The sequence below is a fragment of the Pelodiscus sinensis genome, chromosome 1 (genome assembly GCF_052426305.1).
Source record: "Pelodiscus sinensis isolate ZL-2025 chromosome 1, ASM5242630v1, whole genome shotgun sequence".
Classification (NCBI taxonomy): Eukaryota; Metazoa; Chordata; order Testudines; family Trionychidae; genus Pelodiscus; species Pelodiscus sinensis.
This window is the reverse complement of record NC_143052.1, coordinates 300,193,345-300,437,137: the sequence shown is the minus strand read 5'-3', so window position 1 is coordinate 300,437,137 and position 243,793 is coordinate 300,193,345. Positions and strand designations below refer to the sequence as shown.

The window sequence follows — 243,793 nt, the reverse complement described above, 5'->3', positions numbered from 1 at the left end:
TGGGCCAGACCCACTTCCTCAGATCAAATAGTGGAAGAAAGTAGTCACAACCATATATACCAAAGGATACAATTAAAAAAAATGAACAAATATGAAAAGGACAAATCACATTGCAGGGGGATGCAGGGGGGGGGGGGGAAGGAAGGAAGGTAAGTGTCTGTGAATTGATGATATTAGAGGTAGGGAGAGTGGGATGTTTGTGAGTTAATGGTATTAGAGGTGCTAATTGGGGAAACTATCTTGGTAATGGGTGAGATAGTTCAAATGTTTGTTGAGTCCTTTTTGGAAAGTGTCGAATTTTAACATGAATGACAGTTCAGAGGATTCCCTTTCAAGTGCAGATGTAAAAGGTCTTTGTAGCAGAATGCAGGTGGTTAAGTCATTGAGAGAGTGTCCTTTCTGGTTAAAATGGCAAGAAACTGTTTTCTCTTTGTGATCTTGTCTGATATCTGTTTAAAGACCCCCCCCCCCGCATCCCCCTCCTGTTCTGCAATGTGATTTGTCCTTTTCATATTTGTTCATTTTTTTTAATTGTATCCTTTGGTATATATGGTTGTGACTACTTTCTTCCACTATTTGATCTGAGGAAGTGGGTCTGGCCCACGAAAGCTCATCATCTAATAAACCATCTTGTTAGTCTTTAAAGTGCTACATTGTCCTGCATTTTGCTTCAGCTACCCCAGACTAACACGGCTACATCTCTATCACAGATCTGAAGTGTGAGTCATTGATGATTTGATGCAAGTGAGAAACTGGCTGAGACACATTGTAACTTGCTAAAAGAAATTTTTAGTCACTGGAAAGAGTGTTGTTTGGTTTAATTGTAACCATACCTGTCTGAGTTTTTTCTTACTTAGTGTTACATAAATCTCTGTTTGTTGATAAGCTTATGCTTAGTTTTACTATAAACCACCTTGGTGCTGTTATGGTGATATATAGCATGAATCTTCAGCTAATGAAGAGGCTGGTGTGCATACTGTCTCTCTGGAGGCAGCACGCATAATTACTGCAAGTGTCCAGTGAGAGGGACATCTGTGGGGAACTTGGCTATTATCTGTAAGGCAAAGCAAACGCAGCCTGGTGAGGTGGACAATCCGGTCTGCCAGGGTACTGACACATAGCATCTGACGAAGTGAGTCTTTGCCCACGAAAGTTCATGCTCCAACACTTTGGTTAGCCTATAAGGTGCCACAGGACTCCTTGCTGCTTTTGCAGATTCAGACTAACATGGCTACCCCTTTGATACTTGACACATAGCATAGGCTCCAGTGAAGCTCACTTACTAAGACAGAGGGGAGTAACACAATAGTTTACAGCTCTGGGTGTCTTGAGTAGGGCATCACAATTGGTTAGCGCTTTATCAGACCATTCTTATAAAAGCTGTGCAGTCAGAGCCTGAGCCAGCTTCCACTGACATCAATGAGAGCTTTGCCACTGGTTCAGTGAAGGCAGATGAAGCTCCCAGTGAATAAAGCAACAATTTAAACAGCATTTTCAGCCGATAACTATTAGATTTACTGAAAGTTCTTTGCCACGTGATCATTTGCATTACAAGCACAGGGATTTCTGTTGATTTGATACTTTACTAACTAGAAAATAATACTGGTTAATGCTTTTACCTTTCAGAATTTTCTAATGTTTTATAGATGAAGAAAAACAAATTTTACATTTTGCAAACGCATTGTATCTTTTCAAGTTTAACATGTAGTTCCCCATTATGTATGTTATATATTGGTACCTCTGTCAGAAATCATATTAAATGCCAGCAGACATCATGTGCAGATTAATCTTTAACAGTTACTGGCAGGCGGAGAAAGGCACACCCCAGACAAAGCACTTAATGTGCAAAATTTTGCATTTCAGCTAAGCTGCTAACTGCTTTTAATTTGAATATGTGACTTGTTTTTAATTAGGAGTCAATTAGAAAAATATATTCAGTTTGTTCCTACACCTACATGTAGCTCATGCACACACTCACAAAACTCAGGAGTCTACTCTAGCTAAAAAGAAATGTCTTGTTGAGCTACCACAGAAATTGCATTCTTTGACACACGTCTACAGGATGCTGGCAAAAGCAATTACTCAGAACTATATAGCACTCATGAAACTGTATAGTCTCTCAACTTCCATGGGCACTGAATATTTACTTTCCATTGTAAAATACAGTGGTGGGTGCCATCCGTGGCAGGCGTAAGGACAAATGACTAACCAACAGATCTTTTCAGTATAGTCAGTCATACCTAATGCTTGAACTGCAAGAGTGCTCCAGTGGCAGGTTACAGTGTCCTGTGGTTAAGTTTCCATTCTCATCTGAAAGCAGAAGAAAAAAGCTGTAATCTGATTAAAAAAAAAAAGTAAAGAAATTCAGGAAGAACAAACATTAACAAAATAATTTACGTTAATTGGGGGCAGTTTACTTAACGTATTAGAATAAAAAAGTCTTACCTAACTAACAAAATAAATAAAGGAGACTAAATGATGCAGTCATCTAGATCAGGCAGAGGACTTCAGATCTAGTAGTACAAAGGCATGAGACATTTCCTCTTTAACATTTGAGTGATGTTCTGATACATCACTTGCATATACACCAAGAAAATCCAAGTCCATGGTCTTGGAGGCGCTTTGGGGGTAGGGAGACATTCACTGCTATGAGAGGATTTCCAGTATTTGACAACAATATCCAGTTTATCCATTGAGTGGTTCAGTTAAAACAGTATCAGCTCCATATCATAGAATCATAGAATCATAGAATAATAGGACTGGAAGGGACCTCGAGAGGTCATCGAGTCCAGCCCCCCGCCCTCAAGGCAGGACCAAGCTCCACCTACACCATCCCTGGCAGATGTCTATCTAACCTGTTCTTAAATATCTCCAGAGAGGGAGATTCCACCACCTCCCTTGGCAATTTATTCCAATATTTGACCACCCTGACAGTTAGGAATTTTTTCCTAATGTCCAATCTAAACCTCCCCTGCTGCACTTTAAGCCCATTACTCCTTGTCCTGTCCTCAGAAACCAAGAGGAACAAATTTTCGCCTTGAAACACATTCTAACGCAGCAGTGGTGGATAACCTGCGGCCTGATGGCCACATGCTGCTCATCAGGCTTCTCTGTGTGACCCATGAGACATTTTGTTTATCATTGGCCACTTGCAGGATTGTCAAATTCTGTTGGTTTCTGTCTGTCGCTTTTTTCCCCTACCTGTATTGCTAAATAGTGATAGAGATGCAGCCATGTTAGTCTGGTGTAGCTGAAACAAAAGACAGAACTGTGTAGCACTTTGAAGACTAACAAGACGGTTTATTAGGTGATGAGCTTTCGTGGGCTAGACCTGAGGAAGTGGGTCTGGCCCAGAAAAGCTCATCACCTAATAAACCATCTTGTTAGTCTTTAAAGTGCTACATAGTTCTGTCTTTTTGTTTCTGTATTGCTAAGGCCACACACACAAAAATCAAGGGCACATGAAGGGAGGTGAGCACTGATTGCACACACTGATTGAAAGGGTTGTGCGCTCCCTCTGCATTCAATCAAAGTGATACTGTGGTTCAGTCAACATATACTTTGCAAATTCTAGGTACTCAAGCACAGCTAGCAAAACTCCCCTGTCCTGAGAGACTGTTTGGTTACAACAATTTGTGGCCCACGGAGATGGAGGAGGGCCACTCATGCAGCCCCACTCACTAGCCTGGGTTGCCCATTGCTGTTCTAATTTCTAAGGAGACATCTGATTAAATATTAGTCTTCTACTTTTCACTTAGTGGCTAAGGAAACACAAGATTTACACACCTTCAAAATTCTCAAACTATAACAATAAACAGCAAGTTAATATTCCTCTTAGTTGAATCTGGAAAATATTTTTCAGGCTAACAAATTAAATACCTACTTTGATGAGCATCACAACGACCACGTAGAAGATGACACACAAAAATAATATAGATGGTCTTATCTGTTTATTTTTATGATGCCTCGAAGTACTTAAGTCAACTTTTAGTAGTTCTTAAGTCAATTTTTCAAGACATATATCTCATATTTGAGAAGAGGTGCTATTGGAAAGAAACAGAATATGTTTTTAAAGTGAATGAATAAAAGCCACTTTTCAATTCAATCAGGTTTCAGTGGCTTGGTATCGATATTGATACCTAAAGTTACCAGTTCTCCAGTTATCTGGGTGACCCACAAAAAGAAGGGTAGATGAGAACAAAGTTTACCTTTTGGGAAAAAATAATCCAGCTTTTAGATCTTCTTTATAGAAATATTCAACAAAAGACAAAACAAAACAATAAAAAAATCCATGTACACATCTGGCATTCCCTCCCCAAATTTTCAGGTCACCTTTTAAAAAAAAATTAGTCAGTGATAAATTAGTTTGCAACAGAGAAATTGTTTTATATATAACCATATTAATTTAATGGCAGGTTTATTTTTAAAAAATCAAACTATATTAACAAGTTTGGCTACTTCATTTGAGACAGATAATGTTGGAGACAATTTTCAGAACAATTTAAATAAATTGTTTAAAATGTTTTTCAAATGCAATTCAAAATTCACAACAAGAAATGTCTCAAACAATATGGCAAGCAAAATAGCTAGCTCTTATTGACAAATTCATTTCTTTCCCCAGCTCATGTTTTTAAATATCAGTTTATTTTTGATCATTTTCTCTCAGTGAATATGGTTACTCCTGACCTTTAAATGTCAACGTCCACTTGACTGAGGCCTACTGTGAACTTTAATCATACACCACAATAATATATGCATAGCTCAAGTACATGAGAAGCCATTCATGTTTAGCAATGCATTGCCAAGCTTACAAATACAATTTATTATTCCTAATGACTTCCACCAAAGAAAATCACTCAGGAAAACTGTGATGGTCCTTGCATGCGGGAAGTATTGCCTAGTGGATGGAGATTAGGTACTTTGACCTGCAGGGGAGGGAGGGATTTGTATGGGTGCTCATGACCTCCTACTATACTGGTCTCTGGCCCAAAATCCTGGGAGGGTGACAAAAGGGTCTGATATTCAGGAGTGCCTCAAAGCTATCTATCTTGGGCCTCTTCCTACCCCATTCTGTTGTCCACAGTTCACAGTGGCTACGTTTACACAGGCAGCTTCTTGCGGAAGAACAGCCATTCTTCCGCAAAAACTTGCCAGCTGTCTACACTGCTTGAGTGTTCTTCCAGAAGTAAATTTACAGTACAACATTGTAAAACAGGGTTTCTTCTGGAAGAGTTATTCCTCTCCACATGAGGAATAAGCCCTCTTGCGCAAGAGCTCTTCCAGAAGAGGCCAGTGTAGACAGGCAACATGAATTTCTTGTACAAGAAGCCCCTATGGTTAAAATGGCCATCAGAGCTTTCTTGCGGAAGAGAGCGTCTACACTGGCATGGATGCTCTTGCACAAAAGCACATCTCTTGCGCAAAAGCACATGCCAGTGTAGATGCTGTCATGTGGAAGAGTTTTTGCACAAGAATTCTTCTGCAAAAGAGTTCTTGCGCAAGAAGCTGCCAGGGTAGACATAGCCAAGTTTGTACAGGAAAGCGTAAAGAGGGTCACATCAGTGTATGACATATCTTAATGGACAGGTATGGTGTGGTAAATCACTCCCTCTTGGAGCAACACTCCCTCTTGTGTCTTAATTCTCTTATCAGACTAGTTCTGAGTCTCTCCCTCCCTTCCCAGGGTAGTCCATAAACCAGTTCAAACTGGTTTAGTATGTAGAGAGGGTATATCAGAAGCTGGCTCTCCTAGTCCTTGGGTAAGGACCTTCAGACAGCTGAGGATAAGAGAGATCCTGTGTCCGTCAATGCTGTCCTCAGGAGGAGTAAAGTGAAGGTCCTTTCTCTTTCCTGGCCTGCCTCAAAGGCCACGTCTACACTACGTGGGAGATCAACTATGGCAGCGTGTCTCTTCCACAATATTCTGGGGTTTGAATTAGTGGGTATAGTGAAGACGCGATGTTACCATCGACAATGGTAGTCCTGCTTCTACAAGGAGTAAGGGAAGTTGACGGGAGCCTCCCGCTGTCCGTCAAAATGTGATTTAAGATACTTCAGCTATGTAACTAATGTAGCTGGAGATGCATATCTTAATTTGAATTTATCTGTAACTAGACCTGGTCTAAGTGAGTTGTTCTACTCCCTTTTAATTCTTCTTCCAACCTGTGCATCTCAGGTGGGCAGGGCTGGCTGAGCCCTTAGCAGCTCCTTAATCCCTTGTTGCCCAGTGTGAGGTTTGTATACCCCATCAAAAGAACCTATTTCTCACCTTCAACTGCTCATAGCTTTTAAAAAAGTTAGAGAGGGTTTATGCAAGGCATGTGTGGGTGTTGATAAATATAAAAGTAAAGTCTGCTCAACACTGCTCCAGCTTAGGCTCATTCTGCAAGCTGTTGTGTGTGGGTGGAATCTTGCACCCACACAGAGAAGCTTATAAGATTGCGATCTGAATGAGTAAATTTTAATCCATAAATTGTAACTTTAAAGTAAAAAGGATGCTGACAAATTAAGCATTTATAATGTCAAGTTTCCTTGCCAGTTGTAATCACCATTTTCTATTTGCTTTGTCTCCATTTCAGTGTCCAAGTGCTTGTTAGCTGTTATGTTTGGTTTTATTCTTCACTCAATTTGGTTGCCTGGTATCTGTTCACCACCAGCCTCCATCAATCTGCAGAGGATCCGCTATAGGCACCCAGCACCTCAGCCATTGCTATTAGAAGAGGCCTTCCAGACAATTAAATTTAAGAGCAGTCTGCCACAGCAGCGATAAACTCACTTGTGTAAACAGGATGTGAAGGAATGGTTCCACTGCAGCTAACTGGAATGGGAGAGAAACCCTGGGTGTGTCTATGCAAATACAGTTTGCTCCTGCTATGTTTGGGTGTGTTAGATATTCAGCAGATGGAGTGGTATTTTGCTCATTGTAATCCACTTAATTTATGACTTAATATCAGCTATGTTTGTATTAAATGCAGGGATAGTTGAAATATGGTTACCTACATTGGTAATTATGTGGGAATACAGAAAAGTAGAACTGTGCTAAATTGCTCCAAATGAAAGGGCTCACAGTTAGCAGAAAGACCTTTGCTAAGTAGGGGCTCAACTTTTAGAAGCTCTGAAGGGAAGAGATGAGGGAAGGTTAATCTGGTCTAAAGACTGTATGGCTTCCCATGCCTGGACTAGTTTGGCCTCTCTCCCCTCCCCCCACACAGTTCAAAGAACAGAACTAAATAGGCAGCTAGGTGCCTCTCTTCTTACATTAATTGTGTTGGAGCTGTGTTTCTTCTACCCTGCTTGCTAAGAGTTGAAATTGTTGGAAGTTGAAATAATTTGAGACTGAAGGACAGAACTCACGGCCAAGGAGTGGATGGCAGCAGCAGAAGCATAATGAGCAGCTAGCAGCATGGTGGCACAGAGGTGAGATGAATGGGTGGCGCCAGAATGTAGTGAGCAGGAGGATGGTGCGTGACCAACAGAGTACATGTCTCTTTACCTTCCCCCCTCCCCCCGACTCACGATGGAAGGTGAACTCTGCACATGCATCTCTGAACTCTGGGTTTTCCCTGACTAAGGGCAGTGACTGTGAGTGGGATGCAGACAAGGGCTGGGTATGTGAAGGGGACATTTACATTGCTGGACTTAAGAACCTGAGAGGAAAAGGACATTGCCCAACCTACTTGGGGTGGATCTTTTACTCATGGTTTTTGTTTATGAATTCTGGTGTTTTTCCAAATGAATGCCAAGTTACTTCACTTCCTGTTAATAAAAGATTGTTTTTTACACTAAGACTGTGCTTGCAAGTGGGGAAGCATTGCCTCTCAGAGGCACCCGGAGTGGAATGTGAATTTACCAGGTTTTACTGGATGGGTGCTCGAGCCAGTTCTGTGTTGGATGGATGGAGAGGAACCCCTAGATATTGAACCCGGCCCTGGCTGCTGCTGGCTCTACCTGGCAGAAGGGTTACACCTGTAATCAACTGAAATGAAGGTTCAACACAATTGTGAAGTGCACTTCACAGTCGTGAGGCATATAACCAAGTGGTGGGTGGTGATTAACTCAGCTTAGTCAGGAGCAACTTAAAACTGTCAATCTCTGTTATCCACTGCCACTGCTGAGGTAATCACTACAAATGACCTCCTGAATGACAGCCAAGGTGGACCACATAAATTGGATGATGACATACTTATTTTATCACATTGTATGTCCTGAACCAGCCTCCAACCACTGCCTGCCCAGACTTGGATGATTTGGCAACCACTGGGCAGGCAGTGGACCCAGACACTTGTATTGGACCCAGACACTTGTACTAATGCATCAATGCTAGATGATGCAAAGTGCACCATTTGCAAACTGAAAAACAGATGCATAACTGGTGCTGATGCAAAACCCTCCCCCTCCCAGAGGAGCTAAAATACTCTTTTGAACCTGTGGCAGAATCACTTCTGGCTACCTTTTGCCTGGTGTGGAGAACTAGAACCTTAACCACCTGAAATAATGGTAATGTGATCTCATTTTATAAGGGCACAGCACTACGAATGTAATATCCCGGGCTGAGTACCTCATTGTCCATGCTAGAGAAGATGTTCATGCAGCTGGTATGTTTAGAACCCTAGTTACTCCTTGGAAGCATCACCCCCAACAGTCAGGCTTTATGAGGAACAGATTCATGTCACATGCCATTTTGCCCGCTGCTTGTGGTTGCAGATACTCTTGAAGCCCCTCTGTGTAGATTCTGCTGGTCTTAAGGCTGCATTTGATTGTTTGACTGTGTTGCATTACGGAAGGCCTTAAATGGCCTAGGTGTTCCAGTTGCTCTGCTGGACGTGATTAGTGAGCTGCATGATGGAACCACTGCACACATGTCTGAGAATGGGATTTGGGCACCTTTTAAATCAGTATCTGCTGTCAGGCAGAGCAGTGTCTTGGCCCCTGCACTCTTCTGTTGGGCAGTGGATTATATAATGAAGCATTTCATCAGGTCCCAAGGCATTAATATCAGTAATCTTTTGCTCTCAGATCTTGAGTATGCTGATGACTTTGGTTCTAATACAGAGCCATGATAAGTCTCTAACTTTTGCTATATGGATGCTGTATTTACCTGTTCCTCCAACTCTCATTTGGAGGTTCTTCATTGGTTTGGCACTGCAGCATATGCCGTGGGTTGTTTACAATGAATATGAATCAGCATCATCTCAGCAGGACAACTAAGTTCAGGATCTATTCAAGCTGTATCCTCTCTGTACTGCTATATGCTTGCAAAACATGGACAATATGCCACTCAGACTTAAGTAAAGTTGGAGGCGTTCCACAGAAAATGCCAATGTCATATATTGGGCATAAAGTGGAATGGCTTTATTTGTTGCGCAAACATTTACAGACATGTTGCCAGAATGCTGCAAGATGTTCCAGTGAACACCGTTCTTTGGGTGGCTTAAAATATCAGAGAATCCACCACTCAGGGCTGGAGATGACCCAGAGGCAGACCCCCTATTACATGGGTGCATCCAGAGTTATTTAATGTTAGACTTTCAGCCCACAAAAACCTTGCGGAAGCACAGGAACAGACCAAATGACAAACAATCACTACAGAAGAATAAGATGACAACTCAATTTAAGCAGCGTAAAAAAAAAAAAAGCTAACTATTTGAAGGCTTCAATATCTGAGATATAGATGAGAGGGTGGGTGAGATTCTGTGGCCTGCATTGTGCAGGGGGGCAGACTAGATGATCATAATGGTCCCTTCTGACCTTAAAGTCTATGAGTCTATGAGGTTTGCTTTCTGCACATCATGCAGCCAGGAGGCTGGTGAAGGAGTTGAAAGTACTACAAAGTAGTCTGAAGGGCACGTCTAGACTACCTGCGGCTTCTGAAAGAAAAGATGCTCAAATTTGCATATTTTCCGTTTTTTTCCTGGAAGAGGCTTTTCCGATATTTGGCCCCTCTATACGGGGCCAAATATCAGAAAAAAAATCTCTTTTGAAAGCCCCCTTATAAAAAAATATGAAGACTTTGCATATCTTGAAGCCATGTCTATTGAAAAAAAATCTCTCTCACACACACACACACACGCTTTTAAGAATTAAAACTGTTCTACTCTGGGCACAACTGTGTGATTCTTGAAAGACAAAATACAACCAAATCCAAAGTTATGCATTTAGGAACAAGGAATGCAGGGAAACAGTGTCTCTACAAAGGATTTACTAACCACAGTGGACAAACTCACCATGATTTTTTTCCTGTGTGACATTGTGGCAATAACTAATGCAGTCCTGGAATATACAACCGAGGAGTAGGGAGGTGAGTTTACCTGTGTACACAGCATTAGCAAAAAACAAAAACAGAGATGATGCAGAAGAGAGCCACAAAACTGAGGGAAGATCTGGCTTAGCTAATTAAGAAGATTGAAAGCTGACTTGATTACAGTATCTAAGTATTTTCATGGGGAGATAATACCAGATACTCAAAGGCTCTTTAATCTTGCTGAGAGACATAACAAGAACCAGCTTCCAGACATTAATCATGTAAATTAAAAATAAGGCACAAGTTTAATGGTGAGAGCAATTACCCATAGGAACAAAGTATCAAAGAAAGTGGTGGATTCTCAGTTTCTTGGAATCTTCATTTCAAGACTGGATGCCTTTCTGTAAGATAGGGATGTAGGCGACTAGTTGACTAGACGATAAATATATGCTTATTGGGTAGTAGTAGAGTAGTGACTCTACTAGTCGCTCCTCCCTGCCCTTGCTGCCTCTATCAAAGAGGCAGCAAGGCCAGGGGAGCAGGAGCCAGTGCTGGGGGGGAGCACTATCTCCACGGGTGGAGGGGGGAAGCAGGGGAAGTAGAGGTGCAGTGAGGAAACGGTGCAAGTGGGAACTGCTTTAGTCTTCGCTTGTGCCAGTTCAACTGCTGTGCCTCTTCTTTTGAAATGTAGCAAGAGTCCCGCGGGGCTCTTGCTACATTTCAACGGGAAAGGCAGAACCTGAGGCAAGCAGGGACTGCTTGAGTCCCCACTGCTCTGCCTTTTACATGTAGTTAGAGCTGCAGGTGGCTCTAAAGGTGAATGGATTCAAGTGCCATTTCCCACAAGCCCATACATACAGATCCAACCACCATCTTCACTCCCTTCAGCCTCCAATATAAAGGACAATGTAGAATTTATGGCCTGAATCCTGGAATTTGTACGATAATTTTTTTTTTGAAAGACTCAGATCCATGTTTCCTGATTAGATATGGAACTTTTTTTAAAAATTGAATTTCTGTGGGATATCATCAAAAAATTAGTATCAAGATCTGATTTCCATATACCAATGTAGTTTTGGTCTTTTTATAATACTATACAGTACAGCCCTTGTACCTTTTATATATATACATACACACACACACACACACACACATAAATAAATAAAATGTGGAAGTATACTGCATAGAAATTGAGACTAATATAGTTCCCTTTTTTGGATTAATGTTCTAAGGGCTTTTTGTTTTTAATATAGTGCTGCGTGTCACCCTGCCAATTTCTCCTTTGCAAATATTGAGAAACAGGGACAGACATTTTGATTAACATCCTTTGAGAACCAAAATTAGTTTCCTCTGAATAGTTTTGTTATACTTGTAGCCCTTCTGCCGGGTAGGCCTGGCAGGAACCAGGGCTGGGTTCAATATCTTGGGGTCAATCTCACAAAGAACCGGCTCGAGCCCCCACCCAGTGATCTGGGAAATTCACGCACCCCTGGGCGCCTCTGAGAGGCAATGCTTCCCCACTCGCAAGCACTGAGTCTGAGTGTAGGGAAAGAACATTTAATGAAACAGAGGAAGAATTCATACGGCATTAGCTTGGAGAAAACACCACAAACAGAGTTCATAACCCAAACATGAGCCCCCACCCCGGCCAAGATTCGCCCGAAGTCCACCGACTCCCCAAAAGTCTCTGTGCCACCCAGAGTCCCAAAGTTCACCCGCAGGGTTTCACCTCCCAACCTGGGTAGAAATGGGGGTGGGGAGATAGATAGGGGGCACCTTATACGAAACTCCGCTACGCTTCACCAGCTGTCTCGTCCCACACCTCTGGACGCTCCGCTGGGCACCTGTCGCCACTTCTCGCCTGCTGCCGCTCCACGCCACGCCACTGGTCGCCGCTCCTCGCCTGCCGCCGCTCCATGCCACGCCGCTAATGGCCGCTCCTCGCCTGCCGCCGCTCCACGCCACGCCGCTAATGGCCGCTCCTCGCCTGCCGCCGCTCCACGCCACGCCGCTAATGGCCGCTCCTTGCCTGCCACTGCTCCACACCACGCTGCTAATGGCCGCTCCTCGCCTGCCGCCACTCCACGCCACGCCGCTGATGGCTGCTCTTCGCCTGCCGCCGCTCCATGCCACGCCGCTAGTCGCCGCTCCTCGCCTGCTGCCACTCTACTGGCTGCAGTAGGTCTGGCTCTCAGCCAAACCAGTGATTTCAGCTTAGTGATTTCAACTCTCAGCCAAACCAGTGATTTCAGCTCTCAAATGAATCCAGCTTTCACTGGACTAGTAAACAAAAAGACTCCTCAGGGAGTCTGCTTTAGGTCTGTCCTTAAAACAAAGGGGGAAAGGTGCAGGCTGGGCCAGTCTTATAGCTCACACCTGGTAGGTGTGAAGCAGGCTGACTCAAGTCCTTTAACCCTTTCCCCCAGCTCTGTCTACTCAACTCTGGAAGGGGGGAGGCTTGTTCTTCCGAGACCTCTTTCCATGATGGTGGTGTCTCTCCTGCAAGCACTGGTGGCATGTTTGACAGTTCCCACATTTAGGGGTAGCATGATTAGTGACCCCCACAACAGTCCCAAATTATATACAATTCTCCACATTCCATTCCAACACTGACCCTCCATCAGCCCTGGCTGAATGGGATTTACATAGCCACACCTTGGATTCTCTCCTGAGCAGTGTTTACATGTCAACAGTTAACAGTTAATTACCTTGTAGAGCTAAACAACTGTAGTGGGCACACCCACCCCTCCTTTCAGCTGGCTGACAGCAAGCAGCAGTTCAGCCCCTGCTTACATCCTCCCCCCAGTCAAAAATTTGCCGTCCCGGCAAAATATGTTCCTGATTATACCAGCAACGTGAGTTCTCTTCAAAGGGTCTAAGGAACCCCACTATGGCCTCTACCAGCCTGTGTGCCAGGTGTATCACATCCTCACTAACTACTCCTGGTGCATTGTAAGTTAGCCTGTTCACTGGTTTTATAACCCTATCACGCCTATCGAGCACAGGCACAGCAGGAACTGTGGGGACTTCTTCTGGGGGTAGGCCTGACAAGGGGTTATGTGTAGGTACCCTCTCTTCAGATACATGCCGTTGCACCTCTTGTTGAGATGCTGGGATGTCCAGGGCACTGGGGACACCTTCCCCTGGAACATACTCTCTGTCCACTGACACAGGTGTGTCATCACAAGCCTGTTCCTCTCCCAGAAGTTCTGAAGATGTAGATGGGACAAACTCATCCTCCGAGGTTTGTCTAGGTGAGGACACCGAACCTCCTTCCACAGGCCTAAATGCCTCAGCCATAGGATTCAGAGCCAAAGAAGTGGAGCTCTCTCCATGTCTCATTGATGGAGTCCGGAATCTGGTCTGCATCCCAGTATACTCAATGGGATCATCTTCCTCTTCAGATTCACTCTCAAAGGTGCTGGGTAGAGGGAGATTAGCTTCACAGGACTCACCACACATGATGGGTGGTTGACTTGGCCGGACACTTCTTTTTCGCTGAGGCCCCATGTCATGGTCCATTTCGTAAGGAGCGCCTACCAATTCTCCCACAGGCAGCAGAAGGTTCCGATGTACTGTTTTTACTTGCCCTGGCCCAGTTTCTGGTTTAATCTTGTAGACCGGTAGATCTCTAAGTTTTTCCACCACCCGGTAAGGCATTGCCTTCCATCTGTCGGCAATCTTGTGTTTGCCAGCAATACCCATATTTCGTAGCAGAACTCTGTCCCCAGGTTGGAGCTCTTGTGGGCGCACTCGCGCATCATATCGGTGTTTATTACGGTCTGCATTTTTCCGGGCAGCTGCAGTAGCCAAGCGATAGGCATTCTGCAGTTTTTCTCGTAATCGGGAGACATATTGCAAGTGTGTCTCATAACTCTCGCCATCTCCTGATACTCCAAAGCATATGTCTATAGGCAGCATCGGCTCTCGTCCAAACATCATGAAGAATGGGGTGACCCCTATAGCATCATTTCTTGTAGCATTGTAGGCATGCACCAAAAATGCGACATGCTGGCTCCAGGATGCTTTCTGGTCTGGGCGTAAAGTCCCCAGCATATTTAGTAGAGTCCGATTGAACCGCTCAGGCTGAGGGTCACCTTGGGGGTGGTAAGGTGTTGTTCTGGACTTCTTAACTCCGGACAATCGTAGCACCTCCTTCAAGAGGTGACTCTCAAAGTCCCTCCCCTGGTCAGAATGTATCCGAGTTGGGAGACCATACACTGAAAAATATCTTTCCCACAAAACTCGTGCCACAGTAGTGGCTCGCTGGTCACGTGTGGGATATGCCTGTGCATATCGGGTATAATGGTCAGTCACTACTAAAATGTTCCCCATATTTTTCCTGTCCACTTCTAAAGACAAGAAATCAATACACACCAGCTCCAAAGGCCTGCTGGTGGTGATATTCTCCAGATAAGCAGCTCTGATAGGCAGAGTTTTCCTATGAACACATCGGGCGCAGGTCTCACATTTTTTTCGTACATCTTCAGCCATTCGGGGCCAGTAAAACCTACTACGGATAAGTTCCAGGGTTTTCTCCATTCCCAAATGCCCAAAATCATCATGCAGGGCTCTCATGGCCAAGGCTCTGTACTCTTTTGGTAGCACTAGTTGCGTTCGTCGATTTTGCAAAGGATCTACGGTGATCCGGTGCAGCACCCCCTGTATTAGTTCCAGTTTGCACCACTCCCGCAACAGTAGCTTACCCTCAGGGGTGGATGTGGCAACTGCACTAGGGCTTTTCCCTTCTCTTTTTGCAAGTAGTGTGTTACGGATGTCGACATCTTGCAGCTGTGCTCTCTGCCAGTCAGAAGCATTGAGCCTGGGCAAGGGGGACTGGTCCAACATAATGTAGTTCACGGAGACAGAGGGTACACTCTCAGGGGGTAGGCCCAGTGTTTCTGCAACACACCCATGAGGACTCTCATGTGCCTTGGATTTCTGATAACTACCGTTGCAGATAGCTCTCACTCCGTCTACAGGAATCTCACCAATTTCTGTTGGCTGTGGACGCCGAGACAACGCATCTGCATCTACATTGTTTCTCCCTGATCGGTACTGTATGCTGAACTCATAGCTGGCCAGGGCGGCCACCCATCGTTGTCCAGTAGCATCCAGCTTAGCACTTGTCAGTACATAAGTCAGTGGGTTGTTGTCTGTCCATACCTGGAAATTAGCACCGTACAAATAGTCCCGAAATTTCTCAGTGATGGCCCACTTCAAGGCCAGGAACTCCAACTTGTGGATGGGGTAACGACTTTCACTGTCAGACAGCCCTCGGCTGGCAAAGGCCACAGGTTTACGGTTGCCGTTCACATCTTGGTACAAGACTGCTCCCAAACCATCCAAACTGGCGTCTGTATGTAGGAGGAATGGCTTGTTTGGGTCAGCAAAAACTAAGACTGGAGCATGAGTTAGACAGCTAATGATCTCTCGGAAAGCCCTTTCACATCCCTCCTCCCATCGTGGTCCAAAAGGCTCTAGGGGGCCATATTGTCTTGGATCGGGAGGTCGTGGGGATCTCCCCTTATTCTTGGTCTTAGCTTTCCTCTTGATGGCCGGGTATCCCCTGGTAAGATCATTCAGAGGCTTTACAATGGTGGCATAATTCTTCACAAACCTCCGATAGTAGCCACTAAACCCAAGGAAAGTCTTAAGCTCTCTGTAGTTTCTGGGGCGCGGCCAGGTAGTGAGTGCTTCTACTTTGTCCGGATCGGTACTCACACCTTCTTGGGACACAATATGACCAACATACTTCACTGATGTTTGGCAGAATTGACACTTATCAATGGAAAGTTTCAGCCCATGGGCCTCCAACCTGTCAAGTACTTTAAGAAGTCTCTCTTCATGCTCTTCCAAGGTCCTTCCAAATACAATCAAATCATCCAAATAGACCAAGACTTGCAGTAAGTTCATATCCCCTACAACTTTCTCCATGAGGCGCTGGAATGTGGCGGGGGCCCCAGAGATCCCTTGAGGCATGCGTTCAAACTGATAAAACCCCAATGGGCAGATGAAGGCGGTCTTCTCCTTGTCCTCTGCTCCCAAGGGGATCTGGTAGTATCCACTTCGAAGATCCAATACTGAGAACCACTGGCTTCCCAATAAACAATCTAATGCATCTTCTACTCGGGGCATTGTGTACTGGTCAACCACAGTACGGCGGTTCAGGGTGCGGTAGTCAATACACATCCGAATTTTCCCATTCTTTTTTCGGACTACCACAATGGGTGAAGCATAGGGGCTGTGGGACTCGGAAATGATGCCAGTTGCAGCCAGTTCCTGAAGGTGATGTCGCACATCATCCATCTCTGAAAGTGCAATTTTTCTAGATCTCTCCCTGAAAGGTCGGGGATCATGTAGTCTGATGTTATGCTCAACCCCTTTGGCACACCCCACATCCCACTCATGCAGTGAGAATACGTTGGGTCTTTCAGAGAGCTTCTTCCTCAGGCGATCCTTCCACTCTTCGTCCAAGGGTGAATCTCCAAAGTCAAACCTTGATGGATCTATAGTCTGAACGTGCGGTTCACACTGGGGACTCACAATCGATTCAGTCTCGAAAAGATCTGCTATCTTTTGCCCTTGATTCACAATAATATCACGACTTGTTTCATTCGCAATCAGTACTGTGACTGTGTCCTGGGATGCTGCTGGTAAAGTTATAACTCCACAGGGGACCAGGACCCCATCAGGAAGCTCTCCCTCAGTTGGTTGTTCTACCATGGCGAACACTCGTTTATTGCCTTTCAGCCAGGTGCTCATGACGAGCACTTCCTGCTCTGTCCTTGCAGGCACTACTAAAGGGTTTGCGCCTGCATACCTTAGAGTACCCATTGGTAGCTCAGACATCTCCTGTTTAGCATCTTCAATCTTCCTATAGGCTTCAGCACAAAGGGTATGGATCATCAGGGTATCCAGATATTGGTCCCCAGCCCGTCGTCTGCAGTATTCTGCGAGCACCTTGAAGAGACTGGAGTTGGTCCCTATCAGTACTGACACATCAGGGACCCCTTTAGGGTCAGGGCATATCAAGGCTACTGTGTCCACCTCTTCTCTTACCCCTGCCACCTCCTCAGGGAATTCCAAATGCACTATGACATACCCTTTGTAGGGATATTCGTTCATGCTGAGACCACACAGGCCAAGGCCAGTCAATGGCTGGATAGGCAGGTGCCTGAGCACCTGTTGGTAGAATGACTGGAATATAATTGTCACCTGAGATCCGGTATCAAGCACTGCTTTGCACTCCGCCCCTTCAATCCTTACAGTGACCTCTGCTCGAGGCCCTATCAGTCCTGAAGGGATCCTAGCTGAGTGGTCTTTTCTGGGGAATCCATCAAATCCTGGGGGCCTGGGTGGTCCCTGTTCCCCGACCGTCTCATGACTGATTCTCAGCTTTCCATAAACTAAACTGGGGTTTTCCTCATTTGGGCAATGTGCAGCCCTGTGCCCATCTTGACCACACCGGTAGCAGAAGAATGATCCTCTCCTCTTTTGGCTGGGTGGGATGGCAGCTCCAGGCGCTGACTTATCCATCAACACAGCCTGAGGTTCCTCATCCCTGCAAATCCGCGCTTGGTCAATGGCTCTCTGCAACTCAGCAATCCGTTCTGTCAGGACCTGAACTTGCTGGGCAATGTCTCCTCTGGTGCTCACCATGAGCACATCGGCTGTTTGTCGGGGTGCAGCGCTGGTTGGCTTAGGCCTCTGGGCCTCCCAAAGCCCACTGGTAGCCTGCCTTTCTTCCTCCTCTCTGACCTCCTTTATCAGTTGGGAGTACGCAGGGGGGTGTTCCAGTCGTTCTCTTAGCCGGAGGTGTAGTAGAATCGGGCTGTAATATGGAGTTCCTCTTACAATTTGAGCCAATCTGGTCTGGTCCATCTGCTCAGCAGTCACGGCTCCCCTAATGACAGCTCTCTGCAGCAACTTCTCCAACCTCTGTACATAGGCTGAGAGCTTCTCTCCTCGGTGCTGCTTAGCATTGAGAAAGTTACAAAAACTGTCTTCAGGACCCTCCATGCTCCCAAAGGTGTGAGTGAGGGCCTCTAGGCAGTCCTTTACACTGACCTCAGGGTTAGTGAGCTTCAAGGTGCGAATCACATCTAAAGCTGGGCCCCGGAGACTGTCTACTAAACATCTTCGTTTTTCTCTGTCTGGCACAGCCCAATGCTCTAGCATTTCAGTGGTGTGTTCCAGCCAGGGTTCAAACTCCTCTTCCCCAGGGAATAATCTTAACTTACAATAGGAGCTTGCCATAGCATGGGATAGCACACATTTCTCCAAGATTTGCCCCAGGGCTTTTGCCCAATCATCTGCTGAGGTTGCTGCCTCTGAGCTAGAGGCTTCTGGGCCAGGGCCCAACAAACCTGACAGACAAGCCATGATACAAACAGTAATGCCCTCAAATACAAATCACAATTATTTCCCACAACAGCAACTCACTCAACATGTGCTTGCGAGGGGTACTGACCCAGTAAATCCCGGACGAGCCCCCAAAATGTAGCCCTTCTGCCGGGTAGGCCTGGCAGGAACCAGGGCTGGGTTCAATATCTTGGGGTCAATCTCACAAAGAACCGGCTCGAGCCCCCACCCAGTGATCTGGGAAATTCACGCACCCCTGGGCGCCTCTGAGAGGCAATGCTTCCCCACTCGCAAGCACTGAGTCTGAGTGTAGGGAAAGAACATTTAATGAAACAGAGGAAGAATTCATACGGCATTAGCTTGGAGAAAACACCACAAACAGAGTTCATAACCCAAACATGAGCCCCCACCCCGGCCAAGATTCGCCCGAAGTCCACCGACTCCCCAAAAGTCTCTGTGCCACCCAGAGTCCCAAAGTTCACCCGCAGGGTTTCACCTCCCAACCTGGGTAGAAATGGGGGTGGGGAGATAGATAGGGGGCACCTTATACGAAACTCCGCTACGCTTCACCAGCTGTCTCGTCCCACACCTCTGGACGCTCCGCTGGGCACCTGTCGCCACTTCTCGCCTGCTGCCGCTCCACGCCACGCCACTGGTCGCCGCTCCTCGCCTGCCGCCGCTCCATGCCACGCCGCTAATGGCCGCTCCTCGCCTGCCGCCGCTCCACGCCACGCCGCTAATGGCCGCTCCTCGCCTGCCGCCGCTCCACGCCACGCCGCTAATGGCCGCTCCTTGCCTGCCACTGCTCCACACCACGCTGCTAATGGCCGCTCCTCGCCTGCCGCCACTCCACGCCACGCCGCTGATGGCTGCTCTTCGCCTGCCGCCGCTCCATGCCACGCCGCTAGTCGCCGCTCCTCGCCTGCTGCCACTCTACTGGCTGCAGTAGGTCTGGCTCTCAGCCAAACCAGTGATTTCAGCTTAGTGATTTCAACTCTCAGCCAAACCAGTGATTTCAGCTCTCAAATGAATCCAGCTTTCACTGGACTAGTAAACAAAAAGACTCCTCAGGGAGTCTGCTTTAGGTCTGTCCTTAAAACAAAGGGGGAAAGGTGCAGGCTGGGCCAGTCTTATAGCTCACACCTGGTAGGTGTGAAGCAGGCTGACTCAAGTCCTTTAACCCTTTCCCCCAGCTCTGTCTACTCAACTCTGGAAGGGGGGAGGCTTGTTCTTCCGAGACCTCTTTCCATGATGGTGGTGTCTCTCCTGCAAGCACTGGTGGCATGTTTGACAGTTCCCACATTTAGGGGTAGCATGATTAGTGACCCCCACAACAGTCCCAAATTATATACAATTCTCCACATTCCATTCCAACACTGACCCTCCATCAGCCCTGGCTGAATGGGATTTACATAGCCACACCTTGGATTCTCTCCTGAGCAGTGTTTACATGTCAACAGTTAACAGTTAATTACCTTGTAGAGCTAAACAACTGTAGTGGGCACACCCACCCCTCCTTTCAGCTGGCTGACAGCAAGCAGCAGTTCAGCCCCTGCTTACATACTCTTAGGTGTAAAGCTAGATTAATGACCCTAACATTATAAAACATTTATTGGTGTATTGAGAGAAAGGCAGTACATGATGCCTGATCTGCACTCAACTGAGTTCTGCAGGTCTTACTCACAGGTACTCAAGTAGTCTAAATCCCACTTTTTGATGTAAATTGGCATTTTCTGTATTGGGATGCAATAAAAAATGTTTTAAGTAGCAAAAGCTTTCCTTTATACTATGGGCCCCAAAGGCTGTTCTAACTCTGGTGCTTGTTTTGCCAAATAATGAACCACAAACAAACAAACCCTCATGATCAAATGTTTTTATAGTAAAAGTATTGTAGCTACATAAAAAGAGGCAATAATGTCACCATCCCAACTATAGCTGTTCTCACAAGTCAGCTGACTAGATCACAATAATAATTCAATGCATTTTCAGGCCAGTTTTAGACTGTCGGTAATTTGCTTCAAATTACTATAAGATTTTGGGGGCAATATTTATAATACCTAAATGCTTTAGACAGCATTGGCTCAATTTGATCAGCAAATCTTGAATTTGCCATGATCTTGTCAATGCACTATTGACTTTAAAGTCTACTACTCATCCATATACTTCTATGACACCGCAAAGAGGGGGAGTATTAATAAGACAGATATAAACATTATTGACACACTGCCCTTTTATGTTACTTCTCCCCTATTTTCATAGCCAGAGATATTTGGGTTGCTTTGGCTATGGCATGGCATAGGTTCGACAGAAAAGCTGAGTAGGAATGTCTCCCTCTTCTCATCCAGATGCCAAGCTGCAAGCTGACTGTGCTGAAGTCATTTATGAAAATGGACACTGGCGGTGATCCAGTGAAGAATTATTTCTCCTCCACGTTGCTCTTCGGGTCTCAAATAGTTAGGTTCACTTAACTCAAAGAAAGAGTGGATATCACTGTGCCAGCTGCCCGTAATGGGGCCTACAGACTCACAGACATAGTAGAGGCCTGGTTCCATGCCCTCAGGAAGAGGTGGGGCCACAGGAAAAAGGGGTTGAGTTGGGACTAGCTTCCCCCGGCAACCCGAAGTGCACTGTGCAGTACTCTGGCAGCTACCACTGCTGAACAGCAGCAGCCAGGAGCCTGAGGCCCTTTTAAATCACTAGGCCCTGGAGCAGTTGCCTCCTTTACCCCCAAACAGCAGGCCTGGCCATCCAGCAGAGAGAGTGGAGAACATTGATTAGCCTGTCAACATTATTTTATCACTTTATGAAACTGAAACTCTGATTAGAAATATTTCTATTACAGAGCGTCGTAAGGCCCCAGTCAGGATTGGCGCAATAGGGCCCTCGAGACACGTATGGTCTCTGCCCTCAAAAGCCTGCAATCAATTACCGCTAAAGCAATATTAATAGTTAATAATTCAGCTCTTGTATTCTGCTGATCCAACCACCCAATTTAAGAATTCAGTCGATGTGATCAGAAGGCATGTGCTGAATGGGAGCAGATGCCATTTGCACCATCCTGGCCGCAGCTGCCCCATGCCTTTGAGCTGAGAGGGCACTGGCTCGTTCTGTGGTAGGACCTGCAGTGCTCATCAGACTTTTCTTCAGATTCTAAGAATTAACCGCACCTGACTATTCTCCTTTTTTATTTAAAATTCCCAAATAGCAATCATTGCTGCAAAAGGATTCCTTTTGCTTATGGGGCAGGGGTTCGTTCTTAATGTCACATGGCTATACAACTGAAAAGTCACAAAATAACCATCTCCAACCAAAACCATCTGAGTTTCTTTTTTGTCAATGGTGCAGGTAAACACGTTTTTACCGGTATGGGAGGGGGAGGGCCCACCAGCCTCCCCATCACCTGTGGGAGGTAGAGGAGCTGCTGGCACGTCTGCACCTTTCCCTGCTGCCCCTCCTAGCAAGAAAAGAAGCAGAACTTCCAGCCCTGCCCCTCCAGAGAGCTCCCATGTTTGTGTACAGGGCTGGAAGTTCTGTTCCTTTCCCTATTGGGAAGGGCAGTAGGGAAAGGAACAAAATTGCCAGCTCTGCCCCTCCTGCCAGACAGAGCGCTGTGGAGAGGCTGGGGGGTGGGGATGGGCCTGGGAGTTCTGCTCCTTTCTCTGTTGGGAGGGGCAGCAGGAGAACACCAATAGCTCCTCTGGCTGCTGTAGTAATCCCAGACTACCCCCCGCCCCCCTGGCCACAGCCCTGTACACAAAGACGCACCAGCTCACTGGAGGGGCTGGGGATGGCTGTCAGGGAGTCTTTCTGGTATGCTGTACTGTCTGACTTACCGGTGCAGTGTACTGGACTGTACCAGTCCACTTGCATCACTGCTTCTCAGACACAGGAATGGTGAGCGTGGGGTGACAGAACTGCTTGTATAGTATAATAAGGTTTAAGAGCTTAAACTCTGTGCTTACTTTTTATATTCTTTGATAACTATCTCTAACCTTTTTGTGCCTACCACTTTTAATCACTTAATCTTTCTGGAGTTAATAAAGCTGTTTTATATTTTACTTAAAATAGTGGGTTTTGGTTGAAATGCTTGGGAAATAGCTCAGGTTACAAAGGGTAATATGTGTCCCCTCCACATCAACGGAAGGGTGGTTTGGGTAATAAACTTACAGGCTACGTCTACACTGGCCCCTCTTCCGGAAGGGGCATGTAAATTTCACGAGTCGTCGTAGGGAAATCCGCGGGGGATTTAAATATCCCCCGCGGCATTTAAATAAAAATGTCCGCCGCTTTTTTCCGGCTTTTTATTTAAATCCCCCGCGGATTTCCCTACGACGACTCGTGAAATTTACATGCCCCTTCCGGAAGAGGGGCCAGTGTAGATGTAGCCCCTCTGATCAGGCTTCTGACAGGGGCATGAGGCTTACAATTCTGTGCAAGGCGAGGGACCGGGGAGAATTGATTAGTGCCTTTCTTCATGTGAGTGGCTCTGGGAGCATTCATTCAATTTGTCTGGATGTGAGACTCCACATGCTGTTGTACGGGGTGATAACAGCACCTGGAGGGGTTTGCTGCTTGTTACTAGCAAAGCATTAAGAGAGACAGCCCCAGCTGGACTGTTTAGAAGGCACAGTGGTATCTCTGTTCCAGGTTGTACCCTGGGGAGCCCATCACAATAAATTTTCCCTAACCAAGTCAAAAGCAGAAATTTATTCTTTGCCACCAACAGTTTTTGACTTAAAATTGTCCTGAAAAACATAGTACTTAAGTAAACCTTTTCAGATAGTGTTCTACAGGACAACTTATTGAGATCTGTCTCATTTTTCCAGAACAAACAATTTAAAAAATAGCATTTCTGTAAAATGCATCTCTTCTACCAAAACATCAAGACACAGATTCTGTAGGTAGGACCTTACCTCAAATACATATGTGCAAACCCATTCGCTTAGATAGGTTTAAACAGGAATAATTGAGAGGCTTTGTTATAACATGATCAAAAAGGTTTAGAATGGATGGGACATAGGTAAGACCCCTTGCCCCTCCCGCCCCCACATTCTGACCCTGTTGTAATTGGGTTGGATTATACCATTTTTACCTATAGTCTAGACAAGGTTTTAAAAACAATATTTTTAAACTTTTGTTTCCACTTTCCACAGAAGGATTTTCTGGCAAATGACACTGGTTGGATAGAAATTGGGAGGGTTTTCTGTCCTTTTAATTCTCAGGAGGGGTTTTCCTTTCCATTTCCCAGCTTTCCTTCCTCTGTAGCCATTCTAAAGGAAGCGCTCGGGGACATCAGCCTTTCCTATTTAATAACCATTTAGGACACAGTGGGCATCATCATGCTTGGGTGAGCACAGAGCACTTGAAAAGAAAAAAAGGTGCAACAGGCTCCTGTAGATATTTGGCCAGGAGATACTGGGGATCGCAAGGCCAGTGTTCAAATGCAGAGACGTGCCATTAAGTCTTCCTATGGCTCAGACTTTTAAGTAACACTAGAAACAAAAGGAGTTTAAATAAGATGGTTTAAGAGTACTATGAAATTTTAAAATATTAAGGAGAGATAGAAATTAAGCTGTAATGGAATGAACCTGGGGGGAAAGATTATCTTGATCAGCTCCAAACTAATTTTACAGTAACACATGTGGAACCCTATTGTTGCAATCAAAGCATTGTGGAATGGAATACAGAACAAATTCTGCATTAGGAATGCCATGGAGGGCAGGACTTGCTGGATCTCCCCATGCTGAGGGATTCAGTATCTCTGCACTAAGGCTGGGCTGGGGCTTGCTGGCTTTCCTTGAATCTCGCCACACAGAGTGGGCCTCAAGAAGGACATAGCATCTCTTCCACCTCTTCCTTCTTTTACAACAGCTTCAGAAAATACTTAATATGACTGTATAATAACATAAATCAGTGTGCAAAAAAAGGCTCTTATCAATTGCATTAACTATTTTAAAGCTAAATCTGCTGTCAGTGTGGATGTTGAAGATGTAGATTGCAATAACTGTGGCCATTTCTACAAATTATTACATTTCCTATCCTATATCGAAAGTTAGTAGCTTCAACTCAAAAGTAAAATCTTTAAAATTAAGGGATTAGGAGGTCAGAAAGGAGAGAGACTTGCTAAGGGAACCCAGCACTGAAAGATAGTGTGTAGACAGTGCTCCCCACGCTACAATCTGGAGCATGATAATCCCATAATTAGTAACAGCAGGCACTAAAGTGCTTAAAATAAATCACTTCTGCATGTCAGTTAGTTATTTATGTCAATGTTATCCACCAGAACAGATCTGACAGGATGCCCTCTGTTTCAGGGCAATTTCTGGACTCTGGTTTGCCAAGTCCCATAGGAGTCAGACATTTAGTTTCAGAGAAGGCTGTAGTACATTTTAAATGGCTCCAATTGCAGATGTTAAGGACTGGGATGGTTGTAGAAAACACAAGCCTATCTTGTATACACAATTTTGTTAGTAGTACAACAAGTTGGGAAGTGGCAAACACAAGATCCCAGTCAAATTATTTGAGAAGTTATGAACACCAGGCTCCAGAGCAGGCTTGGGCAAAATATGGCCTGTTGGCTAGATCTGGCCTGCAGATGCTGCGGGGAGCCACAGGCAGGCTCCCTGCTTGCCTCACTCCCCTGCCACTCAGAAAAGAGGCTGCTATAGCCATTTCTCTTTCAAACCTGTGAGCCTGGATAGGAGTGGAGGAAGGCTTCAAGTGCTGTCCCCATCCCCAGAACAATGCCATTGGCTGGTTTCTGGCCAGAAACCAGCCAATGGGAGCTGCCTGCTTGAATAACAAGCAGCACATGAACCACCACAACACCTCACCTCTGGCTCATAGTTATTCACACATGCACATGGCCCTGCAGGCTGTGTGTGGGTGGGGCAGGCTGCCTGCCTAAGAAACTAACTGGGCTGCTGGCTGAGAGTCACCCAGGTAAGTCTCCTGGCCCCAGCCTGCCTCCTGCACACCAGCTTCTCCCTCCCCCAACCCTCTTCTCCCCATTCCTGTCCCCCTACTCCACATACCCAAACCCTCTGCCCTGCTCCTGCACCTATATCCCCTCCCATATCTGTCACCCCAATCCTCTGTCCCAGATCACAATCCTCTCCTGCCCTAGATCACAACCCAAACTCCTGCACTCCCATCCCTTGCCCTAGGTCACAAGCCAAACCCCCTGCACCACCTCCTGTAGCCCAATTCCATGCCCCAGGTCATAGCCCCCTTCTGCCTTAAGTCACATCCCAGTTCCCTGCTCTAGGTCACAACCCCTTCCTGACCTAGGTCACAGCCCAAATTCCTGGACCCCAGGCAAGTGCCCTAGATCACAACCACCTCCTTCACCCAAACTTCCTCCCAGACCCTACTCTCCCTCCTGTACCCCAATCCCTTACCCCAAGCTCCCTTCTGCACCCAACCTCCATTGCAGACCCCACATTTCCTCCATTAATATCTTGGAAGACTGTGGCCCTCAACCACTTTCCAAAATCTTGGGAGTGGCCCCCAATCAAAAATTATTGTTCTCCCTTTCTCCAGAGGAATGCATGGTGGTATGAGAGTTGTAAGTGGAGAAGTAGGATTGAAAAACAAACAACAGCCACCAAACCAATTTTAGGCTGTAAGATAAGCTTTGTGAAAGAAGCTGTGAAACTAATTCTCAGTATAAACCAAGGATGCCCCATTGCTTGGGGCATTTAAAAACAAACGAAAATGGGACACAGCTCTAGATGATCTTGCGCTGGATCACCTAATCCCTTCGTAGAATTCACTTTTTCTGCTTAGATTTCCAATCTTGGTTTGTTGCCATTCCAATTTAGTCTTCCGGTTTCTATCTTGTTGTTTTCTCCCATCAGAAACTAATAAGTTTCTATTTCAGGGTATATCTATACAGCATGGTTAGTGCAGAATTACTGACAATATTCCAAAATAACATAGTTCGCGTCTATACAGCATGCAATTAGTTCAACATAATGTCAAAATAATGTCAAGCTGGAGGACTTCTTACTCCAACTCCTGTAAGCCTCATCTTATGAGGAGTAAGGGAAGTTGGAGGAAGAGTGCTCTACCTCAGTCTTCCTGCTGCGTAGACAGTGCCAAAAGCTGAAATAAGCTATTTTGACTTAAGCTACACAATTGACGTGGCTGAAGTTGCGTAGTTTATTTTGGCTCTAGCCTTGCAGTGTAGACATGCCCTTACAGAGCATAAGCTCTTCAGTATGGGGACCTCATCTTTTCAAGCACCATATATGTCACAATGAGCAGGACATGCGGGACTTCCTGTGCTGAGGGACTCAGTGTCCCACGCAGAGGGCAGGCCGAGGCACTGAATCTCGGTGAGTTTCCCTGCACTGAGAGAGAACCAGGAATCACTCCAGCTTCCTGCACTAAAGACCTTGGTCCCAGTCTCAGGCTGGGATGGGGCTCACTGAGTCTGCTCATGCTGAAGGCTGCCCCAGTGGCATGGCCTGATACAATAACGTGGGGAGTTCATGTTTCTTCAGCAGCTATTGTTTGAACGGAGATTGAGAGACAGAGCTGGGGAGCCTGCTTCCAGGCTACTCCAGCGCTCCATGCAGGAGGCTCACCTCAGTTCTTTGTCCCATTGAAAGAGGGGGCTGAGTGGTCTCCTTTCACGTAGTGTCTTCCACCCTTGGAACTTGATTCTTCAGCCTGGTCTGAGCTGGAGAGTTCAGCCACCAGTGGAAAGCCATAGATCAAGGCAAACCTCTCTCTCTGCACCGTACAATTTACTAACTTAGGTGAGTTGTACCAGTTTAAATGGCAACTTTATGCCTAAACCTAGAGATCTGCAGATTTTTCCCCCCCAACAGAGTAATAAATTCTGCCAGGGAGACATTGCAGTTACACCTTTCTCCCCCCAGGAGCTCCAAAAGAGAAGGCACCTGGCTCACTGCCAGAGCAGGTAATTGCATTCGCCCCTCCATTTCTGCAATGGTTCTAGCACCCTTGGTTGATGGATTGAACAATGATAACTGAAAGTCGGTGAATCCCTAGTGAAAAGCAGGCCAGAGGCTTGGCTGTCTGCTGTTTAAGTTGACATAGAACAAAGACTGTCCCAGAGGATGGATGCCGCATACTGAAGTCTTGTCTACACATAGTTGTTGCTGAAGATCTCCCGTCACTAGCACCGGCCCCAGTGCTAGCAGAGACTAGCCACCAGCATTTTTTCCACCATGTTATCCAGGCCAACGTTTAGGTAAAGGGTAAAAATACCAGTCAATTCTATTTTTTTTGCTATAGCAGAGCTGCACTGAGGAGATTGCAACATGGGGAAATTTTCAGGTGTACTCACAGCCTTAGCTAGAGTTCCCGGCTGGTGGCAGCGCTGATAGAAGTTATAATGTAGGTAAGGCACAGATTTATTTACTTATTTTTACTTCCTTGTCATCAGTGTTGCTATTGCCAACAGAGCTGCATCGGGGTGAGTAGTACATCTCATTTTCCTAATGTAGATAAGACTTCCAAGAAATTGAAGAAGCAGGAGGGGAATGGCACATGCATCTCTTTACTGACTTGTACAGTGAGCCCATCTTCAAAATAAGTCCACAAATATCTTGTCTATGGCTACAAATAGCTTCGGGATGCATATAATTATTACTAGGATCCCTGAATTCCGCATTTCATGGTAGTGTTAACTGATTACATAATAACCAGTTCCACAATCACAATCTAACCCATTTCATGGACCAGGATGTTCCTACTTTTTTATGTTGCAGAAGAGGAATACAACACTGCCAAGAACGCATTAAAATAAACCAGGCCCTGTAAAATCATATTTTGAAAATTAATCAGCTTGATTGATTTGCCTTCTGGTATTTGAGCCTTTTGTTCTGGTTTTAAAGCTTCTTTGCAAGCATGAGGCTACCTACTTTAAAAGCTGTGATTCTCTCACACAACTCCAATTTTCATCATCACTGTATAGAAAGCATGGAGAGAAACTGGAAAGGATCCAGAGGGGAAAGAGAAAGATGATTGAAGGGATGTACTCCAACACATGCCAAATGAGCAAAGGCTGAAGGAAGTGGGTCTGTTTTATTTGGAAAAAAGGAGATTAAGGGGGACATGATGGAGATTTTCAAATATTTGCAGGGCTGCAGTAAGAAAGAGAGAGAAAAGTTGTTCTCTCTTTTGCCACAGAGGGCAGTCCAAGAGGCAATGGGTTCAACCAACAGCATGGCAGATTTAGATTAAATCTCAGGAAAAATTTCCCAACTCCAAGAACAGTAGGGCAAAGAAACAGGCTGCCTTGGAAGATTGTGAAAGCTTTTTCCCTGGAGGTTTTCAGAAGAAGGCTGCATAACCATATTACCTGCACTATTTAGGCACAACAAATCCTGCATGTTGGCAGAGGGTTGAATTAGATGATCCTTGCAGTCAATGTTCCCTCTAATTTTTTTTCATCTATGTGCGGAATAAATTTTGTTATGTACACCACCAGTAGAAACACATGCTGCTGGCTGTGGGAGCTGTGCTAATTCAGCACCCGAATCTCTCCTGGGAGGCCGCCCAAGCACATGGCTTACAGGGAACACTGCTTGAAGTCCCTCTTTGCCCTAAGGTTCTATGATTCCAAGAGCTGCAGCTTTGAGAAAACCCTCAGATTGAAAACCTGGTGTAGATGTAATCTAAAAGTTGAACAATACAGGAAAAATAAATCATAAAAACAAACCAAGAACATTAAAAACCTCTTACAGCCCTCCTCCCCTAGCCAAAACAAAATACCATGGCACAGGATTTAACAGTACAAGGATTAAATTCAAGTGAAAAGAAAAGACCACATACTTGTAGCCAGAAATAAAAGGAGCCCTCTTTTTGTTTGTACAGAGAAACAGCATTTTCTTTTCTAGTCTCTCACATTGCTCTTAGGCTGGAAATGGCTAGGAGAAAAAAATGAAAACTCAAAGATATATCTCTGCTGAGAGTTAAGCACATGTCTATTTGTATCATTTTTTTCAAACCAGCGTTTATAGATAAAAGATGAACCTGCTGAAACCCCAATAGTTTAAGGCTTAAATAAGCAGCTTACTCATAGAGGAGTAGGACCGGAAGGGTATGACTACACAGCAAAGTTATTTCGGGATACCAGAGGTATCCCAAAATAGCTACCCTGCGCCTTTTGAACACATCCACCATTTCAGAATATAGCAGATGCGCTATTTCGCCATCTCTGTAAACCTCATTCTACGAGGAGTAAGGGATGGCTCGAAATAGCACTTTATTTTGAAATTTGGTGCTGTGTAGACAGCGCCAACTGATGAAATAAGCTATTTTGAAATAGACTCGAAATAAGCTAAGAAATTTGTGTAGTGCAAATTGCATATCTTATTTCTAGTTTCAGGTGCTGTGTAGATGCACTCAAAGGGACCTTGAGAGAACTAGTCCAGTCCCCTGCACTTATGGCAGAACTAAGTATTATCAGACCATCCTTGACAGGTGTTTGCACAATCTGCTCTTAAAAATCTCCAGAAATGGAAATTCCCCAACCTTTCTAGGGAATATATTCCAGTGATTAACCACTCTGCTACGAAGTTTTTCCTAAAGTCTAGTCTACACTCCCCATGCTACAATTTAAGCCCATTGCTTCTTGTCCTATCATCAGAGGTTAAGGGGAATAATTTTTTATCCTTCCTGTAAATCTTAAATTTGAAAACTGCTGTTAGATTGTAAAATGTTAGCTTTGTTTTCTGTTTTTAATCTCTGCCTTCTCTGGCTGGTAGTCACAGCATTCTACTCTGCTACTCCTCCATGTAACAAGCAGAAAGAAGAACTCGATAAACGATTGAACTATAAAACTTCAAATTTATGTTCTCAGTGACATCTAGTCACATGGTACCGGTGGAAAAAACTTTGCACTATGAATGAATCATTTCTAACAGCTGTTCTGCCAGTAGCCGTGTGCAAAATTCTAGCTCCTTCAAGGCTATTAAAATGATCACAATTGACTATGCTGACAACTACTTGATATAGAGGAAAGAGTATGCTTGTCTGTTGAATGTATCTAAGAATGGGATCATCTTCATAATAGCAGATGTTCTTTGCTTTTTATGACAACAGGGGCATTATGTTTCCCCTCACTCTATCAGAATCTGGAAGCTTTCCATATGGAAAACCTGGAACTGAATGATGCTAACCTAATCCTCAGTGCTAGGCTTGCAACTGTTGTGAGGGCAAAAAGGATGAGACACACCAGTCTGCTTGTTAAAGAACCATGGCAGCTGTATCACGGAAACGTATAAATATCTTATAAATCTCAGTCCTGTTGAGGAAATAGTGTTTCCATAATGAATATGCTGTATATCATTACAGTTCTTGTTTTCTTGCATTTTAGCAATGACATCATGTTCTTTCTGTATGAGTTTAATTGCAGCCTCACTTTAATGTTACCAGAGATAAGAAGCTATGCTATTAGCACTGCTCTTAAAGAGACAAAAAGCTTTTAATGAATACAGTTAAGAGCTAAAGAAGCTCTTAAAATAAAAAAAAGCAGCCCATCAATCAGATTTATTCTAAAGACTGTTTTTTAAATCTAATCTAGTAGGCTGACTTTTAAATACCAAAACATTCTCTTCGCTGTACTGCAGTTAAAAAATAAAAAGACTGTCAAAATTCAGTTATTGAAATATTGTTGCAATTTCTTTACCAGCAACAACTGCATGGTTAAGATTGATGATATAATTGAAAATACTTAATCCCTCAGTGGCTATTTAAATGGCAGTAATTTAAAAGAATGATGTTACCAAAGACCCCCTTTCAGGATAGGGGCCTTAGAATGGAACATCAGTCTGTACGTTTAGATTTAATATACTGAAGTACATACACCAGCCACCAAGAAATAAACATAGGATTTTATAATAGTACCCTTCATTCACAATAGGTACATGCTGAAGAATCTTTACATAATATTTATTTAGGCAAATTCTCAAAACATTAACAATTTGGTTTACATAGTAAGGGCCCTACCCAGCTGAAAACAGTAGTTTTCATGCAAATTCCTAAGCTCACTGTGGATACTGGCTTTCCAGAAGACAAACCTTTTAGTATGGTCATTTGTAGGCTAGGCCTAACACTGATGCATCTTCCAGATCAAAACCATAGTCTCCTATAGACAACCACCTAACTTCAAGATGATTCTTATCAACAACCACAGGACATACCATACTAATACCAAATGTCTCAGACTGTCATTCATGTTAAAATTCGACACTCTCCGGGGGGGCGGATTGAACAAAGACCCCAACTATCTTACCCATTACCAGGATAGCTTCCCCAATTATCACCTCTAATACCATTAGCTCACAGACATCTAACTTTCCCCACCTCTAATATCATTAACTCACAGATACTTACCTTCCTTCCTCCCCTCCCCCCCCCCCCCCCCCCCGCATTCCCCTTCTGTTCTGAAATGTGATTTGTCCTTTTCATATGTGTTCATTTTTTTAAATTGTATCCTTTGGTATATATGGTTGTGACTATTTTCTTCCACTATTTGATCTGAGGAAGTGGGTCTGGCCCACGAAAGCTCATCATCTAATAAACCATCTTGTTAGTCTTTAAAGTGCTACATAGTCCTGCATTTTACTTCAGCTACACCAGACTAACATGGCTACATTTCTATTACTATTTTAAGTGATTCCCTGAGTCACCCAACTTGATTCCCATGACTTCAGTTTTCACATATAGCAATGAAGCCAGGAAGCGTCAGACTTGACTAGCATTAAGAGAACAATAGCCAGGAACTACTTGATGATCCATTTTACAAGACTACAGAGGGCTACTTTTTCCTCAGAATAGGGAGCCTCTGAAACTGCTAGGAGACACACAGATCTTCATTAGTAGCTATTGCTATTGGAATGTGTCCTAAATCAATGTGGTACATTCATTTTTCTTCAGAAAATTTAGTTAAAAATACAGACACAAGAATAAAAAATGATTGGAAGTTCTTGTTAAGCATATTAAGTCAGTGCTTTAATTTTGGAAGCAGTTTCACTCCTGCAGTCTTTTTAATTGGTCCTTTTTTGGGATCCAGAATCCTTTGATTTTCTGGAACATTATGTCTTCCTCTGAAATAAAGTCAGAAAGGTTAGTCATTACATGTCACACAATAATGCTCCAGCAACATGAATTGCTAGAAATTGGTAATTTTTATATTAACATAACTGATTATTATGGTTAATTAACAAACAAGACTGTTTCTTGCTTGGCGTGAGGTTAACAGAGCATTTAATTATCCTGTGTACAAATCCCAAACCTCATCTCTCAGTCCCAAATAACTATATTATTTAAATTATGAAATTTTAAGGACCATGAAGAGATTATTCAACATTTGTATAAAGAGGAAGGCAGCAGGTTGGGGAGACAATTTCACCAATTATGTGTTCCCCTTCAAGACACGGAAATTACTGTCACATCTGTAATTAGAGCTCTCTGCAGGCAGTATCCTCTAAAGAGCTAGGCTCCTAAGTCTCATGCTCTTACATATTAAACTTTGATAGCTGTCAAGTAGTTTACATTCACTCTGCATGAAAAGCTTTACAAAGCTTTGGGGAGTTATTTACTTTTGGATCTATAAGGTTTAATCTATAGGATTACAGAACCAAATTTCCAAAGGGAGAAAGGTGACTAAATCCACAAATGCATCTGACGAAGTGGGTCTTTGCACGAAAGCGTATGCTCCAACACTTCAGTTAGTCTATAAGGTGCCACTAGACTCCTCGCCGCTAAATCCACAAAGCCTTTCTCAGGAGGACGCAGGGAGCATTTCTCTACTATTATGCAGAAAGGCTAAGTATCTCTATTAATCTCTGCAGTATCTGAGCATTGTATATAGTCTCACATACAAGGTTTCAGTTTCTCTCTCACCCAGTTTTTAAAAGGAGGAAGGCAAAATAAATCAATTACACACATCTGTGCATGTACATTGATGGTTGGAGAAATATTCGGCATATTGTTCCATGGTGAAAGTTATGGTCATTTCATACGTTCTGGGAATGAGTTGCAGGTTTCTGGGCAAGCTGCCAAGACAGCTCCAATTCCAGTACTCACTAGTTTCACTTTTGAGGTTGCCAAGTTCCACAGGCCAACTATCATGAGCAATATACGGGGCCTGCTTCCATTTAAAACTTTGATCATCAAGGCCAAAGTCTTGAATCTGACTCAGTAATCAATAAAGAGCTGTTGCAGAGCTGAATAGAAGACAGATCAATCTCTTTCCTCTCCCCAACCTCCAGTTCCCAAGGTTGTTTTTTTTTTTTTTTTTGCTGTGGTGGAAGCGTCTAAAGCCCCATCTGACTTGATTCAGAAACCACAATAGAGACTTCTATTTAAACTGGCTTTTGATTCAGTTTGGAAAGAACATGTTAGTTCAGTGAATACAATATATTTATTATCATTGTAACATATTTTGGACTATTCACTAGAACCAGCAAAAACGTGCCCCAGCAGCCATAATTAAACAAGTTTAGAAAGTGTTTATTCAGGGTACGTCTTATTTCAAAATAATCCATTTCATTTTTTTCCGAAATAGCTTATTTCAAAATAGCACGTCCACACTACAGGGAAGCCTCAAAAGTAGTCCGAGACAGGCTCCTCTAATGTAGACATGCTATCTCAATTTAGAGCCCCAGGAAGCACTGGGGGGTAATTACTTTCAATGGCTCTGGGGAGGAGCTATTTCAAAAAAGAAGCAGTGGAGCGTCCACACTACAGCTATTTCAAAATAGCTATTTCAAAAGAGGCATTATTCCTTGTGCAATGAGGTTTACAGATTTCAAAATAAGCTGTCAGATATTTTGAATTTATTTTGAAATAATGGAATTGCTGTGTAGATGCTCGCATTGTTATTTCAAAATAACACTGCTGTGTAGACCAGGGGTGGGCAAAAGGGCCTCGGTAGGCTGGATTCGGCCTGCGGAGGCCCTGCTGCCTCTAGGCCAAATAGGGTCTGGGGGCAGGGAAGTGCACGAAGTTTTGTCCACCCTGCCAGGAGCACGCGGCACCTAGAAGCTCTGTACGCTCCTGACAGGGCGGGAGAAGGCTTCGCATACTCCCCCGCCCCCAGGCCAATCAGGACCTGGGAGCAAGGGAAAGCACACGAAGTTTCCTCTACTCTGCCCCCGTCCTCCAAGGAGCTCATTTCCCTTAGAAGCTGGAAGCATCTAGGCCCCGCTCCTTCTGTTTGAGGCCCCACCCCTTCCAGTGCGGCCCGGGGCCACTTCAAGAAAAAAATTATTGCCCACCCCTGATATATAGGGTTGTCAGGTGTCCGGTTTTGAACCAGAGAGTCCAGTATTTGACCTTTCTGTTCAGGAAACAAATTGAGAAAATATAAAAGTCCGGTATTTTCTAAATAAGATGAAATGTAGATTGTGATGTAATGTCAAGTGTGTCCGGTATTTTTGTTGAAACCATCTGGCAACCCTACTGGTATAGATACATCCTAACTTGCTTTGAAACTCAGGGAAGACGAAGCTTTGAAATACCAGTTGAAATTAGATTGGAAGCTGCTGGAGGAAATGATGAGGTTATTTTAAAGGCTTGATTTTATTGCACAGTTTTACTCTGGAATTTAAATAGAATTACTTGTAATTTACATCAGTATGAGTGAGAGCAGATTCAAGCCCCCAGTCGTTAAAGTCATTACAGTAGTATTTAGGGAGGAATAATGAAAAAACCCTGTTAAATTCTCTATACCTTAGGTAAGAGGTGGTTCCTGACCTGTGCTTGTCAATTCCTGAAGATACACATTGACAGGGCCGGCTTTAGGAAGTGTAGGGCCCAATTCGAACAATTTCGATGGGGCCCCACAGCAATTTTGGTTGAGAAAGAGAAAAAAAAAAACACACACACAAAAGTTTCAACGGGGAGGCCCAGGAATTTTCCCGTGGCATGGGAAAACCCTGCGCTAAACTCACACCTCCTGTGGTGCAGGCAGCCGACGCACTCCTCCTCCCGGGGCTGGCAGATTTGTATAATTTTTGGTGGTGCCCCATTAGCCACACCCCCTGATCCACGTTAACCACGTCCCAACCCCAATTAGCCACACCCCCTGAACCCCATTAACCACGCCCCAACCCCCATTAGTCATACCCCCTGACCCCCGTTACCTCCAGAGGTAACACGCTAGGGGCAAGATGGACACATGACCAGAAGTAAAAGGTGTCATGTCAGCCCTCTCGAAGGACTTTTCCCACCATCCTCCTACCAACAGGGATTAGTTTGACCCCCACCAAACCCCCCTCATGCAACTATCCTGCAATTGCATTAACCCAATGTGTGTGACATTAACTTGGGGGCAGAGAGGCTGGGGGAAGTGTTCCCTCTAAGGCTGTGTCTACACTCGCGGTTTCTTGCGCAAGTACAGGCATTCTTGCGCAAGAACCCACAGAGCAGCCATACTGCCCGCTTGCTCTTGCACAAGAAAATTTACAGTATGACCTGATAAGAGAGGGTGTCTTGCACAAGAGCTACGCTCTTTTCTAACAGGTGTAAGCTCTCTTGTGCAAGAGGGCAGTGTGGATGCTCGGCAGGGATTTCTTGCACAAGAAACTCCTAAGGCTAAAATGGCCATTGGAGCTTTCTTGCTCAAGAGAGTGTCCACACTGCCACGGATTCTCTTGCGCAAAAGCACAGCTCGCACATGGCAGTGTGGATGTGTTCTTGCGCAAGACTTCTTGCAGAAAAACCCTTGCGCAAGATGTTCCTGCACAAGAAGCCGCCAGTGTAGACATAGCCTAAGCGTTTCCTCCCATGAGCAGAATGGATTATGTGTTGTGCACCTGTACTGAGTTCATGTTGCTTGTTTGGATGTGCCACTGTGGTACCCAAGTTATTAATAATATTTTCTAGACCTTTACCTTCTCTCTGCTGCCATGTCTCCTCCCCTTGCTCCATCAGCTCCCCTGGTGCCTGCTGCCCCCCAACTCCTCACCCTCCTCTGCTGTCCTGACTCCTGCCCTTCTCACTGCCCTCAGCCTTCCTGAGACCTGCCCCCCTCCACCAGCCCTTCTTTCCCCCCTGTGCCCACTCCTCCAGTAGCCCCACTCTGCTCACATGAGCTACTCCTCCTCATCCCCTCTTCTAACACCTCCCTCTACACACCTGCCCTGCCTTTCTCCTCTGGTGCTGGTCCCTCCCCTGCAGGTGTCTGCCCTTCTGCTTCACCCCAGAATCCCCTGGCACCTGCACCTTCCCTTAGCTCTGCACCCTCCTGGTGCCTCCCCGTTCCCTTACTGCCCCGCCCTCTTTTTCCCTGATGCCCACCCCCTCATCATTCTCTGCCCCATCCCCTCCTGCCCCTCTGTGCCCACACATGACTTGCTCCATCCCCACCTTTCTCATGCCCACCCCTTCTTTCAAGCCTACTCCCAGCACCTCTCCCTCCCCTCTCTAGCCCCCAATGCTGTTCCCCTCTCCTTTCCTCTCCCAGCATCACCCTGTCCCCCCTTCCCACTGACACATCCCCTCCTGCCCTTTTTCTCGTTGTCTGCACTTGTCCCCCTGGCATTTGTCTCTCCTCCACCCTGTCTCTTGGTTCCTTACTCTCCCCCACTCCTCCTCTGCACAAGCCCTCTCCCCTCCCCCCTCCGCACAAGCCCCTTCCTCTCCCATCCTTCCCTCTAGTTTTCCCCCTCCCCTACCTTCTGCCTTCCACTTTGCAGGGCCGGAGTCTGTACTTGGGCCCCGGACTCCAAACCTGGAGCTGCTAGGCCATGCCACGCCAAGCACTTTTAAATTCCTGGGCTGTAACATCATGCCACGCCCGGGCGTCCTCCCCACCCACCTGAGAATGCTGCGCATGGCAGCAGCAGCAGCAGGCAAGGGGGAACCACACAGAGAGCTGCGCACGGCAGGGCCGGGCCGGGGCCGAGGGGAACTCTCTGGGGTCGGGGTGGGAGGCTGCGCAGGGGGGGCCGGGGCCCGCTCTAGGCAGAGCCGAGGGAGAGACCTAGCTCCAAATATTGCTGAAGCAGGGCCCCAGCTCTGAATAGTAACTCGTCGCCCAAGGCTCCCAGCACACTTCTGGGTTCAGGGCGCGGGGCCCCTTTAGGCGCGGGGCCCGATTTGGGGGAATCGGTCGAATTGGCCTAAGGCTGGCCCTGCACACTGACATATCACTACTCTTTGGTATGAGCTGCCCAGTAGAACCAAGGTGGGAAACTCATCAGGCTCTAAGCAATTGGCCATAGAAGCCAATGCAACTTCCCTGTCACAGCCCCCCATGCTCTATGAAAACTGGTTTATGACTATGAATATATATAATTCAAAGATGTTTTACACAAAACAGGTCATGTAACATCAATTTTACAATTATAATCTGCTGAATCTGTATACCCTATTTTTGTGAATGCAAGATTCTTGTGCATAAAGTGAGAATCTTGTGCATAAAGTGAAGTGTGGGTCTGTTTCTAGTAGTAAATGTACCAATGAGGGCCATTAGTAATACTTCAAGTACCTAATGATTCAAACCGTGGTTCTGTTTGTCTTGTAAGCCCAAACTGTGGTTGGTCCTAGAAAGACATGTGACCATGCCACCTGGTACTGGAATCTATCTTGAACCTGGTATTTTTCCATGGGGTGGGGAATCCCAAGTAAAGATTTCCCCCCAGGGTAGGAATCCTATTTAAACAGTGAGAAGCAGTCTTTTGTCTTCAATTGGCTTTTGAAACTGCCTGGTCCACTCTACTGGGATACAAAGAACTCTGAAGAAGCTTCAGGGGGTAGCTGAGTTACTCTGTACAGGATAAACTTAAAAAAACAATAAATGGTCTGGTAGCACTTCATAGACTAACAAAACATATAGGTGGTATCATGAGCTTTTGTGGGCACAGCCCACTTCTTCAGATGACCAGAGTTTTGAGTTTAGGATGTGCAGACCCAAAATAAACAGGGGAGAAGGGAGAGGGGGGAAGGAAAAAAATTGAAGGGGGTGGGAAATAAGGAGTAGAGGGTATGAAAATATCAAAGGGAAAACTAAATAGGCAGAACTGGTAATCAGCAAGCAACTAAAGATTGGATAGTTAAAAGAAGTGGATAAGAATCAAAGGATTGGCTTGGGGGCGGGGGAGTGTGTGAAGCCTCCTCGACACTCCCCTGCCCTGCAAGTAGCGCGTGGCACTTCAAAGTGCCACGTGCTCCTGGAAGGGCGGGAGGAAGCTTCGCATGCTTCCCTGCCCCCAAACCCTAATTGGCCTGAGGATGGGGGAGCAGGAGGGCCTCTGCGGGCCAGATCCACCTGCTTGACGGGTTGGATCCAGCCCATGGAGGCCATTTTGCCCACCCCTGTGATATACAGAGGTTAGGGACACCATTTTTACACATCCTGGTTAATTGACATTGATGGACCTATCCTCCTTTTTGTTCCTTTTTTAACCCTGGTCTTCACAACATCCTTTCATAGAATCATAGAGCTGGAAGAGACCTCAGGAGGCCATCAAGTCCGGCCCCCTGCCCAAGGCAGGACCAATTCCAACTAAATCAACCCAGCCAGGGCTTTGTCAAGCTGAGACTTAAACACCTCTAGGGATGGAGATTCCACCACCACCCTGGGTAACCCATTCCAGTGCTTCACCACCCTCCTAGTGAAATAGTTTTTCCTAATGTCCAACCTAGACCTCTCCTGCTGTAACTTGAGACCACTGCTCCTTGTTCTGCCATCTGTCACTACTGAGAACAGCCTTTCTCCATCCTCTTTGGAACTTCCCTTCAGGAAGTTGAAGGCTGCTATCAAATCCCCCCTCACTCTTCTCTTCTGCAGACTAAACAAACCCAAATCCCTCAGTCTCTCCTCATAGGTCATGCACTCCAGCCCCCTAATCATTTTGGTTGCCCTCCGCTGGACCCTCTCCAAACCGTCCACATCCTTTCTACAGAGGGGGGCCCAGAACTGGACCCAGTATTCCAGATGTGGCCTCACCAGAGCTGAATAAAGGAGATAATCACTTCTATGGATCTGCTGGCAATGCTCCTCCAAATGCACCCTAATATGAAATTAGCCGTCCTGGCTACAAGGGCACACTGTTGACTTATATCCAGCTTCTCATCCACTGTAATCCCTAGGTCCTTTTCTGCAGAACTGCTACTTAGCTATTCAGTCCCCAGCCTGTAACAATGCTTAGGATTCTTCCGTCCCAAGTGTAGGACTCTACACTTGTCCTTGTTGAACCTCATCAGATTTCTTTTGGCTCAATCCTCTAATCTGGCTAGGTCACTCTGGACCCTATCCCTGCCCTCCAGCCAATCTACCTCTCCCTCTAGCTTAGTGTCATCTGCGAACTTGCTGAGGTTGCAATCCATCCCCTCATCCAGGTCATTAATAAAGATATTGAACAAAACCGGTCCTAGAACAGATCCTTGGGGCACTCTGCTAGCAACCGACCGTCAACCTGACATTGCACCGTTGATCACTACCTGTTGGGTCTGACAGTCTAGCCAGCTTTCTATCCATCTTACAGTCCATTTATCCAATCCATAGTCCCTTAACTTGCTGTCAAGAATATTGTGGGAGACCATATAAAAGCTTTGCTAAAGTCAAGGTATATCACATCCACTGACTTTCCCATATCCACAGAGCCAGTTACCTCATCATAGAAGCTAATCAGATTAGTCAGGCACAACTTGCCCTTTGTGAATCCATGTTGACTATCCTTTGGCAAGGAGTTCCGTAGGTTGACTGTGTGTTGCGTGAAGAAATATTTCCTCTTGCTTGTTTTAAATCTGCTACCTATTAATTTCATTTGGTGACCCCACCCTCCGCTAGTTCTTATATTGTTGGAACAAGTAAATAACTTTTCCTTATTCACTTCCTCCAAACCTGTCATGATTTTATTGACCTCTATCATGTCCCCTCCCCAGCCCCAGTCTCCTCTTTTCTAAGCTAAAAAGTCCCAGTCTTTTTAATCTCTCTTCACATAGCAGCCTTTCCAAACCCATAATCATTTTCATTACCCTTTTCTGAACTTTTTCCAATGCCATATTTTTGAGACGAGGTGACCACATCTGTACTCAGTATTCAAGATGTGGATGTACCATGGATTTTTACAAAGGCAGTAAGGGGACAATCCTGAAGGGATTTCTGTGTTTCAACACATCTCATACTCTACTTTCTCTGTCAGTTCCTTTCAAGCAAAAAGTGAAGAAATCCCATTGTGTGCATAAAGTAATTTGAAAAGTGCTGATTAAAGTTACAAATCCAACATCTTTTGGAGGAGGAGGTGATGCAGTGGTAATCTGTTACAACATGTCATCTCTCCAGAACTAAAGGAAAGTATTTTTCCTTTAATGAAAAAATTACACACAACAACTATCATAATACTCCCAAATAAATATTGGTTTTAAGAACATAAAACAGTGCTACTATTCAGCCAGTATTCGACGTCTGGTTGTTACTCGCTTCCTTAGTCCCTTCACAGTGGTTCCCAAACTTTTCGGCATCATGCCCCTTTTTTGATTTTTGAGAAACCCTCACGCCCTCCCCCGAAAGCAGCAAAACTTATTGAGCAAAAAAAAAAAAAAAAAAAGAGGAAATGGGGCCAAAAAACAAAAATTGCAGCAAAACTTGAAGGGAGGGGGGATGGAGGAGGGAAGGTTGGGTTGCCTCACGCCCCCTCGTTTGGGAACCCATGCTCCACATGGACTAAGGGAGAAATGTGCTGGCTCTGTCCTCTCTGCCACCTCCACAGGAGCTATATAAAATTGCAGGCAGTCACTGAATATTTAAGACCCATACAATTCATGTTTAATCTTAAGAATTCTTAGTAGAAGACATTAAACCTTACTTTTAATAACAATAATCTACTGAACTCTCATCATGAGACCAAAGAATGGGAATCAGTGAGTATAGTTAACATTGCAGAATATATATCTTATTCATGACCCTGAGTGAGAGGTTAAAATAGAAAACAGGTGGGAAAACTATTTTTCATATAAATTAGTTTTTATAATGTAATGATGAGACAGCTGTTCTCAATTTGTATCATGGCTCAATGGTAATATACAGCTAAGATTTGTAAGTGTTTCCATTTTCAGTAAAGAATCTGCTTCAATTTAAAACTTGGCTTATCAGAGCTAAACTCTGACACATTTTTATGTTCTAAATTCCCCCAAACAGCTTGGCGTTCTTCATATTTAAACATTTGGGGGAAATTCTTTTGCACCTGTATAACTAAAAACTAGCTTTATTAAGCAATTAGGTCGTAATATGAGGTCATCTAAAATTACTCACATTCTCATTCATTAGGCAGCTGTACAATCTCTATTGACTAAGAAGAACCAGCCTGAGCATTTAATTACATTACTGTTAATGGACTGGAGCATGTAAGAGCAGATTTAGGAAAAAGGCCTATTTTTGACTGAGATTGATATGGATGGAAGCCAAAACTTTCTGTGAGGTTCCACAAAGGCTGTGTACATTGTATGAATATCGTATTTTCATTTTTGTAATAGTTTATGTTAGGTAATAAGCGGATTCAAAATCAGTGTCAAGAGTGATATGGACATCAATGTAAGGAATCTTTATCTTAGATAGAAGGCTAGGATAGTCACAGGATAGTAGAGATAAATGTATTAAGTCAGAAAAGAAAGAGAATATGAAACATTTACCTCAGGATCTGGTTTTCCCTCTTGATCTGCACTGCATCTGTTTTCTGCCTCTCAGCAATTTTAAGCGTAGCTGATGTCTGCAATATTTCAATTTTTATAAAGCAAGTTATCCTCCAAGTATGTGTATTGTTAGAAAAGCATAAACTTTCCTCAGATTGATTCTGAAAAGAGAAGCACTATGACCCTGACTCGGCAAAGAATTTACGTCCATGTTTAAGCCTAGCACATAATTAAGATTATGTCAGTTGGAGTTAGCAAGAATTGAGTACATATTTAAGTCCTCTGTTGAATTGGGGACTCCCTGCTGTCTCTACAGGGCCCCACTACAGTACTGTGATATATAAAATCCAAGACATAGTTATAAAACTTTGGTAATAAAAAGCAAAAATGTGGGGAAGATTTAAACGGTCATTTCTGTTCTCCACTGGCTGATGGTATCCCCCTGATGCAGAGCTCCTCCAGGCTCATGTCCAATTGCCACCTCAGAAACATCATGTTGTAGGGGGTTTCCATACAACGAAGAGGAAAGCAACGTGAAATGCTTCAGACTTACTTTGCAGTAAATTAGTGCTTTTGTGGCTCGTGGGCTGGGGAGTGCTTGCTGAAAAATGACACGATGCTGCCAACTTCTCAGATACACAGAGAGGTTTTGTAGAAACATGAGGCAAGGCTACATAGCAGGCCACACTAGGGAGCCATAGATTACTTTTTCTAAAAGTGTGAAGCCATGGATCTCTTTGAAGCCATTTAAACACAAAGCACATGGTTTGGATTATTTTTAAATCTTAATGTTACATTTTAAAACAATGTGAATGCATTCTTCATTGGAGGAAAAAAACCTACCATAGCAAACTGTCGCATCTGTGATTGTTTTTAACAAATAAACTGATTTCTAATGTGCTTCCATGTATGTACTAGGGATGTTAAATTTAGTTTAATCAACTAATCGACTAGTCCATTTTCCATTGACTAGACGATTAGTCGATAAGTGAGGGAGCTGCAGCAGAGTTAGCTCCCTCGAGGCTTACAGGATCTGACAACAAAGGGTGCTGGGGTCGGCTGATGCCCATCTAGACTACCGCGCTGTGCCGACAATCAGCTGATCGGCACAGTGCGGTGGCCATTTTGATGTAAATGAAGCGGCAATTATTTAAATCGCTGCTTCATTTTGCTATGTCTAATAAATTCATCTACATGGCTCCGTCGATGGAGCCATGTAGTCTAGACACACACTTAAATGTATTAACAGCCTACAGGCTCTTAATACATTTAAAAGGCTGGTGTGCAGCAGGGGGATCCCATGTGAGCCAAGAATCAGCTGTCCTGGCTCATGCTTGGTCCCTCCTGCTGCGCTTTAGCCTTTTAAATGTATTAAGAGCTGGCAGGCTCTTAATAAATTTAAAAGCAGAGGTGCAACATCTGGGCCTGGGCATGAGTCCCCACTACTCCCCTGTCCCTCATGGAGACAGTGCAGGGGGGTAACCAGCTTTTAAACTGGCTCCCCCCAGCACCATCTACTGCTCCCCCCTCGCTACCTCTGATAGAGGCAGCCGGATGAGGGGGCGGGAACAACTAGTCGCTTACATCCCTAGTATGTACTACATTAGACAACTACTATCACTAACACTATACAGGCAGTCCCCGGGTTACGTACAAGATAGGGACTGTAGGTTTGTTCTTAAGTTGAATCTGTATGTAAGTCGGAACTGGCGTCAGCCGCTGCTGAAACTGATCAGTTTCAACAGCGGCTGAATCTGGACGCCAGTTCTGACTTACATACAGATTCAACTTAAGAACCCAAGGCATCCCCAAGTCAGCTGCTGCTGAAACTGATCAGCGGCTGATTCCAGGAAGCCCGGGGCAGGGGCTTCCTGTAGTCAGCCACTGGTCAGTTTCAGCAGCGGCTGACTTGGGGACACCTGGGGCAGAGCAGCTGGGATGCTGCTGGGTTGGTCCAGTAGCGCCGCCGCTCCTCGGCGCTACTGGACCAACCCAGCAGCACCCAAGCTGCTCTGCCCCAGGCGTCCTGATTCAGCCGCTGCTGAATCTGACCAGCAGTGGCTGAATCAGGACGCCTGGGGCAGAACAGCTGGGGTGCTGCCCGGTTGGTCCAGTAGCACCCAGAGCAGCGCTACGGGACCAACTGGCAGCGCCCCAGCTGCTGTACCACAGGTGTCTGGAGCAAAGCCACAGAGCACGGGGGCAGCGGGACAGCCCAGACGCGCCGTGGCTGTCTGCTGCCCGCGCGCTCCACGGCTTGGCTCTGCTTGGCTCTGCTTTGCCTCCCCCCCCCCCGTCCCCCTGGTCTGCAGACCAGGGGGAGGGGGGGGGGCAAAGCAGAGCCAAGCCGCGGAGCGCGCGATCAGCTGACAGCCCAGACGCTCTGGGCTGTCAGCTGGCCGGGCGCTCCGCGGCTTGGCTCTGCTTTGCCCCCCCCCCCTGGTCTGCAGACCAGGGGGACGGGGGGGGGGGGGGCAAAGCAGAGCCAAGCCTCGGAGCGCGTGGGCAGCGGACAGCCCTGTCCGCTGCCCACGTGTTTCGCCGCTTTGCTTCCTCTCCCTGGTCTGCTGGAGACCAGGGAGAGGAACCCCGTTCGTAACTGCGGATCCGACGTAAGTCGGATCCACGTAACTCGGGGACTGCCTGTACTACCAAAGTCCACTATAATTCAAACAAAGACACTTTCAGAGAGCATAAATGTAAAGATAGAATAAAAGCTGCCTGGATTTAATTTCTGGAAAGCACTGTTAAATCATTCACTTTCAGGAAATTCTAGCTAAAGACACTGACTTATGAGAAAGAATATATTTTTTAATTTTTTAAAATACGTGGATCAATTTAAGAAAAAAATCGTCTTAAAAACCTATTCCAATTCCCCACTCCTTGGTTCTCAAACTACTGCATTTTGCAAGTCACAAGGAAAGGTTCCCTTGACCATCAATGCTCTATAGCATGTAATCTGAGAACAAGTCTTTTCGAATTAAAAAAAAAAAAGGTAATGCCTTTTGGGTGAATACTATATCTTGTGAAATCTTTACATTTATTTAAGTGTATCACTTAAAGAAACCATTAGCAACTTACTGAACCAGAAAATGTAAAAAACACACATAAAAGATTAATATAGTTTGAAAAAAAACAAGGTAACAGAAAATGACATGTACAAGAAACTATTATTCCATACAACAGCCTTTCTGCTCCTCCTCCAGTTCCACTAAAAACTACAGAGATGATCCCAAACAAGGTGTAAAATTATTCTAGAGGGAAAGCATTCATCATGTTGTTATTTAAAATAATTATTAATAAGAAAAAAGATTCTATTGCATTTGATTTACTAAGCACACAAGAGAGCGCTAACATGATAGGAAAAATAACAAAAGTGGAATTATCTATAGTTGTACAGTTAAGATGAAATATCTATGGAATAGATTGTTGCCAGAAAACAACAATTCTCTTGGTGCTACATTTGCCTCGGTACATATGGAAATACTGCTTAGTCAGCCATGAGTGGTGATTCCCCCTTCACCTCAGCCTCTGCCAACTCCATAGGATAGAATCTAAGACAGTGGGAAGTTTAGTACAATTAAAAAAGGTGTCAGATTCTACCACCCATGACTGATTTTGACATCAGTGGAATTACTCAAGGAGTAAGCACAGCATGGATGGCAAAATCTATTGCCAATGTCTTGAATCAGCAGCGTACTGAAGCACATTCCTAACTTGAAGCAACGAGACTACCGTGGTTAAAGTTAGCCTTGTGTTTAAGTGTCTTTCAGAGCAATGGCCTAAATAATGTAAATATAAAAGAACACTTGGCACACATTAGCTGTGTTCAGATATAACACTATTTTCTAACTTACTACTTTCTTCTTCCCACAGCATCTTCATGTTATCAGTTCCAGATTCATCAGTATTTACTAATCTAAAACTGCAAATTTGTTTTCAGCAATTTTCCTCATTCCCTATGGCAGCAATGACAATACAAAGTGAACCCCTGTTAAAGTCACATGGAAATACTGCTAATTACAACTGATCATCCCAGTTAAGTATACTGGCAATTCCTGACAGTCACTTCATTGCACAGTTCTCGAGAATCATGCTAATTTATTGCTTTTACATCATTTAAGACAGCAAGTTCTCCTTCAGAATAAACAGTGCTATAAACAGAAACTTCCAATTTGTATCTTAGGCTTCTATGCATTCCACAGCAACAATCTGTGGCAGTATAAATCTAGCTACGTTATAAAATTTAATCTTTCATTTTATAAAACAATAGGAACTGGCCCTTTCTACTGTAAACTACTTCAGAACATAAACTGTCATCTGAAGCCTGCATTTGATGCTGTGAAGACCAGGACTTTAACAGGGTTCAAAAAAGAACTAGATAAATTCATGAAGGATAGATCCATCAATACTTATTAACCAGAATGAGTAGAAATGGTGCCCCTGGTCTGTTTTTCAGGGGCTGGAAGTGGATGACAGGAGAGAGATCACTTGATGATTTCCTGTTCTGTTCATTCCCTTGGCGACATCTGGCATTGGCCACAGTCAGATGACAGGATACTGGGCTAGATGGACCTTTGGTCTGACCTAGTATGGCTGTTCTTATGTTCTGCAGACTGATGGCAGCAATAACTCTAAAAGATATGAAATGGCCAATTCATAGAGTAACCATATTTCCCTACACCCAATAAGAGACACCAGGGGGCGGGGCTGTCGGTGCTCGGGGCTTTAGCCCAAAGAGGGGGCTGCCAGCACTCAGGGCTTCTGCCCCACAGTGGAGGGCAGCAAGAAATGGGATGGGGCGGGGGCTGAGCTTCAGTCCTGCAGCAAGGGCCACTCAGGAATGGGGCGGCGCTCCATGGCCACTCAGGAATGGGGCTTCAAATCTTCAGACCCACAATGAGGGTTGAGCTCCATGGCTGGGGCTGCCCTGGAATGGGGCTTCAGCCTCATGGTGAGGGCCACCCAGGAACGGGGCTGATCGCTGCAGGGCAGGAGCAGACCGAGAACGGGGCTGAACCTTATGGTGGGGAAAGGGCTTCAGCCCTGCAGCAGCTGGGGGTTGCCTGGGAATCAGGGTTGAGCCCCAAGGCAGGGAAAAGGCTATTCAGCCGTGTGGCAAGTGAAGGCCACCTGGGAACTGGGCCTGAGCCACCACGGTGGGTGGGAGCAACCTGGGAATGGGGCTTCAACCCCACAGCAGCAAAAGGCCTTGGTCCCATGGGGACAGCAGCCTGGGGACAGGGCTAAGCCCCATGGCAGCAAAAGGCTTCAGTCCCACGGGAAGGGCAGCCTGGGAAACAGGGCTGCAGCCAGCAGTGGGGGGCACTCAAGAAAAGGGTTTCAGCCCCGGGGAGGAGGGGTTGCTGGCAGTTGGGGCTTCAGCCCCATGTTCCTGAAATTCTGGCAGACTTCCCCCCTTCTTTAGGATACACTGGGAGGGAAGCTACTACCTGGTTTCTCCCTCAGCTCCCTGCCTGACTCCACACACCACGTACTGGTACCTGCTTTACCGTGAGCCCATAAATAGGAAGTTGCTGCAACCTTGCTGACAGGGAACTTGAGGAGCGGATACTGGGAGTAGCCAGCTCTCCCCAGCACCAGCACTGCAGTGCCAACAGCCCCACCCCATGTGGCTGCTTCTACTAGAAGCAGCCATGTGGGGGGAGGGACAAGGGAGACTACCACAAAGCAGCCTTTACCTGTGGCAGGCACTGGCCATGGGCAAAGACTGCTTCACAGCAGCAGCCTCTGTCTGCAGGGTATCTGAGCTCCCTACAGACTGACACTGCTGCCAGAGCAGCCTCTGTCCACAGCGAGCGTGGGCCTGCCGCGGACAGAGGCTGCTTCACTGCAGCTTCCTTTGCCCCTTCCTATCCCAGCAACCTCTGTCCATGGGGAGCTTAGACCCCCACGGTCAGGGGCTGCTGTTCAGCCCTGCACTGCTGCCTCTGTATCTGCACTGCAGGCAGCCAGTCTGTGAGGGGAGCTGTTTTTTTACTGGCTCCTATTGCAGACTGGCTCCTACCTGGCATCCCAGGCGGGATACAGAGGCAACTGCATAGGGTGCAGGGGGCTCCCCCGAATGGGGCCGGATTGCACTTGCTGCCAGCCCCATCTCTGGGAGACTACAGAATAGCTGACTAACTGCTAAGGATTCATGAGGTTAGTTGACTATTCTATTACCCACTATTTAACATCCTTATTATGGGTGTAACAGGACACACCCCATTCACCCAAACCATTTAAGAAAGAAAATAAGAAGTTAAGGGGAAAGTATCCTTGCATTCCTTTCCACCTTCATGTTGTCTGCAATGCTGGCAACAATTTGTTCCACTGCTCCATGAAGGAATTCTGTACCAAAAAATAAAATTGTGTACAATTTTTAAAATACTGCAAAATGTGTTTGTCTATAAATAGATATGGGTTCAGCATGGCAGCATGGAGCACAGGCCACTGGCTGCAGTGAGATGGAAGATCACCTCAAAGCCCCACCTCCAAGGGCTGCCAACCCTTCTACAGTGTGTGGTAGTGGTAGAGCCTAGGGACTCCGTGTGCTTCCCCTGCCCCAAGCACTGACTCCGCAGATCCCATTTCCTGGGAACTGCAGCCATGGGGACTGCTAGGGCTGCACATAGTGCCACTTGGCCCTCCCACATAGGGGCCACAGGGAGGAATGTGCTGGTCACTTTTGAGAGACTGTCAGAGCCAGGGCACTCGGAGAACCTGCCTTAGCCCTGCTGTGCCACTGACTGGGACTTGGAGCCACCTGAAGCAAGTACTGCCCAGCCAGAGCCCATATGCCTCACCCTAAACCCTTTGCCCAAGCCCTGAGCTCTCTGCATCTCTTCCTGCACCCCAACCCCCCCGCTTCAGCCCAGAGCCCCCTCCTACACCCAAACTACTCCCAGAGCCTGCATCTCCTCTTGCACCCTTGACCCAGCCCTTAGCTCCCTCCTGCACCCCAATTCCCTATCCCAGGCTGAGTCCAGAGCCTCCTCCCATATTCCAACACCCCTTGGCTTCAGCCCAGAGACTTTCCCGCATCCCACACTCCAAACCCCTGCCCCATCCCAGTGAAAGTGAGAGAGGATGAGAAAAAGCAAGCAACGGGGGGGGGGGGGGGGGGAAGGTGGAGTGAGAGGAAGTGGGGTCTCACGGAGGAGGCAGAGGGTAGGAAAAGGGTGTTTGGTTTTGTGTGATTAGACAGTTGCCAATCCTACCACCTCCTCTGGTACAAGGACTTGACACTAAAGGTGCACCCAACCCTTACAGTGCAAGGGCTGGGCCTGTCCCAGAAACATCCTTAGGCCTTGTCTCTCTAAGCCGGATGCACCATGTGTGAATGGACAGGCTCAGACCAGCAGGACCCAAGTGTGGAGAGGTTTAGTGTGGGGGGGTCCAGGTCTGGGGAGCGAGGTTTCTGTGTGGCGTGGTCTAGGTGCAGGTGGCTCAGTGGGAGATCTAGCTGTCCAGTGGCTCATTGGGGGCATCTGCATGCTGGGGCAATGGGATTCTACAGGGGATCAGGTGAAGATTGCTGGGGCTCAGCAGGGGTCTGGGTATGAGTAAATGGAGCTCAGCTGGAGGGGAGTCTGAGAAAATGGGGGGTCCAGGTGCAGCTAGCTGGGGCTCAGTGAGAGGGGTCTGGATGTGGGGGGTCTATATATTAGAGGGTAGGGCTTGTCAGGGTGAGGATTGAATGGCCCTGCTTAATGGGGGAGCTCCAGCTTCTGCCAAGGTGACATCGCAAGCCAGGATCCTGCTTCCCTCCGTGATTCCTCTATCCTCTTTTATCTCCCATCCCCCTGCTTCTTCCCACATGCCTCCCACTCCCCCTGCTCTCGCCCCACCATGGACACACACTGTGGCACAGAAAACAGGAAGGCTCACAGAACACAGAAGGGGAACTCAACTGGCATAAGGACCCAGAAAGCAGCAATCGGTTGCAGAGTCAGCAGAACCAAGACTGCAGCCTCCTTCAGCTGAGCAGCTCTACACTTGAAGACATGGGGGGGAGCCACTGGCACATAACCCCATGTGCTTTCCCATGCCATGCCTCTCTTTGGGGGGGCAACCCCTCCCCCCAAAAATCCTGTGCTAATGGTTTGCCTGCCTGAACTCCCTCCTTCCTTCCCTTTGCTTCCTGTAGGAAAGCATGGGAATTCGGGGGTAGAAGGAAGCATTTTCTGCAGGCATGCAGTCCTGTAGAAGTCCCCCAAAAAGCAATATGTACTCCAACTTCAAACTTGCATACTAAGGCAAAACCTTAACAGTGATTTAATATGTTTTTATGTAAATCAATAGATCAACACATCTATTGTCACTCTCTCGCTGCATTTGGGAAGATACAGACTCCATTAGTCCGGCATCCAATGCTCTGGGACTCCTGATGGTCCGGCACCATCAGGAACCCGGAAATGCTGGGGCAGCCGGACAGGCTTCCCCCATTCAGCTGCTGCTGAAACTGACCAGCACCTGAATCGGGGAAGCTGGGAGCAGAGCAGCTGGGGTGCTGCCGGGTTGGTCTCATAGCGCTGCCCCTCGGGGCTGCGGGACCAACCCTGCAACACCCCAGCTGCTTTGCCCCAGGCGTCGGGATTCAGCAGCTGCTGAAACTGACCAGCAGCGTCAGTTTCACCAGCCAGCTGAATCTGGACGCCTGGGGCAGAGCAGCTGGGGTGCTGCGGGGTTGGTCTCGTAGCGCCGCCCCTCGGTGCTGCGGGATCAACCCGGCAGCACCCCAGCTGCTCTATTGCAGGCATCCCCAATTCAGCTGCTGATGAAACTGACCAGCAGCGGCTGAATCAGGGACGCCTGGGGCAGAGCCGGACTATCCTAAGGGGGGGCTATGAAGGGTCTGGGGTGGCATCCCCTCCCACCCCACTCCAGACCCCTCATAGCCCCCCCTTCTGATAGTCCAGCATATCTGATAATCTGGCACCCCCTGGGTCCTAAAGGTGCCGGATTATCGGAAGTTTACTGTATTTTGCTTTTGCTCGGCTGAAGAGACCCCTAATGTAGATAAAGACAGTGGTGTATGAAAGGATTAGGTGCTTGTGTTCAATCAACCCTAGACAAACTTCCAATGCTTCCAACAGAATTAGATGGTACAGTGGTCCCCTAGGGTTGACTATGACCAGTTAATATGACATTATCAACAGCCAGTGGTTCAGCAGAGCTTTTCTTCTAGTATAGGTTGGAAAAACCTTAAGACAGGTCACCTGATAACAGTGATATCTTTTACCATACAAGGTTACATATATTTAGTCAAAACAATGCTTTAGCTGAACTTGCATTACATTTTTTTTAAAGTTCAAATCAGACTGAGAACTGCTTACGAACTGAATAGCATGCTACAATATACACATCTAAGTATATATAACCTGAGATTAGTTCTTTTCACTGGGCCAGCAGAGACTAGATGCTTTAAAGGGACAGTGTAGTCAGCTCTTTGACAGGATATGTACGCTGGACTTTCATTCTTAAGACTCTACGCCATTGATGCCACCAGCTCAATTCCATCTATGGTAGTAATAGTGGATGAGTAGATATAGACTGTGCACTGGCATTTTAACCTCTGTGCCATCCAAGTCTGATCAGGGCAGGGCTAGATGGTACAATGGTTAAGATGTGATGGTTACTGAATCTTTGTCTATTTTAGTGCTCTGATTAACAATATAATGGGTTTGAAAATGTAAGTCAAGAAGTCTGGTGTAAATAAGGGGGTGGGACATACACACACACACACACTCACTCACTGTCTCAACTTTCTAGCAATCATTCCAGTTGACTGAGGCCTGGCTCTAAAGGGAGCTATTCTTGGCTTTCCTTAACTGGAATAAAACTCTAGATTTGTATGGAGAAGAAAAAAAGAAAAATAAAGAATTAAACAGCAATGATCCTTCAAGTATCAAACTTGGGAGGAAAAAGATTATTAGGCTGCAAAATGTTTGTTACTTACCTGTGAGATCTCTGCTAGGTACATGCGCCGTTCATCATTAGCCTTATGGTAAGCCTACATTGTAAATTAATGGGTAAATGGTGAAAATCAAACAAAACAATTAGCAAGGTTAATCCAAAAGGAAGGTCTGAATGTAGGTACCACCCCAGCACTTTTTCATTTTACATTTCACAGAATCATTACATTCTCCATATCAATGGTTTAGACATTTCAGACAGCCGTACCAGCTTCTAAAAGGGCTGGGTCAATGGTTAAGGCAATAACAGACCTTTGCTTCTTGTTCCAGTCTAAGCTCATAATCCTTCAGTTGGTTCTGGAGACTTCTTTTTTCCTCTTCTAGTTGTTTAAGAAGTTGATTTAAGGAACCCTGCAATTGTATTCAAAATAAAATCAATAGGTTACAAACATTTGTGTCCTGAACAATGATAGAGGTTGTTATCACAATCTAGATTCTGAGTTACAGTCTTTAAGGTCTGTGTGATTATACTTATCACTCCCTTGTTATTTATAATGCTCCTGCTGATTTACGCAGACACAGACATTACCAATCACATGCTGCTACCAGCTTCACCATTTTTAAATGAGAAACATTTAGTTCTGGCTTTGCTACTCTCAGTAGTTCCACTTTGCTCAACTGCATCAGGCCACACAGAGTTGCCCTTGACCAGTAACCAAGGACTAGCCTCTGGGCTGCAATTCATCAGGCTGGTGGTTCCAGATTCCAACTGGACCTACACTTGGAAACTACTTGCCAATGGAGCAATTGGCTTTGCTTGGAGAATTACTTGGTCTGATTTGAGGTAACTCACAACAACCTAAGCTCTAAAGGAATAACAGTAGACAGCATTTATCTTCTGTGTACTTGTATAGAATATCAAGTTTGGAGGCTGGGGATGGGGAGAACGATTATCTGGCGGTCACGTGTTATTTTTTCACTGTGCGCTAGATTTGGCTGGTGGTATGATTCTGATACAATTTTGTGGTCTAGTGGGCAGTGTTCCAGATTAGGAGTCAGACGATTTGGGTCTTGTTCCCAGCTCTGCCACAGACCTGCAGTATGAGCTTGGGTAAATTACTTCATCTCACTGCTCCATGCCTCCATCCCCTGGCATCCTTTGACTGTCTGGCCAATGTAATCTGTAAGCACTTCCGGGAAAGGATTATCTCCTGCTTAGTCCATGGGGCCCCAGTCTCTGTTGGGGACTCTACTCACTAGCATAATACTAATAATTTTTCTCATGCTGCATATCTCTGCCATTGTGATAGCATACCCTCTCTGCAGCAGTTAGCTCTGAGGGTTTCAGAGGATCAGTAGGGTTGATGGCTATCTGATATTCAGCTGTGCATTTAGGCTGTGTCTAAATTACATCCCTCTGTCAGCAGAGAGATGTAAATTAGACACATCGAAAGTGCAAATGAAGCGGGTATTTAAATATCTCACGCTTCATTTGCATAATGGCAGCCGCCGCTTTTTTCCAAAACGGGGCTTTTTGAAAAAAACGGCAGTTTAGACGGGGCATTTTTGAAAGATCCTGTACTCCTTATTTTTTGTCCTTGTCAGAGCACACCCTCTTTGCGGGGCACCCAGGCCTGTCATGGACAGCGGCTGCTCTGGCCAGGACACTACAGCAGGCTCTGCTGCAGGAAGTCAGGGTGCAGGGGCTACTGCAGTTGTCTGGCCTGGAGCAGCTCCTATCTGCAGTGGGATCCCCAGGGCACTGGAGTAGCCTCCTGACCACAACGGATAGGGAGCTACTCCAGCCCCATCAGTTAACCTTAAGTCTCATCTGTTAAGGGTGAAGCTATTGGTTAAATCTTCACATCCCTCATACTGAGGGGAGTAAAAAGGGGCAGGTCTGCATGGTAAAGCCCCACCACTTGTAATTGATATGATAATGGCTGTTTTACACAAGATCGAGCTACAAGGGAATTTGGCTGAGTTACTACCAGAAAGTTGGCTCCCAGTAAGTAACGGTAGAGAGTCCAGGGATGGGGCCTCTGTAGAAAGCAGTGTTATAGACAACATGCGGAAGTAATTCCCTCATAATTTGGTCTGCTCTATCCTTGAGTTATGGCATCACAGCAGGCAAATGGTTTAGATTGATAAAGACCATCTTTTGGGTACATTAATGTTAATAAAACCATGGTCCCTTCTTTTTCACAAAAACGTGTCTGGATGCTATTAAGCTTTCCCTGCAAATGATTTTCATTAGAATCAAGAAGTATAGTGGTTTGGCCAAAGGTGAAGTGCTGTTAAAAGCTGCTACCAGGCTGAAATAACCCTTCCTGCTGATTTTTAAAAACAGAAATTGACAGCAGAGACATGGCTTTCAGGAATGCTTCACTCATGGCTGAGCTGCTAGAACTTTAGTTTTCTATTATGACAGATACATTGAAGACATGAAAAGCCATTGGTTTTGCTTTTTATATTAAAATTGGGAGGGAAACCACTCTAGCGAAAATTGTTGCATATTACAAACCTCTCCCTATTATAGAATCTAAGAGCCAAGTGTATACATTCAGCCCATTTGAAGAGAGAAAGAAAAGGACAGACTGAAGAGGGAATTTAGTTACATTCAACTACTGCCATATTCTACTTCATCATCAGCGTCCCCAAAGAACTGAAAAAAGGAGAGAAAGAAAAAGCCTTAACTCTATCAACTCTAGAAGACTGAATTTTGGTTGGAAGAAAGTCTTTAACAGCCATATCTACCTGATGGCATTTTGGGGACTGTAATCACCCGACACATCTGTAACACACTTTGTGTCCCACACAAAACTCCTCCCAACACCAGATAGGAGTTAATGCTACTGTTTTAACTGTTCTGAATACACCCAAGCACCACATGCCCTTGCACTGGGTATATAATGCTGGTAAGGACAGGAAGTGCCAGTACTGCAGCTATAGCTGAAGCAGAGCAATTGAGTAACTTTTTAGTGGCTCTTTTGATCAAATTTCTGAACTTTGTGGCCACTTATTCCTAGGGATCAAGTCTTCAAGAAGTCTTTTACGTACAAAGTGGAACATACGTACCTCATGTCCCACAGCAAGTACTTCCTAAAACAGAATCTTCTTCAAGATCACTGTGTTCTAGAATTCCTTTTGTTTTTGGATCTGGGTTCATTTCTCCTCAGAAGTTCTCCTACAGTTGTACTAGCTTCTGACCAAAGCTAAATGCTGGGGAAGTCATTCAGATCTTGAACAATGGTGAGAAGCAATCCCAGATAACCCAGACTATCCAGTATACCACTGCTTCTGACAGATGAACGTGTCTCTGGCCTAGAAGTGCTTTGTATTATTTGTGCTGTTCTACATGGCCTAGTGTTAAATCTACATCAGTACTGCCACAACTATTAAGAAACACAGACAAAAACAAGTGAAGGAAGAAGTCCCGCTTACTTCAACTCAGTTACTTGAACAGACACTGCAGCACCCTTTCCTCACATCCCCCGATGCAGCAGATAAAATTAAATAGCTTGCCCTCTGCCGAACCCCCTCCTCCCCAACAGCAAGTTCAGTACAGGTCCATCTCAAACAAGGTCCAGAGTCAGTTACTATTATGGAAACTGGATTCTGCTGGAGCAGATCCCCAGGAGCTGGAAAATAAAGACCCAAGGATTCTGTCCTGGCTCTCTGGTGCTCTATAGAAGTATGAACCATCATCACTTTCAAACTTCTGAAGACAATTAACTCTGCATCTGCAGCTGTTTAAGAACAAATCTGGCTCTCCGAACAAACATAAAATCCTCTTAACCTCCAGTGCAGTCCCAGTTTTGGGATAAGATGCCAAAACAGACTGCTGTTTGTCAGTGAGAGTACGTCTAGACTACATGCCTCTGTTGCCAGAGGCATGTAGTCTAGACGTACCCTAAGTTACAGGATCTGACCCCCATCTCCCATAATTCCTTTAGACGGTCCTAATCCCTTGCACAATTTCCCACAAAGTATCACTTCAAGGTCCTGTAGAATAGTGTGCCCATAAACAGCAGTGCATCTAGTGCAGGAGAGAACTGTGCCCAGCCAGATGGGTTAGTATTGATACACTATATTGTTCGTTTGCAACAGTTCAGTTTCAGAGTATAAGCAATGCAGAGATAAGGTTTCACAAGGACATTTCTACTCTGCATTATTGTAACATAGGTTCTGAAGAGGTTTGACTTATCTGAATGGTCTTAAATCATTTTCAATACCAGGTCAACGTATTTTGCTGAAAATCATTTTAAAAAATGGTTCAGTTTTCTAGTATAACTCTAGCTCTATTCCATACCTCTGGTAGTACCCTAATTCCTATGTTTTCTACAAGAATAAAAGGCTAGGAAAAAATTCTATAACATATCTGAAGTATTTATATGGTCTCCATCAGTGCTATATCTGAGCACCTCACAATCTTTAATGTATTTATCTTCAGAACTCTCCTGTGAGGCAGAGGAGTAGTATTATCCCCGTTCTGCAGATGGAGAAATGAACCAGAGAGGCTAAGTGACTTGCCCACGCTAACACAGAAGCCTGAGGAGAAGAAGGGACTTTAACCCAAGTCCTTGGCTAGTGTTCCTACAACTATCTCTTCCTTCTTTTGTAATTTGGAACTACTAGCTGGAGTTACCCGGCATTGCTCGGTCCCGCCCCTTCCTGCCCCCCACCAGCCCTATTTCCTGCTGGCCGGTTCTCCTCCTCCTGATCTCCCATGGTCAGCCCCACTCCCGTCGGTCACCCCCCAACCCCGATCAGCTCTGCTTCCCGCCAGTGCCTGCCCCCCCCCCCCCCCCCTTCCCCCAGCCAGCCCTTCCCCCCTAACCAGCTCTGCTTCCTGCCGGCCGCCCCTATCCCGATCTCCCCCAACCAGCCCTGCTGCCATAACCCTCCACCCCGCCAGCTCTGCTTCCCACTGGCCACCCCCTCCCGATCTCCCTCGGCCAGCCCCGCTGTCCCTGACCAGCTCTGCTTCCCATTGGCCGCCCCCTCCCGATCTCCCCTGGCCAGCCCCGCTGTCCCCAACCAGCTCTGCTTCCCGTTGGCAGCCCCTTTCCCGATCTCCCCCAGCCAGCCCCGCTGCCCCCGGCATCCCTACCAGCTCTGCTTCCCGGCCCCCCTCCTTCCTCCCAGGCAGGCCCCCCCACCCCCGCTCAAGTGTGTCCAGTTTTTTTTTTTAGATTACCTGTTAACTGTAGCTGTGGGGGGCAGGGCGGGTGCCTGAGTGCGGGTGTGCATGGGGGGGTGGGGCGAGTCCCGGATGGCAATGAGGGCTGTAGGCGGGCAAGTGACCTAGGGTGGGCAGGACTGTCCCCGCAGCGCAGCGGGTTATTTTTTAATTTTACAGGTTGAGATCAGGCCCGACTGGGTCCAAAAATACCTTAAAACCTTCTCCTGGAGGAAAGGTTATCCCATGGAAAGTTTGGTTGCGGTAGGTGTCCAAGTTGTTAGAGCACAAATATACAAACATTCTCCTTTATAAATTAGATTTGCTAGACCAAGCACTGATTCCCTGCACACAAGCACTGAATGAGGCAAGCTCTGCTGCAAAGCTATTTTTTCTTGAGCACATCCTTTGGGTATTAAATGAGGCACAGGACTTACATAGATTACACACGTGTTTACTTATGTGAAAGACCTTTCTTGGTATTCAAATACTGGAAGAGATTAAATAATGTCTCAGAAAATAGACTTAAGAACATTTAAACCAGTATAACTTCAAAGATATTATAAAAACTCTCTCTGCTAGGACAGATCATAAGTTACCTTCAACTCCTACCACCTAGGCAGTAACAGAAGAAGCAACTGAGACCATATTTTGGTTGTATCTAGCCACAAGTATAGCTCCATAAGACAAGAATGAAGGCAAGCCGAATCCAGCCAAACCCCTCCAGGGTGTGTTCACCTTCAGTTAATCTCTCTGAGAAAGGAGGGGATAAAAACTCATTGAAACAGATGTAACTGAAGAGGCTAATGGAAATGCACACAACTTTCTGTACAAAGAAGTGAAACAGAACAAAAGAGGAAGCTCACAGCAAACAGCTCAAAGAACACAGACATACAGCCGAGACCAGTCTGCACAGAGACGTCTCAACAAAACAACAAAGACTATCAAGAGTCCAAAGAAATCCTGTGTCACTCTGAAGGGAACAGAAACCCAACTTACCTGCGCCAGACTCCATGAAGAATAAAGTAACTCAGATCCACCTGTGGATAGTTAATTGCCTAAGCTGGGTGCCAACTAATTAAGTTGGGAGCACCTGAGCCTAAATAAAGATTTATAAGCACTCAATTACAAGGCCCCAGAACAGGAGTACTTCTCAAGGGAGCTGATTAGAGAACCTGCCAGACAAGGAGAACTAGGAAAAGGTGTCCCAGGAGGGATCAGGTTCCCCAAGGAACCATGCCATAGAGAGTCTTGATTCCAGCAAAATAATCTTGCCATGCTTTGGCAGGAGGTCCACGTTACAGGGGCAATACATGCTGCACCAGTGAATAGCTGGGGCAGTCTGACCTATGCAGGGGCTGTGATTCCAGAGAAAAAAGTCTCTTGCAGGTGATGTCAGGAGGGCTGACTCCTGAAGAGTTTTCTGCCGTAAGAGGCCCGTACGAGTGAAGAGCCTCAGATAAACCAACTCAAATTAACTTGCTAGACACTGGAGTGAAAACTAATTTGAGTGCTTCTTGGAGTTGGTGGGCCTGGAACCCATGAGAGAGAGGCATTTCTTGATTTAGTCTTCAGTTATATACATCTCTTGGATCAGACCCTGTGCTCCACTGAACTGCTTGGTAACAGCAACTATAATTTAATTAAACATAACATCCTTGTGAGGTGGCTGGAGATACCGAAGAAGCCTACCAGAGTAGTATTTAACTTCAGATAAGGGAACTACATAAAATGAGGCTAGTTATATGGAAATTAAGAAGAACAGTCCAAAGAGAAATGCCTGAAAGCTGCATGGAAACTTTTAAAAACACAATAATATTGTTCAAATTAAATGTATACCTGTAAGAATATGGCCCTTTTCTGTAGCCATATTGGAAGGCCTAAGGCCTTCATCTGCAGCCAGACTGAAAGAGCAGCAGCCATTAGTTGTAAAAAGCAGGGTGTCACATACATTAAAATAGTGTAATACCAGCAGGGTTTCCAACCGTCAGTAAATTTACAGACAGTCTGTAAAAAATTAGCTAATATTGGACATGTCCGTAAAAAAATTTAGGTGTCCGTAAATTTCGTAAAAGTACTATACAATTTCAAAAAACAGCAATTATTTTATAGCAATTACATTTCTTCTGTGCTGCTTCAGCCATTTTACTGTGGAGCAGCAGAAATTGGATGTTTTAGTTGTTTATTTAGCTCAATGGTTGAGGTGATGTAACATGAATCACATGATCCATGTGATGTCATCATCTACATTATCCTGCTGAGTTAGTGTCAGCACATTGGCAATTTATGTAATTTAATATTGTTTACCGTTAAAGTTTACAATGTCAAAATCTATGAGAAGAATGGATTGTGCCGAAGACAATAACGAGTCCGAAGACAATAACTAGTCCGAAGACAATAACGAGTCCGACAACTCTGGTGAATTATCGCCTGATGAACAGCCAGTTACCAAGAAATCAAAAGGAAGAGCATGCGTGTTTTCATCCAAATGGCTAGCAGACGGTGAGTTCAAAGATTGGATATGCGTAGACAATGAAAGCAAACACAGCGCCAAATGCATTTGGTGTAAAAAGATGTTCAGTATAGCTTCTGGTGGAGTGTGAGATGTTCATAGCCATGCTTCAAGTGGTAAGCACCAAAGCATAATGTCTGTAAGGAGATCTAGTCCCGGAATTATGAGTTTCATTGTTAAAGTAAATCCAACAGCAACTAATCACCAGGAAACGGTCACAGAATGTGAACTAAAAGTAACAACCTTATTAGCCAGTCAAAATCTACCACTGAGTTTGATGGACGAAATGTTGCTGATTGGTTTCTGATTCCAAAATTGCAAAAGATTTCACTTTGCAGAAGAACTAAAGCATCCATGATGATTAAGAATGTTGTAGCAAAAAAGATCAAAGAGGAATTGTGTACTAAGCTGAAATCTTGCCATTTTACACTATTGGTTGATGAGTCAACTGATATACAAATGATGCCCGTAAAAATGTTTTTCCGTCCATACGTTTTTCCCATTTTGTCCGTAAATGAAATTTATGTGGGTTGGCAACCCGGAATACCAGGCTGTTAAGAAGGTCCTATAATAATGGCACCCACTATCATTAGATCTCAAGATGGGTAAAGAAAACCTACTTTGACAGTTTAGTTGTGGAATCCTCATTCTATGATTATGGGCCCTCAATTTTCCTATTGTCTGTCTTTATGATCTCTGTCTTGTCTGGTTTTTAATTGTTTGTTTTTTGTATAATTAATTTTTCTAGGTATAAATCATCTAAGATGATGTGGCATGCTTGGTTAGGTAATTCTGTTACAGTACGTCATGCTTGCTTAGTAAAATTTTAGTAAAATAACTGAAACGTATAGTTAAGCAGCACTCATGTTTCACTATATAAACTGGATCCAAGGAGACCAGGAAGAACGTAAAAGGAGGAACAGTAAAGAAAGAAGGAAAGATCTGGAAGAAGAACTCATCTCCAAGACACAGCTTAAGAGCAGACCTGCCAAGAATCTTCTCTATAATTGTGATATGAAGCAACCAGGATCCAGAGGAGACTGACCTTGCCTGGCCAACAGGGAACGTTTGCCTGCCTTGATCAGGCTTGGTAAGCATGGTACTGTAGGCTTAGTATGTGTATTCTGCTTGCTTGGTAATTGTCAATAAATAGAGAGTAAGAAAATTACTGTGTAAGGCTCTTTCACTGGTAAAAGATCCTGCAAAACTTTGCAGGAAGTTAAACCCTGAAGCCTAGGAACTGGGTAAGAGTGGGTATTTAAATTAACAGAGTTACATCTTGAGGCCTACAAATTGGGTAAAGGTGTGCAGAGTGTGAGTGTGATAGAGAATGTTGTGCAGGTAAAATACTTTTTTTTTTTTTTTTTTAAATTCGGGGGTAAGAAAACTCTCCCCCCCAAAAAAGTGCCATCATGGCTAAAGAGAAGAAAATAAGAATGGATAAGTAACTGGTAAAAGGACAGGAAATAAAGGGCAGGACCAAATGGTCAGTTTTCAGAATTGTGAGAGGTAAACAGTGTTGTCCTCCAGAGTCTGTACTGGGACCCAGGATCAGATTTAGGGGCAAGCAACACAGGCAACTGCCTGGAGCTCTTTCTGTTAGCACCCTCACACATACCCCAAAAAGGAAAGGAAAAGAGAATGTTTCAAGTAACACATATCAGATACTCCATATGTGTATTCATTTTTCTCGAATCTCCTAGAATGCTCTGGACCTTTGTGAAATCTCAGGGAAACTTCCAGATTTTCTGAGAACTATATTTTCCTTGAACGTTCAAGAATGTTGTCTGCCATGCCCTCATGGGTATAAATGGCACAGGGCACTGCCAGTCAGTCAGTGAGATTATAAGAACAAAGTGATGCAACAACCCAACTGTGGGGATATTATTGTCTCAGAGGGATAGCCATGTTAGTCTGTAACTTTAAGAGACTTACAAATATATTATTATCATGAACATTTGTGGGTAAAACCCACTTCATCAGATGAGTTAGAGTGGAAATTACAGAATCAAGGGTATATACACAACAGGAAAAGCAGTTACCCATCAATTATAGGACCATTGTTAATTAAGCTAATTGAGTTAAGACTGGATGTGTCCCATTCATAGCTTTTGAAGCGTAAATGTGAAGATTAAAGTGGGGGAAATTGTCTTTGCAGTGTGTTAACTAGTTAATATCTTTATTCAAGCCCAAGTTGTTTGTTTTATGTAAATTGTGAAAGTGTAATTGTGTTTTAAGACCTGAAGAGTGTAAATAGTGAGACACCGGATATATTTATCAATCTTCTACCTGTACAACAATATAAAAGAAATACATTTATTTCTTTTGCCATGCTTAGTACGTGTTTGACTTTCTAAGATTGTAGAACTTAGCCTTTTGCTCTCTATGATACTATTTTCCCCCACAGAAAATAAAAGATGCCCTCAAAGAAGCCTACAGGAGCTCAGTATAGGAAGCAAAAAACTAGTTTGCAGTAAAGGGAAAGATTGATGGGAAAATATCTGAAACATAAACCAGGCAGTAGCAATCATTCCAGTGCAGAAGAAATTGAGGAGTGAAATGTAAATGGTAAGATAAATTACTAAGGAATTAGCAGATTTACCTGAAGATAAGGAATGGTGATGTAAGGAAAGTGATGGAGAATTCTCTAGTTTTCTTGGTGCCAAAAAGGAGACGATAAAGTAGAATGTGGTTCAGACAAAAAGAGTAATAACAAATAAAAATCTGGTTTACATGAAAAGGAAACAAGCAAGCAAAAAAAAGCCAAGTGTGATGACGGAAACACAGTGAGAAAAACTGCAAAATTACAAATCAATACATCAAAACTTGCTTATGGCTGGCAATCCTAAATTGTGCTGATAGTTACTTTGAAAAGGCCAAGCAAACGTGAATAGATGACATTATCAGTAATTGAGCAGAAGCGACACTTCTCAAAGTCACACTGTGAAAAAATGCTCAAGAATGGTGAGAAACTGAATTGTCATTGGCTAGTTTGCTCCAAATCAACTGACAAGGTTACAAAATATTTGACAAGAATGCCAAATTGTTGCTTGCACTTTCCAAGTACAAATACTGCATAACTTAGCTCAAGTGGATGGAGTTGAGTTCAGGCTCAAACCGAATAAATGCACAGAACATAAAAACAGTGCATTAGTAATATAAAAACCCAGCAATGGAAGGAAAGTGCCTGAGCAACTGATCTCACTTACCATCTTGCTTTGCAGATAATTAATTTGGGTTTCTGGGGCTTATCAGATAAATTGTTCACTGAACATAGCAGTAATTTTCTCAGTTTGATGGAGCCCCTTGGGAAATATGATAGCATGTGGGAGCACCTATACTGAATAGTTTGTAAAGAAGCTCCATTATTGCAGCCTTTAGACACCCTGATGGAACTGGCTCAGTCTAGTAAGGCTGAGGCTGCAATCCAATGTGAGGCATAAAGCCTGGCAAATCGAATCACTAACTTCAAAGTTCTGGTGGTTTGGCATGATACCCTGTTCCAAGAAAAGTTGTAAGCAAGGCATTACAAACCCAGTTGATGGATGCTGCAACTGCTATTATTGTGTTGAGAAGCATCTTGATATCATTGTGGCCTATAGACACTGATATTAGAAAAAATGGCAGAAAACTTAGGAGTTGAGCCTTCAAGGAAACTTGCATTCCCCGGAAGAAGAGACAGTTTGGTTATGAGGGCAGAGATGAGGTAATAGAAATCTCAGATGAAAAGAGTGCTGCTGGGTTTTTTTGCACACTTCTTGAATGTCCATCAAAGAAAGGTTTGGACAACTGAAACACCACAAAAAGACCTGGGAGGCTTTGTCTGACCTTACTAAACTGTTGGCAGACAGGAAAACACTCTTAAACAACTGTATAGACCTTAACTGGACACTGACACATGGAGAATGTTAGGGTGTCAATGATAAAGATCTCTATGTTGATTTGGACAACATCGGTCACATGAAAAGCACTCTCCACTCCAAGCTCTCCAATTGATTCATGATGCAGAGTGAAGGACACTTTTCCTATGGTATTTCATGAGAAACAGTTGCATTTCAGGCACATCCCATTGTCCTGTAACAATCAAACCCTGACCTTACTTTAAGTCATGATGTGAGGAAGCAGCATACCAAATTTGGTGGTCCTAGCTTTTACCATTTAGGAGGAGTTTGTGAGGAGGCAGACAGACACATTCAGAGAGACAAACCCTCTCAAATACATTGTAGATGGTATAACCACAATTTGAATATTCTTTGCATTTCTGGTTGTGCATATCGTTAATGAAAGCAGTATAGAAAAGGGCAAGAAAAAGTAAGGAATTTCTGGGGTGGAGGGGAGGGAGGAGTGTACTTTTTTTTGTAAATGTGGACGTCAATTTTTTTAAATATAAAGGAGTTCAAAATAGTCCTGCAATGAGTGTGCTTAAGAAAGGTTAATGAAAAATTTGAGTGGAAACAGTGATTGGTAAAATGATTTTGTTATAACATACTAAACATGTATGCAGTAATAAAGGTTTTATAGAAGTTACCTTCTGGAATCATGGCAGGCAGTACCCCCACCATGGCCCCTCCCCCCTCCCCCATTCCTTTGGCTGCCTACTGCTGCTCTACCTGCTTGGCAGGCCAGTGCTGGGTAAGTGCGGGCGGGGCTTCTGTCCAGTGGAGCTGGGCCCGGGCCTCTCTTCGTGGGTGGAGGGGTGCCATTCCCTTAGTTCCACCTGCCCCGCAACACAACACTCTCTCATCCCCCTAACACAGTGATTCTCAAACTTTTTGGTCCGTGGCTCAATGGAAACCTTTCTGTGGATCTCAAGTTGCTAATGGAAAATCGCTGTAAATTACATACTTACGCCTGAGTATGATTGGGCCTGAGTCATTTTGCTAGAGCTGCAGCTAGTGAGAAGGATTTAATTTAACCAGTAAGAAAGGAAATATGAATTTAAATTATTAAACAGACTAAGTACTTTAAATTTCTCATGTTAGTTTATCAAACTTCATTTTAAATAAAGTAAAATATTAATTTATGTCCACCAAAAGAGGTTCCCATGTTTTCTTTATTTGTGGCAGGGGAACCATTTTTTGGGACAGGGGGCCACTGACTCACAGAAAAATCAGCTGGGGACCACACAAGTGACTAGCCAAACAAACAAAAACCCCCAACCCTCTAACCACCACCTCCAACCCTCCTCACTGGTGTGGCTCCCAACTGAGATGCTTCACTCCACTGGCACTCCAGCCCCATTGGAGGAGGGGGACTGACAGGGAGGACCGAGGTTCAGGGCTTCACACAGGCCAGATTTACTCTTCTGGGGTTCCAGTGTTAGTAGATTTTGTGGACCCCCCAGGCTCTGAGGGTGGGACAAAAATGTGGGGTTCAGTGTGTGGGAAAGGTCTGCCAGCAAGAGGAATGGGGAGGGTGAAGGATCTGGGCAGGAGGTGGAGTTCAGGAAGAGGTGAGGGTGCAAGGTCTGGATGGGAGAAAGGGTACAGTCTGGAAGTAGGGCATCTGGCCAGGGGGACAGAACAAGAGCAAGGAAAGATGCAGGCCATGCAGGGAAGTGTGGCCAGGAGGGAGGGCCCAGGATTGGGCTGGAGGTAGGGTGTCTGGCTAGGGGGAAGGGTGCAGGATGAGGGTGGGGGTAGGGTGTCCTGCTGGGGGGAGGGTGCAGGATCAGGCTGGGGGTGCAGGGTCTCAGCAGGATGATGGTGTGTGTGGGGGGGGGTCTGGGCAGCACTTACCTGCCTTCATGCCTTATGCCGGTCTCTGGTACTGCCTCCTGCTCCCATTGTCTGGATTGCATTGGAGCACTAGTGCTGGCTTTCTGATTGGGGGAGGGGGAAGAAAGCCCTGAACCTCACTACATGATCCTGCTTGCGGGGAAGAAGCGCTCCCCGTCCACATCTCCTGGCTGGGGAGGCTGCTGATCCCCCAGCCAGGAGAGAGGGAGTGCTTCTTCCCCACAAGCCCAATTGCACAGTGAGGCTTGGGGCTTTCTCTCTTCCTCCTCCCCACAATGGGAAACCAGTGCTGGTGCTCCAACCACACGGGGTGGAGGGTGGAGAGAGATGGTGGGAGGGCGAGGCTACTGTGCCAGCGCAGGCTCCATGCTGCGGGGGTGGGAGGGGAACTGAGCTTGAGCCATGGACCACCAGGAAGGTGACTGCGGAGCCCCCTCATGCTGACCTGGGGGAACATGGTGGGGTGCATTTGTACCCTTTGCACTCCCTCCCCTGTGTACGGGCTTGATTTAGAACAGCTTACATATAAGAAGAGATTAAAAAGACTGGGACTGTTTATCTTAGAAAAGAGATGACTAAGGGGAGATATAAGAGAGAGCTATATAATCATGATGGTGTGGAGAAAGTGAATAAGAAAGCATTATTTACTTCTTCATGTTAACACAAGAGCCAGCTATCCCCCCAATGAAATTAATAGGCAACAAATTTAAAACAAAACAAGGAAGTACTTCTTCACACAATGTCCAGTCAACCCATAAAATTCATTGCCAGGGAATACTGTGGAGGCCAAAACTATCACTGGGTTAAAAAAAGAATTACATAAGTTCATGGAGCATAGGTTCATCAATCACTATTAGCCAAGATGATTAGGCATACAGCCCATGCAGATGTACCTAAGCCTCTGACTGTGAAAATCTGGGACTGGATTACAGGGAATGGATCACTTGATAATTGCACTGTTCTATTCATTCCCTCTGAAGTATCTGGAATGAGCCACTGTCGGAAGACAGGATACTGAGTTAGATGAACTAAAAAGGAAACTAAAGAAGAGACTCACCAGTGGTAACATTACGGATTGCAGGGGGTACACCAGAGTGGCCTCCACACAACTATCTATCTCCCTCCCTTCTTTATGCAGCACTGACCTGTGAATATCTTGCTAGCAAGACCTAAATCTGAATGGGTGGGACCAATTCGATATAAACCCTGTAAAAGTCAGGATAACTTTATTGATGAAATTGGTTTTATTAAATATTGTTCTTGTATGTTAAGGTTTATTAACAGCTTCTTCTGCTAACCCCTGAATAGCCTGGACAATGTATTCCTGGAAAGGAGACATAAGCTGACTAAGGGATTTGAGATTCTTAGTTTTCATTAAACTGCCTATGTCAAGCTGCTCTGAATGAGCTGATGGGCTAAAAGACATGCTGCAGTTTTAAAAGAATACCTTGAGAGGCTTCTTTATGTAACAGAATTCCTCACTAGCAAACGTGTTATTAGCCCAATGATCCATCAAGTGTAGTTTCCAGGACTGATCAAGCTTCAAAGGAAAGGGATCCATCCCAATTAATCTTTCCTGAATTTATCCCCATGCTTTCTGTTTTTTATTGCATCCAAAATATGCTGTTGACATAACACCTGCCAGCAAATGAAATTATGCAGACTTATATTGCAGTTGGATTTTCAAACCACCCACATAATCTGTTCTCTCAGTGGATTTTTCAGTGCATTGCTGCCACTAGAAACATAAATGACAATTTCCATCAATCATTACGCCATATCCAGGGTGACAAATAGGTGACATTGACAACAGTAGGAAATTTACTTTTACCAGAGATTGATTCACTCTATTGGTCTAGTGGTAATTCACTCCAGCCCTATTCCTCTTTAATTTTCCTTTACTGGTTAGCCATTTAAGCAATACATTTGTTTGGCATGTAAAGAAAACCATGAAGCCTCTACAATCTATTCTACTTGACATTAGAAATGGGGATGTAAAATCCTGTTCAATCAGTTAACTGTGGATGGAGGCTGCTCTGGCTGGGCCCGCCACACCATGTCACACCAACCCAACCAGCTGCAGCCTCCTGACTCATTGGGCCCAGCCAGGCTGGAGCAGCCCTCTGCCCAACCATTCATATTCTTAATTTGAAATCCCATGTAGTTTCACCCAGAAAATTAACTCTCTTCTTTCCAACACCAGTAGGTCTATAAGCTGAAGTAATTAAATCTAACACAGTGCAAAAATAATGATGCATCTTTCCTGTTACTAAAATCGAAGTCCATTTTAGTTTTATTGATAAACTGTCACTAATTTCATACTGTAATAATTACTGTGACTAAATGAAATATTAAAGTTTTTTAGCAAAGCATGTTTCTGCGTACACTGTACACGTGATTTTTTTTTTTGCATTGAATGCTAACTATAAATGCTTCAGTTCAGCTGAACCCAGGAAACTGCAAATTTAAATACCAAGTGCCCCCTTGTGGCTAATATAATAATTCACAGTAACACTATAATAAAAAATAATATTATGAAAGGCTGCATGAACTCTGCTGGGTCTATTTGTTTGGCTCAGAAGTTGGCATAGATTGGCTCAGGTTCTACTGGAATATCAAGTTACATGTAACACCCTTTTTCCGGAGTCAATCCTGGCAGTGCTAGGGAACAATTAGGGTTTCTGACCATTCATGACCTAGGGAACAGAAAATCAATAATCCAGTATATGGCTATAAGGATGGCTGGCAGTGGGATTTTCCTCTGCCTTACTGACAGGTGTTTCCTGCCCCACTGAAGATCATATAAATACTTAAGGGAAATGACTATGAGGTGTGACCAAAGATATCAGAGGAAGAACATCCCATGCTAGGATGGCAATGAGACAGGAAAATATAAGGAAAGGTCTCTAGTGCAGTATTTTTTAACCTTTTTAATACTAAAGATGGCTTGCTGCCTTCCTAAACAGTGTCAGGGATATATAAGGGACTGGTGTAAATGCTTTTCCAAACTGGTATTGCAATTTGCAGAGAGAGAGAGAGAGGAACTCAGACACCATTTCACAGTCCTATTTGAGACTTAAGTGAACAAGGTCAGTGAAATTCAGTTAAAGATGACCTGCTAAGGGAATTGTCAAAATTTCCTCCACTTTGGCAAAGTGCTGATGTCTCGCGCTCCCCACATGCTCAGAGAAGTCTTCAACACATCATTGCACGACAGTTTTCACACATGACACCATCACACACACTTTTCTAGTGGTGTAACATCAATTGCACAACCCCAGTAAAGAACAGGGATGGCCTGTGTGTGGCTAAGGTACATACCCAGCATTTTCATTATAATGCACTTTTGCAAAGCAAATGCTTGAACAATAATTTCAGAATTTCCTCAATCATGATGCTAGACAATTCTGAACATAGTGATTTATAATAGAAACCCTGGTTCCTCAGCTAATCTTAACTAGAGCGTTGCTAAGGCAATGCTATCTGAAGTGTGTTCTTCTGAACAGATTCTGCAGTATGCCTCCTCTATTTGCATAATAAAGCCTCTATCTAGGGAGGCTTTCTTGCAGTTGCTATAAAGAAAGAAAAAAAGATGAAGATTTTTCTCTCCTAACATGGAAATTATATTTAGGAGACAGTCAATGTATATTTCACATAATATTGCTTAATGAAAAAAAAGTGAACAAATGCTAGCTGGTTTATCTAACAAAAGGAAGAAAAATTCAGGTTGGGCTGGGTTTCAAAAGGACTGCATTTCAATTTCTTCATAATTATTGATGAATTACAGTATATCTTAGATTTTATTCACTGAGACACAAAGGAAGTATAACAATCTTCACCATAGAAGTCCTTTGCACTTTTTCCCATTTTAGAGCTTTTCAATATCCAACCAACATGCAGAAATTATTTTCTAATCTCCACTTACAAACTAGTAAATGTTTACATTACTGGTTCCATATTATTGTGCTTTCTGAAGGAGATGACCTCATCACTTATTTCTATCATCACTTTTGGAAATAAGCAAACAAAGAGATGGAAAGATTTCAAGTCAAATGAGATTTGTCAAAATAATATGTGTGCGTTTAAATATGAATGAGCTACATGTTTTCTATTACTCAGCAAGATTCAGCTCCATACAGCCATCAGTATTCACCTTTGAAAGCAATTATTTCAATTTCTAAGTATGGAAAATTCAGTGTGCTTTCTTGGAGGGATGTTAGAAATCGTGTATTTCAATAATCATATGAGCACTAAGATTACTCAGCACCCCCTTTCTGGGGATAGGCTGACAGCGAGTGTGTCCCCAGCCCCACTCCTGGGAGCCCCAGCCACCTGGTGTTGCTGCCTCTGTATTAGAGGCAGCAGCGCAGGGCAGCAGCAGTCCCCGTCCGTGAGAGGTCCAAACTCCCCATGGACAGAGGCTGCTTCGGCATCCCATGGATCAGCCTATTTTGGGGAGTTCGGTCCTCCCACAGACGGGGCTGCTGTTGCCCCACATGGCTGCCTCTGACACAGAGGGAGCAGCCTGGGGTGGCAGGAGTCTCCTCTGCGTGCTCTTCATTTAAAACTAGGACAGGCGGGCTGGGACTGAGCCAGCCTGCTGATCCAAGTTTTAAATGCAGAGCATGCAGTTGGGGGGAAGGGTTCAAAGCAGTTAACTGGTATATTAACTGGCACATTAAGTGATTGCTTATTAGTTTACCAGTTAACAACTACCCTGTGGACATCCCTACTTTCTTGACCATCATCCAAGAGTTTGCTTTGGTGTAATCTATTCTGTTTTGTTTAGATTCCTATAACTTGCTCATTGCCATGGTACCCAAGTGCCTATTTTTTGTCATTAATCTGTTTATACTCAAAACCAAGGCCTTTAGTTTGGAGGGCTGCACTCGATGACCTCCTGAGGTTTCTTTCAGCCCTGGAATTCTATGATTCCATGGAATAGAAAGTGGAGAAAGCAGACTTTTCCCAGAAATGTGGTGTGGGTGTCTGGCAAACATATACATGATATTTGCATATAATTACTAGCATCAATTTGCTCTTTGGGTCTGTTTGGTCTGTGTTTGTACAGGCCTAGCACAATGGGGCTCCTAAGTGCTACTTTTGTGCAAATACATAAAAATAATGTGAAACAAAGGTAATTTGTTTGTATTCGTTCCATTTTCTCTAATCAAAAAAGTACGCATACAAGTACCTAACTTGGTAGATTTACCATAAATCATTCAATCCCCTAAACGCTTTACCCCCTGAAGGTGTTTTAAAAGTAACAGAGTGACAAGAACAAAAAAGCCTTTTATCTTTCTACAATGTTCCTCGAAAAGGAATCTGTAATCCAATATTCAGATAATGCAGATATGATGTGACCTTTGCTGGAAGAGTAATTAATAAATCATAAGGCCAGAACAAACCACTGTGACCATCTACCCTGACCTTATATAACACAGCCCATAAGACTTCTCTGGGAGCCTATCATTTAGAAAAAAAATTATATGGATGCCTTCATGGGATCTCATATGTAATGGCAAGTTTGAGACTTTGAATTTTAATAAGTAGTATTCAAAATACTGAACATAAATGGGGTTATGGCTGGTGGCTGAGCTACCGTCACCTGTCCACCAAGAAATGTCAGTTTCTCATTCTAATTCTCAAAGGGCTAAATATTTATCTTTTCCCTCACACAAACTCAAAGAAGCAAATACATATATATAAAAATAAAAGGTATGGATAAATATGCCAGCCTGAATACCTCCAGATCCTGAAGATTATGAGGAAGAGGGGCCTCGTGGACAGGGTAGGTGTGTGCCCTGGGAAATCAGAAGTTTCCTAGCTACCAATGAAATCCAGGCCCCTTTATGCTCCTTTTTGATTCCTCCTCTGCCTTCCAGCGGAACAAATCCCTTATAGATTGTGTTGGTTCCTGTCATCAGAGATGTGCCCAAACTTCCATGTAAGAGGGTCAGAGGTATAGAGGGAATGTAATTGCGTTCAGAGTAGTATTAAATCTAACACACACACTTCTATTTGAAAATGCACTGGATTGAGAAGAGAGTAGGGATGTAATAGTGTAATTGATTAAGCGATAAACAAAAGCGTATAGCATCATAGAATCCCAAAATGGGAAGGGACCTCAAGTGGTCATTGAGTCCAGAGCCCTGCCTTCACAGCAGGGACAAGAACCATCTAGATCATCCCTGATAGATGTCTACCCAACCTGCTCTTAAATATCTCCAGTGATGGAGATTTCACAACCTCCGTGGGCAATTTATTCTAGTGTTTAATCACCCTGGGTATGTCTACACTACCACCCTAGTTCGAACTAGGGTGGTAATGTAGGCAACCGGAGTTGCAAATGAAGCCCGGGATTTGAATTTCCCAGGCTTCATTTGCATCTTGCCGGGCGCCGCCATTTTTAAATATCCGCTAGTGCAGACTCCGTGCCGCGCGGCTACACGCGGCATGGACTAGGTAGTTCGGACTAGGCTTCCTATTCCGAACTACCGTTACTCCTCGTTTCACGGGCTTCAGTTGCAACTCCGGTTGCCTACATTACCACCCTAGTTCGAACTAGGGTGGAAGTGTAGACATACCCCCTGACAGTTAGGAAGTTTTTCCTAATGTCTAACCTAAACTTTCCTTGCTGCAATTTAAGCCCATTGCTTCTTGTCCTATCATCAGAGGCCAAGGAGAAGAATTTTTCTCCCATCTCCTGGTAACTCTGTAATGAGTCTAGGCAAGCCACATGGCCTCCCTCTGACCCAGAAGAGGAAGGGCCTTCTAAGACCCCTTTTTGGGTGGGTCCAGCCTCACCCATCCCCACCCACAGGAAGGCAGAAACAGGAGTATAAGAGATCAGTGCTCAGTTGGAGCCCAGCTGCTGAACAGGCTAGACACTTGGCCCCAGCTCCGGTGGGGAAGGGCCCAGCCACGCTGCACTCTATGGGAGAAGTGGGTTGGGCCACTAAGACACCTGCTGGCCACTGACGACTGGTCTGGGCCACTGAGACCACTGCCATGGTCTGAAGATTTGCCAAGACCTCCAGACACTCGCTGGGCCCTGATGATTGGACCAGTCCTCCTGGGCCCCTGCCTGAGCCAGACCTAGAACCTACGGACACACTGCCAGCACCTCCATCCGCAGTTGACCCTGAGGAGTAGCGCCCAAGCTAGGTAGCCCCCCAGGAAGAACTGTGAAGCAATCCAGGGACAGCTGACCCCGGGGAGGCTGAGGAGATGGAGGTCGGTTGAGCAGCATGTTGCGGCTTAGATGCCCACTGACCCACAGACCTGGTCAGCATGTTGCAATCTGGATCCAAACCAACCTAGTGGCCGACATGCTGCCACTGTCAGGGCCCTGGGATGGGATGCAGTGGAGCGGGTGGGCCTGTGTCCCTCCTACCACTCCTCTCCTCAGCTGGCAGGTATCTCCCTGTAGGGGCAAAACCCCTGTGCTTGTCAGCTCTCCGCCAGCAAGGAGACCTGACCCCCGCCAGGCTGGGAGATGGACAGAGCTTTAAACTGTTCAAACAGAGGGCTTCCATGAGCTTCCAAGCTGGGAGGAACATTTCACAGAGTCACTGTCCTTTCTGTTAATTACATCTGACTATATTAGATGGACTTTCTCTTTCTTTATTCCCCACTGGACAACAGAGTGTGAAGAGCAAAAGGCCTTAAAAGTAAGAGTATCTGGAACTTGATAGATTACAAAAAAAAAAATTTCAGAATTCAACTTCGCTTTCACTCTGCCCTCTTATGGGCCTACCCATAATGTGTGTGCATACCAAATTCACAGCCATGAAAAATTCATCATGGGCAGCGAAAGATGGTCTCTCCCATGAAATCCGTGTTGTGTGTGCTTTTACTCTATACTATTCAGAGGGGAGATCAGTGTTTCCTAAATTGAGGGTCCTGACCCAAAAGGGAGCTTCAAGAGAGTTGAAAGGTTATTCTGGGCGGTCAAAGTATTACCACCTTTACTTCTGTGCTGGATTCAAAGCTGAGTGGCCAGAGAGCAGAGGCAGTTGTCCGGGCACCCAGCTCTGAAGGCAGTGTCCTTCCAGCTTCAATAGAGAGGTAAAGGTGGCAATACCATATCATGCCATCCTTACTTCTGTGCTGCTGCTTTTACAGCTTGGCAGCTGGAGAGTGGCAGCTGTTGACTGAGGGTGAGGGCCCAGCTCTACAGGCAGCAGCACTGAGGAAAGGGTGGCAATACCATACCACGCCATCCTTACTTCTGAGCTGCTGCTGCTGGGGGCTCTGCCTTCTGGGCTGGGATCTTGGCCAGCAGCCACCACTTTCCAAGCGCCCGGCTCTGAAGGCAGTGCTGCTATCTGCAGCAGCACAGAGGTAAAGACAGCAGGACGGTAATCCCCATACAATAACCTTGTACCTCCCTATAATCTCGTTTTTGGAACAGGACCTCTAAAGTTACAACACTGTGAAACTTCGGATTTAAATAGCTGAAATCATGAAATGTATGGTTTTTAAAATAATCTATAATTGTGAAATTGACAAAAATGGGCCGTGACTTTGATAGGACTAATTTTGTGTGAAAGTCTATGAGGTGTACAAGTGCCAGTCCCTAAACAGCCACACTAAGCAATGTTTCAGGATTTGGATGAATGTGAAGTCTGCATGGCTTTGGTGGAAGTGAAGAAAAAGAAATTAAAATGCTTAAGCCATTTTGTATTGTACAAATGTAACATTTATTCTACAATGAGGATTTCTCCATAAATATGTTGTATGCAATGTATCTGTAATAGTACTGAGGGTATCCAGAATATATATTATATAAATTATTAATTGAAACTGTCCAGATACTACTCAGTAAGACTCATGATTTAGCACCCAATTGTGCAGTCTTTACTCAGAAAAAACGCCCACTGAGTGTGTAGTATCATATAATCGCAGGATTCATGTCTTATTTATTTGTTTTAATATAGGCCTTACAATTATATAAATAATTGCAGAGGTGAACATGAAAAATTAAATTGGTTGGTTTGTTGTGGCCTCTGGATAGGATCATTGATTTTTTTTCTGGGCTGCAAATGACTGAAGTTATTTAATATTTTCCTTAGCTATAATGAACTGTTAGATGATTATGCCAATTAAATGCCAATGTACTCACCACAGGCATTTGATCAAAGGAGCGAATAGAAGACAATCTATCTGTAAATAAGTAAAACATGAAATATTTTTCTCTAGTATTCATAAAATTATATATTAATATATCTATGAATGTCCACTTCTACCTGTTGGATTCCCTCGAATATGTTCCATTTTTTCTTGAAGAAGAGCAGTTTGCCTTTCTAGTTGTCTGTTCAATTCTACTTGTGTCTCATACCTGGTTTTCCATTCATTACCTCAAAAGAAACACAAAGTTACTATAGTTTTAGAGGGGTAGCCGTATATGCAAAAACAATGAGGAGTCTAGTAGCACCTTAAAGACTAACAGATTTATTTGGGTATAAGCTTTTGTGGGTAAAAAACACTGTGTCATCCATATGCATCTGACAAAGGAGTTTTAGTCACAAAAGCTTATGTCTGAATAAATCTGTTAGTCTTCAAGGTTGCCACAAGCCTCTTTGTTGTTTTAAAAAAATTACTATTTTATTTCCAAAATTTAATTCATCCCACTAAAACTAGAAATTACCTTTTTCAGAATGACTCCACCTTCTTTTAGAGCCTGGCACCCCCACATCTATGTAAGGCTATATCTACACTGCAGGGAAAAGTCGGGAAAAGATACGCAAATTGCAAATCGCAATTTGCATATCTTTTTCCACTTTTCTTCTGAAAGAGGCTTTTCCGACATTTGGCCCGTCTACATGGGGCCAAATGTTGGGGAAAAACCCCTCTTTCAGAACATCCCTTCTTCCTCATAGAATGAGGTTTACAGGAATTCTGAAAAAACATCTGCTTTTCTGAAATATTTTTTTGGAAAAGAAAAAACGTTCCTTGGATGCAGCAGAGCTTTTCCGGGATACCTCTGGTATTCCAGAAAAGCTCTGCAGTGTAGATATAGTCTAACCAAGAAAATGTTCCTCTGCAAACAAGGGAATTTGAAAAAGATACTAGGAGAAATATTGGCCTCGGGGAAATCAATTGGAGTTTTGCCATTTACTTCTGTGGATATGTGTACACTGCAATGTAAATTAGGATTAGTGGGACTGGTGTTAGATGACACATGTTCAGGAACCCTTGGTTTGAGCAGCTACATTGTATTTTAACCCTAAATTAATAATTTAATGACCTGTGCTTAAACATAGGGCTCTGGCATTCACACTGCAATGCACAGATCTGAGTCACAATAACTACATCCCATAGTTCCTAGCATGCCACCCTTACCTTCTAAATAATACTATTCTAGCCTTGGACACATGGCGCATTCTGGGAAAACGTGCAGAGAGAGCCCTAAAGTTATCAAGAAGGAGCTCACTTTGCAAAAGGCTTGATCAGTTTGCTTTCCATTTCAAACCCAGGAAGCTCTCTGATAGTGTGTGTGATAGACAGGAGCAGTGCTGGCCAGCAGCTGGCGACTAAAGGGTTAAACTCAGGGAGCTAGCAGGGGCAGCACTCCTCCTATCCACCACACTGTGTTTGCAGGTCAGTGATCAGAACTAGGGATGTAAGGGTATGTCTACACTACCACCCTAGTTCGAACTAGGGTGGTTAATGTAGTCATACGAACTTGCAAATGAAGCCCGGGATTTGAATTTCCCGAGCTTCATTTGCATGTTGCCGGGCGCCGCCATTTTTAAATGTCCGCTAGTGCGGACTCCGTGCCCGCAGCTACACGCAGCACGAACTAGATAGTTCGGACTAGGCTTCCTATTCCGAACTATCTGTACTATCCACGAGGCGTATAGATAGTTTGGAATAGGAAGCCTAATCCGAACTATCTAGTTCGTGCCGCGTGTAGCCGCGGGCACGGAGTCTGCACTAGCGGACATTTAAAAATGGCGGCGCCCGGCAACATGCAAATGAAGCCCGGGAAATTCAAATCCTGGGCTTCATTTGCAAGTTCGTATGACTACATTAACCACCCTAGTTTGAACTAGGGTGGTAGTGTAGACATACCCTAAGTGACTAATCGACTATCCGATAAGCATGAGTTTATTGGACTGTCGAGTAGTGACTGAATTTGCTGCTTTCCCACCCCAGGCTGTGTCCATCAGAAGGAGCAAGGGTGAGGGAGCAGGAGCCAGTGCTGGAGAGAGCCGGCTTAAAAGCCAGTTACCCCTAGCACTGTCTTCGTGGGGGACACGAGAGGCAAAGGCGTAGGGGGACCAGGCGTGAGCTGGGAATCAGCTGATTCCCAGCTCACACACGGTCCCAGAGACTGTGCCTCTGTTTTTTAAATGTACTAAGAGCCTCTAGGCTCTTAATATATTTAGAAGGCTGAAGTGCAGTGTGGGGGACCAATACTGAGCCAGGAATCAGCTGTCGCAGTTCATGCCTGGTCTCCTCTCTGCCCCCGCTGTGCTTCAGCCTTTCAAATGTATTAAGAGCTGTCGGGAGTCAAACCCTCTGCAGTTTCCCCCCTTATCAACTAGTCAATAGAAATTGCATCAACTAGTCAATTAGTTGATTAAATGCAATTTAACATCCCTAATCAGAAAAGAATGAGTTAATGCTGATGTAAGCTGCTGTAGTTTCCCAGGAGAAGGAGTGTTTCTGTTTTCAATAGAGTGGATTGCAGACTCTCAGGATAGAGAGAACTAAGGAAGTTGTCCCATGGAATTATAGGATGCTTCCAGGTGACTTCTTGGACATAGGTCAAATGGGGCTGTAGCTACGCTGCAAAGCAACAAGACTTAGATCTTGGGTCCAATCTAGAGATACAATAGTGTAGTCGATTAAACTATTAACCGATAATCGGGTGCTTATCAGTTAACACTATGGGCTACATGCAATTCCCTCCCCCCTATGACTCTTCATGTATATTTTTTTAGTGGGCTGGCCAACAGGCAGGCTCGGTCCTGACAGCAACCTCCGCTGTGGCTCGGCATTATTATGGGACTGAGGAACAGGCACACAGGCAGGCTGTCTCAGTCCCGGAGTGCGCCGGATCCCAACATCAACCCTGCTACGGCTCTGCATTAGACGCACTTTAGGAACTGGTGCGCAGGTAGGCTAGCTCAGTCCCGGCTCAAGCTGGGTCCCAACAAATAGACTGAGCCAGCCTGCCCATGCGCCAGTTCTTAAAGTGCTTCTAATACGGAGCTGCAGTGTGGGTAGTTGCTGGGACCTGGCTTAAACTGGGACTGAGTGCTTTCACTGCTAAGCCTTATCAATTAAACGTGAAATGAGGTTTACCGGAGCGGTCGACAAAGGCTTCCTTTGTCGACCACAGTGTGTCCAGAATGCCCCGCTGTGCCGCCAAACAGCTGATCGGCACAGTGCGGTGGCCATTTTGATGTAAATGAAGCGGCGATTATTTAAATCGCCGCTTCATTTTCCTATGTCTAGTAAACTCATCTACTTGGCTCCGTCGACAGAGCCATGTAGTCTAGACATACCCCCTAGTCTTGATTTAAAAATGGTCTGAGATGGTGTCTCCATCATGACCTTTGGTGAATCATTTCAATGTTTAATTACTCTTTTTGTTAAAAATTATATCTGATTTCCAATCTGAATTTGTCTAGCTTTCAACTGCCCGCCATTGGATTGTGTTATACTTTTTTATGCTAGATTGAATATTATTAAATACGTGTTCTCTATTAAGATACTTATAGACTAATCAAGCCACCTTTTAATCCTCTTTTTTGTAACAAAAATAGACTCAAGGAGCTCAAGCTATTTCTGAGGCAAGTTTTCTAATCTTTTATTATTCTAGAGGCTCTCCTCCAAACTCTCTCCAATTTATCAACATGTTTCTTGAATCATGGACACCAGAACTAGACACAGTATTCCAGAAGCGGTCACTCCAGTGACAATGACAGAGGTAAAATAACATCTCTATGTCCATTCAAGATTCTCCTGTTTATGCATCCCAAGATCCCAATATCACTCTGGAAGCCCATGCTCAGCTGATTATCCACCCCCCCCAAAAAAAAATATTTTTCAAAGTCACTGCTTCGCAGGATAGAGTCCCCATACTGTAAGCAAGGCCTACATATTTTTTTGTTCCTTGACATGAACTTTTACATAAGTTATATTTAAAACAACATACTATTTGCCTCTGTCCAGTTTACCAAGCAATCCAGACATCCTGAATCGGTGACCTATCTTTTTCATCTATCTACCACTCCTCCAAATTTTGTGCCATCTGCAAACTTCATCAATGATGATTTTATGTTTTCTTCCTGGTCACTGATAAAAATATTAAGTAGCATAATGTAAAGTATTTATCCCTGAGAGATCCCACTAGAAATACACCCGTTCAATAATGAGTCTCCATTGATCATTACATTTTGAGAACTTTCAGATAGCCAGTTTTTAATTTAATATGTAGTATGTTAATTTTATATTGTTCCATAGTAGAACTTCAGAATTATAACCTAACTGGTCAACCTCACACTTCTTTTGGAATTAGAAGTATGCAATCAGGCAACAGCAGAGACAAAAACAAACAAAAGTAAATATAATACAGTACTGTGTTAAAAGTAAATTACTAAAAATAAAGGGAACGCTTAAAAACCAATTTGACAAGGCAAGAAAACTGTTTCTGTGCTTAGTTCATTTAAATTAAAAATGGTTAAAAGCTGCTTTTTTGCATAGTAAAGTTTCAAAGTTGTACTAAATCAATGTTCAGTTGGAAACTTTTGAAGGAACAAACATAATCTTTTGTTTAAAATTCATAAGAGAAATTAGAGGAATGGAAAGAGCATTATCATCATATGATGAGGCTGTATCATCTGTTTTTTCCCCAAATACAGGACAGAAACAATATGTACTTTTACTGATGATTCTACCATTTCCATCTGGTAATGGACCAGTACTATTGTCTTGATTCTTTTCATTATGATGTTTTAAAAACTCCTTCTTTTTGTCCTTAACACAGCTGAACATGGATTTCTCTTAGTATCCTTTACCAATTTTCTACAATTACTAACTTCTGATGTATATTCATGCTTATCAATTTGCCCTTGCTTCCATTTATTATATACTATAAGATTTACCAGGCATTGCTCAGGTCCTTAACTCAATTAATTTTCATTTTTCTTTATTTAAACCATTGTTCTGGGGTGGAGATGAGAGATTCAATATGCAGGCTGCCCCAAGGAAAGAGGTCTATGCCAGCCCTCCCTCATCACAGCAGCTTGGGGCCAGATAAGAAGCGCATCTCCATAGTTGCTACAGCTCCAGCAGGCACACCCAGGGAAGGAGTGTATGTCCCCCATCTGAGGCAGGTCCAAATTTGTCTGCCCTCCCCTCCCCCCTCCCCCCCCCCGTGCTCCCCAGCGTGTTTAAGGAATGGAGCAAACTGTGTACTTTCCCTTCACTCACTGAAGGGAAACAACCAGCAATGTTCCTATAAGAATCGGGGTGGAGCTGCGTGGTGGAGGCTCAGGTAGTCCTAGATGGGAAGGCAGGGAGCAGCCAACCCCTTTCACCTGCCTGGTGATTGTCTCTTCTCTGTATGGTTTTATGCATCCCCATAGGAATCGGGGGGATTTTCAGCCTTCCTCCTCCTGCACAATCAAACCCTTACCTTGCTTGTAAGTTATGATAAGAGGAAGCTGCATACCAAATTTGGTGGTCCTAGCTCTTACCATTTAGGAGTTTTCGAACAAACAGACTCACAGACACACACATATATACACTCTCAAATATATAGTAGATTATTTCTTATTTTATAGCTGTTTTCACTTCTCCTTTAAACCAGGTCTAAACCAACATGTCTGTCTTCCTCAATTGTGGCTTTTTTGGCATCTAGTAAGGTATTCTTAAATGATTCCCAATTATCATTAATATTTTTCTCATTAAATGTTTCCTCCCCGCTGATTTGGCTAATAACTATTTTCAGCTTTGTAGAACTGGACCTTCTAAGGCACCAAATACAAACATATTTATTTATAATTATTACTAGTCTGGACTTCATTCTGGTTGCAGGTGATAAATGTGATCAAGTCATAATCATTTGTACCTAAACTGCTGTTAGTTTTCAGTTCTGTGATCAGTTCCTCTTTATTTGTTAGGACAAGGTTCAACAAAGATTTCCCCCAAGTTGGCTGCAACAATTTCTGAGTTCAGAAATTGTCATTTATATGTTTAGAAATTCAAAGGATGTTTTAATACTGGCAGCAATACACCTCCAACATACGTCACTCAAACTGAAGTCCACCACAACAAAAAGCGTTTTTCCCTATACATTGTAATGAGGTGTGTAAGGAGGTCGTCATTTTGTTCCCCGATATGATCTGGTGGTCTGTAGCAGACATGAACAAGATGATATCCCATCTTGTGCTTTATCTTTTAGGACACTGCTCCAAAACCATTCTCAATCATATTTTTCTGAGTTAGCAAGGACTTGGAAATAGGGAATCCTGTTTTTAGCAGAGTGCCATTCCCCCGCTCCTTTTGTCCACTTGATTCTTCCTAAATAGCTTATAACCATTAATTTTAACATTTCAATCATGTGAATCACCCAACCAGGTTTCAGTAATACCAACAATATCAAGTTTATCTTCATAAATTGTGGGGGAAGCCAGACTGAGGGTGGCTAGAGAGCAAGTGATAGAACATGATTGCAGAGCTACAGAGGGCTCCCTGCATGGCCTGTGACACTAGATTCCTGCAGCAAAAAGTGCAGAGAAAGTTGTGGTCCTGGAGAGGAGGAGCAGAGAGCTCTAGACAGGGCCATGAAGATAACAAGTCCCAGGCTGCAGGGAAGGCCACTCACTGCTGAACAGCTCCTGCTCAGAGACAGAGCCATGCAAGAGTAGAATGGCCTCTTCTGAAGTCAGGGACGACAAAGACTTCTCCTCTTCCTCTTTGTAGTCCTGGCTAGGGGTCTCTGCTCTGCTGGACCAGAACCACAGCCTCCCCGACACCTTGGGCCTGTAGGGATTGGGTGTCAATGGCCATGCAGGGAACCCTCTGCCTTAGGGATGTAAGCAAGTAGTCGAGTATTCAACTACCGGATAAATCTAAGCTTATCCAGTACTCAACTCGAGTGCTTTCTACTTACTTACTTACTTACTTACTACTTGCTTTCCCCCCTTGCTGCCTCTCTGTATCAGAGGCAGCAAGGGGGAGAACAGGAGCTGGTGCTGGGGGGGAGCTGGCTTAAAAGCTGGTTCCCCCCAGCACCATCTCCACAGTGCCACCTCTCCCTCTCCTCCTCCCCCGTCTGATGCCTCTATCAGAGGCAGCAGAAGGGGCAGAGGAGATAGGGGAGGTTCCTCCAGCAACAGCTCCTGTCTGCAGCGGGTCTCAATGGGAACCTGGGCCCCCCATGGACAGGGGTTGCTTTGTGGCAGCAGCCCGTCTCTGTGGCGGCCCGGAGCAAGCCGCAGGTAGGGGTTGCTTTCGGAGCAGCCTCTGCCCACAGCCAGCCCGGGCTGCCATGAACAGGGGCTGCTAGATTCAGTGCAAGACGGGACCCAGCAGCCCCAGTTCATGCCAGTCTGGGACTGATGTGACTCTGCCTTTTAAATGTAGTAAAAGCTGCCCAGCTCTTCTTATATTTAAAAGGCAGAGCCGCAGCTATCCCAGAGCCTGCGTGAGCCAGGACTGCTCAGTCCTGGCTTGCACCAGCTTCGGGAGCTACCCCCGCTGCAGCTCTACACAGGCCTCCCCTTATTGACTAATTGTGTAGTCGATACAAATTGTATCAACTACACAATTAGCCAAATATCCACTCCCTAACATACTTACTCTGCATCTCTGCTGTCACATCCTCACTGTCATTATAGGGCTCCATGCACAATTACTGGGCCAGTGATATCTGATCTCTGCAGGCACAAGATGTGGGGAAGGTTATATTCCTGGTAGGGCAAAGCAGAGAACCTTGACACTCCCAGCAGATTCCACAACAGGTATTTGCCCCTGCAGTGGGGAGCTTGTTCTCTACCTCCTCCATCCACTGCTAGCAGGAATCTCTGCTCTGCCCTGTCCTGCCACGGCCACAACCCTGCCTGCAGACGTCACTGCCCGGAGACAACGCAAGGAGCTATCTGTAGCTGTACTATTAGGGATCCGCTCACTCACTAGGGATGTAAGCGACTAGTCGACTATCCGATAAGCATAAGCTTATTGTATAGTCGGCTAGAGACTCGACTAATCACTTTTCCCCCCACTGTCCTACTGCCTCTATCAGAGAGAGGCAGCAAGTGGGAGGGACACATTCCAGTATTGGGGGGAGCTGGCTTAAAAGCCAGTTCACCCCAGCATCAACTCCGCAGGGGGGCAGGGGCAGCGAAGAGGGTAGCGAAGAAACTGAAGCAATCCCCACTCACACCAGTTCCCACTGCAGGGCTTCAGCCTTGGAACAAGAGTCCCATGTCTTGCTACATTTCAAAGGCTGAAGCACCGCAGTAGAAACATGGGGAGAGCAGGACTGCTTGAGTCCTCGCACCTGAGAGGCAACAAGGGGTGGGGAGTGGGGGGCAAACACGAGCCAGTGCTGGAGGGAGCTGGCTTAAAAGCCGGTTCCCCTCAGAACCACCTCTGGGGTGCCACCTGCGCCCCCGCTGCCTCTATTAGAGCTATGGGGGGAGGGGATAAGAGAGGCTGCTACAAAGCATGCTGCCAACCAGCCCGTTTGCGGTAGCTAGGGCTGGCTGCGGCTATAGCTGCTGCAAACAGAGGCTACTCCGGAAGCAGCCAGGGCTGTTCACTGCAAACAGGGGCTGCTGGACTCAGCGTGACCTGGGATGGAGCAGTCCTGGCTCGCACATACGTTGCACCTCTAAATTTTAAATGTAGTAAGAGCCCGGTGTCTCTTACTACATTTAAAATGCAGAGCCACAGTGCAGGTGGCTCCTGGAGCTACCCTTGCTGTAGATCTGCATAGTGGTTCTATCAAATTGTATTGAGTACATGATTAGTTCACTAATTGCAATTTAACATCCTTATCACTCACTCCATTCAATGTGTCTGCTGAACTCAACAATTACTAACACTCGTAGATTAATATCAAATCCTGTTCCCTCTCATCTGCATGCTTACACGTGCGCACACCAAAAAATTCCACCCCCGCACACCTCCTATGCAGAGCTGCAGCAGAGGCTGGTGGATCCATGAGCCACAAAGCAAGAGGAAGTGATGGCTGGGGCTGGAGGAGTCCTGAGCAGCACAGCGGGAGGCTGTTGTGATGGCTGCGGCTGGAAGAGCCATAAGCCGCAAAGCAGGAGGCTGCTGTGGTGGCTGGGGGAGTAGCAAGGGAGCCTGGGCAGAAGAACAGCAAAACAGGTACTGGGATCATACCAGAGGAGCCAAGGATGAGGGGATTGGCACAGAAGTTGGCTGGCACAGGTAAATTCAGGGGAAGGGGATGGAGGGCAAGCTGTGGGGTTGGACACAGGTCTCTGAGAAATAGGGACAGGGGAGAACAGGTGAGATGTGGGGCTGGGCACAGGTTTCTGGGCAGTGGTGCTTGGGCTGTGGGCCCTAGGCCCAGCTACTGGCTATTTGTGTTTGGAGTGCAGATAACATGGCCCAGACTTATATACTGGTGGCATACGGGGGTGGGGGTGGGGAGACAGGTTCTAGACTGCAACGCTGGACACAACTGCAGGGTGTGTAGGGGTATAGGCAGTTAACCAGGCCTATACAGGTACCACCTAGCTGTGTGTCGTCCGGAGGTACAGTGTTGTATGTAGGAAATAGCAAGTTGGGTGGTATTCAGGGTGGGTGAGTGTTAATTATCCCTTGCTTTAGTATTTTTTCTTACATAACAATTTGAAGTGTGTGTGTGTGTAATTTTGCTAGTAACTGGTGGGTGCCACAGTGGCACACATCCAAACAAGCCCACAACCTCAATACTGGTGCGTAAGACTAAACTCACTCCGCTCATGAATGAAAAAAATCTTAGGGGGAACACTGCTGCTAAGATTAATTGTTCACTTACCTTCATCCTCAACACTGTGAAGTCTTTTTTCAAGTTCTGTTATTGTGTTTCTCAATTCAAATATTGAGAGTTCAAGTGTTTCCCTGTGAGAGAAGTTAGTTAAATAGTTATACAATTTATCGTCTTACTAACAACAAAGTCTAACTTGAATTTCATGTACAGATCAAGTGTCCTTGTGTTTATATTCCACTATGTACATTAGAGCGATTGAGGCCAGAAGGGACTACCAGATCATCTAGTTTAGCCGTGGCCAACCCGAGGTTCACGAGCCGCATACAGCTCTTCCCCCCCCCCCGGTGCAGCTCACGAAGCTGCCCCCACACTCCTCAAAAATGGCCCTCTCCTCCCAGCCCCCTGTGCTGATCTGGGCAGGGGAGTCGTCCGGCACAGCCATGAAAGATGTAGAATTAAAGATGGTGTCGAGAGCCTGCTGTGGCCAAAAAGCCTCAAAACACGTTTAAATGAGTTTTCTTAAAAGGGCAGAGCTTTTTTTTTTTTTGCTCAACTAAACATGACCAGAGGCTCCTTTTAAAGGGGCAAAAGGTTGCTCGACAACTTTGCCCCGTCTCTTCGTGCTGGATCCACTGCTATCTTGGCTCTTTGCCCAGAAAGGGTTGGCCACCCCGATCTAGTTTTTCCTCCTGCACATGACAGGCTACTAAACCCTACTCAGTTGCCACAGTATTAAGTTCAATACACTGGATTAGAAACTGCTATATGCCATAGGCATGAAACATGAAGGGCCAAGATGCATGAATGCCTGAGGCCTCTGTAATGGCAGAGAAATGATTTGGTGAGATATACCTACATGATCCTAGCAAGTGAGCTAGACTCGTGCTGCAGAGAAAGGTGAAAAACAAAAACCCTAAACCAAACTGAACAACCCAAGGCTCATGCCAATCTAACTTGGGGGGGAAGGAGGGGAATCCTTCCCAATACCAAAAATGATGGTCAATATACCTCTGAACATGTAAGCAAGATCAATATGCCTCTGAACATGTAACATCTGAAAGAGAATTCTGTGTACCACCTTAGAGCACCAGTACACTCTGTTCAGTGGCCCATCATTAGTTCTTCTTTAGAATTGCTACAGTGCTTTAGAAACAGAGGCATTTTTGAAATTCTGTCATTGGAAATATTTTCATAAGGCAATATTATATACTATCTCTACATATCAATATTTTTCTGGCAAGACATCAAGTGTAAGGCTGTGTAGCCAGACATGAACCCCATCTTGTTTCCCCTCCCCCGCTCCAGAGAGCAAGGGAAAGGCGGTCAGCCTTTGATGCTCTGGGAACGCAGGTGTGCTGCCTGTCCCTGACTCTACCATAAACAGAAACTAGACAGTAAATGGGCTAGCTGACGACCTGGGGCCTCCCGCCGCCCTGATGGCTAGTACCAGTAATTGACACGCCTGCACTGTCCCAGGAGAGGAATCTTTGCCCATCACATACCAGAGGAGCCCATTGTTTGCATTTTCCCAGGTGTGAATTATGCTTTGCACCCTTTGTGGGAAACTTGGCGTTCAAAGCCATTTTTCCTAATTGGCCACTTGAGATCAGGAAGAAGCCTACGTGACCTAAGGGGTATAAAGAGGGGTTTAGTAGCCCACCCCATTTGAGCTCCAATCATCTACACCTGCTGGCAGGTATTGATTGACTCCCAAGGTCTGTGGGACGCCCAACCTCGCCCTACTTCTTCCCAAGGGATTGAGAGAAAGACGCTGGCCACGCCAAGTCTGGAACGCAGGGATAAGAATATATACCTGCTAGGTATCTATTTTGCATGCATTTAATAAGAGCTCAGAGAACCAAAAGGGTTTCATGGTACCTGTAAGTGACTTATTAGTGTAATTTCTGTCCTGTCCTTTGTAGTGGCTGTGTTATCTGTAACACAGTAGTAGCATTTAACAGCTAAGTTTACCCTGTTACAATAAAATAGTAACTGTTTAAGCTGTGACCTGACTCCTTCAGTTGCTGTAACAGAACCAAGCACAATTTTTAAAAAGAACTCCAGCCAGTCATAAAGGACAGATATAGGGAGAGGTTGAGCATTGGATCATGTCGCTTCCAGGGGACAGATCCATTGGGGCATCTCTCAGCTTCCCCAAGCTGCCCGCTGCGAAGGGATCGTGTATCCTAGCAGTCAAAATCTGAGGTGTAATAAGCTCTCCCTGTAAACTCTGGGGCGTCTGTTGGCCTGTTGGCTGCCTGCCGCGAAGGGATCCAGATCCTAGCAGTAAAGACACGAACGTTAAACTCCTCGGGGCTCCCATCAGTCTCACCTAGACTGCCCACTGCGACGGGGCCTTGTGTCTCAGCAGTTGAAGACTCGGGTGTAACACACACACATGCACTGCCCTGACCATCAGCTGACAGGCTGTAAGGCTAATGAACTAATGATTGTCTGAGTTTTTGATACATAACAGTATACCTGAGAAAAGTGCTATTGGAAATGTTTATCTTAGTTTAACTCAGAACTCACTGCTTAGAGACTAATAATACTTCTTTTAGATACTTTTTGGCCACATATTATGACGATTATTTAAATTTCAGGAACTGTCAAAGTATATGATAACTAGTAGCTAAACTCAAGGTCTGAAATAGTATGTAACAAAGAGAAAATTTTCTCTAGAAATATTGTAAGAGGTAAGCCATTATTATTTTCATTACCAAAGCAATAATGTGAAAAAAATGTAGAGCACTAGAGTGTGAAGTGTTTTCAAAATAGACAAATTGTCAATTGTATTGGAAATTTAAGCTTTGGTTAAATCAAGCATTTCTGAATAGGGATGTAAGAGACTAGTCGACTTTCTGATAAGCAAATGTTTATCAGGTAGTCGAGTAGGAACTCGACTAGTCGCTTCCCTCCCTTGCTGCCTCTACCAGCAACAACAATTCTGCATGTGCACAGTTGCACATGATTCCCCCAACAGGAACGTCTACTGACAGCAGAAGGATGGTGAGACTTAGGAATTTGGTGTTCCGTTCCAGACTCTGGAGTAGAGTGGGTAATATGCGGGCACAGATTCTTTTGCCTATTTTCCTTAAACTTGACCCTTTTTGCCCCAGTCCCTTTAATCTGTTCCCTAGTCCTGTCTCTAGCTCACCTCTGCCTTCTTGTCCAATTCTCCACATTTAGACAGCCCAATCTCCACTTCTCAGACTTCCCATCCCCATTTTAGTCTCCTTGCCCAGCAAATCTTAATTTTACCTCTCCAGACTTCCCATCCCAGCCTCCTTGCTCAGTATTCCTAATTCCATTCCTAACAGTGCCTAGAGCAGAGGTGACCAACCCATTACAGACAAAGAGCCAAAATAGTGGTGGACACAGTGCAAAGAGCCGAGGGAAAAAAGTTGTTGAGCAAAAAACAACAAAAAAAAAAAACCCACTGCCCCTTTAAGAGCCCTGTGTGGCCCAAGCAGGCTTCTGTTGGCCACAGCATCAGATCTCACTGCGCCAAGTGACGCCTTGCCCAGACAAAGAAAAAAAGGTCAGATCAGAGGACCGTGAGAAGATCTGCTGGTGCAGAAGCCACAATTTTTCCTTTGAAAACCCGGGTTGGCCACCTCGGCCTAGAGAGTCCCAATCTCCCTCCTGATGCCTCATTCAATCTGTCTCCTCTGATCTAGTGACTCCCAAGTCCTCTCCCGTTGCCCTTCCCTGCTCCTATTATCATTGTTCAGCCTATTCCAGTCTCCTCTCACCTCTACTCCCTCTATTGTGAGAGCTTCCAATACAAATTTCTCCCGGATCCTCTGTGGCTCTTGTCTGCTCTGCATGCACATCAGGCAGCTTCCTTCTCTAAGCTACCTGGGCTCAGTCAGTCACTCTGAGCACAGACAAAACAAGGCTCCCTAGTCTCCAATCAAATATCTAGAACTGCAGCAGCCCAGTGCTGTGAAAGTGCAGGGGACAGCCTGCTTAGGCCCATGCTGGAGCATGCCCAGCACAGGTGGAATTTTTTGGTAATTTATCTGCTAAAATCTTTGAGCATGTACATATTTTTCAAAGGCTTAGAATTGGGCCGAATCTGTGTGAACTTCTCAGGGCTGGCAAGAGTTGCGTCTCTAGCACAAAGGCCACCACCAGCCAAATGTCAAGTTCCTACTTCAAAGCATGGGAGCACTAGAGCAGTGTTTCTCAACCAGTGGTACAAGTACTCTTGGGGTACTCGAGAGAAGTTTGGGGAGTATGTCAACAACTGAAATTTGGAGAAAACAGAATTTTTGTTTTAAGTTTTAAAGCGCTTTATTATGTTTGTACTTTTTACACCCAAAATCGTCATCGCCCACCTGGCTACGATTAAGATATTTAAACAAATGTGTTGCAAAAGTAGAAAAAAAGTGTGTCTGAAAACTGTAGGCACTGGGGGTACTTTTTTTTTTTTTAAGAGAGTACTTTATAAAAAAAAAGGTTGGGAAACACTGCACTAGAGCATCTAAAAGAAAAGGTTGGCAAAACACCATAGTATAAAGAAAACATATTTCCTCGGCTTCATTCTCTGAAACAGCTAGATCTTCCCATACTGCTGGAACAGAAAACAGAACACCACATGGGGCTACCCTGAGGATCCCACTCACACCTTCATATTTTCTTCCACTATTTGATCTGAGGAAGTGGGTCTGTCCCACGAAAGCTCATCACCTAATAAACCATCTTGTTAGTCTTTAAAGTCCTACATAGTCCTGTATTTTGTTTCAGCTACACCAGACTAACATGGCTACATTTCTATCACTATTCTTCATATACAGGGCTGACCTGAGCTAGTCACTCAAAACCCCAGCTGACTTTTTGATATAAGTGGCAAATGCAACAAATTCCCACTTTGGGGGGGGGGGGGAAAAAAAAAAAAAAAGCTGTGACAGAGGATAAAAAAGGGACAGACCTGGCCAAACAGGAGGCACAGTGGCCCTACTGCTGGCGCACCTTGGCCAATCGGGACTTAGCTAGGATTGTGGTCCTGCTTTTAGCAGAGGCTGGACTTGATGACCTCCTGAGGTCTCCTCCAGCCCTAGGATTCTAGGATCATTTGCCCAAGCAGTTCAGCCCAGGGCAGACACGCAGCGCCCATGGTTAAGGCATGGAAAGCTTATAAGCACCCGCGTGTTCTGCCCTGGGCAACCTCAACCTCCTCTGCAGCGCGTGGGGGCCTCCCCCTGGCGCCCCCCGCTCGCAGCAGGGCGCCCCGCTGCCCTGGGACAGGGACTCACTTCATCTGCTCCTCCTGCCCCAGCTCCAGCCGCAGCTGCTCCGAGCCCGGCGCGCTGGAGTCCCCGCCTTCCCCCATTGCCACCCGCAGCCCCGCGCCGCGCTGCCAGGCGCGGGGCGTCCGCTCGCGCTCGTCTCCTTGGAGAGCATCTGGGGGAGGGGGGCGGAGCGCCGGGGAGGAGCAGCCAGCGGGAGCACGTGACAGTAACCGCAGTGCCGGTCACGTGGCGACGGGCTGGCAGGGAAGGGCCGCGCGACCGGAGGGAGGCGGCCGGGCCGGTTCGGAGCGCTGCGCTGCGCGGGGCGGGAGAGCATGGCCGCGAGCGCGTCCCCCGCCTCAGACGTCGCGTACGCGCGGATGGCGGCGGCGCTAGGTAACGGTCGGCGGGGCGGGGCTCCGCGGAGCGACCCCTCGCTGCTGGCGCCGGGTTGGCTTCAGCGCGGCAGGCGGCTCTGGTTGAACCGAGTCAGCGGCCGCCTGGGTCTCTTCCCCGCGCCTCGGCTGCGAGAGAGTCAGTGACGGGCCGGGATCTGCAGCCGGCTCCCCTCCCTCTGGGAGGCAGCGGAGCGCGGCAAGTGTCCCAGTGACTGGACAGCGTGATCCCCGCCTGGCACGAACTGACCCTTCCTCTCCTCCGCTTACAGACTGGATGAGTTGTAACGAGCCAGGCCGATGTGCGCTGCTGCCAGGCTGAATCTCTTCAGTCTGGCAACCCTAGGACGTGACCTTTGCAGAACCAGGGGAAGTCAATATAGTCTAGCAGCATTACCAGCATTCCCACTGCTTCCTGGGCTCTTACCCTAATTTAGGGTAAATTAGGGCTCAATTACAGCACACAACACTGAGAGCCAGGACTGGTGTCTATCAGCTAACTTTATGGGATTGCAAGAAAGTTGCCTACCCACATAAGCGGACATATGACTACCTAAAATCATGCCAGACCACGGATGTTGCCAAACTAGAAAGTGCAGGACTTGAGAGGTTCAAGCTAAGGATGTGAACTAGCAATTAATTTACTAGTTGAGTAGTGGATGGAATTTCCACCCACTAGTTGATATGCACTTCTGTCTTGTTCCTTTGAAATGTACAAGAGATCCAGTGGGGGTTCTTGTGCATTTCAAAGTTGGAATGCAGCGTGGAGCCCAGGGCCAGGGTAAGTCCTGCTGACTCTGGGCTCCATGTGGGTGCTTCTGCTTTGAAATGCAGAAGAGTCCCAGCGGGGGGCTCTGTGCATTTCAAAGCGGAAGTGCCCACATGGAGCCTGGGGTTAGCAAGGGACTCAGAGTCCTGGGCTGGCCCCAGGTTCCATGCTGTGCTTCCTCTTGGAAATGCACAAGAGTCCCCATTTTAAAGTGGCAGCACTGCTTGGAGCCCAGGATCAGCAGGGGGAGTGACTAGGTGACTAGTTAACTAGTCCTTTACATCCCTAGTTCAAGCTGTAGTAAGTAGTTCCTCAATACCTTTGGGCCCAGGATCAGCTGGAGGGAGCGACTAGGTGACTAGTTAACTAGTCCTTTACATCCCTAGTTCAAGCTGTAGTAAGTAGTTCCTCAATACCTTTGGGCTACGTCTAGACTGGCATGATTTTCCGCAAATGCTTTTAATGAAAAGTTTTCCGTTAAAAGCATTTGCGGAAAAGAGCGTCTAGATTGGCACGGTGCCAATCTAGATGCGCTTTTGCGCAAAAAAGCCCCAATCGCCATTTTCGCAATTGGGGCTTTTTTGTGCAAAACAAATCTGAGCTGTCTACACTGGCCCTTTTGCGCAAAAGGACTTTTGCCCGAACGGGAGCAGCATAGTATTTCCGCAAGCAGCACTGATTTCTTACATAGAATTATAGGACTGGAAGGGACCTCAAGAGGTCATCGAGTCCAGCCCCCCCGCCCTCAAGGCAGGACCAAACTCCGTCTACACCATCCCTGACAGATGTCTGTTTAACCTGTTCTTAAATATCTCCAGAGAGATCGTCAGTGTTCGTGCGGTAATTCAAGCGGCCAGTGTAGACAGCTGGCAAGTTTGAAAAACTTGCCAGTCTAGACACAGCCTTGGTCTTTAGTACTTTTTCCACAGAGATGGGAGGTTTTATAAGCATCAGGTCAAGTGTGAAGGCACCAAATAGAATGAAGTATTGCATTTTACCTTGTAGGCTTATTTATGGTATGTAAACTTGACTGGAACTTATTTTGCAAATAAATGTGAATTATTACAGAGTTTGTTCAGCTATTGCTTTAATCTCTACATATTTGATGTCTTGCCTACTTTGCTTTATCTAGAGAAACTCACAAAAGAAGCAGAGAGCCTGGCAGAATACCAGAAACTAATGAAAAACCACAATATAACTTTGGCCCAGTTAAACAAGAGTTTTGATGAGGTAGGATAAGCTGTTATCTTAAACCACCTTGATATATGAAGTGTAGATACAGAATGAATTTTTAGCCTTTTAATTATTTAGCTTTATACAGACAATGAACACTGTTCTTTAGGGGAGGAACTGTTGCTGTATTGTATGTATAGGGTCTTACAAAATGGCCTTTAATACTTAGTTGAAGCATTGAAGCAGTACTAGTAATCAGCACTGTACAGAGTAACAGAGAGTCTAATTTGTCAAACTGATCAGGACTGAAGAGCTGAAAACAGCTAACATTAACAGCCACTGGTCAATCTGATATGTATTGAGTGGTGGAGTTTTTTTACTGGATTTTAATGTGGCTTTGGACCACACAGGTATTTTTGCATTGGCTCTTGGTTCCCTTTTCCATGTGGCTGTGGGCACTATTCCCTCTCAGGCTGTACAACAGAGGTCTGACTGAGAAGCAGAAAGACACTCCCAACATTCCCCTTACACACTAGAGCCTAGGGTATGGGTGGGCAATAATTTTTTCTGGGGGCCACTTTAGAAATGTTTGAAGTGGTCCTGGGCTGCACCAGAGGGGGCGGGGCCTCAAGCAGAAGGGGTGGGGCCAGGATACTTTCCTGCTTCCCCACCCACAGACCATGACTGGTCTGGGGGAGTGTTTCCTTTCCCCCTCCCACCAGGTGCCCATGCCCCGGTGGTAGGAGGAGACTTTGCACACTTCCCCTTCTGCCTCCAGGCCAATCAGGGCTTGGGGGAGGGGCATACACCTCTTGCCCTGCCAGGAGTGCAAGGTGCTTCTAAGTGCTGCATGCTCCTGGCAGGGTGGGGGCAGGGCAGAGGAAACTTTGCATGCTCCCCCTGCCCCCAGGCCCTCATTGGCCTGGAGGCAGGGAAGCTGCAGAGCCTCCACAGGTCAGATCAATCCTCTTAGTGGGCCAGATCCGGTCCACAGAGGCCCTTTTGCCCACTCCTGGCCTGGGGGGGTCCCAGGCTAGTACATTTTGTGTGCTCCAGCCCCATAGGTGGGATGGCAGGGAAGGGAGGGCTGGATCACCACTGTGGGCTCCCCAATGCTGGGGAGGAGAGTCCTGTGCATCAGGGGCTGCATCAAACCCCCAGCTTCCCCACCCCTGCTATAATGTGTGATGGTAAAGATTCTGCTCCTAAAAAGAACACAATCTAAAAAAGTGACAAAAGTAAAAGCAGTAAAGTTTTCAATTCATACAAACTTGTTCTAATTCACTATTAGCTTGGGACTTGGAGTTGAAAGTCAGTTAACTTGATGAAAACATCTGGGCAGGAGGTAATTTTGACAGTGTAAGTTATATAATTGATGCTGTTATTCTCATCAGTGAATCTAAAGTGCAAATGAAATGCAGCACAGTCTAAAATCCTCAATTGTGTATGGTAACTGTATTAAAAAATAGTTGTTCCTGGCATCTTGCATTGAGCATTCATTGTACACTAGATTGTTAAATGGAAGAACAGACAAAAATCAGTAATTTTAATTTTGTAAGTGACTCAGACCTAACATTCACTGTCAGATTCACTATTGCAGGAACCATAAATATATCAGTAGTCTAAAAGGAAGAGGCAGATTCACAACAGCTAATGTAAGAAATATGGCAATGTAACTATACAAGTCCCATCGCTAGTTCAGTAGTTCTAATATTTTAAAGGGACTCTATAATCTAACATACTTGGCACCCTGACAAAATCAGGGCTATGAAAAATGGGTCATAGATGGAAATCTGATACCTTCTGTGAAATCTGGCTAGTGTAGGGAAGACCAGATTTCAGAGTTCAGCAGCCAGAGAATGGCACTGCCATCAGCACCACAGAAGTGAGTTGGCCTGGTATCCTCCCTTATACATAGCCACCCCAGGGCCCTCTAACACAAGTGCTGGGCTCCTGGACAAGCTGAGGAAGGACAGGGCTTCCTCTGTACATGCCACTTTTGGTCAGACTTACGTCTTGGAATCTCCCCTAGCTGTAGGAATCTGAAAGACTGCTGGCTGGGAGTTCAGGTCTGAAGGGTGTGCTGTTACCAGCAGTGGTGCAGAAGTGAGTATGGCATGGTATTATTCAAATTTCTGTGCTGCTGCTGGTATACTTTTCAGAGCTGGATGGCTGCCCAGTTTTGAAGACAGCAGTGAAGTAGTAAGGGTGGCATTTTGGGTTGTGGCCCTCTTGGCTACAATACTGTGAAATAACAGATTTCAAGATCTGAAAAATGTTCACCATAGTAAAGTCCCATTACTATGAAATTGACCAAAATGAACTGAATTTGATATGGTCCTACTTGTACTCATTTGTATGATTAACATTCCTATCTTTAATACTAAGCGATGATAGAAGGCTGGCTCTGCGAGAATAAAGCTTATAAATTATGCTTCCTTATTACATGGAGTGTGGGAAGAAAATAAATTTAGCTATACAGAGAATTGAGTCTAAAAATTAGGGCACACCTCTTTTCCAGGGGTCCCTAATCCTGCAACTGCTCAAAGTCAAGTAGTTAGTCTCTTGACCTAATGCTTCTCACCATCACCAAGTACAGGCATCTAAAAACTATACAAATGCACTACCTTCTATTAATCCATTAGTATACACTAATGATTACATTTATTCATGAGTCTGAGCCAGTCACACAGTTAAGTCATTTTCTGTAATTAATGTGAAAGACTGTAAGTGTCATTTTGTTTCTATTGTAGGTTCAATCAAGACTGGAACGTATAGCAGCTGTGAAGCCCAGTAATGAATTTTTGAATCAGTAACAGATAATGTCCCGAGTTTTCCTCGTGTACTGTACTTTCCAAAGCTGTTGTAGAACACAAATGTATAAGAAACATCAGTATAGTTCATGTTGGAGTAGAAATTGGGCAAAAAGTAAACATGCTTCTTTAACTTTTATTACATTCATTGGGATTTTTTTTCAGAATTTTATTGTCTATTGTGTTCATGTCCATATCAAGACTGAAAGCTCACTTTAGTCAGAATTGGCATTTAATACTAGATACTGAAGTAGACAGAAGCAAATACCCTGATATTCCATTAGAGGGCAGCCATATCCACTGCTACACTATAATACAAATCTTTCTAAAGTAATCTGTGAAAAGGTATGGAGTATATAAATATCAGTGAAAGCTTTATACAATAATTTTACTTTAGATAGTCTCAGCCTTATAGTCACAGAATTTGTTTCCCCTATAACACTGAATTACTTCCTTCTCCTCCCACCCCATCAGAATTCACAGAATTGTTGAATTAACTTTATGGCCAACTTGTGAGCATTCTGATATTTTCTGAGGTCTCTCTTGTACAGAGGGTACTGGTCACCATAAACACCACTTTACATCTTTGGTTTGCATAAATATTCTGAAAAGCATTCAACCTTAAAGGAGGGAGGCTACCTGAGGCTTTTTCTTTTCAGATGACTTTGGTCATTAGCTCAGCTGCTATTTAAGTGTTAGCTGTCCTAAAGGAATTTTTCTAGTCTTTGGAAATGAAAGAATGGAACCCAAAACTAATTTTAGTGCATATAATTAGATGAGACAATTCTGCCTTGGTAAATTCATTAACCATAATAATTAAAAGTGGAATTAACTATGAACCCTATACAAGATTTAATCTAAAAACCCTTTTTCTTTAGTGTTACAAAAATACTCATTCATTTTACTATTCAGATACTTTTCCACTTTACATTTTGAAAAAATAGTGGTTATAAATTCAGATTATGGAGATTTTTCTTTTGAATGTATTATGTGTAATTCTGAATCTATATCCTTCAGGTGGTCATACTTATGCATGATTGCAGAAATGCAGAATGAAGGGTATTTTCAACTCAGGAAAATGACTAGTTCTCAAGTATGTAAAGAACTAATTTTAGTAACAAAGATAATTAGAAAAATATTTAAATTATAGATAAGCATTATCCCACTACTTTATCCCATTAAGTTATATCCATAGTGTGAGTTAACATTTAAGGTTCTGGGAAGTTATCTTCCATCTTTTTTCTCCTTCTTTTCTAGTACTTTATATTCATCCAGCACAGCATAACCAGTCTCTTTAGCAGTTTTCTTCACTATAGCTTTGACACCGATGTTGTCAATATTAAATGCTGTCACACCAACATTGATTGCAGAATTCATAGCATTGTCTGTAGCATGGCCTGCATCATCCCCATACCTGAGGAAACATTTGTAGATATGAGCATACTTTTTAAAGTTTAATACAAATGAGGTTATTTATCCACTCAATTTCACTTGTGCAAATCTCCACACCCACATTGTTCTAAATGTGTTTCAATACTGAGTCTTCACAAGCACGCAGGTACAATGGATTGTAGCAATTCACCCCTCTTGAAATCTTCACTCCCAAAGCAAGGGTTATGCATAGCCCAGGAAAGAACCCAGATCAAGTTTGGCAGAACTTACAAACAGTTACATTACAAATTGCTAAAATTCATTTCAATTATGGCTGCTAATTTGTCACAAGGCTTATTAATCACTTAACTTTTTCTTCAAAAGTGCTAGAATACCAACTACTACTCTGTCCTTTTCTCTTTCTGCAGTAGTAGTATTGAGGGATGAAAAATCTGACTGTCCCCTTTCAGGCGTGAATAAAGAAAATGGGATATATATTGGAGACAGAACAATAGGAAAAGGACTTCTACTAGTCAGGAAGCCTCAGTCAGAAGATCTTCCTATATGGTTTCCTGGTTTCAGAAGATTCTGGGAAAGGGAGGTATTAGTCCAGTACTCACACACAGGCCTCAGTCATGGGCTGTATTCATGCCCCTTTACAGTGCTTCTATAGCTTAAGTGGGCAGATAAGCAACCACATCTCTCTATATAGAAATTTCTCCAACAGTATAGGGCTAGCATAACACATTTTTGTATTTGATCAACACGGGGGAATGGCTGTTCCAAGTTGCCACACAGCCCCGTGGGACATTGTAGCCATGTACAAAACTAAGAGCAAGCCAGAAATAGTCTTGATGACCCCCAAATTCCAGCTGTGCTAAGCCACCTTTGCTTTAACTTCCAAGCTGAACCTCCTACAAGGCCCAGCACAGAGGACCAGTGTCTAAATCTGTGGTGTCCAACCAATTCTGAAATCAGTCACACTCGGGGTACATCTAGACTACAGGATTTTGTCGACAGTATCTGTCGACAAAACTTTTGTCGACAAAGAGCGTCTAGACACATTCAGTTCTGTCGAAAAAGCAAGCTGCTTTGTCGACAAAACCCTGTAGTCTAGACACAACCCTACATGCAATAACACCTTCTGTCGACAGAGTTCTGTCGACAGAAGGCGTTATGCCTCGTAAAATGAGGTTTACTAGCGTCGACAAAACTGCTGAGTTCTGTTGACGTTATGTCGACAGAACTCAGTGGTAGTGTAGATGCAGGTACAGGCAGTCCCCGGGTTACATGGATCCGACTTACATCGGATCCCTACTTACAAACGGGGTGAGGCAACCCCGCACTAGCTGCTTCCCCCCAGCAGACCAGGGAGACGCGAAGCTAGCGCGCGCCTACTCCCCCCCCAGCAGACCAGGGAAACGCGGAGCGGCTTTTCTCAGCAGACACCTCAGCTTGAGAATAAAGGACTGAGGGAAGTGAGGTGTGGGAGAATAAAACTGAGCTCTGGAGAAATGTTTGGCTAGAGTTTCCCCTACAATATGTACCAGTTCCGACTTACATACAAATTCAACTTAAGAACAAACCTACAGTCCCTATCTTCTACGTAACCCGGGGACTGCCTGTATAGTTTTGTCGACAAAAGTCCACTTTTGTCGACAAAACTCTGTAGTCTAGACGTACCCTCAGCCAGCCAAATAGCCATATGAGGCTAATAGCTAGCGTGTTGGACATCCTGGGTCTAAATGGTCTCCAGAATATTTTTTTGGAGGGCAGAGGCAGTGTTAGTATTAGATAAGGACTCAGACTTCGGTTCTCCTAACAGAGCAGCCCTGATTAGAGGGCTAGACCTAGCACTGAAACCAACTTGGAATATTCATTAAATATTCTGACAGAGTAGCAGCCTTAAATATGATTATGCTTTCATTTGAAGATCACAGAATTAGTTGCCACCAAAAAGGAGTAAATATTTGCCAGTTTGATTAGTTATTTCACCCTTCACACATTGCTGCAGTATCACTGCAAAAAGTAGCTGCACTGACAGGATTAATCAATATAGCTTTCTTCCTAAACCCTAAATTACAAGATTTGATAAACTGATTCTTCACCCCAGCTCAAAATTTTACACAGTGCCTCAACTGAGAGGGTTTGTGTTTTAAAATGTGTCAAGATGCACTCAGATACTAAATTGAGGGACACCAGTATAAAAACCTAAGTACTTAGAATCCACTTCACTTGAACCCAAACAGAGCTAGTAGTTCTGCAATTACATTCAAGTCTGGAGCACCTGTCGTTTGGTGGAAACCTGACAGTGTCCTTTAAATGTCCATTATGCTAAAATTTACTGTTTCTTATAGAAAACAGTTTTGCCACCTAAACTGAAATCAGCGTAAAAAGAGCTCTTGTAATAGTCAAATGCAAGAGATGGGGGAATGCTCAATTATCAAATTCTGTAAGTTTTAATTAACTGCAAAATTTAGTTACTTATTGCTTGTCATTCTTAGTGGCTGTTGACAGCTGATCTCCATGTTTTCTATTTTTATATCTAAAATAAAAACAAACATTAATTTGGTTTTAAATGGCAGCAGAGTACTAATACAGCTTCTCCAGCTACTTATTTCTAATAAGCATGTCAGTCCATTAGGAGCAAGATAGCATTAGACAGCCAGATAACAGTAATGCTGTTTTGATTACCGTATTTTCCGGCGTATAAGACGACTTTTGATGTTAAAAAACATCCCCCCAAAATCGGGGGTAGTCTTATACGCCGGGTATGCGGCTTTGCAAAGCCTCGGGGGAAGCCGGTGGCGGGGCATCCCAGGCGCGCCGGGGCGTCCTCAGAGGCTTTGCTCCCGGTGTCCCTGGTCTGCTGGAGACGGTCCCCAGCAGACCAGAGGCACCGGGAGCAAAGCCGAAGCGGTGGCGGGACCCCGCCGCTGCTGCGGCTTTGCTCCCGGTGCCTCTGGTCTGCTGGGGACCGTCTCCAGCAGACCAGGGACACCGGGAGCAAAGGAGGCAGAGGGGCGCTGGGGTATAAGACGAAACCCTATCTTTTAACTAAAAAATTAGGGGGTTGTCTTATACGCCCAGTCGCCTTATACGCCGGAAAATACGGTAGTCAGTCAGACTTTTCTAAAATAATGCATGGAGCAAATACACAATAAACGCCCTGATGAAATGGATGATTACTTCCACCTATAAGCATGTTTCTCAGACATGCCCAATCTCTAGAGCTGCAAATAGCAATATATGCTAATATTTCAACCGAAGTTCTTGCAGATATTTATAAACAAAATTACTTCATTCTACAAGGTGGGGAGTACAGAAAAGCTCATTTAAAAACACTGTATACAAGATAAAGCTAATGATTTGCTTGCCTATAGGAAGCATGGAATTCTGCTCAGCGCGCAATAAGACTTCATACTTTTTTTAGCTACTTATAAAAAAGACCTATCAGCCTGTTTCCTTTTTCCCCAAAAAAGCATTCCAAGAGTACATTCACAGCTTCCAATCTGAAATGCACCACCAAAGAACTTAAACTTTTCACTAGTGATTTCTATTCCACATTGTTGGTCTGCTCATTGCCTTAGCTGCTTCTGTTTGTATTTACATGTACCACTTATCTGGCTGCTGCTGCTGGTATCTGTCACTGACTCCACTGACACAAGTACCTTTACTGAACCTTCCAGTTCTGACTATGCCAATTATGTTGTTTACCAGATAACCACCTGCTCTCTCATCTCCATCACCATCTTTTCAACATTCCTATTCATATATCCTCTTTGTTATACTACATGAAGGAAAGAAAATCTGGTAGAAATTATCTGAACAGATGAGAATTACAATCTCCTAAATCCCTATATTGCTTTTCCCTCCTACTTGTGTCTGGCAACATTTCCACTTTAACTTTAAATGCTCCGCTCAATATCTACTGCTGAGGCCTATATTTTAAGTTTGCTTCTGTAAGTCCCCTTTTATGTTCTCCTTTACACCTATTTGTAGCTGAAATTCCTTAATTGTATATTAGATTAACAAATCTTTAGATAAAGATGACGAACTTTGGTAAACTAAAGCAGTGAAGACTCAAGAGTTAGAAGTGATTACAAGTGAGAAGTATTTTAGTTAAACACAGGATTGTTTAAGCTTTTTTCTCCCCATAAATAATGATGTTGAAATACACACGTCAAAATCTGAATGGGATTTCTAGATGCGTCTTTCAAAGCTGTACTAATTTAGATCACAAAGCTAAAAAATAATGAATCTGTCAGGGACACTTAGTTACATAATCAGATTTAGGTAGAGGGCATGCCTGACACTGTTCACTTGCAAGAAAAATCATTTACTTTATATCTAGTGCAGAGATTTTATCCTGTACAGCAAGGCTTACTATAACTTGTAAAATCTAGAAGTTTAATTAGCAGACATGTGTTTGCTATAGTTCATACATACTCCAGTATATTGTAGGAGACAAACTGGTTATAAAGCTGATAAAAATGTATCTTACTTGTGCTTCACAGTGTGAACAGTCTCGGTTGAAACACTTTTAGCAATGCATTTTGCTGCACATTCCAAACCTTGCCATACTGTTGAAAACCCTGTAAAATATAATCAGTTTAAGCCAAAGCTCTGCAAAAATGACAGTCATGTAGCTTACAGCATGTATTTAGAAGTTGTTTTGTTACCTTGAACTCCACTTGCTGCTACAACCATGGCACCATCAAAAGTGGATTTTCCATCTTTGTCTTTCTTAAGGGAGTCTGGAACCAATTTGCTCCCATGCTTCTTCACATGTGGGGCTAACTCTTTTCCAACAGTGCTTGCTATTGAACACACTCCATCAACTAAACACACAAAAAAGTATTCAGAATAGGACTCAAAGTTCTTGATAAATGGGGAAGGGGGAGTATTTGGTTCATCAAATTCAAAGTTCTATTAAATCTACACCAACATTGCAATTTTATTCCATTCATGAGACAGATAGGCTTCTAAATTCATATTTAGGCACAAATAGAAGAGATTTGATTTTCAGAGATGCTAAGCAGCCCTGGCTCCCATTAAAAAAAAAAAAAAAAAAAGAGAGGAAGGATGGTCTTGTGGTTAAGACATGAAATCAAGATACAAGTTAATTTCCTAATTCTGTCCTACAGCAGGTCTACACTACCACTTATGTTATAACTTACATCACTCAGAAATGTGTGGGGGAAAAAACCCTCCTGAGTGATGCAAATTATGCCAAACTAAGCACCAGTGTGGACAGTGCTACATTGGCAGAAGTTGCTCTCCTAGAGACATAGCTCCTGACTCTTGTGGAGATGGAGTAATTATGTTGATGGAGGAGTTTTCTCCTGTCAGCCTAATGTAGAGCATCAAATAGTGCAGCCGTACCAATGTAGCACTTCTAGTGTAAACTAGCCTATTGACTAGGCCTGGGCAAAATGTCCCGCAGGCCAAATCCAGTCCACCAAGCCACCAGATCAGACCTGTGGACACTGCAGGAAGCCCCAGGCAGTCTCCCTGCTTGCCTCGCCCCACCTGCATGCTACTCAAATGTGGCTGTCAGGCAGTTTCTCTTTAAAAATCTGTGAGCCTGGAGGGGAGGAAGGTTCAGGTGCTGCTTCTGCCCCCAGTACAATCCAACTGGCCAGTGGGAGCTGCCTGTTTGAATAACAGGTTGCCATGAAGTACCACACCCCTCCGCCTCCTCTCTGGAGTTACTCACAGAGCACAGGGCTATAGCCTGTGTGGGAGCAGGCCAGGCCAGGCCAGGCAGGCAGGCAGCTTCAGAAACTGCTGGGCTTCTGGCTGGTAAGTCTCCTGGCCAGAGCCTGCCTCCGGCATCCCAACCCCTCTCGTCCCCAACCCCTCTGCTCCCCACTCCTGCCCCCTTCTCCACATACCCAAATCCTCTGCCCCCCTCCTGCACCCATATCCCCTCCCAGATCTAGCACTCCAATCCCCTGCACCAGACCATAATCCCCTTCTGCCCTAGCTCACAACCCAACCTCCTGCACCTTAGTCCAGTGCCCCAGGTCACAACCACCTCCTTTACCCAAACTCCCTTCCAGAAACCATACTGCCTCCTGCACCCCAATGCCTTACCCCAAGCTCCCTTCTACACCTAACCTCCATCTCAGATCCCGCACCTTCTCCATTAACATCATGGAAGAGTGCAGCACTCAACCACTTTCAAATTCTTGGAGTGCCCTTCCCCATCAAAAATTATTGCCCACCCCGCTACAGACCAGTGTTTCTTAAAGTGGGCCCGCAGCTCACTTTGAGAAACATCAACAAACTCAGTCTGGGGCAACTCTCAGTGACTCAGTTTTCTATCTGTAAATTGGGACTACCTCCTTGCCATAACTCAGTCTCATTTAGAAAGTTGTAAGCTGGTCAGGAGGACACATATTGTCTCTTAAGTAACCAGCTCTTCCAGGTGGCTATGTAATATCTAACTCACTGGGTCATAAAGGCACTACCATAATAATACAAATAATAAAAAAAATGAAGCTAATAGGCACTGGGGCTGTTCAGCAACTCTGAAGACTAGGTCACTTCTACTGAAATGTTTAAAGTATGAAATTTAGAAGCCTAATTTTATACCCTAGGTTTGAAGAAATACAGAAGTACCAGTACAATGTAGTATTTTAATAGTTGCAGAGACTGAACAGCTGAGTTCAGGGAAAACCTATCATTAATGCCTAAACAAACAAAGTTTTAGCCATTTAATTCAACATGGAAATGCCAATCTAACATTTTAAAGTACATTTAAGATTGCAGAAATATATCAAAGCAATAGGCTTGATCTTTGGGCTCGGGGAAAAAAACTTGCTCTCAAAAGGCCAAATACACAGTGGTTCTCAAACTCCAGTCTGCAGACCACTAGTGATCCGCAGCTGCCTTCCAGGTGGTCTGCAGCTCAAGCTTAGCCTCTCCCTTCCTCCAGCCTTCCTTCTCCCACCACAGCAGGGAGACTGTGCAGGCACTCCTGCCTCCTGCCCCTCTCTCCCTCTTGCAAGGTTGGAGCGCCAGAAGTGGCTTCCCACAGAGGGGAGGGGGAATCCCAAGCCTTGTGGGGAAGAAGTCGAGCCAGAAGCGGATGCAACTTCCGGCTCTGCTAACTGCTACTCCCCCCTCTTCCCCGGATGAGGGGAATAGCAGCACATGGACCCACTGCCTGAAGGCTTTCCCCACTGCTCCAATTTGGGCATAGTGACTGGGAGCAGCACACAAAGGCAGGTAAATTCCCTTCATGCCCAGACCCCGCACCCTCACCCCTTTGAACCACCCCCACTCCTGCGCTTCTCCCATAGCCAGACACCTTATTCCCAGCTTGCTCCTGCACCCTACCTTGCACCCTCACTCCCTTCTGCACACCACATCCTGCATCCCCATCCCTATTCCACTTGCTGGCAGCACTGTCCCTCATTTTTGTCCCTTCCCCAGGGTGTCTACAAAATCCACTAACCCCAGAAGAGTAAATCTGGCCTATGGGAAGCTCTGAACCTCAGTCCTCCCTGTCCCTCCTCCTTGCCCTGTGGAGCTGGAACACCAGAGGAATGAAATGTCTCAGTTGGGGGCCACATCAGTGAAGGTTGGGGGTCCTGGATAGTTTGAAACAACAGGAGTGAAGACGTAACAGGTGGTGAATAAGAATGCTCTGAAGGAAAGTACAAGTGGAGCTACCAAATGTGTCATTAATGCATAAGATGATACATAAGGTGTGTATCATAAATTGTTTCTCTCTTTCTATAAATGTTGGAGTACTTCAACTTAACTCTTTGTCCAGCCTAGAGGGAATAGTAAAATCCATACTATTAACTGAGTCAAATCCATTGTCACGGGTACAAATGCATTGGGGCTTGAAGATCATCTGGCTACTGACAACTACTAATGTACTTTGTTCAACAATAAACCTGACTCAGCTGCCTTCGTATCTTATCTAAGTCTATGGTCTTTGGGTGCTCTCACAAAGTCTATTATGTTAGCTACCTGTGCAATGCTGGCTTGATATATTGAGGGAGCATACGATAACGCATGCAGCCAATTGTTTTATCATCACTGATGGAGCAGGAGACCTGTCAGAATGCCACACCAGTGAATCTTAAATGTAATACATCGCTGCCCTACTACACAAGGGAAACGAGAAGTCCTGTGGCACCTTATAGACTAACATGGCTACCCCCCGACATCCCTCTGACACTACACAAGGGAAGATTTGCATTGAGACAGATGGGCCATGCGCCAAAAAGTTTGAGAACCACAGAAATATAGTGTCACACTTTGGGGCTAATTCTAATCTTACACTAAAGATAACCAGGAGTAACCTTAACTGATTTGTAAGTTAGGTCAGTTTATTAACTCATCTTGGTTCCTGCACTTCAGAAACCCAAGCAACTAGGGTGTCTACTGTATGCACATTCGATACATATTTTTTGTAGATTAGATTGTCTTACCTAAAAATCGGCTGACTTTTACAGCTCCTCCAGTAGCTTGTTTTGCTACATGAAGCCCCTTTGCTACAGTTGGATTTACTTCCAAAGGTTTTTCTTCTGGTTGAATGTGTTCTCGCAATTTGGAAGCTCCTTTGTGTATTGCTTTGCCAGTATATTCTGCTCCCTTGACCAAACTCCAACTCAACCAGGATGCTCCTTCAAAATAAAAAATAATTAACTTATATGTAGTATTTACAGACTGGACTCCTGGTGGTATTTTCTCCTTCCTCCTCCTCCTCCTAACATACCTAACTTATACAGCTATATTGCAAGTGGCAGCAGTACTCCCTTAGTCTTTGGCTTCCCATAGCCACCATATTATCTCCATCTTGTCTGATTTCAGTCATACTTTTTAACTCCCATCAACCTGCATTTCATACAGACTAGTAGTGAGGTAACCTGCAGCCCGAGGGCAATATGCAGCCTAATGGCATTCTATATGTGGCCAAGAGTGTTTACCATTGTCCACATGCAGGATTGCCAGATTCTGCTGGTTTCCATTTGTGTAGTTTTTCCTCCTCTACTGGTATTACTAAAGTGACACACATATAAAGCAAGGACATGTGAACTGAAGTGCATACTGACTGCACACAACATTGACAGAGCCATACGCCACCTCTCTGCAGCCAATTCAAGGTGCTGCTATGGTTCAATTGGCACACACTGCAAACTCTAGGCCCACAAGTTAGCAAAACTACCCTACCCCAGAAGATTGTCTTTGTCATGACAATTTTGTGGGCCACTGAGATAGACGGCCACTCATGTGGCCCACTCTCTAGTTTAGATTGCCCACTGTTGACCTAGACTGCTCCAGCATCTATGTGATAAAGAGCAGGGGATCATTAGCATTCTGGATGCAATACAGCCCACATGTCACCATTAACTTTTCTGCCAGCCTCTTACACACACACTTGAACAGGAGATAGGAACCACAGGAGAAAACCATGGGAGTAGAGAAACAATTGCCCCCAACTATTTTCTGCATTCTCCAGGAAAAAGCAGTACTGAGTCATTCAAGGGCAGCTGAACTTGTCCCATAAGCAAGTAGTAAGGACAAGGACTTCTCCTGTGACCATATTGTAAGGCCTACAGCCTTCGTCTTCAGCCATATTATGAGAGCAGCAGCCATTAGCCAGGAAGCAGGAAGTCACATCCTCACATTCCATCTAAAATTACATTAAAACAACTTCACCACTGTTGGAGATTATCCACGTCCATTCTGATTTAATTTGTACTGTGTCACACTTCCATCTCTTTTTTGCCTCTCTTTCTCTTAAGCACCCAAGGAAGGGAGTTGTAGCTCACAAAAGCTTATGCTCCCATTCTCTAATAAATCTTTAGTCTTTAAAAGTGCCACTGGACTCCTTGTTTTGACTAAAACAATGTTATATCTAAGGAGCTCTTGTCCTAATAGCACCCATTAATACCAGATAGAAACAGATCTTAAGATGGTTCAAGAAAGCCTAGTTTAATAGCATTCTGACAAATCACTTTGCAATAGTTATGGTTGTGAAACCCTCATTTCTTTATTGTTTTGTCTTTTTCTCTATTGTTTGTATTACCTGCTTGTTTTTTTTGACAGGGTATAGAATCATAGAATACTAGGACTGGAAGGGACCTCGAGAGGTCATCGAGTCTTCGGGCTTGATCCAGTAGGCATGCCATACACAAAACAGAGGCGATAGTAATGTCCCTCTTATACTGTATACCTGGTTAGATAACTCACTCAGGATATGGAAGATCCATGTCTAAATCCCTACTCTGCCAGAGGAGCAGGAACTTCACCCCCAGTCCCCTCCTGACCAGGTGTGGGCCCTAACCACTTGGCTATGTGGTGGTCTGGCGTGGGGATCTCAGTTTTTGTTACTGAAGCTGTTCCACTTTGTATAAAACAGGGATGTTAGTATGTAGTCGATGATAAGATTAACAGATTAGTCTGAGTTGATTGTTTAATCCTAACTACCCCCCCCATGCTACCTCTGTATCAGCTCCATAGAGCCACCTCCCCGCTCCTTGCTGCCTCCTGTAGAGTTGCCACATGCAGAGAGCCTCTGATAGAGGCAACAGCATGGGGTGGGGTGGGATGAGGGGAAAGGAATGCAGGCAGGAGCCAGTACACGCAGGTAATGGCTTTCAAGCTGACTCCGCGTGCTTAACTCGTTCCACAGAGTTAGCTGCCCCTCCTATGTATACATGTAACCAGGGCTCACGGAACCACGGCAAGCCGCGCTGTCTGGCGATCTGCGCATGCGCAGATCACCCGAACCCGGCTCTTCTGGGTTGCAATCTACTCGCCACGGACAAGTAGATTGCATTATTTGTCGAGCCCTGCATGTAACTAAATTTTTCAGCGGTTATATGTTTACACAAATACATGGTAGTTAACATCCCTAGTATAAAATAAATATTTATTAGGCCAGAGAAAGACACTGACTCGACAGTCCAGTGATTAGGGCACTCACCTAGGACATAGGAGACCAGGGTTCAAGTCCAGGTAACTCCTATGCCTTGGAGAGAATACATGGCTATGACTGCTGAGAGAAGGAAAGCAAATGCTCCCCCGCCAGATTTAGGTGCCTAACTCCCTTTGGTGAGCTTGTCACCCAAAATCAAAACATAGTATTAACAGTATTGGTAGAACAATTATGTGAAATAAATCCCTAATTTTGGTAGTACCTGTCAAGATTCCATGGGCTACTTTCTCACTCCACTCAGGTAACTCTTTCTCTCTCTCTTCTCCTTCAGGCTGTGGTTGGATGCGTACAGTCTGAGCCAGGTTAATCACATCACTTGAAGCTTCTAAAGGCTAAGGGATGAAATATATATTCATGAAAATACAGTATTTAGCAAGCTACCAAGTTGTCCTATTTATGGACTTGGGTGGTCCTCATTAACAGCAGCTGAGATAAGGGATGTGAAGGCTAGTCGCTCCCTGCCCCCTCCTGCTGCCTCTATAAGAGGTTTTGTAAGACATGACATTGCATATAGTTGTTAATTATGTCCTCATTTGTACTGTATAAAAAAGTATTTAACTAAATTGTTAACATTACAGACCCTAGTTTGTTTAAAGAAAGAGGTAGAAGAATCAGAGAAGGTCTAGAGAAAAGCAACAAAAATTATTAAAGGTCTAGAAAACATGATCTATGAGGGAAAGCTGAAAGAACTGGGCTTGTTTACTTTACAAAAGAGAAGACTGAGAGGGGACATGATAGCGGTTTTCAAGTATCTAAATGCATATTACAAGGAGGAGAGAGAGAAAAAAAACTGTTCTCCTTGGCCTCTAAGGAGAAAACAAGAAGCAATAGGCTTAAATTGCAGCAAGGGAGGTTTGGGTTGGACATCAGGAAAAACTGTGTCAGAGTGGTTAAGCACGGGAATAAATTGCCATGGGAGGTTGTGGAATCTCCATCTCTGGAGATATTTAAGAAAGGTTAGACAGACATCTTTCAGGGATGGTCTAGACAGCGCTTTGTCCTGCCGTGAGGGTAGGGGACTGGACTAGATGACCTCGAGGTCCCTTCCAGTTCTAGTAGTCTATGAATATTTATTTTTGATTTGATAAAACACTTAAAATGGTCTTAAAAGTTGGTTGCCAACAAAGAGCAAAGTTAAAGATAAATGCGCTCTTCTAAAAAAAGCTTCACTCAAATCCTATTTCAGCATATTGCTCAGAATTCTTGAAATTGAAAAACAGTCCCTTCTCAATGAAATAAATCATTTAGAACTCTGCGATCGCTCACAAGTATGATCAGCCAGTCATTACAGAAAACCAATAAATATTTGCATCTCTTCCTAAATTTTATTTTAACAAAAGATCTCAAGTGGACTCTCTCAGCAACAAATATTAGGTGACTTGGTGAGCAGAAAGAAGAAAGGAGAAAGTATTTGCAAGATCAGGGAATGGGTTACTACGGGCAGATGAAAAATACATTATCATCATACACTGGGAACTGATCATGGACACTGATGACAAATTTACCCCTGACAAATACACAACAACATATAATAAATAGCATATTTTTAGCATTAAACCAAAACCACCAGATTATAAAGTATTAAAAAAAAAGTTTTGCTTTCCTAGTAAATACTGTTTGCAATTATAATTAAATTACTAAATTTGAGCGTATGTATTATTACAAGAGGAAATATCCCTTCTTGAATCCCCCACATCACAAGTCTGTCTCTTGCTGTGTATCCCTTTTGACCCTCTGTTCTATGATTTACATCAGGCTTGATGTCCCTTTTGTTTCCTTCCCACCCCTTTCCCTTGTATTCCCTTATATTTCCCTTGTATTTTGCTGTCTATGGAAAGAATGTCCTCACAATTTGCCAAGCCACTATACCTACTACTTATGTCACAGAAACAGTGATTTCTAATTAAAAAGATGAAAAAAATCTTTCCTTTTAAGTCATCTTCCCATGTTTTGCATGTCATTCTGTTAGAATACAAGCTCTTCAAAACAGGGATTTGCTATTTGTATATACTGAACAACACTAAGTATATTGTGGGCTCTAAATAATTTACACCATTGTCCAGAACAAAACCAATAATCTGATAACATTTTGAATTTGCAGATAACAGGCATCTTGTTCTCCCAGTATTACGACCTCTAAAAATACTTGTTGGAAGGCTAACATTTTGAGAAAATTACTATAAGTGAGATTTTACACACCACATTATAATTGAGGGACTCTATTTTCTCTTTCTTAATTGTGATTTTTCATAAATTAATCATATTTCTTTAAAATGCCTTAACATTTTCATACTCAGCCTCTTCTCCACTGGTCCTTGACCTCCATACAGGCTGACTTACTCTTAGCACTATACAAGAAATAGTCCACAGCAGAACCTTGGAATGTTCTTCATTTTAAATTCCTTCCACAGCTATTCACTGTTGCCATCATCCTTCCAGCAAGTGTTGAGGTGCTACTCAACGTTACCATGTCATCACAAGCAGACTAATTTCGGAATGGAGTTGTGATATTTTCTTAAACAGGAATTCCTTCCCAAGAGTAATCTCTGCAGTTTTTCAAAGCCCTTTCAGATTAAGGGGCAAAATCACAGCCAAAACTCATCTTTGCATTTCTTTTGTGGCAGAGTACACCACCATGACCACAAACTACCACAGAAGCTACACTGGCAGCTTTAAACACTGTAAAATTATACTGGTTACTCAATAACAATTTGCATTTTTTAAATCACTGGTTTAAAAACTCTGCCCTAGAATTTACCTGGACTCTGAGGTCAGACATCTGTTTTAACATATTCTCATAATGTTCTCTGTCAGTTGTTGCGACTTCTGTCGATAATCCTACTCCCTCATGAGATTTTGGCACCTGCATCATCATATCAGGGCACATTAGCAGATTAATGGAATATTTCAATGCCATTCAAGGACCACTATGAATATGTAGTCTGAACTTCTGCATAATACAAACGACAGAATGTCACCCATTAATTTCTGTACTAGGAGGAAATTATTTTCTCCTGCTCTGTAATGACAATGTTACAGAGCCTCACATACAGGATCTTGGGCCAAGATAGTGCTGCATTAAGGTTAACAGGATTTTACATTGGCCAAAGGGAACTACCTGCACATAAGATGCCATAGGACTGGATTCTTCTTGAGCACGACTGAGGCTGCAGTCTTGATGGCAAAAGAAGAGCACATGTTTTAGAAAAGCAACTAGTCTTGACTTACAGGCTTTAAAATGATGACGTACTTACCACTTTCTTTGAAAAGCTGTTCCAAAGATTAATTACCCTGACTTAAGAATTTGCCAATTTGAATTTTTCTAATTTCAAATTTCCACCCCCATTAGAGCTTGTTATTATTTCTTTGTCTGCTAAATTAAAGAGCCTTTTAATATCAGTTATCTTTTCTCTGTATAGGTACTTAGACTGTAGCTAAGTTATTGTCTCAACCTTCTCTGCAGTAAGTTAAGTAGATTCAGCTCTTTAAAACTCTTCTGTTAAAGCATGCTTTCCCATTTTTGACATTCTACTCAAATCATCTGATTTTCAGAGGGGTAGCTTTTGTGGGCAAAACCCACTTCATCAAATGAGCTCATCTGATGAACTAGGACTACTCGTTGCATCTAAATGTTTTTTTTAAATGTAAGCCAAATTCAACAGTAGTCAAGCAACAGTCTCACCAGTACTGCATGCAGAGATAATGGTACCATTCTATTCAACAGTTGCCTGGAGAATCGTATTCGCCGTTTTGGGGAACTCATTCACTTGAATATCCTCTTTCACATTACTGCTTTCCAGCACGTAGTCCCCCATCCTTAAATTTTGCCTACAATAGTTGTTTCTAAATATACGACTTTGTATTTGGCTGTAGTAAAATGCATTTACTCTGCCCAGCTCACAAAGTGGTTACATAACTTCGTTACATAAGACCCCAAAGTTATATAAATTGAACCTCTCTGGTCCAGCTATTCCCAAACTAGGGAATTTGCCAGACCAGGGAGGTCAATGCTGACCCTTCCGCTGCAGGGTTCTGCTCCAGCAGCAGCTGAGGGACTGGCATTGACAGATTGGGGGCACATAGGAAGAAGTGAGGAAGTTTCAGAGCTTCTTCCCCCAAGTAATCCCTTCTCTGTTCCTTCTATCAATCCCCAATCTTGAACATCACAAATCAGCTATTTGCAGTGCTCCAGAAGTGCTGGCAGAGCAGGGGAGGAGTTGCTGGGTGCTGGCCCCAAAGCCTTTCCTGTGACTGTTCCAGCCCTGGAGCACCCATGGATGCCAGACCACAGATGTTGTTAGACAAGGGAAATCCAGATTATAGAGGTTCAACCTGCACCTGTTATGCAGTGATAATCTGTTGTATCTTTTATCCTTGGTTTAAAGCCACTGCCCTAGAATTTACCTGGATTCTGAGGTCAGACATCTGTTTTAACAAATCTTCAAAAAGCTCTCTGTCTGCCGCTGGGAGTTCTGAAGATAGGACTACTCCCACATGGGATCCTGGCACTTGCGACATCACATCAGGGAACATGTAGACTCCAGTATTACAGCACAGAACAGGAGATTGATTGCACATAAGAGGATACAGCCAGTCACAAACCTGAGAATGACAAGTACCTTTAATTGTATAAATAAGCCAAAAGAAATGTCTGTTGAAGGATCTGTACAGATTAGCATCAGACTCCAAGGCTCCCATGTAGTTTTATTACAAAATCCTCAAAGTGATCCTGAAAAGTTTATTGGGATACATCATTCTCGATAGGTTACCAACAAAGTTAAATAAGTAACAAATACAGTTCATTTTCACAGGGCTCTTGTACAGCACAGCAACCTTTTACTGAGACCCAGGAATCCCAGCTTCAGAAGAAGGAGCCTACCATAATGCCAAGCGGGTGCTGGATTTACAGTCCCTCTGCCATTCTGATCCATTCAGCGCAGGCTTACACGACACAGTGTAAAGAATGGGCCTGGCTGCCAAAGGGCTATGTAGAGCTCTTCATTCCTGCTAAGGCGTGCTTCTGCATGGCTGTGCACAAAAAATTCTTCTCCCACCCACCTCCTTCAGAGAGCTGCACAGACACACTTGGGTGGCAGGCAGCTGCTCCAGTAGGTGGGGTCAGTTGAGACAGTGTGGTAAGGAGCTGCTGGAGCAGGGGGCTGGGACCTATTTCAGTCACGTGGCAGGGGGGAAGGAGCAGGCCTGCTCCGGTGGCTGGGGCTGCCACATTGCTGGGTGGCCAGCGCCTGTTCTGGTGGCTGGGACCAGGAACAGCACCTGCCACATGGCCGTGGGGGGGAGAGGAGGTCTGCTCTGGTGGCGAGGAATGTGTGTGTTCATAAATTGGGTGCCAGGGTGGCACACATCCAAACCAGCACACATGACCTCAACATTGGTGCACAAGCCAAAACCCACTCCTCTCATGGTTGGAAAATCTGAGGGGGAACACTGGCTGCTAGCACTCGTGGACCTGAAACAATGGTGGGAATATTTCCCCCCTGTAAACAAGGCTAAAAAGATCCAAACGAATATCTCAAAGAGAATAAGTTTAGAAACGAGGCTAGAAAAACAGTACTAAAAACATATTAAAAAATAATGCTGCACTGGCAAGGTAGTGGACTAGATAACCTAAAATATCTGTTCTGGGAATGTAAAAATCACATTTAATTGGTTAACCAATTAAGGGGGAAGAGGGTGAGTGCCACTGAGCTGGAGTGGCCCCCAGCCACTTGCAGGGACTGTGCTGATTAAGGGTAAGGCTTACCAGTTAAATAGTTAAACATTCAGATACCTAATCTGTTCTATCCCTCGTTCACATAACTAGGTTGGAATTCAGAACCATGCAGTTATCCACCTAAACTGTACTAACACGTTCAGCTAGAAAGTTAAGTATGTAAGCCATTTTAAAACTGACCTTTCATACACTAATTCAGTTAATGGCAGTATATAATTCAAAAGGTCAAATTTATCTACAAAAGGAAAAAACAATACTGTAATATCAAAAAGTGTTAAAAGCCAACCCATTCCCATTAAAAAAAATCCACTGAAATATCTAGAGTCTTGGAACTCTCAGACGGACACAAAAGCTATTTCTTTATAGACACAAGAGTGTGTTTTAGTGGCATCTATACAATAAATATACATGCCTCCATTAGCTACTGGTTGTTTCATAGTAACACAATGGTTCATTACAAAACTGTAGCTCATATGCAAAAATTAATACTAGATGCAATGTATTCTAAAATTAAACTTTAGAATTGTTACCTGAAGAAATGCAGGGGGACGATTCTGGGCCATTGCACTATCAGTGTCCAAGAACTTCACAATGCGCAGGTATCCGGGGTATGAAGGAGCACTAACCTGCCCATCAGGAGTCACAAAGAATATCTGTACTCCTTGGGGAATCAGGATCAATTCATCTGCATCTACTCCTAGACTTTCAATGGGAGGAGGCTGATTGCATTTTAAATAGTAGTCCTCTCCAACTGATGAAAATTCCCCTGTGTCTGTACCATAAGATACAGTATAGTGTCCTTCAGTAGCTTGAGGAGTATACACAGGAGGAGCTTCATGTGGTAGAGAGTGAGCTATTGGAGATGAAGGACTCATAGCTGGAAGTTGCCCTTTGCTTGTAGTTGCAACATTTTCATTCACTGCAGGAGGCCCAGATGGTGGAATCAGAGAATTTGGCTCAGGGGGCCTTTCTGGCTTTTCAGTAGTGGGTATCACTGGGTATAACTTGGGCACCTGTTGAGGCATATTCATTGTGATGGTTTGCATAGCAGGGGTATTTTGTTCTAGAATATTCAGTCGAGTTCTAACATTTTGTAAAGTTTCTTGCATCTTTTGCTGCATTTGTCTGGCAGAGTCCCACTGGGATCCTGTACATTCAGGACCTTGTGATGGAATGCTAACTCCTCTAAGCAAGTGGTCAAGTCCTTGCTTGTAGTAGTTCCTTGCTTCTTCCTTTTGACCCAATTCATCTGTATTCAGCCCTTTATTGACTAGCATAAAGGCTTTCTGGAACTCTTCTTTAATAGCTTTAATGTTTGCATCTTCTAGAGTAACAGGATCCTGTTCTTGTTCCATTACTGCAAATTGGAAGATAGTGTTAGCATACTTTCCTGATCCTTATAGGCAGGGCCGGCTCTACGGAGCACAGGGCCCGATTCCGGGGGCGGGGCCGCACATGTGTGGGGCCCTCGGCGGCACGGCGCATGCATTGCGCATCCCAGATGTCACGACACATGAGCAGTGCTCCCAGGGACTCACGCATGCGCAGTTCCCTGGGGGTACAACGCATGCATGGCCCCTCCAGGCGCATGCGCCCGGAACGTCACGACGCATGCGCCTTGCGCCTGGAGGGCCTGCGCAAGCGCTGTGTTCCTGGCTCTCTGCACATGCGCTGTGCTCCCGGCGCAAACATCGCTTCTCTGGGTGCAGGGCCCCATGCTGGGGAATCGGCTGAATCGGCCTAAGGCCGGCCCTGCTTATAGGCCTGTAATAAGAAAGGTGTGCAGTCAATTGTGACACTTCTTGTAAGAAGAAACTTGTTTGGGTTCAAATCAGTATAAAGTCATCATAGTTCAAAGTATCCATACGTGCTGTGCAAAGTCTGACCTTTTTTATTACATATTTCTGGTTAACCTTTGGATTAGAAAATAAGATTCCAGCTCAGTTCACTGAGGACTCTAACCCTGGATTAATCAGATTTTACGTTAAAGAAATCAACACCTCTGACAGAGAGAAGCTATTGAAAGGGCTTATGTTCCAAAATATTTTATGACAAAAGTGTATTTGCACACACCCTCCATTGCAAAAATTTTGATAGTTTCCCATCTTCATTTACATCAACTCAGCACTTAAGCGCATAAAGTTACAAAAACAACAAAGTGAAACTCAAACAGAATGCAACGCTATATATTGCAGCTACTGTTCAAAATATTTTGAATGGAATTATAGTTTCATTCATCTTACTCATAGATTGGGTATACAAATACTGTTTTGTTGTATAAAAAGTTTTTACATGTTCAATTCCAATAACATTCTGGACAAAATCAATTTGTTCATTTTGTACTCCATATTAAAATGGGAGTTTTTATACTATAAAAACTGAGGATGTGGTTACATTAATCAACTGTTTAAATTAGTCATCCTGCTACCTTGCAAGGTTCTGTGCACCCTTGTAGCCCAGGGAACGCAAAGATCTGGAGGGTCTTGCTGGATTTCAGTCCCTGCAGTTGCAGTCTAGGTCAAATATTAAGCCCCAGGAGACAGTGCAGATTCCTGATACAACACTTTTTGCATCTTAAAAGTCTTGGCCAGCAGCAACAAGCCACATAAGAGTTTTACATTAAAAATGTGGATTTGTATTTAAAAATCCATCTTAAGTGTTTTATTTTACCAGCCAAATCATTACAACTGAATTGAAAGCGCACAGACGGCGGGGTCCTGGCTTCTCCCCAGCGCAGGGATTCCCACGTGTGGGGCTGGACCCGCCTGCTCCGGGCGAGGGGCAGCCAGGACCCCGACCTCGGCCCCCGCGGCAGCGAGACGCCCGCCGCCCGCTAAGGCACCGACGCGTGGGGGAAGGGAGGAGCTGACGCGGGACTCTCCGCACCACACGGGGGGACGCTCCAGCCTCCCAGCCAGACCCCGGGGGGGGGGGGGGCCTGGTCCCCAGCCAGGCACGAAGCTCCCTTCGCCCCCTTCCCCCGCCCGGACCCGCCACTCACGGAACCGGGGTCGCCGGCGACCTGCACCTCCCAGCAACTGCCCTGAGAATCACGTGACCGCCCGTCAGCTGCTCCCGTCGGTCACGAGGAGGCTTTTGGGCTCTGAGCGGTTCCGACCGCCAGAGGGAGGCCTCTGCACGCGCCGCGCCCCCCCCCCGCCCGGAACGAGCGTGGTCGCCATTGGGGGATGAGGGAGGCGTGGTACAGCACGCGACCTCGCGCGTCGTCGTGCATCTGTCGTCATCTGGCATGACATCACAATGCCGCGTGACGTCACTGCAGCACAACCCGTAGGTGCCCTTCTCACCTGGCATCTCAGGGCCGTGAGGGGACAAGCGGTTGGCGTCACAACAGCAGAGGACACGTTACTGCAGGTTCTGCTGAAAGGCTGGGAGGGCTTGTTGGGTGCACAGGGGGAATCTGCAGAGGAGGACACAGAAGCCTACTCTTGGTTGTGGGTGAGGCGGTTGTTTCACGCTCCCATTTGTGTTTTCTTATTGTCAAACTTCCCATGACATTTTCTGTGCATAATAGGGTGACCAGATGTCCCATTTATACAGGGACAGTCAGCATATTCCAAGCTTTGTAATTTACACCACCACACATGCTAGTCATGTAGTTTATAGAAAGTTGGTAATATGCTTTAAGCAGTTTGTGAGTCCATTAATGGCCCTCACTGTTTTCTGTGTTTCATAAGTCATCAGGAACCCTACCAAAGCAGTAGTGTGTATATGTAGTTTGGCCTTGCATGTTATACAGATAATGAACCAACACAACCATTTGTTGTTTTTTTGAGCAAACACAGTTATTTAGACTCCCTGTGCCCATGTGGTTCTTTCATATTGCTGCTATTGTGAAAAAAGCCAAAGACCCAACATTTCCCCAGATCCATTAACAATATGCCAGCAATCTTCATTGTGACTTAATCAAATGTTATTGTGATTATCACCTAATTAAGCATCTGATTAGTGTTACGTGAGTACCAGCAGTGTATTTCATCAACAGTGCCCCAACCAGTGAAAAAAACCCAACCTGTAAATGGTTGCTGTGTGGAGAAGACCTAACTGTATGAAAAGACTAAACAGCTATTAAAAATAACAAACTTTTGAAGTGGAGGGATAAAAAATCTTTTTCTAGGATAATTTCCTCTTTCTATCAGAGAGCAGCAGTCAAATCTTGTAATCATTCACAGATCTGTCCTGAAGCAAAGTGAGGAAATTGCAAGAACATCCCCCTAACAATTTTTTCCAGTCTTATTCTGATTGAACTTAGAATGAACTGGCAGTTTGCTAAATGTGCAAAAAATATTAAGTTTATTTACTCTGAAGTGATAGACTCCGACTACAAATGAGAGTAAGGTCAGTGTACTTTTTAAAAAGTTGGACAGAGCATGACTTTTGGAAACTGACAGCTGGCTGCTAAATGGACATCTTTTTTATCATATTGCACTCCTGCAACTTGCATTTAAATGTATATTTTCTAACCCTGAGAAGATGAGGTTGTTCCTTTTCTAGGATCTACCTATGAATACTGGTTGTGAATTGCTTATGGCTGGTTGTCAGACCTGATTCTCCACTGCTTTGCACTTTGAGTAATCATTCACCCATGAACAAAGTGAATATTGAATACTGGACAAGTGTAAATGACTATACAAGGGCAAGATAGGAGAGAACTGGGCCCATTTTCTCTGACCTCAATTTCTCTCACTTTCAACATTCCTGTTGTCTGTAATTCAGAGCAGTGAAAGTGAAATACTTCGAGACCAGCCCAAAACTGAGTGACATGTGCGAGACACATTGCAAGTGTGGACAAAGTAATTGCAGTGCTTAATTTGTAATGAAAGAAGTGCCAGGGCTTAAGCAAGTTAGTGCTGGGGCTCAAGCAGTTGTTTTAGGGTACGTCTAGACTACCGCGTTTTGTTGACGGACGTTTTGTCGACAGATACTGTCGACAAAACTTCCGTCGACAAAGAGCGTCCAGACACATTGAGTTCTGTCGACAAAGCAAGCTGCTTTGTCGACAGAACTCCGTAGTCTGGACGCAGTGTTACAGGCAATAACACCTTCTGTCGACAGAGTTCTGTCGACAGAAGGTGTTATGCCTTGTAAAATGAGGTATACCAGCGTCGACAAAACTGCTGAGTTCTGTCGACATTATGTCGACAGAACTCAGCGGTAGTGTAGACGCTGGTATAGTTTTGTCGACAAAAGTCCACTTTTGTCGACAAAACTAGGTAGTCTAGACACACCCTTACTTTCATAACTAGAGCCCTGCAAATCTGTGGATATCAGCTTTATATGCACATATGTGGATGTGGATCTCCAGAGATAATTTCTGCAGATGCGGATACAAATTTTGTGTCGCACAAGACTCTATTCATAACTGATGCAGCGACTCTGAAGTGCTGGGGCTGTGAACTACCAAGCCGAGGGGTGCTCAGCCCTTGTGAATCCTGGCACAAATGAAGCACTGAGTAACTGGAGCTATTCAGTATGTTGTAGGAGTCTCACTGTCATGGAGAACAATGCCTTAGAAATAACAGATGCAGGCGGCTCATCAGCTAGATCAGACTGGCTGGAAATTCAACTTGATAACTCAGTTGCATGTAACAGAAGTCATTAGCCCTCCCAACAACAATGTCCAGAACTAGAGCTGGAGAACTGCTTCAGTATAAAAAGAAATACAATCAGGAATATCAAAATGGTACACTGGGACATTTTTAAGTCCAATGTTTTGCTTGTTCCAGCTAGATTCACAACAGGATTTAAATGGCATTCACAAAACCAAGAAGGTTGTGCCTTCCCCTACACAATCCAATAGTACAGTGGGTAGGTGCTTACCTGGGATGTGGGAAAGTCAAGGGGGAATCTCCAGTCTAATGCAGAGACTTGCAAGAAGGTTTCCCCTCTTCCCTAGAGTGTCAGCTATTGGCTATCTTGGAATAGGTCTCTCTCCATTTTGAAGCTGTTCTAGTTTGTATAATTAACTGAAGCAAGAACTGGAAACTGGGCATGCCCTAATTACCAAAGTAAATAGTAATTCTAACTCTCCCTTTGGCCCACTGACTCCTCACTTTTGTGACTGGCATCTAAGTCCCCTTGTGAATCTAACCCTTTGTTTCCAGATTTACTGCTTTTATATAAAAAAAGGGTAAAAACGTGAAATTGAAATGAAATATTTTGTTCTGTCAAAGGAAATGTATCCATGAACCGGACATGGATTTTTTTCAGAATTTTCAATTCCCCAAAAATTCAGATTTTTAAAAATATTTTTGGCACTGCTAATCAGGGTTCCCTCTAAGCTGCATTTCTGCACGGCTGCACGTATGGAATTTAAGGCCTGCCCACCTCACCTGCAGATCTGCGCAGCAGCACTTATTACCACTCACTTTCCTGCTGGACTGGAAGGTGAATGGTTGTGGTGGTGGCCTGGTGGATTCTGTCAGGGCCACATGGCAGCATGTGGCTGCCGTGCCCCCCTTTGCTCTGGCTGGAGCTGGGGTGCGGTGAGGCTGTCTCTGCTGGTGAAGCCTCACCAGTCATGGTTCCAGCTACGGTAGGCGGGATGCCACAGCCCGGCTGGTGGGGCTGCATGGCGGGCGGCGGTAGTTCTGGCAGCCCTGGCTCCAACTGGAGCCACCATATGGCAGGTGGCGGCAGCCGCTCCGGCAGCTGGGGCTGGAGCCGTCGCATGGCCCGAAACCTTTCCCCCTGGCTCTTGGCGGCAGCACTGGCCAGGTAGGCAGCATCCAGCCAGCAGCACTTTCCGCCTTACCCCAGGAGCTGCTGGCCAGCAGCTGGGAGCACTGAGCAACGCAGCTTCAGTTCCCCTCTCACCCATCGGTTGAGGCAGCGGAGCAGCCCAGCCCCAGTCCTTCCTCCCATAAAGAGCTGTGGGTTGGCCAGAGGTTGGGCAGCCCAGCTGTGCTCCCCCCCAATGAGCAGATTCCTGGGAGCTGGGCAGCACAGTCCCCGGCCCACTCTCTGCAAGGAACCTCTAGAGGAATGCTCCAGCTGCCACCTCCTCGACCTCTCAACCCCCATCTTGAGCTCCCCCCTGCCCTGAATCCTGCATCCCCTGGCCCGAGCCCTGGTGCACAAGACAAAACTCATTCCACTGAAGGATGGGAAATCTTGGAATTCTGCTGCTAATGAACAACATCACTCGAAACCCAAACTAGTTATTTGCACAGCTCTGTTCCAAACAGCATTCTGTGAGGGGAAAAAAATTCTAGACTCTTCAAAAGCCAGCTGCAAGAGAAATAGTCTCTTGGCTGCCTTTATAAATAGATAGATCCCGGTAGTGTTATGCCACAGCAAGGCAGAGCTTCACTGAACTGAGCTTAGTTACATATCTTTATTACAGCAGCAATGTGCTTCTTACTTTATTCAGGAGTGACAGAAATTAAAATGCTAATGGAGTATTATGCTGTGCACCTGTGCAGCAACTGGAAGTGAGACTACTTTATTAAAAACTAGCTAATCATTTTCTATAGTCAGAAAAGCTGGGTTGTAGCAGGAAAAGCCAAAGCAATCTCCAGATTTTGCTCCCCTATTCTGGGGAGGCCCATTGTATATATCTTCCACTGCTTACTGGCTAAATAATGGTTGACTCATAAAAATGATAGTAAGTTTCTGAATTGTGAAAAACAGAATCATAGAATCCTTGGGCTGGAAGAGACCTCAGAAGGTCATCGAGTCCAGTGCCCTGACCAACCCCAATTAACTCATCCCAACCAAGGCTTTGTGAAACTGGGACTTAAAAACCTCCCTAAGTAACCCATTCCAGTGCTTCACCACCCTCCTAGTGAAATGGGTTTTCCTAATATCCAACCTCGATCTTCCCTCACTGTAACTTGAGCCATCTGTCATTACTGTTAACAGCCTCTCTCCATTCTCTTTGGAACCTCCCTTCAGGAAGTTGAAGGCTGCTATCAAATCCCCCCTCACTCTTCTCTTCTGTAGACTAAACAAACCCAACTCCCTCAGCCTCTCCTCATAGGTCATATGCTCCAGGCCCCTAATAATTTTGGTCGCCTTCCGCTGGACCCTCTCCAATGCATCCACATCCTTCCTATAGTCGAGGGCCCTACTGTTGACTCATATCCAGCTTCTCAGCAGAGGGAAGCCACAGTCTAAGAATGCCTACCATTCGACCATATTCTGTACTTGATTGTGCAATTATAAATTCAGATTAACTCCATCAAATTTAATATCATTCCAGACGGACACACCTGAAATGAACTCAGAATCTGGCCTTTTATTAGCATGGTATCATAACTGCTAACAACTAAAGCTCTTTACAAACTGTATTTAAGCCTGACAACATCCTTCCCATTGTATGGGGGAGGTGTAGAACAGGGTACAGTATGTCTACCCTTCAGTTAAACACCAACTCATGCCAACTGATTCAGGCTTGCTGGGCTGTGTAATTGCAGTGTGAATTCTCCAACTTAGGTTGCAGCCTAAGCTCTGGGTCACTTCCATCTCACAGGGCCCTAGTCCAAATGTCTACAACACAATTAACAGTCCTGAGCCCCAGTCACCTAGCACAGGCCACCTGCAGGTGTTTAACTACCATGTAGACATACCCACAGAGATCCTGAGATTAAATGACTTGCAAGCCAGTGTATAGAACTGTGGAGTTTCGATTTCCCTTCTCCTGCATTAACCAATAGACTCTATTGAAATATGAAGAGCTGATTTGAGGGTCAATTACACTGAAGATGGTTCAACAAACAAGCTAAAGTGCTGATGTTTATTTCTTTGTTTATTTCTTTATTTCTAACATATATCAGACTAATGTGTCAGAAAAGAGGGAACTTCCAAGGGAAAGTTATTTACACTTTACATGCCTGGAGGCAAATCTGACAGTCCTGACTCATGTGATTAATCCTTAATCATTCATGTAGTCCTATAAACTTCAGTGAGACTACCCATATCAGTGAAAGGTGCATGACTGGGAAAGCTGTATCTCACACCATAACTGTAATTACAAACTGCTTATTTCACACTCATAATTATAGGGAGAAATGAGGCTGCATGCTGACAGCATTTCACCATAAACTGCCTTTGTTGAGAACATGAAATATCAGCACTTTGTCTTCTGGCTTATTCTAGCTGATTCATGCCCCCATCAGTCAGCCACTAGAAAATAAAACTGAACAATATGCATAGTTCCAGTGATGTAAGGTACTGTTAATTTCTTTCTTTTATTTCTCACTGATTTAAAAAGCTTCAGCATTTGTGATAAGTTGAACAGGCAGATTATTTTCTGTTGTCTCTGTCAACAGCAGTTCTCTTACTAACATTGATTCAACTGTGTGTATGTGCATGCATGCGCGCGCACACATGCTCACTCTGATGTTCACAATGTGCCAGCTACGCTGTTACAGAAATGGTGTTGGCAGGGTTATAGTCTCCTGATATACATTCCATAAATAAGAACTAAGCAGGAACACTCCTGGGGGTACTTGAGAGCTGTAGAGAAGAGAGAATGAGGGAATTTTTATGCTTCCTACTGCTAGTAGGAAGCAGGCTGGAGCCCTGAGTGTGGGAGTTCCATTTAGGGCTTTTTGTTTGAATCAATATCTGTTTTGTGGGTAGTAGATTTTCTAAAATCCTCATTGTGATAGTGCAGTCACAGAAGACCCTGGGGGGGGCAGGGGTTCCGGGGTGCTGGCAAGGACATTGACACTTGCCTTCCTGCTCTCTGGGGCTTCTCACCGTTCTGTCCTGCTGGGCCAGCTCCCTGGTCTCCCCCAGCCAAGACACAGAGCTGAGATCAATGACCCCTCCGAGAAGCAGTACAGACACTGAAACCCTTCAGGTCCAAGAAAAATGTAGTTTTGGGCCCAGCCTCCAGGGATGCCACTCCCCAGATGGTATCAGAATCCCAAATGAATTATATAGGTAAGCCCCCTTTAACAATGAAAGGGGGAATATACACACTGATTGCCCCCTCCCTCCCGGTAAAAATTATTTGCACCGGGGTTGATAGAAAATAAAAGTGATTTTATTAAGTAGAATTTAAGTGGTTATAAGTGAGAACAGGCAGAGCAAAGCAGATTACAAACTTAAAATAACAGGAAACACTTAGCTATTTCTACACCAAAACCTCAATACAAACTTACCCTAAAATTGTTCCTTTCCCAGATAAGTCTTCAAACCCAGGGGAAATCTCTTCTCTGAGGTCTTTGGTTCTTTTCCTTGGATGTGCCATGCCAGCCAGCCAAAGACCAATCCTGCTAGTTTTTAAAGATTCCCTTTGGGTGAAACAAAAAACAGGACTATGTAGCACTTTAAAGACTAACAAGATGGTTTATTAGGTGATGAGCTTTCGTGAGCCAGACCCACTTCCTCAGATCAAATAGTGGAAGAAAATTGTCACAACCATATATACCAAAGGATACAATTAAAAAAATGAACGCATATGAAAAGGACAAATCAAATTTCAGAACAGAAGGTGGTGGTGGGGGGGAAGGAGGGAAGGTAAGTGCCTGTGAGCTAATGATATTAGAGTATCAGAGGGGTAGCCGTGTTAGTCTGAATCTGCAAAAGCGACGAGGAGTCCTGTGGCACCTTATAGACTAACTGAAGTGTAGGAGCATAAGCTTTCGTGGGCAAAGACCCACTTCGTCAGATGCATGATATTAGAGGTGATAATTGGGGAAGCTATCTTTGTAATGGGTAAGATAATTGATTGATTCCCTTTGGGTGGGAATTCTGTTTCTACATTCCACCCCTCCAGTTGGGGTTGACGTGTCATTTCCTCAGCCCAAACACTGCTAGGACTTAAGGACAAAAGGCTATTTGCATACAATTGCCCAGACTTTAGAAACACCCTTGATGGCTTTCCATTTACACATTTAAAATCATAAAGCATTCCATATGTCTAACTTTACACACAAGAATGATACATACACCAAAATACGATATATAGATCCTGTGGATTATGTCGTGAAGATTGATAGGTTACATGAGATCATTTGTCCAAAGCACCTTCAACTTATGCATATTTGTGTCCACAAGTTTATTTCATAAAGCATGAGGGAAGGGGTCTGTCACACTCAATATTTAGAGAATAAGTCAACCATAAGCTGTGCAAGATAGGATGAAACTTTCCCCATGAGCATGGGTGATGCTTTTCAGGATACCTAAGACTGTGAATTACTTTGTGGGGATTCTTGCCTATAGTAGCTGAGTGTTAGCTCCCTTATACCACCAGCCTCTCAGCCACTCAATTACTCTTCTCCAGCTTATGCCAACCCTGTCTTGCCTGGCAGATTAACCTGTGTCCTTTTGAAACATTTCCCTGACACTGGTTAATCACAGAAATCCCAGATCCTCTTCCCAAATGAGTAGTATACTCCAGTTCAGCAGTTTTACCTCAAACACTACTCTGATATAACACGAAGTACTTCTAACATGAAGGCCTGTTTAAGAGAGAATAACAATTCTGCTCAAAACAACAGAAAGTGATAGAAACAAATGGTTATAATGCACAACAAAATTATAAAATGCTGAGGGCCTATAGTTACCAATAGTTACTTTCCCTATCTAATAAAGTAGCTTTCTCCCCAAAGTTCAGTCCATTGAAGAGCTGATTTCATAGGAATTAAGATCCAATTGTGCATGAAAAATACCCGCTGTACAAGATGCCTCCTCAGCAAATGGATCCAGAGTGTCTCACCCTATTCTGTGTTATATTGAAAGAGTCTTTTGTCTCTATTCATAGGCAGGGTGATCCCATCTCTGTTGTTATGGTCCTTTTATTAACCTCCACGTGGTTTGATTGTTTGCATCTATCTTTTATAGTTTTCCATTGTTCATTCTGTGTTGGCAATGGTAGACCACTGAGCCTTGCATTATCTCCCTGGCTAAGCAGAGAGGGTGGTGACTCCCTCCAGCATAGACAGGCTATCATGGAGTAATATCACTCCCTGGTGTCTCCTTTTAACCTTAAAGACCAAATGGTCATTATTGGGATTCTCTCAGAGATCTCTTTCTACTAAAGCTTCCCAAGAGCGGAATATGATTCCTGTCTCCATCTCTCAGATATCTTTATTTGGCATACAGCAATGATATGCTGAGTTGATCAGACTCAAACACAGAAAGGATGGATGCAGGGTACGTCAAAGCTCCAGAGTTTTACAGAAACTCTCTTTATACACATTTACACAACTGTATATTGTATCGTACATTTTACGATTGGCTTGGTTCTTAACAGGAGCCAATCCCTGTCCAGGTTGGAACTCCCTAGTCTGGCACACTTGTGACCTGACTGGTTTTGGATGAGGGATTTTGCTGGGGCAGGAGAGGTCATTTCTGTTGCTGCCGGCCCCCTCATTTCCTACCACCCCGCTGGGCTTCCTGGCCTCCCCCCTCCTCCCTGCAGTCCAGCTGAGCCTCCACCCCGTCTCCACAGCCCAACTGAGCCCCAAGCCAGCTCCCCCACACACAGCCCAACTGAGTGACGCACTGGGGTTCCTGGATCTCGCTCCCCTCCCCCCCAGCCTAGCTGGGCTGTGCATCGTCCTCCACCTCCCGCATCAACCCAGGCTCTAGCTCCCCCACCCCCTGCAGCATGCTGGGATTCTCTGATCCTGGAACATCCATGGTCTGAAGACCCACGGATGTTGCTGGACCAGAGAGTTCCAGATTATAGAGGTACAACCTGTACTGCATTCTTTTTCCACATGCTGTCCATGTTATGTTGTCTTTATCTCATCTCTATATTTTAACTCATTTTGTTCCTTATTATCTAGTTCATAACCAGTAGTTCCCTGGGTGTTCTCCCTCTTATCCTAGCTGGCTCATGCATTCTGTCTTTTTAGCCTACTGACTTATTTACTTTTCTGATTTAGCACATATGTTCTCTTTTTAGCCTGCTGATTAATTTACCTCTCTTATCCTATCTTACAAAGAATGAGGTCTCCGCACAAGTGTTAATTACTCATGTCAAGCCAGGTCTCAGCTCCAGGCATCATATACAACAGAGCTGCAATATTCCTTAAATGTTACCCATACACAGTAGGGATGTTAGATACCATGTAAATGAATAATTGTGTAACCACACAAAATATTATCAGTTGCACGATTATTTGCTAGTCCCCAGGGGTGGGACCGACAAGCAGTGCACTCCCAGATCCACTTCTGGGGAGCCCCCTGCCACCCTGTGCTCCTGCCTCTGTATCAGAGACAGCAGGGCAAAGTGGCAGGCAGGAGTTGGTCCCCAAGGGGAGCCAGTTTAAAAACTGGCTCTCCGTGCACACCAGCTCCCACCTGCCTCCCTGCAAGGCTGCCTCTGATACAGTGGCAGCAGCATGGGGCGGTAACAGCCCCTGACCTTGTGGGGGCCCGAACTCACCATAGAAGAGGCTGCACCAGCATCCAATGGAGTAGCCTCTTACCAGGGCAAAACGGGGCCTGCAATGGACATAAGAACATAAGAACGGCCGTACTGGGTCAGACCAAAGGTCCTTCTAGCCCAGTATCTTGTCTACCAACAGTGGCCAGCACCAGGTGCCCCAGAGAGGGTGGACCAAAGACAATGATCAAGCGATTTGTCTCCTGCCATCTCTCTCCAGCCTCTGACAAACAGAGGCCAAGGACACCATTTTATCCCCTGGCTAATAGCCTTTTATGGACTTAACCTCCATGAAATTATCTAGCTTCTCTTTAAACTCTATTATAGTCCTAGCCTTCACAGCCTCTTCTGGCAAGGAGCTTCGCACCTCTTCTGCCTACCCCCAAGCTGCTGCCTCTAATAGAGGCAGCATCATGGGGAGTGTCGAAGCAAAAACACGCTCCTCTGTGTTTAGGCAGCTAACAAACAGCTTTATTAATTAATAAAGCACAGCATGAGCCAAACGTGGTTACAGCAGAGCCAGACCCAGTAAGGCTGCTAATACAATCAATCCTAGTATCTTTATACCCTTAGCCAAACAGTCTGACGTCAGGGCATCCAATTACAGAAATCCTCAATTAAATTTGGAAAAACCAAATCTTATCAACAAGATGGCGGACAGGTGCGAGGGAGTACATCTCCTGTCCCAACCAGCCCAATTAACACATACCAATAGCCCATCCTGTAGGCCTCTTCTCACGGGGTGACAGAAAGTTCACTCTGGTCTACGTGCTTGAGAGAAAAGCTGAAATGGTTTCTGATATACAAGATGGCTTTTAGCTAAACATGAAAATGGTTTCTACAGCTTCTACAGGAGGGAGGGCAGGCAGCTCTCAGGAACCAGCTTTTAAGCCGGCTCCCTCCCCCTCTCAGTACCGGTTCCTGCCTGGTTCCCTTCCTCTGTGGGAGGCAGCAAGGGGGGGAGGCTGGTGGCTCTGCAGAGCTGGCACACACGGAGAGTCGGTTTAAAAAACAGCTCCCCACATGTATTGGCTCCTCTCCCCCGCCTCCTCCCCATGCTGGTGCTTCTGATAGAGAGTCAGCAGCAGGGAGGCAAATGGCTTCACGTGAGCTGATACACGCAGCTTCCTGCATGTACCGGCTCCTATCAGAGGCAGCAGTGTTGGATAAAGAGGGGAGGTGGCTCCATGGCATCAGGTACTCGTGGGGAGCCAGCTTAAAAGCAGATTCCCCATAGGTACCTGCTCCCACCTTTCTTCCACCTTGCTGCTTCTGATACATAGACTCCAAGGTGTGTGCGTGTGTGCACGTGTAGTCAACAGGATTAACTGCTAAGACCAGGGTTATTGGTTAATCGAGTAGTCAACTAGACATTGACATCCCTAATATACGTCACACAATAATTAGGAATAATTAGGAATTTCCTTATTCCTTAAATATTACCCATATCCACATCACACAATAATTGGGTGGCTTGATAAGCCTCAAGCTTTCAATAGAGATCTTACATGTTACCCTTTATGGACAAATACCTTATGAGCAACATATTTGCTATCGTTTGTCAGGTTTGAGGTGAGAGTTATTTGCAAAGAACAGGGGACTGAAAGAACACAGCTTCAAGATTTTTAAGAATCTGAGGAAAATCTTTGGGCCTAAGACTCCGCACGAACAGAGAAAAAATTTATTTTTTGACTCAAAACCCCATCACCATGCTGAAGGAGTTTGCTCCCACCTTCCAGCTGACCTCCAAGCAGTGCGTGGATGAATTTTCCCCTCGCCTGGAAAATAAATGGCTGGGCAACTGCCCAAAGGGCACTATGAGCCTGTTGGTTTTCAGACACTGTACTCCCTAAAGACCCAATACCCATACCTTGAGAGTAGAGACTTGAAGGAGAAGGCTATTCACATGGCTGGGTCACAAAAGACAGATGGGGAGTATAAGGGTGACAATGAGGACTGCCACTCTCATACTCAGCTTTGATTACCCATGTTTAGCATTTTGGGCCAAAATGAGGATGAATCAGAACCTTCTACCCCACGGGGAGGGGGGGGCACAACATTAAAATTTGGGCACTGAAGCAGCTTGGCTACAAGCAGAGGAGCTGAAAGACTAAATCCTGGAAGCCCCAGGTAGAGCTGATTCTTCCAGAGCTGCCAGCTGTGCAGCAGGGAGCCTGGAAGCCTTGGACTGAGCCAGAGCTTCCTACCTCCAGTCACTATAGCCTTCAAGTTCTGGGACACTGACTTGGAGGCTGCCCTACAGCTGCAGACCCTAGAAGCCTGGACTCCCTGGTGAACTGGCAGGAAAACAGGCAGGTTTCTAACAGATTTCTATTTTGGTTTTGATTAATCTACATTTTCTGACCCAAAAAAATGGCTTTGTGAAAAATTTCTGACCAGCTGTACATTGGAGTGATTTCTGGGGGAATGCCTGCCTCCCCAAAAGAAAGATGCAGTCTCTTCCACCCCAAGTCTGACGGAAAGGAAAGAGTTCAAAGCCACTGAGGCTATGTCTAGACTACAAGCCTCTTTTGAAAAAGAGTGTCTAGACTACAACCAGTACTTTCGAAAAAGCAAGCCGCTTTTTCGAAAGAGAGCACGCAGGCAGTCTGGATGCTCTCTTTCAAAAAAGCACAGTTAGCATTACATAGTACCTTTTTTCAAAAGAGCACTTTTGAAAAAAGGCGTTATTCCTCAGAAAACGAGGTTTTCCATGGTCAAAAAAACTGCCACATTCTTTCGATTTACTTTCGAAAGAAAGAGGCAGCAGTTTAGACGCAGGGGACATTTTTTCGAAAAAAACCTGTAGTCTAAACACACCGGGGCTGTGTCTAGACTGGCCAGTTTTTCTGGAAAATCAGCCACTTTTCCGGAAAAACTTGCCAGCTGTCTACACTGGCCACTTGAATTTCTGCAAAAGCACTGAGGATCTCATGTAAGATTGTCAGTGCTTTTCCGGAAATACTATGCTGCTCCCGTTCGGGCAAAAGTCTTTTTCCAAAAAATTTTGCGCAAAAGGGCCAGTGTAGACAGCAGAGATTTGTTTTCCGCAAAAAAGCCCCGATCGCGAAAATGGTGATCGTGGCTTTTTTGCGGAAAAGCGCATCTAGATTGGCACAGACGCTTTTCCGCAAAAAGTGGTTTTGCGGAAAAGCGTCCTGCCAATCTAGACACGCTTTTCCGAAAATGCTTTTAACGGAAAACTTTTCCGTTAAAAGCATTTCCGGAAAATCATGCCAGTGTAGACATAGACCCTGATAGAAAGGGGTCACCCACATGACAATATCAAAAGCAGTTAGCAGATTTTCTTCTTTCTCTGTGTGAATCTCTCTGTCTGTGTTTATACCATTCCCATCATAGCAGCGTGTGTGTCTACTACCCCATGTGTAAAATGAGACAATAGTAATTACCATCCACAAAAGGACGCTGAGAAGGCCTGAATTATTTTTTCTGAAGTATTTTGAGAACCTGAAAAAGGTACCTTTGTAATCCCAGGTATGATATCAACCAGATCCCACTGTCAATTCTGTTTCAATGGGAGTTTCTTAGAAATGGTATCTTGTGAATATTTATTAGTATTATATTTGAGAATCAAAAGCTAAGTCTAAACAAAATATTTAATATGGTTAATTGCTATGCAGCATTAACTAAGCCACACAGTAATCCTGTGACATAAATGAGTAAGTACTCTATGCACATGGGGAAACTGAGACAGAGAAGATAAGTGACTTGACCTATGCCACGGGACGGGACATCAATAAAGACAAGATTAGAAGCCAGGGATTCCTTGCTTGTTGTCTTGTACTCGGTGCCCTGACCCACAGTACTATGATACTCAGATTAAGTCTTGACACAGACAGGGAAACTTTTTATTAAACTAATTGGAAAAAGAAACATTTCTGGGCAAGGGGTTCCTTGTGGAATTAGGATTATATTACCTTGTGTGAGGTGAATGGGAAAGAAGAAAGAACCCATGTGTTGCATAATTGGTTTGCTTAAATAAAAATACACCCTGGATTGTAAAACAAACTGAGTGTAGTTTGCTTTTAAATAGCAAGGTAGAAGAGAACAATTCTTCCTTCTACCTCCCAGTACAATTTAAAAGTAGAAAAACCTGTTTGATGAAATTGTTGCAAGTCATCAGTGAAAGGAACATGTTTGCAGGTACATTCACACTTGCTGGGACTCTTCTTTGTAGAAAGAAGTGGGTTGTGCCTACGAAAGCTTATGATACCATCCACATTTTTTGTTAGTCTCTAAGGTGCTGCAAGACCATTTGTTGTTTCTCAAGTTTTTTCAGTTACACATGGCTACCCCTCTGAGTCTTTGTAGAAAGGATGACAGTACCTCTGTTCCTACTGAATTGTGTCCCTTGGATCTGGTTCAATTGTACATTGCCTCAAACTGCTGTAATTTACTCAGAGTGCTGGACTGGCTTCTGGATAGACGAGAATTAAAAACTCCTTTGTGCACACATACATAGATGCACGCGATCACTCCTCAGCCATAGCTCTAGCTTTAGGTTTTCTTTCTTGAGGTCCATTTTGTGTTGGATTCTAAACTGTTTTGTGTGACTTGGATTAACTTTACAGGTACCTCTATAGTGGCAAGGATTACGGGGAATATTAAATCATAACTACAGTAGACTTTTTGCATGGAGTTTTTTTCCCCTTTCTAGAAACTATTGTATGAAGATCAAGCTGAATGTTTCAGGAATAGTTGGTTGCAACAGAAACTGGGGCTAAATCAGCAAGTTCATACTTCTTTATGATTCGTTGATAGTGAATGTTTACTCAAAGTTTTGTTCAAAACAATGATCAGAGAAAAAGTTTTTCAGATTTGTAGAGATTTGTTTAATTAAGAAACAAAATTGCTTTGTGGTTAGATGAAGTTTGTTTTGGGCAGAAGTGGATATCCAGTTTTAAAGATTAGGTCATCCCATAAGGTAACAGGCAAAAGAACCACCTTGACTTAGGTGGCTATTGCCAAAGCTCGAAGACTGAATTATGAATATTGAATCGAGTGTTACACACTATCCACACTACAAATTTGCTCATGAAATTATTACACAATTTCAAACATGCCCTTTGTAAGAATACTCATCTGTTTGTGGACAAATCTTGAACAGAAAAAAAAGGACTATGGCTCCACCTTGCAAACACATGTGCCTGTAACTTTATGGATGTGACTAGCACCTTTACGTTGAAGGCACAAGTATAAAACTTGCAGGATAATGCACTATATTTGTAAAATAAATTTTTAACAAAGTCTTATCACCTCAAGCGTTATGGTTCTGATCTTTTGAGTCATCTGTCAAAATCATCTGCCACATTAGGTATTTGATCCTTTTTTAATTAGCACAAATATACTTGGAGTTTGTATCATTATTTTTTCCAAACAGGAGGCATTAGCTCTGCACATTGGAGTCTGACTGGTGATATAATATTGTTGCATAGCTAGATGGCAGTGTTCTCATTATTTTTGAGCAATGCCAAAATTATTGGCAAGATTTTCAGGGGAACTTGGTTCCTCTTTATATAACTAATTGATGTAGCTAAATTTGAAAAGTGCTCAATGGGAATTTCTGGGTGCTGCACAGCACACTTGAATCTGTCTAAGCATCTACGCAGAACAGCTATTCCAGCAGAGCTATGCGGACATAGGTTCTGTCATACATGGCTTCAGTATAAGATGAGACAATAGATAGATACCAATGGGAAATATAAGGAAGCAATGAGACTATTTTGGACAAGATTCAGCCATTGTGCACATAAAACCCTGGTGAAATCAAATGGTTGGTATAGTCAGTTCTACACAAATTCAAGAGGAGTCCTGGAGGATGAATTTTGTCAGGGGCATATTTTGGGGGCAGGCTGGGCTTGGGAGGGAAGAGGCAAGCCAGAGCCTTTCTATATCTTGGCTATTCCCAGGTGCTGGAACAACCACAGCATCATAGCAGTTGTGACAATTCAGGCAGGGCAGCTCATAAGTTGCTCTAACCTGCCCTGGGGGCCAAACTAGATCTCAATAGCTCCAAGATCAGGGAGGCACATTGCCTTCCCTCTCAGCTCCTGCTTCAGGCTCAGCGCTAGTACAGGAATGAATTGGGCCCTTTATGAGAAGTGGAACATTAACTGGCTTTGGGGCTATCACATTTCTACAACCAAAGAGGATGCTTCACGCTACGCTTACCTCCCTCCATTTTATTCATCAACATAGCAGGAAGCAAGATTAAGCCCATAGCACAGACACTTCAGGCAGGTGTAGGGGTTCTCACAGTAACATTTTTGGTAGCCTCTGAGTGCAGCCACCAGCAAGAGCTATGATAATTTTTTCCAAAAAAATTAATTAACATTAGAAAAATAAATAAATATGCACACATACGTGTCCACATTGTTGTATTTTATTTATGGAGGTTGGGAGGTGGGGAAGGGGAGGCTTAATAATAACAACTATGTACAGTTGTCTCTATACTTACCTGGATCTAAACAGAATAGAAACACAAATAAGGTTCTTTGCAGGTTCTTGTCTCCTTTTTGTTGTTTCTTTTTCTTTTTATAGGTTTGCTAGTGAGTAAATCTGCTTCTGTGAAAAGTTGATATTTGCACTTTTCACAGCAGCAGACTTGTTAGCCAGCTAGGAGGCAGTGACAAGTAGTATCAACAAACATACAGATATCTCTGAATGATGGGCTGGAGGGGCCAGGAAAGGCAATAAAGACGGTGGTGAGCCTGAAGCCCAGTGGCCGGAGCCTATCGCCCACCATCATGAGGTGGAGGCTGGAAACCTGAGCCCACCACCCAGGGAACTCCGACTAGCTGCTGCTCTGGCATCTGTGCCTACAAAGCAGTTGTCCTCCTAGGAAACCCAGGAAGGGGCTGCTGCTTTGCTTCCCAACTTGTCCCAATACCTCTCAGGAGGCTGTAGCTGCAAAAAAAAGCTTCTGGTAGCCACATTTGAGAAACATTCTATACTGTAAGTCATTGAACCATAGAAGCACAAAAATGTAGAGCTGGCAGGGATCTCAAGAGGTTGCCCAGTCCAGCCCCCTGTGCTGAGGCAGGACTATCCCTAATAGGTATTTGTCTAATCTGTTCTTAAAAATCTCCAACAGGGATCCACTGTTATTATTTATTTAACCAGCCTTATAATTGGAAATTTCCCCCTAATATCTAATTTAAAGCTCCCTTGTTGCAGATTAAGCCAATTTCTTTTTATCCTTCCTTGGGTATATATGGAAAACAGATGATCAACACCCTCTTTATAACAAGCTCTTCCCGTGTTTGAAGACTATCAGGTCCCTTCTCACTTTTCTTTTCTCAAGATTAAACATGCCTGTTTTTTAACCTTTCCTCATTGGCCAGGTTTTCTAAACCTGTTATCACTGTTGTAACTCTCCTCTGGACTCACCAGTTTGTTTACATATTTCTTAAAGTGTTGTGTCAAAAACTAGACACAATACCCCAGTAGAGGCTTCACCAATTCTAGGCATAACAGGAAAATTACCTCCTGTGTTTTATATTCAACACTGGTTAATGAACCTCTGAAGACTAACACCTTTTTTGCAACTGCATCACATTGCTGCCTCATTAAATTTGTAATCCACCATAATCCCTCAATCTTCTTTCTGCTGTATTACCTCCTGCTCAATAATTCCACCTGTTGTATTTGTGCATTTGATTTCACCTTCGTAGGTGTAATAGTTTGCACTTGTCTTTACTGAATTTCATTGTGTTGGTTTCAGACCAGTCCCCCAATTAATCAAGATAATTTTCCATTCTAATCCTGTCCTCCAACGTGTTTGCATCTCCTACTGGTTTCCTGTCACCTGCATATTTTATAAGCATACTTTCCAATCCTTTATCCAAGTCATTATGAAAATATACCTGATCCACAAGAGACCCCCTGAGGGCTCTCACTAATTATGTCCTCCCAGTTTGATAATTATTGATAACTATTCTTTGAATACAGCTTTTAAACCAGCTGGGCATCCACCTTATTGTCAGGGCTGGCTTTAGGGGCAGGCAACTGCTGGGTTTGAAAGGCACGAGGCTCAGGGTGCTGTTTTTGTTAGTGACAAAATGGAAAATAGAATGTTTCAGGTATTCCATATGTGGATTCATTTTTTTGCTAACTCTGTAGAATGTTCTGGACCTTTGTAGATTTCATGAAATCTTCCAAACTTTCTGAGAACTACATTTACTTGAATCTCCTAGACAGTTGTCAGCTACTCCCTTGCAGGTACATGAGAGGCAAAAGTGTCTCCAGTCAGTCTTATATGATAGGATAAATCTTGGATCAAAGTCATGAAATGGGTTAGAAATGCAATAAAAAATAAGGTATTCAAAAGTGGAACAGATGAAAGCTATAAAATCTGAGTAAAGAATGCACCTGGGAATTAGCCACAATCTCATCCTTTAGCTCCAGCATACTTTAAGAAATGGCTCAGCCTTGAATATTCAGAATGGTACACTATGAAATACAATCATCTATGCGGCTGCTTGAGTTTTAATCTCACCATTATATAAAACAATATTAGGCCATCACCATGCAGACACCTTTATCTTATGTGTTGACTGACATCAATGGAACTACAGGTTGAACCTCCCAAATCCAGGACTCTCTGGTCTGGCAACATTCAGGCTGTGTCTACACTGGGCCACTTATTCCGGAAAATCAGCTGGTTTCCGGAATAAGCTGCGAGCTGTCTACACTGGCCCTTGAATTTCCGGAAAAGCAACGATGCTCTACTGTACAAAATCAGCCGCTATTCCGGAAAAACTATTCTGCTCCCGCTCAGGCATAAGTCCTTATTCTGGAACACTGTTCTGGAAAAGGGCCAGTGTAGACAGCCCAGCAGTCTTTTCCGGAAAAAAAGCCCCGATCGCAAAAATGGCGATCGGGGCTCTTTTCTGGAAAAGCGCGTCTACATTGGCCACAGACGCTTTTCTGGAAAAAGGGCTTTTCCGGAAAAGCAGCCTGCCAATGTAGACGCTTCTTTTCCGGAAAAACTGAAAACGGAATAGTATTCCATTTTAAGCAGTTCCGGAAATTCATGCCAGTGTAGACACAGCCTCATAGTCTGGCAAGACCATGGATGTTGCTGGACCAAAGAGCCCCAGAAGTGGGAGCCAGCCTGGAGAACTTAAGGTCTGCAGAAAGCGGCTGGACCAGTAGTGGCTGGGCAGTGGTACCCCAGCATCAGCAGGGCCAGGTGGCTTCAGGGAGCCTCTGCCCCTGTTGGGGAACCCCCAGTGACAATGGGGTCACATGGGCAGAGAGCCCTTAGAAATGAGCAGCAGCCAGAGAATCCCAGAGACCTCCCTGTGGCAGGGCTGGGATGGCCAGGCAGCAGGGTCAGGCAGCACCCTGGGAGCTCCAGCTGGGGAACCTAAGCAGTGGGGCCAGTCAGCAGCCAGGGAGTCCTGGCCCCATCAGGGGAATTCCTGGTAGCAGCGGTGCTGACCTAGCAGCCCTGGCTGGGGAACCCCCAGCAGCAGTGGGAAACCCCCAGAGGCAGCAAGGCAAGCAGTGGCCAGGCAGCCCTGTCTTGCGAATCCCTGGGAATCCCTGGCGCAGTGGGCGGGCAGCAGGGCAGGGAACCTGAGCCAGGCCAGCTTTAGCGGGGCAGCAGCAGTATGGGGAGCCCCAGACTTGGGAACCCCAAAGAGACAAGCTGGCAACGGGGCAGCCAGCAGGGGCTTGCAGACCTCCCCTGGTCTGGCAAACTCCCTGGTTTGGGATGACTCAGGTCCAAAGGGTGCTGGACCATGGAGATCCAATCTGTACTCACATGTATAAATTATGCACATGTGCAACTTTCTGCAGGATCAACACCTGAGTGTTTAGTATCAGAGGGTTAGCTGTGTTAGTCTGAATCTGCATAAACAACGAGGAGTCCTGTGGCACTTTATAGACTAACAGATTTATTGGAGCATAAGCTTTCGTGGGCAAAGACCCACTTCGTCAGATGCACGTAGTGGAAATTCCAGAGGCAGGTATAAATATACTGGCACATGAAAAGAAAGGAGTACCCATCAAGAAGAAGGCCAGAAATAACACGATCAGTTCAGTCAGGGAGGATGTGGCTCACTTCTAGCAGCTGATGTGGAGGTGTGAACACCAAGAGAAGAGAAACTTGAGTGATTGTAACCAAAATGGACATTCCTCAGCCTGGTTGGCTCTCTGTATACCTACACTGGCTTGTATGACTTTTCTTGCACAGTGTTTGGTGATCACAAACCCTTTAGTCCCCAACAAAGTGTCCACGACATTACCTCATTCATGGGCCAACCTCTCTTGTGGTCAGAAGTCTGTTTCCTTCTCTCGCAGATACCCAGTCTCTGCTCTGCCTTAGTATTCAGAATATCTGAGTAACTGAAGGATCAACAAAGTTTGAAATGATACGGCAGTTTTATTTTTGTGTGTGTGTTGGTGTATAATGCTATTTACTCTAACATCACATACAGTTAACCATGTGCCCTATTTCTGGAGTAGTGTTCAGCTAAAATACAGTAAAATTCTTGTTCTTATTCGTCATCTCACTTCTTGGAGGAAAGAATAATTTACAATATTTTGTGAACATGGAGCTCTTCATATGAACTAGTGGGTTTTTTGAATTCTACCCTTTATACTAGATAATTAAATTATTTTTAGCTATAATACTAAATATGTTTTGATTAAGTATATTAAATTGTGTTTAATCAGCTAATCGAGTAGTCAATGAAATTTCCATTGACTACTCAATTAGTCAATAAGGGGGCAAACTGCTGCGCCTATGCTTTTTAAATGTAGTAAGAGCATGGCCACCAGGCTCTTACTTCGTTTAAAATGCAGAGCTGCAGCGGGTTCCCGCGCTTTTATTACATTTAAAAGCATAGGCGCAGTGAGGGACTGGATGCAAGCCGGGACTCAACTGTCCCAGCTCGCACCCAGTCCCCCGCTGCTCCTCTGCCTCCCCTACCCCCTGCAGAGCCAGTGCTGGGGAGAACTGGCTTTTAAGCCAGCTTCCTCTAACACCAGTTCTTGCTCCCCCATGTTGCTGCCTCTAATAGAGGCAGCAAGGGTGGGAGAAGTGACTAGATGAATAGTGACTTGACTACCCAAGAAGCCTAGGCTTATTGGGTAATTGACTACTTGACTAGTCACTTACATCCCTAGTTTTGATTTCATTCAGGAATTAATAGGAAAACCCTCCTGAAGCTAATTTAACATATATAGATCCCAATAGCTAGTACTAAAAAACTCTTTTAGCCTGGTTGCTTAGTAAACTGTTTATATTATATTGAAAATGTAAGCAGCACATTCAAATCCTAAGGGTTGTATATTTATGAGAAATTCTTCAGATCTTTTGTTCTCTTGGGGACTTATTCATTCTTACCTTCTGACACAACTGTTTATAACTGGCCCTTCTACCTTGTGTTTATTAAAATATGCTAAACCCCACAAAGCATAATTAAATCCAGCTTTCCTGCCTGTACATCTTGGCATGTGCTAGGGAATGCCCTTTGTTTGGAAGCTGAAGCTTTAGAGACAAATTTGCCTCTTGCTTACATCACTGCAGCCACATCAAAATCTTTTTTATTCAAGATTGAAGTTAGCTTCACACACAGGCTGTCTCTAGATTACATCCCTTTTCTCGAAAAAGGGATGTAAATTAGACACTTTGAAATTGCAAATGAAGCCGGGATTTAAATTTCCCACACTTCATTTGCATAATGGCGGCCGCATTTTTTTTCTGAAACGGGGCTTTTCGAAAGAAAAACGGCCGTTTAGATGGGGATTGATCAAAAATAAAACCCTTTTTCAAAAGATCCTGTACTTCTAACACTCCTTGTACAGGATCTTCCGAAAAAGGGTTTTATTTTCGATTGATCCCTGTCAAAATGGCCATTTTTCTTTCGAAAAGCCCTGTTTCGAAAAAAACCACGGCCGCCATTATGCAAATGAAGCACAGGAAATTTAAATCCTGGCTTCATTTGCAATTTCGAAGTGTCTAATTTACATCCCTTTTTTGAGAAAAGGATGTAATCTAGTCACAGCCACAGAGTCCAAATATTCAGGCTTAAGTAAGAGGAGTTCAGGGAGCCTGAAGAATTGAACCCCTCTCCCCTTTTGAGGCCATTTCCAGGGCATGAAGCTGCCACATAGTCCCCCCCTGCCCTTACAGGTGCTATGCTATCCCAGCCTATGAAATAGTGGCCACTACTTCTGTGCTCCCAGCATGGGATACTAGGCCACTGGTTCTAGAAAACAAACCAACCACGATCTACAGCCCCTTTCCTGGTCTACCCTAAAGCTATCATGGCCTGCCCACCCCAGAATGATCTTCCTTACCAGCTAGTGAAGAGCAGGGTACTCTTGCTATTATTTGCAGTGGAGGCATGCAGCATGCTGAGCTCCAGCTGGGCAGCCCCCACGATAGAGCTGGGGGGGGGGGTGATTTTGAGTAGAGGCGCATGAAATATTCCTATCAAAATGCAAATCTACTTTCATTACATTGTATTATGAATGCAACTCAAAGGACCCTTTGTAAACACCAGCAGGTAGATTTGAACCAGGGACCTCTAGAGCATAATGTAGAAAGCTCTACAACTTGAGTTATAAAGTTAGCTCTTAGCTCAGGTTGCAGAGCTCACTCATTCTTATCTCTCTGCTGTAAGTGGTCTAAATGCCACTACATGGGACAGTCAGCACACCCACTAGGTATGTGGGTTACTCATGCACTCATAGGCTGTGTCTAGACTGGCAAGTTTTTCCGCAAAATCATCTGCTTTTGCGGAAAAACTTGCCAGCTGTTGTCGGGGAAATCTCGCTCCCCTGGGGTACAGAGCCCCCAGAAGGGTCCGAGGCTGGAGGTCAAAGCAGTGAGGCAGGAGAGAAACCTAGAAGGAAAACTTTATTATGCATGCATGCAGGCTGACCGCTACCAGAGTGAGAGCAGCCAGCATTGAGAGACAGGTTCAGGGATCCTTTATACAGTATGTTCAGACAGTTTAGTTGTTGATTGTTTTCTTTAACATATCAAAGTCTCAGCAGAAGTACTCTGAGACTTTCTGTTCACACCAGGAGTGCTAGAAGTAAGTTTTACAGAACAAAGCCACATGAGAACTTGAGTGGAGGAGTCTACAAGGCAAACTGTGACAAAGATAAGGGTTTACATGACAAATTGTGACAGACTAGGAGTATCCATGAACTTGAGATAGGCATTGTAAGGGTCTTGATTAGAGTTAATTTGATTTCTCTCTGTTACAGGGAGAGAGGCCTGGAAAACTTTTAACCCTTACAGCAGTTTTCTTTTAGAGAGTTTTGATTTCCTGCACAGTCCTCCCTTAGACACAATTGGAGTTATTTGATTTTTCTCCCACACTGTCTACACTGGCCGCTTGAATTTCCACAAAAGCACTGACAATCTCAGGTAAGATTGTCAGTGCTTTTGCGGAAAAACTATGCTGCTCTCGTTCGGGCAAAAGTCTTTTTCCGAAAGACTTTTGCACAAAAGGGCCAGTGTAGACAGCAGAGATTTGTTTTCCGCAAAAAAGCCCCGATCGCAAAAATGGTGATCAGGGCTTTTTTGTGGAAAAGTGGGTCTAGATTGGCCACGGACTCTTTTCCGCAAAAAGTGCTTTTGCGGAAAAGCGTCCATGGCCAATCTAGACGCTCTTTTTCAAAAATGCTTTAACAGAAAACTTTTTCATTAAAAGCATTTCCGGAAAATCATGCCAGTGTAGAAGTAGCCATAGAGAATGTATCTGTAACTTGTATTAGTAACTAGAAGAACCAATTGGAAGCAGGACTCCATTGTGCTAAAGGTTGTACAAATAGACCAGGAAAGACTAGCCCTAGCTTGAGCAACCTACCAACTAACTATATTTTGCAATTGTTGTTAACTTTTTTTGGTGAAAAAAATACCCCTATTTTCCACTAAAAATGGGCTTCTTTTGAGCATATCAGGCCCTTTCTTGAGTAGTGAATCTGGCTTTTACATAGAAAACATGAAAACCAGTGCAAAAATAAGAGTTTGAAACTGCAAATGAACAATATTTAGACAGCATAGAATCTTGAATAATGAAAGAGCAGGGGAAAAGCGTGAATCTCAAACAGGCAAAACATTAAATTTTGTCCAGTTCTTGGTTGGAAGGAGGAATTATGGGATAAATATAGCAGGGATTTTATATTTCTGACAGAGCTCAATAGAAGAGCACCAGAGAGGACTTTGGTAGCTGGTGGGGGGATATAGGTGAGGGTGGACAATTTTTGATTGAGGGTCACTGCAAGATTTTGGTAAGTGGTCAAGGGCTGCTGTTTCTATGGAGGAGATGTGGGGGCTGGGATAAAGGTTAGGTACAGAAGGAAGCTCAGGATAGGGGATTAGGGTGCAGGAGAAGGTATGGGGTCTGAAGGAGGGGGTTGTGATCTTGGGCAGGGGATTAGGGTGCAGGGTCCAGGGAGGATATGGGTGCAGGAGAGGATTCTGGCCTGAGGGAGAGGTGTAGGAGGGTGTGCTGGATCTGGGAAGGAGTTGTGACCTGAAGGAGAGAGGGAATGAGGTGCAGAAGGTTTGAGTGGTGATCTGGTGCAGGGAGGGGGTGGGGTGCCAGAGACAGGCTGTGGCTGAGAGACACTTACCTAGGCAGCTCCAAGCCACCAACCCGGCAGCACCTTGAGGCTCAAAGCAGTTGGCTACTACCTGTGGCTTTCTGCTCTAGGCACGGGGGGAAGCAAGGAGAAACCTTTGTGCAATGCTCCCTGCCCACCCAACAAAATCTCTCAGCTTCCATAGGCTGGAAATTGGCCAATGGGAGCTGAGAGACTTTGCTTGAGGATGGGGGATGTGACACAAAGCTTCCTCTGCCCCTAGGTCCCAGAGCAGAGACCCACAGGGAGCAGCCAGCTGCTTAAAGTGGCCGGGGGCTGCTTCTGTGCCTGAGCGTCCCTGCAGGGAGGCCAGCTTGGTGGGCTGGATCTGAGCGATGGGCCATATGTTGCCTGCCCCTGATTTAGGTGGATGTCAGTATGGGGCAGAGGTGGGCAATAATTTTTGATGGAGGGCCATGCCAAGATTTTGGAAAGTGGTCAAGGGCTGCACTTTTCCATGATGTTAATGGAGGAGGAGTGGGGTCTGGGATGGAGCTTGAGTGCAGAAAGGAGTTTGCAGTAAGGGATTGGGGTGCAGGAGGGGATGTGGGGTCTGGAAGGGAGTTTGGGTGAAGGAGGCAGTTGTGACCTCGGGCAGGGAATTGGGGTGCAGGGATTTATGTTGAGACCTTGGGCTAGAAGGGGTTGTGACCTGTGGAGCATGTGTGGAGCACATGTTGAGGGTCCTGACAAACTCAACACCCTGCCCCCGAAGCGGCTGGGTATACTCCCCCTGTGACAGGGCCACAAGCATTTTCCTGCAGGAAATGCGAAATATTGAGGGATTCCATTTTTAAAAAACAAATTTTGTAACGCAAGTTTTATGATTCTTTATTTCAGATGCAAATAATTGTCAAGACTAAAAATAAGGGGACAGGGACATACTATTTATATGGACCGTAGCTAACTTTATGAGTCAAATGAGTGACGACCCATGAAAAGAGGGAGTTTTGAGAAATACACTCATATGCAAAAAGCACTTGCATAATTGCAAGCACGATCAGGTAAAACAAAACTTAGTCCTCTTTAACCTACCCTGTTTAGATCTCATGTGAATTTAATGAATCCTAGGATAAGGATAGAGTTTGTTTTAATTATTTGTTTGTTTTATAGTTCAAAACCTGTAGGGGAACATTTTAAGTTGCCTGGGCACTCGTTAATAGATTTAAACAGCCATTCTTCTACAAAGCAATTTCACAAGCCAGCTACAGAGAGAGAGAGAGTGCGGAATTGACCTTCGGACACAAATTTGATACTGTTTCCCTTGGCCTAAACAAAGACATTAACTGGATGGCCTATTATAAAACCAGCCTTCCTTATATTTAACACATCATTGACATCAAAAGCTGAGTATGGGACACTTCCAGCTCACTCAATTAGCCTCATTAGCAACCTCATTACCTACTAATGACAGGTACATTTTTTTCCTCTCAGTACTTTTTCTTATAGATCCCCTTTTTTCTCCACTCACCTGAAGAAGTGGGTGTTGACCACGAAAGCTCATGATATTATATATATTTTTGTTAGTCTCTCTGGTGCCACAAGATTTCTCATTTTTACAACATACTATTGATTATATAATGCATTTTAAAAATACCATCAAACTGAAATTAATGGGTATAACTCACTGAGAACTGATTCATGAGTGTGTTTTTTGCTAATTACATTAATTGCATCATTGCAATTGGATTATTTGAGGCAAGGAAGTTTACTCCAGTAGGTCATTTTGTTCACACCTCTTTCAGGATTAAGTGAGTGCCAAAGAGCCAGCTGCAGCAGGGACAGTCTCCTAGCAACACACTGGACACAATTGATCTTAACAGGGCCTGCCTGATTAAATGAACTTACTAATTGGTGGTGGGGCTGAGCTAGATACTGTTTAACCCAGCAATAGCCAGAGCTCATTGGCCGCTCAATGTGTTTTTACCAGCAGCTGTGCTTGGTCCTGCTTCCCCTGTTAGCTCCCACTTTGCCTACTTCTGTGTCTGGTTCTGCCCTTACTCTTCTCTAGTCTTGACATGCTGGGCTGCAGCATCACCAACCAGGACTGCCGCAGTCCCATGCTTCTCCAATCCACCCTACACACATCTACCCAACCCCCTGCCCTGATTCCTGCACACACACACACCCTGCACCCACCATGTGCTATGCCCCCAGGGGGGAGTTGCCATATGACAGTACTTGTAAGGCTGTGTCTACACTATAGGGATTTTCTGGGATACCTCTGGTATCCCGGAAAAACTCTGCTGCGTCCAGGCCACGTCTGCTCTTCCGTGTGTGTGGTTTTTTTTTTTTTTTTTTTTTTGCAGAAGAGCAGATGCAGTCTTTTGGAAGCCCTGTCTTCCTCATTCTATGAGGAAGAAAGGCTCTTCCGAAAGAGGAAGTTTTTCCGAAATTTGGCCCAGTGTTGATGGGCAAAATTTTGGAAAAACCTCTTCCGAAAAAACTGTCGGGAAAAGATATGCAAATGGCGGAGTGCATTTTGTGTACCTTTTTCTGATAAATCCATTGTAATCTAGACATAACCTAAGAAATGTAAATTACCTTCACTATTGTTAATCTATTCCCCTTTGTATTTGGTTACCTTTTCCAGGCCTGAAGCAGGGCTCTGTGTAACTTGGAAACTTGTATTTTTCACTAAGAGAAGTTGTTTCAATGAAAGATATTACTTCACCCACCTTGTCTCTCTAATGTCTTGGGACCAATCCGGCTACTGCAAACACAGAGAGGGCTGTGAGAGTATCAGACGATGCACTGCATTGTGTGTTATTTGTTGAACATGTGTTTAAAGCTTCTGCCAGGCGCTGCTGACAGGAACAAGGGCTGGGTTCAATATCTGGGGTTTTATCAATATGTAACCCAGAGGGGCTGACACCACTGAGAAGGGAGAGGGAAGTCTGCTCTACAGCCTTAGCTAAGAGCCAGCTGGCTTTTAGCTAGCAGACTTCACTCTCCCTACTCAGTAGTCTCAGTGCTTTTGGGTTACAAATATAAAACAGAATGGGTTCAAGCCCACCCCCCCAGTAATCTGGGAAAACTAAACATCATCCCTGGGTGCCTCTAAGAGGCAATACAACCTTGATGACAAACACTGAATCTATGTATCAGGGCTGGCCTAAGGTAACATGGAACCCTGGGTGAACTTGCATTTTGGTGCCCCAGTTCCCGTAGGTGTGACACCCCCGCATTAACCCTACCCCCCATAGGCTCTCCATCTTCCCTTTATCCCAAACCCTGCTCCCTCCTGCCCCCTAACTCTTACATTGTGCCCTCTCCCCGCCCAATCCATACACTCCTCTCTTGCACCCCTAGCCCCTGCACCTCCTTCACGCTTATCACCTGCACCTCCCACCTATGCACCTACTCTCCAGACACTGTTGCTCGGCTGCCTGGCTGCCACCTCTGTCAGCTGGTTCTTGGCAGATGAGGTGGGAATCAAACAAACACTGCGCAAGGGGCCCTCTTTGACAGGCCCAAACCACCCACTCCAGAGGCCAGCCCTGCCGTGTATAACAAAAGACAATTTTAAGTTAAAAAGGAACCCAGCCTTATTCTGTGAAAACACCACAAACATGACTCAGCAAGCGAGAAAACATAAGCAAACACCCAACCCCCAATAGCGTCCTTTGCCTCAGTTTCCTACCCTGCAGTGTGAAAGTCTGACAGATGGCTATCCCTTTAACACTCCCTCCTTTCCCTTGACAGCACTCCATTGGTCAGTAGAGTCAGAGACCAGTGCTTGTTCATGTGGGGATCACCTCCCTTCCCTGAAAGTGGGGTTGGGGCATTGATCAATATCTCTGCTGCTGCCACATGCCTCTGAAACTGGCTTACTGCTGCTGCTAGATCTTCAGCTGCTTGGCACTGCTTTCTCTGCCACCTCTGGCTGCTTTCTGCTGCTGGTATCTCTGCTGGCTTACTGCTCACTGCCACTTCTGTGACACCATGTTCTGAGGTTCCCCGCCTTAGCCCTGCTCTCAGTAATTTTACTGGGTAGCAGGGAACAGCACACATGACTTGTGTGTTCTCATACTGGGACTGCAGCCGAGCCTGGGCAGGGAGCAGAAGCTGCTACCTCCCCAGCCAGGGTCTCCCTCAGACAGCTGCTGCACTGCACAGAGCAGTGACCGGAGCAGCCAGCTTCAGCTGCTTGAGAAGCCGTTCATTCCTGATCCCTGTCCGGGCCCAGCTGCCAGAAATAGCAGCCAAACATGCCAGAGTGCAGGCACAGCAGGAGTAAGGAGCTTATCTCCCTTCTCCCCTGGCAGACTAATCTAGGCTGCAAGGCTGGTCTAACCATATAGGTGAACTAGGTGGTCACAGGAGCACCCGGTTTTAAGAGGTGCCAAATTTGATGGAACTGATTTTTCCTCTCTATTTAAAAATATATTAATATGTTATCTACTATATATTTTAGGGAGTTTGTCTGTCTGTTTGCTCAAGAGCTCCTTCTAAGTGGTAAGAGCTAAGGCCACCAAATTCGGCGTGCAGCTTCCTTTTATCATAACTTAAAGTGAGGTCAGGGTTTGGTTGTGCCAGGAAAATGGGATGTTCCTGCAGTGGGATTGCTTCTCATTAAACCATACAGAAAAGAGACAGAATCATCAAATTAAGTACAGTCTTCAAAACTGATATAGCCGAGCAAATGTTGAAAGACTGATGAGCTGGAAAAAGAGGATGGTACAACTGAGGTAGTTGTTACCCAGGGGATCTACAGATACAAATCGAGGTCTGGGGCTTCTTACAGTACCACACTATCACATGCAAGAATGAACTACAAGACAAAGAAGGTAAGAAGAACTCTGTCCTTTCTGAAATGCTGATGAACCACAGAGTCACATGATGGGTGAGATCAGACTGTGGGATGTGGCACCTTGGAACTCTTGTCATTTTCAAAGATCTGTAGCTCTCGAGTGCTTTAAGAATAAAGTTAGTGTGCTTACGAAATCCCTTTGCAAAGCCTGTGTTTCTGCACTTTCTTGCCATGTTGTCCCAGAAGGGGTTAAACTAGAAGTCTAGTGTTCCTGCTGTCTTGCTGGAGTGCCAGTGGCACGTACAGTCTCAGACACTGATTTCAGATGGCGAGGCTGCAGGAAGCGACAGACAAGAGGTCTGAAACTGGGAGTGTGCTGTATAGATCCACAGCTAAAAACAATGACTATGCTCCAGAAGAGAAGTCTGTAGGACCTATAACTGGATGCACTCACATGACAGCAGACCAGTCAACAGTGGGGGAGGTGGAGAGTAAAGAGGTCAACCGCCCCAGATCCCAGCAATGCAGAAAAGCCTGGGACTTGTGGCTGCCACCACTGCTACTGTGGCTGCAGGGGAGGCTGGAGCCCCGGAAACTTTAAATAGCCACTGGAGACCTGGACAGTGGGGTGATGCACTCCATGTAGCATGCTCTGGGTGGTGCTAAGGACTGGCTGGGTAGAGGGGTGCAACACATTCCAGGTGGTGCTGAGGACTAGTTTCTCCAGCCCCAGCTCTTTTACCTGAGTCCCTACTCTTTCCAGGAACAAGGATCCATTCCCCCACCCCCACCTTGCCCAGAGGTCTGGTAATTGTGTTGGCCTCCTACATGACAGGTAACCATACAGTGGTTTACTGGGCCAAGCTGTAACAGCCCTATTTTCAGAGATGCTGAGCACCTGTAACTTAGTCACTAAAGTTTGAAATTTTGATGTAGGTTACTTGCCCAAGGTCACAGAGTCATTGACAGAGCTGGGAGCAGAGCTCTGGTCTTGAGATAGAGCCAAGTTTGGTCCATACTGTTCCATTATATTGTGACAGTGAGATGTAACTTCCAGCAGGGCATTTTCCTTTGAAGCAGTCTTAAAAGATGATGATTAAATGTTCACTTTAGACTACTGTCTAGGACATTTGTTAGAAGCTTAAGTGATCGCTACAGGGAACTTTATCGTTCTCAGACCAGAGTCAAATAAGAATTCAAACTCTACAGAAGTTGTATTGGAAAAAATCAATAGCTACCTTTATGCAATAAATTACAAGGTGAACTTGGCTGACCATTATACAATCAAATCACTGGTACACCAAATATCAGAGCCATTTATTGCAGAGGCTTTGAATGATTTTGTGTCAAGGTGTAGTGGTCATAAAATGCAAGTCACTTCTATTGTACCCTGGAGCATCTAGTTTTGCACAGCACAGAAAACCTGCTTACGAGATATTGGTTTTGTATTGTATATGTGCAAACTTCAATAACACCCTTCAGACACAGTCCTGGTACTCAAGATATCAGAGACAGCAGTTTGTGATGGAAGAACACATTTATTTCAGTTCATTTGCCGGGGCAGTATGAGAGAGTTTGTCTGAAATGCTTCTGATGAAAACTTTGGATGGATGGCTAAAACAAAAGGTCGTTCTCTACTGCGGGAATGAGTGTTGCACAGCCTGTTCAGGCTGGGGAGCTATCTGCAACAGCAGTAGAATTTTGCCGGAACAAACTACAAGGTGAAGGAAATGGGAGGACAGTGTTTGTGGTCTATTAAAACAAGATTTTCCACTGGGAATGCTCCCTTGTTATGATATCAGGAAGCAGGAGGGACACATTCTGTGCACATGCACTCCCTTTTGAACCTGTTGTATACTGAATGTTCTCCTCCTTTGCGATTTTGCTGCTTGTTACCTTCTCTTCATCTCTCTCCTTTATTGCCACTTTAACCCCTGCAACCTTTCACCTGTTCAGTTTCTTTCTACCACTCACTATGCTTTCTAACGCTCCCCCCCCTTTTCGCCATCCCACCATCATTCCCACTCCATTTCCTCCCTTTGCCTAGTTGAAATCATTTAGTGACATTTTTTGATGACAAATGGACTTTTGATCAATATGAACATTTCAAAGATTTTTTCATTGTGATCATAATTTTCAAATAAAAAATGGAAATAAAAAACTGAAAAAACTACACATTTTTCAGTAAAAATGTTCAGCTTTCAATTTTTGAAAAGCCAACCATTTGTTTTCCTGGGAAACCCAAATTTTTACCAAAAATGGGTTTTAAAAACTAGAAGTGGTTCATTTTACTATTTCTGATTTTCACCGAGAACCATTTTTAAAGAGGAAACTGTACTAATAAAAATATTGAAAAACTCTTTAAATTAATTGGGATTTTTTTTCAACCAGGTCTAGCCTTTACCCTTGTTTGCAACAATCTCATTGCCCCATTCCTTCCCACTTCAAGCTCAAAATGCATGTCCTCCCAAATGACACCTCACAAATTTTGTAACATAAACAAGACACACGACATGAGTACAGAACTAACAAGACTTGAGCCATCATTGCTTGTATGTTGTTATATATTTTCTGTCTTTTTTAGGGTATGTTTCCAGCTGCGGTCTAGAGACATTTCCCAGAGCAGTAAGGCTGTAGCAGCATGGACAGTGGCTCAGGTGGATGGGTTTGTACTTGTATGGCTAGCCTAAGCCACCTCCCTATTATTTTTAAATGTCCTCTTTCTAGTAGGACTAGTGTGTGTCTGTTTATCCATGGTAGGCAAAATACTCCCTTAGACGGGACACTGTTTGGACCAGTGTGGAGTCTTCCTCATTTGCAAAACACCTATTGCATCTTGGACACAGTCACTAAAATATTTCTGATTCCCACTTCTTACAGCCTTAGAAACATTCGTTATGTAATATTAATGGCTCACTTTCCATGCTGGGGATATGACTGAGAAAAAAGAGGCAAAAAAAAAAAAAAGAAAAAAAAAAAGAGGCACAGCCACATAGCCCTGTATATTCAGCCCTCATTTCTCCTTTTACTGTGTTATCTTTTTCTTTTAGTCTCATTGACCTTGTTGGGATGTCTTGATCAAATGTGCTTCTGGCTAAATGTTGCTTTCCTCTCTCAGGCGAAGCCAACAAAGACATTTATTTTGCCTGATGAAAGACTCCAGGATTTGGCTATAATACACTTGAGGCTAGTTTTGTACCTTACTGCTGCAGGGGACCACAATAGGGAAGTAGGGAAGGAAACTGCCTCATGATTTAACCCACATACAGCAGCAAGCTACAGTTGCAGTTCCCTGGGTGGGGAATTGCTCCCTGCTAATCCTCTAATAGGCAGCAGGATTATGTCCTGCCCTAGCTAATGGAGACAGCTTGTGCTGGTTAAAGTTCTCCTGTGTACTAGTGGCTTTCTGTGCCTCAGTCCCTCCCAGAAATGCCATTGGGGCAGGACAGCTCTGCCCTGACCTCAGCACACAGCCATGCCCACTCAGCATAATTGAACCAACAATATTTTAGTGTTAATGGTAACTGAGTTGCTAGCTGCAGCCTTCATCTCAATTCATTTAGGGTCTAATAGTTTTCTTTCTTGGCTTCCAGTAGTTGGGGAGATGGTTTGATTCATCTTCATAATGTCTGATAGGGTTACGTGACACAGCTAATATAATGCTTGAATGGAACATTGCTCTCACTTTTCTTGTTGGACCAATTCTCCAGACTTCCTCACCATATGACACTGCAATGCAGATGGTTTAGATTAGAACTGCAGGAGAACTCAGCACACTGACAGTTCCACAAATTCTCCATATTTAATTTCTGAAATAGAGGATACCAACACTGCATTTATCTCTTACCTGTCCCCTCCCCTGGGTTTAGCTTTATTGGTAACTCATATAACCAAATCTGCTGGATTTTGCTGAACTACTTCTCTCAGTCCCTAGATCCCCCAGCCTGAAGGAGACTCCAACAGCCGCTTGTATCCTGGATGAGATGAACAAGATTCACATGTCACTATGATTCTTAAGTAATAGCCCTACCCCTTAAATACACAATATTTCAGAAAGCTGGATAAATCCTCAGGTTTTTGGCAGCTAAAATTAACTGAAAGAAGCTCAAAACCATTCACATTTAATATACCATTAGGAAGATACTGATTCTTACGCTTACCCTCCAGCATAACTTCAGTACCACAAGAGTGCCACAAAACTATACATATGATTTGTGAACACATGTATGGTACTGACACCGTGATGGATGACATCCTCAACTGGGGCTCAACAAAAGAAGAACATGACCGTAGACTTCAGGAGTGTAACTAGAGCAGCAAAACTGAAACTAAATAAGGAGAAAGGTGTTTTAAGGGTTACAGAAATGGCTTTTGTTAGGGCATTATTTCCAAAGAAGGCATAAAACCTGATAAGATGAAGATTTCAGCCACTGAAATGATGTCACGTCCCTAGTCAAAGAAAGATGTCTTATGGTTCTGGAAATGGTTAAATATTTTGGAAAATTGATACCTGATCTATCTCCCAAAGCAGCAGCTTTGAGAAAACACTTAGAGAATAAAAATGAATGGTGTTGGGATAGAGGCTCAGAGGAATCATGGGAAGGTTTAAAACAGCAAGTGATTCAAAACTAGTGCTGAAGTTCTGTGCACAAGTTCTGTCACACCCATCCCAGGAAAGGAGCAGTGGAGCGAAGTCTTCCAAATGGCCTGTAGAGACGGTGCAGAAACATAGCCAGACTGGAGAAAGCAGCAAAGGGCTAGTCGACAGAGGGTTGCAGCCTCTTACAAAAGGAGCCTCAGTGCAGATCTGAGACATGGAGCTCCTGACTCACCAAAGGGAATGAAGCACCATGGACAGCTCAGTGCAGGCAGGGACCAGGGGAGTGAGGAACAGCTCCTGGCTGGCTGCTGGATCAGGACATAAAAGATCTGTAGGGTAAGGTTGAAGTGTTGAGGAAGGCTGGGGCTGTGGAGAAGTGGCCTAGAGAACTGACAGCATTTTCATTACAAGGACATGGTGGCTACGTCTAGACTGCATCCCTCTATTGACAGAGAGATGTAGATTAGGTACATAGAAATTGCTAATGAAGCCGGGATTTAAATATCCCATGCCTCATTAACATAAACATGGCCGACGCTTTTTTCGAAACTGAGTTTTTTTGAAAAAAATGGCAGTCTAGATGCAGATCTGTCGAAAATAAAACCTTTTTCGACAGATCCTGTAAACCTCATTTTGTAGGAATACAGGATCTGTTGACAAAGGTTTTATTTTTGGCAGATCCGTGTCTAGAGTGCCGTTTTTTTTACAAAAAAACTCCATTTAGAAAAAAAGCATTGGCCATGTTTATGCTAATGAGGCAAGGGATATTTAAATCCCTGCTTCATTAGCAATTTCGATGTGCCTAACCTACATCTCTCTGTCGACAGAGAGATGCAGTCTAGACACACCCGGTGTTGTGTAGCTGCTATTCTTAGGGTCCCTGGATTGGCAGGCCCAGGTCCCCTCTAGAAGGGAATCTGGATTATTTAATGGTGCTGGAGAGTGGTGCCCAGCAAGGCCCAGGGATAACTGAACCATTCCCTCAGGAAGGAAACCTGATACCAGTGCCCGGAGATTCAAGACTGGAGTCACACCTGACCGGAAGGGGTGCTCCTGAGAGTTGTGTGCCACATAATTACCCAGAGAAATGACTGCAGATTAAGAATTCAAACAAAGATGATAAAGCTGCAAAAATATGATTTGGTTGTGACCTACTTGCCCAGTAAATTCTTGTTAATTACAGATGCACTTTCCAGAGCACTGACTCTCACCACAAAACCAGAGAAGACATTAGAGATGTAAACCCATATAGATTGGATTGTATAGTCAATGCCTGAAGCTAACAGGAAACTGCAACAAATAAGAAGGAAATGGAGAAAGATGAATCATAGCCGATCCTTAAGAAGTGATTAATGAAAGAGTGGCCTGAAGAAATAATCAGTTGCTATCCAAGTATGAGAGACTATTGGAACTGCAGACGTGAACATGCAGTGATAGATGGGGTGATTTTCAAGGACAGTAAAGTTGTAATGCCAATGAGCTTCCAAAAAGAAATGCAACAGAAGATCCACGAGGGTCATTTATGAACTGAGGCATGCAAACAACAAACACAGGAAGTGCTGTATTGGCCTCAGATCAATCACAACATCACTAATGTGGTAAGAAACAGCTTTTCAAGCTTGAAATATAAGCCATGCCAACAGGCAGACCCACTGAGACCTCTTTCACTTCTACAAAGACCTTATAAGAAGGAAGGCACTGACTTAGTTACATGATAATCAATTTTATTTAATCAGTGCAGGTTATTAGTCTCTGAATCCAGAAATTTGCACATTGCACAGTACTAACAGTAAATAAGTGATAGCCAGTATGATGGGAATCTTCTCCAGACATGGCATTCCAAATAAAGCTTTTAGCAATAATGGGCCCCAATTTTCCAGTGCAGATTTGAGGCATTTTGTGCAATAGATCGGGATTTTCATCACAAAACATCAAGTTCAAATTACTCCCAATCAAATGGAATTGTGGAAATGTCTATACAGACAGCAAAAGAACCTTATGAAAAATAATTTTGACAGTAGGGGAGATTTATATAAAGCTTTATTGGTTTATGGAAGTATATCTCTGGAGAACGGCTTTTCTCTAGCTCAGCTATTAATGGAAAGAAGGATTAGATCTAATTTAGCAATTATTGATAACTTGCTGAAATCTCACAACAATGAAACCATGCAGGAGATGAAAGAAAATCAGAAATGCAAGATGAAATGTTATTTTGACAAAAGGGTCTGTGATCTCCTATCTTTTAAACCTGGTGATAGAGTGTGGAATCAAACCTCAAATACTTGGGTGCTAAGGGTACTGTGATGGGACATACCTAAGACTGCAAGAGTTAACCCTGTTCACCTAGCTGAGGAGGTCCCATCCCCTCTGCTCAGCTGGGCATTCTCTAGCTGAAGGCCAGGCAGAAAGGCCTCTAAAGCAGCTCAGTTTGTCCTGACCACAGATGGAGAAGGAAGGGCCATAGCAACTCATGAAGAAGAACTGCTGGTATGCCAGCATGCCAACACCAGCCAGAGAGAGGCCAATGCCAATGCCCCATCCTGGGACATCACTGAGAGGGGAGATATGGAGAGCACAGCGCTAGAGAGTCAGGTAGGAAGTACCGTAGGGGAATTTTGTGGGCAGTAGTAGCCTTACCAGAACAGCTCAATGTGTTTCACTGAGATCCCTACTGAGCTGGTGGTGGGCACCCCACCACCATCAGGGTCTTGGGTTAGGATCTGATGGAGAAGGCAGAGCCACATTCTGCTGTCCCACCACCACCACTTCCCTAAGGTGGTGAACCTGCACTCGGTGTCACTGACTCTGGCTGCTAAGTTGCACTGCCCTGCAAGGGCAGGGCATTGTCATTGACCTTGGCTGTTTTGGCCACATGGCCCTGGAAGAAGAAGGCTTTGCTATTGAGCCAATAACCTGCCCAGCCAGGTTGTCTGAGTAGTCAAGACTGTGGATGAAGACCCAGACTAGTGAGTCATGTGGGGTTGAACCCCACTTGCAGGGCCTTAGAGCATGTGGCCCGCCTCCAGAGAGGGTTGGGCATACCAACCCTGCAACAACAGGTGGAGAACATGGGCAACAATCGGGCCCTGAGAAAAGGACCCAGGCCTGAAAGATGAAACCCAAAAAGCTTTTGAATGGCTATTGGACAATCAGCAGTAGCAGGCTGCACAATAGCAGCAGCAGCAAGCACAGCTGCTCCAACAGCTTGTTGACCAATAACAGCTACCGGCAGCACAGCAACAGGAGCTTGAGCAACAGTTGCAGTGGGAGCTGGCCTCTCAACAGGAATGACTGGTCCAACAGATGGCAGCCCTGTGGCAACCCACTCTGGCCCCTACCCCTAGCACAGCTAGAGACAGAGCTGGGGATAGCGTGATGGGTTGCCCGTACACCTTACCAAAAGGGATGAATGGAGATAAACAACAAGGGGAGAGACAGAGCAGTAAAATAAAGTGATTTTCAACATAAGGATCCACAGTTCCAGTGGCATAGTCTGAAAGGGAAGACCCCGAGCAATACCTCTACGCTCAGAGCTCAGGAGTCCTGGGCAAAGTTCCCATTCAATCATGAGTCTTTGGTGCACCTAGTCATCTTCAGCACCAGTAAACTTTCCCAAGAACCCCCCCCCCCCCCACTGCCCTTTTCTGTCACTGTCTGCAAACAGGCTGTGTCACACAGGCTGTGTTTAGACTGGCAAGTTTTTCCGCAAAATCATCTGCTTTTGCGGAAAAACTTGCCAGCTGTCTACACTGGCCGCTTGAATTTCTGCAAAAGCGCTGACGATCTCATGTAAGATTGTCAGTGCTTTTGCAGAAATACTATGCTGCTCCCGTTCGGGCAAAAGTCTTTTTCCGAAAGACTTTTGCGCAAAAGGGACAGTGTATACAGCAGAGATTTCTTTTCCGCAAAAAAGCCCCGATCGCGAAAATGGCGATCCGGGCTTTTTTTGCGGAAAAGCGCGTCTAGATTAGCCACGGACGCTTTTCCACAAAAAGTGCTTTTGCGAAAAAGCATCCTGCCAATCTAGGTGCTCTTTTCCGAAAATGCTTTTAACGGAAAACTTTTCCTTTAAAAGCATTTCTGGAAAATCATGCCAGTGTAGACTTAGCCACATTGTGTGTAAACCTCCCCACTTAGCTAGCTCCAGCCTCCCTCCTTATTCCCAGTGTGGTCTCAAGCCCCAGTACTCACAGGCCCCATATAGCTCTGGGTAGCAGTGATACTGGGTCCAACTAAAGGTAAACAGAGGGATAGCTCAGTGGTTTGAGCATTGGCCTACTAAACCCAGGGTTGTGAGTTCAATCCTTGCGGAAGCCTTTTGGGGCAAAAATTCATCAGGGATGGTAGTTGATCCTGCTGTGAAGGCAGGGGACTGGACTCGATGACCTTTCCCTTCCAGTTCTAGGAGATAGGCATCTCCATTATTAAAACTCTGGTTTCTCCTTCTTGGGTGGTTCATTTTTGGCAAAGTGCTCTTCTTGGCTCCTGTCTGATTGGTTGTCCCTCTTAGGCTGTGGGAAGGTTCTCAGCTGCTTTGTCTTGCACTCCGGACATTGTCCCTCTCCCTCTCTCCACTTCCACTTCCCCAAAACAGCACTTCCTCCTCCTGAAACAATCCACACTTCCTATCCTCAGGACAAAGATTCTCTAAACCCCAAAGGAATTACAATTATTTTACACAGTAAACTATAAAAAGGTGGTGTGGAGACTAGTGGGGGGGGCACTTGCTAAGGGCGGAGAAACGTAACCCCCCATGTGATCTCCCCATGTGACTTATCCTGACCCTCAGACCAGGCCCCCCACATTCTCCCCATCCCATGTTACCTGGTTAGGGGAGCAGCGCTCTGTCCTCCCACTGCACTGGCTCCAGTCCCCCTGGCATGCAGAGCCACTAATGCACTCTCCTGGGCAGTCTCCAGCCACGCTGCCTGCCTAGGACACTGTCTGGTGCAGCACAGAAGCTCATGGGAGAATGCACCTGCTGAGCATCACTGGGCCACATCCCAGGCAGACAGCATGGCCAGAGGCTGCATGGGTCAGGAGAGTGCAGCTGCTGCACTGAGTGTTCCAGGCAGTGTGGCTGGAAGAGGAGAAACTCTGGTCCTGTCTCTTTTCCTGCACTGGCAGTTGGCCCTCCCCTCTCTCTTCCCATTTACAACCACCCTCTAGATCTTAGTATAACAAATTACCTGTCTATTTGGCCCCAATGGCTTTTATTAGCTTGATGCCAGCTAGGCCCTCATATGTCCTGGTTTTAGTCCATTTCCATGTGGCCCAAGAATCTATTCCGTCTTCAGCTTCAACTGGCTATAAGTTATTCTTCACAGTCTAATTCTGTGGAGTCCTATAGTGTGCTGTGTACTATTTGTATCTTATACCCTAGAAGGGACTATATTTCAATGTTGCTTTTACATAGATTATTATGCATTTTGGAAAGAGCTTTTAGTTTCTTCTGGCTAACTTGTGCTATGCAGATATAAATCATTACTCTTCCACAGGGCATTTTGAAACCTATTTGGCTGCATCTTCATTTTCCTAGCTTGGCTCTTTTAGAAAGGGTATCTATTTCTAGTGCACATTGCAGAATTATGATTGCATTCCATTGCTTTAGTTTTCTAGATGAGCTGGTGTTATCTTTCCCTAGTAGTCATCATGTCATTGAGGAGATATACGGTAAGCTCTTACTTGTAGATTACAATTATATCTTAAATCTCATAGCAGTCACCTTCAGGCAGCTTGTTTGTCCTTCAGATAAATTCCAAGCCTGAAAGCCGTTAGTAATATCTTATTATACATTATGTAGAATATCTTCACAAACCACTTAAGTGTTAACAAAGTAAATTATTTCAAAAGGACAGCGTCCAGTGTTATTGAGAATTTTTTCTTGGAAGTGATGTGAAAATAAATCCTCTCTCAGTTGCAGTTTAGTTGGGTTGTGGGAGGGTTAGAAATCCCTCATGAGAAAAAAAACAAAAGGCTGTAATTCTATGCTGGTGAGTGTATTTAGCGTAAAACCTTTTCATAATTAAAGCGGTGGACAAATATAGTTTATTCTTTAAAGGCAGCCAGTAATGAAGCAATTTGGATTATTCATCTGTTTGCCACTTCTGAGACCAGTATCAACTGATAGCTACAAATAAATACTCTACATACTTCAACACACAAATGTCAACAAGTGCATGTAAGGAAAAAAAAACCTGGTAAACAACCTTTCACAAAAGACCTCATAGAGAAGCTGTTACCAGTGGAAGTGAATGTCGTGACATATTTGTTTTACATATGGGTTTCTACAAAGTTGATGTGTACATTAGTTCCTTGAAACACAATTAGTGTGATTGCAGATCTGTTTAGGCCATCTAATACACTACTTATCTTACTGAAGAAATGTGCTGATGTGGCTACATTAATGTAATTACACAAAGGTTGTCACCTCTCAGAACAAGATCAGCCAAATTGCACAAATCAGGATTTCAGACAGTCTGAATATAAAAATTACCGGCTTACATTATGGTAAGGTTGTCCAGTGTACTGATAAAACCCTGGAAATTCAGTGCTAAAGGGGAACAGAAACATTTTTTAAAAATATAAATATAGGCCAGCTGCTGTAGGAAAGGTGCTTAGTGAATACTCAAATGAAGACTGCAAAGGAGAAAAAGCTCTATCTTTTGCTACTGACACTCCCACTTTGCTTGCTGCCACCATTAGGATTCAGTTGAATGGGATGGCATGAAAGGTTGCACAATGGCACTCAAGGGATAATCAGCAACAGCAAATGCATTCTGCTTGAACTGATTTGCAATGTCTGGCAGCTGCAGTTTAATTTTTCTTCTTTAGGTCTGTGATTCAACTCTTCCATGATCACTTAAATCCCAGGGCGCAGCATGCGTCATATAAGGATAATAAGAACAGAAATTAGACTTGAATGACCCTTAATCTGTCAGAGGGGGGGATGCCATTTCCCCCCTGAGTCAGCAAAACTCTTTCTGTGGGAAGTCTGTAGAGGTTGAACCTCCTAAATCCCGGAATCTAGTCCAGCAACATCCATGGACGGGCAGGATCATGGATGTAGCTAGATCAGAAAGCCCCAGTGCCCAGGCATGTGAGCTGGTTGGGAGTACAGTGGCGGGAGAGCCCCATCATCAGGACTGGCGAGCCCAATCCTGGGGAGCCCCAGCTGGGCATGGCACAGTGGGGCAGCTGCGGAGCCCAATCCATGGGAAGCCCTGGCTGAGTGTGGCAGTAGCTGTACAGCTACAGAGCTCAGACCCAGCACGGCAGCCACAGAACCTAGCCCTGGGAAACCCCAGTCAGGTGGGATAGAATCGGGGCTGCGGCAGCTGGAGAGCTCCATCCACAGAGAGCCCCAGTCAGCTGACAGAAGCCAGTCAGAGTCAAGGTTCAAGCCCTGTAGTAGCAGGGCTAGAGCAGAGCCAGCCAGAGAGAGGAGCAGTATTCTGGGAGGTCTATGGCAGGGGACCTCCCCTGATCCATCAAATTCCCTCATTCAGGACCAGTCAAGTCCCAAGGGTGCTGGACCAGGGAGGTCCAACCTGTACTAGTTAGATTTCAAGAGAGTGGTCAGCCAGTGTGGGGGAGGGTACCATGTGAGCTGAAGAGGATCGCTTTTTGAGGAGGATCACTCACTTGACTAATAGCTTGGAAATTCCGGTAGGAGTGAACAGGGACTGTCACCCGTGATGCCTACCCCACACCAACTGCACAGACGGAGGAGGAGAGCCTGGGAGTGGATGGGGAAATACGGCTGTAGACACCACTGTGCTGCATATACTAAATGAAGCCATGCTCTGTGACAAGAAGGGTGTGGGAATTAGAGCAGATGCCTTGTGCTTTAAAGAAGTTCCCTGAGGATCATCATTGGGCACCTGGGCTACTGGACCATACCACCTTACCCGTGCCATAGGTCCACAAGCTGTTGTCACAAGGTTTCATGACACTGGAACTATTTCTCAGGCTGGAGCTTCTGATTTCAACATCCATTAATGAACAGTGCTTCAATGGGCATTTAGCTGCCCACAATCCATATCAAATGTCTTTCACTGAAGCAGCTATAAAACTGATTATATTAAGACGTATCATTCTCTGCTAATGCTGTCAGGCCTTATAAGATAACATAATGTGTGCTAAGAAATTCATTCAGCAGCTTTTACTATTCTTAGCAATCCAACTGCAGTCACTAGGATTACTCATCAGAATAAGAGCAGCAGAATTGGACCCATTAGCACTAGTTGTATTGGCCAGATCTATTCTGCAAAGTTGTGAATTTGAGCCCTCACTGTTAGTTACTGTTTGTATTACAGTAGGATTACAAATAAAATGAGGGGCCCATTGTGCTAACTCTAAAGATCTTACAAAGGGTGGAAGGGGAAACTAAGTCAAAGAGAGATGAAGTGACTTGCCCAAGGCCACGCAAAAGGACAGTTCTCCTCTGTCGCTCACTACAGTGTCCTACCCACTAGGATCTACTGGTAGATCTTGGAGCCTCTGACAGATAATCCTGACTGGTTTGGCCTGGAAGCTATCAAGTGCTGGCACTTCAGTTGCACCTCCACCCACTTCATGCTGCTCTTGTCCTCTGCCTTGGAGCTGCCCCCGGGAGCCTTCTGCTTGCGGTGCACGGTGTGGGAAGGAGGAGATGGGGGGCATTGATGTCAGGGTGTCCCACACAGAAAAAAGGAAATGGAGGGACCTAGGCAATGCAAATCTCTGTCACTCTCACACACTGGTTGTGTCTACACTGGGCCACTTATTCCAGAAAAGCAGCTGCTTTTCCGGAATAAGCTGCGAGCTGTCTACACTGGCCCCTTGAATTTCCAGAAAAGCAGTGACGATTTACTGTAAGAAATCAGCTGCTTTTCTGGAAAAACTATGCTGCTCCCGCTCAGGCAAAAGTCCTTTTTCTGGAAAACTGTTCCGGAAAAGGGCCAGTGTAGACAGCACAGTAGTCTTTTACGGAAAAAAGTCCCGATCGTGAAAATGACGATCGGGGCTTTTTTCCGGAAAAGCGCATCTACATTGGCCATGGACGCTTTTCCAGAAAAAGGGCTTTTCCGGAAAAGCATCCTGCCAATGTAGATGCTCTTTTTCCGGAAATACTTATAACGGAAAACTGTTCCGTTTTAAGCATTTCCGGAAAAAGGTGCCAGTGTAGACACAGCCACTATGTGTGTGTCTGTCATTCTCACAAACACACACTGTCGTTCACTCTCATCTCCCGACCCAACACATATGAGGGTTGTTGTTGTTACTACTTTTACTGCTTGCAAAGTATGTTATTGTGGGTTTTTGACTGTTCTGTGCATTTCATAATTTTCATTTCTGTCTTCTGCTTAAATATAATTCTCTGAGCAGTGAGTTCTAAAATGCCTAACCTGTCATGGCTGGAATATTTATCTCTCTGGTAACTGCTGGTCCTGGATGTGGCTGATAAGTCCCTGCAGCCCCTGAGAGAGGCAGAGCAGAGGGTCTCCACATGCTGTCCTTGCCTGCAGACACCCTCCTGCAGCTCTCATTGATCAGTATGAACCATGACCAGTAGAAGCTGTGGGCTCAGTGCCTGTAGATGAGGGGTATCTTGTGACTCCATGGAGCCATTGGTGTACATGCCAGCTGCTTTCAGGAGTAGTGCAGGCCTGGGGCAGGAGTAAGCCTGCCTTAAGCCCACTGCTCCACCACCTGGAGGCCATCTCAGTCAAATGATGCTAAGTCAGAAACTGCATCCTGTACCCATGTCCCAGCTCTGAACCCTCTCCTGCACCCAACCTCCTGTCCCAGACATGAGTCTCTCTGTACCTAAATTCCTTCCCAGAGCTTGCATCCTGAAACCCCTCCTGGACCCCAAGGCCCACCCTGGGCTAAGCCCAGAGCTCCTCCCACATTCCAAACTCCTTGGCCCAAGACCAGAACCTGCATTCCAACCTTCTACCCCAGCCTAGTGAAAGTGAGTGAGGATGGGGGAAGAAGGGGCAGGGTGAGGCCTTAGAGAAAGGGTGCAGGAGGGGTGGGGCCTCAAAGAAGGGGTGGGAAGGAATGGGGCAAGGATATTTGGGTTTGAGGTACAGTACATCTTAAAAGATTGGAGACCACTGCACTAGTACTTTGTTTCTCAATCTGAGCAGTTATAGCCAGTTTGCTGGGCAGGGCAGAAAACTATTGCAGTATCCCCTATCTCCCTCCAAGTGGCCGAGATTTAAAAAAAACAACATACAAAGCCAGCCAATGAAAAACACCAAGCAGAACAGCAGTTCAGCTATGGCCCTGCTCATTCACTCCTAGGACTGTCTTTGTTTCTCAATCTTTTAAATAAAAACAATTCATGACACCCCACTCCTTTTATATTTACTTAAAAAGAAGACGACAAATATAACAATTATAAGCCTGTGTAATTTATAAGTCTGCTTTGGTAAATTGAGAGAGAATACTTGTCCTTGAAGGATAAAGCAAAACTGGGATTGGGAGAAATGAGTTTTTCTTTGTTTTGGATCGTAATAAAATTTTCAATCTACCACAAAACTCCTGAATACCTTTCATAACCTTCCTGAAGGGTTGTGTGACCATTAGTTGAGAAACACAGCACTAGAACATTATAAACCCTCTTCACTTCAAGGGGGTTCTGTTTGGTGATATAAAAGGAAAAGATTATTGTCAACTATGCATTGTGTTGTAACAGAATAAACCATTTGAATATAGGTAGTGAGAAAAATAAGGTGAATTATGTGACAACACACCCTTCCAGAACTGTCAGGTCTGACTTTGTCACAATAAGCATCATCTGTTACCCAGAATAAAAAGTGTTATTTAGTAGACAGATGTTTATTGAAGGCTTTGCTTATTGCTGAGTTTTTCCTTGAATTTAAAATTTCAATTGAATAGACACCCCATTCAATTAAATCTTATTATTAACACAGAAGGCTGTATTCCTGTTAAATACACCTTTTTCAAGCCATTAACAAAGGCCCAGAGAAGCAACAATTTTTTTCCCCTAAAGGAAACTAACCTTATGGTGCTTGTTATGATATAAAGGGCTGGTTTTTATATTTGCAGATAATATTGACTATAGCACAATATGTGTTGGGATTATAAAGCACAAGTGAAAAGCTTCAGCAGCGAAAAAAAAAGTGTGAGCTTTATCTCATTATCTTTAGGAGCCTCAGGATAAAACTGTAAATGGATGTTTGCCTAAAGCTTGCCAATTCTCATGCAGCACTAATTAAAACTTTGTATAAATTTGCACATCTTATGACAAGTACAAACCAGCTAAAGGGAAGTCTAAAATGCAAAGCCCTGCTGGCATTCATGTGACCTTTTTATTTTGCATATTCTCTTGTTATCTTTGTTCTTTACAAGTCAATCAGACTTTTTCAGGAAAGTTAATCATGACCTATTGGTAGAATCCTTTTTCATAGTACAGTAGCATCCACAGGCTACTGGGACCTCACTGTGCTAAGTGCTGGAGGGGGGAGAAGAAGAACATGGATAAAAAAAAATCACACAGTAAGTTTCTAATAGGATGCACTTTTTCCAATAGAGACATAGCTTTCCACTCTACTTGCCATGGTGTTCCATAGATCCCGGGAAACAGAGAATCACTGATATGTGGTAATGCATTTTTATAAATGATCTGGAGAAAGGGGAAAACAGGTGGCAACATTTGCAGATACCAAACTGCTCAAGATAGTTAAGAACAAAGCAGACTGTCAAGAGCTTCAAAAAGATCTCACAAAATGGCAACAAAATGGTGATTGGGCAACAAAATGGCAAATTAATTTTAATGTTGATAAATGCAAATAATGCAAGTTGGAAAAAAAATCCCAACCATGCATACAAAATGATGAGGACTAATTGAGCTATAACCACTCAAGAGAGATCTTGGAGTCATTGTGGATGGTTCTCTGAAAACATCCACTCAATGTGAAGCAGCAATCAAAAAAGTCAAGAGAATGTTAGGAATCATTAAAAAAGGGATAGAGAATAAGACAAAGAAGATCTTATTGCTGCTATATAAATCCCTGGTACGCCCCCATCTAGACTACTGTGTACAGATGTGGTCACCTCACCTCAAAAAAGATATATTGGAATTGGGAAAGGTTCAGAAAAGGGCAACAGAAATGATTAGGGGTTTGGAACTGGTGCCATACGAAGAGAGATTAAAAAGACTGGGACTTTTCAGCTTAGAAAAGAAGAGACTAAGCAGGGGGGATAATGATAGAGGTCTATAAAATCATGACAGGTATGGAGAAAGTGAATAAGGAAAAGTTATTTACTTGTTCCCATAACGTAAGAAGTAGGGGTCACCAAATGAAATTAATAGGTAGCAGGTTTAAAACAAGCAAAAGGAAATTTTTCTTCGTGCAGTGCACAATCAGCTTGTGGAACTCCTTGTCAGTGGATTTTGTGAAGACCAGGACTTTAACAGAGTTCAAAAAAGAACTAGATAAATTCATGGAGGTTAGGTCCATCAATACTTATTAGCCAGGATGGATAGGAATAGTGACCCTCGTTTCTGTTTGTCAGAGGCTGGAAATGGATGACAGGAGAGGGTTCACTTGACGATTACCTCTTCTGTTTACTCTCTCTGGGGCATCTGGCATTGGCCACTGTTGGAAGACAGGATTATGGGCTAGATGAACCTTTGGTCTGACTCAGTATGGCCGTTCTTATGTTTCAGCCACATCCCCATTCTGCCCCCTCTATTAGGGTCTCAGAACAAGGCTGGTACAAAGTCCTTCTGCCAGTTCTGCAATATGTGAGAAGGACCTGTGCATAGAGGTATTCTCAGGGGGCATTTCTTCTATCACCAAGGACCCTGGATGTGGCCAGAGAGGCATAAAGGGACCTTAGTGTATGTGAGAATCAGGCTATCAGTTTGGAATCCAATACTATACCCCACTTACACTGTGGATAACTGTTTGACATAGTACATCTCTGCACTGGTGACCCTAATAAAACACTGTAAGAAGTACTATGATAATATAACTATGATAAATTTGGATCCCTTGAACTTACCAGGGCCTTTTTTTTTAAATCACTTTCTATCGTTTCTGCTAACCCATTTGAGTGAGCATAGCAAGGGCTCGACAAGAGGTGTTTAAAGGACAGAATCACTCCAATGAGCCGCTTGAGAGTTGTGGATCATTATATGCTATTAACCCATCTGCAATTCCTTGGTGATCAAAAGCAATTTATAGTATGTTAGTATTTCTTGTTGAGTTGTGCAACAGTGTTAAAAAAGAGTAATCCATTAATCAGAAGTAAGCTTTACAGTATAATGCCAACACAGCTGAGCTAAACTTGGACCAAGTGTAATCAGTGTGATCTCATGTGGTTTCAGTGTTTGTAGACTTTATACTTGGACACACAAGCCTGATTTTCCATTGCCATGAACCATGTCTACTTGTTTAGACACATGGAAAGTAAGAATGACAAGTATGTGGATCACAGTATCAGTCAGACTGAAAACAGTTTACCACTTGTACAGTTGCAACTGACTACACAACTGAAAAAAAATCAGGCTCCTTTATCTTTGACTGCAGTAATTATTACCACTAATATCAGTAATGCCACAGGGATGGAGGATCAGGCTCCAGTGCCTGAGATGGGTAACATTTAGAAGATAATAATAGCATATCCATTTTAACTTATTCTGCATGAGTATGTCTACACTGCAAAGTTAATTCGAAATAACAACCATTATTTCAAATTAACTTTAATAGTGTCTATACATACAAACCACTATTTTGAAATTAATTTGAAATAGAGGAACACTTAATTCAAATTTGGTAAACCTCATTCTACGAGGAGTAACACCAAATTCAAAATAGCTATTTCGAATTAAGTGCTGTGTAGACACTTAATTTGAAATAGGGGGCCTCCAGCCCTTCCCAGGGAGCCCTGGTGGTCACTCTGGGCACAAGCAGGAAAACTTACTCTCCTCTCCCCCCAGCCCCGGAGCCATTAAAGGGGTAGACCCTAGCCACAGTGCCTGTGCCAGCTCCAAGCCTGCCAGCCCAGAGCCAGCAGTGGCCACCGGGGGCCTTGACACAGTGACCCCAAAACATAAGCCAGCAAGCCATTGGCAGCCAGCCCTCCACTGCTTCCCAGGAGCAGTCTGCCAGCTCCCAGGAGCCTGACAGGGGCTGGAGAAGGCAAGCTCCTTCCTGGTCCAGAGTGGAGATCATGGACCTTATTCAGTTTTGAGGGGGATGCCCCCAATGTCCATGATCTCCTCTCTAGACAAAGGAATGCTGCCATCTATGGCAGGATAGCTGCCAGCCAGGCTACCGAAGGCCACATGCAAACCCAGGAGCAGATTTGCATGAAAATCAAGTTGGTCCGGCGAGACCCCCATCCCTGGGCCCTGAGCTTCCTCTCCCGCTTCTTCCCCTTGCTTCCTCCTTCCACCTCCCTCCTCTCAGGTTTCCCCCTCCCCTCCCACCCTCTCTCTTCCCCTCTCCCACTTCCTTTTCCCAGTCACCCCAGAGGTTCATCCCCCCCCCCCAGTTTTGTTCAATAAACCCAGTTTCTAGTTTTGAACATGCGTGTCTTTTGTTTTACATCAGGAAGGGGGACTAGGAAGGGGTAAGTGGAAGGACGTGAGGGAGGAATGGGGTACGAGCCCCCAGTGGGGAGGACCGGGGTGGCTCTGAGGGCTTCTTGGGGTGGACGCTTTCCTGCAGGGCTGCCTGGATCCTGACAGCCCCCCCGATGGGCCCCCCGGATGGCAGCCTGCAGCAAGTGCAGTCAGGCTGATGGTAACGACCCCACGAGACGCACCGGCATGCCCAGGGGCATTTCTGGATCCATGTTGCCGAGTGCTGTGGTGTCCCAAGTTTGGGCACTCAGGGCACTCCAAGACAGAACTGCTTTGCTGTCCCTCATCGAGATAGACAAGCAAGCGGGGAACCCTGAGAACTGTCTGTCCGGGGTGGGGGTAGGGTTCCTTTAAGCATGGAGCTCAGTTAGGCTCAGGCAGCAGCCCCCCACACTAAGTCTTACCTGATGCCCTGCCGGCACTGGTTCCGACCAGCCTTAACTTCGATTCAGGATCCACTCAGTGTGGACGGGCTATTTCAAAATAGCAAAATGCTATTTCGAAATAGATTTTGTGAGTAGATGCGTTAATCTGAATTAGCTTAATTTGAATTAACTGTTTCTAATTAAGTTAATTCGAATTAATGCTGTAGTGTAGATGTACCCCATTTGTGTGGCACACTCTGTATGCCTTTTCGATCATCTTTCCATTAATAACTCTAAATAACCCCAAAGTATGATTTGTCAGGTACAACCTTAGGCTGTCATACATGTAAACAGACTGTCGCAAGAGAATTTTCTACCAGTTAATATCCAAGCACCTAGCAAACAAAATGTTCTGTAAAGAGATCTATTTATTTCACTTGACAGTTTTATTAATCTTTAATCACGTTTTCAGCACTTTCGGCGTTGAGCACCTGATGTTCCCATGGCTCAAATAAAGGACTTTTAAAAAAAATTATATTTATTTCCCAGAATCTCTAATATAATGCAATTCTGCTGTCATTTACTATTAGCAGTAAATCAGAGACAGAAATTGGTGAGATAAAGTGGGGAAGTTAAATAAAATTAAAGAGGGCTGTCAACACTAGAGTTGTCAATAGTCAGGAGTTTAATGAGCTCTGCAGTAAAGGGCACTCAATATCTGCAATATTTCACAATGTCATTCAACAGAACAATATACTTAGGGAGAACAACATTACTGTGTTCTCACACCTCACTACGGAGGTGCCTAGACAATACATTCATGAGTGTTTTGAGCAGCCAATTCTACTTTGCTCCAAATAAGTTTGTACACATTGGATACCATCAAATGTATCTTCATCCTGGGGTTTACTTTAGTCATAGCTCAAACAAGAATAAGAGAACATATACCTCAGAGTAACCTTTCTCCTGAAGCCTAGCCATTCTTAGGGTTTATTCCAGACCCACAGTTCCCTCTGACCTGTGGGTTATGCCTACTTCTTATTTTCTGGGAGAGTTAAAAAGCTTTACGGACACAATGAGTTGGCAGAATTTACTCAGCGGCTGTAGGCATGTTTCTACCTCTTGCAAATAGACTAAACCAACAGAAGAACCCGGTGTAATGCCCAGTGGCTGAAGTGGTCTAAGGAAAATACAGAGCCATGACCAAATTCTGCAGGGGTGGTCTGGTAGCTGGGAGGTTAAGTGGTAATAGAGACAGTCCCAGCCAATGATCAGAGTTCTCAAGGTAGGCAGAAGATCCTGTCCAAAGGGAAAGGTAGGCAAGGTAAGGTCAGGCAGCAACCAAACAGGCAATGGCCTGTTGCGCAGATGGCTTCAGTTTCCTGTTGGGGACTATATATCACCATTGGGAATAGAGTGTGACTGTCAATCAGAGGCCTGGGGTGTAGCTGCTGTGGGGCTATAGGGCTTTAACACTAAGGCTATTTGGTCAGGGGCAGTGGTTCAGTACACTGTTATGGTACAGAAGTTAGGGATGCCATCTAGGGTTCTGGTGGGCCTGTATTTAATACAGGGATCCTGCAAGCCCATATGCAGGGGTCGGGGTGTGAAGGGTATCAACATACCTCCTCATGGTGCCCTAAGCTACCAACTTACCCCAGCCTGCCTCCCTCATGCTCTAGCCAGCCGGGAGAAGGCTGGGGTGGCACATTGCCCAAGCATCCCTCCTCCGTGCTCCAGTCAATCGGGGGAAGGCTAGGGCTGATTTCCTCCCCTTCCCACAGGAGTGAGGCCAGAGGCGGGGCTATGCTGCCATGGCAGCAGTGGGGCAGCCACCAGTCCCTCCCATGGCTTGGGCCAGCCTGCCGAAGCCACAGCCCGGCCAGACATGGTCTAATTCTTCCCCAGCCCTCCCAGGAGGCCAGAGAAGTGGGCTGCCAGTATGCTTCATAATCCAGCGGTTGATTGCTTGTGATCGACCCCAGATATAGGATATAATTGGGCTATAATCAGGGCTGGCCTTACCATGAGGTGAACTGAGGCGGCTGCCTCAGGTGCCAGACTGTGAGGGGGCACCACTAGGACCCAGAGGCTGTGTCTAGACTGGCCAGTGTTTCCGGAAAATCAGCCGCTTTTCCGGAAAAACTTGCCAGCTGTCTACACTGGCCGCTTGAATTTCCGCAAAAGCACTGACTTCCTACTGTAAGAAATCAGTGCTTCTTGTGGAAATACTATGCTGCTCCTCTTCAGGCAAAAGTCCCTTTTGTGCAAAGCTTTTACGCAAAAGGGCCAGTGTAGACAGCTCTGATTTGTTTTGTGCAAAAAAGCCCCAATCGCAAAAATGGTGATCGGGGCTTTTTTGCGGAAAAGCGCGTCTAGATTGGCACGGACGCTTTTCCGCAAAAAGTGCTTTTGCGGAAAAGCATCCGTGCCAATCTAGACGCTCTGTTCTGAAAATGCTTTTAACGGAAAACTTTTCCGTTAAGAGCATTTCCGGAAAATCATGCCAATCTAGATGCAGCCAGAGTGTAGACAATTGTGTCTGCTGCTGGTGCATATGTATTCTCTCTGCAGTACCATGAGAGGAGTAGAACAGAAAGAAGGCAGAATTGAGACCTTTCAAAGTTTTGACCCAAGAAAGGGGGCATAGGGCATCATTTGAGCTCCCCACCTCAGGTGCCAAAATGTTGTGGGCCAGCTCTGGCTATAATTGGGCCCTGCTAGGCGTCCCACAGGCGTCGGGTGATTAGCGGTGCTTGGTAGCAGACTGTTGTTCTTTTCATTGCAAAGGTAGCTACCAGTTAGGATACCAATATAAGGCAACCGTAGATGAACTGGTGAAACATATGTGTTGGCTTTCTGTTGCTGACAGTTTATTTTGAAATGTCTGTATACAGGCAATTTCACTGCAACTGTACCGATTCCTTGTATTATTATTATTCTAGTTTAAATTAATATTTATTTTTGAAAGTGGTTTGTAGGCACAACTGGAATATAACTGGAAAACAAGGGACCATTTTAAATTTAAATGAAAATTATTTAAAAAGAAAACCTTTTATAAAAATGGTCCCTTATATTCCACTTATGCCAGTTTTATTATTCAAAACAGATTTAAATGTTGCCATGAGGAGAAAAGAGCAGCAGGAAATATATATTTTAAAAATGTTATATTTAAAATAAATATGGTCCACATTTACAAAAAGACACCCACGCACAGAAATTCCTGCATATGGGCCTGTCCTGATACCTGAATCCTTCTATAGTCTCTTAGGGTATGTCTACACTTGCACCCTAGTTCGAACTAGGGATGCAAATGCAGGCATTTGAAATAGTCAATGAAGTGGGGATTTAAATATCTAGCACGTCATTAGCATGATCTTGCTGGCACGCTAGTTTGAATCACAGCTGATTCAAACCAGGAAGTGCGTGCCGGGACACATTGGTTCGAACCAAACCCCTTGGTTCGAACTAACGTTACTCCTCAAAAAATGAGGTTTACAGGATCTTTAGAAAAAGCGCCCCATTTTCAAAAGAACCACGTCTAGATTGCAATTTTACTTTCAAAATAGCGCTTTTTCGAAAGAGCTCCATGCTACGGTTATACAAATGAAACGCAGGAAATTCAAATCCTGGCTTCATTTGCAATTTCAAAGTGCCTAATTTACATCCCTCTGTCGAAAGAGGAATGTAGTCTAGACACACCCTATAAGTAGAACATCCACACTACCAAGCCCATTTTTTCGAAGTAAGAGGCTATTTATTTTGAAATCTGTACTTCTGCTTTTCTTGGGGAATAATGCTAATTTCAAAATAGCATTGGTTTAGATACTCCAGTGCTGCTATTTTGAAATAACTACTCCCCGGAGTAATTTGAACTAATTACTCCCAGGGCTTCCTGGGGCTTTAAGTCAAGAACGTCATCCACATTAACATAGCCTGCCTTAGACTAATCTCAAGGCTTCCCTGTAGTGGGGACATGCTATTTCGATTTTGTAAAATCAGGAGATATTAAGTTTAATTTAGTTATTTCAAAATAGTTTTCTAGTGTAGACATTGCCACCCAGAGCTCATTCCTGGAGTGGGGATTTGAGTGCCTAAGTTCTTGCATCAAGATACATGCGTAGATGTAAAAAAGCTGAAAACATCTTTTACCTGCAGAAGCAATGTTGTGCTCAGTTATTTGGGCCTAGAAAATGTGGGCACAAAACTGAAGTTTTTGAAAGGCTGGCTCCTCTGAATTAACAGGACTTCCTGCTGAAGATCAAACCAATGCTGAAAAATGGCAGTTTTGGAGCCTATGTCACCTTGCAACTGAGCAGTCTGACTCACTCACACAAATAGTCTCTTGAGATTAAAATCCTATTCATGCAAATAAATAATATCTAGTATAAGTAAGCAGGATCAGGCTCAATATCTCTTAATGAGTGAATCAATTCATACTTTGTAAATCAATAATGAAGAGCCCCTGAACTGACTCTGCTAGTTATAGCAGCTTATTAATATGCACTAGAAATTTAATATACTTTTCCTCAAGTATATTACTCTAAAATATTAAGTATTCATCAAATGTGCAGTAGTTAATGCAGCTGTATTAGAATCCCATCCTATCATTGACCCCTGCTGGACTCATAACCCTGAGCTTATAACAGAATACTAATAATTCCTGCCTCAAAATTATGATTAGCTGTATTTCTAGGCAGCACCATAACTATGTATTTTTGTACCTGGGGCAAAATATTAATTACGAGCCCCCTTTCCTTAGGTTAGCATAAATCATGCTCTTTACTTTTGCAGCTTATTATTTTTACTTATTGCATCTTTGTGCTCCTGATTATGATGGGCACGGGGAAAGCTCCCCGCTTGCCCCGCCCTTGTTACGGCCCTGTTTCTAGGTCTTTTAATGTTACAAGTATAACCCCTTTTTCCAGGTGGTCAGCAGCAACAAGTGCTGGGCTCAATATCTAGGGGTTCCTTTCCAACAAAACTACACAGAACCAGCTCGAGCACCCTACCCGGTAAACTGGGGAAATTACAAACCACCCATGAGCATCTTTAAGGGGCAATATTTCCCCACTCGCAAGAACAGTGTTAGAGTGTAGAAAAAAACCTTTTAATCAAAGGAGAAAAGACGGCCAACATTAATTTGGGAAAATTCTGCAAGCAGGATTCAAGATCATAAAACTCTGAACAAAATACCCACCAAAGAGTACACAGGACAGAATCTTTTGCCTCAGGATCTTGAGCAGGGTGGAAATAATTTTTGATGGGTGGCAACTCCAAGAATTAGGAAAGTGGTCAAAGGTCACACTCTTCCATACTAATGGAAGAGGTGCAGGGTCTGGGATGGAGGTTGGGTGCAGAAGGGAGCTTTCAGTAAGTGATTGGGGTGTAGGAGAGGGTGTGGGAGGGAGTTTGGGGAAAGAGGCAGTTGTGACATGGGTTAGGGAACTAAGGTGCAGGGGTTTGGGGTATAATGTTGGGCAAAAGGGGATTGTGACCTGGGGCAGGGGACTAGGGTACAGAAGGGAGTGGAGGCGTTTGGGCTGTGACCTGTGGGAGGGGATTGTGGTACAGGGGGCACAGGGTTTGGGTTGTGACCTGGAGCAGTTGTTTGTGGTGCAGGATCTAGGAGGGAACATGGGGGCAGGAGAGGGGTAGAGGGTTTGGGTTATGTGGGGTAGGTGTGCGAAGGGTTGAGATGTCAGAGACAGGCCCTGGCTGGGAGACTTACCTGCTTGACTCCAAGCCAGCAGCCTTCTAAAACAGACACCCTGCCTGCCCCACCCCTACACTGGCTGCAGGGGCCATGTGGTTTTTGAACAGCTACAAGCCTGAGAGGAGAGTGCTTTACAAGCTGTCTGTTGACCACAGGCAGCTCCCATTGGCTGGAAATTGGCCAATGGGATCATGCTGGGGGCAGGAGCTATTCAAACAAAGTCCTGCAGAAGCCTTTCTCAGTAGTGTGGGGGGAGGCGAGTGGAAGGGGGGGCAGCAAGGAGTCAGCCTAAGGCTCCCTGCTGCACCTGCAGGCTGGATCCAGTAGCTTGGTGCCACGCACACTTTCCCAGTCTCTGTGCCCAGTCAGATACACACAATCTGTGTCATACTCTGTGCCACATACACACAAAGTCTCTCTAGCCCCCAATTCTGTCCCTTCCACCTGAGGCACCAGGTAGCCTGGAGCTAGCCCCGGATGACTTCCCAAAATTTATGGAGTGGTCCCCCTACAAAAATTATTGCCCTCCCTTGCTTTAGGTGGCCTATACCACATGATTAGATTGACAGAAAGCTGGGCAACTCAACCTTGCTACCAGCTGGGAGCTAGAATGGGAAGCCTGTGGGACTTCTTATGTTCCCAGCTCAGAGCTGAAGCCCAGGTGGCTTGGAACCCTGCTCCCAGTTGGGAACCTGGGCAAGAAGCCAGGATAGCTTGGGCCCTGCTCCTTGGGGGCAAGAAATCTCTGAAGGCCTCTCTCTTCCCATGGAGATCAGGGATAAGAAGCCTTGGGCAGCTTCCTCTCTGCTTGAAGCAGGGAAAAGGTAGGGGAGAAGCCCCAGGTGGCTTTCCTGTTCTCAGCAAGGAATGAGGATGGGGGAGGCAGCCCACCAGGAACTCAGGAACCTTCCTGGTGAGGATGTGCACTCTGTGGGCCCCTGGGTAAGGTGTGCGCAGGGGGTGGGGGTGGGAGGGCTCCATGCTCCCAGAAGGGGTTGTGCCTCAGACAGAGGGGAGAGGGTCAGCCAGCTCGCCACACAATCTAGAGCATGGTGCGCCTCCACCACTCAGAGCTGCCCAGAATGCATCACACAGCACTCCTGCGATGATTTAAAGGGCCCGGGGCTCTGACTACTGCCGCAGTAGCAGTGGCAGCAGCTGGGAGCCCCAGGCCCCTTTGAGTCACTGGGCCCTGGGGCAACTGCCCCTTTTGCCCCCCCCCCCCCCCCACTCCCCATTGGTAGGTCTGACTACTGGCCCAAAGAGGGCAGTGTGCCCATGCACCAGTACAGTAGATTTATAGTGTAGACATACCCTTTGACAACTGTATGCTTGTACCTAGGCAGAGCAGGTGTGTTAATGCAAATATAGTCTGGCCCTGAAGACTTTTTCCTTCCCCAGTTCATCACTACTTGTCAGGGGAGAGCTCACTCAGACCATGCTTACCCAAGGGGAAAACACAACTACAGACAGTCCAAAACGTGCAGTACCAGTGACCTGTCCATTTGTGTGTTTAAGTGCAATTCTGAATTACCTGCTCATAGGTACTTAATGTATGTAAGTCAGCTGATCTGGATTGTTGTAAATTGGGGTAATTTTCTTAGATCCCAGTACATTTCAGCCAGGACATGTATAGTATTTTCTTTTTGTTTTGCTAAACCAATTTTGGATCATTTGTTGCAAAGCTGGTCTTCCCTTCTTTTGGGGCACACAGGAAACGTGTGTAAAAATGAAAAGGGTTCAGGAGTTCAGTAATAAGGACCTGAATCAAAACTTCTTGAAATTAATGGAAAAACTCCAATTGACTACAGTGATTGTTGGATCAGGTCCTTTGGGGTTCATTTCAGAATCCAAAATACAGAAGTACAATTCAAAGTTCAGTATACTGAAAAGTTGATTAAAATCAAGACTTTAGAGAGCTTCTGTGATGTCCTGTAAAATCAAGACTTAGAGAGCTTTTGATCTGTGGAAGTTAGCCAGCTGCTCCTTAACTGTTTGTGGAAGCCAGGCTTCTATTTCACTGTTCTCTGATTTCACAGCAAAGTGATCAAAGTTCCGTGCCCATCTCTTTACAACAAAGAGACCATGCAGTTTAACATGCACATCAGTCCAAGTGCCTAGGTATTGACAGTGAACTGTGATCAAGCTAATGCAGAAACAGCAAAACAAAATATCTGTCAATTTGAATGCCTCATTGTCCCTAGTAATTCTCTCTTTCAGATCACATTTATCAAGTGCAGAATTCCATTATGTCATTTGTGTAGGCTTGTTTTTACTGACTGAGTAAATAACTTGTGATTACAGTAGTTACAGTTTTCTCTGTGGCAACAAGCTACTTATACTTTAACCGCACTGAGAATTAAGAGACCTACATTTCCCATATTGTCAGAAACCACTGAGCTCCCTGTCACTGGGACTGCTTCTTCTCCATTCTGCCAAGAAGAGTGAGAACAAGTAGCTTTGCTAGTACATCCCTCTGGATCTGTTATGACAGAGGTAGGTCATGTCTGGGGCAGTGCTTCATTTCTATCATCAGTTTTTGGAAATACATTTGTAAACAACTGCTCATGTCAGATATTTCAGTTCATAATCTTGAGCATACTGTTTATAGCAGTAATACAAACAAACAAAAAAGTATCCTTAACTGTATTCCAAACACAACTCGGGCATTTTTTATCACAATGCAAAATCCTTCATTGGCCAAACAAATTAATACCTAGAAGAACTCAGTATTATATTTGTCATGAGAAACCTGACTTGATTAATAAGACACGCATTAGTGGAGAAATTATGTATCTCTTGCAATACTAAAATCCATAGAGAGTAGAATATGCAAGAACATATATTTGCATAAATAAAACACCCCTCTTTTGTTAAGTCTTTACAAGGAGCAGTGTAGAATCTGGGCTTCAAAATTGGCTAAGTACATGAAAGGTTTGATCCTATTCTCGCTGGAGTAAACTGTAACGTTCCTATTAATTTCCATAGTAGTAGGAAAAGCCCCAAAAGAAATGGCTATAGTTTTTATTTGTACATTTAAAACTGATACAAAAATTGCTTTTTAACACATTGCATAGATAACCAGTAGAACTTACTGCTTCAAGATCTCACAGACTGAGTTCAGTAGTATTCATATGAAATAAGGACATCCACAACCACATTAGATAAAATAAAAATGTACAAAGTAGGTTTGTAATGGATAAAACTGTAATGTTTCTGGGCATGAACTAACCACTAACTTCCCAGGCTAAGGAAGAAACTTTCTCAAATGGGTACAATACTAGACACTGTCAGTGACAAGACAATGGGCTATATGAACTGTAGATGTGATCTGATACAGTAAATCTCATTTTCCTAGAGTATGTGCATTACAGATTGTTTTGTCTTTTTCTGAGGTATATAGTACTGGTCATTGCTTGAGCCAGGCTATTGGACTAGATCGACCAATGGTTTGATGAGATACAAGTCACTATATACCTGCTAGATTATTATTATTCCTAGTTAAGTATAATACGTGACACACTGTAATATATTTCCATTATATTTTAATCCTTCATCCTGACTTTCTCAAAGGATTCATAATCTATTTGCATACCCATCTCTGGGTATGTCTATACTGCCACCCTAGTTCAAACTAGGGTGGCTAATGTAGGCATTCGAACTTGCAAATGAAGCCTGGGATTTAAATATCCCGGGCTTTATTTGCATGTTCCCGGGCACTGCCATTTTTAAATGCCCCGTAGTTCGAACTGACTGCCCGCGGCTACATGCGGCACGGACTAGGTAGTTCGAATTAAAGCTCCTAATTCGAATTACCGTTATTCCTCCTGCCTGTCCTGGCACTGTCCATGCTGTACTGTACCTAAATAGAAGTTTTCTGTACCTAGTCAGGAAGATTAATAAAACTGCCAAATGTGATATTGTTACCACTACATGCTGGAGGCCACTGCCAACAAACTTCACAAAGGCCATCAAAACAATCTGACGATGGTCGGGTTGTTGTGTGCTACATGGGGGTAAATCTGAATTAATAACCTGGAGGTGAAAAACTTCATGCTCCACTTTCATAGTGTTAAGCAAATATTAGAATAAATAAAAAAAAGTTTTAAAATATACATGTGTTAGGTATAAAAATGAAAGTGTCAGTACAACAAGTGAAATCAGTTCTGAAGTATTAGCTTTAATGACTTTAATTTTGTATGGGAATTGTTTGTTTCTGATTATCTTACAAAGGTCACAGTGCTGAACTGAAACTGGAGACAAACAGAAATGATTGTCTAGTTCACATGGATACAAAAAGGCTTGGGTTGCTTGACAAAGGAAGACTCTTTTGAAGGAAAGCTTCAGAAGGGTAGCCGAGTTAGTCTGTAACAGGAAAAACTTAAAAAACAACAAATAATCTAGTAGCACTTTAAAGATTAACAAAACATGAGCTTTTGTGGGCATAGCCCACTTCTTCAGATGACCAGAGTGTTGGATGTCCAGAACCAAGAATAAATGGGTGAAGGAGGAAGGTAGAGGGGAAGAAGAAAAAAAATTGGAGGGGGTGGAGGGAGAAAAAGAGGAAGTGGGTAGATAAGTTTCAAAGGGAAAGCTGAGCCAGTCTGTAACAGGAAAAACTGAAAAACAACAGATAGTCTATTGGCACCTTAAAGACTAGATAGTTAAAAGAGGCTGATAAGAACCATTAGTTTGCACTTGGAAAGGAAGGGTACCTCTAGACTACATGCCTCTGTTGCCAGAGGCATGTAGATTAGGCTACCAGGCATAGGAAAATTAAGCGGCGATTTAAATAATCGCCACTTCATTTAAATTTACATGGCTGCCGCGCTGAGCCGATCAGCTGTTTGTTGGCTCAGCGCGGTAGTCTGGACGCGCGGGTGTCAACATCAAAGGCATTTGTCAGCCACCCAGGTATGCCTCATCCCAGGATACCTTCAAAGATTTTAAGCCAGATGAGATCATGTGGTCATCTATTCTGACCACCTGTATATTAAACCCACTAAATGTTATGAGTTACCCCACTATTGAGCTCAATAAGCCCTGGTCTACAGTAGGGAGTGATTTCAAAATAACTCCCCTTATTTCAAAATGACAAGCGAAACGTCCACACTACCAACCCTGTTATTTCAAAATAAGGGGCTGGTTATTTTGAAATAGTAACTCCCGCTTTCCTTGGGGAATAAGCTTATTTCAAAATAGTTATTTCATGAGTTATTATTTCAAAATAAGTTATTTCAAAATAATTTCTTAGTGTAGACATGCCCTAACTTGTTAGACTAGTACATATTTTCCAGACAGATATCTAGGGTACGTCTAGACTATAAACCTCTTTCGAAAGAGGCTTTTTCGAAAGAGCTCTTTCAAAAAAGCCTCTTTTGAAAGAGATTGTCTAGACAGTCACAAGACTTTCAAAAAAGCAATCTACTTTTTTGAAAGAGAGCACCCAGGCAATCTGGATGCTCTCTTTCGAAAAGCCCTGTTTGCGTTCAAGAACGCCTTTTTTTGAAAGAGCTCTTTCGAATAAAGGTGTTCTTCCTCATAAAATGAGGTTTACCGCTGTCAAAAAAACCACCACGTTCTTTTGGTTTAATTTCGAAAGAACTCGATGGCAATCTAGACGCTGGTGAAGTTTTTTTCGAAAAAAGGCCACTAGTTACAACTGTGAAAAGTTACAAAGGGATCTCACAAAACTGGATGATTAGGTGACAAAATAGGAGATGGAATTTAATGGTGATAAGTGCAAAGTACTTAATAGTAATCACAACAATCATACAAAGTGATGGGGTCTAAATCAGTTGTTAATACTCAAGAAAGAGATATTGGAGTCATTGTGCATATTTCTCTGACAACCTGCACTTAATGTACAGCAGCATTCAAAAAAGCAAACAGAATGTTAAGAATCATTTGGAAAGCAACAAATAATAAAACAAAAAAATCATAATGCCACTGTCTATATCCATGGTACACCCACACCTTGAACATTATAGGCAGTTCTGGTCACCTTATCTCAAAAAAGATACATTAGAATTGGAAAACATGCAGAAAATAGCAATGAAAATGTTTGGAGGTATGAGAATTCTATATGAGGAGAATTTTTAATGAATTTGTTGAACAGTATGAAGTCAAATTCCTTTCAATATCTTAGGTATATGCTATCTGTGCAGTTACGTTTATCAATCAAGCTTGTCATCTCATAGAAACATGAAAGCAGGTTGTTTGACAAAATCTATTTTTATAACATCATCTTGACTACCATTAGTTATATCCATGTCCTTTCATTCTTTTTTAATTAAATCCTCTACAAATTTTCCCATTGGTCTGCCTGGGATTGATGTCAGCCTAACCTGGGTCATCTCACTTTTCTTTTTGAATAGTGGAATGAAAATTTCCACAGTATTCCAAGATTTATTAAAAATTAACATCAGCAGGCCAGAGGTCTCCTCTAGCAACTCTTCTGGGTGCAAGTTATCCAGATTTGCTTATTTTAAAGTATGTTTATCTCTGGTAGATGCTATTGTACTGCCACCTTAATTATTAATGGGCTTAGTCATGCTCAAGTAACATGAGTACATCACCCTGTTTCTTTCCAAATACAGAACTGAAATATTTATTGAACACATCTGCCTTTTCTGCATCATTACTAACAATTTTACCATCTCTACCTAATAATGGGCTCGTACCAGTTTTTGGATTTCTTTTGTTATATATCTGTACTAATAAAATTCTTTCACTTATAGGATAATTCTTTCCAGATACACACTGTGTTTTCATGGAAGGCATATACTTGCAATTACAAAAGCTTCAGAGGGGTAGCCGAGTTAGTCTGTAACTGGAAAAACTTAAAAACAACAAATAGTTTAGCAGCGCCTTAAAGATGAAAGAATATGTAGATGGTATCATGAGCTTTTATGGGAACAACCCATTTCAGCGCTTCATACTTCTTAACATTCATGGTTTTTTTGTGAATAAAGAGAACATAAACAAATATGGTTGATAGAAAACATTTTAGTGTTATTAGTTAAAATAAAAAAGGATTATGCAGACAAATAAATTGTGACCTGTGAGATCCAGTTGTGGTTATCTAGGATTTTAATTTAAACTCTAATATGCTGTAGAGAGGAATTGATACCATTTGTCACTAACAAGGCATTCAGAAACACATTAAAAATATCTGATCATGACTAGACTGGTAGTAGATTCTCCTACAAATGGACCTGGAGGAATGTTGTCATGTGGTGTATATCTAAAGAGAAAATGTATCTGCAATGCAATTTAATTACATATACACATTAATTGCAGACCACTTAAAATAGCAGAAACTGGATGATCCTAACTGATAGTGAGCAAGTTTTATCTGATTTATTCAGATAATCAAGGACCAAATCAGATAATGGAAACTGCATAATATTTTCAATTAAAGTATGTAAACAAAAGTAAAAGTCAGGAAATTTGTTCTAGGGAGTCATTCAAATAACAAAATGATTGGCTAATTGAATTTAGTGTTTCAAAATACCTAACAGTCCATAAATTTTATCATCTTGGTGCATACATTATAACATTATTACAAGCTGCAATATGCTTGCAATTTTCTATTCTTTTTCTTTTTTAAAAAACCTGCATTTCTAGGGCACCATGAGACACATTAGGCTTCACCTGACATTTTCTGTTGGGGAAATGTAGGAAACTGGAGGGGAGACCACTTTTAGGACCTAATCCAATGACTACTGAAGTCAATGGAAAGGGGCTGTTCCAGATCTCAGTAGGAATCTTTCCATTGACTTCAGTGATAACAGGATCTGGTCATATCTGCAGTCATGGATTCCATAGCATATCCTCTGCTTAACCGCCAGTATCACCCTCCACTAATGCAGAAAAGCTAGGAAACCTCCAGATGCCATAAAAGGGATGCAGTCCTCTGTGCAAGCTCAAACAACCCCACTACAAGGTTATTGTGATAAAGAATCTGAATTTAGAGTGGATCAAAAGCACCCCAATTACTGTGAAATTTTGTAACGGTTGTTTCTCATGGTAATCAGAATTGACAGGCAACCAAAACATTTTTTTCATTTTGGGAACTGCTTTATGTAGAAAATTTTATTTGCAGAAACTCAACAAGTTTGAAAATCAAAATCTGAAACTTTCCCTACAACGTTTCCATTTTCTTTTGTATTTTTAGTATATAATTTAAAGCAAAACTACAATCGCCTGTGAACATTTTGATTTGTTCAAAAAGCCATTTTTGTCAAGTCCCTCAATACCAAAATTGTAGCTAAATACATTGACCAGTTCTAGTAATATCCTTTGCCACAGTCCAGCAAAGCACTTTCAGAATGAACATAACTCTTTTAGCTTAAATTCACACATTTGAGTGGTGTGCTGGATCATGGCCTTTGTGAGCAACCTTTATTTATTTTTCCCACAAAACAGAGATGTCAGATCAACACACATTCTATTTTCAAAACCATGCTGATCGAGAATTTTCTTCAGAGATTATTATTTATTTTGTTGTAATTTTATATTGATGTTACAAGTATCCCACTCCCGTAAAAAACAAAATCAAATAACAGCAGGATAATTTCTGACTAGAACAAAATAGTAATAATGATGATGATATGATAATAATATTCAGTAAAGGTTTTTGAAATGTCAAGATGCTGCTCACCAAGAGAAAAGCTTGTCTGTGACTTATAACCTGAGAATTAGAGCCCAAGAATCAGTTTCCATAGGGCTGTCAAGTTGAAACATGAATTCCCTCATGAAAGATTTCAACTGTCAACATTCTGAGTGGAGATTAACAACAGCTGTCAAAAACAGTTGAGCACCAGATGGTATGAATTAAGACTCTATAAAATAAGGTCCCAATTAATGAAATCATCATTCTTCACAGAGAGTGTTTAAGCAAATGCTAAACTTTAAGCATATGCGAAAGTAATTTCCTATATCGGGCCTGTGGATACATTCCTGTGTCATTTTGAAAATTAACAACCTATGCTTTGTACTATTAATGAATAATGTGTTAAGAACATGATGTAAAATTCATAGCTATAAAAGCTTCTAAATAGGTGATACTTTTTAAACAGTATCTCAACTAAAATGAATTAGGCCCAGTTTCCTTCCGGAAACAAATTCTTGAAAATTCTATGAAGTTTTATGAAGAGTTAAGCTGGCTTGGACAATCTTTTCCCATTCTCTATAACAGACCTCCTTAAAAACTCTCTTCCTTCCAAAGTCTTCAGGGTGCAGACCCTTTTTGAGTCTTTAGGGACCAACAAAGCAGGCCTACTTCTATCTCACATTGGCCAGTATGTTTTGGGAGCAGGTAGCCTGCACCCTTTCTGCAGCAATGCTGGGACGAGTTCTTTCCATCTTACTGCAGTTGCTATTACCATTGTTACACATTTTCCTTATGATTGAGCAAAGACACCCCCTCCCAAGCGCACTATTAGGGAGTGTCCATACTCATTGCTGATCCCTGACCTAGAAGTATCTGAGAATGGCACTCTATTGCACTATGTCCTGGACAAACATAGTAAGAAAGTCCCTACTCTGAGCAGCTTACAATCAAAGTAGATAGGACAACGGGATGAGGAAGGTAATATTAATATGCCTATTTTATGCATAGGGAGCTGAGCCACAGAGTGCTTACGTCACACAAGAAGTTTATAGCAGAAGCAGGACCGGAACACCCCTTTGGTAAGGCATACTGACTTAACACTAGTACATTTTCCTTTTTCTGGTTTTCAGTTTCAATCCGAGGTTTGTGGTCAGAGCCACAACCATAGGACGGTTTGAGGTGGCTGCCCCAAGGTGCATCTGCACAGCAGGGCTTAACTCAAAATAAGCTATGCAAATTGAGCTACGTTAATTGTGTAGCTTTATTCTGAAATTGGGAGTGTCTACACAGCACTTATTTTGAAATAGAGCACTCTTCCTCCAACTTCCCTTATTCCTCGTACAATGAGGGTTACACGAGTTGGAGTAAGAAGTCCTCCAGCTTGACAGTATTTTGACATTATTTCAAAATAACTGCCTGCGTGTAGACCCGAACTAAGTTATTTTGAAATGACACTAGTCATTTCAAAATAATGTTGCTGTATAGATGTACCCTTAGTTTCTAAGGTGCTGCAAGACTATTTGTTGAATATATTGGATTAGTAATAGGGGCTGTTAGAAAAACAAATAGGAAAACAATGGATTTAGATAAGCAGCTTCCTAAGAAAGGTTTGGTGGCCCAGCTCATAGTGGTGAAGATGCTACTTCCAGGCTCCCTCTCAAGATTATTGAGGGTGGGTCTACACCGCACTGTAACTCAAAATAAGCTATGCAATTTGAGCTAGGCAAATTGTGTATCTTATTTCGATGCTTTTTTGAAATAGCTTATTTTGTCATTTGGAGCTGCCTACACAGCACTTATTTCAAAGTAAATCGCTATTCCGAAACGTCTCTTACTCCTCGTAGAATGAGGTTTACAGGGATGTTGGAATAGCGAACCCGAAATAATGAGCTTGCTCTGAAGACGCGGGATAGCTATTTCAGGATACTACAGTATCTTGAAATAGCATTGCAGTGTAGACGTACCCTGAAGTATTTATTTTACCAATGCCTAGAGATCAAAGGGATACTTAGTAATTAAAAAGATTCTCGGAGAGCAAGGGGGGAGAGTTGTTCATTGGAGCACAGAGACAATTCCTGGGGACATGTCTGACACAACTGGGCCTTTCCCAGGCTTCCAGTGGATGGCAAGCCTTAAAGAAGACAGACATATATAGGCTGCTTATTTTTAAAGACGTTGCTCTGAAAAGCTCTGTCTCTAAAATAACAATGCTTTGTTTTAAGAAGGCTGTTTGATCTCTGGATGCCACTGGTCATAGCTCTCAGAGGGAAGATAGTCTCAGGCCACATCTACACAACAAAATTATGTTGACCTGGTTTACACAGGCATAGAGCTAACTGCAGTTATTAAATCACTTGTGTGTATGCAGTTAGCTCCTTGTGTTGGTGGTGCACATACTCACCAGGAGTGTTTGTATCAATTATACTGCCAGCGTGGGGCATTATGAGGTGGCTCCTTAAGGACAATAATAGTCAATATAAGCAACAGTGTTTACACTGACACTGAATTGCCCTAATTACATCAACTGTGACTTTGCACTGCTCTGAGAGGTGGAGTTACTCAGTTGGCATAGAGATGGACTTAGATGGGGCAGGAGCAAATTTAAGTGAAGACACTTCCACAGCTAAGTCAGTGCAAGGCAGTTTATGTTAACTTAACCATGTAGTGTAGACTAGGCTTCAGGGGGCTAAACCCAGTCAGTCCTGCTGAGATTACCATGGTTAGTACTAAACACTCCACGCTCAATAAAGAGATGGGGTGAAATCCTGGCCTCGATGAAGTCAGTGAAAGTTTTGCTGTTGACTTTAATTGGATCAGGATTTCATCTTAGGAGTTGAGACCTTGGAGGATAAATCTCTATGGACCTGATCCTGAAATCACATCTGTGAGTCTCTCACTACACTAGCTAGGCCTAATTATATAAATGTCAGGAGGCATGCTGGTGCTCACTGAGCAAAGCAGGACTCACAGTTTACTTCCATGGAATACTCCCATAGAAGTGAACAGCAAAAATCCCACTCACTTCAGTTGGGGAAGACTGTTCCCACTGGGGCCCAGAGAATTCAAAAGACAAAACAAACACTGCAGCAGCTAAAGCACAAAACCCTCCCAAAAATAAGGAGGTAGGAAGGATCCATCAAAGGAGAGCCTACCTCTGTCCATTTAATGACTATTCCTAGCTAGCCTGCTTGGGAAGCAGTCTCAGTAAGTCTACTGCTGCTGCTGCTACCACTCTGTGTCCCTAATCACAATAGAATTGCAAAGACAGTAATTACAGAGAGGATCCCCAAGGAGTCCTCCACACAGGGATTCTGGAGTTTCTTTCAATCACACAAAAGGGAACTCAGAAAGGAAATAATTAAAGGTCCAAAGCCTGATTGATCTGTTGCTGCAATTACATAGTAACTGGCAAAGCTCATTGATCTCCCTCTGATTCGGATCTATATTGGGTCATTTCAAGCAGCTCCTAGGATACTGACGGACAAATAATCTTATTACTCGCTATCTGCAATATATTCCAGTTACATGTATATAGTATAACTAGCAGAATTACCTGGTGTTGCCCGGGTACTTCAGGACAGGTCCTTGGGGAACGGAGGGGGTTTAGGAGGCTGGGGGCCAGGGGCCTGTTCTCCCCCCCAGCCTCCAGGGGCCTGCTCACCCCTTCATGAACCCCCAAGACACCTGGGGCATGTTATCTCCCCTCTAGGACCTCCTAGCTGCAGGGGCTTGTTCTCTCCCCACTACTATCCCCTAGCTGCCATGGGCCTGTTCTCTTCTCCCCCTCCCCCTTCCCTGCCACCAAGGGCCTTCCCTCCTGGCACTGTGACCAAGGGCTAGGAGAGGCGGAAAGGCTTTGGGATGTGGGGGCTACTTACCAGTGTACTGGCAGGCGAGATGGTGGAGCCCCAGCCCTGCTGGCTACTCCCTTGGTGGTACAGCTGCCCCCAGTGGCACTCTGCAGGATAGCTCTCCCCTGCACTCGCTGCCCCCAGTGGATACTCATATTGCGTCCCTCCAAATGACAGCACCTCCCTTTGTATGTTATGGAAAACTGTCCTTTTCCCAGGGCTTCCAGATGTTCTAGCACAACCAAACCCTGACGTGGCTTTAAGATAGAAGAAGAGGAAGTTGCATATCAAATATGGTGGCTCTATCTCATCCCATATAGGAGGAGTTCTCAATGGACTCACAAACAGACAGATGCACCATTGTCCTACCAGATGGCCATCACCCTGTGGTCATTCTGCAGTATAACTGTGACTGCTAGCAGACCCCTCCCTTTTCGTTTTATGAGAAACAATTATATTGCAAGCAAATCCCATTTTTCTGGTTCAACTGAATCCTTACCTTGCTTTAAGTAATGATAAGAGGAAGCTGCATAGCAAATTTGGTGGTCCTAACTATTACAGTTTAGGAGTTCTTGAACAAATAGATTCATAGACAGATAGACAGACGCACAAACTCTTGTAAATATATAGTAGATGTATGGGATATTTTTGCGCAAAGGCACATGCCAGTGTAGATGCTCTCTTACTCAAATACTCTAATGTAAAAACTCTTGCGTTAAAGAGTATTTGCATAAAATCTTGCCAATATAGACGTAGCCCTGCAGTATAGACAAAGCCTTAGAGTTAAAACAATGCTGTTAAAGTGTTAACCAGAGTAGGTTGAAAAAATTCTACCTTTTTTTCAATGGAAAATGTCTTTTAAAGAAAAACAGAAATGTTCACAAAAATATTAGTTTTGGTCAAGCTTTTTTTGAAAACAAATAAACAAACGGAAACCTCATTTGGTAGGGAAAAAACACTTTTACCTTTTCACTTAAAAGAGCAAAATAAAAAGAGTTTTCCCACCCCACTGAAATTAATTTGCCTGAACATTTTTGAAAATTTGCTATTAGTTTAAAAACTATTAATTTAAAAAATGAAAACTGTCACAAAAAATTCCTGTCAAAATGACTGTTCCAGTGTTGACTCACTTGGCTCAGAATCTGTAAAGACTCAAGCACATGCTTAATTTTACAGATGGCCTGTCCATCATCCAATTAAAGTTAATGGATCTACTCACAATGTGTAAAGACATGCATAATCTTTACAAGATTGGGTTCTCAGTTTGTATTTTCTCAAAGGTGTCTAGATCTTTCCATTGATGCAGAAGAAACTACAGGTTGAACCTATTCTAGTATGGCACCCTTGGGACTTGACTAGTGCCAAACCAGAGAATTTGCTGGACCCCGGGAGGTCAACAACGGCCTGGGAGCTCTGATGACAACCCCAGGGTCCCAACTGCCAGTCCCACATAACAGCCCCTCTGCTGCTGCCCAGGAACCGGTCCGCTGGTCCCTCTGCTGCTGCCTGGCGTTCTGGCTACCAGCCCTGGGACTCTTCCTGGTTCGGGCTTCTGCAGCCACCCCTGTAGTCCCAACCTGGGGCAATGAGGGGTGCAGACAGGGGCAATCATTGGCAAATGCTGGGGAGGGACACAGGGGGGCACAGACATGTGACTGCTCCTTTACGTGACTCCTTCTGGTTCCACCCCTAGCCTGTGGGAGGGCCTGCCTATTCCTGCCTGCTTCTACCCTGCTCCTATCCCAACCCTTTCCCCAAGCCCTCTGTCCCGAGTGACATGGCCTGAGGGACCAGCAGAATATCATACCAGCAGCATGGGTCTGCCCCTCCTGACCTGCATTTATATGCCGTGGGGGAGAGTGGAGAGACCGAGCCCCTGTCCACTCTTCTCCCCTGGCTCTCAGATTCCTCGCTTTGCTTCCCACCATCTGTAGGTGCAGAGGAAGGGGAGTGGTCCCAAACCCTCTCAATGTGGCTGGGGGAGTGAAGCAGGCTGGGGCCAGGTCACTCTGCTTCCAGCCACCCCTGCTAGTGAGTGCAGGAGTGGGGAGGGAGCAAACCCTGCTACTGGTGCCAGGCCCCCGATTCACGCTAGTTCTCTTGGCCCCTTGGAACCTCCTTAAACAGGAACTCGGGCCAAGTGGCTGCCAGCCTTTTCCCCCTTCCCTCATGGCATTTGGGGATACTTGTGACCCTTTATGGCCCACCCACACATTACTCCAGGGGATAAAGGGGAGGAAACTTGCCCCCCCCCATGATAAGCAGACGTCTGACTAACTAAAATCATGCTGGACCACAGATACTGCCCGCCCAGCGAGTGCCATCCAAGAGAGGTTCAACTTGTACATTTGTTTCCTCTACAAATTGTATCATTTGGACTTAGGGGCCACAACTGCAAAGATCAAAGGGATTGTGGTGCCCTACACTTGCATCTGGTGCATGAAAGAACAGTAATGGATTTTTTGAAAGATTATGTGCAAAGGGAACAAGAAGTCCTGTGGCACCTTATAGATTTATTGGAGCATACACGTTCCTGGGCAAAGACCCACTTTGTCAGATGCCTGCGCAAAGGGAGCAGCGGTTTTGGTGTACTGTGGCCAAAGAGTGCAGGCCCGCGTGCTGCGGTTCAGGGAGGGCAGCCCAGGGGGTGTGTAGGTCAGTGGCAGGCCAGAGGACCTGGGGGGGGGGGGGGCGAAGGGGGGGAATAGTGATAGAAATGTAGCCGTGTTAGTCTGGGGTAGCTGAAGCAAAATGCAGGACAATGTAGCACTTTAAAGACTAACAAGATGCTTTATTAGATGATGAGCTTTCGTGGGCCAGACCCACTCCCTCAGATCAAGTATTTCAGTCTCCCGTGGCCACCAGCGTCTCTCCCCGTGAGTCCAGGAGCCGGAAGGCCGCTATCGCGGGCTCCAGCTGCAGGGCCAGCCCGGGTGCCTCGCTCGGCCAGGGCAGGCGGGGCCGGGACGCTGCCCGCTGAGCCCACTGAGCGCAGGAACCGGCCCCTGGCTGGGGGCGCCCCGGGAGCCAGCAGCCACTCCCGGGTCTCCATGGAGACCCCTAGGCCGGCAGGGCCGCTGCGGTTGCCACGGGCGCCGCCGCCACGGGCCGGACTCGGGTTCCAACGGGTCGGAACCAACAGCCGCGGGCGGGTTGAAAGTAATCAGCGCCCGCGGGGCGGGGCCGCCGCCTCCCCGCCCCCGGCACGCGGCGGGCTACATAGGCTGGGCGGGGGCGGCGGCGCGGCTCGGCGGCTGCGGGGCGGCAGGAGAGGCGGGGTCTCCCCGGCCGGTGCGGGGCTGGCGTGTAACGCGGGGCCGCGGGCGCTGGGTTACAGCCGGGCTGCGGCGGGTCGGGCGCTTGGAGCTCGCCAGCCTCCGTCTCCCGGCTCGGTGGCGGAGGGCGCTGCCCTAGCGGTGTCCGCGGGCCGGGAGAGCCCCGGACCCGCGCATCAGGCAGCCCTGGCGACTGGGCTCTGGGGGCTCTTGCTTCCAGGAGCCTCTTGCCTTGCATCTCTGCCCCCCCCCCCAAAAAAAAATAACCCCCTGGAGCTGGTGTCTCTTTGGCTTCTCCAGCCACCGCTTGGCCGGAGTTTGTGTCGCCCCAGAGCTGGCTCACCCCGGCTACAACAGCGAGGCTGGGCGGGGGCAGGGGTGCCTGGATGAAGGCAAACCCGTCTCCCTGTGAGTTTGGAAGGAAGAAATGCTGCTTACAAGTCGCAGATTCTAAGTGCTGAACGGATCCTTGTGATCCTGGCCCATATAATGCAGGCTAGAGGGTGTCCCTGCAATGATTCCTATAGCCTGTCTCTTAGAAAATCCTCCACTCTCGATTTAAACCTTGTCAGTGATGGATAATCCACCGTGACGCTTGGTAAATTGTTTCAGTGCTTAATGAGACCCGTAAGACACATCCTGCCTTTAGAATAAGGAGAAATCCTGGGAGAGAGATGAGCTCCTTCTGGGAGTGGGAATCTGGACTGCAGGGCACTGAAACAATGTTCATAGTGGGGAGGCTCAAGAGTCATTGAACTAGGATGTAAATCCTATAGATTAGGGAATCCCTTTCTAGCCAGGGGGATGGCGGCAGCCTTAGTTCCAGCATCTATGTTGAACTACTGCCTCCAGAGAGGAGTTGGGATGAACTTACCTGGGATGACTAAACTTGCTTCTCTCTTCTCTTATTAGTGGTCAGCTGCTGACCTTGGAAAAAATGCATCACAACGATAAAAGTGGGATCTCCCAAACTGGAAGTCGGGAGACCCGCCAGGTTGCAGCTGGGCCTTATTCCAACCAAAATCTCCCACAGAGGCCTGTGCTTGGGCTGCTGACTGAGAATGGCCAGTGCTTGAGGCCATGTGGCCAGGTAACTGTTGTGGAGGGGGGACCCTATTGCTTACTGTGGGGTTACACTTACAAGAAGTGACTGGCAAAGTCCTAGGTGTCTTTTGTGCGTGTATGAGTGACTCTGCTTAAGTCAGCAACAATGTGGGCAGTTGCTATGGAAGCTATTCTTGTTTTCAGATTTTTGTCAAGACCCTGTTATTCCAGGATTGGGCTTCTTCTGGGGTTTCTTGTTACTATGCATTTTAAACAGAGACAGTGAGCAGCTATGGTGCTTTTTTTTCTTACTTAAACTAAGTATTTCTCTAAATCTAGTTAGCCTTTTTTTTTTTTAAACCAGAGGTAGGGAACCTAAGGCCTAGGGGCCAAATGCGGTCCCTGGCTTTACTGTATCTGGCCCCCAGGGCTCCGGGCTCCTTCCCCTCAGCATTGTGGAGACCGTGCTGGCACTCCAGTCCTCACTGCCCCCTGCCTGACTGATTTTTCTGCAGATCAGTGGCTCCCAACCCAAAAAGGGTTCACCATCTCTGTTTTAAATCTTTTGTGAACCTGCATGTAAACTGTCAAGGGCATTGTTGACAATGTTGGTAAACATGCGTTTAAAACTTGTATCCAAAACAGGTGTCTAAAAGTCTTACTGATCTAGATATTTAAGTATGTAAATACCTAACCTGACTTCATTTTTTCCCAAAATCACAAAAGCCTGATAAATTATGTGATCCTAAGCTTGCCTTAGAGAAAGACAGTACCAGCTCCAGCAAGTTTATTGTAAATGTCATAGTTTTTAGTATCTTTTTTGTAATTATAGGAGCTAGGGTTTCATGAGAATCTCAGTTCAGCTTTTATCCTTATTAAAAAAGAAAAAAATCTAGATCACTTGGTTGCAAAAACACACTTTTCAAGTGAGGCCCAAGTGCAACTTTAAAAGGCTTAAACTAGAGGGCAAATTAAAAGCACCTCATATTTATTACCTTTTGACTTTTCAGGCTATTTTGTTGTTCTTTTTGAATGCTTGGAGCTGGCAGTACTGGATTTACTATATGGAATTTGGATAGCACACATGATTTGCTTCTTTTCTCAATATTTTATCCAGAGCACACATGGGATTTAAAAGGGTAGTGCTCCCATCTCTGTTTGGTTAGCAGAGCATTTTTGGGTGGTCATGGCTAGCTAGTATTTTACAGTGGAGCTCTGCTGACCATTTCTCTCTGCCTCCACTGGTAGCCCATCTTCAAATAAGGTTTCTGGAGGGAGAGGGACTATTAGGTGGCTTCTCTATATCCGTGGCCTATGGAATGTGGGGCTCATTGGAAATGTATATGTTCCTTAACTGCCAACTACTGCTCAAAAGTTCCGTGATTCAGTCCATGACTCCTACAATGTAGTGACATGGTGGCAATACGTTCAGAGAGCAAGAAGTACTTTTTGGATAGTCTTTTTTCCTATTCCCTGGTTCATGTTTCAGAACAAATTTAGATGCCAGAGCCATGATGCAGATTTTAATCTGGGTAGCAGTACTTTCACTAATACTCTACTGCAGTGGTCCCAAACGCGGTGCCCGCGGGTGCCATGGTATTTATGTGTGCCCACCTAGTGAGCAGGGCCAGCCCAAGCCATTCTTGCACCCCTGGAAGCCTGGCGCACACATGGCCCCAAAAGGTTGGGGACCACTGCTCTACTGTGTCCTGGATTGGAATGGTTCTTGCATATATAGTAGCTGTTACTCCTGTGCAAAGCACTTTAGAGAAATGCAGTCTGGTGGGATTAGAGTAATAACAGATTGCCATTTAAAGGTGTCATGGGGTAGCCAAGTTAGTCTGTAACAGGAAAAACTTTAAAAAAAAAACAAATAGTCTGGTAGCACTTTATAGACTAACAAAACATGTAGATGGTATCATGAGCTTTTGTGGGCACAACCCACTTCTTCCGATGACTGGAGTGTTGCAAGTCCAGAAGTGTTGGTTCTGGACTTGCATCACTCCAGTCATCTGAAGAAGTAGGCTGTGCCCACAAAAGCTCATGATACCATCTACATGTTTTGTTAGTCTTTAAAATGCTACCAGACTATTTGTTGTTCCATTTAAAGGTGGTAATCCTTAGAGTACATCAGTATTGCGTGATGAAAACAGACCTCCACTGTCTAAAGCCAGGCTCCTAAATATAGGAGTCTGGACACAGAAGTTTAGCATATTCCACGTAAGCCAACAGGGATTGTAGGAGCTCAGCATCTCTAAAGAGTTTGAGTTACTGCAACTGCAGCTGTTATTGACATGGCAGGATTTGTGACTGCTAAACATTCTGAAAAGTTGGCCCCCTCTTATTTCAGAGCCTGAGTTTGGCCAAAGCTTTTTCAAACCTAAGTGCCTACTGTATTGATGAAATGCTGAAAGACCAGTCTTACGATGCACTTAATATAGTATACGCTTATTGGAGGCTGGGCACTCTTACCTCAGGTTCATGGGATAAACTACTTGCCCCGGAGTCAAAAAGTATAAACATGGGCTAAATTCTAACCCACTTGTGCTGTCTACTGATGTGCTTACTAGAATTGTAAGAGACTTCTAGCTTTCATCTGCAGTCTTGCTATTGGTATTCCAGGAAGATTGATTTGACCCTTATGAAAGGCTTTGTCAGCTTTTCAGTATACTCCACTTAATTAGCTCTTGAGAGAGATGGCATAGCATTAGTATACATGTGCAAAAACTGTATTAACTTTACTATCAGATTATAAAAGACTGCTTTAAACTCTTAATGCACCTTTTGCTTTCTTCAGCAAGCTAAGGTAACAACTGCTGGGTTGCATTTAATGTTGGTAGTTCTCAGCATGAATAAATTGAACTGTAGCTCAGAGTTTATAATTACAGTTGGCATTTCAGCAGAATTGTTCAGGCTGGCCATTTTGCAGATGAATGTCTGACACTAGCAATAAAAGACTGCTCAAGACTGAACCTGGCTTATTAGACTGGAAGACCACTACTTCTTAATGTGGCACAAATGTCTGTCATTACAGCAAGATGGCAGTAAGCAGAATTTCCTAAATGCCAGTTGTAATGGCAAGCTTTGTGTCAACTCATTTTTCAATTTATTGATGAAAGTGATAGCACCAAAAATATGAATTACAATGGTTCTGTTTGTACACCAATCTCTTCTGCAGGTTTAATCTGTACTTTATTTCAGGGTACCACTGTAGTCAGACGCTTCTCTGGCTCTGAAAATGCTTTCCCTCCATCTGGAAAGAATATATTGCCTAGCTGTATGGTCAGTGTAACATCCAAGCAAGGATTTTCTATATATGTAGATGAACCAGAGCAGAAAGACAGATGCAGCTGCACAGTTGTACAAGAATTGGAACCTAGCCTGTGTGAAGTGGATACTAGCACAATGAAATCCAATATTCATCTGCTGTTGGACTTGAGTACAGGTAGCTGTCATTACTCAAAATCTTGCTTGCAACATTAATCTAGTATATGAGATCTGGATTTTTTTTTAACAAAAGTAAATTAAATGATCTGTAGATGACGTATTCATATGTGATTTGAATCTTGTACTAACAGAAAATACCTTGTATAATAAAAATCCTGATTATGCAGGTTCTCCTATGTTGGTGGATACGTCATTCCAGTCACATCATGAAATTCCTATGGATAACAGCATAGATGTAATGAATGTGGGAGACTATGCAGAAGACATTCATCAGTACCTTAGAGAAGCTGAAGTGAGTGGCTTTTGCAAGCCTGTAACATCAGTGTTTCTTTGCTCCTACATGTATTGGCAACACTTACCTCTTAAAATAACATAGTTTGCCGCTCCTTAGCTTGGAATATGATATACAATTTGAGCTATGCAAATTGCTTATCTTATTTCAATCTAATTTCAAAATAGCTTATTTTGAAACTTAGCGCTGTCTATGCAGCGCCAAATTTTGAAATGAACCACTGTTCTGACATGTCTCTTAATCCTTGTGGAATGAGATTTACAGAGATATCAGAATAGTGCACCTATTATTTTGAAAACTATTTTGAAATAGCAGCCATGCTATCAAGATGCAGAAAATGGTATTTCAGGATACTGGAAGTATCCCGAAATAGTACCGCTGTCTAGACATGCCCTTAGAGTGTTGCTGCGTAATGCAAATTCTCAGGTTGCTGCTTTACATCTTTTTACTGCCTGCATTATCTTAACAAAGCATTCTTTCTTAGCTCCCTATCTTGCTGGCCAACGCAGAGCAGGAGGTAGTGAGAAGTTCTTCAGCTTTGAGTCTAACTCCTCTCTGATGGAATGTGTAACAGATCTTTGCTGGGGTGAAGACACTTGCAAAAGCTCTTGAAAACCTATTTATCAGGTTGAGAATAAAAGAATGTGGCAAAAAAGGCAGCTCCAACCTGAGGAGCTGGTAGGGGCTCCTAACACTACCAGCGCAACGCTTCCTCCTGTTACCATTACTAACGACTTTTTTTATACTCCGTGCTAGATTTTTAATTCAGTTAGGGCTATCGAACTTCATGATTAACTTCTATTGCTGAATTCAGTAATGGTCTCCATTGGTTGATGGTGGGAATCAGTGATGGCCTTAATATATTGACTATCAACATAAATAATTGCTTACACCGTGAATACGGTGAAGGTTAGTCTTATAATGTCATAATTACTGAACCTCAAATCTTTTCAAACAGACAAGATACAGACCAAAACCATATTATATGCGAAAACAGCCAGACATCACGTCAGGGATGCGTGCAATCCTGGTAGACTGGCTGGTAGAAGTTGGGCAAGAATACAAACTTCGTACTGAAACTTTGTACCTAGCTATCAACTTTCTGGACAGGTTTCTTTCCTGCATGTCTGTCCTCAGAGGAAAGCTTCAGCTTGTTGGAACAGCAGCAATTCTTCTGGCTGCGTAAGTGTCTCTTTAATTGCTCACTGAAGACAGGCAAAATCTTCCTGTGGGAAAAGATCTTTTGGTCTTATTTAGCGGCCGAAACTAAAATTTGTTTTGAAGAGTTATGCTGGTTCTGACACCAGCACATACCTTCCAGTAGGCGTGCCAATGTGTAGACAACTACACAATTAACCAATAAGCCTGCACTTATCTATTAATCCTGTCAACTACATGCATCCTCCCTGCTCTCTTGTTGCCTCTGCAGCAGAAGCAGCAATGAGGAGGGGGAGGGGGGAGTGTGAGCTGGTGCCTCTGAGGAGCCAGCTTTTAATCCAGCTCCCCACAAGTACCAGCTCCGCCTGCCCCCTCCCTCCTCCCATTTTGCCCTGCTACCTCAGAGGCAGCGGCATGGAAAGGGGGTGGGAGGGCAAGTGGAAGCTGATACACACAGGGGGCTGGCTTTTAAGCTGGCTCTCTGTGTCAGCTCTGTGGACCCACCTGCCCCCCTTCTTGCTTCCTAAAGAGGCAGTGGAGGGGGGCATGCAGGAGCTAGTGCTTGGGGAAGGTGGCTTAAAAGCCTCTATCAAAGGCAGCAATATAGGGGGGTAGGGGCAGTGCCACAAAGCAGCCTCTGTCTGCAGTGGACCCAGGCTCACTGTGGACAGAGGCTGCTCCACAGCAGGGGTAGAGGGTGTGTGTGTGTGTGTGTGTGTGTGTGTGTGTGTGTGTGTGTGTGTGTGTGTGTGTGTGTGTGTGTGTGTGTGTGTGTGTGTGTGTGTGTGTGTGTGTGTGTGTGTGTGTGTGTGTGTGTGTGTGTGTGTGTCTGTCTGTGTGTCTCTCTCTGCTCTCCACAGAGGCTGCACTGGCATACCATGGAGCAGCCTCTGTCCCTAGTGAACCTGGGCCTGCCATGGACAGAGGCTACTCTGCAGCAGTAACCCCTGTTCGTGTGAAGTCCAAGCTCTCTGCCAACAGGCTGCTGCAATGGAGCAACCTTTGTTCATGGTAGGGATGTTAAATTTAGATTAACAGGCTAATCGAATAGTCAATACAATTTGCATTGACTATTAAATTAATCAATAAGGGCGCCTTTGCCTTTGAAGTGTAGCAACCATATAAGTCACAGGATGTATCTAGGTAAGAGTTCAGGTCTACATATTTTCTTGGATCAAGGTGGGCTGATGTACTCAGCCCAGCACTGATTTCTGCAAGTCTCTTTCTGATTTGGAACTTCCAACTTCATAAATGTAATGGTGGTTTTGCCCTGTTTCATAGGAAATACGAAGAGATCTACCCTCCGGAGGTAGAGGAGTTTGTGTATATAACAGATGATACTTATACGAAGAGGCAGCTATTAAGAATGGAACACCTGCTCCTGAAAGTACTGGCTTTTGACCTGACTGTACCAACCACCAACCAGTTTCTCCTGCAGTATTTACAGAGACATGGAGTCTGTGTCAGGACAGAGAACTTTGCAAGGGTATGTTACACTTCTGTAAGGGCTGTGTGAGGGCAGTGATGGTTAAAGCAGGAATAGGTGTGGGGTGGAGGAATGGGAATTTCGACTGTTTACTCTCAGGAGCAGCTTCTTGGTTGGAAAACACCTACTGTCGGGAGTATGCTGATGGTGCCTGCCTGTCAGTCAAACATGACTAACATCCTGATAAAACAGTACCTAACTGGGAATTATTACCAGTATAAAAACCCAATATGAACATCTGTCATGCTTCTTGCTTTCCGGAACAACTACACAAAGCTTTATGGGGTCAGTCTGTATTGATACTGCTGGTGATAGTAGCAGAGCCCAGAGGCCCCAACGAAGATAACAACTGACTGTACAAATATAGCTATTCACCCTTTGTCCTTTATGTTGCTTGGGAGTAAGACCTGCTTTCTTTCACACTATCACAGATGGGGAACTCAGGCATACACTAACTTAGCAGGGGCTATAAAAGAAGCCTGTGATAGAGCTGAAAACAAAGCCAGACCACCTGAGTCCCTATCAGTTCCTCAACCATGAGACTGCCCAGCCTTCACTCAACTATCCAGTATCTCTAATATGTGACTCCTGGCTCCATTGAAGACTATTGGAGTCAACAAAAGTTCTACAGTAAGGGCAGGATTTCACCCTAACTTTCTGAACAGTTAAAGCAACTTTCTAAACCAAGTATATAATCATCCACAGATCTCCAAAACTGTGGTGTTGGAAAGGCTACGAATGCTTGTTTAGAGCACACTGAATTGATTTTACTATATACACAGGGGTCTGTTGGAAAGTAACATTTTAGAACTTCTTTTGCTTAGTATGTAGCAGAGCTGAGTCTCCTGGAAGCTGATCCATTTCTGAAGTACCTTCCTTCGCAAACTGCTGCAGCAGCTTACTGTCTAGCAAATTATACTGTGAACAGGCATTTCTGGGTAAGCTCTTTATTTTCAGAGGTGCTGTAAACAGGATTTCATAAGATTCCTTCCACTTCTAAATCAGAATCTGTAATCTCCACTCCAACTAGCAGAATTATGAACTAGCAGATTTCTTGGGAGGGTTCTATTTCAGTTGAACAGGCTTTTCCACTGGCACACAATTAGTTAATATCAAGGTAGTCTAAGACTTGTTCCTCTTTCTCATCTAGAACTTCTGTACAGGAACAGTACTCCATTTTGGACACTTGGTGAAACTAACTTTAGGGTACATAATCCTAATGAGACTTGACAAGATGGCTATGACAACTTATTGACCACCCTATAAAAACTGATAGAGGCCAGTCTATGCATCATTCTTTGTGTTGGGAGTGAGAAGGATCTTAGCAGCGCATGGTTTTATCCAAATACCAGTTTCATTAGTATACTTCTGCAGCACCTGGGCAAATCACTTCTGGTATGAATGATAGGGGACACTGCTCAGAACTGGTGAAACAGATACCAGCCAGTATTCTGTCTGCATAAGAAGCTCCTTCTTATCAGACTTCTCTGCTGTAGTAGATACTTGGTGGACATTGGTACTGGGATGCTAGGGGTATTAAGTGGCTAAGATTTTTAATTGACTGCTATGGGATCTCATTTCACCAGCAAAACAGATGCATGCAATCATCCAAATATTTAGCAGAAATGTGGCCCACATCTCAATATATGCCTTGTAACAAAATCTGGAAGACATGCTACCTAACCAAATGGAAAAATGTACCAGTAACTTTTTTTCCCCTACTGATCAGCCAGAAACGCTTGCTGCATTTACTGGGTATTCGCTAAGTGAGATAGTGCCTTGTCTAAGTGACCTACATAAAGTATGCCTTGATGCTTCTCATCGACCACAGCAAGCAATTAGAGAGAAGTACAAGTTGTCAAAGTAAGTTCCTGAGACACTAAATGCCTTCTCTTTGGTTCCAATTGACAGCAGGGATTACAACTGGCCAAATCTCAACTGCTGCAAATGATGCAGTAGTAATTAATGGAATTATCAGGGCTTGACAAACTATAGAATCTACTCACCCATGGCGAGTAGATTTCAGCTGCGCTCCCCGTTTACCGGCGGCGCGCACATGCACATTGCGGCTCTTGCGCATGTGCAGTGTGGGGCTGGCGAGCGGCTTTCACCGCTGTTTGTCAAGCCCTGGGAATTATGCTATGGGAAGTTCTATGTACAACTTGCTCGAGCAAAATTTTCTGTAACTCATTCCTATCCAATGGCTCTACTAACAAGGTGATGTTAAAAACACACATCTTCAGATTTGGGGTGATGCTGAATCTTAGAAGATTGCTCTTATACAAAGAGCAGTCTTCTAATGTAGTCTTAAGCATGACTGTTTCAGATATGCGTGATGTTGAAAGACTCAACAGTTGAAAACAATTTTTTTTTTTACCTCAAGTAGGGCTTCCTGCTTGTTTAACATTGTTAGACCGTTCTTTCATCTTTAGTTAACTAACTTGTAACTATCTGCCTGTCTGTTTCTCTGTTGTAGGTACATGTATGTGTCCTTTATGGAGCCACCAGGAGTTCTACCTCTGGAGTAAATGGCAGTGAATCAGCGCACTGACTAAAATTGAAGCACTTGCCTCCTGATCAACAGAGTTGATCGCACATTTTATAAGGCACTGCAGGTCATGTGTCAGTAACCATGGTGCTTACTATATTAGCTGACATTTTTAAATGACTTTTTTACAAGGACTCTGGACTATAGTTTTAATGTAAACCTAAAGCACTTTTAATAAATGTCTTGCCTTATGAAGTTTCTAGCTTCACTTGTCCAAGCTTCAGGTTACTAAGTTGTGGTAGATTCTACATCTTGACACTGCCTCAAATCAATATTGAGTAAGTTTGTTATGAGAAACTCAGATGCTCCACTCCTAAGTCCTTAGCCTATGTTAGGTAGGTCAGACTAGATGGTCCTTGGGATTTGATAACTTCAATGGGTTGTAAATCAAAAGGAGAAACTGCATGGTGGTCTACCATAAATTGATATCTGCAGTGAGTTAGCTATGACTAGATGACCTGGTATGACTAACATGGCTAGATATACCTTCCATGCAGATCTTGCAATTAGTCTGCCACTTGAGTCTTGTTTCAAACAATAGGAAAGAAGACTACAGCAGCATGAGATCATGTATCTATGAAAGTTAGCTGTTGCACAAATCCTCTTGAATGTAATTCCGTCCCAATTACTGCACCATCATATCACTGTTTAGCTAGTTTTTTAGGTGATATCACAGCACAAGTGGTCTTAAGAGAATTGGAGACAGCCCTATGAATTAGTTCAGTTTCAGTGTGCCCATATAGAATGTCCAGACATGTATTGGTGAGGGAAACATGCAATCCATGAATGCCGAATTGGTAGAGTAAAGAAAGGAATCTGTGTGATGTGAGCTTACAGCAGATCAATAGTGAAGTGCAGAATTGTGGGAACTCTCTAAGCAAAGATGGAAAAAATGCTATGGGGTGAGAAGGAAAGGCATTGCAGAGAATCAAAGAAGTGATGTGATATTCATGGATTCCTTTGATGTGTCCAAACTTAGAGGACATGTAGATGGTTGAGGCCAAAGAAGTGTCCACTGCAGTCCTCAAAATGCAAGATGAGGGCTATCTATACTCAAGGTTGAACTAATCTTCTGGGAGATGGAGCAGAGTTTGGACACTACTGAGGATATAGGGGAGAGAGGAAAATGTGATGCCACTCCAGCCCCAGCTGTAGGCCTGAAAGACAATCATGACTTAATGACAGAACTTGAGCAAAAAGAGGAGTTTGGGTTTTGGCCATATTTAAGTTGTTGCGGTGCCAGGGACATATCCAAGGTGCTGTCTACACTCGTGGCTTCTTGTGCAAGTATGGCCGTTCTTGCGCAAGAATCTGCAGAGCGTCCACACTGCCCACCTGCTCTTGCGCAAGGAAATTTACAGTACAGTGTGGTAAGAGAGGGCTTCTTGCGCAAGAGCCACACTTTTTTTTAACAGGTGTAAGCATTCTTGCGAAGTAGCTCTTGTGTAAGGGCAGTGTGGACGCTTGGCAGGGATTTCTCGTGCAAGAAAGCCCTATGGCTAAAATGGCCACCAGAGCTTTCTTGCGCAAGAGAGCGTCCACACTGCCATGGGTGCTCTTGCACAAAAGCACAGTTCGCACATGGTAGTATGGACGTTTTCTTGCGCAAGATGTTCTTGTACAAGAAGCTGCGAGTGTAGATATAGCCCAGGAGTGGAGTGATGGGTGGAAAACATTTGCATCAGTGAGTAGCTAATGACAATAGAGGATTAATTTTTTTTAAATGGTGTAGGAAAACTTATCCTGTAACGCTTGTCTCTCTTTTTGAGAAAGTTAAGGCAAGTGAGTGAATTTAGGGAAGTCAGTGCAGGGTAGCAGTGAGATTAGACTTTAAAGAAGTAGAATCCATGGTGAAAGCAGTGTAGAAATCCCAAAACCTGTGGCATAAAAAAAGCCTCTGCCTGAGCTTACTTGATTTATACACATGCATTTTCTGAAACTACACTGAACTGTAAGGTCTAAGGTTTTAAACTGCAACTCATTGTGATCTTTGTCAAACCTTGCAACTTGCTGTAATCTTTGTGACTCTCAGACTTACTGTAAGATGCAACTTTGTAATCTTTGTAACTCTCAGCCACTTTGCTGTAACTTTCTCTAAACTGCATTCTCTTGTGAGCAAGAGTGTTTGAAGAAGACTGAGAACAATGGACCACATGGTGATGAGTCATCAAAGACTGCTGCTTTGCTGGATAAAGAAGTCTGGGCATGCTCCCTGGTGACCAGGCGGATGAGTCACGGGCGTCCATGGCAGTGTGGATGCTCTTTTGCGCAAGAAAGCTTTGATAGCCATTTTGGCCCTAGGGCTTTCTTGCACAAGAAACCCCTGTTGCTTTTCTACACTGCCTTCTTGTGGAAGAGCTCTTACGCAAGAGGGCTTATTCCTCGTGGGGAGAGGAATAACTCTTGCATAAGAAGCCCTGTTCTCTGACACTTTGCAAGTTTTTGCGCAAGTAAATTTACAGTAGAGTATTTATACTGCACGAGCGTTCTTGCACAAGAACAATTGTTGAGCAAAAAGCCTGTGGTGTGGACATAGCCCTTGTCTCTCTTCTTCTGACCAGCTTCCCCAGCCACGATGAGCAGACAGACCCTATGCAATCCACAGGCCGTGGCTCCTGCAATGTGTGCATGCGTGCTCTGTATCTTTTTTTTTTTTGGTTTGTTTAAACCTTTGGTGGATGCTCTCTCCTCTTTAGTTTTATCTAGTGGAAATAAATCCAGACTAGTATAACCCTGGGTGCTCTCCAGTAAGAATATTTTTGGGGTAACACAAACAACCAGAAAGAATCCAGGCTGAAGTAAGAGGACATTTAGATACAAAGGCCCAGGGCTGAACTTAGGCTTTATGGGGCCCTATGGAGTTGTTAAAATGGTACCCCACTGACTCCAGTGTGGGGGTGGGGGACACAGCTCCTGCTTACAGACCAGGGTGCTTCACTTCAGCGTGCCCTTGAGTACCCTAGAGGCAGAGCCCCTCATGTGAACTATCAAGGCTTGAATTAATTTTTTGTACAAAATTGTGGCAAATTTAAACACTGGTTAAAATGTTTTTTAAAGTAGATATGAAAACTTCATTTTATTTACCATGTCATTGTACATTGCAGTGGCTCTGAGGGGCCTGGGCTGAGGGGGTATCCTGGAATAAGGGGCACACAGAGATCAGTGTCTATCCATAGGCTGCCGGTATCATTCTCCTGCCCAGCATGGTCTGTGATCCCTCCTCCCAAGCTCCAGGGCCTCCACTGTTGAATAATAACAGGGCTGGGAGAGAGCTGCATATGCAGTGCTGCCCCAGGCCTGGCATGGGGCCCAAGAGCACAGGGAGGAGGCAGGAGCTGTGCCAAGGGGGGAGCCCAGCAGTTTGAGGTGTGACTGCCAGAAAGGGGTAGGTCAGCCACTGAATCCTCTTCTCCACCCCTGCTCACACTGGCCTCACCACTCCTATTTGGTAGAGTGGAACTGCTGAGGCTCAGGCTGCTTGGACTCCTCTCTGCCCCCACTGCTGCTGAGAGAAGCAAGGAGGGTGTGGGAGAGCAGGGAGAAAGCAGTCCTGCTGCTGTCTGATAGCAGCCCCTTACATACACAGCATGTGTGACTGCAAGGGGGCACCTGAAAATTTGGTGCCCCATGTAGCTGCATCACTTCATATGTATCCAGGAAAAGCCCTGCTGAGGCATTGAGTTTTATGCTATAGAAATTAGAGGGATATTGCTATATCCCAGCGTAGGATTGTTAAATAATGCACACATTCTAGTACTCTGATCTCAATATGTCACACAACAGCATTCCTCTTCAATTAATATGAGGCTGTTGGGGAAGATTTCTTAAGTTTGTATGAAAGAATAGAAAAACTTTCATTATACTTCTGACATTCCCATCTTATTCTTGTAACCCAAACTCTCTCCTTCTTAGGGGGTTCTTAACACCACAAAAGACTCATGGGGGCAGGAGACCTCTTGGTCCGCCCTTACTCAAACTGTAGCTTTTCAAAGAAAGCTTGAAACTAGGGGTACGCCTAGACTACAGGGTTTTGTCGACGGAAGTTTTGTCGACAGATACTGTCAACAAAACTTCTGTTGACATAGAGCGTCTAGACACATTCAGTTCTGTCGACAAAGCAAGCTGCTTTGTCAACAAAACCCTGTAGTCTAGACGCAACCCAGATGGTGTTATGCCTCGTATGTTATGTCGACAGAACTCAGCGGTAGTGTAGATGCAGGTATAGTTTTGTCGACAAAACTCAGTAGTCTAGACACACACTTGGGCTGTTAAGCAATTTAAAAAATTGTGTGATTAATCGCACTGTTAATGGAATGCCAATTATTTAAATATTTTGGATGCTTTCTCTATTTTAATATATTTAAATATATGATATATATATTATGATTTATAATATATATGACTAAATTATTATGAAAATGTGCACTTTATATTTTTTGTTACAAATATTTGCACTGTAAAAGGAAATAGTATTTTTCAATTTCCCCATTACAAGTACGGTAGTGCAATTTCTATCCTGAAAGTTGAACTTACAAATGTAGAATTATGTACAACAATAATTGCATTTAAAAATAAAACAATGTAAAACTTTAGTGTATACAAGTTCACTTGGTCTTACTACTTGCTCAGCTAGTTGCTCAAACAAGGTTGTTTGCATTTGCAGGACATAATGCTGCCTGCTTCTTGATTATGTTATCACCTGAAAGTGAGAACAGGTATTCACATGGCACTGTTGTAGTTGCATTGCAAGATATTTATATGCCAGATATGCAAAGAATTCATATTCCCCTTCCTGCTTTAACCACCATACCAGAGAACTTGTGTCCATAGCTGATGATGGGTTCTGATCATAATGCTCCAAAGCAGTGCAGACCAACGCATGTTCATTTTCATCATCTGAATCGGATGCCTCCAGAAGAAGGTTGATTTTTGTTTCTGTAGTTTCTGCATTGAATTTGTGCTTTTTTTAAAAGACTTCTGAATGCATGCTTTACAACTCCTCCCTCTAAGATTTTGGGAGGAACATAAAAACATTGGGTCCCAGTGCTGTTGCGATCTTTAGAAATCTTTATGCTTTGCTGTGAAAGTGTTCTTATAATGAACATGTGCTGGGTCATCATCATTAGATGGCTATAACATGAAATATTATGTTCTTATGTTCTAATTCTTCCTTAAGGAGTTCAGTCAATTAATGCATTATTCTTTTAATGAGTGGCATCAGCATTGAAGTATGTCCTCTGGAATGGTGGCCAAAGCGAGAAGGGGCATATGAATGTTTAGCATATCTGGAGCATGCATGCCTTGCAATGCTGGCTAGCAAAGTGCCATGTGAATACCTCTTCCCACTTTCAGATGACATTGTATATAAGAAGCAGGCAGCATTATTTCTCTTAAATGTCAACAAACTTTTCCTGTACAAGATGTAGGACTAAGTAGACTTGTAGACTCTAAAGTTTTACATTGTTTCTTTTGAGTGCAGTTATGTTACAAAAAAAAATTACATTTGTAAGTTACACTTTCATGATAGAGATTGCACTACAGTACTTGTATGTGATGAATAGTACAATACTATTACCATTTTTACAGTGCAAGTATTTGTAATACAAATATTATAAAGTGGGTACTGTACAGTTTGTATTCTGTTGTAATTGAAATCAATATATTTGAAAAGGTAAAAAATCCAAAAAGAGCTAATAAATTTCAATTTATGGTCTGTTTTTAACTGATATTGTGATTAATTTTTAAATAGAATGTAATTTTTTAAATTAATTGTGAGTTAACTGTGATTAATTGACAGCCCTAGAAACAAACCTGACTTCCCCCTTGGCCTAAAGTTTCTCCAGTGTTAATATTAATATAATATATAATATTAATAGACAGATTGTGCTCAGTAATTTGTATATAAATACTAAAGTCATGCCTGGCCTTTGATTAGTACTTCATAAAACATCTTTTCAGGTTAGGATATCTGAACCTAAAACTACCTGCCTCTTTTTGAAGACAGTTATCTGTGTTCCACAAGAGACTTTCCCTTTGCCTCCAATGCATATTGCAAGCTGGTTCCATAGAAATACAAGTGCTAGCTGATTCCATAGAATTACCAGTGCTAATGGGCCTTTGAACAGCTGACACTGTCTACTGCCATCTATCTGCATCTCCTGTGTTTTTAATCCTTAATGGTGTCTAAAATGCTACCTGATTTAGTGCCTATAGGTTGTCATTAGCCTCTTGTCTAATCTTTCTTGAGGTGACTAAAACTCAATACAAGGAGATCTGCTGCTGACCTGCAGCTCTCCTAGGACATAAACATATTGGCCTTGTTTTCAGCCGTCAGTGGCATATTGACTGAACAAAATCTCTATCTGTATCAATCCAGTGCAAATAAATTTAGAGTAGAATTGATTGAGCTGCTGGAGTAAGTGCTCTATTAAAATAAAACACTACATCTATGGTGTTACTTTAATCAAACTAGTGCTTTAAAAAATGATATCCAATTTATGGGTCCTGATGTGCCGCAAGAAAAGCAAATATGGTAGGCGACCAGATTGGCTTACTGGGGACATCCCTGGTGAGCTTAAACACAAAAAGGAAGCTTACAAGAAATGGAAACTTGGACGGATGACCAGGGAGATGTATAAATATATTGCTCGAGAATGCAGGCGACTTATCAGGAAGGCAAAAGTGCAATTGGAATTGCAGCTTGCAAAGGATGTGAAGGATAACAAGAAAGGTTTCTACAGGCATGTTAGTAATAAAAGGGTGATCAGAGAGGGTGTGGGGCCCTTATTGGATGAGAGAAGTAACCTAGTGACAGATGATGTGGGAAAAGCTGAAGTACTCAATGCTTTCTTTGCCTCTGTCTTCACGGACAAGGTCAGCTCCCAGACAAAAGCACTAGTCAACGCAGTATGGGAAGTAGGTGGACAGCCCTTGGTGGGGAAAGAACAAGTTAGGAACTATTTAGAAAAGCTAAACATACACAAATCCATGGGCCCGGATTTAATGCATCCGAGAGTACTGAGGGAGTTGGCAAATGTCATTGCGGAGCTTTTGGCCATTATCTTTGAAAACTCGTGGAGATCGGGAGAGATCCTGGATGATTGGAAAAAGGCAAACGTAGTGCCCATATTTGAAAAAGGGAAGGACAATCCAGGGAACTACAGACTGGTCAGCTTCACCTCAGTCCCCAGAAAAATCATGGAAATGATCCTCAAGGAATCCATTCTGAAGCACTTGGAAGAGAGGAAAGTGATCAGAAATAGTCAACATAGATTCACCAAGGGCAAGTCATGCCTGACCCACCTGACTGCCTTCTATGATAAGGTAACTGGCTCTATAGTACGGGCAAGGTGGAGGACACGATATACCTTGACTTTAGTAAAGCTTCTGATACGGTCTCCCACAGTATTCTTGCCAGCAAGTTAAGGAAGTATGAATTGGATAAATGGACTATAAGATAGAAAGCTGGCTAGACTGTCAGGCCCAACGGGTAATGATCAACAGCTTGATGTCAGGTTGGTGGTCCGTTTCTAGCAGAGTGCCCCAAGGATCTGTTCTAGGACAGGTTTTGTTCAACATCTTTATTAATGACCTGGATGAGGGGATGGATTGCACCCTCAGCAAGTTTGCAGATGACACTAATCTAGGGGGAGAGGTAGATTGGCTGGAGGGCAGGGATAGGGTCCAGAGTGACCTGGACAGATTAGAGGATTGAGCCAAAAGAAATCTGATGAGGTTCAACAAGGACAAGTGTAGAGTCCTGTACTTGGGATGGAAGAATCCCAAACATTGTTACAGGCTGGGAACTGAATGGCTAAGTAGCAATTCTGCAGAAAAGGACCTGGTGATTACAGTGGATGAGAAGCTGGATATGATCAACAGTGTGCCCTTGTAGCCAAGACGGCTAATGGCATATTAGGGTGCATTAGGAGGAGCATTGCCAGGAGATCCAGAGAAGTGATTATTCCCCTTTATTTGGCTCTGGTGAGGCCACACCTGGAGTATTGTGTCCAGTTCTGGGTCCTCCACTATAGAAAGGATGTGGACGCATTGGAGAGGGTCCAGCGGAGGGTCACCAAAATGATTAGGGGACTGGAGCACATGACCTATGAGGATCGACTGAGGGATATGGGGTTGTTTAGTCTTCAGAAGAGAAGAGTGAGGGGGGATTTGATAGCAGCCTTCAACTTCCTGAAGGGAGGTTCCAAAGAGGACAGAGAAAGGCTGTTCTCAGTAGTGACGGGTGGCAGAACAAGGAGCAATGGTCTCCAGTTACAGTGGGAGAGGTCTAGATTGGATATTAGGAAAAACTATTCACTAGGAGGGTGGTGAAGCACTGGAATAGGTTACCTAGGGAGGTGGTGGAACCTCCATCCTTAGAGATTTTTAGGTCTTGGCTTGAAGAAGCCCTGGCTGGGTTGATTTAGTTGGGATTGGTCCTGCCTTGGGCAGGGGGCTGGACTTGATGACCTCCTGAGGTCTCTTCCAGCTCTATGATTCTATAATTATTTAGGTCCAGTGAAAGGTATAATATCAAAGATAAGACTTTTTTTCGTTTTCAAGTGGTATCCCTGTGGATACTCCACTCTAGGTGCCAGAGATTTTTCACAGCAGTGCTCGGTCAAGAGGAGGGTATGTACAGCTGCTATCTTGTGTAGTCATTGGTGCCACTGATAGCACGTACCCCCCCCCCCCAACTGTCCCTCAGCTCCTTCTCAACTGACCTTGACTGCCAACGGAGCTCTGCAGCAGTGCTATCTTCTTGGTACTTTCTGAAAGAAAAATTACATAGCAGCTTAGTACTTTAGCTTGTAAATATTTCCTTTTAGAGTCTTTTATTAATTTTCCTTTCTTTAGTTCCCAGTTAGGAATAGGTTTACATTTAGCTACCTTAGTAATATTCCTGTCCTCATCTCTCCAGTGGGTAGGGAGACTTAACGAACAACATGTTGGGATCACTTTTGAAAAGTGTGACTCATGCTTAGGGCCTATGGCAGTCCCTGATGGCCACTCATTCTTTGTCCGCTGCCTGGGAGAAACTCATCTCTCCCAGAAATGTATGCATTGTAACCATTTAAAAAACAGAGCAAGATTTGACAGGAACCTCTGTTTGAAAAAGTCTTCTAGACAATCTCATAATACCCGATTCCTCAGCAGTAACTAAGCTCCAAAACTGCTAGGAAGCGAGTCATGACCTCTCCAAGATAGAACTCTCACAAAAGGAGAGCTTCCCCAGCAAGGTCTTTACCCTCAGTGCCCACTTCATCTAGAGACAGTTCTATGAGGCACTGGGCACCTCTGGCACCATCCCTCAGTGGACCTCTGCCGAGCCCCATCATAAGGCACCGTAGTCAAGATGTCGTGTCTCCTCCACGGCATCAACAGCCCTGGTGTGGAATACTGTACAGATATTGGCACTGTAACCAATGCTGCTACTACCATCACTGATTCATGAGTTGGCTCCAGCAAACTGAAACCATCACTGGTTGGTGCTGCAAGGACTGACGGCAGCGCCAAAGTAGCACCAGCACAACTACACCAATGCAATACAGTGATCTCCTCCACGCTGCAGTCACCACTGCATGGGGCCGAACATTCCCCAAGCTGTATATCGGAGAAGTTTCCTTCACCTCTTGCTTCTCTGTCCGTACATAGCAATGAGGAAGGAAACGTTCAGGATAGTTGCGTCTCCTCTTAACACTCCTCATCATCACAGAGGCAACTTCATGGTGCCTCATCACTATGGAGAATAGTGATAGAAATGTAGCCGTGTTAGTCTGGGGTAGTTGAAGCAAAATGCAGGACAATGTAGCACTTTAAAGACTAACAAGATGGTTTATTAGATGATGAGCTTTCTTGGGCCAGACCCACTTCCTCAGATCAAATAGTGGAAGAAAGTAGTCACAACCATATATACCAAAGGATACAATTAAAAAAAAAAGAACAAATATGAAAAGGACAAATCACATTGCAGAACAAGAGGGGGATGCGGGGGGCCAAAATGCTACAGCAGACAAGCTTATCAGAATCATAGAATCATAGAACTGGAAGAGACCTCAGGAGGTCATCAAGTCCAGCCCCCTGCTCTAGGCAGGACCAATTCCAACTAAATCAACCCGGCCAGGGCTTTGTCAAGCTGAGACTTAAACACCTCTAGGGATGGAGACTCCACTACTTCCCTAGGTAACCCATTCCAGTGCTTCACCACCCTCCTAGTGAAATAGTTTTTCCCAATATCCAACCTGGACCTCTCCCACCACAACTTGAGACCATTGCTCCTTGTTCTGCCATCTGTCACTACTGAGAACAGCCTTTCTCCATCCTCTTTGGAACCTCCCTTCAGGAAGTTGAAGGCTGCTATCAAATCCCCCCTCACTCTTCGCTTCTGCAGACTAAACAGACCCAAGTCCCTCAGCCTCTCCTCGTAAGTCATATGCTCCATCCCCCTAATCATTTTGGTTGCCCTCCACTGGACACTCTCCAATGCGTCCACATCCTTTTTGTAGTGGGGGGCCCTTCTCAGAAGCACATGAGAAGGAAATACATAACCTGTTCTCAGAGGGTTATTCTGCAAATGGGGTTACCCAGTAATTGACCTTTGTGCATCAGCCTACTGTAGACAAGACTTTTATAATGTTTTATGTAATGTTCTTAATGGGTAGTGTGACAATAAATGTTAAGCAACTATAACTCTGTCAGCTATTCTTCTTTGTTTAGCAGGGAGGAGCAGTCTTCTAGGTCCTTGGTAAAGACGCATCAGGCAGATTGCTTGTGTCTGTATCTGATGTTAAAGCAGAAACAGATCAAAAGGATTCTTGTGATTCAGCATGATCACACTGTTGCTCTGAGGACTTATGAGAATACAGATTGTGTTATAAAGAAAATATGATGAATGATTAAGAGTTTGTACTAATGGGAGTACGTTTGTATTAGAAGTAAATTGATACCTTTTGTTTACAATTCTATCCTCATGTGAAACAATTGTGTAGTTCCTGGAGAGTTGGAATGAGTTTGGAAAGTGAGTGCTTAGAGAAAGATGATAACTTGAAAGCTCAGCAGTTTCAGAGACCAGATGGCCAAAGAAGGGGGAGAAGAAGCCAGAAGATTCAGGGGCACCGAGGTACCATTAATTGGGCCCAAGATAGGGCAGACTGGTACAGGTCATATAGAACCTTTTTACAGATGAGATAGCCTTGGAATAACACTGGGAAGGAGGCACTAACATACTGATGTTATATACAATGAAAAACAACTTCCAGATAAACAGATGTTAAGCAGAATTGATGGTGACTGATTAAGAGGTGACAAAGTAAAATATATAGACCTGAATGGAAGAAAGGTCCTATAAAAGATGGGATGTCTTGCATGAATCTCTGGGCCTCATCTTTGTCAAGATTGGAATGTTAGTCTAGACCAAGAGAAGCCCCCACTCCTCCTCCTTGTATTTAACTCACCTGGCCAGTGAGTTAATGTGAGCAACAAATTGGTAATTTTAAGCAACAATAAGACATGGGGAGGGCAGTATGTGAATATGCATATAACCGAATAATGTTACATTATCAATAATGTTTTGCCTTATCCCCTTGAAAAGAGCCTGTGAAATTCTTTCAAGTATAATACTAGCACTGGGATCATTAGGGGATGCTTTCCTCATCCTGTGGAACATGTTGCTCATGTACATCTTCCTGCTGATACCACAGATCTCATGAGTCATCCACAAGATAGGACTCAACAGAGCATATCTCATTCTCCTTGCCTCCAGGACAGACTTGGTTCCCTTACCAGTCATATCTAGCAGTCTGTGCTCTGCAAATGCTGCCTGGACGGGTGGATCTCCTGGCTCAAAACAAGGACTTGACATTCTATCCAAATCCAAAGAAGTTCCATCTCAAAGTATGGCTCCTGTGTGCTTCCAACATGGAAGTAATAAAATGTGCATTAATAGCCATTGCCTCACTAGTAGGAATACTTACCATCAGAAGTGGAAGAGATTCTCCCTCAGGTGCCAACAAAAACAATTGGACTCAACCAGGGAACCTTTGCCTATGATCTTAGATTACTTATCAGAACTCAAAGAATTGGGATTAACCATAAATTCAATCAAAGTACACCTGGCTGCCATTACAGCCCTCCATGACCAAATAGAAGAAGTTTCAGCATTCTCTAACCCAATCACACAATACTTTCTCACTGATCTACAGAACATGTATCCAGAAGTCCATCAATCTACTCCATCATGGGATGGGAATCATATTCTTAAATGTTTTACAAGACCATTTTTTGAAACTCTAGTGACCTGCTCTCTTTTATACATCAGTGAAAATCACATTCCTGTTGGTGATCATGTATGCTAGATGTGTCAATAAAATAGGTGTGCTAATAGCTGAAACAGTGTTCACCAAAGACAAAATCATGTTATGACCTCACATAATATTCTTGCCCCAAATGGATACATCCTTCCATATTAACCAAAGCTTACTTACCTTCCTTTTACCCCAAACCACATAAGGATTCTCAAGAGGCCACATTACACATGCTGGATGTCAGATGAACCTTTCTGTAGCATATTCCGGGGAAGGAGACTTCTATTACAAATCATGTCTGTTTTTTATCCTTAGTTCCAATGTATGCCCTTTCTTTTAAAATTCATCCTTTACTTTGAATAAAGTAGCTGCTTATAACTGTTGTTCCCTGAGCCCCTCAAAATCTAATTAATATCTGAAAGGTTGTATTCCTGTGTGATAAAATAATCAGTACTGAGAGGCACTTTACATTCTGCATGTGGTGTAGTTAAAGATTTATAAGCTGAGCCTTGCAAGCAACCTAAAGAATATAAAGAATCCAGGGATCATTTTTCCCAACAGAAATTACAGAGTCACTCAGCAGGAAGGAGGTAAAGGCTTGGAGAAAAACACTCCTCACATTCCCCTTGCACACTAGAGTCAAGAGGCCCCAGGCTAGTAGATTTTGTGTGCTCTAGCCTGATGGAAGTCTGGCTGGGAGCCGCATCTGGCCCTCAGGCCTTAGGTTCCCTGCCCCTGCTCTAGAGCCTTAGCTGACTGCCAGCTAGCTTTTCGCTTAAGTGGCAGAGGCTCATGCACTAACCTCTAAAGGTCCCAAGTTTGGTTCTGCTTGTTGCTGTTACAAGGCACTATCAAAGTCCAAAGCACTATTTCTACTTTAAATCTTACTTGACACACTTACCTGAGGGAGTGTGTGCACTGCACCCATACCTTGAAATAAGTTATGCAAATTGCGCAGCCAAATTTTGAAATAAACTGCTATTCCGAAACATCCCTTAATTCTCATGAAATGAGGTGTACAGGGACATCGGAATAGCAAGCCTATTATTTCTAAAGTATTTCGAAATAATGGGCACACTGTCAAGATGTGGAATAGCTATTTCAGGAAGTATCCCGAAATAGCACTGCAGCATAGACATACCCTGACAGAAAAACCTTTCAGGGGAAAGCATAGTGAAAAAGGATGAATAGAAAACATGCATCCTCTATAGGCAACACAATGACTCAAGCCAGTAGTTGCAGTTGAGGTTTGAGGGAGGATGTGGAAATCTTTTCCTTCTTTACTTCTCCTGTAACACCACTCTACTGAAAATCTGCACTGTCAGGTGATTGACATGCAAACAGTCACTAAATTTAATTTTCTGTACATGGGTAAACAACTACTCATCACCGATCTCTATCTGTTGCCTCTGATTCCACCAAAATGAAGCTGGTTTTGAGATATAAGTGCCTAAAAGGCTGAAACCATTTTATGTGGTTGTGTATATATAACTTGATTATAGTAGCATAGGCCTGACCCTGCTGCCCTTATATTTGTAACCTCAGTAGTCCTGATTCTACTCTCTCGTTCCCTGGTTTATATATTGTAATCCCACTGGCTTATTGGAGTTTTTCTCTTGCTTCACAAAAGTGTTGGGACTAAAATCATACCCTCAGTTTTCATGGAAGTCCTCATGAGTCAGACTAGGCCCCAAAGAAGTTAAAAACTTAAATACCTGGGTCCATGTCCTTATTTGAATAGCCTTTCATACTATTATTTTCTGTTGCATTTTCTCACGCTGCATTTTAAGTGGCTGAATAGAACTTAGAAGAAGAGAGTGTATCCAGTAAACTGTGTATCTAGTATTAACTTGTAAGGAATTTTCATCACTTAGCATTAAGCTCTTGAAAAACAATGGCTTATAATAGAGCTGTGAGGAGAACTATAACTACTATAAAACAAGTAGTCCTGTGGCACTTTAGAAGCCACAGGATAAAAAATATGAGCTTCTGTGGGCGGTAAATGAACTGATGAAGTAAGTTTTACCCACAAAAGCTCATATTTTTTGTTAGTTGCTAAGCCCGGGTCTACACTAGGACTTTATTTCGAAATGACCCCTCCCCCCACCAAGGTCAAATTTATCAGTGAAGCATCCACACTAACAAGCCTATAATTTCAAAATAACGGGCCACAGATTTAGAAATCTGTATTCCTGCTTTTCATCAGTAGTAACACTATTTCTGAAATAGCTATTTCAAAATAATGGTAGTGTGGGCACTCCAGTGCTGCTATTTCAAAATAATTACTCCCCAGTGCTTCCTGGAGCTGTAAGTCCAAGGTAGTGCATCCACATTAACAGAGCCTGCCTTGGTGTAATTTTGAGGCTCCCCCCCCCCCAAAATGGACACACTATTTAGAATTTGTTAAATCAAGAGTTATGTCAAATTTACTAATTTCAAAATAGTTTCCTAGTGTATACATGGCCTAAGGTGCCACAGGACTACTCGTTGCTTTTTTAAAGTTACAGACTAACACAGCTACCCCTCTAAGACTTTATAACTACTATGTATAACACTGCTGCAATTGTCGGTTATTATAAGAATAAAAATAAAGAAATTGTAGGCCTCAGACAATAGAGTATTTTTATATAGGGAAATTTTAGTATTAACTGAAATAATCTGAAATGCAATTTCCAGTATACTGTATCCAAGTAACCAGCATGTCAAATGTATTTAATGGTAGGTCTCTGGACTCTGCTTTTAGATACATAGATTCCAGTGCCAGAAGGCATCACTGTCATTGTCTAAACTGATCTCAGCCCAGGCCATTTCATGTTGTCAAAATAATGCATAGAGCATATCTTTTAGAAAAAACCATCCAATCTTGATTTAAAAATTGTAGTGATAAGATATCCACCACAACTCTTGATACATTGTTCCATAGTTAATTACTCTCACTGCTAACAGTCTATACCTTATATCCAAGCTGAATTTGTCTAGCTCCAGTTTTCAACCATAGGATCATTTTATACATGTCTCTGATAGACTGAAGAGCCCATGCTTATATTCACCATGTTGATATTTACAAGCTGTAATCAAATCACCCCTTAGCCTTCCTTTAGTTAAACTCAACATACTGAGCTCTTGAGTGTATCACTCAAAAGCATTTTTTCTAAGATTTAATCATTCTTGTAGGTCTTTTCTGAACCCTCTACAAATGTAGAAACATGCTTCTTGAATTGCGGACACCAGAATTGTATACAGAATTCCAGCAGCGGTCACACTAGCGCCCCACTCAGGCTTCCCCTTTGTTCTCCACGATGTTGTGGAGAACACAACTCACCGATACCACCTCAGGGATGTTGTGCTCCCCCTCATCGAGGTGGGTCAGGAGGCACCTGAACCATGACTTGAGGTGCATTTGGGCCCAGCTGATGTGGGCATTGAATTGTTCCCTGCTGGGGTCCAGGTGGCTGGTGTAGGGTTTCATGAGCCACAGCATTGGGGGTAGGCTGCGTCCCCGTCAATGCCCAGTGACATCTGCATGTCCCCCATGTGAAAGTCACACTGGGGGAAAAATTTGCCAGCCTCCAGCTTCTGGTAGAAACTAGAGTTTCTGAGAATGCAGGCGTTGTGCACCTTGCCTGACCACCCGACGAAAATGTCCGTGGACTGTCCACGGTGGTCAACCAGCACTCTGGAGAAATAGCCTTTCCTGTTGATGTATTGGGTGGCTTGGTGATGTGGTGTACAGATTGGGATGTGGGTTCCATCGATGGCTCCCCCACAGTTGGGGAACCCCAGGGTGGCAGATCCTGGGATGATCAGGTCCAGGTCTCCCAGGAGGATGACCCTGCACAGCAGGATGGAGTTGATGGCCCTCATAACCTGCAGAAGGAGACCAAGAAACACACAAAACAGAGAATCAGAGGGAGTGCCTGAGCCCTTAGGAGGTGCCCACCCCACTCCTCTCCCCCCAAAACACCCCAGGATCAACCCCTATGATGCTGCTCCCTCAGCAGGGCTATGTGAGAGCAGGATGGCAGAACACCCTGGGGATGGGGCTTCGCCCCACTGATGGTAGCTGTCTGGAGTGGTGAGCTTCCATACAGTGATTGCAACTCATTTCTCCAGGGGGATGGTGACTGCAGGTGGGTGTCCCATTGTCGGAGGGCGAGAGCAAGCCAGACACAAAGCTCCATAAAGGTGGCCTTTCACATGCAGAAGTTTTGGAGCCACTGCTGGTTGTTTCACTGATCCATCACCAGCCAGTCCCACCAGTCAGAAGTGGTGTCCAGCCTCTAGAAGGCATACAGCTAATTCGGATAGGAAGCCTAATCCGAACTAGCTAGTTCATGCCGCGTGTAGCCGCATGGCACACAGTCCGAACTAGCCGGCATTTAAAAATGGCACCGGACGGCTTTATGCAAATGAAGCCCAGGAAATTCAAATCCCGGGCTTCATTTGCAACTCCGTATGACTACATTACCCCCCCTAGTTCGAACTGGGGGGTAGTGTAGACATACCCTGAAAGACTAATGTGCATGCAGGGTTGCATCCTGACCTCCATTGAAGTTAATGACAAAACTCCCATTGACTTCAGTGGGGTCAGGGATCCACCCACTCTTTTGGGGGAAGACTCCTTCCATAGCTAAACAACCCTTCTTCATCTCTTTGAAAACAAGGGAAAGACTATGTAAAGCCCCATAGGTCTAACGCTGTGACTGCAGAGCTCCCAGCTACCTAGCATCTCCAGGTTGTCACCTACTAGCTGCTGTAACCAGTTTGTGCTCCACTGCATGTGACCGCTTGTGCACACAGACTATGGGAAGTCCCACCTCAAGTGATGTGATCATCATCAGCCTCATGGCTCTGGATTGTCCCCTCACCCTAAATATACCCCAGGGGCCTTCTAGGAAGTGTCCAGGCAACAATGGGGATTTCCTGTAGCACCCATGACCATTCCTACTCCTGAACTAGTGGCTTCAACCTGGGCTTGATTTGGATTTCACCTCCTGCCCCAGATCCTGAAACCTGAGTTAGACTCAGACTCTTGATATTGGCCCTGCCCTAGAACCTGACAGTGACCTCCTCCACTGCTCCTAGCCTCAGTTTTGACCATGCTCTGATTCTCAGTCCTACCTGCTGACAGACTAATTGTAAATGCTTTCAGTGGAAGAGTAAATGTTAGATACATGTTTGATTCTGTAAAATAGTCCAGAATAGTAACTGAAGAATTAAGTGGGAGCCAGTAATTCAGCTGGTCTGGTGTCCATATGAACTTCACTTTACCTTCTGTCTAGAAGGATGTGGGAATACAAAAAGGTGATATGTTCGTGAAGATCAGTGGTGGCCAACCTGTAGCCTGAGGGCCACGTGCAGCCCATCTGGGTTTTATGTGCAGCCTGCAAAACATTTTGGTTACCATTGCTCATGCACAATGTTGCCAGATTCCACTGGTTTCCATCCATGTCACATTTTAGTACCAGTGTAACTAAAGTGACATGTACCAAGCAAGGGCCCATGAAGTGAGGTGCATGCTGATTGCACATAACATCGACTGTAAAAGCCATGTGTGCCCCCTGCATCCAATCACAGCATTGCTACAGTTCAATTCGCACACCCCACAAAGTCTAAGTACACAAACAGAGTTATCAAAACTGCCCTTTCCCGGAAGACTGTCTTGGTTATGACAGTCTTGCAACCCATTATGATGGAGATTCACTCATGCGGCCCACTCACTAGCCTAGGTTGCCCATTGCTGATGTAGATGTCACTTTGCTTCTGTGTCTAAGACCGAGTACAGCAAAGCTTCTGAAAGGTGGTACAACAAAGATATGCACTGGCATATAAAACAATTGTATTGTTAAACTCTTTAGCCATTTGTTTCTGTGCTAAGTAAATTATATGACTTGCAAAGGAGATCGGTGGCTGAGTTAATTTTTCAGTGCAAAACAGTAAATACTTGAATTGAAATGAGTGAATAGGTGGCCTGAATGACCCCACTGTGATACTTACTAAACACCAGTGTGTCTTTTTCATTCTGGGTATGTCTACACTACAGAGTTAGTTCGAACTAACTTAGTTCGAATTACTTAATTCGAACTAAGCTAATTCGAACTAACGCATCTAGAACTAAAAACTAGTTCGAATTAGCGTTTTGCTAATTCGAACTAGCAAGTCCACATTGAGTGGACCCTGAACAGGGCTTAAGGATGGCCGGAAGCAGTGCCGGCTGGGCATCAGAGGAGGACTTAAGAGCGTGGAGATGCTGTCTCAGGCTAGCCGAGGGCTGCGCTTAAAGGGTCCCGACCCCCACCCCGGACAGACAGTTCTAAGGGGTGCCCCGCTTGCAAAGCAATCCTGGCTTGGATTGCCCGGAGTACCCACACTGGGCACATCACAGCACTCGGCCATCAGCCCGGCTGCACTTGCCGCAGGCTGCCATCTGAGGAGAGGGGGCAATCGGGGGGCTGCAGGAGAGGTTCCACACCCAGAAGCCCACAGAGCCAGCCCAGTCCTCCCCATCGGGGGCTCGTACCCCATTCCTCCCTCACCTCCTTCCACTTACCCTTCCCTAGCCCCCCTTCCTGATGTACAAAATAAAGATAACGTGTCTTCCAAAATTGACTCTGTCTTTATTGAACAAAACTGGGGGAGACTGGGAAAAGGAGGTGGGAGAGGGGAAGAGAAAGGCTGGGAGAGGGGAGGGCAACTAACATGATCAGGGGTTGGGAACAGGTCCCAGATGAAGAGAGGCTAAAGAGACTGGGACTGTTCAGCTTAGAAAAGAGGAGATGGAGCGGGGACAGGATAGAGGTCTCTAAAAGTAGGGGTTGGGTGGAGAGGGTGCACACAGAAAAGTTCTTCATGAGTTCCCATAAAGAAGGACTAGAGGACACGAAAGTAAAGGAATGGGTATCAGGCTTCAAACTAGTAAGAGAAAGTTGTTCTTGACAAAGCAAATAGTTAACCTGTGGAACTCCTTGCTGCAGGAGGCTGTGAAGGCTACAACTAGAACAGAGTTTAAAGGGAAGTGAGATCAAGTCATGAAGGTTGGGTCCATGGAGTAGTCTTAGCCAGGGGGTAGGAGTGGTGTCCCTGCCCAAAGTTTGTGGAAGGCTGGAGAGGGATGGCACGAGACAAATGGCTTGGTCACTGTCTTCGGTCCATCCCCTCCAGGGTCCCTAGGGTTGGCCGCTGTTGGCAGACAGGCTACTGGGCTAGATGGACCTTTGGTCTGACCCAGGACGGCCATTGTAAGCTCAGGGCTCAGGGTCGGGGGTCTCAGTGGACCCCCTTGATTTTCATGCACACCTGCTCATGGGTGGCCAGGCTGGCAGCTCTCCTGCCCTAGACGGCCACTTTCCTGTGCCTAGTGCGGAGATCGTGGACGAGGTCCACGATGTCCGCACTAGCCCAGGAAGGTGCCCGCCTCTTGTGGTCCAGGGCAAGCTCCCGGGAGCCACCAGCCTGGTCCCGGGAAGAGGGGGTGGGCTGGGGGACATCGGGTGGGTGGCTCTGTGCCGTGCCAGGTGCAGGGTCTGCTGGCTGGGTGCTGGCAGGCTTGCACCTGGCACGGGCACCGTAGCCAGCCCGTGCCCCTTTAAGGGGTCCGGGGCCGGGAGGGGGGCATAGAGTTTCCCTGGTGTTGGCCAGAGTGGCCACCAGGGAAACCTGGGGAGGGCTAGCCTCCCACTAGTTCAAATTAAGGGGCTACACACCCCTTAATTCGAACTAGTAAGTTCGAACTAGGCTTAAGCCTCGTAAAATGAGGTTTTCCTAGTTCGAACTAAGCGCTCCGCTAGTTCGATTCAAATTCGAACTAGCGGAGCGCTAGTGTAGCGCCTATGAATGTTAGTTCGAACTAACATCCGTTAGTTCAAACTAACATTGTAGTGTAGACATACCCTCAGAGAGTAACAAGCCCTTGGCTTACCTCATTAAGCATGATTTGCATTCATTCTGTCTTCGATTATTAAATGTTTCAATGGTCCTGTTGGGAGTGCTTTTTCATTGGTTTTACCAATGAATCTAGTTAATGCTGGATACATGTTTGATTCTGTAAAATAGTCCTTATTAGATAACACTGTGTATGTACAGCCTCACTCATTCTAAAGATTTTTTTGTTTATTTTAGCTCCCAAATCACCTTTTTGCAACACTCCTCTGAAATGTCTCCTGTTTTTCAGCAATATTATTTTAATGTGGACACCAGAACTGGCTTCAATATTCCAGTAATCTAACAGTACCATATAACAAAGCCTAGACCATAGATATTACATTGCAGTATCTTCCATTGCTGTGGGGCATACCCTTATAATAAATATTAAGTGCTAGTAGTGTTTCTGGATCAGTAGAAAAACTGCAGAAGACATGGTCCCTGCCCCAAATGGCTTATAAAGAAAGCAGAGTCACCATGTATTCAAATCAAGCATAGTTTGCCAGTCTTCTGGCAAGTGACCAATGTACCACTGGGAAGCCCTGATCAAATATATGATAAATTAGTTACTATAATACTAACCCATCGTGTGTGCCTATTCTGAAGTCCAATCTGGGTTTTAAAGTATTTTTTAAATACTTTAGTTTATTTCTTCACATTTCCAAGTTGAAGAGGAGCTTGATTTCAGGTGGCTGTCAACGTGAGTTAAACTGTAAATTTTCAGATTTCAGCGGTAGTTGCTGTATATTTAGTTTTCTTTTAGTTCTAAATAGAATCACAGGATGGGAAAGGACCTTGAGAGGTTATCTAATCTAGCGCCCCACTCACAGCAGGACTAAGTGTTATCTAAACCATGCGTGACAGTTGTTTGTCTAACCAGCTCTTTTAAAACCTCCAATGATTCTACAGTCTCTCTAGGCAATTTATTCCAGTGCTTGACCACATTGACAGTTAAGAACTTTATCCTAATGTCCAGCCTAAACAGCCCTTGCTACAATTTAAGCTCAGTACTACCTATCCTATTCTCAGATGTTAAGGATTTTTTTCCCTCTCCTTGCAACAACTTTTATGTACTTGAAAACTGTTATCATGTCCCCTCTCAGTCTTTTCTAGACTAAACAAACCCTGTTCTTTCAATCTTCCATAATAGGTCATGTTTTCTAGTCCCTTAATCATTTGTATTGCTCTTCTTTGGACCTTCTCCAATTTTCCATCTTTACTGAAATGTGGTGCCCAGAACTAGATACAATATTCCAGTTGAGGCCTAATCAGTGCAGAGTAGAGTAGAAGAATTACTACTTATATCTAACTTACAACACTCCTGTTAATACATCCCAGAATGACGTTTTTTAACAGTATCACATTGACTCCACTATGACCTCCAGATCCCTTTTCACAGTACTCCTTTCTCATTTTGTATGTGTGCAACTAATTCCTTCCTACATAGAGTACTTTGCATTTTTTCTTACTGAATTTCATCCTATTTACCTCAACTGCAGATACTGAACAGAACCAGACCAAGAACTTATCCCTGCAGGACCCCACTCATTATGCCATTACAGCATGACTGAACCATTGATAACTACTCTCTGGGAATGGTTACCCAACCACTTATGCGTCTTTTTAGTAGCTCCATCTGGATTGTGTTTTCCTAGTTTATGAAAAGGCCATGTAAGACAGTATCAAAAGACATATTAAAGTTAAGGTATATACTTCCCCTTCCCCATCAACAAAGGTTGTTACCTTGTCAAAGAAAGCAATCAGGTCAGTTTGATATGATTTGTTTTTGACAAATCCTTGCTAACTATTACTTATCGCCTTATCTTCTAGATGTTTGTGAATGGATTCCTTAATGATTTGTGCCATTTTCTTTCCAAGTGCAGAAGTCAAGCTGACCAGTCTAACTTCCTAGATTGTCTTTATTTCCCTTCTTGGTGAAAACTGAAACAGTGAAACCATTAAGCACCTATCCTATTTCCTCATTCTGTTTCCTCCCCTCATTAAAAGGCTTACCTTGTCCTTTGTCTTCCTCTTGATTCTAATATATTTGTTTTCTTGTTACCTTTATGTCTCCATTGGAGGGCTTATCCCTTCACCCTCCCAATTCCCTGGTCCTTCTCATGTGAACAGAGAACAACAATACTTGAAGTCTGGAGATGCAAACAATTCAATATTTTTGAGGGTTAGCATCCAGGAAGCACGAATCCAGTTTTCTTTCCTTTTTCCCTTGTTTTCTCATGCCCTTCCTGTTTGTCCCTAATACATAATAATATTTTCAGGTATACCATAACCAATCATACTACTGAAATTTAACTAACCAATTCTAACATATTATAATATGGTTATATAACCAATTATATCCCACCACCTTAATTGGTTTATACTCGGCGAAATTAATTGTAGAGGAGACAGAAACAATAAAAAAAACCAGTCATACAGATAAACAATAGAGAGATGGGGAGCATAATAACAAAACAATAAAGAAACAGGGATGTCACAATCCTAACTATTGATAAGTGAAAACGTAAAAAACAACAAATAGTCTTGTAGCACCTTAAAGACTAATAAAACATGTAGATGGTATCATGAGCTTTTCTGGGTGCAACCCACTTCTTCAGATGACTGGAGTATTAGAAGTCCAGATTCAAGAAAAAATAAGGGAAGGGGATGCGGGGAAGGAGGAAAAAAAAAGAGAGAGAAAAGGAGTGGGGGAAGAGAGAGAGAGACAGTGAGCAGATGGTTCAAGTAGTTACAAGAGGCTGATAAGAACAATTAGCACCTCCATTGTTTGTTTGTTTGTTTGGTTAAGTTATTAGGATGTGGAAGGTAGTGTAGGAGCCAGCCGATGTCCCCGTTCATACCATTTGCGTAAGATTCTTGGATTTATTCTTGGATCTGGACTTCTAATACTCTAGTCATTTGAAGAAGTGGGCTGTGTCCACGAAAGCTCATGATACCATCTACATGTTTTGTTAGTCTTTAAAGTGCTTCTCGTCTATTTGGTTTTTTTAAAGTTTTTCCTGTTACAGACTAACTCGGCTACCTCTCTGAAGCTATTGACAAGTGAGTCCTTGCTAGACAGAAAGCTATGAATCTAATTTTCCTTTAAATTCTCAGGAGATAATATATTGTATTGCCTTTTACAGCCCCAATTTGCCTTATTTCAATGTGACTGGCTTGGAATGTGTCAAGCATTTCCCAGCTTATGGCTGTGTCTGCTGCTTAGCCAAAAGCCTTAGCTTAAGAACAAGGCCTCAGACCATCACACACAGACTGTGATTTTGATTATTTGTTTTTACACCCCTGTAAGAATACACTTAAATTCTTAAAGTATAGGCCATAAGAGGCAGGCCTGAATATCATCTTGATCCTAACGTCTAGTTTGATGTCTTTTTGGTGCCTTAGTCTTTCTAACTTTGCCCCACATACTTTTGCTTATAGTTATCCTTTGTAATTTTACCTAGTTTCAACTTTCTGTAGGACTTTTTTAAAAAGAAGACATAAGATTGCCTGGGGATGTGATCTTGTCATATTTTCTATTTTTCCTACTCAATGGAATAGTTTGCTCTTGTTCCCTTAAGATCTCTGTTGGTGTCTCATGCACGCCTCATCCCAAGGTGGTGCAGCCCAATGGCCACAGTTTATAACACAGCCCTAGGATTCAGGGCAACACAGCCTAATGGCTAGAGTCAGCGGAGATAGCCCTCAGATCAGGGAAGCACAGTCTAATGGCTAGAGTCAGTAGTTTGGGGCAGCAACCCTGGTAGGGAGGACCTGGGCCCACCTTACTCCACTGGGCCCCGACCCAGGGCCTTGTTAGTGGCAGAGTTCTCCACCACTCGCTCAGCAGGGATTCCAGCTGCAACAAGCCGAGCTCACTCAGGTGGGAGGTCCCACTCCCACACCCTCTCTGGGTTACTTCCTACCAGACGAGGCACGGGGACATTCCACAGCAACAGCCTCTCCCTGAGGCTCCTCCGGCACTGGCAGCTTGAGGTGGTCTCTGGGTCTTTGGCTGGGGTATCCCTGGAGCTCCAACAACAGGTCCTTCTCCAGTGTCCAACCCAGACCGAGCTGAGCTGCTCCATTTTATGCTGTTCCAGCCCTTGGAGCATGCCCAGTGTAGCTTGGAGGCAGGACATCCTCTGCCCACAGGGCATTAAGCCCTTGTGGCCCAGTGTGGGGTATATAGGTGTCTGGCTGATGAGTCTTGCCCACATCCTCAGGGTTTAGCTGATCACCATATTTGGGGTCGGGAAGGAATTTTCCTCCAGGGTAGATTGGCAGAGACCCTGGAGGTTTTTCACCTTCCTCTGTAGCATGGGGTACAGATCACAGCTGGAGGAGTCTCTGCATCTTGGGGTCTTCAAAGTATTTGAAGGCTTCAATATCTGAGATATAGGTGAGAGGATTATTCTGGGAGAGGTGGGTGAGATTCTGTGGCCTGCACTGTGCAGGGGGTCAGACTAGAAGATCACAATGGTCCCTTCTGACCTTAAAGTCTATGAGTCTATGAGTATATGCACACCATCACAATCGTTTTGAAAAACTGCCAACTGTTTTCAATTTTTTTCCGTGGATATTCTCCCCATGAGATCTTAACTACTCTTGCTACAGTCTGCCTTCTTTAAATCCATTGTCTTTATTTTGCTGTTTTTCCTCCTACCATTCCTTAGGATCATGAACTCTACCATTTCACAGTCACTTTCATCCAAGCTGCCTTCCACTTTCAAATTCTCAACCAATTCCTCTCTATTTATCTAACTTTCTCCACTGTAGCTTTCTCCGCCTCCTGAAATTAAAAGAATTGTCTCTAATACATCCCAAAAACTCGTTGGATAATCTGTGCTCTGCTGTGTTTTTTCAACATGTGCTTTGGAGGATTTTGTTTTTAAAAAAAGCCCCATCCACCTCTTCTTCTAGGTTGGGTGGTGGTTTCTAGTAGAACCTACCATGACATCACTCTAGTTCTTCACCATTTTTATCCATACCAGAGACTTTCAACAAGTTTGTCTCCTATTTCCATGTTAACCTCAGTCCAGCTGTATACATTTTAATATAAGGCAACTTCTTTTTTTCCTAGCTGTCTTTCCTGAGCAAGCGGTACCCTTCTGTACCAATATTGCATTCATGGATATGAATCTTTATGATACCCAACTATGTCGTAATTATGTGTATTTACTAGCATTTCGAGTTCTTCCTGCTTATTTTCCATACTTCTTATATTAGTATACTGACTCTTAAGATACTAACCTGATCTCTCCCATTTTGTCTTGTCTCTCCCCTATCCCTGGTATTACAGCCAATGCTTCCCCTAAATTCTGACCCTTCTCCCATAGCTCCATGTGTTTACCTTTGGGCTTTGGTCACCTGGTGTGGCCAGACAGCCTGCCTCCATATCATCCATCTTATTTGCCTCTCTGAAGCACAGGGCAGAGAAGGAGCAATAATATCAGCATAGTCTATGCTGGCTCATCTGATCCTGAGAAGCTGAAACACAGATATGTGGATAGAGAAGCAGCTAAGTCAATAAGCTGGCCTCGAGGCTGCGGCTGGCATCTATGTTGATTCGAACACACACAGTCCCAGGAAGAGGAATTTCCCACTGAGAAAACAATGTCCTGTACTTCAAAATTTAATCACCTCAAATCTCTCTTACAAGTGTAAATTAAGTTCACAACTCCCTTGTAAGAACTGGTCTCACAGCAGACAGACCAGCATCAATTGGCAATTAAGATAAGAAAGAGAAATACATGACCCCATGATTATAAAAGATGGGCCCAGCACACACTCACTTTGAGTGTCATTCTACCCTCTACCTGCTGGTCGGGTTAGGTGTTTGACCTCCCGAGGTTCTATGGGGACGCCCACCTCGTATTTTCGTCTTTCCTAGGAATTGAGGGACCGGCCCTGGCCTGACATGCTGGAGTCGAGAGGCACAGAAGGGGGTAAAAATGGTACCTGGATGTGGTCCTCTGTCTTAAGTGTACACATAGAAAGAGTAAGCTGTTACTTGGTACCATTATTTCTATTTTTCTATCTTTATCTTCTTTGTAACCATTTTTAAGACCTATATTTTGCTAATAGTTAAGAAATAGAGCAATAGCCATTGTAACCATATGATTTATAAGCTTCCTCAATAAACCTGTAACTGTTTAAGCTTTAACCTGACTCCTTCAGTTGCTGTAACAGAACCAAGCACAATTTAAAAGAACTTCAGCCGGTCATAAAGGGACAGATATAGGGAGAGCTTGGGCGTTTGGATCTGTGTCACTCCCAGGTGACAGGACCCACTGGGGCATCTTTCAGTCTTTCCTCAAGGCTGCCCGCTGCGAAGGAATTATGGAATTCTAGCAGCTGAAATCTAAGATGTAATAAGCTCTTCCTATATAATGGGGCGTCTGTTGACCTGCTGGCCACCCTCTGCGATGGGACCCCGGTCCTAGCAGTAAAGGCACGGACGTTAAACCTTTTCTCGGAAACATACACACACACACTGCCCTGACCGTCGGCTGACACCTGGCCCCATTAAAACTGGTTTAAAGCCCTCCTCACTTTGGGTATGTCTACACTACCCCGCTAGTTCGAACTAGCGGGGGTAATGTAGTCATCCGCACTTGCAAATGAAGCCCGGGATTTGAATTTCCCGGGCTCATTTGCATGAAGCCGGCCGGCGCCATTTTTAAATGCCTGCTAGTTCGGACTCCGTGCCGCGTGGCTACACGCGGCACAGACTAGCTAGTTCGGATTAGGCTTCCTAGTCCGAACTAGCTGTACGCCTCGGAAGCCTAATCCGAACTAGCTAGTCTGTGCCGCGTGTAGCCACGCGGCACGGAGTCCGAACTGGCAGGCATTTAAAAATGGCACCGGCCGGCTTCATGCAAATGAAGCCCGGGAAATTCAAATCCCGGGCTTCATTTGCAAGTGCGGATGACTACATTACCCCCGCTAGTTCGAACTAGCGGGGTAGTGTAGACATACCCTAAGGTAGTCAGTCAGTATCCAAATATATTCTTCTCCTTCTTCTAAGGCAGGGGTGGGGAACCTCAGGCCCACCTGTGGCTAGATGTGGCACCTGGCTTGCCTGGATCTTGCTCCCAAGCCTCAGGGCTCCCTCCCAGCATTGGAGAGCCCACACTCGTGCCCAGACCCCCACAGTCCTACTGTGGGGCTACAGCACACAGAATCTACTAGCCGTGGCCCCCCTAGTCTCTGGTGTGCAAGGGGAATGTGGGGACTGTCTTCTCCCTCACAGTTAGGGGGCATATTAGTGAAGGATTGTTTAGTATTTTTTGCTTCTCACTTATATGCAGCCCCACACTGATTTTTCTGTGGTGGGTCAGTAACCTCTGACCCAAAAGAGTTTCCCGCCCCTGTTCTATGTGGACCCCACCTCTGCTTTCGACTCCTTCTTCCTGGAACAGCATTCTGTGGTCAAGGAAGTCAAAGCCCTCCTGGTGACACCATTCTCAGTCAGACATTCACCTCTTGGATGTATCTGCCTCTGCCTGGGCCCCTACTATTGATAGGAAGGAATAAAAAGAACACGACTTGCTCTCCCCACTCCCTTACCTATACTCCCAGAGCCCTGTACTCACTTGTGACCTGCTGAGCGTCATACCTCACAGTATCATTAGTGCCCACATGGCTGAGTAGCGTGGGGTAATAGAGGGCCAGATGATCCTTGAGAATCCCCCTGTAATGTCTCAGATACAGGTCCCTGGCAATCTTCTGGGATGGCATGTGAGGATGACAAATAGGTATCTTCAACCCCCTCAAAATAGTCATCAAGCACCATAGATTCCCCCCTCCCTGCAGAAAATATATTCTACTGGGGATGCGCTGCAATTATAATTTTTGCCCACCAACGGCTGAAATGGTGACAGAGGGCCACTGGCTCTCAGTGCAGCCAGCCTTGAGGAGGGAGAAGGAGAGGCTGTCTTCTTCATAGACCTCTGCCTGTGGGACCAGGTGTGGAGGCCCAGGATTTGGGGGGTGAGATAAACAGACCCAGGCACATAGTACTACTGGGAAGATGTGATGGATGTCTATAAAATCATGGCTGGCATGGGGAAAGTAAGGAAATGTTGTCTACTCATCACAACCTCTAATTCTTGTGTTTCCAAATGAGATTAATAGACAGCAGACTTAAAGCAGACAAAAGTATTTCTTCACCCATCACCCAGTCAACCCATAGAACTGCTTTTCCAGCAGATGTTCTGAAGGCCCAAGAGTATAACAGAGTTCAATAACTAGATACATTTCTGGAGGATAGGCCCATTAATGGCTATTAGTCAGAATGGGAAGTGATTAAAAATCATGCTCTGAAGTATCCCTAGCCTCTGTTTACCTGAAGCTGGGAACGGGCAACAGAGGATGGGTCACTTGGTGACCTGTTCTGTTCACTCCTTCTGGGGCACCTGACATTGGCCACTATTGGAAGACAAGATATTGGGCCAACAGAGCCATTGGTCTATTCTTGCAGTAGTTTAAATGCATTATTAATCAAAGTTCAGTATTAATATACCTACTAAGAATCTGTCAAACATTTTCTGAATCTTTTCTGTTGTGTATGTTACAGGTATTTTGAAAATAAACTGCCAAAATAATTGAAACTGGTATGATTTAAATTGTTTTGACAATATGGAAAATTTTGCAGAACTTTTAATTTGGCACAGAATCCCCCCAGGAGTAAACATCAATGCCATAATTGTTTTCCAGTCCAGAGAGGCTGCAAATTGCACTAAATGTCCTAGAGCAAATCAGCAATTGCACCATTTATAATCTTTCCACTTTTACTGTGTTTTAGGGGAAATGGTTTACAACTTGAATTAGCTTCCTGAGTGGTATGGCTTCATGAGTGTTCTATCCCTGTCTCTGCTAGATATACAGTACAGCTAATTTGTAAAAGATTCTTTCCAGAAACACACGTAACGTCTAACGAAGGTCTCTCAGCAGAGGTGACAGTGAGCTGATGTGCCGCTCCTGCAAGATGGAGCCAGCTGGGGTGCTCAGTTGCAAAAGGAGGTGAGGCGCACTCCCAGCCAGGCTCCTGGAGCCATCCTGCAGGCTGCCTCACTAAGCAGGAGGCAGGATTGCCCAAGCCTCTTCCCCCGTGCCCTTTAGGGAGGGCATGGGCTGAAGCCCCTTCGAATTCATACCAAGATGCTGCTTGCTGTTCCCCTTCCTGTCACTGTCACTGAGCGAGGAGCAGTGCATAACTCATCTGCCCTTTGCCCTGCCCAGCCAGAGGGAGAAGAATGCAGAAGACTGTGCACTTTCCCCTAGCTCCCTGACAGTGATGGGAAAGGGAAGAGAAGCAGCTATTGGATTATTCTTAAACAGAGGTCCAAGGAGCTGTTCAGAGCATGGGCTAAATATTGTTTCTATTGGGTAGCAGAAAGTGGGTTTATTCCTCTTTCCATTTCTTTTCTAATATAATTGTTTCAAATATGCAGGCCAAGGGTGCATATAATGTTTCATAAATCTTGGCAACCTGAGACATATTTGAAGAAATGAAGGCAATTCAGGTGGGTCATAGGTAGGAAAGGCATCAGGGCCAAACAGATGGGAGTTAGCATGTTTAAGATGGCTTTACTGTCACTCCTTCTTTCAATATTAAGAAAGACTTTAGATTGAACCAAAGGAGGACAAAAGTATTGTTAGTGAATTGGCTGGTCAAAATCCCTTTCCTAATTCAATCTGGCCGAATAGTAGGGTTGCCTGATATACTGAATTTTGAGTTATCCCCAATAGAAGTTTTTCTATACAGAAGGGGGAGACATTGTACACCAAGTATTTCTGGATGCCATAGTAATTGGTAATTGTTCTTTAGGGAACTGGTAGTCATCAAAGTACAGTGCTTTGAAAAGGGTAAAGGAGAAACTAATTTTGCATCTAGCTGGAGCCAGTGTGAGGGAATGAGCCATGGTTAACTACTCCCTGATGGTAAAGTTTGGAAATCTAAATCCACCTGTTTAGCTAGGGAGCTGTAATCTTTGTAGGAAGATCCTGGGTTGGTTACCAGCACTCCACAAGAAGGATCTGAACATACCGAGTGTGGTAAAATAAAAGGAAGGAATATGAATAAGAAGGAATTCAGAATAAAAAGAATCCCTGGAAGGGCATTCATTTTCATTGTTTTTTCCCCCAAAATGGGAGAAATAGTGCCTGCCATCTAGTCAGACTGCCTGCTAACTGTATGATTAATGGGAGTAGGTTTACCTTGACTATGTGTTTAATTTCCATAGGGAAGTGGATGCCAAGATAACCGAGGTTTGTCTGTTGCCATCTAAATGTCCCTATACAAAGCCACTTCCGACTAAATCCAGTGAGATGTTCATTGCTTCTGACTTATCCCAGTTTATCATGTAGCCAGAGAGTTTAGCAAAGTTGTCTACAGTTCGTAGGATATTTGTAATAGATTGATCTGGATTTCTAATAATTAGGAGGATGTCCTTTCCATATAGGGAAAAAATTCTTCTGCATCCCTGTGTTGATCTCTTGAATACTGTGGCTGCTCTTAATTAGTATTATGAGTAGTTCTAATGCCCATTTTCCTACTCTTGTTCAATCGGGCATCTGTTTAATTCCCTGAAACAGATCAAAGGAGGAGGATATTGTGCTATTTGCTAGGATGTAAGGCTAGGATTAGAATATAACAGCTTTATCCATGAAATAAAGGATTCCCCCAACCCAAATTTATCCAGGGTAAGGAACAAACATTGGCACTTCACTCTGTGGCAGGCTTTCTCTGCATCGAGTGAAATGATTGCATGCAAATGTCTAGAATGTTGACAAAATACCATAACACTAATCACTTGACATATTATATGAATTATGCTTTGTTAAATAAATCTCACTTGACTAGAGTGAACCTTTTCACCTATTACTTTTTCAAATTTCTTGACCAACATTTTCCTAAATATTTTTGTCAGTATTGTTAAAGAGATGGCGCTAAAGTTGTTACACTATTGTGACTCTTTACCTGTTTTTATTACAGTAATTCTCTCTTAGAAGGAAGAAAGCATCTTAAATACAACTTTGTAAGCATATAACAGCTTTTAGGGACCAGAATTTATTTGAAACTTCATTAGAACTCTATTGGTGGGCCATCACGGCTGGGAATCTTGCTGGGACTTTTTTCCTCCATGGCTTTCATAATTTCTCCTGATTGCAAGGGAGAGACTAGCCTGGCTTTTCTCTCTCCTGAGATTTCTGGGATATTTTAACAAAATTATTAATTTCTTCTGGTCAGATGGGGAAACACTATTGTAAATAGCCTGATTTGAAAACTGATCACTTCTCTCTCTTTGATTAGTAATAACCAGCCAATGATCTGATTTTGAGTGATGTTGTTTGGGACCTTAGACTTCTCACTTTTTTGAATCCATAAGTAAGAATTTCCCCCTTTCCTTTGACTCCCAGTATGTTTAAGTCTAAAAAAAGAGCAAATTCAGCTGGTGCTGATGTCAGTCTATTTACTTCACAGCTAAGATTGGTTCATTATTTAAAAAGATGTTCTTGAAGGGTAGCCTGCACATTCTAAATCCATAGTTGTAAGTGGTTTAGTTAATTTCAGGAGTGGAATCTGGCTAGCCCTCTTTCTTTCCACTGAGTAACAAATGGTCCTGCTCCTAATGAAAGCACCCATCTGGTGAAATGGGGTCTCTCCGGTGAGTCATTGGTTTCAAAGAAAATTTGAATTCTGTGGCATAGTTATGTAAATGTTTATCTTTTAACGAACAGGTGTTCAGGATCCATCTTTTAGAAGTCCAGTTTGTCAGGGTGGGGTGGGGAATTGTACTGCATGGCAGTTTACAAGGGCAGTGATCTTATCACTGCCTCCTCTTTCCCCCACTTTTCTAAAACACCAAATGGGGGTGGTATTGGATTCCCTTTAGGTTTATAAAGAAAAATTAGTCTTGTATCAAGGAAGGGTATGGCATCTTCACTATTCACAGCATCAAAATAAAAGGGGGGAAGAAGACTTAAAACTTAAAAACAAGTCTATAATGGATCTATATGATATGCCTATTTAAATAGCCTTATTCCAAGATATGACAACTTCGAAGAGCAGCAATGCATACGCCTGATTGATGCTCATGAGAGGGGAAAAGCAACAGTAGCAGCCACACCGACAGAGCCAGGACAATTCCTTTGCCCCCACTGTGAACGCTCGTGCCGTTCAAGGCTTGAACTCCTCAGCCACATGTGAGTCCACAACTGATGAGCCTGTGCAAGCTCAAGACGTCATCGTTGGACACAATGGCCTACCATTATTATTATATTATTCCAAGGTAACTGGATCACTTGTACCTAAGGGTTCATTAGCAAAACATTTTGTCATTTTTTGCCCACTATAATCTTGGCCATGTTGGATTACCCAACTATTGTTATATCCACAATATAAATGAACACAATGTTTTATTACAACACATTAAAAACTAAAATAAAGAACCTGAATTGATATTATTGAAAAAACTGACAGTTTCACACTTACACATTCCCAGTAATTTGGTATGTAACTAATCAATTCTTGGCTAGGATTTTAGGAGATCAGATTTCTTTTCAGCTGGGGAATTGAAGAGATTCATCGTTAAACTGAAATCTCTGTTCCATTGCTCAGATCTGGCACCTCTTATACGTACACACTTAAGGCAAATGGATTGACTATAAACCCAGAATCTAGGAAATGAGATGCAGGATGAAACAAAATTAAAACCATGGTTAAAAAGGCACCAGAAGGGGGAGGGGGAGCCTCAGACTGAAAACAAATCACACTTTTCTGTGGCACCTTGCGGATACACTCAGTATAAGGAGCCTTCCAGTCTGGCTGAATGGATTCCTTGGAGTCAGGATCTCGAAGGTGTGTTCCTGGTGCGCTGGGACCAGGGTAGATGCTCTGTATGCATTGAAATCATGGATGCAAGCAGAGCAGGGGTGCCCACATTGTAACAGTTCAGCCTGCAAACATCTGCAGCCATTTCCCAGAGCTCCTTCCTGAGTCTGGGTGAAAAATCAGGAGTGTCAAAGTTCCATCAGAGGACAGGTTTCTTCATGCCCAGTCACTCCTTAGCCATCTTTCTCTCTCAGGGGTGCTGGAACAATTTTTTATAGTGGGGGATGCTGCTACTGGCAATTACATGTGCTGTTTGCTTTTGCTATTTCAAGCCAGGAGGTGTGGCAGCACCCAGGTTCCACCAGCACCTCTGCCGTCTGTTGGTGAACCCACAGAAGTTGATGGAAATAAAACTGGGGGGCAGAGAGCAGACAGCAGCAGGTTTGCTGGCCTAAGCTTTGAATCCCACACTGCAGTGACTATCTGGGAGAGTTGTTTAAGTGGTGCATCCTGCCTGTGTCTTCTACCAGGGTATTTTGCTGTTGAGAGCAGCCTATTCCCCTCCTCCTGCTGACATGAAATTAAGCATCTTGCCTGCCTTTTTTACTTTGAAACTAACAGGAAAGGAAAGGAAGTAAACGGGATCCAGCCCTTTGAGATGTTGAATCTAGCCCTTTCTCTGTGTCCTTGATGTTTTCTGAGAAAATCATCATCTGGTGTCCTTTCCACATTGGATTTTTAAATTCATAGGCTTTGTAAAGACGGAGCTTCTCAGTATTATATATTTTTAAAAGAAACCTTATAATTATGGCCAGGGGCTCTGCCTTTTGAGGGGATGTTGGCACAAGGGAGAGGTAAGCTCTGTCAATATTTACATTCTGCTCAGGAGAGAGAGAGAAGCGCTGGCGGCATTGCGAATAAAAATTCTGCAGGCCTGCCTTTTTCCACCTCCTCTGGAAGACTCACAATTCTCAAGTTGTTTCTTGATCATTAACCTTCCCTTGCCATTCCTTAATAGTCCTTTCCTAGTATTCACTGTGTCTCACAGCAAGAAGATTCTGTTCTCAGCTTCCTCTGCTCTTGATGCCAAGCCTTGCAAATGAGTGCTCGTAATATTTTTTATCTCAGTTATAACTTCAGATCCTTTTTTTCTCAAGATAGTCTGCTCATCTGAGACTTGTTTCCACCAGTCCATGACTTCATCTAGCCTCAGTCTAGTTTCTGGCTGCCAGGGGATTGTCCAACAGCTTCTGCTTTGTAGGATTTTGGACTACCAATGAGAGGTTCTTTTTAATTCCAAAGGATCAGACATCCCAGGTCAATAGGTATCTCAGTTCTTACCCAAATATCACATTGCTGGCCAATCCTCTAGTAACTAACTGAAGATTTATTAATAAAAAATAATGGTTAATGGATCATATTCACACAAATGATTACAAAGTCCTTATATCAGATTTGCATCTGATGAAATAGACTTCTGGCTTTTAAAGTCTCTCTGGTAGCTTCCAAAAGACTGGCAAGTCTTCAAGATGTTCCTTTTAGTTGTAAATCCATAGTTCAGAGAAACAGAGCAGGGAAAAGGGCAAAATGGAGATGTCTTAGGTGTCTTTTTATGTTTTTCATTATGATCCTGAACAAAGCCCACAGCCCCTTTATGTGGAGAGTTACTGGCCCAAGATGGAGTCCATGATCACATGAGCCTATCACATTCCTTACATGTTTTCCTGAATCACGGAGGGTAGCCATTGGCTCCTTATTGTCTGAGGCATCCTCAGGAATAACTATTTGGACAGAATGAATTCTTTTAATGGCCCATTGTGAGAGTGGAATGTCCTTGATAGACCATCAACATAACTGTCTTGCGCTAATGTAAATTCTGTCTGGGGAATATCAGCCAGGAATACAACACATGTTTAATAAACAAGTACATAGCCAGTATTCATAACTTCAGGTACAAAGATGATCTATACATTTAAACAGGATAATCCTATTTCACTAATCATAATTTTTCCATTGACGAGATTTGTTGCAATTGTGTAACACTGGTAGCAAGAGTGGCACAAATGGCCACCTTTCTTATACACAGCATCACAGCTTGTATTAAGGAGGTGGCAAGTAAAGTTTTAAAAAGCAAATGCTTTTAGACTTTGAATTTCATTTTTGCTTCCTAGCACCAAACTCCAGAATGAATAGTGGTGTCCATTGTAAATGACAGGTCTTTCAGAATACTCAGTATAGCTTCAGTGCTCCTCTAATGCCTTGAATTATTTTTAGTAATAATTTAGTAATTTTAGCACTCTGCTTACAGGGCCAAACACAGCTGTTCACGTGCCACATGCTTTGGGCAAGTGGTTCCAACTGAAGTTGTGTGTGGTCCCCACTTCAGCATGGGTAGGACTGAACAAGGGGCGGTGTACGAGAGCACATGTCCCAAATGTCATGGGCAGGGGGGCAAGAGATTGGCCAGCAGCCTGCAGGGCCAAAGTCCCTGGGCATTGGGGGAGGGTAGGTCCAACTCCCATACTCACCAGCAGTGGTGGGAGAAGGAGAGCGACAGAGCCCCAGCAGCACATCGCTCAGGGGAGGGGCAGGTCTGCTCCTGCATTCGCCAGCAGGAAGAGGAGCAACATGGCTGGGTGAATAAAGCAAGCTGTAGCCGTGTTGCTCTACTTCCCCACCATGGCTGTGAGTGCTGAAGGGGGGTGGACCCCGACCCTGCTAGAACCCTTGGCCACATCAGTTGGAGGAAATGTGTGGGGAAGGGGAGGGCCAGAGGGAGGGCAGGACCTGGGGTGGAGGAGGTTGTCCCAGCCTTTCCCTGAGCTGGAGTGTGTCATGGCTGGTGGCCTACTCTGTGTTCCCGCTCACCAGTTGCCCTTGATTGAATCCTGTAGCAGTTATCCTCTCTTCCAAGTCACTCATGTAAGCTGCTCACGAACCGCTCTTGGTGAGGTGGATAGAAACTACAGTGAATTCAGTGTCTAAGTTAAATGAATGCCTGATAGAAAGGTGAATTTAATGCATATGAAAGTGGAATAGCTGTTTTATTTTAGCTCTTCTTGCAAAGAAGGGACAGTCATTGTCATTGCAAACTTTGACATCCTGAATGTTAATTTTCAGTGATTATAAAAATGGGAACACACACAATGCACACAGCAAACATGATTCAAATAAAGAGGAATAAAATAACTTCACTGATCAAAGGATTATATTATCTGGAAATCCTCTGGATCTGGCTGTTCATCATTATTTCCACTTTCTGCGGGAGTTCATGGTGTTATCAGATGTTTTGCCTGCATCCCCTTATGCATTGTCTTGTGTCACCATTGCACTGAGATTTTCCAAGCCAGGGAAATCATGTGTGTTGAATAGTAATTGAATTTGTTCACTGAAAACAGATCTTCAGCCCCTGGACAACATTAGTCAGCATGTCTTCATTTTTGGCAGGTTTTGTTTTGAGAACAGTATTACTTTTCTATTCACAAAGGCCAAATATGTTTGGAGTCTAGCTGTTTTTTATTTAGCTTAAAAAGAATAAGGTAGCACAAGTAAAATGTCTGACATCAGGCACTGTGCATGTTTCCTTTGTTAGACTGCAGGGAAAATAATGGCTGCTGAACTTTGTACAAAGGGAGAATTTTGTTTCAAACCCATTTGAAAGGAAATATTTACTTTTCAGTTCAAAACAAGTAGAAGCTAGATGCAAAAGATTGCATTTAGTAAATTAATGGATTACAAAAGATTACATTGATTATCTAATCTGATTTCCTGCGTAACACAAGCCTTAATTTATGAGTGTGTCCTATGCACATACAGGTTTAGCCCTGGCTGCCTGGAGGGCCATCACTAAAAGGGTGCTCCCTGAATTATTCAGAAGATGGATGGTCAATGTCCTGCTTCTAGCCTATTTTTACAGACTAGTTTGTAAAGGTTAGGAAATTCAATGAGGAAATGGAGACACCACCACCACCACCACCGGTCTGAGATGGCCAGTTAAATGACTTACTAGTGAATTTAGATTACTTAATCCTCTGAATGCCTGTTAAACACTCCAGTAGGTTCCTAAAGCTATTCATCAGGCAATCACAAATGACAGACACATTTGTTGAAATCATGATCTTCCATGAGACAGCTGGTAAACAGGAAAAGGGCTACATCTGTTGAATAAACAGTTTGTAGGTCAATCACTCAGGATAGAGCATTTAAAAAGAAAAGGCTCATCCCAGATGTTATGAGTCCCAGGAAGTCTCTGTGGGTAAGGCAGAAGCTGGAGGGCCAGTGGCCTGTTGTCAGACAATAGAAGGGGATAGATAGTGCGGGAGAAGGATGGGTTTGGAAGAAACAGAGGTTTCTTTTCCTCACTTTCCTCGCAAGGACTAGATTGTGGTATTTAGCCACAGCCATATTAGGGGCAGTGCGATGCCTGGCCCCACAAAGAACATAAGACGTTCTGCATCAGAGGAGCATTCCTCCCAGAATTCCTAGATTGATTCTCCCCTCCACTGCAGTACATGATCCTCCTTGATGTGGTATACCATATAACCTTTTGTAGCCAAAATGTCTCAGAGCGGCAGCTGTGTTAGTCTGTAACTTTAATGACAACAAGTAGTCCTGTGGCACCTTAGAGGTTAACAAAAATATATGAGCTGGAGTGGAATTAACAGAAGCCAAGATATTTATAACCGGGGGGGGGGGGGGGGGGGTACCTGTCAGTTGTAAGATTGGTGCTAAAGAGGCTAATTAAGAATGCCCCATTCTTAGCTTTTGATGTAAAAATGCACTTGTTAAAGGCAGGGGAGACTGGCTTTATACTGTGACATCCAGTTAATGTTTTTGTTCAAGCCCAAGGCAACACAGTGTTATACCAAATAAAAGCAAGCAGGATCTTATGAGGGGGATAAGGCAAAAAGCCACATTTATTGTAAAGATAATAATAAAAAAATAAAGAAAAGATAGAAGCAAACAACGTTGTTTAACTACTTAACCCTTATACATATAAACATTCATTTATCCATTTATTCAGGTTCTGTGTATTTGTTATAGTTACCAGCCTGGAAGTTGCTTGTGACAGGATACTGGCCAGGTATTCTGTACACAAGTGATGGTAGTGGGAAGCGAAGTCCTGATCAGATGCGCATCTGAAGCTCCTGGTAGGCTGGCAGCAGAACCTTGGACTCTGATTCCATAGTTTTTTAGTCCAGTTCTTATAGGAATTTTTTCCTATGCCAGTCTATGGAAATTGCTGCATCATGCTGATGTCTCCAGGGTGGGTGCCAGGTGCTCGTCAGTGATCTCATAGGGTGGACCTCCAGTACTGGGTTTTCTCCACTTGACACCTTTTGGTTGCACAGGCACCTGATGCCTTCTTCAGTCCTTTGTTGCTGTATTCTCAGGCTGGCACCTCTCAGAACCATTTACTCATCATCCAAGCACTCTCTCTCCCTTACATACATTTCTTAATTAATGTTTCCCATACAATATTTTTGTATAATAATAACTTTACATATATCAGAGTTGTAGTTACAAAAAGTTTCTGGGTGGTATTGCTTAAAACATTCTCTGAGTGCTGAGTAAAGTTACAATGTTTTAAAGAGAACAAGCGTCAATTAAGTAACAATGCCCTTAGTCAATTACAGGGCTTGGCTCCCATAGCAGAGTTAGTGGCTTGACAATGCATTGTTATAATGTATCTCTGCAATGTCAATTTCAAGCAGCCCCTTGCACAAGCTTGAGCATGCCCTGGGGCACAGAGGGGGGGGGGCTGTTTCTGGCTACATAGGATTATATTCTTAACAGTTCTAAGTTACATGACCTAATACATTATATTCTAAAGGGGCAATAATAATAATAATAATAAATCTAAACATTTAACAATCTTAACAAATAATAATAATAATAATTAATAATAAATCTAAACACTTTAAGTTGTGGGGAACAAATTATGGGGAGTCACTTCCATTTGGGGGAATCATTTTCAATACATTGATATGTTATCCCTACAACAGCTCCACAACTTGGTGTACTGGGGAGGTACATTGGCTAGTTTTCCTTGCTCTTGAGGGTAGCAGTGCCAGGCAGTCCCTAAACCACAGGGACTGAAATATTAGCTTCTCTTGCACAGGCCATACAGGGAATGTTGTCTCCTTATTCTCTAAGGCCGTGTCCAGACTCAGGGGTTTTGTCGGGAAAAGTAGCCTTTTCCCGAAAAGACTTCCCCTGCGTCCAGACTCAAGCCGCGTTCTTTCGAAATTATTTCGAAAGAACACGGCTTTTCTTTCGATGGCGGTAAACCTCAATTTACGAGGAAGAACGCCTTCTTTCGAAAGTTCCTCTTTCGAAAGAAGGCGTTCTTCAATGTAAAGAGGCCGTCTTCGAAAGAGAGCATCCAGACTCGCTGGGTGCTCTCTTTCGAAAAAGCGGATTTCTCTTTCGAAAGATCCTCCTGCAGTCTAGACGCGATCTTTCGAAAGAGCCTCTTTCGAAAGATGCTTTCGAAAGAGCCTCTTTCGAAAGAAGCCTGCAGTCTAGACATAGCCTAAGAGGAGAATCTGTCTCTCACTTCAATGTAACATTTTCAGGGCTTTATGGAAGTAAATCTCTCAAGCTTTGAAGTTTTTTCACCCCCATATAACTACAACTCCATCTTATTATCTAGGCCCACAGAAGCTGAGAAAAGTGTGCTAGTGAATTTGATTTGAGCCATGTTAAGTTCTGATAGCTACTAATTCACTTCTGTATATAACTTCACCAAATAAATTTCCTTTCCTGAAAGGATGCAGTCAAGCTTGTTTAAAAATTCCCCTTATTCTTCCTCTTGGTGGGACATCCTCTTAGAAGCTATATTTTTTCTATCCCTGCCTTGTCTTTTTTCCATTTTATCAAACTCTTTTTTATATTTTGCTTTGAAATAAACCTCTTTCTTTCTTTCTTTCTTTCTTTCTTTCTTTCTTTCTTTCTTTCTTTCTTTCTTTCTTTCTTTCTTTCTTTCTTTCTTTCTTTCTTTCTTTCTTTCTTTCTTTCTTTCTTTCTTTCTTTCTTTCTTTCAACACAATCAGGCTATGTCTACACTATGGAGCTTTATCAGAAAAAGGTATGCAAATTGCGTTCCGCAATTTGTGTACCTTTTTCCGATAGTTTTTTCGGAAGAGGCTTTTCTGAAATTTGGCCCATCTGCACTGGTCCAAATTTCAGAAAAAAAAATCCCTCTTTTGGAAGAGCCCTTCTTCCTCATAGGAGGAGGAAGACAGGGTTTCCGAAAGAGCACATCTGCTCTTCTGCAAAAAAAAGTGGAAGAGCAGATGCATTCTCTGGACAAGGTGGAGTTTTTCTGGGATACCTCTGGTATCCCGGAAAAAGCCATAGTCTAAATATAGCCTCAGTTGTTGCAACAGAATGATTGTGTAGTGAACACTTGCTGCAAAGCTTAAAACAGGACTTTGTGTATGTCCAACAAGACAGGTGGCTACTTCAAGTTTAATTTCTTGGTGATTGAAGTGCTAGGTAGATTGCTTGGTTTGCATGGATTTTTATTTTGTTTAGTGCATAAATTTGGTGTCTATGGCTTAAACTGTTAATTTATATCACCTGACATATTAAGAGCTGGGTCAGTGGTGTTACTTAGCTTTCACAACATCCCTTTTTCAAATTGGAAGTCCTAAAACTATATTTCTCCCATGACAAAGGCTCCTAGACAGATATTTTCTCCTTCTCTTCTCTTTGGTCTTAAATTCAGAAGTTTTGTGGAGGAGACAATTGCAGGATGATAATTCCTATCCAGGTGGCACTTGCTGCAAAAGCTGTACAGATTCTGAACCAATATAGACTCACATCTTCTACTTTTATCCAGTTTGGAAGAGGTTAATTAGAGAGGCCTGTCTTGGGACTTGGCATTATTTTACATAAATCTGTGTTTAAGATCTGTCCTAAGCCTCTTCCATCAATCAGGATAGAGTACACTGTGCAAAGTGCTACATAGTCCTGTTTTTTATAACAGGCTCATCCAGAATTTTTCTGCCTTTACTGCAGTAGTTAGTCAGTGATGAGATTGTTTTCTGTTAAAGTTCACAGGGAACATATCTTGAATTTTAATTGCTTCTGAACAGATAAAGGGCATGTTCTTATCTGTATTCCCAAGAAATGTGAAGTAGCAAAGCTCACAGCATCACCTCTTCATTAAATTTAGACTCAGTGCTCACCCTTTAATTGAATTCTTATCTAATGTCTCAGTACTTCCAGGCAAATGCAACAAGTTTACGTTTTGCATTTATAATTAGTTAATTATGACAAAATACATGGTTATCTAGGCCTATTTTTTTATTCTGGCACTGTTTTTATTGATAAAGGAAAATATTCCTTATGAAGACTTTTTCTTTGAGCTAGATGGCTAATTTCATAGAGCCTGTTACTGGCATGAGATTGCAGATTCAGTCCTACAAACAGTAAGTGGCAGTGAATTTATGGCCTTGCATATACCAGGGGAAAGGGCATTTTGTGGCAAACAGTGTCCCTCTGAGAGCAAATAAAAAGCAAAGGGAATGAATTGAAGTTACATTGTATAAAGAGCAAATGTACAACAGTGGAACAATACAATAGACCATCAATAATACCTGCAGCAACTGTCTGACAAATAAGCTTCCCAGAGGCGTGTGCTAAGCAAAATGTTAACATACATAATGGTCTCATCTCTGTTGATGTTCCCTAGATTTCAGTCATTGGTGCCTTTTTCCCTCGCTATATCAGAGGTGTCCAACAAACACCCCTCCAGCTGGATCTGACCTATATGACATATTTGTCTCGAACAGCATATTTGGATTCCGCAGAATCTTAAGCTTTTATATAAGAGCACATTTGTAATGTTTATGATTACAAAGAAAACCTTCCAAATTGGAACTGAATATAGTTGCCAGCAGTGTTTCATGATCTCTGCAGGTTCAAACAAACAGTGCCTCTGAAATGAATGCACTTCCCAACCAACCATTACTCTTGTTGTTAACTAGGGATTTGTGTACACTTAAAAGTTTAAAGTGCTGCCACAGAGCGATCTCCCAGTGCTTTATGTGAACCATCTTCTCGAGGGGAATAGCTAATAGCGCTGAGAGTGTAGCTCCCAGCATAGTAGTTTGGTTCACTTTACAGAACTGTAACTTGTTGTGCTCGGATAGGGGTTGGGCAGATTACACCCTAAAGGTATGTCTAGACTACATTTTATTTTTGAAAGAGGATATGCGAATTCCACAGGAATTTGCACATCTTCTTCTGATTGCTTTTTCGAAAGCAGGTCTTTCGAAAGTGAAAGTAATCTGGACGTGTTTTTTTTCGGGGAAAAAACCCTTTTTTGAAAAATTGTGTAAACTTCCTTTTTTAAGGAAGAGCAGTTTTTCGAAAAAGGGTTTTCCAAAAAAAACCCGCATCTAGACTACTTTCACTTTGAAAGACCTGCTTTTGAAAAAGCGATAGGAAGAAGATAAATAAAATGTAGTCTAGATGTACCAAGTCAGAAAGTTACAGCACTGTAAAGTGCCAGTGTAGACTTAGCTTTAATGACAGTGTGCAGGTGCATACACACCAGTATTGACTTTCTCATTGGTTATGCGTGGAATTGTCCTTTGCTGCAGAAAGAAGAGACACAAAGACAGGAAGGAGGGTGAAGGAGGGAGAGAAACAAAAGGGAGAAACAGCAGAGATTCCAAAAGGAGTTGATTTTCTCACAGCACAATGCTAAATGCAGTGATAAGGCACAGAACAAATAGTTAATGATAGTAATGAAAAGTTTAATTACTCCCTATAGACTATATTCTTCCTTTTACCTTTTGTGCAAACCTCCCATTCACATCACAGGGAGCTATGCTGTGGATGATGGGGAGTTTTTAGGCTTACATTTTTGCTTTGAGCTACTGACTATAAATCAAAGTGGAATCTGGCCGTCTCTACATCCTGTTCTACACACATGCCAGAATGATCTCTTAGATCTCCATTGTGATGATGGCTCATAAACTTCTCTCTCTCCATCCCCTGACTTCTTTTCCTTCGTATAAGCTACTTTTTGTCTGATCTTTTCAACATCTCCACTTGAGTGTCCTACCATTTCCTCAAACTACACTTGGTTAAAAATGTACTGCTCCTCAATCCTTCTATAGATTCTTCCCACCTCACTGTCTCCAAACCTGGTGATATGTTATGAACCCACCAGTTACTCCACTTGAAATCAATGTGCTTTTTAGGTGCTTGAAGCCTCTTAAATTGTAATTTCTGTTGGGGAGAGGAATTCTCTTAGGCTATGTCTATACTGTAGGCTTTTGCCGGCAGCGAGTATGTTAATAAAGCGCTCATTAGTATGTGTCACGCTGTCATTTGCATATTCTCTGTTGATGCTTTTTGCGCAAGAGGTTTTTAGCAAGAGGTTTTTGCACAAAAACAAGCAGTGTAGACGGGTCTGCTTTGCACAAAAAAACCCTTTTGAACAAGATCCTTATGCCTCAAAAAAGGAGGTATAAGGATCTTGCACAAAAGGATTTTTTTGTGCAAAACGGACCTGTCTACACTGCTATTTTTTGTGCAAAAACCTCTTGCGCAAATAACCTCAGGCAGAGATTATGCAAATGAAGCACGAGAAGTTGCTAATGAGCGCTTTATTAGCATACTGTCTGCCGGCAAAAGCTGGCAGGGTAGACATAGTTTTGTAAGCGTACAACAAAATGTAACAGTAAATATTTGCTGGTATAAGAAGACACCTAAGTTAGCTTTGGATGTTAATTGAATCAAGTTGCCAACTGCCCTTAAAGTCTGCAGTGTAGAAGCTAACTTAACTTAGCAGATAGCTCTCTTTCTGCCTCTGTGACTGAATGTATGTAGAATTTGGATAAGTAGATAGACCTATGGATAGCATGTCATATTTATACTCTATTCCTGAATTTAAAATACAAAACCAAGGGATCAGGAGAAGGATTTATATGTAAAAAAGTGAGTAGGTATTTAGCAATAAACCTTTCAGAAGGTGTGTTTATGCAAGACAACTCATACCTCAAAAGTGTTTGATGCACCTCTTACCAATGTCCAAGGAAGTATGTTATCCCATGTGAACAGGAGCCTTGGAGTATTTTGTTGTGGTAATAACTGGCAACCAGAACAAACTTCCCACAGAACTAGATTTATTTGGTCTTTTAAGGAACTATAAGGTAATTTTCTCTTGAAAGGGATCAACTGAAACTTTTTTTTATTTTATCTTGGGAGGGGAGTATACACTTTATGTGTTATTGAAAAAAATGCAAATGCATTAAATTATCTTTTTACATTTCTATATAATTAACATTTATTATCTTGCCTAAGGAATAAGCTTTAAATTCCAAGGTTACATTTTTATTTTCTTAGACAGAAAGGTTAATCAAAAAATCTGCAGCAGGGAAATATTTAATCAGCATTGAAAAAGTGAGGCATTTTCCAAAATGGTTAGCTCAGAGTATTAGTAACTTGAATATGAAACTGGTCACTTCTAGGTTGCTAATTTAAACCCAGCCCTTGTAAGTAGCAACCAAACGTTATTACCTCATCATGGTTATTTGGTGGCTTTTATTAAATGAATTGATGGTCTCTAGATTTGTGCATCAGAAAATCACTGCTGTATTTGACTCTGATGAGCCAAGGCTATAGAACGAAATACTCCTCCAATAGCCCCTCTGGCTCAGGACTGAGGCATCCTGGCAGAGCTGTCACTGTCCTGTACCTGTTCTGCAAATAGGAGACTACAGTTTCCGAAGCTATCACAGGCAGTAATGTCACTACCAAAAATGTATTATTATTCATGTAGACTAAAATAAGATGTTGAATGTATCATGCATCTCTAAATAAATATCTTGCCACTATTACAATCAATTTTCTTCAGTGTTTAAAAATCTATATTGATCCTTGTTCTTGAGTGCTGGGAACTACAATATATTCAAAGCACATCTATAAAATCATACAATGACTGAATATGTGTCATTTGTCTTACTTTCCACTTTTAAAAATGTTTTGAAATGGTTTTTAGTGCTCATGAAAAAGGTCCTGTGTTGTCATCCTAAAAGATGGTAGACACTAAACACCATTGAAAGCTGGGAGCCTGAGGCATCTCAGAGAATCAGCTGTGTGGGGTATACTCATGTGATTGTCTCTTTGAGAGAAAAATATCCCTGAGGGTGATTGACTATATCCTTCACATTAAAAGGAGAATTCCATCTTGGGAGCAAAGGGCAAAATCAGTCTAGGCAGAGGAGTCAGTCTGAACATGTCAATCCTAACAACTCTCCATAACATGAGCTTCTTCAGAAAGCAAGAAAACAGAGGACATGAACCTACTGAGCTGCTTGTGACTAAAAATGTAAGAAATAATAAAATGAGGCTTCTGAATCGGTACTGGTGTGTAAGTTCTTTATGCCTCTCAGAATTTGGTCCTGTAGTCTTAGCTTAGTGTCCCGAAGGCTGTAACACATTCTGCTAATTCTGGTTGTTGGGCTTGGTGTAAAAGTGACAGGATTATGTTTAGTGGCTTGTGATACATGAGAGATTTCAGAATAAACCGTCCGTTATTTTGAAATTATTTCAAAATAACGGAATGGCTGTGTAGATGCTCACATTGTTATTTTGAAATAACGCTAGTTATCTCCAAATAACGGTGCAGTGTAGACGCACCCAAAGTTACACAAATCAGGCAACGTGAACAAATTAAGATGCAAAAAAGTTGCTTGGCATTTGTTGAATTACATTATTTAAACTTGTTAAATTCTTGCCATAATTTTCTATCAAAGGAACATAAGGTCTTCTGATCTTCAGAAGCAATTTATCCAAGGTGAAGTAACAAAGCACATTTATTAATGAATCTGAGAAAAATATATTTTAAAATTCTCTAAAGATAGTATTAATAGTTGCATGAAGTGAAAAGTTTTAATGTATTGGACCAGATTCTGATCTTGCTTACACTGCACTATCTCAGACCTGACTCAATTTAAAGATAAGGATAATAGGAGTTCAGAATGGGGGCACATTTGGTTCTTCATCCCAGATTGCATGATGGCTTTTGATGCTTTGCCTCATAGGAGAAAAAAAGAAACCTCTGAAAAATTTAAGTTACATAAAGTACTAAGAGCTTTTAAACTAAAGCCCCTTTTGGTTTACAAATAAACAGAGAATCTTGGGTTGTGTTCATACAGTTTTAAATTCTTAGCATTTTGAAGTGTGGGTTAAATGTACTGGAAAGCAAATGTGTTTTCTTCCTAGAACTCTCTGGAAAACAAGATGTTTCACACAAGTAATTGTTGCCTGAAAAAAGCTGAGGTTTCTTATTTGATACTAAGTTGTTCTGTTTGGCAGAGTTAATCAACATGTTGAATCTCAGACTACTTTTCACTCTAACCCATGAATTCGTGAGATAACTGAGAGAAAATCTGGCATCTATCTACTTGTTCTAGGAGTGAATCTATATTATGGAAACTATACCAATATAACTATTATGGGCTAGCCCTGTTGTGTAGACACCAGCAAAAGGTGTTTTTTCTGTCAGTTTAGGTAAGCCCCAAATTAATCTATGTCTAAGTGCTACAGTGGCTGTAAATAAAAACGGCCATACTAGGTCAGACTAAAGGTCCATCTAATCCATATCCTGTCTTCCAACAGTGACCCACACCAAGTGCCCCAGAGGGAATGAACAGAACAGGTAATCATCAAGTGATCCCTTCCCTATCACACATTCCCAGTTTCTGAGAAACAGAGTCTAGGGATGCCATTCCTGCCCATCCTGGCTAATAGCTTTTGATGGACCTATTCCCCATAAACTTATCTAGTTTTTCAGCATACATGCTTCCTACATTAACAAAAGGGGGTTTTCCATCGATGTAGGTAACCCCTTGGTCATCCTAGCTGCATCTATGCCAGGGATTAGGATGATCTAACTACAGTGCTCAGGGCACATTTTTTTTCACAGCCTGCAG

General features: G+C 44.0%; 3 protein-coding genes and 2 long non-coding RNA genes across 13 annotated transcripts; 3 read left to right on the top strand and 2 right to left on the bottom strand.

Moving 5' to 3' along the window:
• Positions 1-23,660: 23,660 nt before the first annotated feature.
• CCDC169 (coiled-coil domain containing 169) lies at positions 23,661-90,018 on the bottom strand. 2 transcript variants are annotated; one of them, XM_006120552.5, is made up of 8 exons: positions 89,810-90,018; positions 84,597-84,679; positions 74,830-74,940; positions 74,706-74,746; positions 52,459-52,557; positions 52,191-52,244; positions 42,227-42,303; positions 25,614-32,691 (listed from the first exon to the last, which is right to left on the bottom strand). In XM_006120552.5, exons 1-8 carry the CDS (start codon positions 89,884-89,886, stop codon positions 32,589-32,591), a joined length of 645 nt encoding a protein of 214 aa, XP_006120614.2. In that variant the 5' UTR covers positions 89,887-90,018; the 3' UTR covers positions 25,614-32,588. The 2 variants fall into 2 exon arrangements, with proteins under 2 accessions (XP_089631628.1, XP_006120614.2); XM_089775502.1 differs by lacking the exon at positions 74,830-74,940 and having other exon boundaries at positions 23,661-32,691; positions 89,810-89,942.
• Positions 90,019-90,036: 18 nt separating this feature from the next.
• On the top strand, positions 90,037-95,074 carry LOC102450402 (uncharacterized). The gene is made up of 3 exons (XR_012900709.2): positions 90,037-90,181; positions 92,082-92,179; positions 94,876-95,074. It is a non-coding gene; the product is annotated as an uncharacterized LOC102450402 (long non-coding RNA).
• Positions 95,075-95,083: 9 nt separating this feature from the next.
• On the bottom strand, positions 95,084-116,163 carry SPART (spartin). Of its 5 annotated transcripts, none has more exons than XM_075919165.2 (10): positions 116,008-116,163; positions 115,435-115,506; positions 113,537-114,363; positions 111,677-111,874; positions 110,031-110,135; positions 107,475-107,604; positions 104,760-104,954; positions 100,989-101,147; positions 100,811-100,901; positions 95,084-96,349 (listed from the first exon to the last, which is right to left on the bottom strand). In XM_075919165.2, exons 3-10 carry the CDS (start codon positions 114,359-114,361, stop codon positions 96,160-96,162), a joined length of 1,893 nt encoding a protein of 630 aa, XP_075775280.1. In that variant the 5' UTR covers positions 114,362-114,363; positions 115,435-115,506; positions 116,008-116,163; the 3' UTR covers positions 95,084-96,159. The 5 variants fall into 5 exon arrangements, with proteins under 5 accessions (XP_075775280.1, XP_006120608.1, XP_014427720.1 ...); XM_025183331.3 differs by lacking the exon at positions 115,435-115,506 and adding an exon at positions 98,791-98,851 and having other exon boundaries at positions 96,210-96,349; positions 116,008-116,162; XM_006120546.5 differs by lacking the exon at positions 115,435-115,506 and having other exon boundaries at positions 116,008-116,162.
• Positions 116,164-116,229: 66 nt separating this feature from the next.
• On the top strand, positions 116,230-149,818 carry LOC149525772 (uncharacterized). Of its 2 annotated transcripts, XR_016348528.1 has the most exons (5): positions 116,230-116,465; positions 122,033-122,198; positions 141,853-142,016; positions 148,350-148,422; positions 149,693-149,818. It is a non-coding gene; the product is annotated as an uncharacterized LOC149525772 (long non-coding RNA). The 2 variants fall into 2 exon arrangements; XR_016348527.1 differs by lacking the exons at positions 141,853-142,016; positions 148,350-148,422; positions 149,693-149,818 and adding an exon at positions 127,941-128,190.
• A 36,627-nt stretch (positions 149,819-186,445) lies between these two features.
• Positions 186,446-196,974, top strand: CCNA1 (cyclin A1). Of its 3 annotated transcripts, none has more exons than XM_075919168.2 (9): positions 186,446-186,681; positions 187,710-187,887; positions 191,043-191,286; positions 191,456-191,580; positions 192,539-192,762; positions 194,020-194,224; positions 195,049-195,162; positions 195,954-196,087; positions 196,701-196,974. In XM_075919168.2, the coding sequence occupies exons 2-9, from the start codon at positions 187,735-187,737 to the stop codon at positions 196,750-196,752; spliced, it is 1,251 nt and encodes a 416-aa protein (XP_075775283.1). In that variant the 5' UTR covers positions 186,446-186,681; positions 187,710-187,734; the 3' UTR covers positions 196,753-196,974. The 3 variants fall into 3 exon arrangements, with proteins under 3 accessions (XP_075775283.1, XP_075775282.1, XP_006120606.2); XM_075919167.2 differs by having other exon boundaries at positions 186,675-186,813; XM_006120544.5 differs by lacking the exon at positions 186,446-186,681 and adding an exon at positions 186,833-187,205.
• The last annotated feature ends 46,819 nt before the right edge of the window (positions 196,975-243,793 follow it).

Coding starts and splice junctions, on each gene's coding strand:
- SPART (XM_075919165.2), bottom strand. CDS start 114,361: ATGGAACAAGAACAGGATCCTGTTACTCTAGAAGATGCAAACATTAAA. Junction 110,136..111,676: donor TGTCTGACCTCAGAATCCAG/GTAAATTCTAGG, acceptor ATGATGATGCAG/GTGCCAAAATCTCATGAGGG. Junction 107,605..110,030: donor TGTCTGACCTCAGAGTCCAG/GTAAATTCTAGG, acceptor TTCATCCCTTAG/CCTTTAGAAGCTTCAAGTGA.
- CCNA1 (XM_075919168.2), top strand. CDS start 187,735: ATGCATCACAACGATAAAAGTGGGATCTCCCAAACTGGAAGTCGGGAG. Junction 191,287..191,455: donor GCTGTTGGACTTGAGTACAG/GTAGCTGTCATT, acceptor CTGATTATGCAG/GTTCTCCTATGTTGGTGGAT. Junction 192,763..194,019: donor GCAGCAATTCTTCTGGCTGC/GTAAGTGTCTCT, acceptor CCTGTTTCATAG/GAAATACGAAGAGATCTACC.
- CCDC169 (XM_006120552.5), bottom strand. CDS start 89,886: ATGGGGGAAGGCGGGGACTCCAGCGCGCCGGGCTCGGAGCAGCTGCGG. Junction 84,680..89,809: donor GGGCAGGAGGAGCAGATGAA/GTGAGTCCCTGT, acceptor CTTCTCTCACAG/GGAAACACTTGAACTCTCAA. Junction 52,558..74,705: donor CCTTTGATCAAATGCCTGTG/GTGAGTACATTG, acceptor ATACAATTGCAG/GGTTCCTTAAATCAACTTCT.